The sequence below is a fragment of the Amyelois transitella genome, chromosome Z (genome assembly GCF_032362555.1).
Source record: "Amyelois transitella isolate CPQ chromosome Z, ilAmyTran1.1, whole genome shotgun sequence".
Taxonomy (NCBI): domain Eukaryota; kingdom Metazoa; phylum Arthropoda; class Insecta; order Lepidoptera; family Pyralidae; genus Amyelois; species Amyelois transitella.
Window position 1 is genome coordinate 13,531,660 of NC_083535.1, and position 246,285 is coordinate 13,777,944.

At 36.3% G+C, this 246,285-nt stretch overlaps 7 protein-coding genes across 8 annotated transcripts; 6 read left to right on the forward strand and 1 right to left on the reverse strand.

Annotated features, from left to right (window-relative positions):
* The first annotated feature begins 915 nt into the window (after positions 1–915).
* LOC106129543 (uncharacterized) lies at positions 916–3,102 on the forward strand. The gene is made up of 2 exons (XM_013328139.2): positions 916–1,041; positions 1,169–3,102. The coding sequence occupies exon 2, from the start codon at positions 1,188–1,190 to the stop codon at positions 1,713–1,715; it is 528 nt and encodes a 175-aa protein (XP_013183593.1). The 5' UTR covers positions 916–1,041; positions 1,169–1,187; the 3' UTR covers positions 1,716–3,102.
* A 2,644-nt stretch (positions 3,103–5,746) lies between these two features.
* LOC106129544 (importin-7) lies at positions 5,747–23,169 on the reverse strand. The gene is made up of 15 exons (XM_013328140.2): positions 22,993–23,169; positions 21,817–22,368; positions 20,617–20,801; positions 19,837–20,010; positions 19,404–19,549; positions 15,870–16,673; positions 15,231–15,454; positions 13,645–13,821; positions 12,604–12,740; positions 11,680–11,882; positions 10,815–10,945; positions 10,142–10,253; positions 9,620–9,763; positions 9,170–9,251; positions 5,747–8,387 (listed from the first exon to the last, which is right to left on the reverse strand). The coding sequence occupies exons 1-14, from the start codon at positions 23,074–23,076 to the stop codon at positions 9,196–9,198; spliced, it is 3,129 nt and encodes a 1,042-aa protein (XP_013183594.1). The 5' UTR covers positions 23,077–23,169; the 3' UTR covers positions 5,747–8,387; positions 9,170–9,195.
* Positions 23,170–23,532: 363 nt separating this feature from the next.
* On the forward strand, positions 23,533–53,671 carry LOC106129524 (inositol polyphosphate-4-phosphatase type I A). The gene is made up of 20 exons (XM_060953543.1): positions 23,533–23,958; positions 24,182–24,337; positions 24,671–24,862; positions 25,586–25,734; positions 26,468–26,629; positions 27,550–27,699; positions 28,024–28,229; positions 29,722–29,912; positions 30,374–30,530; positions 31,405–31,583; positions 32,815–32,930; positions 33,608–34,042; positions 38,910–39,069; positions 40,715–40,905; positions 42,020–42,231; positions 43,104–43,200; positions 43,914–44,094; positions 44,818–44,940; positions 45,971–46,106; positions 46,665–53,671. The coding sequence occupies exons 1-20, from the start codon at positions 23,841–23,843 to the stop codon at positions 46,795–46,797; spliced, it is 3,444 nt and encodes a 1,147-aa protein (XP_060809526.1). The 5' UTR covers positions 23,533–23,840; the 3' UTR covers positions 46,798–53,671.
* An 892-nt stretch (positions 53,672–54,563) lies between these two features.
* LOC106129525 (probable NADH dehydrogenase [ubiquinone] 1 alpha subcomplex subunit 12) lies at positions 54,564–61,042 on the forward strand. Its single transcript, XM_060953837.1, has 4 exons — positions 54,564–54,671; positions 56,078–56,203; positions 57,231–57,423; positions 60,936–61,042. Exons 1-4 carry the CDS (start codon positions 54,564–54,566, stop codon positions 61,040–61,042), a joined length of 534 nt encoding a protein of 177 aa, XP_060809820.1.
* Positions 61,016–142,747, forward strand: LOC106129549 (protein apterous). 2 transcript variants are annotated; one of them, XM_013328147.2, is made up of 6 exons: positions 61,016–61,156; positions 67,896–68,218; positions 108,679–108,852; positions 109,965–110,221; positions 127,361–127,563; positions 140,581–140,917. In XM_013328147.2, the coding sequence occupies exons 1-6, from the start codon at positions 61,121–61,123 to the stop codon at positions 140,785–140,787; spliced, it is 1,200 nt and encodes a 399-aa protein (XP_013183601.1). In that variant the 5' UTR covers positions 61,016–61,120; the 3' UTR covers positions 140,788–140,917. The 2 variants fall into 2 exon arrangements, with proteins under 2 accessions (XP_013183601.1, XP_060809806.1); XM_060953823.1 differs by lacking the exon at positions 127,361–127,563 and having other exon boundaries at positions 140,581–142,747.
* Positions 142,748–152,437: 9,690 nt separating this feature from the next.
* Positions 152,438–157,558, forward strand: LOC106129526 (uncharacterized). Its single transcript, XM_013328118.1, has 7 exons — positions 152,438–152,474; positions 153,227–153,297; positions 154,091–154,274; positions 154,588–154,790; positions 155,313–155,438; positions 156,270–156,296; positions 156,983–157,558. Exons 1-7 carry the CDS (start codon positions 152,438–152,440, stop codon positions 157,556–157,558), a joined length of 1,224 nt encoding a protein of 407 aa, XP_013183572.1.
* A 57,374-nt stretch (positions 157,559–214,932) lies between these two features.
* LOC106129534 (LIM/homeobox protein Lhx9-like) lies at positions 214,933–232,222 on the forward strand. Its single transcript, XM_013328128.1, has 6 exons — positions 214,933–215,015; positions 217,108–217,242; positions 220,592–220,828; positions 222,059–222,210; positions 231,371–231,606; positions 232,001–232,222. Exons 1-6 carry the CDS (start codon positions 214,933–214,935, stop codon positions 232,220–232,222), a joined length of 1,065 nt encoding a protein of 354 aa, XP_013183582.1.
* The last annotated feature ends 14,063 nt before the right edge of the window (positions 232,223–246,285 follow it).

The window sequence follows — 246,285 nt, forward strand, 5'->3', positions numbered from 1 at the left end:
TCACATCCCTAACATAGCATAGCCAAAGCAAAGCTTCGACCATAGACATAAAATATATTTTTTTTGCTTTATTCGTCCTTGGATAAATATGCCGTGAGGTTCCCAGCACCAATATAAAAAATAGGACCACTGCATCTCATTTTTCATGGACGTCGTAAGAGGCGGCTAAGGGATAGGCTTATAAACTTGGGATTCTTATTTTAGGCGATGGGCTAGCAACCTGTCACTACAAATCAAATTACGTAAAAAAATGAGAATTTAATTGGACAAATGAACTGACTGAACATACATACATAAAATCACGCCTTTTTACTAGACTACATCTTTCCACTTCCACGATCTCTGCGTACTTCCTTCGCTTCATTCATAACTCCCTTCATGCAAGCTCGGCGGTTTCGGGTACTCTTGGCCTGACCCTTTACCAGGCCGTCCTTAATTTGATTAAGATACTTTCGTCTAGCTAGGCCTTCTCACTTCACTTCACTTCTCAATGAACTGAACTGAACCCTTGAAGTTTTTGGTATACTCGATATAGGTATATGGTGTGATAATAGGCTATGGTGGACAGAATGGCAGATAAATTGAAAGACTGTCGTCTTTGGCGGGCAGAATGTTTTAAATTGTATGGCCGCTAAGTAAAAAGTAATTTTTTAATTAAAGAAATATGGTGTTCGTCAATTGTTAATTTCACAACAATGATTCAAGACGCAATTAAAGTTAGGATTATTTTTATGTTTTAATTTTTATATTATAATTTTCTTTATTTTTACCAACACAGTATTTTATTTTATATCCCGACTTAAAATTATCTAAACAATATGTAATAAGAAAATAAATACTACAGGTTTTATAAGCGTTTCTGCTTGCTTGAGTAGGTCTTCCTGAGAGGAAAAACACCGAGCGATGTCATTGTCAAGTTTCATGATGATTGCCAATGACAATTTAATTTCATCAGAATATTGTTTTCCTGAGTTCTATTCCTTATTTTTATTTTGTGTTATTGTATACGTAACGTAATTACTTATATCCTCTTCAAGACTTGTAAGTTCAAAGAATGTACATAAATTTAAATCTTGGCCAGATTTATAGGAATATGATGTATCATAAGTAGTCACATACCTATACTTTTTTTTATAAGTTTGAGTCATATTGTAACATATTATTGCAGGTCAAAACGGCTTAGAATTATGTCTGACGTCAGGCAATTTTGTTATGACGATGAGACAGGCGAAGTAATGACCTACCACATAAACGACGAAACCGGAGAGCCATTGGTAGAAAACTTGCGGTCTATACAATCTCGTGCAAGGACGTATCGCGTGAGACCTCGCTTTTCACGCATCAGCCGCCCTCCAAAGCCAGTGCGTTTCCCTAAATTTCATATGGCCAAAACAAAACAATTCCAGCATTTAAAAGAAAACATACTGGCCGGTTCTAATACATTTAGTCATAGAATACTCTTGATTCCGACTGTGGTTTTCTTCCCGGCTGTGGCGACCATTCTGCTGATGATTCTTGAGATATATCTTCATGTCCGCTGCCACAAGAAGAATAAAAAACTCAAAGATTCAACCATGTACTATCGGAGCCCATTTCATGTGGTCACCAGGACGTTTTGCGGCGTCTGTCGCGACTGCGACGCTGCCTCTAAGGTGGGACAGCTGCAAGATGAGAGGCGTCATCGCTATGACTACTTTCGTTCTTTAGCTATTTAAAGGTTAAATAATAAGTCTGATTTGTTTCATGCTAAGATCTGAGATATATTTTTAAGTTTTAATCTGTTTGTCTGTAACCTTTTTTAAATGAGAAAATTGTTTATTTTTAATGAGAAAACATAAAATTAATGTTAAGATAATTACTATGACACAAATGCATAGAACAAGGAAGTTATTTTTTGTAGTTAAACCAAGCATTGTATTGTTCAATACATAAATCAGCCTTTTTTGAACTGACAGCATAAAATCTATAATCTGCTTTGCTTTGTTTAAACAAATCATTAGACAGAACTAGAAGACAATTTTGAGACCACTCATTATTGATCTAATAAGTAAATTTTATGTTAGAACAGACATGCACTCCTTTTTGGAGTCACAATCTTGTTCACAATGAAAATATTAGATTTACCTTGGTACTGTAAGTGTGAATTACTCATTGTACCATAACCTTGGTGATACTGTATATCAAATTAATTTTAGCAGTAACAATAACGGTTGCCATAATATGAAAAAAAAATACAGTGCAATACAAATTTTGCTTAGGTTTTTAACTGATTGGTAATTATCATTTAAGTAATATTGTGCAGTCCACATGGTTCTTTGGTTTCATGATCAAGAGGTCTCAGCATCATACTTTAAGTTTTTTTTACATGCACCTCACTCACGAAAAGCACTACTGTGGGGTAATGTTCATTATTATTAAGTACACACATTGACATGCAGAGCTAGCCTGGCCTTTTTTTTATTATGACCTGTAACGGGACAGTGATAGTATTGATAGATCTGGGACTCACAAGATGAAATATAGTACAAAATAATTTCATGATATATATCTATACTAATATTATAAAGCTGAAGAGTTTGAACATGCTAATCTCAGGAACTACTGGTTTGAATTGAAAAATTCTTTTTGTGTTTAATAGACCATTTATCGAGGAAGGCTTTAGGCTATTTATCATCACGCTGCAACTATTAGGAGCGAAAAAATAATGGATAATGTGAAAAAAACAGGAAAAATTATTCATCCTTGAGGGCTTCAATGGTGCCCAAAATAACTATTCCATGCGACACAGCTTGTTTTAAATAAGCAGCATATAAAGGATGTGTCATTGAAATTGATGATGAATCATGAAATTATATGATCATTTTGTCGAGATTTCAATGTCAAATAAGAATAATATTATTTGTAAAAACCAAAACTGGTAATAGATAGGAACTTTTTGGCCAGGATTAAAGATTTATATTTTATTACAATAATAATGTTATGGTGTTGGTCAGTGATCGAATAAAGGTCTAGGGGTATGTTAAGTATTGATAAAGGTATTATCTACTTTATAAACTGTTTTTTTAAATATTTATCTCATGTTAAATAAATATTACTTGTAAATATTTGTTTTATCGGATACCTTACGTTATGTTAACTGTAGGTCCTCCCGCTTTTAAATTAAATACCTGATTTTCGCGTTCTAGATTTTCGTAAAAAAAGAGCATAAGTTACATACTTTTGAAGGTTTATTCTTTCTCTATTACAAATTTCGTGAAAAATTTATGCGTTTCATACAAACATAAACAAAATAATTTTCTTTCTATGATATGAGTATTGATTTTTTGTTTCCGCCTTTTCTATGGAAAAGTTTTACATTAAAACTAACGGTACTTTATTTTTTTAAGAAGGTGAGTAAGTGGGGCAGGACTAAAACCCATAAGATCCGAGGGCTAGGTTTGGTACTGTAATAGATAAATAAAAATTATACAGAATCAGCTAGCCTTGAAGTTGGAAAATTGTGTATCATTATGAGATACTAACTCAACGATATTATATTTTGTAATAAATTCTTATATAGATAAACATCCAAGACCCAGGTCAAGTTCTCATTCCGGGACTTCAGATGTTAGAAACTAGCGCGCTAGAGGCCGCCCAGAGGTAAAATGACATTAGAAAATTACATACAGTAGGTATGAGTACATAACTAACACAGGGTAACATTATTGGATGAGATAGAGTTGGAGCATGTGAAGAGTTGTAGGTCATAATGCTTTTTACAACAAATGGAATGTGTTCTATTGAAATAATAATAACTAAGTGTATGATAACATTGTAATCCATGACTCCTACTTATTAGTCATGGTCTGCAGGTGCAAGCATTCCAATTTGTAAACAAAAGAAAGAATTTCTTAAAAGCTCCGTATGAATGATGCCCGATAATAGATAGGCTAGGATAATAAAGCGACAAAAACGTACACAGGTGCGTAGATTTTAGTAATTTGAGCAACTTAAAAGTTACTTTTTTATATTCAATTGTGTCGTTATTTAAAGTGGGTGTAATGTTATGTAGAGTGAATTATTGTATGGAATACAAGCTAAACCAAAGCCAATTGATTTCGACGCTTTAGTTTGTCGTTTAAATCGAGTGGCGTTACATGGAATTTACACTGTATCTATATAAGTATCTATCTACATATATCTTTTATCTATATCTATTATATATATAATATATATAAAACAAAGTCGGGTTTGTTACAACACTTATAACTCGAGATCTGCAGGCCCAATTTTCATGGTTTTTGATTTGTTGAATTTGTCTCCGCCCCGAATATATCTTAAAAATATTGAAAAATTGACGAATACTTGAAAAATGCGTTATTTTCCCTAAAAGTTCTTTAATTTAGGAGCTGTAAATTTTTTTTTCAAAATCATTTCATTAAGTAATGATTGGCATTTATGAGTCGTAGATATGGCGTGAGTGTGTTGACGTTGATGAGTCAGTCACCTTTGTTCCTTTATACCTCTATTAGATTCGAGCTTTTACATATCTCTTAAGCAATAAATAAATAATAGGGTGGAATTCCAACGGTTCCGTTACGGTTTACAATAGGTACTTACTTATTATTACTTTTCGGTGCTAATTAAAATCTATGTATTTCCAAATGGTTATTGCCAACCAGAACTTAGTTAAGCAATTTGTACAATGACATGTTATCTTTTAAATTTAACTATATAATGTCTAGCAATGTGCCGTGTGGTTCCCGGCACCAATAAAAAACCAGAATAGGACCACTCCATCTCTTTCCCATGGATGTCGTAAAAGGCGACTAAGGGATAGGCTTACAAACTTGCGATTCTTTTTTGGGCGATGGGCTAGCAACCTGTCACTATTTGAATCTCAATTATATCATTAAGCCAAATAGCTGAACGTGGCCATTCAGTCTTTTCAAGACTGTTGGCTCTGTCTACCCCGCAAGGGATATAGACGTGACCATATGTACATGTATGTATGTAATGTCTAGCATAAAGCAACCTATTCATGTTTTGTAACTTTCCACAAACACAAGAGACAGATAGAAAGCAGTTAAAATAGTGACCATCGTCAGACGAGTTTAAGAGCAATATCCACACTAAGTACCTATTATTAAAGAGAAAACAGTAATGTTTTTAAATAACTTAGATGTAAGACAGATTAATCATTAATCAATATTTTATAAAGTAATCCGGGGCAGAGTGCTTCCAAAAATATGAAAAGTACTACAAAATAATAGCTTTTTAAAAGTCCGCGATAGGTACTATATCTATCTACCTATACTTATAATAAATATGTATAGTGGTCAATTCTTTACATCTATATTAATATTATAAAGCTGAAGAGTTAGTTTGTTTGTTTGAACGCGTTAATTTCAAGAATTGAAAAATTCTTAAGATATAGCATAGTTGAGTTAGTATCTCATAACACAAGTCTCGAACTTACTACGAGGCTAATTGAATCTGTGTAGTTGTCCCGTATATATTTATAAAAACGCAAAAATTAGCAAACTTGTAACTCGAACATTTGGGTCATCTGTACTATATAATTTTATAGAAAATACATATGTTTTTAGCAATAAATTATTTTATTGATAAAAAATTCGGGCAACAATGTGTCCAACCATGCACATTGAAGTTTTTCGTAGATCATTGACAAAACAATGTTCATCGATTTGTTGATCCGCGCATCACGTAGGTATCACGCAGGTACCTATTAAAAAAAGACAACAAATTTGAAAAATACACTTTATTTATATTTGTGTTTATAACTAAGCTGTAGTACAGTAAATAACACAATGAAATTCAAGACAATGCATCGATAACGAAAGGTTAGCTTCAATTATATAATTTGCGTCGTCACACGAACGGCTAACATGTATATTCTCAAACAATACGAAAATATAACATTCTACAATTTCTCGTTTAGAGCCATTCTATTTTGAGTTACATCAGTCGTTTCATGAAATGCCTTTACAACCCATAGACTAGAAATTGTGATCACTTACTGTTACAAAGTATCAAGCTTGACATTTCTCTCACGAATCCATTGTGAAACTAGTACCTAAATCCGATCTACTAATCTATGATTTGTAAAAGGAAATCAATATTTTAACCAGCGACTCCGTTATTTGTGAAGAAAACAGTTGTATTTTTCGAAAAAATATACCTAATAGGCGTAACCATATAACCTTCAACATTTACACCCCCTACATTCCGAATGTACAATAGGTAATTAAACATTTAGTAACAATCAATTTGTATGCTAGTAGGGAGTGGACGTACTGCCCAGAACGCATGGCCATCTCGAGTTAAATAATAAATACATATATACATAATTTCGATGATCGTATCACGATAGTTCTGTTATAAAAAAAAACACGTTAGCACATTAATTCGTCAAATGTCGCGCTATTCTTAAAAAGCGACAGGACATTTTGAAATATTAGTTAAAACTTTTCATCCGATTTATTTATTTATTTATTCAATTCGCCTCTCATTAATACTAATTAACCAACTCTTTAAAATTTATCATGCAAATATAACTCAATATATTTTAATCCCAAGTTTGCAACAAATATTCGTAAATGCAATTAATTTTAGTGTCTTAGAAACTACTACTTATACATTTTACAGAATTTATAAAGCCGGTTGAAATAATAACATTCGATATGTCAAGTGACCTTCACAATGCGTTAGCGTGGAGTCGAGTCGAGTTTACATCACATAACAAAATAAAATAAAAATAACAAAACAAAGCAGCGCGGGCGGCTGTCAAAACGTGTCAAAAATTTAACTACAACAAACAATTTCCAAGCTAAAGTCAATAAAGACGAATCAAAAATCAGAGTGCATGTTTGTTCTGTACTGAAATCGCGTTTTTATTGTGTTATGGAAATATATATATTTAAAAATCCATGCGACAATTTTGAAGTTTTCGATCGATAGAATATTTTTTTTTATTAAAACACTCAACATTGGAGGGAAAGGTCGGAGTGAAAAGGCCTAGACGATTGACCTTTATCAAATTAAAGACGTCCTGGCAAAGGGTCAGGTCGAGAGTACCCGAAACCGCCGAGCTTGCATAATGAGAGTTTTGAATGTGGATGAAGCGAAGGAAGTATGCAGAGATCGTGGCAAGTGGTAAGATGTAGTCTCTGCCTACCCCTCAGGGGGAAGAGGCGTGATTTTATGAATGTATGTATGTACCTGACAGCGTGTTCTTAAATTTGATGTACTCGTCCCCTCCGGAATAGAGGAGTGATTTTATGTATGTATTAAAACACTCGCCGGTTATGTGCGAGTCACTGTGTACAAAATAGCACCCGTTGTTTTTTTTTGTTCATCTTTACTAACTTGGCTCGTCAACACAGTGCAGAAACATCAAGATTGATGGCCGCCGGCCGATACAATTCATAATAATGTACAGCCGGGGTCAGAGTAACGTGACTCCCATCTCGTTTCTGTTTGTATGAAGACAGTGATCTGACGCCGACTGTACATTTGTTCTTGTATTCAAAAAGTTCCCGAAGACGGGTGTCAAAATGGTTACATTTATAGTGCGTGGTGTAAATTAACCTATGTTAGTGGTATACTGGCGAATATCGGGGACAATCGAGGTGACTTATAGGAGGATATAGCACCTGCAAGACCGCAGCCATTTTGGTTCAACTTATATTCCGAGTATTTGTATTTTTAATAAATGTGACTATAGTTTGAGTACCCGTTCTACATTTAGTGTTTATTTTAAAACAAATAATATTGTAGTTTACATAAGACAACACACCTTTACTAAATGCATAATGAATACGATATTTTCAAGTCTGTCTGTTTGCAGAAACAAAAATTTCACTGTCAGCTTAATCTGTGCAATTTATACACGCTACACAACGTCAAATTCTAAATGGCATTGCGGAAAATATAACTTATCAATTTTGACGTGTAGTTAACTGAAGTTAAGTTTTCAACCCTTTTAAAAGTTACTGCGATTATAACAGACAGTTAAAGCAACGGGCACTTCAATAAAAAAATTAACCCATTCAACGAACGAATGTTTGAAAAAAAAAATTGTCACGAATTAATTTAGTGTACGCTTCACCTTAGCCTGGTAATTACGACAAATAAACTAAAAATTCATTTTACTCCGTCGATATTTTTCACTCGAGGCATTAAAAGGGTATTTGACATAGGCCTCGGGGCTTCAACAGGTATCAAATGCAACAGCAAATTTCAATTTACATCATGCATTCACTTGTGAATTGCAACCGGCGCAGGAGTCTCAGCTACACACATTTTGGTTGAACCGCTAAGCAGAACATGTGATGGCTTAAGCTCTAACTGTGTTGTATGATGGTTGATGGCCCACAGACGATAACCTGTGGAGAAAAATAATAATATTATAAAGCTGAAGAGTTTGTTTGTTTGAACGCGCTAATCTCTTGAACTTCTGGATATCGAATTGAAAAATTATTTTTGTGTTGAATAGACCATTCATCGAGGAAGGCTTTGGGCTATATAACATCACGCTGCAAATTTCCCCTTTTTCATTCTATCTTCTGTAGGAATAACTAACTTTGTGACTATACTGCCTACAGGCACAAGTGTTAATTTATTGTAACTAGTTGTTCGAAAAGAAACTTTAAACACGACAAAATCCATACTAATATTACACAGCTGAATAGTTTGTTTGTTTGAACGCGCTAATCTCCGGAACTACTGGTTCGAATTGAAATTCATTTTGTATTTAATAGACCATATATCGAGGTAGGCTTTAGGCTATATAACATCACGCTGCAACTATAAAGAGCGAAGAAATAATGGAAAATGTGAAAAAAAAAAAACGGGGAAAATGATTCCTCCTTGAGAGGTTATAACTATTCCATGCGGACGAAGTCGCAGGCACAGCTAGTTGTGAATATAACAAAAACAAATTAACCTATTCCGTTTCTCGACGACTTTAATCTCTTTTGACATATCTTACAAACCTTTTTTTTATTTCATCAAAATTAGGTAGACCAGCGAATTCGACAGTTATCGCGTTACAAATATACATACCAAACGTGTTTTCGCCGTAAGACGTTTTGTATATACCTCGCTTACTTTGCTATTATCAATTAAATTGAGAAAAACGTAATCATTATTGAATTTTGTTACTTACTTGAGAATTTGTTAGATGTTACAAAATTATGATCCGAATTTAAATTTGGTCGGCACTTGTGCTGGCACGGTGAACGAGTAGCCTGCAACAAAAACACTACAATTAATAATTACATACTACTCGTAATATATAATAATGTTATGAATGTGGATGAAGCGAAGGAAGTATGCAGAGATCGTGGCAAGTGGAAAGAGGTAGTCACTGCCTACCCGTCCGGGAGAGCGGCGTGATTTTATTTATGTACACGTAATAGTACGTATATATATTTGTCCCCGGCTAATCCCGGGAATTTCGGCTCTGTCTACCCCGCAAGGGATATAGACGTGACTATATGTATATACTACATACTAAACGTATGTACACTACACTATTAATGTATGTATACCATACTATACATATACATATGTATGACAAATAAAAAAAACAAATATTACAAAAACAACAACCCACCCCCGCTCTGCTCGATGCGCTTGCTGTCCTGCTGCGCCTTCCTCTGGTCTGCGAGCACTAGCACCGCTTTCAGCTGCTTCTGCTGTTCCTCGTTCAGGCCGCACGTCAGCGCGTGATAGAGTGCCGGCTCGCTGTTTGACAGTGCTGTAATAACATGTATATATATATATATATCCTACTACTATTATAAAGGCGAAAGTTTGTATGGATGTTTGTTACTCTTTCACGCAAAAACTACTGAACCGATTACCATGAAATTTGGTATGTAGGTAGCTGAAGACCCAGAATAACACATAGGCTACTTTTTATCCCAGAGTTCCCTCGGGATTGATTGGGTTTCCATGCGGACGAAGTCGCGGGCGGCCTCTAGTATATATATATATATCATGAATGAATACCATTAAATTTCAATTCTATTGTTAAGCCAAATAGCTGAACGTGGCCATTCAGTATTTTCAAGACTGTTGGCTCTGTCTACCCAGCAAGGGATATAGACGTGATTACATGTATGTATGTATGTACCTGACAGCGTGTTCTTAAATTTGATGTACTCGTCGATCAAGCAGTTCTTGTCATCGAGGGGGGTCGTGTAGCACTCCAGCACAGTCTCTTCAGGTTCGAAGTCATCGTCATCCTGTTGGGAATAGACATATATTACACCGTTGGCTCTGACTACCCCACAAGGAATACAGTTGTGAATATATTGAAAAATAATTATGATTTCATATATAAATAAATGAGCCGTGTGGTTCCCGGCAGCAGTTAAAAAAGGAATACGATCACTTAATCTATTTCCTATGGATATTGTAAAAGGCGACTAAGGATAAATTCGACGTCCCGGGTTCGAATCTCCGCCAGGACATGATGAGAAATGAACTTTCTCTGATTGGCCCAGGCCAATCTTATAATACTTATATAGATAAACATTTGAGACCTGGGTCTCTAATAATAAAATATAGTATGGTTAGGATAGTACCTCGTAATAAGTCTCGAACTTACATCGAGGCTAACTCAATCTGTGTAATTTGTCCCGTACATATTTATTTATTATTATTTACTTCATCACCGCTCACCATCAGGTGAGACGGAAGACAGATGACTAATCCAATAACCATGGGAACCTTTTATTTAAGACGCCACCAGCCCTAAAGCCAAGGGTGGTATACAAGTGGGTGAATCTGGACATGGGACTCACGTCATCGCTATCATAGTCCTCGATCTTGGCGCTGACCTCGACCCCCTGCGCGGCGCTGTTCTTGGTCGCCATCCGGGCCAGATTGGCCAGGTAATCGTGTTCCAGGTCATCCTCTTCGCTGTCCAAAACCTCTGTGTCAAAGAATAATGTTATTAGGTACATTGATGAGAACAACGCGCCTTGTGGTTCCCGACACAAAAGAAAAAAATAGGACCACGCCTTCTCTTTCCCACGGATATTGTAAGAGGCGACTAAGGGATAGGCTTATAAACTAGGATCATTTAAACGATGGGCTAGCCACCTGTCACTATTTGAATCTCAATTCTATCATTAAGCTTAAAAGCTGAATGTGGCCTGTCAGTCTTTCAAGAATGCTGTCTCTGTCAATTCCGCAAGGGATATAGACGTGATCATATGAATGAACGAACATTTTTTGCAAGGGATCGTGGCAAGTGGAAAGATGTAGTCTCTGCCCACCCCTCCAGGAAAGAGGCGTGATTTATGTATGTATGAATACATTTTTCCTATCAGTCTTTTCGGGACAGTCGGCTCTGTCCACTCCGCACGAGTAGACGGAGACAGAGACTAGACAGAGTCAACAGTCTTGAAAAGACTGATAGGCCACGTTCAGCTATTTGGCTTTAAGATAGAATTGAGATTCAAACAGTGACAGGTTGATAGCCCACCGCCTAAAAGAAGAATCCCAAGTTAAAAGCCCATCCCTTAGTCGCCTTTTACAACATCCATGGGAAAGAGATGGAGTGGTCCTATTCTTTTTTTGTATTGGTGCCATCCCTTAATCGCCTTTTACGACATCCATGGGATACAGACGTGATTATATCTATGTCAGTGATGTGACGCATACCCTCATCATCTTCATCATCGTCCTCCTCCTCAGAACTGTCCTCCTCGGCATCAGCCCTGGCCTCGTACGCCCGCTTCAGCCCGTCGAACAGCACCAGGCACGAGGGCACTATCTTGGGCAGTATCTCGTCGAGGTTGGGCCTCTGCGGGCCCATCTCCAGCAGCGTGCAGATGCCGAGAACGCACAGCTTCCTGTCGTGGAGCCTGTTGGGGAGATGTTAGTGTTGCAATTTATTAAATGTTAATTAAATTCCCATTGGGAGCGCCGGGAGCCACACGGCATGTATGTGTTTTTACATACATACATACAATCACGCCTATATCCCTTGCGGGGTAGACAGAGCCAACAGTCCTGAGCAGACTGATAGGCCACGTTCAGCTATTTGGCTTTAAGATTGAATTGAGATTCGAATAGTGACAAGTTGCTAGCCTGTCGCCTAAATAAAGAATCTCAAGTCTGTAAGCCTATCCCTTAGTCGCCTTTTACGACATCCATGGGAAAGAGATGGAGTGGTCCTATTCTTTTTTGTATTGGTGCCGGGAACCACACGGCACCAATACAAAAAAGTTTAAAATTTTTTTATGAAATAAATAAATATACATACATGTATATGGTCACGTCTATATCCCTTGCGGGGTAGACAGAGCCAACAGTCTTGAAATGACTGAATGGCCACGTTCAGCTATTTGGCTTAATGATAGAATTGACATAAATATATACGGAACAAATTACACAGATTGAGTTAGCCTCGAAGTAAGTTCGAGATTTGTGTAACGAGATAGGTCCTGGTCGGGATTCGAACCCGGGACCTCCGGCGTCACAGGCAAGCGTACTACCTCTGCGCCACAGGGCCCATTTATATATGTATGAACAGGTAGTATATTTTTTAATATTTCAGTAAACGAAGACTACACCACGACTTACCCCATAAAACAATCGGTATCATGGATCCACTGCTTCATGAAATGTTGTGCGATGGAGGCGTTGGGGACTGACTCCTGCAGCTTGTCCAGGATTGTGAACAGAAGGTGAGGGTTGCAGTACAGGATGGCTATCAGGACCTGCGGCCGAATGAGGATCTTCAGTAAAAACAGGTTAAACCTAATCGGGATAAGTCCGCCATTGTACATATTCTAAATACAATGACTGTTATATTTCTTTTTATTATATGCAATAAAGAGTTTACAAACAAACAATCAAGTTTAAAAAAATCACTATTTTCAAAAGATTCCAATACAAAATGTTAAAATTGATAGACCCCATGGTATATTACAAATGAGACTCCGTCAAGAGCTGGGAATCAAAACAGTGCATGAGTTGAAACATACAAAGATAGACTTCAGCTTCAACCAAATATACTCGCATTTTAATTGACGACAACAAGATATGTATGTGATGTGCTATGTGTAGAGGCAGAAGATATGTCACTGGACATGTGCTTGAAGATAGCAATAGTTATGAAGAAAATAATAAGTATAATCTGCTCAACCAATCACTATGATTTTATCCGCTTACTGACAGATTACATTGTCACTACTCCGGAGAGAAACCCGGGGTAGGCCATTGACCATGGACCCTGGATTGGGTGCATCAGGTTTGACCTTATCTGACCTCAGCAACATTTGATAACCATGGTTACACATCCAGTTGCCTGAATGTGCAGGTTTCCTCACGATGTTTTCCTTCACCATAAGAGCATCGGTTAGTATTCAAATTAATGTACATATCTTAGAAAAAGTCATTGGTACATGGCCAAAGTGGTATTTGAACTGTGAATATGACAGATAAATCACTGATGATACCGGAGAAGTAATGTGAAAGATCTTTGTCTGCCTCGAGGGTCAGAGATTGGGTTATGTCTGCCTCAGGCAACTCTGATCTCATGTGAGACCAAACTACGCAAAGGACAGTACGCAGTTATCAGTCTATCCTGAACACTCTAGCCGCTATGCCTGACTCACTGACCTGAAGCAACATAGTCCTAAGCTCCGATGTGTTGACTTTCCTAGTCAGCCTGCTGAGAACCAACTCCACGAAGGAAGGTAGGCAGTTGTCGATTTTCCCGGAACATTGCAGCACCATGACTTCCAGGAGCTTGGCTGCTATCATTTCGGACTCATCTTCAGCGCCAGAGTTGAGTACCTGGACAATGAATTTCATTTATCTGCACTGTTTAATAGAAGAGATTATTTATACTAATATTATAAAGCTGAAAAGTTTGTTTGTTTGTTTGAACGCGCTAATCTCAAGAACTACTGGTTCGAATTGAAAAATTCTTTTTGTGTTGAATAGACCATTTATCGAGGTAGGCTTTAGGCTGAATAAAATCACGCTGCAACTATTAGAGAGCGAAGAAATAATGGAAAATGTGAAAAAAAACGGGGGAAATTATTCATCCTTGAGGGCTTCAATGATGCCCAAAAACAACTATTCCACGCGGACGAAGTCGCGGGCACAGCTAGTTAATAATATGTGACGTCGTGCTGCTTTGGCCTCCCCGGTGCCCCTCTTCACAGTCCGGGAGCCCTATATCGCGTCCCGGGTCTTTGGACTACTATCATTCACCAAGTTAAGTGGCTCGCTATCCTCTAGCGGCTACTTGGTAGATCTCATGTCTACAGCTAAACACACGACCATTTGCATCTTGTAAAACTAAGCCGAATAAAGTTTGTCTTTATTCTATAATTTTTTAAATAATATAATAGAAAGTAGCGCGCGTCCTATAGGAAATTTATAAGTGTATATATTTGTCATTACAGCAAAATCTCATATTAATTTCATAGAGCGAGTAGAATCGCGAGCGAAAGCTAGTAAATACTTTAAGCAGTTACAAACTATCCTTTCAAAGTAGGGTGAGCACAAACATTCTGGCGTACCGAATTCGTTCTAAAAACGATAAAACCAGACGATTATTCTATTTTCATGACAAATTATTGATCAAACAACAGTCGGTACATGTCGTTTTGGTTTCTTAAGATTTCACCGTCAATTTATATTGTACACTACGCCAGTAGGAATAAAGTGTAAAAAAGGTTGATATAAGATCATTTTTAACAGACTTCAAAAACTGAGGTGGTTTTCTATTCGACCTTATTTAAGCTTTTATAGAAAGATATTTTTATTGTTTGTAATGCATATGATGTAAAGAATTTAAATTTAATAACAATGCGCAAAGAGAATACACTCATAACAACAGTCTTGAAGTTAAAATCATAGGTTATTTTAGTTTTAGATAAACTTTGGAGTGATTATGAAGCCAAGCAGCTTAACTGGCTTACCACGAGGCAGATTGAGGTCAAAAGCACTCAATATATGATAAGGAATAGTAAAACTGAAAGGAGATGGGTTAGCAACCTGTCACTATTTGAATCTCAATTCTATCATTAAGCCAAATAGCTGAACGTGGCCATTCGGTCTTTTCAAGACTGTTGGCTCTGTCTACCCCGCAAGGGATATAGGCGTGATTGTGTGTATGTATGTAAAAACACATACATGCCGTGTGGCTCCCGGCGCTCCCAATGGGACCATATGTATGTAAAACTGAAACTTACCGCTTTAGCCATATTGAACATGGCCAATATATGGTTCTCATTAGACAGGAAAGCGTTTGTGTCCACTGTGATGTAGTTGTGTAACACTGGCATCATGTCCGTAAAGTAATCGAACCCCTCCTTCTCGAACACCTGGTAAAGAAGCTCAAGAACCTTCCACATGTCTTCGGAGATTGTGTTCGCTGTCAGCTCGCATAGCAAAGTCATCGCTTCTTCGTAGTATTCTGAAAGGAAATTTAAAGGTTAAGATTTTGTTTTAGTTTTCAATTCCATTCTCATTGTTTTGTTTATAAAGCAGATATACAAGGAGAGTGTGGAGGGAAAGGTCGGAGTGGGAAGACCTAGACGAACGTATCTTGATCAAATTAAGGTCGTCCTGGTAAAGGGTCAGGTCGAGAGTGCCCGAAACTGCCGAGCTTGCATGAAGAGAGTTAAGATGAATCCGTACAAAGCGAAAGAAGTATTCAGAGACCGTGGCAAGTGGAAACATGTAGCCTCCACTTACTTCTCAAGGAAAATGGCCTGATTTTATGTACGTATGTAATTTCTTTTGCTATATTTCCTAGCACAATCAAGTAACTTCCTAACTCACAGAATAAAAGAGAAGAAAAAAGCAGAAAGTAAAAGTTATATCCATACCAATAATGTTGTGTTGCAATATGTGTCCCACAACCCGCAGCACGGTTTTCTCCAACTGCGCCATAATATCTGGATTGTCACTCATAACATTCAGAACGGTCTCCATTGTGTTCAACAGACCCATGGCAGTAATGGCCTTCTCATCAGTCCCCGAGTCAGTCTCGATCACTTTACTAAATGTCGTCGCTAAGTGATCCATTATCTCAAAGGCCATAGGCATCAACTGCTCGGTATACATCGGCACTATCTTCTGTAGTACATTTGCAATGTTATCATTCTCAGTTTCCCTAATGATCCCAAGCAACTCCGTGGTCACCGGCTTCACTTGGGGCTCTAGGTACTTGTGAACTTTGTCTTGAGACGTCAAGAGCATCTGCAACGCTATCGCCGCCTCAACTTTGACGGGCAGTTCAGAGTCATTCAGGAGTGCGTTAATGGTGAGACGTACAGCCTCTATGAGTAATGGTTCACTCTTGAAACGAACAGACGCAAAGCACTGGAGTACCCAGCAAGCCCTCGCTCGCATGTAGCCCAGGGGGCTGTGGAACTCGGGGAACACGTACTGGCTGAGAAGGGAGTCGATCTCTTCTTTATAAAATTTCTTCTTGATCAAAATGTCGTTGAGCGTGCCAACCATATGTAGGGCGCCGTCACGCTGCCTCGGCCCGTGCCCCGGATTCTGGTTCCTCAGAATTTGCATGCACAGTTGCATGGTTCGTTCCAGCATGTCTTTTCGTTTTTTGCAGCACGATATCAGGAGCGTTTGCGCCGCTGTTACTGGCGACACGAAATCTTCGAATATATCTGTAAGAAACGGTTTCATCAACGAATGCTCTCTTGGAATAAAAGAAGTGATTTAAAAATAAAAATACTGTTGCAACATTAAGGTGGACGAAGGTACAAAAATATTTAAAATATGTAAGTAGGACATGAACAATTTCAATTTTCAATACCGGTATTGAAATTTATGTATGTAATATGTATCTATAACAAAAAAAAATTGCTATTTATTTACTTAATTAAATACTGACGATTTTAAACGATCAAAAGAATTATTACTTCATTAGTTCAGTCCGCGGACATTTATTAAAGTTTACTTCACATTTAAGAGCCGAAATAGTCAATCTAGCATAACTTTTTAAAATATAATACACAAAATAATAATAAGATAAGAATACATACAAAGACACTTATATCCCTTACGGGGTAAACATAGCAAAACAGTATTGAAAACACTGAAAGGCCACATTCAGCTGTGCTGGCTAAATGATATTGAGATTCAAATAATTAGCCCTTCCCTTAATCGCCTTTTAAAATGTCCTATTCTAAAGTGTCAGGAATCACACGGAATATAAATTTGAATAGGAATAGAAGAATAGAATACATTATTTTGTTGGTACTACTTGTGTGCTCTCCGCCTTACTCGGATATGAAAATTGCGAGGCTAGAACAAATTTAGTCGTCCCCCTCGCGCTCAGACTGCGGTAGGTATGCTAACAGATTGACATTATTTTGTTTATCAAATAGCAAGCTGCATAAAATTATGAGCCGAATATTTTTCTGTAACTATGTATGTACCTTTATTGAATGATCTTGAGTTTTATTTTACGTCTAAATCCTGCTAATATTATAAATGCGAAAGTTTGTGAGTATTTCAGGATGTCAGTATGGATGTTTGTTACTCTCACGCAAAAACTACTGAACCGATTACGATGAAATTTGGTATGTAGGTAGCTGATGACCCAGAATAACAAATAGGCTACTTTTTATCCCGGAGTTAACGCGGGATTGATTCCACGCGGACAAAGTCGCGGGCGATCTCTAGTTTAAAACAAAATCTCATTTTATCTTTAAAACAAGTAATAAAAATATAAAAAGTGAAAACTTGTAAATGGTTTTAAAGTTATTTAGCTTTGTTACTGTTAAATTGTTAATAAATAAATATATACTCGTTTTGTATGGACTGAAAAATAACTGGAGTTTCGTGAACTGGATTGAGAGGTTTTTATTGGACATTGCAACTTTAATACCACTAGGAAAATAGGTACATCTGGTTGAACGATTTGATCAAATAAATCGTTTATATCATTTTCATAGCTTATGTTTTGTTCCCGTGGGAATTAAAGTTAGAAATTTCCTCCAGCAGGCCCGGAGGAAATTTCTCTTGAAATAAGTACTGAATATCTCTTAAGTTTTATTCTTATTTTCCTTGATGTACAGAAATATATAAATAAAAATAAAATAAAAGAAAGTACCCTTGTTTCTACAGTTGTCTAATTCTGTGCCAAAATCGATTCAGTATTGTTTGTGCGTACATAGAAAAAGTTCTTTTTAAACTCTAATGTTTCCTATTAATAATATTAGTATATAGATAAGCACTTTTTTCACAATTGAATAAATAAATAACTACCTATATACGGGACAAATTACACAGATTGAGTTAGCCTAGAAGTAAGTTCGAAACTTTTGTTACGAGATACTAGCTCAATGATTGTATATTTTATAAAAAATACTCAAATAGATAAACATCCAAGACCCAGACCGATCAGAGAAAGTTCGTTTCTCATCATGCCCTGACCGGGATTCGAACCCGGGACCTCCGGTGCCGTTGGCCGTTGAATAGGCATTAAAATCAATGATAATCTTTGTTTATAAGATGTATGTGGGACATGGAATAAACATGCGGTCGTATTTTTTTTTCTCAACAGAGACTAAAACATTGCTTAGCAAAACGCGTCTAGTGAATATAATTTAAAAGCATTATAGATTAATGAATTCAGTCAGATCCCGTAAGTCAGACGGACTATTTTTAATGCATATATCGCTTGGCTGGAAAAAAATATACAAAGAGATCAAGAGATATGCCCGTTTTTGTGCTATTTTTTTATTTTCGGGGTCGCAGATTTTGTATGACAAAAAAATATATATTTACATACACACAAAGACGTATTGATACATTGATCACAAATTTATACAAAAATATCTTATCTGTTTGCTATTTTGTTAATGTTGTCTGTTAATGGGTGCGCTGTTAGAATCGTCTGTTATGTGCCTCAATAAAAATTTAAAAAAATTCTATTAATTTTTTTCTATTAAAATTTGTTTTTATGTAATAAAATTATTTTTATTACAAATTTACGGGGATCGTGGCAAGAGGAAATATGTAGACTCTGCCTGTATCTCCTTATAAAAGGCGTGACTTATATATGCATGTGTGTAATAGTTATGACTGATTTTAAACTTTCGCATTCCGTTGCATTATATTGTAGCGAGAGCGATGATTCGGGCTCGACCGCCACCAAAGGGATGATAGAAAAACGATACTGAAACGAACTTTTCCTGCTCTGGGTCTCGAGTGGTTATCTGTAAAGTACTTATTATAAAAAATACTATCTTCGAGTTAATACCAGTCTCGAACTAACATCGAGAGAACTAACCCAATCTGTGTGATTTGTTCCTTTTAGATTTATTATTCATTTATGAATTTTCCGACTCGGTCACCCAGGTACTGGATATGAAAAAATTTCCACTCACCAAACTTGATACGTATATATTCATGCGGGTCAGTGTTCCAAAGTTCCTCGTCCGATTCAGAATAAGACATCAGCGGGAACAGGACATCTCGTATGATGGCGAACATGTGTGGTTTGAGCAGCTTCCACGAGTGACTGTGGCCCACGCTGAAATTGATTTCTCGTTAAGACAAAGCATACATACATACATAAATAAAATCACGCCTCTTTCCCGGACAGGTAGGCAGTGACTACCTCTTTCCACTTGCCACGATCTCTGCATACTTCCTTTGCTTCATCCACATTCATAACTCTCTTCATGCAAGCTCGGCGGTATCGGGTACTCTTGACCTGACCCTTTACCAGGACGTCCTTGATTCTTTATGCATTCTGCATATCTTTAAGAGAGAAAATTGAAAAAAAAGGGGTAAAACATATTGAACTCCAAAACTCACCACTGGTCAATATAGCTGATGGTCTGTTGCAATACCCTGGGCGAAACGTACACCTTGTTCCTGTACTGGTCCAGTATCCTAAGTAGGACCTCCAGGATGCCTCCGGTGAAAGTGGTGAGATACCACTCTGCGAATTCCACGTATTCCTCACGAGCATTCACTGGGCTGCCGTATCTAAGACACAAAATGCATTATTGTTATAAAAAATTGACAAAATTGGTGTAGTTATATTGTATAACTAGCTGTGCCCGCAACTTTGTCAACACATTCAAGGACGAATTCCCCGCTTTTTTTCACATTTTCCATTATTTCTTTACTTCTTATAGTTGCAGCGTGATGTTATATAGCCTAAAGCCTTCCTCGATAAGTGGTCTATTCAACTCGAAAATATTTTTTCAATTCGAACCAGTATTTCGTGAGATTAGCGGATTCCAACAAACTCTTAAGCTTTATAATATTAGTATAGATGAAGTTTTAAGAATTGTAATGCTAATCTGAATAAAAAAGAATATATTTTATTCTAATCTACCGACACTACATGACTAAATAATTAAAAAGATTAAGCGCCTCCTATGCTGATAGGATAACAGTCTAATAAACAGTCAATGCGGTCACTAACCCGCCTGGCTCAGTGTGTGACTATGGGTAAAATCCCCCCATTTTGGGGAGACCTTAGTCCAGCAGTGAAATGTTAAAGTAATGTAAGGTTCATTCATAACAGTGTTAACACCTACTAGGAAAGATCCACGAGCATAATTAGTATGATAACAAATTCCTTACCTTTCAAACAACCGATACAACGTATGGACCGCCCATTTCTTGCATTTCCACCATGGCAACTCCATCCTCATCTCTTCTTCCACCTGGAGAGTGCTGTCCGGCACCGGAGCCTCCATTACGGCACGGAGCACTTCCATCCATTTGGTGAAGATTTCCTTCGTTATTAGGTCCAAGGGCAGAACGTACTGAAACAATACAAAATGGTAACATTCAAAACGTTTATCAGAACCTAGATAACACTTGCAGTTCTCATGTCCACATCCCTTCCACGTCCACAAGACTGTAAGGCCACATTTGACACAGTTGAATAACTTCTGCAATTTCATCGTTATCCTATGTAGTTCTTTGTTCTTCGGACTGTTCTATGTATATAAACATTCACAACTATCCTATGACCCCACATCTGTCATGATAAGCGTAGATCAGACAGTCTGCCGAATTGAAATAAGACTGCTTAGCTGCTCAACATTTTTACTACATTAGCTCTACTTTGTATAATAGAATGACTAAACAACTAAATATATATTGGCTTACATCTTACAAATGTAGGGCTACATGCATTGAATGGCTCATGCTACTATTATAGGATAAATAATATTATAAAAGTCCATGAATAACAATAATTTACTTTATGTTAAATATTCCCATGATTAAATATCCTCTAGATGTTTCAAATCGCAATACACCCTTACATACTTCCTCTCTCTACCTACACTCACCCATACAAGTTTCTACACAACACACTTGCACACATACACATATACATACATAAAATCTCACTTTTTCCTTTTTCACACAATATATAATAGTAAACATCTTATATTTTTCTATTAATAAGGTGCTAAGATTAAGGAATTATATAAATGTATTCTGGAGGGCCAAAAAAATATATTTTCATATTTTCATTCAGCTGTATGGCTCAAAGAAGCTCAAGTTTATTAGCCTACCCCTTAAGTTGCCTATTATGATATCCATGGGAAAGACAGAGAATGGCCCTCTTTTAGTGCATTCCTTAGATCTACAGACAAATTGAATATCTAAGACACATGTGTTTGTTCTGTGTTGTGTATGTCAGTCAATCAGTGTCTTATTTGATATATTTACATTACAATTATTCTATTCTAGTAGAATAATATGCGAATTATGATATTTTTATACATATAAGAAACTCCAAGATAATGTATTAGTAAAACAACTCACTTTGATTAGGCCGTAAAAGCATTTGAGTATTTGTTTCTGGATGAGAACGGACTCCGTTGATTGGTCTGCTTGCAGATTCACTATCAGGTTGTACATCATTGGCAGCAGAAGGTTCATAGCCTCAATGAGCGGCACTCTCTTCTCCACAACATAATATTCGTAATTCTTGATTAATTGGTAAAGGCACAGAAGGGCTCCCATCCAACTAGACGGTTCAGGATTTTGTAAATATATGTGTATTTTGTCAACAATTTGAGTCCAACGAGTGGGGAAATCGTGTTTAATTATAGTTTTTAACGCCACACATAGCTGTACACGGATAATGTCGGGTGCTTGTACTATGGCATCCACAATGATGTCTCGGATCATCGCGCGGTCTTGCTCGTGGATGACAAACGGCGCAGGCTCTTCATCGTCCGCCTCTTTCTCCTGCCAGCCCGAAGTAATAAGGTTCTTGAGGTACACAACACCCGCAAGTCTGACAGGTGGTTGTACTTCATTTAACATAACCACTTGAAGCAATAATGGGGAAAACCCAATTATTTTATGTATCTGCAACAATGTACATTACATACAGATATTAACAGAATGAACGTAAATATTGAATAGTAATTTTTGACGTCATATGGTTGTAGAATAAAAAAAATATTGCTATGACATTATGAATGATCATAACCTATAAATACCAAACAGTGGCAGTGCAAGTTAAAGTAAATAATAGCCTCACATGTTATCGTAGGTTAAACTCTTTGGAAATTTGCATAAAACTAAATGAGGATTATCAAATAATAATAAACCAGGTACTAAGAATAAAATAGCTACATCTTTGATAATTTTAACGTGGATAATTAATAAAGGACTACCCGACAAATTTTAGTCTCTCTAAAATTTTAGTCAGGTGATAGGAGACAAATATAGATATTCCGGTATGCAAGGACCCTAGCCATCAAAGCATATTTTAGTGTTACTCCATATAGTTAGTTACTCATGTAGTGATAAAAACTACTAATAAGATTATATCAGAAGAAAATGTATCATTCGAGTAGCTTATCAGAGCGCCAATTTGGTACTCGGCAGGACGGAAAAGCAAATCACATTATGGAACCTCCAACACGTTGTCGAAGCGATTTGGTCGCTTTAGAAAATTCCGGAGCATGTGGATGACTTGTCGATTACCTGAGATAGCTGCTCCTCGGCCTGCTGTCTCTGGTTAGGATCGATTGTACCTCGCAATAATTCCGTCAGCTTTCTGGAATCCATTTTTGCGACAATAACATTAAAATTAAAATAAAACTTTTCTTTCAACGGAGGGCATCCGCCGCCGCCGGGCGTGGAAATAAAAAGACATGTCCTCTACTTGTCTATGGCACTATTGTTTTAAAATGTTGCCATTCTTTCTGTCAACTAGTGACTAGGTAGTGAACACAGATATTAATATATAATGTTAGTGAATCTCGAGTGAATTTAGTGTCGAGCAAGTTTGTGTGTCATGAACCAACAAATGCGTCGAATTACTGCGTGACGTAAGGATTTGGAGAGATTAGATTATAGGGAGAAAGAGTAGGTGCTTAATGAAATTACAATATGTATTGACGACAATTATTGACAAAGTATTGACAGTGTAAAAGCGCCATAGAGAAAAGGTGTAATAAAAAAAAAAAAATTGTTTATATGTCTGTAGAAAAAAAAAACATTTATAATCTGTATCTGTAGGTAGGTACTTACAGTACTTGCTCGGTCGTTTCTCCTGTTTATTTGTATTATTTGTGTAATATTTTAATTTTTTATATTGTTTGACATGTACATAAATAAAAAGTTTATATAAATCCGTTGTGCAGTGAAATGACAGCAAAAAATAGATAAATATTGTTGTTAGCATATTGTGTACATACATAAATGCGTCATTGAGTGCATGCATAAAACTTCGAAACCTCGCTGACAAAACTAATTCAATTCAAGTATTACAGGACTGTCCGTGCGTCAATGATGCTCATTTAAATTTAAAATAATGTAATTTGTTAACCATGCGATACAATAAGCAAGAGTTGGCTGCTCTAGCGTCACAGACTTGTAATAAATTCGATCGGGAAGGTGTACTCGTCTTGAGAGAGAGACAGGACGGATTTTTTCGCAGATCTGAAGGTCAGAGCTTCTTATATTATATTATTAGTAATGTTCCATGCTGAACACTAAGTACAAATAAATTCTCATATTCTAGTCTTAAAATATTATCGCTAGGCAAAACAATTTTAACTAAACTTTTTCTCCTTAAAAAGGGTTTAAGTGTATAACGGTATTCAATTAATCTGCATTAGTTTAGGTAGTTGACTTTTGAAAGATCCTACTTGCCATTATCCAATTTCAGGAAGTTCGGTAAGATGGTTTCGTATGAGAGGAAACCTACTTTTTTATTTGAAAGGGCCAGAGCCATGGTACGAGCCCATGGGGGTCATAGTGTTAGGACTCCATCAAGTTAAAGTACAGCAACAGGATGAGAACGGGCAATGGCCATTTCATATAGGTAAGTGAATTCGGTAAGCTTTTTACTTCTGTAAAAACAAAAATACATCAAAAAAAAATCTTATTGTGCCTCAAGTGATTTCTTTTCCAATCTTGCTTTGTCTTATGCCTGCTCTAAAGCTTATCTTTAGTCCAGAACAGAAGTAGAACTGAGTGATAAAAGATACATTTTTTCTTTGCTGTTTATGCGATGGTGATTTTCAGCAGATTTGCTGCAGGCTTATTACCTTTTAGGCTTTTAAATTTCAGTTAATAAACAATAGCATCGTGCAACAAAAACTTTTACTGAAAAGCACGGTTAAGTTTCCAGCTTTAACATGGAATGTCATTTCAGAGTGGGAAAATGGAATATCGTACAGATTGGCCACATTCAACGAGAGTGATCGCACGATGTGGCTCAAAGCAATACAAATGGCGTCCTACGACAAAATAAAGGCACAGGTAGCAGATCTGAAGGAAAGACTGAACAAAATCAGGCCTGTTTTGGATGTAGCAAGTTATAGAATGCAGAAAGGAATTGTTATAGGTAAGCATTGGTCATATTTATACAAACCTACATACATACATACATACATATGGTCACGTCTATATCCCTTGCGGGGTAGACAGAGCCAACAGTCTAGCAAAGACTGAATGGCCACATTAAGCTATTTGGCTTAATGATAGAACTGAGATTCAAACAGTGACAGGTTGCTAACTCATCGCCTAAACCAAGAATCCCAAGTTTGTAAGCCTATCCCTTAGTCGCCTTTTACGACATCCATGGGAAAGGGATGATGATGAGAGACAAACCTACATATAGTCATGGCTATATCTCTTGTGGGTAGACAGCCGATAGTTTTAAAACTCAAAGGTCATGTTCAGCTGTATTGCCTTTTACCTTCCGTCCATGGTCGTGACAGCAGGCAAAATAAAGGAGAGCTGCTTTCACTGGTACGGCCATGTATTGTGGAAAGCAGCAGATTACTTGGAGAACATGTCTGGACGTGCCGTTACCGGTTACGGTTACCGTGCCGGTAGAAAACGTCACAGCTAGACGTTGCAAAATATGATATGGGATCCAGTGAACTGAAATCTGAGGAAGCCCACAACTAGACCAAGTGGAGAGAGAAAAGCAGGAAGGCGGACTTGGACTATTTTCTTATTTTATTTCTCTCTCATATAAAGCAACTCATGACGAAACTAACGCTGTTTTTTTTTTAATTAAGCACTTTTTATAGTGATGATGATCAACAATTTTCTCATACAGATATGAATGAAGTACCGCTGTGCGAATTGGCGTTGTCATGTGACAACTTGCTGTGCGACGCGTACGGGCGCCCCCCCTCCCCTCTTATTGTGGTGTTCGTCAAGTTCAAGGGGCTGTGTGTGCGGTATGGCGCCACGGAGGTGGTCGAGGTAAGGCTACATATATGGAGATAAAGTTGGCACAAATATTTTATACATATATGTGAAGTTAACGTTGTTGAAGAAAATGCTGCAGTGCAGTTTGTTACCGCTTCTTCTGCACTGACGCCTTGGAAGCGGCAGTAAACTTGGTTTTAAGTATTTTATTTGACGGCAACCAATGTATAATAATGAATAAAAAATTTCAATTTGAATATGAATATAAACTAATACACTCCACTGCAGCTCCCGTAACACCACACGCGCGACGCCGTTTTTATAGCGCGTAAAACTACCGCTGTTTCGATTTTTATTACCTATGACGTGAAATGGGACGGCGATAGTTATTCGCGCGATGCAAACGGCGTCGCTCGTGCCATGTTACGGGGACAAGCCTTGTTGTAAACTTTCGTTAACGTCTTCATTTTCATGTAAAAAATAGGTTCGATCGGAAAATGTTTGACATGAAATATATTTCAGGTAAATTCGTAATTATTCTTGATATTTTGTTGCAACAAGCTTTCAGTGTTGCCAATTTAGCGTCGAAATTTCTATTTTAGTATATTTACTAACTTAGAAATTTCGACGCTTACGAACGAATAATTGCTAATGAACTTAACTACGGAGCTGCTTATTACCTTAGGACTACCTTGGGGCTCCTCTCCAGAGAGAAGGGACTTCGATGGTCTTATTCCAGGAAGATGGTTAACAATAATTATGTCAGTAACACTGTAATTTGTTTCAGACATGCAGCAACCCGTCTTTCTCGAAGACAATACTATTTCGGGCGAGCGACGGTCTTACGGGCGAGGCTCAGGTCAGGATCGTGGTGTACGACGTGAAGGAACTGGTCTCCGAGACCATGGTGCCCATGGGGTTCACAGCGTTGCAACTTAGTACTATACAGGTATTTATTTATTACTTTGACGGCCTCTGTGGCGCAGCGGTAGAGCGCTTGTCTGTGTCACCGGAGGTCCCGGGTTCCAATCCCGGTCAGGGCATGATGAGAAACGATCTTTCTCTGATTGGTCTGGATCTTGGATGTTTATCTATATAAGTATTTATTATAAAATATAGTATCGTTGAGTTAGTATCTCGTAACAGAAGTTTCGGACTTACTTCGAGGCTAACTCAATCTGTGTAATTTGTCCCATATATATTTATTTCTTTACTAGAGGCCGCCCGCGACTTCGTCCGCATGGAAACCCTATCAATCCCGCGGGAACTCTGGGATAAAAAGTAGCCTATGTGTTATTCTGGGTCTTCAGCTACCTACATACCAAATTTCATGGTAATCGGTTCAGTAGTTTTTGCGTGAAAGAGTAACAAACATCCATACAAACTTTCGCCTTTATAATAGTAGTAGGACTAGTAAATATAACGTTTTTTTTGACATGTACTGATTTTTTAAATTTTATTTATTTTTTTATTCAATATTGGATAAGGCATTTGTCTTTCATCTGACCTGATGGTAAGTGACGATGAAGACCAAGATTACATGTCTATACAAGAGATACCCATTTATTCTTCCTAAGCCACCTAGATGGGCCTTTCAGTCTTTTCAAGATTTATGGCTCTGGATACCTCTTACGGGTAAAGACGTTATATATCTAGGTTTATACTTATAGTTATCTGAATGGCCTGGGTCTTGGATGTTTATCTATATAAGTATATAAGTATTTATTATAACCTGTCACTATTTGAATCTCAATTCCATCATCAAACCGAACGTGACCTTTTAGTTCAAGACTGTTGGCTCCGTCTACTCCGCAAGGGATATAACCCTGACTTTATGTATCTATGTATGTATGTGTCGTTATGTTTTAGGAGGCTCAGAGACTACGAGTGGCCCTCCAGACGAGGGAGAACAGGACTATTGGTTTCGTGACCGTCAACGGTTGGAGCCTGGAGCCTTCCTATATCGGCACCTCACCCAGCCACTCCAACGACAAGAACAGCATTGAGATACCACAGAAGGTATAGAATAGAACAATAGATTTATAGGTAGCAATCTGCCGTGTGGTTCCCGGCACCAATTGAAGAATAGGACCACTCCATCTTTTTGCAATGGATGTCGTAATAGGCGACTGAGGGGTAGGCTTAAAAACTTGAGATTCTTCTTTTAGGCGATGGGCTAGCAACCTGTCACTATTTGAATCTCATTTCTATCGTTTAGCCAAACAGCTGAACGCGGTTATTCAGTCTTTTTAAGACTGTTCGCTCTGTCTATCCCACAAGGGATATGGACGTGATTATATGTACGTATCTATGTTAGAAATTTCAATTAGAATCTATCACCAGGTGCTCTGCCACCGGCGGTCGCAGTCCCTGCCCCCCAGACTGGGGCTCAAGCTGAAGTTTCCCTCGTACGGGACGCTGCTGAAGCAGAACTTCCTGAACAGCCACCAGGTGACGTACAGGTTCCACTCGGGCCTGGGCGGGGACATCACGGTGCACGAGATCATGGCGGAACCGAAACTGTGTTATACTATGCCGATGCAGCTGTTGTAAGTATAGTTTTAGTTCAGTTAATACTAACTAGGTAATATTATAGAGTGAGTTTGTTAATTACTTTTTTTATTTATTTATTACACAATATTCATTATAAACTTAAAACAATATTCCCCAAAATTGTTTTCACAGTTTGACTGCGGTCATTTAAAGTTACTAATTTAACACAATAAATAAAACTATATATCTATAATGTGTAGGTAACAATTTAGTTTTAAGCTTACATACTTCTATAGAATATGAGAAGTAATTTTTTTTTTGAGTTTTTTAATTAATGCTTTGGTCCCACATACAGATCTAATGTCTGCGACTTGACGGCGTTATTTTCTGTATTTGTAATTGAGAGTCTGGAGTGGAACTTGGGTACTTTTTATCTCAGTAAAAACTGTAGTTCCCGTGGTATTTGCAAAAAACCTGTTAGATGGCGCTTAATTCGTTACTATTTTAAGTGGTGCTGTTTGAACAAAAAAACATAGTAAATAAATATATATACAACTAGTTTTACGCCCAGAAAAAATATATACAACTAGATTTACGCCCAGGAAAATTAAAAGAAATAAGCGACATGTCTTGATAGCTGAAGAAGTTGGTCTATCCCCCTGCCAAATTTTAGCAAAATCGTGCTGCTGTTTTTGTAATTATCCGTTTCTAAAAAAAATTACATATCCGACATGTGGTAATAAATATTATTTTAATTCCGCTTAAGTTTTTTTTTATTATATGTATTACTAGAGGCCGCCCGCGACTTCGTCCGCATGGAAACCCTATCAATCCCGCGGGAACTCTGGGATAAAAAGTAGCCTATGTGTTATTCTGGGTCTTCAGCTACCTACATACCAAATTTCATGGTAATCGGTTCAGTAGTTTTTGCGTGAAAGAGTAACAAACATCCATACAAACTTTCGCCTTTATAATAGTAGTAGGATAATGTAGTGTAATAATGTAGTTAAAAATGTGGATGAGGCGAAAGAAAGTATGCAGAGATCGTAGCAAGTGGAAAGATGTAATCACTGCCTACCCCACCGAGAAAATGGCGTGATTTTATGTATGTAAATCGTACTCCATTACATATGACAAGTGTATCTATATGTAGTCTCCATCTTTCAAAATGGAGATTTCTCATCTTTATCTTTATTTATTTATAAGGCAACAAAACAGACACTAAGTAATAAGATACAAGGTTTCTTAATAACTAAAATTGTACCAACTTTGCATCCTAAACGCGTATGCGCAGTTGCTCAAGCTTATTAACTAATATAAAACTTGTTATGAGCGAGTATTTACAATAATAAAAGTACTAAAATTACAAATACATACAATACAGTTAATTAAAAACAATTACAAAAGAGGTAGTCTCTGCCTACCCCTCCGGGAAAGAGGCGTGATTTTATGTATGTATGTATGTGCAAAAACAATGCCGATTATCAAAGGAATCTATCCGGCAAAGAGACGTGACTTTATACCTAAATGCCCACCTTCACCCCACAGGGACATATACATCCTCCGCGAGAAGGAGCTGCTGGAGGAGCTCCTGTCAGTCGGCGAGATGTGCAACCAGTGGCACTCCAGGCAGCTGGAGCTGGTGAGCGTCCACGTGGCGCTGCTGAGGCACTACTGCCACTCCAAGCTGTGCATGCAGCAGGTGGACAGTGCGCACTTCAAGGCCAGCAGTAGGAAAGGTATTCACACATACAAACATGCAAACATACAAACGTACAAACATACATACATACAAACAAACGTACAAACGTACAAACATACAAACAAACGTACAAACGTACAAACATACATACATACAAACGTACATACATATATACAAACATACAAACATATATACATACATATAATCACCGTCTATATCCCTTGACAGAGCCAACAGTCTTGAAAGACTGATAGGTCACGTTCAGCTGTTTGGCATGATGATAGAATTGAGATTCAAATAGTGATAGGTTGCTAGCCCATCGCCTAAAAGAAGATATCCCAAGTTTATAACCCTATCCCTTAGTCGTCTTTGGCGACATCTATGGGAATGAGACAAAGTTGTCCTATTCTTTTTTTATTGGTGTCGGAAACCAAAATAAAGTATAACAATTCGTCTATTCCCTAATCCCTGTGAAACCAAGACCAATTATTTTAACAGAGGAAGCGAGTCTAGAGTTCGCGCCCATAAATCTGCACCTCCAACGGCTCTGGGTTCACAACGACACGCTGAACAAGACCGGTTTCCACGACGTCATAACCGCCGGGGCATTCGCTGCGCACACGCACAAATCTGAGAGGACCGGGGGTCTTATAACGTAAGTACATGTGTTATAGAAAATGAAATTATAATTATTGACTAACATAGTAATTGTAGTATTGAGGTTAACTAAATTTGTAATATCTAACTTTAAAAAATTCCGAATTTATATGGCACATATAATTATAATATTTTATTACTTATAAGCCTATCCCTTAGTCGCCTTTTACGACATCAATGAGAAAGAGATGGAGTGGTCCTATTCTTTTTTTTGGTGTCGAGAACCACACGGCGAAGAATTTTACATGAACATAACAAAACCTCATCTTATTATGGTTAACATTTAACACCCCATTTTTCCGTCGGGGGTTAAAAAAATATATTTATACTATTTTATTGGGGCAACAAACAACAATTTTCTTTTTATTTTCGTAGAGGTGTAAAATAATATACATACATACATATGGTCACGTCTATATCCCTTGCGGGGTGGACAGAGCCAACAGTCTTGAAAAGACTGAACGCCTACGTTCAGCTATTTAGCTTAATGATAGAATTGAAATTCAAACAGTGACAGGTTGCTAGCCCATCGCCTAAAAGAAGAATCCTAAGTTTATAAGCCTATTTCTTAGTCGCCTTTTACAATATGTCAAATATATAATATATATATAAAGAACAGGCCGTCAAATTCAATTTGACGTATTGTTCAATTTGACGTACATCTATATATATATATATTATTATATTATTATATATATATATATATATATATATATATATATATATATATATATATACGGGACAAATCACACAAATTGAGTTAGCAGTTAGTTAGTCTGTCTGCCCCACAAGGGATATAGACGTGATTATATGTATGTATGTAAAAGTCAAAGTGAACACGTCCCTTAAAAAAATAACAATAACGATTCCAGCCTGGTGCAGCAAGTGAAGGATGGTCACAGCGCAGCGGATTCTGCTCGCAACAAGATCGAGGCGGAGTATGAGAACGTGGTGGCCGTCAGACGACTCCGGGACGAGGTCAGCGTGGACCTGGACAACGTGCTGATGATGCTGCTGGCCAAGCAGACGTGTTTGGCGCCGGTCCTTGAAGGTTATTGATACATATCCTACTACTATTATAAAGGCGAAAGTTTGTATGGATGTATGGATGTTTGTTACTCTTTCACGCAAAAACTACTGAACCGATTACCATGAAATTTGGTATGTAGGTAGCTGAAGACCCAGAATAACACATAGGCTACTTTTTATCCCAGAGTTCCCGCGGGATTGATAGGGTTTTCATGCGGACGAAGTCGCGGGCGGCCTCTAGTACATACATATAGAGGCCGAACTAGTAGTTGGTAAAAAATATAATTTATTACTAGCTGTCCGTGTGGTTCCCGGCACCAATATAAAAAAGGAAAGGAACACTCCATCTCATTTCCCGTGGATGTCGTAAGAGGCGACTAAGGGATAGGCTTTTAAACTTGCGATTCTTCTTTTAGGCGATGGGCTAGCTAGCAACCTGTCACTGTTTGAATCTTAATTCTATCATTAAGCCAAATAGCTGAACGTGGCCATTTAGTCTTTAAGACTGTTGGCTCTGTCTACCCCGCATGGGATATAGACGTGACGATATGTATGTATGTATAATAATATAGAGCACTAACAGTAGTAGGTAACGTTGTTTTACCATATTGTAAATATTTTTTAAGTAATTTCTAGTAAAAAAAAACACGTGTGTAGTGATAATTTATTTTCCGATTATTAGACCTACTCACTATGCTCACAAAATTTCATGAGAATCGGTCAAGCCGTTTCAAAATTGTGACACGAGAATTTTATATGTAAGATTTCCAAAAGACTTGCCAGAGCTCGGACCGTAAATTAACTTATTTTCAGTGAACGGAGAAATAATAAGGCGGTAAATGGCTGGTGAATTTAGCACATGCGCAGACTTTTTGGCTCAATTTGGTGCCGTGTTTTTACAATTATGCATTTTTTTTCCATAAAAAACAACTATGTATTAAGTGTTAGTTCCGTGTTATTTCCAACACTTTAAAATATTTTGTTTAGAATTGTTTCCATGGATGTCGTAAAAGGCGACTGAGGGATAGGCTTATGCGATTGGCATTCCTCTTGTAGGGGATATGCTAGTTATCTGTCAGTATTTGAATCTGAGTTCCATCATTAAGTCATACAGCTTAACGTGACCTTTCATTATTTTCAAGACTGTTGGCTCTGTTTAACCCTCGAGGGACACAGACGTGATTATACGAGTATGTATGTATGTATGTCAAGTACTAGAGAAAGGTGATGGTTATAATTTTTTATGTTTTCAGGTCTAAAGAGCAAAGTTAAAAGTCTCCTCGCGTTGTTTGAACCAACCGCCATTGAAGAGTCACTGTCCTTCATTGGTTGGCCGGAAAATAATTATGCTGATAACAACGAAACACAGGTGATTATATTGTACTTACTTACTATCTTCGTCCGTTTAAACGGTTAATCCGAGGTGGGATTCCTCGGTAATGTACCAATGACTATTTTCGAAGTAATGTACATTAGTTTGAATACTAACCGATGCTCTTACGGTGAGGGAAAACATCGTGAGGAAACTTGCACATTCAGGCAACTGAATGTATAAGCATGATCGGTCCAATACGGATTAGATCCCCCTGCAAAGGTAGCGTCGCTTCGTGTAAAAACCCTGACTCACCCAATCCAGGATCCATGGTCAAAGGAAGGCCTGCCCCGGGCTCCTCTCCAAATTGGTGAGGATGCAACCGGGACTGAAGCCTGGAGGAAGAATATAAATGTGAAAAAGCGTGAAAATGTGTGCCGTGTGATTCCCGGCACCAATAGAAAGAATAATAGGACCACTTTATCACTCTCCCATGGATGTCGTAAAAGGCGACTAAGGGGTAGGCTTAAAAACTTGGGATTCTTCTTTTAGGTGATGGGCTACCAACCTGTCACTATTTGAATCTCAATTCTATATTAAAGCCAAATAGCTGAACGTGGCCTATCAGTCATTACAAGACTGTTAGCTCTGTCTACCCCGCAAGGGATATAGACGTGATTATATATATTTTATATGTGATATTATATAAAGCGTTGTTTTTTGTACCCCCACAGGCCATGTCCACAATCGTCCGCCTCACAGAGCTATACTCGATGTTCGACACCATGAGCTCAGACTGCGACACCCTGGACGCTTCGTCCAGCTCCAGCTCCAAGGAAACCTCCCCTACCGTTGACTTCCCCAACTTATCATCGAGCGTGCCCAACATATTCGCCAACCAACAGGCGAATCAGAAAGACATAACAGAATTGCAATTCTACAACAACTACTTCAAATCCGAGAAGAAGGAACGGAGCAATTTGAATCTGTCGTTCAGATCCGTTCGGTCGCTGGCGAAGCCCAAACTGAATGATACGCAGAGTTTGTCTTTTGATAACAATAAGACAAGGCATGGCAGTTTGAGGAGCGATTTCAAGTCTTCCGCGTCGCTGGAGCAAGTGTCTTATAGGAGTTTGATGAATAGCATCGCGGGGAATGATAAGAAAAAGGTAATTTTTTTCTCATATGTTTTTTTTTTAAGTTAAGCGTTGGTATGTAGAATTTATGAGAACCTCTTTATAGTTACTGGTTTTATTATATTGTAAGTTGTAAGGAAATAAGATAAAGTTTTTACTTCGGGTACACTTTAAATATAATTTTCGCTACGTATCAGACATTAATTTGATTTTCAACATGTTGATTTGATTCTCAATTATTTAACACGTATTTTTAATTACTTGATAAACTTGGGATTCTACTTGTAGGCGATATGCTAGCGACCTGTAACTATTTGAATTTCAATTCCATTGTGAAGCCATAAAGCTGAACGTGGTCTTTCAGTCTTTTCAACACTGTTGACTCTGTCTACCCCGCAAGGGCTATAGACATGTAAAATATGTATGTGTGTCTGATTACAGTATTAATTGATTCTATTTCATTAATTTTTTTTGTCTGGAGATTTATTTATTTGCTTTTTAACCACCTTCAAAATAAGGTGGTTCTCCGTTTCACCTGTATGTATGTTTGTATGTTGTCCGCGATTATCTCGCGTTTCGCTGAACCGATTTTAATGCGGTTTTTAGAAAAAATGGTTGTTATAAATACCTAGGATATGGTTATAAAAATTTAGCCGATTTCCAAAAAGGACAGTATCGATTGGAGGCGGTTCTCTTTTTAAAAAAGTTATTTTGAATTTTATTTTGTTGTGCATGAATCGTGTAAAACTCACAGAATAACTTCAATTGAAAATCATTACAACTATTAAAATTAACACCTCTTAAGTGTATATATTGCTTGCGAATTTGGATTTCTTAGCGTTAATTGTGTTTTCAGCTTTGCAAATAGCACTTATTATGCATATTGTTCTGGCGATTATTGCGTCCTCAAAATGGGAATACATTTTGTTCGGTTTTGTGAATTATTTTCTTTATTATTATTATATTTTTATGTAACTTTCGTGTTTGTCATAATTTCTTATTAGGCTTTAGATAATAGTTTTAAACTGCTGGCGAATTTGAGATTAAATTTTAATTTTACGTTCACGCAAATAACGTGAAAACAGAAGAGTAATATTAAATCTACTTTTCATTTTGCTGCACTTAAAAACAGCGTTTGCAAGTCTCTGAACATATTTCTGTAATTTTTTCCTATGTCATAATTTTATTATATAAGTATTATATTTAGCCTAGCGAATTTAATATCACCTGCTCGTGAGGACGATAATAATGATTGATTTATATCCATTTAAATGTTAAGCATTTTGTGGACCTTTTTTTGCATTAATCATGTGATGATTAAAATAGTCACTATCACAACTGAGACCTTATTTTGTTTGAGGTAGATATATTAAATAATAATATAAATATATACGGGACAAATTACACAGATTGATCCTCGAAGTAAGTTCGAGTCTTGTGTTACGAGATACTTACTCAACGATACTATATTTTATAATAAATAAATACTTATTTAAATAAACATCCAAGACCCAGGCCAATTAGAAAAAGTTTTTTTCTCATCATGCCCTGACCGGGATTCGAACCCGGGACCTCCGGTGTTACAGACAAGCTTACTACCGTTGCGCCACAGAGGCCGTATGAGACTGATGATATGAGATTAAGCTGCATTTCACGTTATTTCCTTCTATGAAGTAGTAAAATAAGTTAAACTTGGAATTGTAATGGGTTAAATAATCGAAGTGGCACATCTGTGATGTTTTATTTTGATCGATCGCGACAGAGGTGTAATTTAAAAATATTGCAGTGCGAATTGCTGTTTAACTTTAATGATAGCTTGGAATTTTAAAATGCGACTGTTATACCACCCATCTGTTTTCCAGTGGAAGTCGTAAAAGGCGACTCAGGGATAGGCTTATAAAAATGCGATTCTTCTTTTAGGCGATGGGCTAGCTATTTGAATCTCAATTTTGTCATTAAGCAAACAGCTGAACGTGGCCTATCATCAATCTTTTCAAGACTGTTGACTCTGTCTACCCTGCAAGGAATATAGACGTGATTTGGTATATGTATGTATATTGAAATTGCTAATGAACTAATTGTAGTTGATAATAAACGTTTATTTATCTTGCTCTGCGCCAACGCCAATCTCCTGTTTGGTTTCCTTCCACCCAAAGGTTGACTGGAAGAGATTGCATTAGCGATAGGTCCGCCTTTGTACCATCTCTGTCTGTTTTGTGATGTTTTACTCTTTATGGTGCAATAAAGAGTATATATCTATATAATAAAGAGTTAACCCTGGGCTCTGAAGCATAGCGGCGGAGGTACAACCGGAGAATACACTAATATAATTAATGCAATATTATAAATGCGAAAGTTTGTATGTCAGTATGGATGTTTGTTACTCTTTCACGCAAAAACTACTGAATTGATTACGATGAAATTTGGTATGTAGGTAGCTGAAGACCCAGAATAACATATAGGCTACTTTTTGTGTCTTTTTATGCCGCAGTCCCCGCGGGAATGATTCCACGCGGACGAAGTCGCGGGCGGTCTCTAGTATGATAATAAATTCTGATTGGCTGAATGAAATCGCCATTAGCCAAACATTGCAAATGCGATTTTATTTTATCCAACAAATATAGAAATGACTGCGATCGTTATCCTCAGTATATTTTTAAATATATTTTGTATATGTTTTAAATAAGTTTAAAATTATGAATTGTGACATTATGTTTTTTTTTTAATGCGGTAGTTTAATGTCTTTAATAGTTTATTATGATATTTTTTTGGCGAAATTATAAATGTGTTAAAATAAGGTAAGGTTATGTTAAAAAAATAAGCCTAAACAAAATTATTTACTAAATTTAAGTCAAATCTGTGCCAATTATATATAGTGACAAGTGAGGAATTTAAAAAGCTTTTATTTTTTAAGGTGCTTTCTGTTCTGCTCGTTCAGCTGTTTGGCTTTATGATAGAATTGAGATTCAAGTAGTGACAGGTTACTAGTCTGTCGCCTAAAAGAACAATCCCAAGTTTATAAGCCTATCCCTTAATCGCATTTTACAATATCCATGGGAAAGAGATGGAGTAATCCTATTCTTTTTTATTTTGGTGCACCAAACCACCACCATGCTGATATTACCCTTCTTCTTTCATCACAATCACGGATTTGTCAGATTATTACACGAAATGATAAGACGATTATTTAAATTACTTTACTATTAAAATTAATTATCCTTAAGGGCCTTCAATGATGCCCAAAATAACTATTCCGCGCGGACGAAGTCGCGGGCACAGCTAGTATCATATACACATTTAGAGTCGCATATGCCCTTTTGAACTCAGCGAATTGCAATGCAAATTTATTCACCAACTGTTATATTTTATACAAGCTCTTTCTCGCAGTTCTGCGTCGTTAGACTAGAATTTCACCTATCTTGTTTCTGTGGACATTTATACAAGAGTATTATTATAACAATATACATACGCCGGATATACAGAGCAAATAGTCTTAAAAAGACTAACAGGCCACGTTTAGCTGTTTGGCTCAATGATAGAATTGTGATTCAAATAGTGACAAGTTGCTAGTCTGTCGCCTAAAAGAAGAATCCCAAGTTTATAAGCCTATCCCTTAGTCGCCTTTTACGACATCCATGGGAAAGAGATGGGGTGGTCCTTTTCTTTATTGTCTAATGGTGCCGGAAACCACACGGCACTATCTTAATATAACAAATTTAATCAAAATCTGTGCAAGCGTAACAGGTCTATATTCCTTACGGGTTAGACAGAGCCAATTGTTACACATGTCTTAAAAAGGTCACAATTAGCTGGATGGCTTAATAATAGATTGATTGAACTTTTAAAACTTAATTTATCATCCTCCATGTTCTGGAGAGGAGCCCAGGGTCCTCGTACGGTCACTCTGGACTTGGTAGACTTGGTAGCATAATCACAGACAAGCGATTCCATTATTTTATTTTATTACATTATCGCAATGCTAAGCTGTATGTTTCATGTTATAAAGTACCTAATAAGTATATTTTTTAATGATTTAAATCAGATTTGCTGTTTTTTTTTCATTACAAAAGTTTGTTATTTGTATTCTATTAAAATTTTAATGGTGTGTTTTGCATGGTTGTCGCGAATGTTTACGTAAACAAATAATATGTCTATAATGTTCGTGACATAAATAGGTAGATAAACTCATAATTGCACCAAAAATAAAAACAAAATAAAACTATCTCTTCCAGTCAACCTTAGGGTTAGGACATACTAAATGCTATAATATTTTTTTGTCATGTAACATTTTAGTTTGCATATTTATTGTATTGTGTATACAATGTACCTACTTAATTACCTACCTTTTTATTTTTGTGAAAGTTGCAACTCGATAAAAAACTAACTGTTTTCTAACTCAAACTATCTGTACGCATATTATAAGTAAAATCCGCTCAGTGTCCATTGACCACGAAAATGAAGTCTGATATTTGGTGGTAATGATCAGGTAAACAGGATACCATGTCAAACCCAGATTTTATCTCATTACAATGAGAATAGAGTGCTTACAAAATAACGCGAAATATGTGTCTAACATCATTAAACCAAAGGGGTAGACAAATTATAAGTCTAGAGATAAATTGAAGGCTACCTTCAGCTGGATGCTTTTCTGAAGGAATTGAGATTCATATATTGACAGGTCGCTAGTCAAGTTAATCTCAAGGTTGAAAGCATTTGCCTTGGTTGAATTGATACCAGACCAGCATTAAAGCTGTGCTTTATCAGTAATTTTCAATGTATCAGTTTTCGTACAGTAATAATGTAGGCTTCCCTATGAAGCTCATTGAGAAGGTTGCACCTGGTATGCTTAGATAATGTAGCTCAATCCCTGTGATATTCATGTAAAGCTATTCCCTACCAGGGCAGCGACCGACGGGACTCCACCGGGTTCCCAGCGACCCAGCTAGACCCTGCTGCGAGGGACATGCACCTGTCTTACCTGACCAATATCAGCAGCAACGTTGATGAAGCCTTGGTAGCAGTAGCCAAAGGTTCAGCTGAAGCAGTCTGCTGTCTCCATGGTGAGTGTTCATTACTGTCTCTAACCATCACCTCTCTCACTGACCAACATCTGTTGATGAAGCCAAGGGCTCAGCCGAGGCAGTCTGCTGTCTCCATGGTGAGTGTTGATGTCTGTCTCCAACCATCACCTCTCTCACTGACCAACATCTTTTGATGAAGCCAAGGGCTCAGCTGAGGCAGTCTGCTGTCTCCATGGTGAGTGTTCATTACTGTCTCTAACCATCACCTCTCTCACTGACCAACATCTGTTGATGAAGCCAAGGGCTCAGCCGAGGCAGTCTGCTGTCTCCATGGTGAGTGTTGATGTCTGTCTCCAACCATCACCTCTCTCACTGACCAACATCTGTTGATGAAGCCAAGGGCTCAGCCGAGGCAGTCTGCTGTCTCCATGGTGAGTGTTGATGTCTGTCTCTAACCATCACCTCTCTTACTGACCAACATCTGTTGATGAAGCCAAGGGCTCAGCCGAGGCAGTCTGCTGTCTCCATGGTGAGTGTTCATTACTGTCTCTAACCATCACCTCTCTCACTGACCAACATCTGTTGATGGAGCCAAGGGCTCAGCCGAAGCAGTCTGCTGTCTCCATGGTGAGTGTTCATTACTGTCTCCAACCATCACCTCTCTCACTGACCAACATCTGTTGATGAAGCCAAGGGCTCAGCCGAGGCAGTCTGCTGTCTCCATGGTGAGTGTTCATTACTGTCTCTAACCATCACCTCTCTCACTGACCAACATCTGTTGATGAAGCCAAGGGCTCAGCCGAGGCAGTCTGCTGTCTCCATGGTGAGTGTTGATGTCCGTCTCCAACCATCACCTCTCTCACTGACCAACATCTGTTGTTGAAGCCAAGGGCTCAGCCGAGGCAGTCTGCTGTCTCCATGGTGAGTGTTGATGTCTGTCTCCAACCATCACCTCTCTCACTGACCAACATCTGTTGATGAAGCCAAGGGCTCAGCCGAGGCAGTCTGCTGTCTCCATGGTGAGTGTTGATGTCCGTCTCCAACCATCACCTCTCTCACTGACCAAGATCTGTTGATGAAGCCAAGGGCTCAGCCGAGGCAGTCTGCTGTCTCCATGGTGAGAGTTGATGTCTGTCTCCAACCATCACCTCTCTCACTGACCAACATCTGTTGATGATAACTCAATCTATGTTATCTGTCCCGTATATATTAATTTTATTGTTATCCACGCAATGGAAATGCCTGTATGGTTTGGTCATGTCGAGAGGATGATTGAAAGCAGGTTGACTATGCAAATATGTATACAAAGGGAAGGTGAATGTTGTACTGTTTGAGTGGGAAGGCCTAGACGAACGTACCTTGATCAAATCGGAGACGTTCTAGCAATAGGTTGCATACCGACGAGCCTGCATGAAGACAGGAATCAATGATAAAGCGAAAGAAGTATGCAGGGATTATGATAAGTGGTAAGATGTGGTTTCTGCCTACCCCATCGGGAAAGACGCATGATATAAGCATTTATGTAAGTACGTAATTACTTAAGAGATCCCTTCATGGGATAAGTCCGCTATTGCAAGTGATTTATTTATTTTATAACTATGTACTATTTTCTTGTTACTGTGTAAATTTCTATGCAATAAAGCTTTTACAAACAAATAAACAAACAAACAAATTACTTTCCCAGACGCAACCGCGTTGGATGAGAAAATCGAGCAGCTCAAAGGTTACATGGAGTCGTTGAAGTGGAGCAGCGGCGAGGTGGCGCGCTGGCTGCGCATCTCGCACGCGGCGCTGCGCCTGCGCTGCGAGGCCGCCGGCTGGGCCCGAGACAGGGCCGCGCTCCAAATGAGGAGGGACACGTGTTTTTCGCAGGCGGTACGTTGCTGTTATAAATACAACTTCACTACATAGTGTAAAGCAAAGTCGCTATTTTAGTCCGTTTGTCTGTATGCTTAAATCTTTAAAATTACGCAACGGATTTTGATGCGGTTTTTTTGTAACAGATAGAGTGGAGAGGAAGGTTTTTATGTATAATTTTTTCCGAATTTTGCACCCGTGCGAAGCCGGGGCGGGTCGCTAGTAATATTGTAAATGCGAATGTTTGTGAGTATGTCAGATCAGGATGTCAGTATGGATGTTTGTTACTCTTTCACGAAAAAACTACTGATAAGATTACGATGTAATTAGGTATGTTGGGTAGCTGAAGACCCAGAATAACATATAGGCTACATTTTATCTCGGATTTCCCGCGCGATTGATAGTTAAGTTATGATAGGTTCCCGCGTGGACGAAGTCACGGGCGGCCTCTAGTATACTTTAAAAGTAGGGTTGCCATCTCTAAAATTTGGAAAATCAGACAAGACGCGCGAAAACCCCGGATTTTAGAGTCCGAAAGCCGGACATGTCAACAAGATCTTTTAAACATATACAATGCAATAAAAGACATTTGAAAATGTCATAAATCACTTTTTTTATTTATTCATTATTTTAACAACACAGAATCATATTACAATTTGATACAAATTGTTTATATAAATCAGCTTTTTTAACGGTGAATATACTTGGTTCGTCGGTTGATTGTGGTGTGCGAGTATAGTGCGTGTCTCGCGGGCGGCCCAAATTTTTTTTATTTATTAATTTTTTAAAACCCGGTCAACAAATGAAACCTTCCCCGGACGCTCCCCGGATGCCCTCTAAACTAGGACAAATCCGGGGAAACCCGGACGGATGGTGATGACCCTATTTAAAAGGCATGTGTAAAGGTCTTCAAACAATATGAACTAGTTAATAACGTAATTTTAAAACTTTCATAGCAAATACATCTGACAACTCGTTTCATACATACATATAATCACGTATATATTTATCTTGATAGAATAATGCCGGGAACCACACGGCACATCACATACATACAAGACAAATTACACAGATCGAGTTAGCCTCTAAATAAGTTCGAAGAAATCGTTCAAAATGAGTATTTCTATTTCAGCTGACCACAGTTACAACTGGTCTACTTTGCTGGCTGTGTTCCGTCCCCAGCGACATAGTGGTTAAAGTGCTCAGCAGCGGTCTCGGGCCGCTGTGCGAGTTCGAGGGCCTCCTCAGCCTGTACTCCCGGGAGAAGGCCATGTGGGGGGACATGGTGGTGGCCGTGGAAGACCTGCAGAATGTCGTATTTAAGCTCACCAAAGTCGGGCATAGGTGAGATTTTTTTTTTTCAAATAATAATGTACCTTAGTACAGTGGTTTCAGGAGATAGCTGTGCCATTTCGCCTTGATTTAAGTATGGGAGGTGGCCCAGGTATTACATAAGCTGAGTGTACAAACTTTATGGAATTCCTGATGTTTAAATTTATACTGTGTGTAGCAATTAAATGAATTATTTATCTACTATGAAAGATCATCATAAGTACTTTGGACATTTGACCGTACAGGGGAATCTTAATAAAAAAACATACTGTTTACAACTGTAATTTGTTATTGAAAACATACTGTTTATAAATGTTATTTATTATTATCGCTCGCTGTTTCACTTTTTATTATGAAGTGAAATGGGACAGCTTTAGTGTTTAAGCGTTCCAGCGGCTGTCTTTACTGGGGCAGGAGTATCGCAAAAATTTTTTTTAAAAATTGTCTCAATCATGAAGTCTTAAGAATAAGCTAGTTCATATTGGCGGCCTCTGTGGCGCAGCGGTAGTACGCTTATATGTGACCCGGGTTCGAATCCCGGCCAACGCATAATGAGAAAATAACATTTTTTGATTGTCCTGGGTCTTGGATATGTATCTATATAAGTATTTATTATAAAATATAGTATCGTTGAGTTAGTATCTCGTAACACAAGTGTCGAACTTACTTCGAGGTTGACTCAATCTGTGTAATTTATCATAAAAAATAATAATTTAGATATTTCAACACACACACACATACACAATCACGTCTATATCCCTTGCGGGGTAGACAGAGCCAACAGTGTCGAAAAGACTGATAACGTGGCCTACGTTCGGCCGCTTGGTGTAATGATAGAATTGAGATTCGAATAGTGACAGGTTAATGACACAATATTATTTCAGCAACATGGCGGTACCCCAGCTGAATGGTACCCGGGGCGCTCTCACCGTGTACATTCCCGTGTCAGACTCATTGTTTTCCAAGTTCACTTGTAAAGAGGTCAGTGTTTTTCTTTAATTAATTAGGTAGATATAATATAGATTACAATTAAATCAAATTAAAACTACTTATAAAATGAAAGAAAAAAGATGACAACGAACTAAAATTTAATTTATAAATTGTACTTATTATTATTGAAATCATTAGTTTTACAATCATACATACATAAATATATATGGTCACGTCCATATTCCTTGCGGGGTAGACAGAGCCAACAGTCTTGAAACTCAGACTGTTGGCTCTGTCTTCTCTGTCTCAGACTCAGACATTCAGACTGATAGGCCACGCTCAGCTATTTGGCTTAATGATAGAATTGAGATTCAAATAGTGACGGGTTGCTAGCACATCGCCTAAAAATAGAATGCCAAGTTTGTAAGCCTATCCCTGAGTCGCCTTTTACGACATCCATGGGAAACAGATGGAGTGGTCCTATTCTTTTTTGTATTGGTGCCGGGAACCACACGGCACTCACTCAGTTTTACAATCATTCACAGTTTTTAATGTAGACAATTTGCATTCGTCCACGATTTGGATTCAAGAGATCTATGTATATTTGTAAATTGACGTCCGATGAAAATGCTGCAGTGTAGTTTGTTCCGCCGCTTTCTCTACACGCTTATGCGCTTTGGAAGAGTGTTTAAACAGCCCATTTTTAAACTGCCAAGAACCACACGATAGATCAATAATTATAATTTAATTAATATTGTCGCCAGCACCTATCGTTCACGATAACCGCCGTGTTTTTCAACATCGGCATCAACTGCAAGGCTCGGTTGGCCGAAGCGCTGGGCGAGACGGTGCCGCAGTACCACTCCAACGCGGACAACCTCCGCCGACTGTGCAAGTACCACCACGAGTACACCAAGCTGGCCACGGAGGACCACCACACGAGAGGTGACAGTTTTGTTAGGTGGTACTTTAGGACCACTCATTTTGGGTGGTACTTTAGGACCACTCAATTGAGGTGGTAGTTTAGAACCACTCATGTGAGGTGGTGCTTTAGGACCACTCATTTTAGGTGGTACTATAGGACCACTCATTGAGGTGGTACTTTAGAACCACTCATTAGAGGTGGTGCTTTAGAACCACTTATTTTAGGTGGTACTTTAGGACCTCTAATTTGTGGTGGTGCTTTAGAACCACTCATTTGAGGTGGTACTATAGAACCACCCATTGAGGTGGCACTTTAAAACCACTCATTTGAGATGGCACTTTAGAACCACTCATTTGAAGTGTTACTTTAGAACCACTCATTTGAAGTGGTACTTAAGAACCACTCATTAGAGGTGGTACTTTAGAACCACTCATTTGAGGTGGTACTTTAGAACCACTCATATGAGGAGGTACTTTAGAACCACTCATATGAGGAGGTACTTTAGAGCCACTCATTTGAGGTGCTACTTTAGAACCTCTCATTCGAGGCGGTACTTTAGAACAACTCTTCTGTGGTGGTACTTTAGAACCACTCATTTGAGGTGGTACTTATGAACCACTCATTAGAGGTGACATGACCCTTATTTGATTGACCTTACAACCTTTATAACATTTGGTATTATATATGTTTTTTAATTTTCTCGATAATGTAGATAGATAGGTAAATGGTCATTTTTTTGACAGCTTCCTCGCGAACCAAACCTCTGGAGGAGGTTATGGAGAACTTGAGGATAGCCGTGCACAAGAAGGTGCCGATGAACGTGGAAGTCCTCCACTTGGCGTCTCTGGCCACCAGGCTTATGAATGGTAAACCGATTTTTAAGAAATGAGTGTAATAGTAGGTAGTTTTAACCCTGGAAAATATAAAAAACGGAACCGCTGAGCTTGAATGAAGAGAGTTATGAATGTGGATGAAGGGAAGGAAGTATGCAGAGATCGTGGCAAGTGAATAGTAATAGTAGCCTCTGCCTACCCCTCCGGGAAAGAGGCGTGATTTTATGTATGTAAGTATGTATGTAAATATACGTTACTCTTCTGTTGATTCCCAAGTGAACGGGAATTTCACTTTATCAAGTGAGCGGAACTGCTGGCGAAACGTAATAAATAAATATCTTTAGTCTAGAGGCCGCCCGCGACTTCGTCCGCATGGAACTCTATCAATCCCGCGGGAACTCCGGGATAAAATGTAGCCTATATGTTATTCTGGGTCTTCAGCTACCTACATACCAAATTTCATCGTAATCGGTTCAGTAGTTTTTGCGTGAAAGACTAACAAACATCCATACTGACTTACAAACTTTCGCATTTGTAATATTATAGAAGGATATAAATTCTCGTGTCACAATGTTCGTACCCGTACTCCTCCGAAACGGCTGGACCGATTCTCATTAAATTTTGTGAGCATATTAATTAAGTCTGAGAAACGGCCAACATCTATTTTTCATACAAGGGGTATAATAATAAGGGGTAAGTGGTAAGGGTTGTCCACTCTTAACATTATTTACACATATGGTCACGTTTATATCCCTTGCGGTGTAGATAGAGCCAACAATCTTGGAAAGACTGATAGGCCACGTTCAGCTGTTTGGCTTTAAGATAGAATTGAGATTCAAATAGTGACAGGTTGCTAAATCCATCGCCTGAAAAAGAATCCCAAGTTTGTAAGCCTATCCCTTCGCCTTTTACGACATCCATGGGAAGAGATGGAATGGTCCTATTCTTTTTTGTATTGGTGCCGGGAACCACACGGCACCTTTATTTAACTAGAAATTACTTTATAATTATTCATATGGCAAAACTACGTTTGCCATAGTATTAGGTATATATTTGATTCCAGGTATAAGATTCACCTCGTGCAAAAGCGCCAAAGACCGCACGGGCATGTCAGTGACCCTGGAGCAATGCTCGATCCTGGCGTCGGAGTACCACTTGGCCGAGCACGAGTTCCAAAAGGCACTCAACATCATGCGTAGGTATGTTTCAATATCAATATTTTAATATTGTTTTTTTTATATATGTACATAAGGGTCAAATTACACTGATTGAGTTAGCCTCGAAGTGAGTTCGAGACTTGTGTTACGAGATACTAACACAACTATACTATATTTTATAATAAATACATACATATAGTAACGTCTATATCCCTTGCGGGTTAGACAGAATCAACAGACTTGAAAAGCCTGATAGGCCACGTTGAGCTTTTTGGCTTGATGATAGAATTGAGATTCAAATATTGACAGTTTGATAGCTTATCGCCTAAAAGAAGAGTCCAAAGTTTATAAGCCTATCCCTTAATCGCCTTCTACGACATCCATGGGAAAGAGATGGAGTGGTCCTATTTTCTTCGTATTGGTGCCGGGAACCACACGGCACTAATACAAAAATGAGTTAATATTTATGTGTCATAATTAAAAAGGAATTCCAAATTACAAATGATTTATCTATCAGAAGCAATATTTCAGGCAAAATTTAAGTCACACATTTAAGAAATGAAACAAAACATATATACCTATCTCAATTTTTTTCAACAGTGAGGGCTGTCGCCGCGAGAACACGCACAAAAACATCGGCATTCGAAAGTACGCCTTCACGAAGAAGCAAGTCATGGCGCTCCCCCCGGAATATAGGCCTCCAGCGGGCACTTACGGCGCTTCCTCCACTTAGAACATGATCATTAGGTCTTTAGACCATATGCAAGGAGATTTACTGGAAGCAAGATTAACTAAGAAACAGTTTATAGCACTCCCGAAGGAATACAGGCCTGACTCTCAACTTTGATAAAAAATCTCATATAAGTCTCAGACGGGATATATTTACCGTGAAATTATTCTGTAGTCGTAAATTGAAATATTACATCTCTCTTTCTAATTGGTTTGTTTTTAAATGGATAGAACAATTCGAGTTTACTTTTTATTTCTTATTTTTTTAGATCATGTTTTTTTTTTTTCGGATTATATTTCTGTGGTCACTAAAGAACGCTTTAGTGACTAGAGACATTTTCTCTTAATTTTTATTTGTGAAAAGCATTAAAATTACCTACTTTTTTGTCTGCTTTCGCTAGAAGGAGTTATTTTTGGTGATTTAAAAGCTTTATATTTATATTTTTCTTTTGGAAAAGGTATTTTTATGTTTAGAAGGAACAGTCTAGTCGAAAATATTTTAAATCTAGCTGTTCGAGGGTATAAAATAAAAAAATATGATGATTTAAGTAAAGCCGGCAGAATATAAAACAGATTTACTGTGCGGATGTCATATAAGAGGTGGGATAACCCAACGATTGTTTTCCTTATATCGACTTATACGACATTCTCGCGAAAATGAACTATCCTATTAGTCTACATGGCATGTATGATAAATCGTCATAAAAAGGAAGTATTTGCCGCCGGCATTTACATTATATGTAAATATTGTAATGAATCATGTTACATATTGTGTCAATATAGTTTAGGATTAAGCCGAGTTATCCATTTACATTCACAAGACGTACGTTTTATCTTATCTCTCTTTCGTACTCTGAGGTAAATGGAAAAGATGAAAAGAGAAAGAATATAAGACTGTCTGCCTTGTCAACTTGGTAAATAGAACCGTAATAGGTACGGATATATGAGGTATGCCTTGAGAACAGTAGGCCAAAACTTTAAAACAGCGTAATTTATTTCTTATAAATCAATGTGCCACTAATTTTGAATGATATATCGACCCATTTAACTTATATGTTGATGTGAACGTGGGTTTATTTTTAGTTTCTGTTAACTGAAGTTTGAAAGTATAAAATTTGTACTTATTTACTGTTTACCTGATTTATGAATCAATTTAAAATACTTACTTTTTTTTAATATTAGAAGTAATTTTTTGTGTTTTCTTATTTTGTTATCTTAACAACGAAAATTACTTAACGTGAAGATACTTAAAATCGTTTATTATTTAAATTTAATTTAATTTATTGTGATAATAAATAAAATTTCACACTTATATATTAAAATTTTAAGTTTTCGCCTACTTATTAGAATAAAAAAATAATTGTCAGTAGAATTTATCTACGTAGCGTAGTAGTAATAAATCGAGCCATTCATGGCAACACTTGGAAAATATACTGAGTAAAAAAAAATAGAATAAATATTTTGTGTAAAAATTACTGAAACAAAATAAGTGTTCTCATGAATTAAATTTGAGACGTATTCCTTAATTATTTCTCAAAAATTATGATTGCACTAATTTGGGAGCACTGGTTATACAAATATTTTATGTCAGGATAATTGATATCTTAGACCAAAATCTTCCAATGTAGTTGCCAAGTTATGAGATAAGTACTTAATATATTCCTATATATATATTATATTTTCCATATCCTAGTTGATAATGTGATTGTGGAAAAGAGACTGTAAGGATGCATTTGAAATGTCTACAAAAACTTCTTGAATTATTATCTTTATAGTCTTAAATGAATTGACGGAATCTGATGGATAAATATTACTTCAAAAGTTAGTTTCAAATTGTCTTTATACAAGTGATTTATATTATTCATTACTACTTACTACAAATTCATCAATTAAATTAATTAGATCAATTTACATAAATAAATCACACAATTCTTTAATAATTTGACACGATTCAAAACTACGTGGTCTATTAAGTGGGTGTTTTCTGAAATAATTCGCACTAAAACAAACATATTTGCTAGTTTAACTGACAGCCATTTTGCCTAATCTCCTAAGCAAAATGGCCGTTCTTAAGATTTTCCTAATTCCTTCAATAGATTCTTAAAATTACAGAATATTAATAAACTTTTGAAAAATCATACTGTGATTGACGAGTGTAGCGGAACATAGCCTTAAATTGAATTTGTAATAGTTATTATAGAATCCGATAGATATAGATTTAATTACTGGTGCCAAAGTGAACACATTGCGCTGTTCAGAAATTTACCATTAATTGAATTGTTTTTCTTTTGGTATTTTTAATTTAAACCTTGAGGAAATAACGGACGCAATTAATAATTAAATCAAATTAAAATCTCAAAAATAAATATGTATTAAGTCTACATATAAAGATGATGAAAACAAACGAAATAACGAAAATTGATATAACGAAACCGCCGAGCTTGCATGAGAGTTATGAATGTGGATGAAGCGAAGGAAGTGTGCAGAGATCGTGGCAAGTGGAAAGATGTAGTATCTGCCTACCCCTCCGGGAAAGAGGCGTGATTTCATGTAAGATTGATTTCATATGTGGATGACGCAAATGAAGGATGCAAGGTTTGTAGCGAGTTAACTATTTGTTTTGGAAATTTAAAATACCAATTCACTGAACTTAATCTTTTACACTATGAGTTCATTTATTTTTGAAATTGTATATCTTGATTATGTCTGTAGTAACCTCTCGGCGCAAGCCCAGGGAGACAATTAGTTGCCCTGATTTCTTAATTACCGCATAAAAACTATTTATATCATTAAATAATAATCGACACTTTAAACATTTACCGCACAATATTGTGTCAAATACAGACTTAAATATTTTTAGTCTCATATTGTACTTAATCTGTATAGAATAATTGTATTGTAGTTGTTTGTATACTATTAAAACTAATTATCTATCATTAATTACAAGGTTTAGCGATCTGTGTACATTATTTATTTAGATGTGATTTTAGTAGACTTTTTTTAGACTTTATTATACTTTTTTTATCTGATTCTTTAATAAGACTAGCTTTTTAATATGAAATTCATATTCTAGGCAGTTCAACAATAGAAAAAGGCCTTTTTCTACTTATGTACAGTGAGACACATAGAAAAGTAGATGCACAACCTACTTAGATATATAAGAGATGCACCAAATTTTCTATTTGCCCCACTGTACACTTTCAATAATATATACTTACGTTATATAGACTGATTCGTTCCCACAGCAGGATATATTTTATTTTTCTATAAATCAACGTTGTATAAATTAAATAGCACATACTATCTATAAATAATGTAGTATAAACTTATATGTATATAATGTAATAAATTAGTACGGAAATAATAGATTTTTGAGGCATATTGAGACAACATAGTTTATCGGAGTGACTGAGTTATTATACTTCATACTACATCGATGCATTTAAGCTGTTCACTTTATAATTACATATATATGTTCAGCGCGTTGTAAGGCGTGGCGCAGATTACGAAAAGTAGAAGTTTTGACCACGAATTGGGTGGATTTAACAAATATATGCGGGACAGATTACACAGATGAGTTAGCCTCGAAGTTAGTTCGAGACTTGTGTTAAGAGATACTAACTCAACGTTACTTAATTTAATTAATATATACTTGTATGTATAGATTATTCATTCAAGAATCAGGCCAGTGCCGTGTGGTTCCCGGCACCAATACAGAAAAGAATAGGACCACTCCATCTCTTTCCCATGGATGTCGTAAAAGGCGACTAAGGGATAGGCTTACAAACTTGGGATTCTTTTTAGGCGATGGGCTAGCAACCTGTCACTAGTTGAATCTCAATTCTATCGTTAAGCCAAATAGCTGAACGTGGCCATTCAGTCTTTTCAAGACTGTCGGCTCTGTCTACCCCGCAAGGGATATAGACGTGACGGTATGTATGTAAGAATCAGGCCAATCAGAGAAAGTGCTTTTTCACATCACGCCCTGGCCGGGATTCGAACCCGGACCTCCGGTATGACAGACAAGCTACCGAGGCAGTCAAAATGTTGGTCATGAGGATAGATGTAGTCTCTTTATAATGCAAATAAGGCGTGGTTCTCATATTTCATCTATCGAAGGAAAAATATACCGTTGTCTGCTCAGCGCCTTATAATGTCGGCATAATCAAAACGGGAAAAACATATATTAATAGCAGTCTTAATTAGGCGGGTATATACATAGGTTTGATTTCCACTCTTAACAGTTTTTTCTTTCATTTATATCTAAAGGTTAATTTATGTCAAAGCAATTATTAGAAAGATGACAGCAAATCCCGTGTCAAAAATAATATAATTATTGTTTTTATGTGTCATAATTTAATGTCATTTATTAAATGTTAAGTTTAGTATACACTTACGTGTTTATAAGATACCACGGTTCGGTTCAATATGTTTAATTTGTACTTAGTTGTGAACTGCATTACGTGGGTATACTTCCCAAGTTAACGTGGTAGTGATAAAAACTATATGTTCATACGAATTTGATGTAAAAGTAGCTGGTGCATTGATTGGAAAGCTTGACGTAGCCTTGGTAATGTAATAAAAAAGTATAAAAATCACCCCTGTCAAAAATATAACAAAAAAATTATCTAACAATAATAAACGGTTATTTATATTATGGCAACATTTATATGTACCGTTTTATTTTATCGGCCTCCTTTATGGCGCTGACGAAAATATTGTCTTTGAATATGCTAAAATATCTATTTTAGATTTTTGATTACAGTTTAGATTTTTTACAAATTCGTTACTTTATTATGTACCTACATCTTCAATATTAAAATGTATATCTTATTACTTCCTAATCTATTTATTTACCTTTCATCGTTTGCAACCCTCATCATCGAGTTTCGCAACCAGTTGTGAAAAAGGAATTTATTTTTTTCCACTAATAGCGTTGAACTTGGGAAAATGTACCAGCAGTGAGCAAATATAAATAGATTCTTTATATTTTATTATAAGTAAGCTTTTTATGTCTTGTTGTCATGTTATGTGTGTTAAGATATTTAGGGTATAAAACATACATACACATGCAAAGGAATAGTAAAACATTGTAAATATGCGGCGTGGAAATTGATTTGTTTATTTTGGATAAATTAATTTTCTTTGGTATGTTTTCACACATAACTATTTTGGGATGGTATAATTTATTTTTTTCTATAAAAGTATACTATATTTAAGTTTTTACGCCATTTAATGTGCTATATTTACTACTTACTATAAGTTTATTTGTTAACTTTAGATATTTCCATGTTATTAAGATGTTTTCAGAAAATGTCCTACATATTTTTCACGCCTCATACAGGTTAGATTGTTTTGCAATTCTAAATAATGCCATAAGTTATATTATATTTAGTGACACAACATAATAGTTTCAATAATTATGCCAATTAGGTTGAAATTACTGTATTTACATCTCCGTTTGTGACAAAAATTATAGCGTGCCATATATCTGTTGTCAATTATATACTTGGTTAATTTACTGTAACTATATTAATGTACTTACTTTTGTTTTTCATTTAACAAACAAGTCAAAAACGTTCCGAAAAAGATATGTTTCCCTAAGCCTTAGTTACATCGCGTTTTTAAAAAATATACTAAGATATTTCAATATAATATTTAAGCTGGAATATGGCATTTTAAAAGTAATATTTTGTAATGGCGTGAAAAGATATGATTGTAAATAACAGGGTGTATTGTTTAAATAATATGAAATGTGATTCAAGCAGTTCGATTTATTTATAATTTTTTGTAATAAACAAAAAGCCGGCCAAGCGCGAGTCGGATTCGTGCACGAGCGGTTCCGTAACATCAACAGGAAAATGGTCGTTTCTATCATTTTATTAAAATCTATAAAAAAATTGCTTAAAAATTACGTTGTACTTAATGTTTTATATTATTTTTTATTTAGTATTTTTTGTCAGCCTTCTAGCTATCACTGTTTAGGAGATACAGCCAGGTGACAGACAGACAGACAGCGGAGGCTCAGTAATAGAGTAGACTTTTACCTTTTAGGTACTTCCAAAACTGCTTCAAAATAATGAATTTTGTTCAGTATATCTTCTTCTTTCTATTATCTTAAGACGTAGCGCAGTGGTAAGCATGCTTGCTTACCTCCCGAGTCGCAAGATACGTTTTAAGATGGGTTTGGACATGAAAAATTATGTTTGTGAGTTCGAATCATGCCTATGATTTTTATCTTTATCTATGTATTTGTAACAAAATATTTAATTAACACGCGTACACGTGTAATTTACATTGAACCAGTCTTTTGGCATCAAACAATTGATGGGTCTTTTTTAATTTAGTTTATTTATAATGGCGTGAACGTGACCTATCAGACTTTTCAAGACTGTTGGCTCTGTCTACCCCGCAAGGGATATAGACGTGATTATATGTATGTGTGTATATATTATGGGACTAAAGGCTATGGCCAATTAATGTGGATTTTTTTTTGAAGGCGATTTGATGGCAACCTGTCACTATTTGAATTTAATTTCTATCACTGAGTCACACTGCTGAACGTGGCCTTTTAGTCCTTACAAGACTGTTGGCTCTGTCTACCCCGCAAGGGATACAAACGTGACTTTATGTATGTATCTTCTTGTCTTGGTCTTGTATATTATATTATTATTATATTGTATATTTCTTTTTACATGATATATATTAATAATTATAACTACAACTAGTTTATTTAGCGTCTTCCAGCAACTAATATCCTTAAAGTTCATTTATACGGTAAAGTAATTGTAATTCCTTCTTAGTTTCGATTAGGCTGTGAACAATCTTGAATGTGGATTGATTGTTAAATAATAAATTATTACTTATGTTGCTTTAACTTTTGTTTGTTTTACTCAATACCTTGTACACCTGTTTATTTTAATCTAAAAACGATTTTATAAGAGCGACAGAGAAGGCTGAATATTGTTAACGGCTTTAGATGGAGAAATTCTCTGCCGCAAGCGCGACGCCGTATTTATCGCGCGAAAAAAAGCGAAACAGCGAATGACTTGCGATATAAGCGACGTCTCGCGCGCCGTGCTTTTGGTGTAAAATCGCCTTTACCATAGATCGAAATAATATAATATGAATCCTACTAATATTATAAATGGGAAAGTTACCTAGTGAGTATTTCAGGATGTCAGTATGGATGTTTGTTACTCTTTCACCAAAAAACAACTGAACTAATTACGATGAAATTTGGTATGTAAGTAGCTGTAGACCCAGAATAACATATACTTTTTATCCCGGAGTTCCCGCGGGATTGATTCCACGCGGACGAAGTCGCGGGTGGCCTCTAGTAATCCATGCCTTTTCCTTGGATGGCGACTAAGGAAAGGCTAATAAGCTAGGGATTCTACTTTTAGGCGATGGGTTTAAGTCTCTTAAACATAGTCTGCTCTATGCAACCGGAGGACGTGATTATTTGTTTGTAATACGTCTATCGGAATATTCTATTCTATAAAACCGTTTAAGGCGGGCAAAAGTTATTTGTAGTAGTGGGATCTCTTTGGTCGCGAATTAAAATTATGACTAGGTATAAAAAAAAACACATTTTACGTACTTTCATAAGGTCATTGCTGACACATGCCTGACTAGTTGTCACAAAACTAATCAAAATATTACGTAGCCACTCCACACATAATCTAAAACAAGAAGAAACTTTGGTTTTGTTGAACTTTAATTCTGACCTCTTTGTGATTTGGCGCCAAATTATTATAATTCATAGCCATGTCTATCGTACCCTTTGATAAATTCTCGCGGTTTTTTAGGATCATCTCCCAACATGGCGGCATCATCAATTCTATTCTGGATTTGTGGAGGCACGATACCTTGAAGGTTGGTATTTTCTATGATTTCCATATGATGCAAGGTCTGGTCTCAATTCTATTATTAAGCCAAACAGCTGAACGTGGCCTTTCAGTCTTTTCAAGACTGTTCGCTCTGTCTACCCCCAAGGGATATAGACGTGATGATATGTATGTATGTACAAAGTCTGGTTAAGACTGTGGCGCCAAAAGTCACAACAAACCAAACGCGACGCTATTAGTCAAAAAACATCGAAAAGTCTAAATCGCGCAAGCAAAGATTTCACGCGTTGGAGCAGATATACAACCTCCGACACAACAAAGTAGGAGCCGCGGTTCCCCAGATGTCACACCTAGCCTGGCTGAAGATCTTCCCTTTGGTGGCGGTCGAGCCGAATCGTCGCTCCCGCTACAAGACTAAGGGATAGGCTTATAAACTTGGGACTCATCTTGTCGGCAATGTGCTAGTAATCTGTCACTATTTGAGTCTCAATTTGATACTAATGCCATACACCTGAACGTGACCTTTCAGTTCTAAACTGTTGGCTCTGTATACCCAGCAAGGGATATAGACGTGACTATTGTTGTTATACAACCTTGAAGGTTGGTTTATTTTCTATTTTAATAAGGTATGTACAAGGTGTGGTAGCGGAGTAATCATAGTGTGCTAGCTGCTTGTCAGTACCTAATTGAGTGTTTGGTATAGAATTAAAGGGTGACTAAACTTAGTATTCTTCTTATTATACGATAGGCTAGCAATCATAGTAAGTAGGTATCTGAAAATCAATAACGTCACAAGGCTATACCTACAGCTGAACGCGGCCTTCGAGAAACTATATTGGCTATGACCACTTAAATATGTATTAAAATGTTTGCATGTTTCAATTTAATACACCCTGTATACATCGTTAGCAATCCAATCCTTATAAAATGTCTAATCCTGAGAGCTATTGTCAAAAATGTGTATCTATTCTAATATTATAAAGCTGAAGAATTGAAAAATTATTTTTGCGTTGAACAGACCATTATCGAGGAAGGCTTTAGGCTATATAACATCACACTGCAACTATTAGGAGCGAAGAAATAATGGAAAATGTGAAAAAAAAAAAAACAGGGAAAATTATTCATCCTTGAAAACAGTCAACAGTCTTGAAAAGACTGATAGGCTACGCTCAGCTATTTGGCTTAATGATAGAATTGAGATTCAAATAGTGACAGGTTGCTAGCCCATCGCCTAAGAATCCCAAGTTTGTAAGCCTATCCCTTAGTCGCCTTTTACGACATCCATGACATAGTGACAGGTTGCTGGCCCATCGCCTAAAAAAGAACCACACGTTTGTAAGCCTATCTCTAAATCGCCTTTTACGACATCCATGGGAAAGGGATGGAGTGGTCCTATTCTTTGTTGTATCTGTGTGATGTGTCATATGGTTACAGGAAGGGATGCTGGTGGGCGTTGACAGCATGGGCAACAAGTACTACCAGAACTGCAACTACATGCTGGGTCGCAACCGCTGGGTTATCTACAATTCCAACGTCAAGTTCGAGTATGACGCCAGTCAGGTCTGTCATGTTCTACTTCTTCCACCCGGCTTTAGTCCCGGTCGCATCCTCACCACTCTGGAGAGGAGCCCGGGGTATGCCTTTGACCATGGATCCTGGATTGGGCGAGTCAGGTGTTTACACGAAGCGACTCCCGTCTGACATCCGCAACTATCGCAGGTGAACCTAATCCGTATTGGATCGATTATGGTTACGCATCCAGTTGCCTGAATGTGCAGGTTTCCTCACGATGTTTTCCCTCACCGTAAGAACGTCGGTAAGAAATAAATAGATATATACGGGACAAATTACACAGATTGAGTTAGCCTCGAAGTAAGTTCGACACTTGTGTTACGAGATACTAATTCAACGATACTATATTTTATAGTAAATACTTATATAGATAAACATCCATGACCCAGGCCAATCAGAAAAAGTTCTTTTCTCATCATGCCCTGGCCGGGATTCGAACCTGGGACCTTCGGTGTCGCAGACAAGCGTACTACCGCTGCGCCACAGAGGCCGTCATCAAACTAATGTACATAACTTCGAAAGTAGTACCTACTTGGCCGAGGTGGGATTTGAATCTGTGCCCTTTTTGCACATACGCATTTCAACCGGGCATGTTACCGATTCAACCACCGACGCTTGTCTCTCCTCCTCCTCTTGGTATAAACCCCGATTAATTCGGCCTCTGTGGCGCAGCGGTAGTGCGCTTGTCGGTGTGAACCGGAGGTTCCAGGTTCGAACCCGGCGAAGGCATGATAAGAAACGAATTTTCTTTGATTGGCCTCGGTCTTGGATGTTTACCTATCTTATTTAGATATTTATTCCAACTTTCTTTCATTAAGCCAAGCAGCTGAACGTGGCCTATCAGTCTTTTCAAGACTGTTGGCTCTGCCTACCGCGCAAGGGATATAGACAGGATTGTCTGTGTGTGTATGTAGGTGTATGGTAAAAAAAAAATGGAGTGTTACTATTCTAAAGTCGCGGAAACCACACGGCTGTTCATTAAACTACTTCGGATGGATTCTATACCTACCTCCAGGTGTCCCCCGAGTGGTACGGCTGGCTTCATTACAAGACCGACTGCAAGCCGTGCGAGGACCTGGCCAAGTACTGCCTCTGCTGCTGCAGCTGGTACCACCGCTGGCTGCTTCCCCACCAGGAGAACGCGACTGGCACCGAGCAGGCGTACTACCCTTACAGCACTGTTGTTCAGCCCATATCTGTTTGGAACGGTAATCTTACCAATATTATATATGTGTGTGTATGTTTGTTACTCTTTCACGCGAAAACCACTGCAACGATTACGATGGAATTTGGTATGTAGGTAGCTGGAGATCCAGAATAACATGTAGGCTACTTTTTATCCCGGAGTTCCCGCGGGATTGATAGGGTTTCCATGCGGAAGAAGTCGCGGGCGGCCCCTAGTTAATGATCTATATATACATATGAGACTAGCTTTCCCGGCAAACGTAGTTTTACCATATAAATGTTTGTTATTTCTAGTTAAAAAAAATGTTAAGGGGGTATGAAAAATAGATGTTGGCCGATTCTCAGATCTACTCAATATGGTAACAAAATTTCATGAGAATTGGTCAACCCGTTTCGGAGGAGTACGGGAATGAACATAATGACACGAGAATTTTATATATGTATACGATTATTAAGTTGGTACTAGCCTTTACCTTTAACTAACTTTAACTTTTGATTTAAAATATTAGTTAGGAGTAGGGATTATGATTTATAGGTACAAACAATACGAAAAACATTTTATTATCTTTTCACACTACTAATTAATAAATAGAAAAGGTTCGTTTTTTTGTATGTTTGTAACGAATTAACTCAAAAAATATTGAACTTAGTTTCACGCAAGTGGGGCAGATATACAATCACTATAGAATACACCCTCGGGAGTGACATAAGCTACTTTTTTTTTCGGAATATCTCACGGCGCGAAGCATCGCGCGAAATCTAGGTTAATATAAGTACTTATGCAATAAAGTTAAGGTGTTTGGCATAGTGAGTGCATTTACAAAGACACTAGCTGTGCCCGCGACTTCGTCCGCGTGAAATAGTTATTTTGGGCATCATTGAAGCCCTCAGGGAAGAAAAATTTTCCCCGTTTTTTTCACATTTTCCATTATTTCTTTGCTCCTTATAGTTGCAGTGTGATGTTAAAAGCCTTCATCGATAAATTGTCTGTTCACCGCAAAAATAATTTTTCAATTCAAACCAGTCGTTCCTGAGATTAGCGCGTTCAAACAAACAAACTCTTCAGCTTTGTAAGTAATATTAGTAGGTATAGATTTTTCAAAATCTGCACTCCACAGATGGCGCTATGAGTAGGTGCAAACGTTTTATATAATTTACGATTGACCTAATTTCACACGAACTCAACGAACCGATAACTTTGTTAATTAATTTTAATAACTGCCACGATCACTGATCAACTTTTTGATTAATGGCTCCAGGGAATCATATTTTCAAATTAAGTTAATTAACTGAGGGATAATTAGAAAAATAGGGACCTCCTTTGTGAAAGCACGCCGGTTATTATAACCGATATAAACTTGAAATTAACTACAATGCAACAATTGTAACACTCAAATATTTGTAATCATGGACGGGTGATTCTCGTGACAAGGACTATAATCTCTCAATTAAGTAGATATTTTGCTTTGCATCTACCTACTTAAATCATTCAGAATTATTCATCAATACATACATATAATCATGTCTATGTCTCTTGCAGGGTAGACAGAGCCAACAGTCTGGAATTTTCGAAGTTCTCGAATTCATTATAAACTTATTGAAGAAAATATCTGTACAAAGGGAATGTTTAAATTTTTTACGATATGAAGGTTGGCGAAGGTTTTATCTGCGGATGTTGACATAAATCAATGTCCGACACAGCAGTCGCATTATGACATTGATTTATGATATTTTGAATGTTGTTCTATTATTTTTTTGTACAAGATATTTGAATTTAAAAAAAAAAATATGTTAGTAAGTTGGTAAGTATAGAACAAATATGTTTATTGACGATTATTGAATCGTAACTCCACCATCGCTTAAAATAAAAACTCAATGTAAAAATTTTTGGGATTGAGGTTAAATTATCTGAATATTTTCAAATTTAACAACGATATTATAAAGTTTAGTAGGTACAATTATCAAGTTACAATTTTTAAATTGCTAAAGTCAAAAGTAAAATCTTAGGATCGTAATGTGAGGTCGTGAGAAATCGCATCGGTATCTATGTATAGAGTATAGGTACCTATTTACTATTATATTATATATAACTTATTATAATAATTAACTGTCAAAATAAAACAACATTATATTAACTGTCAAAACTCATATAAGTAGTTGGACACGTTTAAACTAGTTTTTAATTTGTTTGTTTCAGGATGTTCAACCCAGCGCCCAGCATGCAAATGACCATAGGTCGCGGTGACCACTTACCTTCATGCTCGCGTTGAAACTGCATCACATAACAACATAAAACATAACATATAATCACGTCTATATCCCGTGCAGGGTAGACAGAGCCAACAGTCATCGAAATACTTGGGTCACGTTCATCTGTATAAAATACTAAAGGCCGCCCGCGACTTCGTCCGCATGGAAACCCTATCAAACCCGCGGGAACTCTGAGATGAAAAGTAGCCTGTGCGTTATTTTGGGTCTTCAGTTACCAACATACTAAATTTCATCGTAATCGGTTCAGTAGTTTTTGCGTGAAAGAGTAACAAACATCCATCATACTGACATCCTGACATATTCACAAACTTTCGCATTTATAATATTAGTAGGATTATTTTTATTCTCTTATGTAAGTTATAAATTATGAAATATATGTACCAATGTACCTAATTAAAGATTATAATACCAATTAAGTCTTATTTTTGTGTTGATAAATTCCGATATGACGACCTCGGATATTATAGGTGTACGACGTACGACCCGATCGTCGTATACGTGGTAGGGTTCCGTGAAAAGGGGTCCAAATATATATTTCCATATAAAGTAATTTAAGTCAGATATAAGCGTTTTCAGTCTAGATTACGTTCTTACCTATCTGGAGTGGTACCCGAGTTTGCCCTGTGACCACGATCGTAGGGAAGTCAGGTATTTACACTAAGTGACTCCCACAACCTTTGCGGGGGAACCTAACTCATATTGGATCATAGTTGCACATACAGTCGCCTGAATGTGCAGTTTTCCTTTTTTACATATCTACCTACATACAAAAAATCACGCCTCTTTCACTTTTTTTCGAGTTTTTTTTAAAACTTTGATTAATTTAATTCGTCATTAGGTTGGTAGGTACCTATATGTATTAATAAAAAAATTATAATTAAACAAAAACAGAATTACCAAAGTAACACCGTTTAATTTTGGCGATACTCGCTAGCGATTGTTTTGCACAAGTTAGGCTTTAAATAAAAAAAAATGTTTCTAATTAAATGAAATGGATTCAAAGAAGAAATAAAAATTAACATTCATTTCTTTTTTAAATTCATTCGCCTAAAAATTTGAAGTTTACATTACCTATACATGATTCATCTAAAACATATTTAGGTAAACATGTTGATTTATTTAAATAAAAAAAAAAAAAAAAAACAATTCATCCATCAATATTTTAGCAAAAGCGGCGAGAATTTGTTCGCACACGTCAAAAGGTAGGAAAATCATATCGTTTCGCGGCTAACTTCGGCGTCAAAACAACATTTGGCGCGTTCAGGTTCCCCCAGCGCGGGGGGCGTGTCGGGAGGCGGGGCAGCCACCTCCTGGCTCCTGGTGCTCGGAGCGCACCAGTCGGCCGGCGACCTCCGGCAGCGCGCGGTGTGATGCCACGTGAGTGAGTGACGTGTTGTGGGGCAAAGGCCCGCTCGTTCGAAAATAGAAAACGGAAAAATTGAACCCCAGATGGGAGTGTACGAGGAGAGGGGGACGATGCACTGGGTAATTCTTTTTTTTTTTTTTAATTTTTCATTCACTGTTGAAATTTTATCTTTAAGTTTAGACAGTATAGACATTTATTACCATTTATAAGTAGTATAAATATAAATAAAGAACATTTTTTTAAAATTAAGTTTATGATGAAACGTACCTAATGCAAATTGATAAACTTTAAGCAAAATAGGTATAAAAAATAAAAACAAATTTGACCTTCAATTAAATAAATAATAACTTAATTTAGAAAAATCTTAGCATTTTTGGCTGAATTATCTTTAGAAATATTTATACTTAATTAGTAGGTACGGGCTATTAATATTCTAAATTTTATAATTACGATCAGGAATTTAAAGATAATACTTCATTAGATTAATTATATAAAATTATATATATTCCCTATGCATATATTTTTCATTCTTAATAGTAAGAAAATAATAAAATATTGTTGGTATATGGAAATAAGTTTTTAGGCATGTTAATATTTTTGACATACCTACCTACCTATCAATAGATGGGTGGCAGGCACATAGGTATAGTTTACATTTATTGATTATACGAGAACCTAGTTTAGATTTTAGTTACTGTAAAGTTAACACATGTTTAGTGAAATATATCTATTGAATTGATTTTTCAAGATAATATTTGATATTAGACAAGAATTATTGCTTAATTTATACAATTTCCAGAGATTTTTTAAAAATTTCTCTTTATTCTACCTTATGCCGAAGCTGGTTTTATAAACTTTTGAAGGCTATGCCGATTCACAAGATTGACGTTACTCAGATTAAAAGTCCTGGCGAGTTTTATTTATAAGTACCTACCTACTATAGTACGTTTGGCTCTAATTGTATCTAAGCATTATTTATTATAAAATATTCTGAATATTTATTTTTTAAAATCAATGATATTTATAAAAAGAAAACGTTACTTTAATATGTATTTTTTTATTTATATTTTTTAAAATCAATGATATTTATAAAAAGAAAACGTTACTTTAATATGTATTTTTTTATTTATATTTTTTAAAATCAATGATATTTATAAAAAGAAAACGTTACTTTAATATGTATTTTTTTATTACAAGAAATGGAACTCCGCCGTGTTATTAGATTGTTTAAATGTAATGTATGTACGAGTAGGTATATATACTTACCTACTTAGTCAAATTAACTTTTTTGTTATTGATTTTTTAAGCTTACAATGTGTATGCAATATTTCGGATAGTTTTTTTTACATAGAATTAATGATAGAATTTATTATGCTGTAAGTAGGTACCTACCTGCATACTTAGAAGTTTAAATTACAAATTTGATTTAGGTCTCATATTTTAAGTTTGTATCTCATAGTTGTTGTCATTCTCATATTTTGTGTCTCATAGTTTAAGTGAACGCACCCAAAAATATTTATTTATGAGTGAAGAAATATAACATTACTTCTTTTAAAAATATGGTTTATTTTGATTTTACAAATTTTTCGTCACTTGTTACTATAAAAATAGTTAAAACGTAACATTACTGGAGCAAAGTTTTAAAAAGCAAGGCATAACTTTGCTCAAATGAAGTCTCTCATGAAGCTCTAGGTAGGTACAATGAAGATTGGTCGTGAAATATACCTATAGGAGCAAAGTTATGCACGACCATGGGTAACTTTGCTCCTTATTCGTAGTTTTATATACATATATGTATAATGGAATACTTAATTGCGCTGATTTAACTTCAAAAATGTGTTGTATAATATTATATTCTTAAAATAAATACTTCTGTGTATGCTTATCATTAATAATCAAAACAATATTCAAAATTATTTTTTTGGAGCAAATATTGGAGTAAAGTAGGACCATTCTACGGTACTACCGACAAAGTTTTTCTGTTCGGTCGGCTGGTAGACTGGTGGAGAACGCCAAACGTCATTAACAGTCCGCCCTTTGTACATTTGTTGTGTTAAGTTTTAAATAAATAAATAAAATTCGTTAATAAAACTTATAAAAAATATGTAAGAGTTCTATCTTGGAACATTTAGTAGATACGGCAATAAATTACATACAAAAATATTATTTTGACATATTATTGATTTTTTTTTTATTTTTATGTATAATAGATAGAATAAGAACAGTAAATTTTATACAGCAATGAAAGATTTCATTTGAAGCATTTTTTCATTACCTTCCTGAAGCTATATCCATCCGGCAGCTGGGTGCCGCTAAAACCTATTGAAGTAGGCCTACTTCATGTTGTTGTTACAACTTTGGTTTATCTTGTTCATATAATTATATTGTTGTTTGAGGCCCAGTAGATACACATTATTGTTGTAACTGTAGTTTATTTTGTAGTGAATAATTATATATAAATACACTAAATTACACTAAAGAAATAATAATAGTAAAGTAATTATTTATCTATTGAATTGATTGATATTCACTATTTGAATCTCGGTTCTATCATTAAGCCAAATAGCTGAACGTGGCCATTCAGTCTTTTCAAGACTGTTGGCTCTGTCTACCCCGCAAGGGATATAGACGTGATCATATGTATGTATGTATGTAATTATTTATTGTAAGTGGCAAGTGGAGAGATGTAGTCTCTGCTTACCCCTCCTAGAAAAAAGCGTGATTTTATGTATGCATTACTTATATGTAGTTTATAAATGTCAATTTAATATTTTTAAACGTTTTTTCCTGTTCAATAGTGAAGTTTATGAAAAACTTAATGGACTTACAATTTATTACATGTATAAAAGAGCTTACAATTTAACTTCTAAAAATATACTATTGAGATGAAATAAAAATTAATGTTTTGATTTTAAAGGTTCCACTACATACCTACTTAGCCCCGTTTTTTTTTCATTATTATTAAAAATAAGGATAATGAACCTACATAGGTTGATAAAAATTAATGGGTTCATACCTAAATATGTATTAAATCACCTCTAAGATGTCTGCATCAGGAAAGAATGAATATTAATATTTTACAATGTTTGTTACAAATTGAAGTCAATGAATATATATTTTATTTAAGTATTTTTTAAAGTAAATTAAATTTATAAATAGAAAATGTAAGTTTATTTTTTATTTCTTTAGTGTAATTGATGTTTTATTATTACAAGAAAATTGTATATTGTGTTATTTAACTAGATTTTTTATTTGTGTCGTGACAAATGCTGTTAAAACTGTAAATTATTTAAGTGCCAATAGAGAAAGTGTTAACAAAACAAATTGCCCACTAAAGTGAGCTACTACATTTAATTTAGGATGTCACTTGAAGTAATACTATGTTGCAGTCTTTGCACAAGTTGGGAATACATATAATTTTTATTGCATGTTTTGTTATTACTATAAAATAAACAATTATTCTCATTAGTTTATTTTATGACTGTCTCCGTATTGGCAACTGTTAAACTTAGAAAATCTACTGTTAAGTACATCCCGCATGGGATATAGACGTGATTTTACGTATTTAGTATTAAGAACGAGTGCTACTACAAAGTAATTATTTAGAAAACATCTTTGAATCCTCGACTCGTCTCGAGGGAACAACTTTTTAAAACTGTTCTATGAAAAAATTGTGTTATGTGGCTATATAGTGGAACCAATTGCACATTGAAATCTAGACGATTTTTTGAATTCTTGTCTTATTATATTGTAGACGATTCTTTAGAAGTAAAATTATGATTATATATGACCATTTTAATAGGTGCAGCATTTTTTTTGTTACTGACGGTATTTGAAATTTATTTAAACTTTATGCACGTATAATGTACAACAGGTGGACTTAATGCCACAATGCATTCTCTGCCAGTCGAACCTTGGACCAAACTGAGGTGGATGTACGGGTGTGAAATGCAGAGGAAGAATAAGAAGAGTTAGTCCGCTATTCCGCCAGAATACAACAAGACCCTTTTAAGTAATTTATTTGACGTCTACCAGTGTTGTGAAAGCTAAAGATATGACAATTATTATGTGATGTTTAAATGTCCCATAATGATGAATAAAAGTGGAAAGAGGTAGTCTCTGCCTACCCCTCCGGGAAAGAGGAGTGTTTTTATGTATGTATGTAGGTATGTATGAATAAAAATTTGGAATTTTTGTTCCAGTTAAACTACGGAACCATATAACTAAGTATTAAAAGTATATTAGAATTAAATTAAACAAAACTGTTCATTGATACGCAAAATATGTAGGTCTAGATTTTTTGAAGTATAATCGTAAATGCAGATGTTTTCAATTTAAAATTTAAATAAAGAACATGTTTTTTTTAATACATGGTATGATTTTAAATGCCGTCGGCGGAAGACAGCGCCCGTGTCTACAATTACATTATTTATATTTATTTAATATTTTCTATAGCCTGAAAAAAAAATTATTTACCGTACTTACATTATACATAAATATCCTTACATCCACGTGGAGAAAATTGTGTTTCTAGTTGCAATTTAATTAATAAATGCTATGACGTAATGATACCGAGTCAGTGATTATTTTGTAATTGAAAATAGTATGTAGTAAGTATATACATAAGATGTATTTAAGTGAGCTAGATATCTATTTAATTATATTAATGATGGCCTAGTAATAAAAATGATTTAAATACTTTTAATTATAAACAAACAAAAACAAATTGAACGAAAGTAATAACAATAATATGACAAATTTAACGTTTACAAATAAATTGATTGGAGCCCGTTAATTGAATACATTATAATAATGTTTATTGAAAATATAAAACGATTTACCTAAATTATGTCAATTCACAGCTGTCTCAGAATGTGGCATTATTGTATATTAAGTACCTATTAGGTACTAAATTAACCGACATTATAGAGAAGGAAACTATAGAGTTCATTGACGACCCACTGGCAATATTTATCATGATAAAACAACCGAAAATGTGTGAGAGGTGTTGCGTGGGTGGCTCTAGCCAGGGTTGGCACGTCTTTCGATCCGCCGATGAAAATCCTGCAGTGTTGTTTGTCCCGCCGCTTCTTCTACACGTGCGCTTTGGAAGCGGTAGTAGTTATAATTTAAGTGATGTGACGTTAATAAGTGATACCTTGTATCCAATTTAGAAAATAATATTCTATTCTTTGTTTCTTTAAATTTGATGACACTCTACAATAGTAATGTCAATAAATTTAGAATTTTGTGTATAGTAATGATAATATGAAATATTGTAACTAAGGTATAAGACACTTATGCTTGCAATATATGTATAAAGGAAGTTAGGAATTTATGACTAACAACAATGAAATTTCATGCGTAGAAGACACATTTAGGAGAAAAATTTATGCTTCAATTTAAATTTTTTATGTTGAAATTTTTACGTGACAATGAAAAGTGACGTTGTATAAACGACTTAACCATTTTACAAATCCAATCTTTTGCATAAAAATAAATAAGTTTGATACGTCTTACTTAGTCCATCCATGCAGGATGTCATCATCAATTTTTTTAAGTTACAATATTCTATGTTTCCTTGTATAGTCATAACATTAGAATAAAATAACAATTCTTTTTATTTAGTATTCTCATGACAGTTAAAAACATTATTGTCATTAGAAATTTATTCAATACCTGTTCGAGTCAACCCTAGCTTTCCTAGTATACGGACGCTCCGTTACATGTACTGAATTTCTTTGCAAGAGCTGTTCTTAAAACACCCGCAAGGAACAATTTGTATTAAAGCTCTCTTGTTTTGTAGTTTTCCGAAAATAATTCCGTAAAAAAAGAGTTATAGCCCCTTTATTTATCAATTTCATATCTAGAAATAGTTTAACTGTTTGTGGATGATTTAGTTAGAGACTATTTTTAGATAAATAAGTAATCTAAGTTGGTACTGCCGGGTGGTTCCCGGATAGACATAGACTACCTGTATTAGTCTTTCTACCACGATTCCTGCATACTTATTTTCATTTAGGTATCAATATATTTCGTGTATTTAAAAGGAATAGGTCTACAATTTTTATTTAAAATATTTCAAAGCGTCTTTATAATTAATGTGAATGAGTATAATGATTATAATGTATAAATAAATGTATGTCAAATAAAAACACACAGATGTCTGTTTATATAAGGAAATCGAAAGTTATCAATGATCGAATACTATTTCTCTGTAATTACTGTTATTGTACTAACTTTTATGTTTCTTGTGAATCCTTATCAACTTAGACCAAGTTATATTTATCATGTAGTTCATCTTTTAATGTGATGTTGGATAATTCTTGATTTTAAGAAAGTCTTACTTAAAATGTATGTTTAATTAGGTATCTAATGTAAGTCTCGTCTGTTTGTGAAGCTAATACAGCTAAATTCCTAAACCGATTTTCATGCAATTTGTGTAAAATACTATACTGCATATCTTACCGCCGAGATGCTAGTAAAGTATATATTCTTTTGTTTATTTATTTCTCTTTATTGGATCTAAGGGTTGTTACTCTTTGATATCAAACATTACTTCCTCTAATCATACCCGTGGATGTCGTAAAATGCGACTAAGGAAAAGGGTAACAAACTTGAGATTCTTTTTTTAGGCGATGGGCTAGCAACCTGTCTATTTGAATCTCAATTCCATTTTTAAGCCATACAGCTGAACGTGGCCTATCAGTCTTTGCGAGACTGTTGGCTGCGTCTACCCCGCAAGGGAAAAGACGTGATTATATGTATGAATGTATTATCCCGAAACTCCCCTAAACTATTCCATTGCGAAATACCCCAACACAAAACCAAATACCTGACGAATGTGTAAATTTTCAGCAACAGAGTGAGAGGTACCTATCATCGGCTTACGAGGGAGGCGGCGACTTGTCCCCGGTAGCCCCCGCGGCGTCCCCGGGCTCGCCCCGGGACTGCACCTCGTGCCGCAAGCGGGAGCCCCCGGACGAGCCCCCGCAGGCCTCCGCCGACGAGCCGTGCGCGGGATGCGGAGCCCGGATCACCGACAGATACTACCTGCTGGCCCTGGAGCGCCGCTGGCACACGCCCTGCTTGCGGTGCTGCGAGTGCAAGATGCCGTTGGACTCTGAACAGCGGTGCTACGCCAGGGACAGCAATATATTCTGCAAGAATGATTACACCAGGTAAGTGGCAGTTCTGTTCTTTTAATTTTTGCATCAAATACACGGTCATGGCCGTGTGGTTCACGGCATCAACAGAAAAACGAATAGGACTACTCCATCGCCTTCCCATGGTTCCCTTAGTCGCCATTTACGGCATAGGCTTTTAGGCGATGGGCTAGCAACTTTTCACTCTTTGAATCTCAATTCTATCATTAAGCCAAATAGCTGAACGTGGCCTTTCATTCTTTCCATGACTGTTGGCTCTGTCTACCCCGCAAGGGATATAGACGTGATGACATGTATGTATGTAATACGGGTAAGGTTGCGGAGGTCAGATGGGAGTCGCTTCGTGTAAAAACCTGACTCACCCAATCTAGGATCCATGGACAAAGGCATACCCCAGGCTCCTCTCTAGAGCGGTGAGGATGCAACTGGGTCTAAAGCCAAGAGGAAGAAGAGACGAAAGTATTTTGGCTTGAAACTGTGTCTTAAAGGCGAGGTGAATCTGTGGCTTAAAAATCAAATGTCCGATTGCTTGTCTGATATTATGTATATGAATACAAAGTTCAAATCCATTAAGGGCGGGTTGCACCGTATTAGCTGTCAAACCTCCGTTTAAACAAGATTTGTGTTATTATTCGCCATCACTAACGTAGCTACCGCTAAAATTAAATTTGACGATAAACGATAAACAAGGAAATGGTCGACAGGCATTGAGAAGTGAGCTTTGAACAAAATACACCCGTACTGCGGTCGTAATTAAAAGTTTAGCCTGAACTCCGTAAAGCTATGTGCAATTTACCTACAACAAATTGCGATATTATATTCATTAAACTATCTACCTATATTGAAAATTAATTTCGCAGGATGAATTTAATGACTAACTACACGAAATATATAAGAGTCTAAATATGTCTGACACATCAACTTGTGAGAGCGAGTCTTATGTTCAAGTTTAAAACATTATGACTATTATAAATAATTAAAACTCTTTTTGACAATACGGTAGTTTGTAGCTTGTAGCTTTTTGACAAATTCTAATGTATTAGAGATATGATTTAAATTTAATTTATTGAAATGTAAAATGACATGAAAAGTCTTATTTTCCGAAAATATTGATTTTGATGTAAATTTAAATTGTTGGCTTCTTAATAAGTAGTAGAGTTTTTTGCCCTTTACAAGGTCTGAAGTTACTTTTAATATTTTTTATTAGGTTACTATAATTTCTTACTCTCGTAAAATTAGTCCTGTAAGATAAATCTATAATTATTAGTTTTAAAATTTCATCTCGAACTAATTTTATGGTTGTTGAATACAGGAAATATTTTAGTCACATCTTCCCAAGTAATATAATATCCATTCATATAGGATATAATACAGTTTAGAAAACGAAAACGCACTATTATTACTATAAATGATGTGTATTAAAAAAAAAACGACATTATGTTGAATCTTAGGTAGAAACTTCATCATTCAGTGATATATATTTCAGAGTGGGCCGTCCATAAAACCAGTCATATCAACTTTTTCCAACCTGTTATTCATCAAGAATAATTTTTATTGCACACTATGATCGTTATAATTTGTACTGGCGTACTTTAAATAGGCGCAGGCGCACATCTCATCCAACTAGAACACTGAAGCAGAATTCCAATAAACGTTGCGACATGTATAAGAGAAACGATAAAAAGGCACTGACATACACACATACCCACAATTTATCTGTTAATCTACAACATTACATTAACGATCTTGTTTTTTAACGAAATATAAGTAAAAATATACTCATAATAAATTGTATGTTTAGGGATGAATTGTGTAAATAAATAACTTATTATTAAACTTACATACATACATATGGTCACGTCTATATTCCTTGCGGGGTAGAGAGAGCCAAAAGTCTTGAAAAGACTGAATGACCACGTTCCGCTATTTGGCTTAATGATAGAATTGAGATCCAAATAGTGACAGGTTGTTAGCCCATCGCCTAAAAAAGAATCCCAAGTTTGTAAGCCTATCCCTTAGTCGCCTTTTACGACATCCGTGGGAAAGAGATTTATTAAACTTAATTTATTAAAAGTTTAGCGATGTTGCATTGGGGTCTATACCAATAAGATTAAAATAAATTAAATCACTTACTACAATTTTTCATTGAAAGGTTGGCGTAATATACTTTGATATATTTATCTATACTAATATTATAAAGCTGAAGAGTTTGTTTGTTTGTTTAAACGCGCTAATCTCAGAAACTACTGAACCGATTTAAATAATTCTTTCACTGTTAGATAGTCTATTTATCGAGGAAGGCTATAGGCTACATTTTATCCCGGATTTCCTACGGGAAACGTCAACAATGCAGTTGAAAGTTGAATGAGTCTGCCATCTGCGAGCTTTCCACGCGAACGCTGCGCAAACCAACAAAGATATAGTAAAACAATGTACTAAAGGTGTGAAGTACTCATTTTTTGCCACAAAAAAGTCCGCGAGAGCATATATCTATCTCTTAAGGTTTACTTACAATAACCACTTTTATGTTCATTTTTTAAGATTATTTTTTCATTATAAACATAAGTTATTTTGAAACCAATTTTCTTTAATTCAGTATTAATCCTTATCCAAATAAATATGTTTATTACTTTCGGCTTTTCATGTAGACTAAAATTGCCATTTACAGTATATAAATCAGACGAATAGGTTTTGAGATATAGTCGTTATAAGCAATTTGCAGTGAAACATTTAATACGGCGAACCAGCGTTCTTTCTAATACGCGTGACCGCCTGACCGCCGAGGAGGATGTTTGCAAAAATAAATATGATGCCCAAAATAACTATTCCACGCGGACGAAGTCGCGGGCACAGCTAGTTATTAATATCGGTGTAGCGGGCGCGATGATTCGGCTCGACCGCCACCAAAGGGAAGATCTTCCGCCAGGCTGGTGAGACGCCTGGGGAACCGCGGCTCCAATGATATTGTGTCGGAGGTTGTAAATATAGCTCCAATCCGTGAACTCTTTGCTTGCGCGATTTAGGTTTTTCGCTGATTTTGTCTGATAGCGTCGCGTGAATTTATTTTTTATTTTTGTGACTAGTGGCGTATAGATTTCGCCATATACAGTTAAAGTGTTGGTTGCTCCACTTTATTTTGACGATAAACAAACCGTAACAAGCTGTTTAATCTCCGTGTAAGTAAAATTTATGTTAAATTGAACTTAACTGTTTCCAAGACTATTTCGTAAATCAAAGAGCGATTCAGACATTGACCTAAGTGTACTTACACATAGTCACGTCTTTGTCCCTAATAGGCTAGACAGTGCCAACAGTCCCGAAAAAATTGTAAGGCCACGTTCAGCTGTATGGATTAATGATGGAATTGAGATTAAAATAGTGACAAGTTGTTAGCCCTAAGCTTTATTTAAGTTTTAAAAATTAAATTTAGAATACGTCTTACAGAATTAGTAATTATAAATTTCTATATACTTAAAAGCATAATTTTCCATACAAAACAAGCATGAAGTTCTAAAGATAGATATAGATATATAGTTCTAGTTTGGTCATGTGAAGAGGATGAATGAAAGCAGGTTGACTAAGCAGATATACAAGGAGAGTGTGGAGGGAAAGGTCGGAGTGGGAAGACCTAGGCGAACGTATCTTGATCAAATAAAGGACGTCCTGGTAAAGGGTCAGGTCAAGAGTACTCGAAACCGCCGAGCTTCCATGAAGAGAGTTATGAATGTAGATGAAGCGAAGGAAGTATGCAGATATCGTGACAAGTGGAAAGATGTACTCTCTGCCTACCCCTCCGGGAAAGAGGCGTGATTTTATGTATGTATGTAAGTTCTATAGATATGAACATATTTCCCGCTGTCAATAAATGCATTTTTTCTGCAATTACTCAATTAAGTTTTAATTGCTTTTGCACCTCGTGAGTCCTAGGTTTACAAGCAGTTTATGAACCTATACTACTAGTTTTTACGAATATTGATACTTATAATTATATATTTCTCATTACATGTTTTAAAATCTTTTGATTGTACACTACTTTTGTTTTCTTCGGCTTTGTCTAAACATGTGGATTAGTCTCTGCCTACCCCTCTGGGAAAGATGCGTGAGTATATGTAGGTATGTATGTATGTTTAAGCAATAACTGAAAATCTAAGAGTAGGTACGCATAGCAAATAGCTTAAAAAATTCATTTTAAAATCATACAGTCATTATAATCTTGTAGTATGGGTACTTAAATCAATTTAGATATTTTGCAGGAATTATGGACAAAGGTATCTAGTGAAAATAAATAGTGACACTGAAATTAGCATATCTGAAAATTTATATTTTTACGCAAGTGAAGATTCAGGCATCTATGCCTATTATGAGCAAACTAAGACATCAATATCCAATATAGAGCTCATTTATAATGCTTTGAAAAATAAATAAAAAAAGAACGTAGCTTAGTTGTTTGTGTGGATTGCTGAGAATGTGGGTATTTCTCGAGGTGTGAATTGTAGTAATTTATTGCCGATAGCAGTTATTGGGAATATGAAATGTGATACGTAAGTTCTTCATATTGGTTTTTGTTAATAATGAAACCATTTACACTCTATTAAGTCATATATACTTAAACTAGCGACCCGCCCCGACTTCGCACGGGTGCAATTCTGATTGTCGTAAAAAGTAAATGACAAAAAAATGTTATTGTGGGATATCCATGAGAGCTACTTAGACATATACCATCGCGAAGTTTTCTGTAGACCTTTATTGAAAATGTACTTAAAGTGTACAAATAATTAGTACATAATTTTGATAAATCTAGTACTTAGGGTTCAGCCTGCGTTTGCAATGCAAGCGGAAAAAAATATGATTAACGATATCACATTAGAAACCTCAAAAATAACAGAATTCCTCCACTATTTAATGGATGTTATTATATATATAAACCTTCCTCTTGAATCACTCTATCTATTGATAAAAACCCCATCAAAATTCGGTGCGTAGTTTTAAAGATTTAAGCATACAAAGGGACATAGGGATAGAGAAAGCGACTTTGTTTTATACTATGTAGTGATTCAACATGTGTCTATATTCCTAGTATGGATATAGTCACAGGTGGCTTATCGCCAAAAATAAGAATCCCATGTCTAGCCTTTCCGCTGATTAATTTGTACAATCAATATATACATATTAAGTATGTCTTCGCTGACATAAAACCATACCTCTTCCTCGGAAAGGTAGGCAGAGAATACCCTTTTCCAGTTGCCAAGATCCCCGCATAAGTACTTCTTTCGCTTCATCCACATTCATCATTTTGCTCTCCTCATGGTTAAATCTTGGAATATAAATACAGTTTGGGATAAAATCTTGCAAATCTTCCTGGTTCTCGAACCGGGACTGGTAGCTTTTACGTGAGCGTAGTGCGTAGTGGTAGAGAAATATATTAACTGTCACTGGCTTTGTGAATTGTTCTCACCGGCCGGTCGGCAGCGCAGTCCTTTTGAAATGAGTAAATAAATTATACTAGATGTTGACTTGTGTCCCGTTTTTCAGATTCGAATTCATCAATTATTCAATTATGTTTAGTTACTTATATAAGACTAATTTTGTATCAGTTTGTTTTTTACGAAATACAACAAAAATAAAATTAATAAATTTCCAGGAAAAAAATCATCAAAGTTTTTCCTATCTCTGTTTTCGCAATTTAGTCAAATTCATTCGTAACAGAAATATTTTCTATTAGTATGTATAATACCTTTTTGCAGAATAAATAAGACGGCTTGAAGTAGCGTGGTACTCTAAATGATTCTGAAACTTATCTCCGACAAACTTTTCCCTGGCGAGTGAACAACCGACATAACTTTTCGTTCTTGAGTTGTTCACCGACAGAACAACAGACAAGTTTGAAAGAAAAGATAAATGAATATAGAAGAAGGAGGGATCGAGACAAGTGGAAACATGATTGCATCTCTTACAAAATCTACCCATAGCAGATACCTACTAGAGGCCGCCCGCGACTTCGTCCGCATGGAAACCCTATCAATCCCGCGGGAATTCTGGGATAAAAAGTATATGTGTTATTCTAGGTCTTCAGCTACCCACATACCAAATTTCATCGTAATCGGTTCAGTAGTTATTGCGTGAAAGAGTAACAATCATCCATACTGACATCCTGACATACTCACAAACTTTCCCATTTTATAATATTAGTAGGACTACCTCTAGGGTGTACCGGTCCCCGTAGCACGGCACGCGCTACGCCGTTTTCATCGCAACAAAAACTTTACCTGTTTCGCTTTTTTATTATGACGCGAAACGGGACAGCGATAGTTTTTCGCGCGATAAAAATTGACACACTCTGAATGCAAAATTTGGTCACTAGTTTCAACGTTTCCTTAGTAGGTCACCTTTTCCTTTCAAAATCAGTTTTTTTTTGTTAACATAGTTGCGTTCTGCCGACCGTACCAGGTGGTGTCGTAAATCGGCGTCCCGGCGCGCGCGCATTCCTACCTCGCTGACTTACAGCTGATCTGCGCACGCGGTCTACTCGCCTTAAATTAAGACTTTCCATTCCACACAGTTTTGATTATTTCATACATACATACATATAATTACGTTCTTTCCAGGAGAGGTAAATATATTTTCCTGCATACTACTTTCGCTTCATGCACATTCATAGCTCTCTTCATGCAAACTCTATTTAGGGTACTCTTATGACCTCTCTGACCTTTCGCCAGGACGATCACCATTTGATTTAGTTAGTTTAAGGTTTTATTTTGATGTGTGTCATGTATGACTGTTTTAACCAACTTTAAAATAGAAGTAATAAATTTGCACTCACATTCAGACTTAGTGTTTTTTTACCATCTTTCAAAAATGTAGAAGGTTCACAAATTAGGTGTACAGTATAAAATAGAACAGTATAGTTTTTATGTTAAATCTTGATCTACAATAAACTTGAATACATTTATCTAAGTAATTAATTATTTTCTCCGGGTTTAAAGATCCCGTATTATAAGCCGTGTGGTTCCCGGCACCAATAGGAAAAAGAATAGGATCACTCCATCTCTTTCCTATGAATGTCGTTAAAGGCGAGTAAGGTATAAGCATATTAGGATTCTTGTTGTAGCCGATGGGCATGTATGGCATTTGACACTCAATTCCATCATTAAGCCAAGAAGCTGAGCGTAGCCTGTTGGTCTTTTCGAGATTGTTGGCTCTGTCTACCCCGCAAGGGATAAGGGAAACGAATCAGTTACATTGCCAACGTATTACGGTCACACGATTCTTCAAAAAACACACAAGCACCGTTTGTTCAAGCTTGTAAGCATTAAGTCCACATCAAAATTCAGTTATTACACCGAAAGTTTTGTTATCTCAACGAGCGACCATTTAAAATAGGGGTGGTCAAAATTGAGGAAGCGTAGTAGTTTATACGATACGAGCTTACTAACAGATTAACATACAAATGGCTTATTACCGCGGTAATGCCTGCTTTAGACAACTGACCTGCTTAGGCGCGCTTTGACCCACGATACAAATGGTATTAGAAGATTACATTGTGGTTTTTTTTTAAAGATAACACATCGATCCTGTCAAAGCAGGCAGCGTGACATGAGTTGAATGAATAGTTATATAAAAGACTAGCTGTGCCCGCGACTTCGTCCGCGTGGAATAGTTATTTTGGGCATCATTCAAGGAGGAATTATTTTCACATTTTCCGTTATTTCTTTGCTCCTTATAATTGCAGCGTGCTGTTAAATATAGCCTAAAGCCTTCTTCGATAAATGGTCTATTAAACACAAAATGATTTTTTCAATTCGAACTAGTAGTTCCTGAGATTAGCGCGTTCAAACAAACAAACTATTCAGCTTTATAATATTAGTTTCGATTATGAATAGTAAAATATTTCATTTCGTCTCAATCTTCCTCCTGGCTTTAGTCCTAGTTTCAGCCTAAAACAATCTGGAGAGGAGACCGGGTTCATGAAAAAGTAGGTAGTGCTGTAACCCTTCGCTTTTCTCGTCTTGGCGGGAACACTTCACGAAGTCGCGGGCAAAATTCATTACTTAATGAAGCTAAGGTGTTTCCACAGTATTGCTAATGTTTTCTTGGTCGCTAGATATCAGTCAATGGTATCAGTTGGCGCTGATAAGGCCTCGCTCAGATAAGCGGGCAGTAAGTGTTCTCTCACAAGCAACACCTCTGATGGGCGGTAATGGCGCGCTATTAAGACGCCATATCGATTCATTTCGACGATTGACTTAATCTTGTTGAATAATTTATTTTTAAATAAACAAACTTTTATTTTTAGCTTGACTTTGGGCTCCTTTTTTGATTAAGAAATATTTAATTTAGATTCACAGATAACTATGGATGAGATTTTCGAAGGAAAATGTTTCTTGGGTAAAAAAAGTATATATGTATCTCCTGTTGTCAGTTTTCACCGACTGATTTTCGTGAAATTTGGCACAGATATAAAATAGACCTTCGGAAGTGACATAGGCTGTTTTTTTCTGTAATTTTCCGCAGGAGCGAAGCCTCGCGTAATAGATGGTTAGTAATATTGTGCTATAATATCTCCTAGAGTGTCCCAGCTTTCTAAATTCTGTGTCAGTTTGGGCGGCTATCTGATAAACGTAGGGACTGCGTTATCTCAGCTCGGACACGCTCGCATCTCAATGGTCCATCTCCGTGGGACGCCGCGTCGTTACTGTGGTGTAAACCAAAGAAGTTAGCGGATTTGGCAATTGTTGGCATATGTACACAAAAAAGTTCCATTAATTCCTTCATTCTCATATCAATCACTCATTCACTCATGCTTCACGCAATCATTCTTTATCCGCGTTAGTTCAGTTTGTCTAAAAGACTGTTGAACTATCAACACGTATTTTCATTTCTTAAGCCCTAAACTTCATACAGAAATGTTGAGTTTAAAAGAGAGGGAAAACACGAAGTGAAGGATGAGATGTGAGCGAAATAAGCGGCGTAGATAACATAAAAGTGGAGTGACTGCTGTAGATAATAGAAGTGTGCGAGTGAAAGGCGTAGATAGTAGAAGTGCGCGATGTAAACATCGTTAACTCAGCTCTGAGCCGCGCGCATCCCAGTGATTCATCTCCGTGGGACGTCGCGAAGCTAGTGTGGTGCAAATTATGGGAGCGAGTGGTAAATGTGACGTAGAATATAGAGAAGAGCGGCAAGAACATAATAGAATACATTTATTTTCAAAATCAGAAACAAGGTATCACTTATTGACGTCACGTCACTTAAATTTAATTAACTACTACCGCTTCTAGAGCAGTAGTTCCTGAGTTTAGCGCGTTCAAGCAAACAAACAAACTCTTCAGCTTAATTATATTAGTACAGATTTGTAGGGGCAAGCAATATAATTGTTACTTTTATCTCAGCTTTAAAACGTTCGAACACAATTTTATAAAAAAATGTACTTAGGTATACTAAGCGTAAATCTTGTAAATTGCACCACATCCTCAAAGTATATTTTACCTGGTTTTTGCTGATTACTATCATTGCTATTATAAAATCATACTTAGATGACATAAAGACAAAACGGAAAACGTAATATTTACAAATCCAAAACCAACCTCGTGTAATAATAATATTTTTTTATGGTGATTTTTTATTTTTATGACATCTTTACTATTGAGAGATTCATGATCAGAATGATATAATCAATTTTTGTTTTTGGTTAAGCAAACTTACTGTGCCATGGTCGTTCAATATATTTCGTAAATAAATAATAAAAAGACATTTAAAGCTGTTTTATACTTAAAGCGATGTTTATCTGTTTATTACCTAATTTCTCTGTATCCGCAAAGTTTTATGATGCGGTTTTCATGATATAAATTATGGGTTTTATACCAAATGGTTATTCGAAAAATGTCGGTAGTTTTCATAGTATATATCCATATATCAATAATAGATATCCTTGAAAATTTAAAAAGGGCCCTATTGCAATTCAATAAAAGTTCCTTATTGGTTAAATTAATCACAAAATCGGTTCATCTGTCACAAACAAATTTTGTGTAGGAGTTTACGCAGTACAGTGACCTCTTGGCGCTCGATCAAAAAAATAGTGCTGTGAAGTGTCGATTGAAACTTATCGATGTCAAGTTATCGAGCATAACGCGTCGGGACGGGCCATCGGCTCGTCTCGTTCGATATGTCTCGACAACCGGCCAATGTTTTCATCTGGTGTCGTCATCGCTCCGACAGCTCTCCTTCGTAATGTTGAAATGATAATATTATGTGACAAGTTGAACAGACGCAGCCTCTACGTGGAGGAAGATGTTAATAATTTTATTTGATTATGTTTTGTGGTCACTTGTAGATTGGGACAGTTATAACGTTATTGTCAACGATAGATATTATGATAAGGAATAGGCTTACAAACTTGAGATTCTTTTTTAGGCGATGGGCTAGCAACCTGTCACTATTTGAATCTCAATTCTGTCATGAAGCCAAACAGCTGAACGTCTTTTCAAGACTGTTGGCTCTGTCTACCCCGCAAGAGATATAGACGTGACCATATGTATGTATGTAGATATTATGATATAATATAGGAATATTTACCTTATTATTAATGTCATTATTTACGAAAAAAAAGAATAAGATCACTCCATCTCTTCCCCGTGGATGTGGTAAAAAAACTAGTAATAATTCTGTGACACAACAAAGCTATCAGACGACCCGACAAGGCAAACATTTTAACATTACAAATTTAATGTAAATATTCATATCGATATAGTAATTATCGAGTTAGATCCAGTAGAAAAACTCCCCTCGAATAGTTGGCAGTTATACTAGAGACGGCATTCGGCGCCGCCCGACCGTGTCCCCACACGAGTCTGTCTTGACGTAAATTCAAAAAATTAAAGTAATGTATTTTTATGAAAAGAATCTAAATAAATACATAGACAGATCTCTTTATTGCACCATAAGAGTAAAATATACAAAACGTAAAAAAGGCGGACTTATCGCTAATGCAATCTCTATATAATTAATGTTCTAAATTTCAATTTATTTATCAATTCTGTCCATATAGCTGAACGTTACAGTCCTTTCAAGACTGTCGACTCTGACGACCCCGTAATGGATTAAGACTGTACTTCTTTTTACTGAATTATCTAGTTCCTTTATTGTTTGCCGGTTGACTGGAAGAGATCCCTTCATGGGATAAGTCCGCCATTGCAAGTGATTTGTTTATTTTATACTATGAACTATTATCTTGTTACTGTGTAAATTTCTATGCAATATAGATATTACAAACAAACTATTATATGTACGTCCTGTACGTATTTGAAAGTTACAACTTGTAAATAATTTTAATTAGGTACGTTGGTACTAAATTTTGCTGTTCCAGTAAAAAGTTAGTTAACAACATATAAATGTCATAAAAATCTGTCCAACTGTTTAACCGTAAAAGAGTAACAGACAGATAAACAGATAGAGTTAAACATTTATAAAATTATATAGCTTGCAATTAGGTACCTACATAAGGCATTATAAAGAGAAATCACACATTATGTGTTTGAGACTTGACGTAAATATATTACATTTTAACAATTAAACCGTGCCGTGTGATTTCCAGCACTATAGAATAGATCCAATCCTATCTATTCCCCATGGAAGTCGTAAAAAGCGACTAAGGTGTGTGTAAGCACATAAACACGAGATTCTATTTTTAGACATTGGCCCAGCCACCTGTCACTATTTAAACCTCAATTCTATCATTAAGCCAAATAGCTGAATGTGACCTATCGGTCCTTTCAAGACTGTTGGCTCTGTCTATCCCTAACGGATATAGACGTGACTATATGCATGCATGTTAAATAAACAAACTTTTAATAATCCGTCAAATTCAATTATAGGCAAATCCGACAGCCACTAGCCGTGTGGAAACAAATAATTTATTCAATTGACGGCGGCTCCGTCCGCGTCGTTACTCAAATAACATTATCAGCACCCAGGTCTAGTGAAATAAATACAAGAAACAATAAAAGCATCTCGTAAACGGGTGTTATGTGGACATAAATCAAGCAGGGCCCGGGTACGGGACACTTGTTAAATTGCTCATAAAAGTCTTCAACACAACGTATACGCGTATATTGAAGTAGCTTTATTGCTGCTGTGATCGGTACGAGTGTCCTCCGCTCGGCTTTGAAGCCGTCGGAGGCTTGGTGTAGCCAACACATCTATACTGATATTATAATGCTGAAGAGTTTGTTTGTTTGTTTGTTTGTTTGAACAAGCTTATCTCAGGAACTAGTGGTTCGAATTGAAAAATTCTTTTTGCGTTGCATAGAACATTTATCGAGGAAGGCTTCAGGCTATATAACATCACGCTGCAACTATAAGGAGCAAAGGAAGAATGGAAAATGTAAAAAAAAACGGGGATAATTATTCATCCTTGAAGGCTTCAATGATGCCCAAAATAACTATTCCACGCGGACGTAGTTGTGGGCACAGCTTGTTAGCTATAACTGAAAATGTAGTTGTTTTGATGTCTTTATGGTCTTAATAGCCGTGTGGGTTCAGGCATTTTAGAATAGAACCACTCCACGACTGTAAGATAGGCTTATAAACTTAGAATTCCTCTTGTAGGCGCTAACAACCTATCACTATTTGAATCACAATTCTATCAAGCCAAAAAGCCGAACGTCGCCTATCAGTATTATCAACACTGTCGGCTCTGTCTACCCCGCAAGGGATATAGACGTGATTATATGTATGCATGTAGTTTACAGTTTAACTGTAAGTACATTGGCGTCGGAAACACTGAGGGATATTTGCAGCCGGCAGTTTATCACTTTGAAACCTATGGTAATGTGGCAGTTTAGAACTGAGAGGGTTAAGGGTCAGTCTACTAGTAATGTCCTATTTTGGGTCCGTATAATTATATTTTGATCAAATATAGCAAAAAATATGCGTTACAACGTACCAGGAATTAAAAAAAAATAGAGTAAAGAAACGAACTCCTCTTAACTCCACCGACAAGAGTTATAGCTCTTTAATTAAAAGTAATTTATTTGACGTCAACCAAGTTGTTAAACCATACGACAATTATTAAGCGATATAATAATATCCTATAATAATGAATAAAAATTTTGAATTTGAATTTGAATTTAACAAAAAGATAACAATGAGGAAATAATGCTGAGGAAAAGGCAGAGACAATGCCTTTCCACTTACACGAACCAATTTTTTAACTACAAAAACAATTATAATTGAAAAAATAGTAACGAATCTGTTGTTGTCATTTAGACGATGGGCTAGCAACCTGTCAATATTTGAATCTCAATTCTATCATCGAGCCAAACAGCTGGACGTGGCGTTTCAGTCTTTTGAAGACTGTCGGCTCTGTCTACCCCGCAAGGGAAATAGACGTGATTATTCGTAACACTAGTGTACTAACCCCAACTAACAAATGCACAGGCTTTTAACAAGTTACCGGTACTTTTATGTGTCAGCTTGGACACCTGTTCCAGGAGAAAGTGGTCATCAGTCCTCCGTGACCTTCCCGGAGCCACCTTCGATGAAATATCGCGACATGTCGCCTTCCAAATGGCAGGCGACCTTCGTCTAGTCGACTTCTGTAAGGCTAAGGCTTGTTATACACCGCTTTGTGGCGGTGGATAAGTGTGTTTTTTTTAGCTAGGTTTTTCCGAAAATGTGGTTTTCTGTTTGAGCTGTGTGTGTATGTTTGTACGCGATTATCTCGCGTTTTCTATACCGATTTTGATGCGGTTTACAGGACATTGTTTGTTACATTTAGGAGAAGGTTTGTGAAATAAATTAACCTACTTAAAAAGGAATGAGATCGATTGGAGGCGGTTCTCTTTTTATAAAACTTATTTGGTGTAAACCTTTTAATTTGATTAGGTTGAAATTTCAAATCTCAATCGTTTCATGGCCTTTGATATTTTTACATCATGTTCATCCTGCAGTAAATAGGAAAGTTACAGAGCTAGATAAAATGGGGGATATTACTGGCAAGTGGTCAATTTCAGGTCAAAAATACTATAAACCGACTAGCAATCATGAATAGATTGATGAATATATATGTAAGAAGCTAAATATAAAAATATGGAGTTACTGCATACTCCTCCGGGAAATAGGCATAATATAGACAAAGCGTGTCAACTCTAGTTGGTAAAAAATTGCGATAACGTGATGTTATTAAACAAAAAATATATTTTTTGCGATTCGCTGCAACCGTGTGTAAAAGGCTTTAAACGAAGAACCGTTATCGCTCCGATATTACTGTTAGATTCAACTGGACTGTGTTAGAACAATTTAATAATAAAACGTGTTGTGTAAATCCTGGGATGCTTGTGAGAACGCTTCAAAAGACCCATTGTTGGGAGGTTTGATTCTTATGACGCCGCGGGAGCGCCCCGTGGGTCAGGCAAACTGAGGTTTTGTTTAATTTCTGTTTTTGTATTTATAAATAGGTCTAGGTCTGTATTTCATGCGTAGAATACCTGTCATCATTGAGTATTAAAAAATAATAATTGAAAATCAGTAATTAAAATTTTGCATTTTATCATTTACTTCTACGATAAAGAGTTAAAGATTTGTTTTATACGAACGAATAAACGCAAAAACGATTCAACCGATTTTAATGAAATTTGGTACACTATTGTGTGCTATTGTCCTCACAAATGTACACAATTATTTATAACGTATAGTAGTTGTTACGTAAGTATCTAGGTTCTTTGATATCACTATTGTGGTCATTGTGTTAAGTTGAGAATATTTTGAAAAAAAAAATTGAAAATCAGTAATTAAAGTTTTACATTTTATCATTTACTTCTACGATAAAGAGTTAAAGATTTGTTTTATACGAACGAATAAACGCAAAAACGATTCAACCGATTTTAATAAAATTTGGTACACTTGTAGATTAGAGCTTTAGGAATAACGAATCGTTTTACTAGAAACGAGAGCAAAGCCCCACGCAAAAGATAGTTAAAAATAAAAATGAAATTTACTAGATTATTAAGTTAGCATAAAAATTTGAACACCATTTTATTTTTTTGCTGACTTGTGTCTAGATTTTTTAATTTTATCAGCATCCATCCAACAAACATCATACTATTCTAATCCATCATATTTAAAATATATTATTTTATTTTTTATATGTTATCCCAGGCGGCGTAGTGCCAAAATCAAACATTTATAAATATTCAACAAATATTATTCAATGTACATGTTTTGTAGCACCGTTAGATTCGATTCTGATAACACTCTCGTATTAATTATGATGGTTACATGATGAGCTCTATTAAAAAAAATCTAAATTCGATTTCGCATAAAAATAATGTGAAATCTTTCTGAATAAAAGTGTTGAGAGGTTTTTTTTACATAATATTATAAATTTTGAATAGATTTACAAAAATCACGGGTTAGCATTAAAATTTATTTTTTAAGTATTTTAGTGTATAACTTTACTGTCTACCCCGCAAGGCTTATAGACGTGACTGTATGTATATATGTACCAAATAAATATAATAGTATCGTAAATCTAATATCACTGCGTTCCTCTGAGAGATGATCTACACAGAATAATAATTATTACTGAACGTGGTACAATGTTGAAATTGGGTCTTTGGAGATAATGGTCAGGTCAGGTTGCTATTGCTATGTATTAAGTCGTCAATTTACAATTCAACGTGCAAGGTGTTAATTAGCGGGTGCAAGAGGAGTGGCCTTCCAGTAGCTTGCGCCTGTGTCTGACAAGAAGCTAGAAAGTAATGGAGATACATACATAATATGGTCACGTCTATATCCCTTGCGGGGTAGACAGAGTTAACGGTCTTGAAAAGACTGTATGGCCACGTTCAGCTATTTTAAGGGCTTAACGATAGAATTCAGATTCAAATAGCGACAGGTTGCTAGCCCATCGCCTAAGAATCCCAAGTTTGTAAGCCTATCTCTTAGTCGCCTTTTACGACATCCATGGGAAAGAGATGGAGTGGTCCTATTCTTTTTTGTATTAGTGCCGGGAACCACACGGCACACCACACGGCAAGTAATAGTGATTGCGGTAAGAAATAACCACACAAAAAAAAATGTATTGAAGGAAATGTTTTCTTGATTTACCTATTTATTATCATCGTGTCGTCTACTCTATTGTCCTCACAAATGTACACAATTATTTGTAACGTATAGTAGTTGTTACGTATCTAGGTTCTTTGACATCTCTATTGTGGTCATTGTGTTAAGTTCAGAACATTGTCTTTTTCAAATTCAATCATCACTTGATAACAATTTAATACATACATATTTTTTCTTAGATATACATATATTTCGCTTTTATTTTATATTTATTTATTTACCAATTGTACACAGAAAACATCAGGAATAAATAATAATAAACTTACATAAAATAAACCAAATTAGCAAGACGGGGAGGTAATATAATTTTTTTATTCATAATTCTATATTGGTACTCATGAGGTTTTTTTTTTATTGATGAGGAAGAGGATATATGCGAGTTTGAAATTTAAAAAAACGTTTCGCTATTCCCAATTCAAAACAGACACTTAAAAAGTCCATTTAAATCCCAAGATGTGTGAATTATCTACAAAGTCCATTCGAATCGTAACTTCTTGTAGTCTCACAGTGTAAGACGCATTGTCTTATGCTATAATTTTGAACGCAGTTGTGTAATGTCGAAGCTTAGTCGGGACCCCGTTTCCTCGTACTGTTTGCCCGGCACAGTTCCCTTTATCAAGCAATTAGGTCACTCCAATCGATCACTCGAGCATCAATATCGAGGTTATTATATATATTCGGCAACAAATTGAAATACTACATGTTTCTCGGTTATTCAAATACGAATTTAGTATGTTGTTGAAGCAATTTAATTATAGCGTAACTTTTATGGTTTTTTTTTAAACTGCGTCATATTGTAAAAAGAGAATTTTAGAATTACAGTTCATTTGGAGAGTAACCGTAGGGTTTTTAGAACAACATAATATATAAGTCGCTTCATTTTATATCTGAATTAAATATCTACTTTTATTACAGTGGTAACTTTGTGCAATGTTTTCTTAATTTTTTTTTTTTACTTATATTTAATATCCCGTACAAAAATAACTTATATGAAAATAATATAATAGTACTAAGAATTTATTTTATTAAAATATTATCGCAGCATCTTAAAAATTAAAGATAATGTTAACTGCTTTATACTTACTATTATATTTTATTGCATTATTTTAATGGTTTTGCGGCAAACGATGGCGATAAAATATTAAGTTTAGATTTGAGTAAAAATATAAGTATACTTTATGACTTTTTTATCTATTTACACGAACCGAAGCCTTACCGTTTACATCAGCCCGACAGTTTCCAAAGCGAATACACATGAAAATATGTATTATTACTAAGAATCGATTACAACTGTTGTCCGTATCATGTCATATCTCAAGATAACATTTAATTACTAGCTATGTCTTTTTTATTGCCACTCCTGTAGGGCGCTATCAAGATCATCTCGATTTGTGCGTCTGTTTATGTACAAAATTTAGATATTTTTTAATGACGGGCCGGCAAAGCCATGGGAATGGTCGTGGCGTTATCGAATTAAACGTATTAATATGCGCGCACCTTTATACCAGCAATAGACTACGTTGTTTATGGTCGGTGCTTCTTTTTCTGGCGATGTTGAATTAGAGGTTAGTTTTGGCGCGAAATTATTATCAATTTATATGCAAATTTATTGTAATTGATATTGTAAATTGAATAGCAAATTTGACGCTGATTAAAAATGAAAGTATGTACGCTAAGGTTCCATAGGTATATTGGAAGACGTGATATTTTCTGCGGCTTAGCATGTGTGAGAATTTCTAATAGTCTTTTCTTAACGGATGCACGGCATTATTATTCTTTATGACAAAATAAAGTTAATCCTCAAAGATATACATAGGTATATTCAGTGATAAAAGGAAATGAGAAAAATTTCTTCTGCAAAAAAAGCACACTATTTTGAGTGCTCTAAATAGAAATCAAGAAAATTTGATATCACGTAATATGCAAGTGTTTGTCGACATAAGTTATTTCCCCGCACGTTGAAAAGTAAGCTTTGTATCTTGAGTTTGTTATTCATTCATAAAATTAAATAACTTAATAAATACATAAGTAGCTTCATTTTATATCTGGAAAAAATACTTTTATCATAGTGGTAGGTAACTTTGTGCAATGTTTTCTTATTTTTTTTATGTAACTTATATTTATTTAATATCCTGTACAAAAATAATTAATATAAAATTACGCCTGTATCCCAGACGTGTGGTAGGTGGAGACTACCGATTTCCACTTACCACGATCCCTTTCTTCTTCTTTCGCTTCTTACAAGTTCATTACTCTTTTAGTGCAAGCTCGTCGGTTTCTGTTACTCTTTTTGTTGTTATAAGTAGTTTTAGTTACGATACGACTAGAGAATGGTAGTACCGTAAACAAACAGCAATACCGTAAATAAACGCGAACCGTAAATAAATGAAAACAAGTAATCAATCCGGAAATCCACACATAAAATTGGAAAATCATTTTGTCTATCAGACCGTGCCCCCCATAAAATTCTTTATATTGCACCCTCTGTGTTAACATTCGTTTGTTCTTGTTGCGTTAATTATAAGGTGGGTTTTTGTGGTCAAAGTTGCCGGCGTTCGCGTGACGTCACGGCGGCTGCGCATACGCCGACGGATTAGCGTAAAGCGATCAAACTCGGTGGGATCACGCGAGACTTTTTCAAAGTTATTAGGTTGCCGTTGTTGGCGAAGGGCAATACAAGTGTGTTTTTATTAAGAGTGATTTATAGCTAAACTAGAAGTAAATATGTGTATACATAAGTCCCTTATAATCAGTTAGTTAAATAGATTTTAGTAACATAAGTAGTAGTAGTAGTGGCCATCAGAGATCCAAGAAACCAATTCCGAAAAAAATTGGTATTCCAAAATACCAATTAGGATTTTTCACAATTTGATTGCAATGTGGATACCATATCACTAAAAACTATGCAAATTTTCAGGTTTCTGAAAATTTATGCAAATGTGTCTGCAGGTGACTGTATGTATGTATTTGTCTGAAAGTGAATTAATCTAAGTTAACCACTTTCTTTTTGTCAGTAGGTAGGTATATTATTTTTTGGTGCCACGCTCCTTTCCGTCACGGAACATTGCGACCTTTAATCGAAATTTCAACAGCGCAGTTTAACCGGACGTGACCAGTTATAGACGAGCTTATCTCCCACAGATGCTTGTACAACTACCTCTCAACTGTGGCCCGATGAGGGAATTTTATAGATATGTGTAGAATTGGAGATATAAGTATTATATCTGCGTGTAATTGAAACGGCATGAGATATTGTTTATGTAAACACGGTCGATCTTCGGTCGCAGACGCCACGCGCTGCCGGCGTGATGACTCAAGTTTGTTGTTTACATACATACATACATATAGTCACGTCTATATCCCTTGCGGGGTAGACAGAGCCAACAATCTTGAAAAGACTGAATGGCCACGTTCAGCTATTTGGCTTAATGATAGAATTGAGATTCAAATAGCGATAGGTTGCTAGCCCATCGCCTAAAAAAGAATTCCAAGTTTGTGAGCTTATCCCTTAGTCGCCTTTTACGACATCCATGGGAAAGAGATGAAGTGGTCCTATTCTTTTTTGTATTGGTGCCGGGAACCACACGGCAAAGTTTGTTGTTTGTGTTTTTATAAAAATAAATAAGAAGTTTCGGAGATCTTTTGGACATTTCACTTAGTAGTTTTATTCACGATATATGCGGTTGGGTAGGAACTCGGTTAGTAAATGCTTTAATGTTAGTTTATGAAGTACAAAGGCGGGCTTATCCCTTAAAATGCGTGTGGCGCAAAAAGGCACAGGTTCTAATCCTACCTCGGACATGTACCAATTACTATATTCGAAGTTACATTAGTTAAAATACTAACCGATGCTCTTACGGTTAAGGAAAACATAGTGAGAAAACCTGCACATTCAGGCAACTGGATGTGTAACATGACCGATCCAATACGGGTTAGGTTTACCTGCAAAGGTTGTCTTGGTCAGACGGGAGTCGCTTCGTGTATAAACCTGACTCACCCAATCCAGGGCCGTGGTCAAAAGAGTCCTCTAAAGAGGATGCAACCGGTACTAAAGCCAAGAGGAAGACTTTAACAAAGTTGAAATTAGTTTGATTGCATTCTCAGCTTAAAATCATAAACGTAAAATGAACATCTTTAGCATGATGTCACTTCTCAGATATTTTATCAGCCGTTATCAGGGGAGGTCGGGGTGACCTCACGTGACCCGGCTCATTGATAGTCGGGATAAAGTTCGTTCAATGGATGACCACAACATGATACTGCAGGTAAATATTTACGTAATATTATTAGCTGCATCCTACTCACAAGTAGGTAGTTAGAGGTGACAAGAGACAAATAACACTGTATTGTTAAGAGATTATGAATACTCTAGCGATCCGCCCCGGCTTTGCACGTGTAGATTTTTTAGATATAAACCTTCCTCGGAAAACTGTCTTTCCAACATTGCGAACAGGAACAAAATCCGTCCGCAACTTTCCGAGATTAGCGCATACATGCAAATAGAAAATAGGGGGACTTTATAATATGTAGTGATACACAACCGACTTTATAGTTAGTTGAAGTGACACGGGCTTCAGTTTCTTTGTTTGTGAACATTGAGTACATTACAGACATACAATTGCAGCTCTTTCCAGAACGGGTAGGCAGAGCCTACATTTTTTCACTTTTTTACCGCATACTTTAGCATCATTGACGACTCTCTTCATGCAAGCTCGATTTCACGTACTTTGGTTATTTTAATTATTCCTTTTCTAGAGTTGGTTAAGGTTTTCTTTAGGTTACGGAGGTCAGACGCCTCTTTGTAAAAACAAATAACGTCTTCAAATCGCCTAGGATAGGATAGGAGAAGCGGACCCTGGGTTCTGCAGCAGGGCGCTGTGGATGTGACCGGGAATACGCTTGAACGATGAAGAAGACTTATATAGCTAAACATCCAAGATCCAGGACGATGAAAAAAAGTTCGTTTCTAATCATGCCCTGGCCGGGATTCGAACCTGGGACCTCTGGCGTCACAGACAAGCGCATTACCTCTGCGCCACAGCGGCCGTGTCACATGACCAAGTTGAAGTTAACTAATAATATCTCTTTCAATACAAGTCAGTTCACCTTTGAACGACTTAAAGTTAAAGTTTAAGGAATGCAGCCTTTGGTAACTTCCTCACTTACCAAACACAACTTTGACTAACTTATTCACTTACTGTTCTCTAAGTAGTACTAACATTTCGTTTAATTATAACTGGTTTTAAACTTTGGCATTGCATTAAACTATTTATAAATAGTGTATAATGTGTATAATGTACCTTTATTTTATCATTTTATATGTTACTAGCTGTCCCGGCAAACGTTGTTTTACCATATAACAACCCTTATCACTAAAGGGTATGAACAATAGATGTTGGCCGATTCTCAGACCTACTCAATATGCACACAAAATTTCATGAGAATCGGTCAAGTCGTTTCGGAGGAGAACAGGAACGAACATTGTGACACGAGAATTTTATACCTATAAAGATTTTATGTCGCTCGGTGACGGATAAATTTAACATGATTCGAAACGTTCGTGTTTATTGTAGTATTTATAAATAGTATTTCACTTAATTTTTGCTAATTTAACATACATACATATAGTCACGTCCATTACTCGTGCGCGGTAGACAGAGCCAACAATCTTGAAAAAGCTGAAATACCACGTTCAGCTGTACGATGCCATTGTACCATTACAACTGCATAGGGTTCTCCAATGTATTATTCCACCGATTAGTTCTCAGGTAATGGCTGGTATAATCTGTGCAATCTCTCGTTCATTCATTCACAATTCAGATAGCATCGGATGTGAGCCCGACCGTGTCTAGCAATCCCACGGCAAGTATCACAAATGATACGAGTACTTACAGCTTTATATTAAGAAACTAGCGACCCGCCCCGGCATCGCACGAGTGCAAAATTCGGAAAAAATTATACATAAAAACCTTCCTCTTGAATCACTCTACCTGTTACAAAAAACCGCATCAAAATCCATTGCGTAATTTTAAAGATTTAAGCATACAGACAAACAGACTAAAACCTCCTAATCACTACATAGTATAAAACAAAAATGTTTTATACTATGTAGTGATAGGAGGTTTCACTAAGAGTACTTACTGTAAATCGAATCGATGTAAGTACTTGTAGAGTTCTTTTTGTGTTAAATAGACCATTTATCGAGGAAGGCTATATATCACGCTGCAACTATTATGAGCGAAGAAATAATGGAGAATGTGAAAAAAAAAACGGGGAAAATTATTCGCCTCTTTACGAACACCTAGACGAACGTATCTTGATCAAATTAAGGACGTCCTGGTAAAGGGTCAGGTCAAAAGTACCCGAAACCGCCGAGCTTGCATGAAGAGAGTTATGAATGTGGATGAAGCGAAGGAAGTATGCAGAGATCGTGGCAAATGGAAAGAGGTAGTCTCTGCCTACCCCTCCGGGAAAGAGGCGTGATTTTATATATGTATGTATGTACCTACCTACCGAATTTTTTAATTACTTCGTCAACGTCGTGACGTCGCGCAATGCCGGACGGGGCGGTGCGTGATCGGCCGGCACGGGTCCGGTGTATATAAACACTGTCACGCGTTGCGCAGACGGCGTTATCTCGCGTCCGGGTCACAGGTCCGTTTATCTTAGGCCGGTGCACATGATAAGCGGGAACGTTGTTACAATGTAAACTCGCCGTTTCGGGACATACCTCGCTCGAGGATCTTGGTCAGCGCATCTTCGGAGCCGTGAGGATGGACTGGGAACGTTAGCAGGCGGAGATGCCGATCAAACTCTCCATTTGGGCGTCGCGTGGGTGGTTAGACCGAAGAGGTTGCACTCTCTGTAGTCACAAAGCTTTATTTGTATCTCGATCAAATTGGGTGCCGTGTGGTTCCCGGCACCAATAAAAAAAATAATCATCATAATAAACATCAAATAATCTCATACCCATGGATATCGTTAAAGGCGACTAAGGGTTAGGCTTATAAATTTGAGATACTTCTTTTAGGCGATGGGCAAGCATCCTGTCGCTATTTGAATCTCAATGTCATTAAGCCAAACAGCTGAACGTGGCCTATCAGTATTTAGAAGACTGTTGGCTCTGTCCACCCCGAAAGGGATATAGACGTGACTATATATTATGTATGTATGTATGTTGAAGCGGTCCCCAAAGCGACGTATTTCTTAAAAATTATTACATAATTCATACTGAGGTACTACTTTAAGATTGAGTTTCTTTTATTATTTCTTACTGATACTACTATACTTAGGGGCTTTTTTTCATTGTAAACTTAATTTTTTAATATTATTCGTCACTGCATTATGTAACAGGTTATTTTTTAAGACTATGTTCTATTAAATTATTACATTTATCAGTCATTTTTTAAAACTTCAATATAATTTACAATTTGTTGCTTTCACCGTACAAAAAGCACAAACATATACTTACTTGTTATAATCGCGTGTGACGGCCAATCGTAAAATGGTAGATTTACCGAGTCGTGGCTGCGCAGGATTGCCTCTAAATATCCGAGAGAAATGCGTCCCGTCGCCGCTCTTTTATCGAACCGCCACCTGTCACCACCCGTCCTACCACTCACTCACTACGCATGGAGGTAAAATCCTACTACTATTATAAAGGCGAAAGTTTGTATGGATGTATGGATGTTTGTTACTCTTTCACGCAAAAACTACTGAACCGATTACCATGAAATTTGGTATGTAGGTAGCTGAAGACCCAGAATAACACATAGGCTACTTTTTATCCCAGAGTTCCCGCGGGATTGATAGGGTTTCCATGCGGACGAAGTCGCGGGCGGCCTCTAGTCTTAAGATAAATTTATAGTATGTAACTCCGATGTATGAGAGTTGGAAGTCATTTAGTTTTTGATCATTTACATTTGGTTGTTGAATTTGAATCACGTGATTGATTGCAGAAAACAATAAATACATATGGTCACGTCTATATGCCTTGCGGGGTAGACAGAGCTTGAAAGTCTGACACGTTCAGCTGTTTGGCTTAATGATAGAAAAAACTGACCTTAATAAAGTTGTCTGCCGTTATCAATCATCAGTATCATCTTATATAGTTTATTGTCACATGTTATTAGGTAATATAAAAAAATTAAAATAATAAGCCATTACACACATCATTGTCTCACATTGCTTGCAATTTTGAAAGTCGGGTAAAACTCAGAATCAACACGATCATAATTCATCCAATTTTATAGTCTTATCTGATAATGTAACCGAATAACGTAGTCACCATGATGCAGTCAGCGGTAACGCCGTGCCTACCAGTCTGACCCGAGGTTATCTCAGCTATTTAGACGACATCATCATAGTCTCATACTGTACTCATACATATAGTATTTACTCCATTATTGTGGTCATATAATAGCAATAAATCATTTTATTTGGGTTTGTTCACGGCATTTTATATAATGCTGTGGAATTTGTTTTTTTTTATTCAATAATAATTCAATTCAGATTTTGTAATATACGTACTTAATACATTAAATAACGCCTTATTCCTGGAGGGGTAGGCAGAGACTACATTTTTCCATTTTCCAATTTATTGAATTTTTTTTTGTACGTCGATATACCTACTTCCCACCTTTATATAGTTCATGTTTTGTAAGAGAATTATTGGTAAACGTGTAAACTCCCTGATATAAGCATATTCCAACAAATGCTTCGCCAGATGAAAGCCAAGAAAACGGAAGTGTAACCGAAAACCATACAAATATCATGTTTACAAAACATTTGACCTACAAATCTTTGTTAGGGCAGATGGCCTATGGGGTCCCTCGATTTGACCTTCGAAATGAGACTTTACGCTGTTGTGATAATGCCGAAAATGGATCAGCCGAAGCAGTGAAGCTTGACAAACGAGCGATGACAATTATTATTGTGGTTTCTCCTATTGTGCTTTGACGTCTATATTTTGTGCTGAACAATGGAGTCACCCCAGCAGTTTCTCTGGTGTTGCATAATATAGCTTTTTAAAGTCTGCACCGGAATTTAGTGGACAATAATAATGTTAAGTTTTAAAATTTTACGCTTCTAACGTGAGGAATTGTGCTGGTAGAGACACAGACAGTTTACTGATTTGGTAAAGTTGAATTTTTTTAATAATATGATATTTTTAACGGTAACAGTGCAGTTTGTTACCGCTTCTTCTGCACTGACGCCTTGGAAGCGGCAGTAAACTTAGTTTTTAAGTAAGTAATTTATTTGACGTCAACCAATGTTGTGAAACCAAAAGATTTGACACATTAAGCGATATGAAGTATCCTATAAAATAGAATAAAAAAATTGACTTTTAAATTTTGAACAAAATATATTTAATTTTTAAAATCTAAGTAGGAATATCACGAAGACGGACGAATTTCTGAACACATCTCTCAAAATCTTATAAGAGCGTACTTATTCTCGATTGCATACAAACCGTTTGCTTAAAATAAAGAAATATTATTTGAATGACAAGAGAGCTGATGAAAGTTAAAATATCTTTAATATAATAATAAATTTTCAATAAACTACAAGAATGAATTTCAGTTCGAATTAATACGAATAAGAAAAAGTGCCGTGTGGTTCCCGGCACCAACACAAAAAAGAATAGGACCACTCCAGCTCTTTTCCATGGATGTCGTAAAAGGCGACTAAGGGATAAGCTTACAAACTTGGGATTCTTTTTTAGGCGTTGGGTTAGCAACCTGTCACTATTTGAATCTCAATTCTATCATTAAGCCAAACAGCTGAACGTGGCCATTCAGCTTTTTTAAGACTGTTGGCTCTGTCTACCCCGCAAGGGATATAGACGTGACCATATGTATGTATGTATGTAAGAAAACTTAGAATACTTAGGATGTACATAGAAATAATTATACAAATTTCTGTAAGTCTGTTTACACGTAGCTTAGCGGTAAAAAAGTAATTAACCACACCGCAAGGGTACTTGATTTATACTGTATCGAACAGTTTCGACCAGGACAATGCTCAAACATATTCAAATGTAGTCTTTTGTCGTGCCGAATGCACGAAACTAGCAATATAATGCGATTTGTCGCTTCAGAGCGCGCGTATGGGAAATAATCGCATGCTTACCGATGCGTGTGCGCAGGGTACAGACTGTATTGGAAAAAAATAAAATATTACTACTATTATAATAAATTTTTGGGTATTTTAAGAGAAAATTACCTAACTCCTGAATTTAAAAAGAGTTATTTCTTAAGACATGTAACTCTGATGGTTCATTCGTCAACGACCTAAGACACATTAAAAATTCGTCTTGGTCTTTGACAACTAGCGAATTATTTGCGTTTTGCGTATTAAGATACCTATACAAAAGTGCATTAGTATAACCAATAACCTCACAAAAACATTTTGCAACAAGAAAGCTAACATAATTAGGAGTATTGCATAAATTTAATTAAATTATTGATAACGTAACACCGTAATATTATTATTATATTATTGATAACGCAGTGAAATTTGTGTAATTTGTCTCGCATATATCTATTTATTTAATATATGTATAACCGATCGGTTGAATAATTCGTAAACATCAAATGCCTACGTAGTGTTATATGTATGTAGAAGAACAAAAACAATTACAATAAAATCTACTCAGTACTTAATAAATAGGAAGCCATTTGTAAAAAATAAAAGCACTTTGTCTTCTAATGATGACATTTCTGTGTAAACATTTTATTGGGCCGTCGACATTAAGTGCAAGGGTGGACGGCCCTTGTGGTCGTAAACAAATAAGGTTTCGGTTATTATTCGAGTTTTTTTAGTTGGTCATTGTTGTACTGCCCGCGCGCATTGTTTTGTTACAATTATTGATTGGTGTGTTGAGTGCTCTATGTCGGTATACACGTTGTTTATGGTTTTGTAGACTATCTTTTTGTTAGGGCGGTAAAAATAGAAGTGGAAATACCAAATAAAAGGATTGACTGCATTGAGGACTGTGTCTGGACGCATTAATAGCGGGATAAGGTAGCAAATTGTAGCAAATCTCAATCTATACTAATATTATAAAGCTGAAGAGTTTGTTTGTTTGAACCTTCGATCAACTATTTATAGTACGTCAATGGTTTGAACGCGCTAATCTCAGGAACTACTGGTTCGATTTCAAAAATTCTTTTTGCGTTGAATAAACCATTTATCGAGGAAGGCTTTAGGCTATATAACATCACGCTGCAACAATAAGAATCGAAGAAATAATGGAAAATGTGAAAAAAAAAAACGGGGAAAATCATTCATCCTTGAGGGCTTTAATGATGCCCAAAATAACTATTCCACGCGAAGTCGCGGGCACAGCTTGTTCTATTATAAAGCTGAACGTGGCCTATCAGTCTCTTCAAGATTGTTGACTCTGTCTACCCCGTAAGGCATATAGACGTGACTATATGTATGTATGTATAAGGTGGCAAAAACATCAGTTTATTCAGTTTTAGTATAGTCAGCCTGTCTGTAGTTAGGTGAACAAGATTTATAACGAAAAAATATTTTGTAAATTGCTTCTTCTTCTGTGCTTGCTTCATGGATTTGGCGTGTTTTGAAAAGGGTAGAAGACTATAGGACAAAAGTATCATTTAAACTGACATGAGTAAGGTATAATTATATACCTGCCGTGCTTACATATTATGACAACGTACTTATGATTTTTGAAGCGAGAGAACATAACTATTTTTTTATAGAAATCTTATCGTCAATTTACTAAGTTAAGATTTCTCTCTGTCTTTGCATTTTTGCTAGTAGCACCCTTCACTTCTTTACTTCCGGTCCCCGGGGTTCCAACTGCAAGTTAAGATATCTACATAAAAATCAACACTTTCCTTACGCAACGAAATTTTACATGATCACGTCTATATCCCTAGCGGGATAGACAGAGCCACCAGTCTTGAAAAGACTGATAGGCCACGCTCAGCTGTTTGGCTTAGTGATAGAATTGAGATTCAAATAGTGACAGGTTGCTAGCCCATCGCCTAAATGAGGAATCCCAAGTTTGTAAGCCTATCCCTTAGTCGCCTTTTACGACATCCATGGGAAAGAGATAGAGTGGTCCTATTCTTTTTTGTAATGGCGCCGGGAACCACACGGCACACGAAATTTTAAAATTTCCGATTCACGTGAGAAACGGGAGCCCCGCGTCGCCTGGGTCCGGACCCCACGCTGGCCTCATTGTGCGCGCCCGGGGTCCCGCCGGCTGTTTATTTGCAAACACAACGCGCGCCTCCCCGCTGCGCTCTGTGCTCCCCACAGATATCACAATTTGTCGCGATTTAGGTAACACGATACGCGCGGGCGCATAACTCGCTAGTGAGGGTTGCCAACTTCATGAAAATCACCCGGAAGAACTAAAATTCATGAATATATAACATAACGGGGTAAATAGAGCCTCTCTAAAATACTCTATTATCAGTTTTTGTTGAATTGGGGTAATGGCGGTTTTGACATTAAGATTAAGATAGGTTTGCTAGAACGTCGCCTAAAATAGAATCCCAAGTTAAAAAGCTTTTCCTTTGATTGAATTTACAAACTTGGGATTCTTTTTTTAGGCGATGGGTCAGCAACCTGTCACTATTTGAATCTCAATTCTATCATTAAGCCAAATAGCTGAACGTGGCCATTCAGTCTTTTCAAGACTGTTGGCTCTGTCTACCCCGCAAGGGATATGGACGTGACCATACGTATGTATGTATGTATCCGTATGTAATCCGTATGTAATTCCGGATTTCCGCCACAGTTGGCAACCCTATGCGTACTCCATTTTGCGCATTGATACTTTCGGTACTTCCTGGTTTTGTTTGGCCCGGCGCCCCCCGGCCCCCCGGGTGGTGTAAAAATATTTGTGTGGTGTTTTCTGGTCGGATAATAGAAATAGTTGTGTTACTAGTAGGTACGAGCCTCCTGAGGTAGACTAGGGGAGAAATATGGACCCATCTGCTTCACCAAATCACGCAATATGAAACTACTTTACATAAACTTATACTTTACAAAACGGTATCATACATACATAAAACCGCGACTCTCTCCGGGAGGGGTAGGCAGAGACTACATCTTTCCACTTGCCACGATCTCGGCATACTGGTTTCATTTTAGGATTTACTTGCGAGAGAAGACACGAATTTTTTGATGACCTGTCAAAATTTCACCTCATAGGTAAAATTTTAACAGGTCAGCTAAAAATGTCAAATGTCCGCTCTTAGCTAAATTTTACACATAGTTACTTGTAGAACTGAGAAAATCTTACCTTTTATATTCTTATTATCCAAAAATGCTGCGAAAAGGCTTGTCAAAATATATGAGTGCAATGTTCAAATATCAACTAGTTATCTTACAATTAAGTACATATATAAAACATTCATTTATTCATAAAATCACGTCTATATCCCTTGCGGGGTAGACAAAGCCAGCAGACCTGAAAACTGATAGTCAACGTTTAGCTGTTAGCCTTAATGATAGAATCGAGATTCAAATAGTGACAGTTTGCTAGGACATCGCCTAAAATAAGTATACAAAGTTTATAAGCCTATCCCTCAGTCGCCTTTAACAACATCCATAGGAAAGAGATGGAGTGGTCCTATTCTTTTTTATATTGGTGGCGGGAACCACACGGCGCACATGAGCGTGTCTATTTATCATCTCGACGTGCACTTAAAGTCACCGGCTATAAACAAGCTTTTATGAAAGTCTTCTAATATTATTATCGGAGGCATACCTATAAAATTTTAAAACAGTAGGAAGCGAACAGACATATAAAATATACATTTAGATAAAATTTAATAGGCATTGTAAAATACCAATGACAAATTCGAGATTTACGTTTTTTTTTTTTCTTTTTTTTATATAATTCTTCTCCATTAAAGAGTTTTACGATGTCGCTATCTGGGTAATTGACATGAGCCGTTATGCGAGATAACGCCAGTAAGTGATGTGTCAATGGATTCCGTTTCATGTCTAGGTACGTATAGTTTGTTACCGCTTCTTCTGCACAGACGCCTTGGAAGCGGCAGTAAACTTAGTTTTAAGTAATTTATTTGACGTCAGCCAATGTTGTTGAACCATACGTTTTGACAATTATTAAGCGATACGAAGTATCCTATAATAATGATAAAAATTTTGAAATTTGAATTTTATTGAATTTGTTAATTTTGAAATGGAAATAGGTACCTAAAGGCATATTTACTGTTTTATATAATTTATACAAGAAAATTTTGAATGGGTAGGGTGAGATGAACGGGAAATTTAGATGAAATCGTTATTACTGAAAAGTTAGTATTGGATCAATATATTTATAGATGTCAATTATATGATTAACTAGTGGCCGCCTGCGACTTTGTCCGCATGGAAACCCTATCGATCCCGCGGGAAGTCCGGGATAAAAAGTAGCCTACATGTTATTCTGGGTCTTCAGCTACCTACATGCCAAATTTCATCGTAATCGGTTCAGTAGTTTTTGCGTGAAAGAGTAACAAACATCCATACTGTCATCGTGTCATACAAACTTTCGCATTTGTGATATTGGTAGGATTAACTTTCGCCTCCAGCTCCGCCTGCGTCAAAAACCTTATGTCTTCTCTCAACTCCACTTTATACACATGTGTGTAAAATTTCACGGAGACCAGTTTAGTGGTTTTGACGGGTAAGACGGACAAACAAACATACAAAGAAACTTTTACATACGAGTATATAAAAGTGAGAAACACTCACTAAGCATGATATCTCAATAACTACCGGACCTATAAAGATGAAATTTGGCATGAAGGTAGATTGTAACAAGGAGACGTCCGCTATGATGATTTTCGGAAATTCCCACGGGAACGGAAGATTTTTACGCGGGCGGAGTCACGGGTGCCGTCTAGTTTATAATATTAGTACGTATGGATTATCGTAATTGTATTTAAATAAATATATATCATCAAAACGGCATAAAAATTGACAAAAAACCAACATAGAAAATACTATACTTCCTGAGATTATAAGGCGTCATTCACATTAAACAATCAGGTCTGTCAGACGTACAGACGTAAAGGTCTGTTCACACGTACGTTGTCTAAGTCCTGATAACCGTGTGACGGATGATAATCTCCCGGCTACTATCGAGCCACATTTTATCTGGCGGCAAGTGCGTTTGGGATAGACAGATCGGGTGTCATGTGATTTTTGGGTATGACAGTCGAAGATTTCAGTGAATCGATGAGCGATTGAAATGCGTTAGCGCCACAGAAATTTTATAAGGTTATCATTCAGACTAGCTGCGCTCGCGACTCCTTCCGCGTGGAATAGTTATTTTGGGCGTCATTGAAGCCCTCAAGGATGAATTTCCCCCGTCTTTTTCATATTTTGCATTATTTCTTTGCTCCTTAAAGTTGTAGCGTGATGTTATTCTATTCAATGCAAAGAAAAAAATTCAATTCGAACCAGTAGTTCCTGAGATTAGCGCGTTCAAACAAACAAACTCTTCAGCTTTATAACAATAGTACAGATTAAACATGACAAAATTGTTTGCAGTTCATCAAATTACGGACTCGAATGTTCCTTATAACGTACCCAGATTGATAATTCCAATTCTAATAATTCTGGGGTAATAACTCATCGATACAATATTCCGTGCATTAGCCGGCAATGCAGTTTATGCCGTCCGGCCCATTTAGTTGCCGGTGTAATGTGAAGTCGACTTTTTGTCCGTCTTTTTGTTCACATCCACGCGTATTTTCCACGCTGCCCAATGACGCGAAAAATCTATTTAGGGAGGCCGCCATTTTAATAGTTATTATTACGCAAATATTATATTATTATTGTACTGTTGTGTGTATTATTAATTTTTCATAACTTTTTCCTCACTTTTTATGCCACAATTGTACGTCACAAATATTATAGGTAAGTACACGTACTTAGACCACTATATCTCATTCTCATGGATGTCGTAAAAGGCGACTAAGGGATAGGCTTTTAAACTTGGGATTCTTCTTTTAGGTGACGGGGTGATAACCTGAATCTCAATTCTTTCACTAAGCCTAACAGCTGATCTAGGCCTATCAGTCTTTCAAGACTGCCGGATCTATCTACCCCGCAAAGGTTTATAGTTAGCAAGACGTGATTATATATTAATGAACGTCTTAAGCGCATGCTTACGTTATCGTTGCCAAATTTGACTAAAACTGTTGTCGCAAAAATAAAAATTAATTCAGATTCAAATAGTTAATCATCTCTGGTCGACCATCGACTACATCGCTTGGAAAGTGTATATTTTCAAAAAGATGATAGGTAAAGTTGCATTTTGTGTTGCTTTTTATTAAACTATGTGAACTTACCCTTAATGATTTCTTTAAAGTTTTGACTAAACCACACTGTTTAATAAAGCCCAAAATCCTACTAATATTATAAATGCGAAAGTTTGTATGTCAGGATGTCAGTATGGATGTTTGTTACTCTTTCACGCAAAAACTACTGAATCGATTACGATGAAATTTGGTATGTAGGTAGCTGAAGATCCAGAATAACATATAGGCTACTTTTTATCCCGAAGTCCGCGCGGGAACGATTCCACGCGGGAACGATTCCACGCGGACGAAGTCGCGGGCTGCCTCTAGGACCTACTTTAATAATTATATTAGTATAATACCCCAATTTCTTCAAAGACGTACCGTACCTCTGAATACAAGTAGTATCCAGAGTAATGAATTTCTAGACTAATGCAGAATTCGTATGCATATTTGTTTAAAAAAAATTCGGGTGAAGCAATAAGTAGTTAGTGAAATCTCATTACATATCTTAACACGCTCATAAATAATGCTCACTGTTTCAAAGTTTTTTTTTTTAAATTTAATTCTAAGGCGCTCCCAACCGTAGAAATCTAATAAATTCAGATTTCCATGCTCAGACTGAGACGCATGTTCTAGGGTACCGCAGCTAATGGCATAAATATACCATAATAGTTTCGTTTAAGTTGGTCCGTCCGTCCGTATGTCAAAGCTATTATAATAGGTGACTATGTGTATTGTAAGATAGTGATTTTGTAGGTATATTCAATGTAAGTACACATGTTACTGCGATTAATTTTGTTATGGTATAAATTGAGTTAAAACATTAAAAAAATCACGATTATTTAATAAAAAGTCAGCAAAACCATTTTACAAACGAGGTACACGATGTAGCAGTATGATTATACAGATACATTTTCACAAAATTTCTATCTCCTGTTGTCCAACACTCCACCGATTGTATCAAAAGTATTCAAATCACCAATGCTCGGCTGATCGTGGTCTATTTATGTCTGTTAACCTCGGCGGCATCAGGTAAAATGCATCATCAATTCATTCTAATTTAGCCATGCAGTCTAAAATTATGATGCTAAGAATAAATCAACCACGCCAGCCCCTACCACGGGAACTCGCAAAAACGTCGACGTCCGACGGCGACACAGTCTGAAGAAAAATTGCTTTAAATTTTTATGTAGGAATTGGAATCCTGGATCGAATGGCCCAAAATTATTGAATTGAAATTTATTTTATTGTGATAAATATGTAAACAAATTAGGAAAAGTACAAATAAGTTAGCACGGTGTGGATTTCACAATAGATTGACATGAACATACGTACACACTTTTAAAAGATACATAAAACTTGGATGTGTAGTAAGCCACTACTACTTATATTTTCTGACATTATTTTCGTAGTTTTGTTACATGTAATCGACTTTTATGGTTACGCCAGGAGAAAGAAAAAAATAGATAAAAATCCATGTCTCAAATCTAGTAAATAAAAGTCATTTTCCATCGGGATTCGGACCTTTAACCCTCATTTGAAAGCACTTTACCGCTGCGCTAAAGAGGCTGTAACAAGATAATTATATTCCATTGGTACGATAACCGCTGCGCTAGTAGAACTATCGAAATTTATATTCTCATAGTAGGGGACAAGTTTCGGCCGATTGGCGAGCAAAGCGTGACAGCGGAGCGAGCGAGCGAGCCTCAGAGTCAAACGGTCGGTGTTAATTAAGGAGCGCCATCTCTCGGTGACGCCCTATCAATCTTCACGCGACACCGCGCCATCATTTGTCGCGCGCCCCGCTAGGAATTTGGGGCGAAAGATCTGCCAGATCTATTTTTCCGGAAAAGGATAGTGTTGTTTTTTCAAGGCGTAGTGAAAAATATATTAGTTTATTTCCCGAGTTCTAAAAGTACTGTTTGCGGGGTGAAATGTAGTTTATAAGTATGGGTAGGCGTAGTTTTAAAGATTAAAACTTTATCACTTCTATCGATCTCATTATTTGGAATAATAAGCGAGGGATTGGATTGGTGATGTATCTCCCGTATCTATTAGGAACGGGATGCAATAAAATGATATGGAAAAGTCAATTCTTGATGTTATTATAAGAAACAAAGCATTACTAAACAGTGGTGACATGTAATACCCCATTAATACGAGTTCAGGAATGTCATTGATATAAAAAATATGGGATCGTTTACAACCTAGATCGGTATCTTGTCAACAACCTACGTGTTTTTGCGTTACGTTATTTTTTCTGAATGCGAGCCTTGACTTCGATACTCACTCTTATCTGCTATGGGTTCTGCTTAGAATTGTGCAACATAATTATGTGAATTTTTACATTTGAAATTGGGGCGTGAATGTCAAAACCTTAAATCCGTCAAAAATTTAAATTACAAGTCGGTATTAATTTTGGATGTATATATGTGGTGAAACCTTATTGATTTGATTAATTTGTTTTTCATTTCAATAAGTCTTTTGGTTCTTAATAAACTTAAATACCACATGTTTTCTCTACCTATATCATCACAGTTTTTAATGCTCGATGAAGTGATCTGATTAGGCCCTCCGGTTTCTATGGACATGCCATATCGATGTTCCTGAATAGCCCTCTGAACATACATGTAGCATAAAGCTGGCTTTAGAGCCTGTCAACAATGTCGTCTCATTATGTACCCTCGCTCATTACAATCGCATTATCATTACACCTGTCTCGGATAGATTTCAACTGTTCAATTATGTATTCGATGCCATTTGTGTAAGCTATGTGGTAAATGTCTTGTTTGTGGCGTTTTGATGTTCAGACAATTAGGTCATCGCAGTTGCAAGTACTATTACATTTATGCAGAGTATTTTACGAGCTAATATTGGAATATCTTGTTGATTATGTTCGATACGTTATTTACAAAGGGGTAGTTCTATGAGAATAATTTTATTTCAATTTGATTAACCCTTTTTATATGTATGTTTTCTTCGATCTTCTTTACTCCACACTTTTTCCATACTACATGTTTGTTTTTGTACATATTTTTGTTTCCATTTTTGTCTTTTTGTTATGGTGTTCTTTGAATAAATTCTTTTTACTTTTACTTTTACTTTACTTTACTTTTACTTTACTACCTTGCGTTTTTGCGTCTTCTAGACGATGTTCTTTCTAGTAATTCTTTGGCTATATTTAGTCGTACGAATGAAATTTTGCTGTAGACGTTATCATACTGTGAAATTTATGCACCGGAAGGTTCTAGTGTTTAGTTTTAATTCGAATGTTATATGATCAAAGAGACTTTCAACTTCAACATGCCAATAAGACAAAGCAGAATCGAAACTTTCTTGTAACCTCGCCCTTAGCGACAGAAAAATGATACCCAAAGAAATGGATATCAAAATACCAATACGCGGCCATAATAGGCCGAATTGGCGTGTTATGTTTCTTTGGCGTAACATATTATTGTCAAATAAAGCCTGCCGCGCCATTGTTGGTGCGAGCGTGGCCAATCGGCCTCTTTCTTGCGTGAAAGAAGGCTTCTTTGGTGCCGAATATTTGCTTGTTAAGCTGGCACGCCTGTTACAGCCCATTTTAATTTGCACGCGTTTGTTCCTCGCTTGTTGGTTGAGCGATCAACTTACTGCTGACCGCTGGACAACCTAAATGTCACTTTAACTTTTGATAATCCGGAATCACAACTCTTTCCTTAAAATTTTAAAATAAATTGAAATTTAGATTTAGTACTGAAGATAATTTCAAGAAATGCCTTTGTATGCTCTTGTCCAATCCAATCCTTGAGATTGAAAGTAACCATATTGAATAACCTCTCAAGTACGCAGGTATTTTTTAGATTTAGTATTAAGTATGTACTTATCTTTAACTTTTTTATTGATACCAACGTCCGGGGTATTTCTAGCACTTACGTTATCCCTTACAATATTTTTTTTAACAAGTGTCACGTTGACATTTATTGTGAATTCCATACTTATCACTTACTTAACACATTATCAGTGAATTTCTTTGGTGTTACAGACACGACTGCATTTTTCGCTTTATTTACAAACAAGTTTTATTTAAATAGAATTTTGTGTCCTTATTTCATCAACCAACAGAGCAGATAACAAGTAAACTGTATTCTGTTTTTTCATTGTATCCTTAAAATTTGAACATTTCGTAAAATTATAAATCAACTTGAGTGTCTTTTGTAAAATCCTGTCTTATCATTACATTTATTTTAAAAATATATATTTTAAGTGTTCTCATTTCTTGATAATTTCTGCAAACTAATTATCCGAGTTGAATTTCAAAATCTTTTAAATGAATAAATAAACCGACATTTTGATCTGGCAATTTCTAAGATTTAGAAGAGAAAATCAACAATTAGTGTTTAAAATAAACAGAATAGAATGGGCGCGTTATCGTGCCATCAGCGCCCATGAAGGCAGGCACGGAGTTTAGGCGGAACGCGTGAGGAATGGTATTAGCATATAGACAGATCGCGATTGCTGATTGTTGTTCTAGATTATATCGATACACCTATGTAATTAGCTGTATTTGTGTATGAAGGAGCCGGGGAAGAGGGTAATAGACCAAGTGGTGACCGGTTTGCCATTAAAATTAATAAAGATAGTTATTATCGCATCAAACAATGGAAGGCATTGGTAAGAATTGGATAATTGTATAGTTACAAGTTCACACATTGACACATAAATCCTGGTTATAGATACAATTTGACTGAAGGAAAGAAATGTGATCAAATATACACAAATGTAAATCATAAGACTGCGAAAACAGGGTTACAAGATACAATACTTATCAATTATCAAACCTTTCAGAATATATTATTACTTTGAGTCCTTCTATTGTGAGTTTATAACGTACTTATTTTTTCTTGATCAACAAAGCGGTGGACGATATAATGCAATATGAGCACTTAATCAGGACCGAACCGTTCCATCACCGCGCAATATATAGACTGCAACGTCGGAGATGGGTATTTGTTCACCAAAACAATGTCTCACTAACGCTGGGATTTTCGAGCGATTCATTAGCCCTCGCAAAAACTTGGGAACGCCTGGGTGTAAGGCTATCGCTCCCTATTCAAATTCTCACCTCTGGATGTGCTACGAATAATAGAGTGGACGCAGGTCAAGTGGCAGATAACATCGCTCGTGACCGAAGCACACGACCTACGGCTCGATAGCTTCATTCTTGCCTGAGATAGGCAGTGGCTCAAGTGTTAGCGGGCGAGAATGTTGCAGCGCAAAGTTTTGAAGTGCAAGGATCGATAGATTCAGTGAGTGACAATTTAAAAAATAATAAAAGAAGTAGTTATGTATTCCGATTGTAGGGTACAATGTTAGAGCTAAAATAATGAAGTTGTTTGTAAATAATGCACCAAATGAACATACAGAAGCATACAACATACATGATTATTTTTTGAATAAATATTATAACTCACCTTTATATTTTTTCTAATGCCTGTATAAAGCCTGCGAATGTTAATTTCCTTCGAGTAAGACCGTCAATTTGAGCCCAAGACTTGTTTGTTTACGCCGTGGCGTGCTTTAATTGAGAGAAATACCAATTGCTTCCGGCATTTTAGAAAATAATAACTGAAAGCCGCCTGTCAGCACTTTTTTGGCATAATGAGGGCACAATTAAGCCAACAAAAGCGATTTAGCCAGCCATTAAGAGCGTAAAGAACGCCTTACGAAAGAAAATTAAAATACTAGTGTGAATTTTTACGTCAATACTTACCCTTATTAGAGTTTTATTGCTTTTTCGGATTCCTCTCCGCTAGGCGCGCATGCCACGCTGGCTGGGAACGGCCGAGTTCTCGGAATGAGCGGCGGATAGAAAAATTAACTTCACCGCGTTTCCTTCGATAGCGGTTAAAACTGAGAATAGTTTGAATGTTTCAATTACGAAATTCCGCTAACGTTATTTGCTTAGGCGGAGGCATATTTTGCGGACTTAATTATTTTTTCAGAAATTACTTAGTGGAGTTTTAGGAAACATTGTTTGTGTTAATGGCGCTGTTGGAAATGCATTGTAAGTACTTTATAATGGAGTTAGGGGAACTGGAATTAAATATTTTTTAATTTTATTTGTTTTGTCTTAAAACAATTAAATTTCATTATGTAAAAGTTTATATACAAATCGAAATAAATATGCATGTTAAGCAGACACAGCTCAGGATTATTATAAGCTTATTTATTAGCTATACGGTCTTTAATTTCGATATAAAAGAAGACAAGCGAGTCACTTTTGAATTTTTTTAATTACACAAAATGTTGTGTCACAAAATGTCGAGGACGAAATATTCCTTATAAAGATTTAGAAAATGTATGCAGCAGTTGATCGCGATAGGGCTCATGGAAGCGGACCACACTGGGACTCCGCAAATAAAAAAGACGAGACAGAGTTCCGTATACCCAATGGACTTTTAGGGCAATGGAGTGGAGGGAATGTTAACACTGAACGAAATAGATAGCACTTTATCCGGCACATCACGCCGCTAAGTCCGCTCAAGTAATAACTCATATTTCTCACAAACATAGTTTATAATGCGCTCGAGACACATGCACATAAATACGCATGTAATACACCTACAGACTTAATTCTTAGGAACCCGACATTGGGATAAAATGAGAAAGAGAGAAATGTCGGAAGTGGTTGGGAAATATGCAATAATGAGAAAGAGGTGACGCGTGACGCGCATGTAATATCCGAATGGAGAAATTGGCTTAAATAACGTCACATAATAATTACGACTAGGTATTAGGTGGGTGTAGTGTAGGTATTATGTGTATGAGTTGTCTTTTATTTAACAACACCATACAAATGTCTGTTAGTTCTGATAATAATTATGCATAATAATAAATAAAAGATTACAGAAGCTTTAAAAAGGCAACCTTAAATGTACCAATACCCAAACTTACCAATACAAATACTAAAACGCACCTTGCGACATCAAAATCATCATTGTAACGTTGCTCCTCGCGCGGCGTCTTACTTTTTTCCCGGTCGCAACACGGGGACGTCTCACTCGGGGTCCGAACCCACTATCGGCCATCTCTTGGCCGGAAGGTTTTAATTACCCACTAAAGTCTAACCTAAGAGACTTCTTTTTTGAGTTTACGAGTGCTACATCGCAGGAATTTGTGGCTAGATCGTAAATACTGCTATAAACTGTGAGGTGATAGAATAAGTTATAAAATATACGTAGGTATATAATAAAATGGTAACTGGCTTTTGTGAGTTTACTTACACGAGTTACGTAATAAAGGCTCTTGAGGGCCAGATGTCCAAATGATAATTTTAAGAATGTTTGTGTGTGATTAGCAATGTCACTATAAATAAATAATAAATATATACGGGAATAGCTCAACGTGGCCATTCAACCTTTTCAAGACTGGTGGCTCTGTCTACCCCGCAAGGGATATTGACGTGGTTATATGTATATGTATGTATGTACCTATGTATATACGGGACAAATTACACGGATTGAGTTAGCCTCGAAGTAAGTTCGAGACTTGTGTTACGAGATACTAACTCAACGATACTATATTTAATAATAAATACTTATATAGATAAACATCAAAAACCCAGGCCAACCAGAAAACGTTCTTTTCCCATCATGCCCCGGCCGGGATTCAAACTCGGGGCACCTCCCCGGTGTCACAGACAAGCGTACTACTACTGCGCCACAGAGGCGGTCAAATATCTATGATTTGAATATAAATTTTATCTTTTTTTTTTCACTTTACACGGTGGACTAAGACAAGTCTCAAAAAGTCTAGACGCAGGCCGAAGCTTGGCTTGGAGCCACGAACCTGGGTTACTTATGAAATTAAGATTCAGGTTGACACATAAAAATACTAAAAAATCATTTTGACTTCTGGCTCTCAAGAACCCATGATAGGTCAGTCGTCTAAAAGGGGAATCCCATATTTATAACATCTTTTTAACAAGAAAAATTGCAATGAGTAGTTTTTGACGTGTAGTTCAGTTATTATTATTTTTAACAAGTAGTTTAAATTGAAATCTCTTTGTTCCAGACTGTACGGTTCGAAGCGGTGCGCGCGCTGTAACACGCCCATCTCGGCGATGGAGCTGGTGATGCGCGCGCGCGACCTCGTGTTCCACGTGCACTGCTTCTCCTGCGCTCTGTGCAACACCCCGCTCAACAAGGGGGACACCTTCGGGATCAGGGACTCGGCTGTGTACTGCAGGTATGTCCTGGACTCTCTAACAACAGGGGCTACAGCCAATAAGGAAAGTTGTAACTATTAGTGCTCTGAAGTCTTCTCCTGCAATACTCTGCTCAAGAGGACACCTTCGGGATCATGGCTTCGGCTGTGTACAATAAGGACAGTTGTAACTATTAGTGCTCTGACGTCTTCTCCTGCAATACTCTGCTCAAGAGGACACCTTCGGGATCATGGCTTCGGCTGTGTACAATAAGGACAGTTGTAACTATTAGTGCTCTGAAGTCTTCTTCTGTGCTTTGTGCAATACCCTGCTCAAGGGTACACCTTCGGCATCAGGGACTCGGCTGTTTATTGCAGGTATGTCCTGGACTCTCTAACAAAAACGGCTAGAAAGTAGGAACAGCCAATAAGGAATTGTAACTATTAGTGCTCTGAAGTGTTCTCCTGTGCTTTGTGCAATACCCTGCTCAAGGGTACACCTTCGGCATCAGGGTCTCGGCTGTTTATTGCAGGTATGTCCTGGATTCTCTAACAAAAACGGCTAGAAAGTAGGAGCAGCCAATAAGGACGGTTGTAACTATTAGTGCTCTGAAGTCTTCTCCTGTGCTCTGTGCAATACCCTGCTCAAGGGTACACCTTCGGGATCAGGGCTTCGGCTAGATTCGATAGAAGCTTCGATAAGGCAACCTCAAATTTACCAATACCCAAACTTGCCAATGCAAATACTGAAACACACCTCGCGACATCAAAATCATCTTTCTAACGTTGGTGTAGTGTGTTGGTGTGGTAGTACCCACACTGCAGGTTTATCCTGGAATCTTTTAAATCACGACGAAAGGTCTACAAAAACTGGTGGTAGATATTTAAAGATTAGTTTCTCCTGTCTCTGTGCAGTCCGGTCGACTGTGTGTACTGAAGGTATATCCAGGAATCTTTATTTTACAAGGAACAGGCAATAGATTAGTCAGTTCACTATTAGCAGTAGACCGCACTGAAGTTTTTCCTGTATTAAATAAAACGGATTATTAAAAGCTTGCAAAGAACTGGAATTTGAGCACCGAATGATCAACTGTAAGATTTTTCATACGAGAAGTTATAGCTCCACTAAACGTCATCCACCCGTTTGTTTGCAGGCTGCATTACGAAACGATGCCGGAGTACGGCCCCCACATGGCAGTTCCGGGGCCGCCGCAAATGTGCCCCGGGCCCTACGGCGGGCCCCCGCCCGGGCCCCACTACCCCCCGTACCCCTCCCCTGACTTCTCCAGGGTGGAGGCAGACGTTCCTAAAGGCGCCTTCTTCAACGGAGCCGCCGCCCCTCCGCCGCGGCAGAAAGGTCGCCCAAGGAAAAAGAAACCCAAGGACCAAGATCTCATGTCGGCTAATCTCGGTGAGTCCCGCCACATAATTCTGTGCCACCGCGAAATATCTACCTACATAATTTCCCCTCTTTATTTTACAATGTCATCCGCAGTACCTCAATAACTTGTCGTGATTACAAAGTATTTAGCATAACACAAGCCGACGCAGTAACTGCCGTACGTGTTGAAAACGCGCGTCATCGCTCGCGGCCATTTTGTGAACTCAAATATATTAACGTTGCGCCGGCTAAACGCTTACAATTTTATTAACACATTTAAAGTCAAAACTGCACTTACCTCGCCAGATTATCAGCGGCGACTTCCCGTGTGTGTGTTTTTTTATAAAGTGATTTTTTTAGTTTGTCGATATATCGAAACCAGTCCGATTATCTGTCGGGCAGCGGGGCCGACACCGCACTCAGCCCACGAAAGAATTCCCGCTCCAAAAACAACGTCGCATGTCACTAACCAAAAAATAAGTTAATGAAAATGATTAAAAAATTGAGTCGTGCGCAGAAAGGGTAATTCAATTAACAAGAAGCTATCTAAGCGGGACATGCATAGTTGAGTATGCAAACAGTATTACACGGTATTATGGGAAACGAATCGACCGTAGTAAGAACGGGGGCAGACATTTTTTTGCACTAATTACAAAGTCAATGGAGCAGAGGAATTAATTGAAAGGCATAAAAATTGCTGGTGCGCGGTTCACCGGCTCCTTAACTGAGTTATTAAGCCCCCGCTACCGATTGCCGGAATTCTCAAACTCCTAATAAATTGCCGCGGTCTATTTAACCCCCACAGGTGAAAAAACAACGGGGTGTTATAAGTTTAATGTGTCGGTCAGGCTGTGCGTCTAAATGCCGCGATCAATTTACTTGAGGTGTACGAATGCAATTGAAACTTCTTTATAAATTATAATGACAGGACTTGTAAAAAAGATATCTTTTTATGATGATAGAAGTGGCTCTTTATACTATTGCCAAAGAATAGAATAGAATATAATAGATTTATTTTCAGAATTGGATACAAGGTATCACTTATTGACGTCACATCATTTAAATCTAATTATAACTACTACCGCTTCTACTACTACTACTTAAAAGGAATTATAAAGTTGGGTTTGTTTAATACCTGTAGCTATCATCTTTCAAACAGACCTTAGGCCAAGCAAGGCTCGAAGGCAACGCTTAACTAGATGCCTTAATGATGGAATTGAGATACAAATGGACAAGCCATTGCCTAAAAGAGCAAAATTTTATAAATATTTCCCTTGGTACACTTTTACAATATTATGGCGAGTTCAAATTGTGACCGCAAAACTAGCTAGTACCATAGAACTCTGAATAATGTGAGACTATAGAAGTGGTAAGTGCTAGTGAGTGTGACGTGTCAAGAAATGGTAGTGACGTCATCGCATCATAGCATATTTTGTTTTTTATGTTTCATTTCGCATGTCAATTGTGACATAAATTTTACAGCTTTACAGGTGCGCATAAAATTGTGTGCGATGAACTTTGACTATAGCGTTGAAAAGTAAAACTTCATTCCTATAAATTCAAATGCGGCATTTCTATTGCCTAACATTATTCTAAATTCTATGGCTGACACACACTATCTATGTTTCATTTCTTGCTACCCGACAGCAAAAAGCCGCGTGTTGAATTATTAGCGAAACTTTCAATTATAAAAACGTTGCGCGCCGCCTAGCCGAGGACAACTTAGTACGGAGCCCTAGGGCTATTCTAAAATAACGCAAAAACAGGTTTCTCACGTGTCCGCCGCTCGCGTGTCGAACGTAATCCAGAGTTCATCATACCCGCCACATTTCAATGAACCGACATTTTGGTCCGCTTCTATAGGTACTTGATGATATTACGGCAAAATATCGATTGTGCGGAAATGACATTTTCGGGTTGGGACGAAACACTCCATAATCTTTACCATGGATGTCGTAAAAGGCGACTGGGGAAAAAGCTAATAAATAAACTTGGGATTCTTCTTCGTTAAATAAATTACTGAAAACTAAGTTTACTGCACTGCACCATTTTCATCGACAACGTCAACTTCACAACTATCCAAATGTGGACGAGAGAATAAATTGTTGTAATTAATTGACTTATACGAAATTTTAATAATAAAAAAATATATTTTTTACGGTTTGGCAATTATAAATACATTTACGTACAGAGTGTACTGAATTTTGATTTAGGTTAAAATCAAACTACAATTCATTACGAGGTTCCTGTGCCAAGCTCAAGCCAGATGTTTTTATCATTCAGGTAATCATCAGCCTTCTCACAAAGCACTTTCTTTACATACTCTTGCGTTGCGTTGACTCTTTTCGTACGGTGCAGAAAAATATCGTGAGGAAACCTGTATTGGCAGATTCAGACAACTGGATGTGCAGTTACCATGATCCAATATGGGTTAGGTTCCCCGGCAAAGGTGCACAGGTCATACAAGAGTCGCTTGGTGTAAAAACCTGACTCACATAATTGGAAATTATTCGTATATGTTTCGTCTTACATAGATATATATAATTACGACTTACATATATACATATAATCACGATTATATCCCTTGCGGGGTAGACAGAGCCAACAGTCTTTAAAATGCTGTGTGTGCACGTTATTCGCTTCAGTCTCGGTCATAGTACCAATTAGTTAGTTAGTCTTAAGTGAAATATTTGGTTTGTAACTATAGTGTACTTCTAAATAAAAAGCCTTTTGTAGATTACATACGAAACATTGAGAGCATTAGATATACTGTTAGCCCCTCGCGTGTTAGGAGGGTATTAATCTTAAACAAAGTTGCATCCAGTTTAACGTGTTGAAGTCCCCGCTAACCGGCGCCATTGTAATGCACTCTGATTTTGAGCTGCAGTACAAAAAGTTCATTGTTTATTGAGAAAAATATTGCATGAGAGCGGTCTAGTACTCCCATTTCATGAGATGCCTCGTTAATCTATTTTTTTTTAGTATATATCGGCCACCTGATTATTAATCTTAATACAAATACTGATGCGAGAGATTGTGATGAAAATATTTTTTTTTGAAAATGATAATATTTTATAATATTTGGAAACAAGAACAAGTAGGTACAATTCAAGTAACATAGGATAACGATGACTTCTGCAGAAGTTATGAAACTGTGTCGCAGATGTCAACGCCCACCTCCAAAAAACATTTGAATGATTTGATGAAATGATATACTTAGTAGTACATACTTTCATATTTAGGTAGTTTATGCATCAGAATGATGACTTACACATTTTAAGCAAAACCTAATTACTCGTATAATAAGCAAACAAGACTTGAGTATCATCTGTATCAAGCACCTAAAAAAATCATCAAAGATAAAATCGTATAAAATTTGACCTCCAAATACCTCCATTCGCAATATGTAGCATATTCATTTAGAAAACAAAAATTATACAACTTTTTCTCGGCGAAAATACGCATCATAAAACTCGTATTTAGCCATGAAGGTTTATTCCTCGACCATAACGTGCCCGACCCAAAAAATCGCCTATTACAATACAAAACTGCCTGCCGAGTTATCAGGCTATAAAATTGTAAGTCTAGACTTCAAAGGCTAACCTACAAAGAGTTTTTATAAAAATTCCTAAAGAGAAATTCTTGGGTGTATTTTTTGTAGCAATCTCGAGTGTTTGGTTTCCCGGTCTTTATGGCCGGTAGGTATGAAGGTAATTATACTTTTTATGAGTATCCGCTTTCAGTGGGTGCCCACCCCCCGGCAAACGATACCGAAATACGAGGACCCGTCCCTGACTATGTAACATATAAATCTCCTCCCGGATAAGGCGGCGGTAAGGTATATTTGTCAGTCATTGTGTAAGTTGTGGCGATGATGAATTATAATGAGGGAAGCTATGAATAAAATTATAATCATAGCGGCGTTGCCGGGGAAATTTATATATATCGTGGATAAGTTGCTTCAGTGTGTTTATAAACACAACACAATATTAGGCTCATACATAAACATACATAGATTGAATGAATGATATATATTATTTATGTCCTTTCGAGACTTAAACGTTCAACTTTATTGGTATCCTTATATGAAGCCATATTTATAAGGTGCGATAAATGACTTGTTGTTATCCACACAAGTATCAATTATTTAGACATCAATTGTATCAACGAAACCGAGTTGTTATTCATATCTCGCGATGTTTGCAATAATACATGGAGCATGTGCTAAATACCGTCTGTTTTGTCATCTCGACAATAGCCCGAACGACTCACAAAAAGCCGCCGGCTATAAACTCGCCAAACAATGCCATCGTTGGTGTTTTTATAAAATTTCTCAGTACGAATAAGGTTCACGATTTGCCTAATAAGAGCTAGGCGAGCGTGCACCTGCCGAGGCGGGAGATTAAGTGATTAGTCAGCCACAATCCGATCGCCTCCCACTAATAAATTATGCGACACTTCGCCGCGGACCGTTGGAATAGCATGGCCTGCGTCGGCGCAGCGCTCGCTCCGCTTTTGGTCAAGCTGCTTTTTGCACGACCGCCATTTTCGCGGATCGGTCTAGTTTTTTAGCGATCCATTTCGGACGACTCGTCCGCCATTACAATTATAAGGGAACGTAGGTTTGCGTAATGCGGTGAAAGGCGACAGGAGCGGCCCGCTCCCACGCGCTGCGTGCGCCCGGGGCGCGGCGCGGGGCCCTAACGAGCCCACGCTGCATTGCTCAAAAATACGTATCGACATTTTCGGTCTATTAAATGATCATTGGGAGAAATATCGGCGGTTATTCGTCGCACTAAAACCGTTTTTAACTCTATATATTGGGATTTAATGGCCGATTTTCGAGGCTGAGATTGATCAGATTTTGCCGGTTACTTCGGCTGTACAGTTCGTTTTGCATTCCTTAAAAATTTTAATTGGCGGTCTTTGCCACCGAAGCTCTCAAAATATAGATATTTTAGCATGGATTGTCAAAAATCATTAGTATTTTTTCCGAAGGCGCCCACATTAGGCCGCCTGGTGACAGTCAGCTGACGCCGCCCTCTGCGGCGCCCTGCTGGGAGCGGCTCCTTGCAAAAACTTCACAACACGTAATATCATTATAACATGGTTTTTATTTTTTCGATTGGCCGTTAACCGTTACCGTTTTTGTAAAAAATATATTTTATTGAATATTATATGAAATGAGCATCTACAAGCTCGTAATGATCACACGCAGACAATGTAACACTCAGATACTTGTGAAGTTGACGTTGTTGAAGAAAATGCTGCAGTGCAGTTTGTTACCGCTTCTACTGCACTGACGCTTTGGAAGCGGCCGTAAACTAAGTACTACTACTTGTTTTAAGTAATTAATTTGACGTCAACCGATGTTGTGCAACCAAAAGATATGACAAATATTATGATAAGTCATATGAAGTATCCCATAATAATGAATGAAAGATTTAAATTTGAAATTTATGCGTGTATTTTGTAAACAAATATAGCAGTGTAAAACAGTACCTATAAAATTGTTTGAACCTATTAGATAATACATCATAAAATACACATACTGACATAGAGTCTGAAATTGTTATTTCTATAGAAATGTCATTTCAGAATTTATTTTAAAAACCAATGGAATTTACTATTGCTTTTTATTTAAGGAATATGTTTAATGTTTATACTTTTTCACGTCACCTACATAAATGGGTTTAGAAATATTTTAACGAATTATTACAAATAAAATGTTGCCATTTCCAAATCAAAATAAAATTACATACATACATAAAATCACGCCTCTTTCCCGGAGGGGTAGGCAGAGACTACCTCTTTCCACGTGCCACGATCTCTGCATACTTCCTTCGCTCCATCCACATAAAAAAAATTATGCGGAAGAATCCGCAGGCTATAGTTTTTTTTTGTGATGAACAGTTCCACTTTATCTCACAAAACATCAACAGCCTTCTTCATCAGATAGTGAGGTTACTCTGGTGTCACCAGGCACGTGAATAAGGACGCCTGGGTGATGCCGTGACACGGGGCAACACGGTCACGTAGTGTCGGGTCGCCGGCGGGTCGGTCACGTCACTATCTTCTGCGACTCACGCGCACTTACCTTTTTGACTGGGTGGCTAATTATGGGAACAAGATCTTAGAGACATTGAGAGTTAACTAATACATATATACTTACATTCGTTCGTGAGGTATTCGGTACAATTACAAAAAAAGAATAGGACCACTGCGCCTCTGTCCTATGGATGTCGTAAAAGGCGTCTAAGGGATAGACTTATTTTGTGATTCATTTGTGAGGTGATGGCCTTGTATTCATGTGAACACGTCTAAATCCTTTGCGGGGTAGACGGAGCCAGCAGTCTTGCAAGACTGATAGGCCTAAACTAGAGAAAAACTTACCTAAAAACATAAGCATATACTAGCAATAATAGCCCAGAATCCCAAGTTTATAAGCCTTAACCGAATCCGCGGGAAAGAGATTGAGTTTTCCTATTATTTTTTACATTGACGCCGGTAACCACACGGCACGTCAAGTCCTTTCTCTTCATGAATAGTGTGGATGTAAAAGGAACCACTTCTGTTCCTACAACCTCAGCTGCTTTGTGCACTTTTATGGCGAGTGTGGAATACCACAAGATGAGAATTTCGATATAACACGGGATTTAGTTCTATAGAATACCTACGCGATGCAGTTTTTATGGGCTTTATAGCGAGTCTGTGGTAATTGTCAGGTATCTGGCGAATAGTGGGCTTATGCCGACAGTAACATAGTGGATTCATGTTGTTATTTTCATGGAGAATTCTTTATGTGCCGTGTGGTTCCCGGTACTACACTACAATACAAAGTATCTTGATCGAATTAAGGACGTTCTGGCAAAAGGTCAGGTCAAGAGTACCCGAAACTGGCGAGCTTGCACGAAGAGAGTTAAGAATGTGGATGAAGTGAAAGATTAGCCTTTTACGACATCCATGGAAAAGAGATGGAGTGGTCCTATTCTTTTTTGTACTGGTGCCGGGAACCACACGGCATATTACAGGAACATGTTTTTTTTTTAGGATATTGCCGTAAGGTAAAAATTGTTACATACATACATACATATGATCACGTCTATATCCCTTGCGGGGTAGACAGAGCCAACAGTCTTGAAAAGACTGAATGGCCACGTTCAGCTATTTGGCTTAATGATAGAACCGAGATTCAAATAAAAATTGTTTCTAACGAATAATCTCAAAATGTACTTGAACGTATTTGATGATGTTCGGAACATGAACAGACAAAAAAGTGATTTTTTTTGGAAATTACCTCTGAAGCGAAACTAGTATAGGATGATATGTTTTATGATATGATGAGTACAGTCGGTGTGCGCACACGCACCGGCGCACGTATGTAACGCATGCGCGGGGCGGGGCTGGGCGTGGCGGTACTACGCCTTCAGCACGTGACCGAGTTATGCATATCATTAATAACACCGTGTATTTACAGGTTATTTGCAATTATCTTAACATTTTTACACATATTAGTTTTTACCCGTGACTTTGGACGCGAAAATTAGCCATGGTTTTCAACTAAACTCCACACCAAATTTATTTTCAAAATAATTCAGCTGTCTAGGTGTGGAAGTGTGATAGACGGACAACCTTTTAAATATTTATTAATATACCTATATATATATATATAAGTTAATCCTGATGTTAGTAAAATATACCGTGTCCTATAGTGATTATCTTTGCACCATCTCTATCTGTTTTATGTTGTTTTGGATTATATGTTTTACTCTTATGGTGCAATAAAGAGTTTTATCTATCTATCTATCTTTCAGGCAGAAATAAAATATGAAATTTTTGGATTTACTTCGGTTTTATTTTGAAGTGTCATTGAGTTATTATCCCTTATCTAACGGCTCCAACTGCTTATAACTGGGTAATCTCTATTATTATGAAATGAGGTTAAATTTAACATGGAAGATTTTTTAATTGATGTTAATAATAATAATGTACAATACAGAGGTCCACAGAAATTACTAAATTCATTATTTAAATTTCAATAACTAGTGCATTTATCAATAGAATAATAAATTAATTAATTTGAACGAAATACCTAGAATTACCGCAGATTATACAAACTGACCACTCTTATCTAATCAAGCTGGACCGGATATGGACAAGTGGCTTAATTCGTAACAAAATTTTGACAAGTTACATTTACATATATTATTCGAATAATTTCTTGCCGATGATACTAATACTATCATTTCGTTGTAAATCCCGTTGTTGAAACGTTTGCTTCCTCCACATTTTTTGTCGGCGACAGAACCTGTGTTCCCTAAGTTGTGTGACCATAAATTACCTACTAACAGGCGGCCAGATAAAAAAAAATAATGCTTCCTACTTCAATAACGGGAGCGAAGTAAATTATACCTCGTAATGAAGTTGTCACATCTGCTGTGTTTCTACGTGACGCACACACCTTCCCTCCTTTTTTTTATTGTTTTTAGTATTTTCTACCAGTTCGGTTTCATTGCGGTGCCGCCATAAATTTAGTATGGCCGCATCTACGGCTGGTGATTTATTTCCCGCCAAAAAGTGTGCCCGACATTTTTCTTTTTTTTTTCCTTTTTTTTTCTGTAGCGGCCAGTTCGGGTAGCGTCCGACTCCGACGATCGCCGATACTGGCCGCGTTCCGTGCCCGACGGTAGTTGATTAAAAATAAACACTTCTTTATTCAAATAAAACAATATTCGAAGATGTTCAGTTTTTACTTTCTTTGTTTTTTAAATTTCTGATGTATATCGGCCGCGGGGACATTTTGTGCTCTAGTGAAAATAAATAAAGTCCAATGCGTTTTATATGTTTGTGGCTGTGTGGTGCGCTGGGAAATATACAATTTAGATTTAATGCGTTGTTCGAGAATTGTCACAAGACAAGCTTAAGAGAACAGGCAGCCGACGTGTAGTTACTATTGTGTAGCTTACAGCAAGCTTTTGGCATATAATTCTAGTTAAGAAAATGTGTTTACGCTTACATCGAGATGATTTCAAAAATTTTATATGTGTATTAAAGTAAAATGTATTTTATATTGAGAACAATAAATGACAACAGATTCTCGTTGAACGTTATTTAAAAAAAATTGTCACAAAACTGTTCGTAGGCCGAAAATCTGTCAGTGAAACGATTCCAACCCAATTGTAGCATGTTTCCACATTTCATTTATATGCTGAACGTAGCGTTTCAGACTTTTCAAGACTGTTGGCTCTGTCTACCGCGCAACGGATATTTATATACGTGATAATAATGTAAGTTCCACTTTATCAAAATTCGCATCACACAGCCCGCGCACTCTCTTCGTCATGAATCATGATTAATCCATACCATACCAACTTTTTTCCCCCTCTTAACGATGGGACAAATTGTAACGAGGGGGTCATGAAATGCCTCTATACTAGTTTCAGTACTGGTTTCATAATACAATGATGGGAATGGCGTTTTTGTGCGCGCGCGCAGAAGCTGCGCCTGATTACTGGATGTCGTTTTTAATTTATAATTGGAATATTGCTATAACGTTTTTTATTTTTGAATTAGCGAACGACGTTCTTTATTGCAGTGTTATTGTGTGTACGGTTTTTTTAAGAGATTTTAATTTATTTAGTTAGTAAAGAATGCCTGTTAGCTATTTATGCGCTAACAGTTAAAGTTTATAGCTTATACCAATCTTAATTTTATATTTAGTTTATAGATACGGCTGTGGCTATTATTGTTTGCTAACGTGATACATAGAGGAGGTAAGATTTTTTTATAGTTCTAATAATAACAACCAAAATATACTTACTTGTACGGTGGCATTAGAACCAAATTCACAAAACCACTTAAAAGACAAACTCAATATAATACGTTTTATTGACTGATAACTATTACAGTGAATAAAAATTATTTAATTATTTTATTCACATATTAAGATGTTTATTCTGTTAACCCTGTGTAATGGTAGGTGACCTAACCGTGCCGCGGTCTTTTTAGTCAGTCACTTTTAGGATTTATTCACAACGCGGCCCAGACCACTAATAAAAGACTATATTTAGTGTGCCGCTGTACTACATTGCCACTGAATTATACCATGCGTTAAACAAAAAAAAATCTTCAAACCGTTAATAAATTAACTACGTAAAAACTGCTGTGTGCAATTTAATAAAAAAAATATACCTATATATATTTATTACTCATATATTTAAGTATCGGATAGATGGATGACTTAGCAACAGAATTGAAATTCAGATAGCGACAAGTAGCTTATCTATCGCCCAAAAGAATAGACCTAAGTTAATGAGCGGTTCTCTTGATTAACTTCTTAATCAGTGCGTCAGCATCCACAGCTTGCTCAATTATTAATCGATATTAATGTCTTCATAAGTCCGCCTTGCGATTCGGGCCAGGCTGTGAAGACGGCGTGTTAATGTGATATCCATGTACCGGGTGCCGCTATCTTCCCCGGGACATCTGTATCAGTGGCCGCGGGTCCAATAGCATTATAACCGACGACTTATTTATTGCCACGACCTCTACCCGCCGGTACACTGTTCAATTTTTAGGAGCCAAAGTGGTGAGTGCCACTGAGATCTGATATATGAGTGAGTAGGTATATTTTGCTTTTGTATTGTCTATAATCTCAAAAGTTATCTCAAAAGTTAAGTTTTAGAATATATCTTAAGAATATTATTTATAAATAAATCAAAGCTCAATTAACAATTTAAGAATCGTCTGGTAACGAATCATCATACTAAATTATAGATTGACACAGAAAAATGGGGAACGTATTTTGAAAAAAAAAAAGAAACTTATTTATCTTTTTAATAAACTTCTTGAAATAACGAACGCCACCAACCGTTTCTGCACTATTAACGATTAATTTAGGGTTAACTCAAACGCATGTCAAAATTCAATAAACATACTTTTTTTAGTCTCCATAAGGTGGCGTTTACAAATAACATTAAATCTAAAACCATTGGATTTTATTAATATGTGCCAGCAAATAAAAATACACGATGCGGTACCCATTAAAATTGTGATAAGTTTTGTTTAGCTCGGGTCCGGTCGCCGTAGGGATGGGACACAGTCGATAAATTTACTTGGCAATAAAACATTGTGCATTTAGTGTTATTTTTTTTTAATACAAAGCATATTTGTATTAAAAATAAACGAATTTTTTTTTGATTAACATTAAATTTGAATGTTAATCAAAATTATAAAAAAAATTATTAAAGATCTAACCTTGTTGTTTTATTAATTTTATTTATTAAAATTAAAATATTTTTGTTATTTTATCATATTTGGTTTTATGTAAATGAGAATTTAAGAAAATAAATGTCCTCCTGGATATTATCAACCACGCTAGGACCCCTTATGAAATAGTTAGAATTTAAATATAAAAATTAGCATTAGTAATAGAACTGCGTCTATTTAAATATGCTATCATACCTGTGTTTGGATATTATATAGGCAATAACTAAGCACGAATTTCTGGAGTGAAATGTTAATCACTACCAGATTGTACTATAATGTCCATGTATGAAACTATGGCTAAGTCAAATTCTTGTTAGAAAATAAAACTTTTGCCTTATTCTGTTTTCGTCTGATTTGGTAATAAATACGAATGTGTATTTGATTATGTTGGTATCTATCTCAAATTTTTAATAAAAAAAATATCGTATCGACTTCAGTCTTGCAACATGAAACATCACTAGTCCATTTTACATTTAGTCGTCTCAATGTCCGTTTTGATATCTATCGTCGCCATATAACTCGACCGTTTTAAATACTAGTAATAACCGCACGAAATACGGACGTGCGACGGCGAGTGAGTTACGGCGCGCCGGTAGCGACCCCCGCTGTCGTTATGTGATACAACGCATACACCGACCAATTTTATAATTCTCCCCTTCTTGAGGAATGCTGACAATCCGAGAAATCTTTACCGGCTTGTATTACAACCACTTGTAGCGGCCGAGCAGCGTTAATCATTCCATATTTCTCTTGAGACGTTCGACTTCTCTTTCCGCACAGTCATGACGGCTTAGCGCAATAAAAAGCCGGCCACCGGACGGAACGCTATCGCGTAGGAAATCTCATTTTTTGCCGGCTCTAAAACATGAATGGTGCGTACGATTTATGAGATCAGAATGATCTTTTTATAACCCACCCGTTTTTTTTTCTCGAGACGTTTTTCTATGCGCCCGCGCGTTATCTTCGTACATTTTGTGTCCCAATCTATTAATAATGTCTTCTTTTAGCGGACGCGACGTTTTGTCGATCCTTTATTTTGATAAAATGATGCGACGGGACAACTCTACGTGAAGTTTTGAGTTATGTGTGTTGTATTTTTTTTTATTTTTGGCACATAATAAACATTTTTGTTTGTTAATTGAATTGCAAAATATCTTCGAATGGTTCACCCTCCACCGCTATGCTTCGGGGTCTGGTTACAGACACTTTATCCTAAGTTTAAAGTTATTTTGTTCACATCATCTTTTGCGATGTCAACTTAGCTTGTAATAGCAAAATTGTATGTCATCTCATGGTGGTAGCATACAAAATATGTCGTGAGGCAAAAATTAAACATTTCTATCTCCATCAGAGCGTTTTCGCACGAACGCCCGAAGGGACTATGCTTGGCCAGTATAACTTGGTCCCCTGACCTCCCTATAGTCCTACCGTTTGCAGGATCTAAAGTGAGATTCATAGCTGCGAAAGTGTCTAGTTGAGCTGGTCGTGTGTTTATGGCGAGTTCGTATATCAATGGCAAGTAAACACTGTACTGCGTCAGCACGGATCGCAGTTCAGATTGGTGGAAGGCGGCCTTTATTATTTTAGCAAGAGAAATAAATTAAGATGGAACAATACCTTGCGTTTGGTTTTAGTTTTGTTATTGTAGTAAAATCAAAAAGTTAATTAAGAGTGTGGATGGAAAGGCCTAGACGAATGTACCTTGATCAAATTAAGGACGTTCTGGCAAAAAGTCACTCGAAGAGAGTTATGAATGTGGATGAAGCGAAAGAAGCATGCAGAGACCGTGGCAAGTGCAAAAACATGTAGTCTCTGCCTCCGGGAAAAAGGCTTTATTTTATGTATGTACTTATGTATGTTATTAAGATTTTGTTGAGTCGAAAATTTGTACTGTGCGTACAAATTATATAAGTACGAATGCATTTTATGGGTTCCACACGCCTTCGTAACACTTCCTACATTTACGTTGCAAGAGCACGGTTCACGCTTGTCAGCGAACTATTAAAAAAGTAATTTGGAGTGCGACTTGCCTTCGAAAGCATGGAATTTTATGCGAATCGGGCCTTGGGTGAAAAATAACGAGAGGATAGAAGGGTAACTTACGCATGTTGGACAAATAATATGGAGAATGGAGAAAGAAATTTTTGAGAAGGATGCATAAAAAGTGATGTCTAAATGAAATGGATGCTTCGATTAAAAAAACACTTAAAGCTGATCAGAGATTAATTATGATTATTCTCAGATAAGACGTCTTCGTTATTCAACATATCACATTGTTCCAATAATGATATCACACAGTCTTCCTTTGAAAGAAAATAGCGTGATTGACAATGGTATGATTATATAATATTGCTTTAATTTTTTTTATAAAAGGTGTATGATAAGTAAATCTATGATTGGTACTTTGTAAATTGTATAATTATAATTCATTTAACAGTACCTTTACCGACAAGGGATATACACAGACCATGACAAATGCCTAATAATGCCAAATATAGTCTCTGCCTACTTCTCCGGGAAAGACTCGCAATCCATACATATAATAAAATAGTAACTGACCGATGTCTGTCTATATGACACCAGTAGACGTAAAAAGAATGATTTAAATATTTCTGTCTGTATATTTGTACTCGCAAAACGCGAAAACGATTGTTCCAATTTAAATGCGGTTTTCATAGACGTGTTAGGCTTTGTCCAATTTTCAGTTAACTTTTACGGCGAACAAAATCTCGGGCAATGGCTAGTTTTATGTTTATTTAACTAACTGTACCATATGAAGTGCTAGTTCTGTGCATACTATACTTTGCACCCGAGACCATTAGTTGCTACGCTAAGCAAGTAGAATGCTCCAATGGGTCCCTGCATAATTACACCGCTAATTGTTCGCCTGCAGCCCTGGAACGGGGAAACCAGGACGAATCCAGAAGAAGTGTTAAAACATTATAGGTCTTGCCCGACAGAGACGGAAAGAGGGGTTATGATATTTACATTTTGAAGGAAATTCGATGCCGTGTTGGTTCCCGGCACCAATAGAGAAAAGAATAGGACTACTACTTTTCGTCCCCACGGATGTCGTAAAAGGCGACTAAGAGATTGTTTTAAAAACTTGGGATTCTTATTTTAGGCGATGGGTTAGCAACCTGTCACTAATTGAATCTCAATTCTATCAAAAAGCCAAACAGCTTAACGTGGCCTTTCAGTCTTTTCAAGGCTGTTGGCTCTGTCCACCCCGTAAGGGATATAGAGTGATGATATGTATGTATGAAAGTCGGATATAGGGTCACATTAAAAATACAAGATCGCTTTGAAGCTAGAAGTTGCGCAAACAAGGCCTTATAACTAACCATCATATACTTACAATACAAGATCCTTAGTTTGTTAGTTATTTCAAACAAACTAGTTTTCTCATTCATAATATTATTATAATGTAGAAGATGTACTTTAATACAATTATGCGAGCCTTTAGGTCCGATATGAGGTTAAACCATAATTAGTTATTTTTGAATTGTTTAGCTACCAATAAGTGTTTAAACAATTTATAGGCTTATAATATAATATAATTCAAGAAGTATAAGTTATTTATAGCCAAAGCTCTCAAGGTTTGTTCTGATTGTACCTACACACAAAATAGCTTAAAGTTTTTCTGTTCGGTCAGCTGGTCGACTGGTAGGGAATGCCAAACGGCATTAAGTCCGCCTTTTGTACATTTATTTTTTGTGCAATAAGTATTTGTAAATTGACGTCCGATGAAAATGCTGCAGTGTTGTTTGTTCCGCCGCTGCTTCTACACATGCGCTTTGGAAGCGGTAGTAGTTATAATTAGATGTTACGTCAATAAGTGATACCTTGTATCCAATTTTGAAAATAAATCTATTCTATTCTATTCTTTTAAATGAACAAACTAAACTATGAACATTTTGAACCGGTCGCTTTATAGGTTATGATACATTGTTTTTGTCAGGGTACACGCCTTTGATCGGGCCGTGTCGATTCTCACACCTTGATATCAGTAACCCATTGTCTGGTGTTCTGGGTGCTTTGGCTCTGTCAGGGGACGATTTATAAACCATTTATCTCAAATTTTTACTAAGAAAATCCTTATCTTATTATGTGTTTTATTATATACGTTTTAAGTAAAGGAAACGTTACATTAAAACTAATTTAAAAAAGAAAATGTTTATTTAGTAATAAGTTTTTGTTTATTTAAAAATACATTTTTAATTAAAGTTTATTATTGTTAATGATTATTTAAAGCAGAATAAATGCTAATTGAAAATGGTGTCTTCCAAAAATAAATATTTCCTAAATAAGCATATACATAAACATATTTATACTTTAAAAAGATAAATATACATACCCTATTCATTTAATTTATTAAATTTCTATTACCGTCTAGTTAAAATATTGTAGTAAGAATCGATACTTGGATTGAAAGAATTCCGATAAAAATAAATAAATACACACGTAGGTAATAATGAACATAAAATATTTAAATGTGGCTCACGTAACAAAATACTTATAGATATCTGCGTTATTTGCATACTATCTGTCAGTGAATTATTTTCAAAGTTATTGTAAAACTGAAGTAAATAAACTAAGTATATATTACTTCATTATTCATCAAATTAAAAATCTTATCAAAATATGAGAAGATTTTTTAAAACTGCTAGCTTGGATGCGCAAGCAATTCTTAAATTTATAACTTAGGTTTCAATAACCTTATTAAAAAAAATAAGAATTATTTACTTCATATAAAAATATATTACGCATCTCATTATAAACTTGTGTCTTCCTTGGGGATGAGTCCAGGAGGTCTAGAGTCCGGTTTAATTTCACAATTCGCGATTAGTAGGCAAATATTGAATGGCAAATGTAAGTGCTTGTAATTCACGGTCGCCTATCAGTAACATTATCTTTATGCGCGCTCCAGTGTCATAAATGCAGTAACAATTAATGTAATTACATTCTTACATGTAAATATTCCGCGTTATCGCCGGCGAGCTTGTGTTAATACGAATTAATTCAGCCAATTGTCAATTTATTGGGAGTACTGTAACAATCAGCGAATTGGCATTGCGAATTCTTGCAATATTTCCTACACAACTTACTTACTATATTTAAATTACCACTTATTTTTAAATTGGACGCTCGTAATTGTTTTGTTTTGAAGAGGATTGAACCTGGTTTATCGTAGAACTGTTTTATGATAATGACTCTGAAATATTGTTTGTATTGGGAATTGAAGATGTATTTTAAATGAAACGGTAATATTACAGAAACGGTTGCTTTTAAGACAAGTCTGATCCTCTTCTAGTTGAAATTTGGGCATGTTCTTATATCATGGAACTTCTAATTGGATTTTTACAAGTTCACATGAGAATTTCTATGGTAACTATGAGGTTTAGTCGAGTGAGCCAGTAACGAGGAATGACAATTTCTTTTTAAAGAAATCGTGATACCCAACATATGGAAGTTACATAATCCTCTCCCTAACTGCAAATTTATTTAGTAACTAATGTGGAAAAGACATTACAACAAATGATACGTATAGTATAGTCCCAATATGATGGAAAAAATGTAAGTAATGATTTTTTTAGAGCATGTGTGAAATCACCAAAATATATTTAAATTTTTCTTTCAATGTTATTTTTTTATGTGTCTTACAGGTTCTACATTATTTTGTATTTCCAATTTCTTATTAATAACTTGGTCAAAAACCCATTTTCAATTATTTTAAGAAAATTTATAACTTTTGCTTGACTAGTAGACGAAACGTAAAGTCTACCTGTTCATTTCAATGATTATTCTATTAAATCCATACGATACTGATAACCATCACCAAAAGCAATTGGAAACTTGACTAAATCTCAAATAGCTATCAGCATCTCTTCTCTCACCCAGATCTGAACCCTGAGTACTTGGAGCTGGGCTTCCGCGGCGGCGGCGGCCTGGGCACCACGTCGCGCACGAAGCGCATGCGCACCAGCTTCAAGCACCACCAGCTCCGCACCATGAAGTCCTACTTCACCATCAACCACAACCCTGACGCGAAGGACTTGAAGCAGCTGAGTCAGAAGACTGGATTGCCCAAGAGGGTTCTACAGGTAATTTTTTTTTGGTTTTGTACGCTGATGTTTTGTTTGGAAGTATAAAAGTGCGTATGTCTTATCTTCTCTCCCTTTCTGGCTAATAAACCTCTGGGTTAGGGAAGATGAGACACGTGACCTGGCAAGTATAGTGGTAAATAACACAGGTCATTACTGGTATAAGTATTTCATCTGGCTGTATAGTGGTCTGACATTTTATTTTAACAGAACTGGTATATCTTAAAATTGTATCATACTCGTTTGAATTTTATAGAATAAATTGTAAAAAATTTCAAGTTTTTTTTTGTTGATCGGTATATATCATATAATATTTTTTTAATAATTATTTATAAAGCACATTTATAGGCAATGAATTTCAGTAATAAAGATTTCTGGCGGCCAATTTTTTTTTACTTTTTGTGGCTGCCATAATTACTGTCAATTAACTCATTTCCAAATTTAGCTATCACATCATTTACATCACTATGTTCGTAAAATATTCACCAGTATTTTAATCGAGACCTTCCAGCAAGATAATTACATACAAATTGTCATTTTCTTCACTCGTTCCAAAACAATCTTACTTCCAGTCAAAACAAGGTGCTGAATTGCTAAAACATATCACTTAAGATACAGTAGAACGCTAATGCGAATTGTTTGTCTAGATAGCGACGCGAATGCAAAGGCGAATGTATAAACAAAACGTAACATGATGCTTATCTGTTTGTTTGTTTGTTTTCCGTTCAAAGACTTTCTTAAAGTGTCAGTTTCAGCTTTGAAATATATAGTTAACGGACGGAAAGGCTACCGTAATAACCTAAAAACAACGTTTATGTTTTGTTTAAGATCAATTCTGTAATTTCAAATATGTTAATCGTTAATCTATTATGCTTTTGAAACAATCAATTATCTGGTTATCTAACTGATGGATTAGGTCTGTGTTCCAGATTTGACTTGACTTTTCAAGTAACTGACTTAAAGAGGTACGTATATATAGCTTTAAATGTCTCAGCCGTTTGTAACAAGTATCATCATTTAGATTTCTGGACATCGCTCTTCCCACAGAACTTCACAAAAGGTAAGTTATTACATATTACAGTTATTTTTGATCATCAATATGACTCGTTTCGATACCTTTCTCATTAACCTGTGGTAAAACAAAATTTTGATACCACTATGCGCTCAACTTAGCTCTTAGTCATGATTTAAGATTTTTATTAAAATCCATAAAACAAATATGTAAATGTACATATAATTGAACGTGTTAATCAAACAATATCAGATAAAAATCCAACTGTTCTTATCACAAGAAGAAAATTGTATTCAAGAAAATAATCCGACGAAACACGAACATGAGAAATTTTAGTTACATGACAAACATTAATTTGTGATCGTATCGTAAATTCAACTATATAGCAGTTAGGATTAAGGTTGTAAATGAATTGAGGTCGGAGATTGTCTGAAGTTTCCCTCGTGGAAGGGGTTCCAATATATAAACCCCTGGTTTTCACCCCCGCCAAGATTATGTGCCTCCAAGACCGCTATGTGAAACTGTATTGAGAGGGGCAAAGCCTGTTCTAGTTTTATTTGAGGAATTTCACTTTTATGATAGTAGCAATAATGATCATAGGAAGGTTTAGCAATTAATTGCTTACTAGGCTTTGTTTTCATGGGTTTCGTCAATATCAGTCCTGCCATTTTGTCGTGAAGCTTAACAGACTAACCGACAGACAGTGTGGATTTAGGGTGTAGATACTACTCACAGTGTGCAGGGAATTTTCACCAAGACAGGAGAAGACTTGTGAAATATTTGTTCCTATTATTTTCATATCCATCATGATTAAGCATGTTGATAGACATTTCTAAAATGGGTACTTTTCGAAGTAAATAATTTGGTGTTGTAGCAGTAATTTCTGAATTTATTGTTTCGAAATTGATTGTAGTTTTATAGATAGAAAATGTAGATTACTGTGTATCCGTTTTCACGCCTTCACCATCGGGGTCCAGCTCAGATCCAAAAATATTTGCCTACACAAAAATGGGATAAAGTCCTAATAATTCGTCCACACAGGGGCACAATGACCCACACACCGCACGTGTTGTTTGAGATACTGCAACAAAGGCCTTTGAAACCGCCCTGGTATTAAGGAGCCGCAGACCAAACAAATCATCCCAATATGAAGGTCTAAGTAGAAAGATGTGCCGAAGTGTACATTAGTTGTTAGCGAGGTGAGTGGTAGCAGACGCACCGACGCGCCCAATGTCCAGTCTGAGGAATTAGATGGAGAGTGTGTTTTTAGTCGCATCGCTATCGTATCCGGCTTAATTAAAAATCTACGGCGTCTTAAAAATCCTTTTTAGAATGAATAGACTGTAGTTTTAAAATGATCATGAAGCGAATCATAAAATAAAGGAAGAAAATTAAACGTCAGCAGAATATCCTTTTATATTTGCACATCTATACTAATCTATACTAATATTATAAAGCTGATGAGTTTGATTGTTTGAACGCGCTAATCTCAGGAACTACTGGTTCGAATTGAAAAGTTCTTTTTGCGTTGAATATACCATTTATCGAGGAAGGCTTTAGGCTATATGACATCACGCTGCAACTATTAGGAGCAAAGAAATAATGGAAAATGTGAATAAAAACGGGGTAAATTATTCATCTTTGAGGGCTTCAATGATGCCCAAAATAACTATTCCACGCGGAAGAAGTCGCGGGCACAGCTAGTCAATGATATACAGATAAAATGCTCTATTGCACCATGAGCACAATGTACTAAATGGAGTTACAAATTGATTAATTAACCGTTTGGAACAGGAAATACATGTGTGTCCATACAACAATTACTACGGCCAATATGAAAGCGTTGGCTGAAACAGGGCTATTGTGACGTGGTTTGTGGAAATGTGTTCAATTGATCGCAGTCTATTGCAGGACAACTGGATTGAAATTGTGAATCGATCAGTTTATATTGGTATTAGATTTTAACAACACATGTAATCATAAACATTAGAAATATAATGATTACGTGCCTGAATATCAAATTTAAACACACTTTTATTTGTTATTTTTGAGACAGTTTTGAAAAGTCTGATAGGCTACGTTCAGCTGTATGCCTTTATTATAGAATTGAGATTCAAATAGTGACAGGTTGCTAGCCCATCGCCTAAAAAACAATCCCAAGTTTATAAGCCAACCCTTAGTCGATTTTACGACATACATGGGAAAGAGATGGAGAGGTCCTTTTTTTTATAAGTGCTGGGAAACACACGGCATTTTATATCTTTTGCATCAATTATAAACGCAAGTGAATTTGTAAGTAGTATCATATATTTGTCACCTCTGCAAGGTTTTGCTACACTACATTTTTTTAAATATAGCGTACATATTTTACTGATATACCTTTCAACCCGGAAAATGGTACAGTTCCCATATGATCTGCTGTAAACGGTATCTATATAAATCTGCCCTTAAATTGGACTAAAATGCTGGCGACATAAATCAAAATGTCTCGGCCGTGCGCTTGTGAACTGAAATATCGGGAAACCGAGCCCCGTATAGCTATTATATTGTCGCCGGGTCGCCATATCAAGATCCCTCGGGATCGAGCGAGAGCCTCCATAAATTTCCCCCTCGGCCAATTACATATCTCGGTCCTACTCTACTCTACCTCCAAATATTGATCGAGATTTTTTTCGGCAAAGAGCCTCCGTGCCGACGCCATTTTAACGAGATTTTTTTTTTTTGCGTAAGACTGGAGCCGCGATGCGTTGTGGCTGACTTTTTGGTCGCATTTTGGAATTGTTGTATTCCGATTCACTAACCTCTGGCAGAGATGCCATTGGTGGTGGTTTACAAAGATAAATCATTTATACATACACTTTCCAGTTGCTACGATTCTTTTATATGTATATACCTACATAATTTTGCTCCATCAATAGCAACGTTTCATGCAACGATTGGTGTGATATTAAAAATAATTTGTTTTCAATAATAAATACAGTTGGCGTGAAAAAAGTATAATAACACCGCATTGCCTGTAAGAAACTGAAATAAATACAGCTGTAAATTCAGAAAAGCGTAAAATATGAATCGTGTCGAGGCTTTTCAGTCGCATAAATAAAGTTCTTGAAGCCAAGATTTATGCCTACTTTCACAGACGCACTAATTGCTAGGGGCAGCGAATTGAGACCTTAATTTTAAGGCGGTAAGGGCGCTGCGTAATGTTATTTGAGATTAAAAAACTTATACCCTTTTGGAAGTATGATGTGCTGGTTTTTGAGCTGTGAAGTTTTTTTTTTATATAAAACTGCTTTTAGGTTTAACTTCGTAGATGGGTTGAGCTACATTCTAAATTAAACTAAACTTGATTCAAACTAACTTATGTAGTTTACGACAAAATGTTGGTAGGCTGTTGGTATGAAACATAATTCTTCTAATAACATACACACATACATAAAATCACGCCTCTTTCCCGGAGGGGTGGGCAGAGACTAAATCTTTCCATTTGCCACGATATCTGCATACTTCTTTCTCTTCATCCACATTCGGTACTCTCTTCAAGCAAGCTCGGTGGATTCGGGTAATCTCTAATAATGTTTCTTAATATCTTTGTCATAAAAATAGCTAGCTTTAATATTTTAAAATTATAATGTGAATGTGTTTCATGAGGAAATACGCAAGTTACACGTTTCTTCACAAATACCATAACTTACAATTGTTTAAGAAAACATTCAGGCATCTAGAAAAACGGCACGCTATCAGAAGTGTAGTAGTATTAAATATTTATTTAGACCAGTTGTTGCCCGCGACTATGTCTGCCTTAAATCTCTTTACATTTTAAGTAGCGGTGTATACTATACTTTGTCACGTCCCGAGCGTAAAAGTCAAACAAGGAAAAGGCTTTCATACTTATAATCTCATCTTACTTATCATCCCTTGCAGGGTAGACGGAGCCAACAGTCATGAAAAGGCTGATATGCCACGTTCAGCTGTTTGGCTTAATGATAGAATTGAGACTTGGGATTTTTCTCTTATCTAAATCTTAGTTCTATCCTTAAGCCACTTAGCCAAAAGTGGCTTTCGAGCTTTGTTCTGACCACTGGTTCTGTCTACCCCGTATGGGATAAAGACGTGATATATACGTGTATGTAGAATTCAAAACAGGTGGCTCAGTTTTATAGCTTCGTGTGCCCGTAATGTATAGTCATACTGTTACCCATTAGGGCTTCCGCACATCTAAATAATTTAAATGTAAGAAAAATTACTTTTACTCAGTCATTTGTAACCTTAAATCATTATAACCTTAATTGAAATTTCGCACACAAATAGGTACTCAAAAGTAATCTGCCAAAATGGAAATCGGAGAATTTATCTCGAAATCTTAAACTCTTAAATCTTAAACTTAGGAGACGTCCGCTAAGAAAGGATTTTCGAGAATTCCCGCGGGAACGGACGATAAAAGGATTTTTCATTTTACGCAAGCGCCATCTTGTCGATAAAGGTATTGTTTTTGTGTGAAACATTAATATGTACCTACACAAGCAAAGCCGCGGAAAAAACCTAGTAACGTATAAAGTAGCACACGAAACCGCATTCGCAAAGCTGATATCAAATATTTCAATAAATGTTGCCACATTTTCCGAAAATCACTTGTATCCGCCTGTTTTATTCCAGAAATAATAAATACTGATCATTTTTCGTTCGAAAAACACGAGCTATTAAATTACCTGAAAGTAATTACACTCGCGAAGTAAAGAACATAAGCGGATTTAAATGTCTGTGATGGGTATTAAGCAAAATATTATTCTGCTTTCAAGTTGTGTAGAAAACTCGATTTGAAAATCACGACGATGCAAAGAAATGGAATTGCGGCAACACTGTTGAAATGAATCTTTAAAAATACAGCTTTTATCGTTTCTTTACAAATGTATTCACAAAGGCTTCTGGCGAAATTAGTTTTTCATTTTTAGCTCTCTGAGTGCTTATAGGTAGACAAGATTGAGAAGATATATTTAAATAAACTTTAATAAGATATTCAAACAATTGTCTTTACCTGTTTAGTGAAGATCATCAAAAATGAGGTTTTGATAAGAACTTTTTGAAAATGAGTTTCGTAATTTTCGTACAAATTTAAAAAGTTAATCAAATAAAAGGGCGTATTTACTTGAGATTTTTCTTTAAGGCGGTGAACTAGCAAATATCTCACTATCTCTGAATCTTAATTAGCCATTATCTCAACCAGCTAATTAAAACATGGCTTTTGAGATTTGCGAACAGAAGAAAAATTATTATGTGTATGTCAAAACAAAGAAATATGTCAAAATATAATACCCAAAAGTAAAATAACTACACGAGATAAATATTAATTAGTAGTTTCAGTTCAGCCCTGCGACCGTGCGCGGGCGCATTTAGAACAAACCGCGCCATATTTCTCTCGCTGCCCGCGCAATTACGTGATTTGTCACTCGCTCCGTTCACTTTTTTTACATCTACCCGCTGAAAAATGTCCCCCGTTTCAAGCTGCTCGTAATTAGCTGATTGAAAAAGTGCGTTCCCCTGTTCCTCTTTATTGTGTGATCATTCACATTGTACTTTGTAAATGCTACTGCTTTTAATCTTCTCAGAGTTTTATCGACCGTCGATAAATTGGTCGATTGCGCTCGAAATATCAGGGCAGATTACTGTGCTACACTTTTAATCTCTTCTTTAAAGATGTCGCGTTAAAATAAAGGAGTATGAATTACTTTTGTTATCTCAAAAATAAAACATTTGAACGTCTTAGCGGACAAAGCGAGCAGAGGAAAGACGCGCCACCCCAACAATTAGTATCGGATGGTCACACCTCGACGTTGGGACTGATATAATTTTACTTTCTAAGTACATTTTGTGACAATATTTTGCGTGGGCTTACACTTGATTTTCGACTTTACCGAGATAGTTTTAGGTTGGCATTAGCCTGTGGGGATCAGTACAGATTGCAATCAAACAGCCTAGTAATTAGTCCGAAAGCACCGCGCCGCGCCGCTCGGTTGGGCAGATAATTTCCGCTGTGTGTTCAAAAGGAGTCAATTTGTCATTCGGCGGCGCGAACGCAAGTCGAGCGGACGCGTCGCGTCGCCCTCCTAATTTATTCAAATATTATTTATTTAAGGAAAACGCGACTATTAATCACAGCTCTACAGTTTTATTTACACGTACGCGGAATGTTTGAGCGCCTTTGATGGAGTTTGTTTGGACATTTATTAGGCGCTCCTTATGCGGCGGCTTCAATGCTTAGTTAGCGGCGGAGTTGGTTTTGATCGTGTTTGTTCTCTTTTTGATTCACTTCACGTTGGTACAGTAATTGAACGCAATAATAATTAACGTTCAGTGATTGTTAACTATAGCCTCTAATGTTCCCGCCAACACATGAGCTTGTAAGCGTACGTTGAAGTTTCGGTTAGTCCAAACTAGTGTTATAATAGCCTTACTTTGGCTTCAATTGTGTATTAAATTTACTTTATCAAGCTTTCCCTGCTAATCCAATCATGAATTATAGAATAGGTAGGACAATTAAGAGTAAACTTACATCCCGAAAAAAGAACAGTTCCTCTTGTATTTGTAAATGCTGCTACAATTATGTAAAAACAAATGTGTAGGTAGCTGACAAACATATTTTTTTTAAATAAAGGTTATGTTTAAAGGAAATTCACTTACCATTCCCGCATTCCCGCCATTTGCACATCCTGTCAATGTCATGTCAAGTGGACATTTCAATCGAACTAGTGACGTGACAAAGCGTGGACCCGTCACGCAACGAGGTCGGTATCGATAATTGGTGGTTCCCTCAATTACCCTCGCCGGAGTTAACCGTTCGGACGCTATGAGTGATTCCACCTCGTTGACTTGGAATAAGGATGGTACAGATGTATTTTCCTCTCTCTAATCTGTGTTTGTTAACTCTAAACAAAGTTACTTTGCTTCATTCATTAAAATTTCCAAATTTAGATGCCGTCGTTATCTATTAAGTGTATCTACGAGTTTGTCTTGCACTCGGTTATTGCTAATGATTCATCATCAATACACGCATGTTTCTAATGGCATTCTTGGCTCTGCCCCATAAGAGCCCAAGTGAGTTGACGAGCTAACTTTTTACACAGAGTGATTGTCCCCTGACCTTCGCGGAACCTAATGCCTAGACCCAAACCAAGTCTAGGATAACTAGATAGTTAGGGTCTGCTTTTTACAGAATTATAACGCTGACTTCTATGTTTCGCTGAAGATCTTTTGTCTTTAATTTCTATACTTTATTGTACAAAATTCAATCTATGTAATACAAACAGCCGGAATAATTGATAAAAGTCAACCATTGAATTCTGCAGAGTACCTTTTTTAGTGATTTTCTTTTTGTCTGCATCGAGCTCTTACCTTTCCAACTCTTGCTTACATCAAATTTTAAGAAGCGTCACTTCTGCACTATCTCCATAGTGTGCTGGGTTTCAGCCACGATTCCACCTCGTTGGTTCTAGCTCGCTGCCTCCGGAATTGCCTATCAGTGTGAAAGGCGTCACACTAAATTAGCCTGAAGGATCGGTTTGTTTTAGAATCAAGATAATTTCTTTTTTCGCTTCAGACGGAGCCAGGCAGAATTCATTGTATGATAGTTTATGATGAAGAATTACATACAAACATATATACATAAAGTTACGTCTATATCCCTTACGGGGTAGACAGAGCCAAAAGTCTTTAAAAAGAGACTGATCAGCCACGTTCAGCTGATGGAATTGAAATTAAAATATTGAGAGGTTGCTAGTCCATCGTCTAAAGAAATAGAATCGCAAGTTGATAAGACTATCCCGTAGTCGCCTTTAACGACATCCATGAGAAAAAGATGGAGTGAGCCTATTCTTCGTTTGTATTGGTGCCGGGAACCACACGGCGCTAACTAGCGAAGTCAAATGAAGCTGCTAATTTAGTCGTTTACATCAACAGTTCTGATTTATATCCAGCCAATGCATCCCGGACAATAGCACGATCTAACGTAACAACATGCACATTAATAACATCCACGAGTATTCTGTCACTGTCCGGAGAATTATTAATAATAGCGGAGCAACGGAATTATTAATAGTACCTAAATGCGGAGGACAGATAAAGAGCGCCCGATCACTATCAGTTTGACGAATGCTACTGTAGTAACGACTCACTTTGGACTCGACGCGATATGTATGTTTAACTTCTGTAGTAGCTAGAGAAAGGTTGAGAAATTTCTGGAAAAAAATTGATGAACATACATACATACATACAATCGCGTCTATAGCCCTTGCGGGGAAGACAGAGCCAACAGTCTTAAAAAGACTGATGAGGTCACGTTTAGCTGTTTGGCTAAATGATAGAAATGAGATTCAAATAGTGACAGGTCGCTAGCCTGTCGCCTAAAAGAAGAATCCCAAGTTTAAAAGCCTATTCCTAAGTCGCCTTTTACGACATCCATGTTAACGACACGGAGTGGTCCTATTTCTTTTTTTTCATTGTTGCCGGGAAACATATGGCAAAAAATCTACCAAACTAAAATTTGCATTATACATCTAAGCGAAAATCGGGAATATTTCGCAATAGGTATGTCGTAGTCAGCGGTTATTCAAAAAAAGTTAAAAAAAAACATCGCATGTTGCAGAATTCTAGCGTGTGTTGCCATAAATTGAGCGCAAACAACTTATTAAAATAAATTTATTGTGCCGCTGAGAATTTCCTTTGTTTAAAATATTAATATAGCCATCGGAAGTGGCTCAAACTTTTAACTGCTTTTATTTGCATGTAAATGTTAATAATGCATACATAAAAATATAATAAATTCACGCCTTTTCCCCGGAGGGGTAGGCAGAGACTACATCTTTCCACTTGCCACGATCTCTGCATACTTCCTTCGCCTCATCCACATTCATAACTCTCTTCATGCAAGCTCGACGGTTTCGGGTACTCTCGACCTGACCCTTTGCCAGGAAGTCCTTAATTTGATCAAGATACGTTTGTCTAGGCTAATAATGTCAAAAAATTATTAAGAATTATTATCAGCACTAGCTATAGAAGTAATGCAAAAGACATAATAAGTCTTATAAACCGGACTTATATAAATTCAGTTAATTTTTTTATGCCATGGAGTTTAGCTGCAAATATTTAGAATAACAAATGTTTTCAAACTTTTAATGATAATGAGGAAAATTCTGGGCCAACTCACATTCGCCTAGTTTGAAAGCAGAATAAAATTTTGTTACGAACAATACACAGGTGGATGAAAATGTATTTAAAGTTGTCAAAATAATTAATCCAGTGTCCCATTTTATCTTGTTTCATAAAGTTAATAATATCAAACTGATTTAAAAAAAAAACAGAAGACAATTAATAACGAAAAAGTGTTTGACATTAAGACAATATGAGAATGTCACAAAATATTTAATAACGAACCACAACACTACAGTTGTTTGAAAAAAGAACTCGCACGATGTGCTTCTACTGAAAAATTACCGCATACCTTTGTTATTTATAATGTGTCATTTGTCAGAGCAAATTGAGCTGTAGCTTGATGTTGAAGAAACACACATTCGGTTGGAGCTACATTTGTGTCGGAGTTACAAATTGTTGTGACGGCCCCGCGAACTTGAGAAATAGGCGATGCGGTGCAAATGAGCAGTGGGAATGAGCAAGCCGGGAATGATTCATTAGTTAGTGCCAACTGGCCTGGGAATTATGCTCATCGACAATTTACTATTATGATCGATCATACAATTCATAATCAAGTCCAAGGCTAGCTCTTCCTTGATGTTGTCTCAGGTGATGTTACAGTTTTGGATCATAATGTTCATTATATGGTGCCCTTGTATGAGGACCATAAATTTCAAAGTTTGCTCTGCTTCGGTCCAGACACAAGTCAAAATTTCCAGCGACCTATCTGTCATTCGTTGCTCTCTGCAGTCGAATATAACACATTATATGGATTCTCTCAAAAATAACCATAATTTTATGATTGCAACAAATGTTAGGGCCTTTTAATGCCTGTTGCTGAATTTATACAGTGTTATTCAGATATTTAAGTGCATCTATAAAACAAAAAAGCCATTAAAGCATTTTGTGTTATTTTTGTTAACATCGCCGAGTTGGAGTGAATAAAAAAGATATCTGAGCCAGACTACAGGCCTTAAAACCGAGATTTGACTCACCTTAAACATTTTAACAGAGTTTATGAATAATTAATGATCGAGATACGTATGAATTGACCCAAATACCTGGAGAATATATAAATACTGAAGCGGGCTCTTATTTACAATTACACGAGGCGCATGCTTGTTATGTTTACATTATAAATTAAAATAGGTAAGCAATTCATCTTGGTAGAACGCTCTGGAAACTTAGCGATACTCATTGAGTTATTAACTAGTGATAGTATCCCTACTTACGAGTAGTAAACACATTTCCAATGTGTTTGAGTCTTTGTGTAAATTTAACAGAAATAATCCATTACAGAAAATAGAAAGTACTAGATTTGAAATTACAATCGTTTAAAACGTGGTTAAAAGTACGCTCGTACCAAAATGAACAAGTTTTCGAAACAGATGTGCTTATTGGTGAAGGAAAATAAATTTAGAAAATTATTTTCATTGTTGAAATTTTGTCACTGAAAAATTGTAGCTGCATGCTACAGCTACCTTAGATACTATGTATATCTGTATTGTTAATGATATCCCGTGTAACAATCTCCAATTATCTGAATAATGTTCAAAATTAAATCTACAAAGTTATTTTGATCATTGGAATTCTTCCATGCTGCCCTCACACTTGTTCACTGCTCATGATGAGTTAATAAAGCTTCATTCATGTTAAGGTTACCTCATGCCTGAACATGTGGCACGTCTGATCGTTGTCATTTATAACAATATTTTGTAAGACCACCGGGTGTCGTGTTATCTGCGACCGTCGCCATGTGACGACGACGCATCATCAATCGTGCCCTCTGCGTCATCCGCTGAGATTTCCAGTCATTTCTCATCTTCGCGACATTATCAACCCGTTCGACCTATTTCTATTCTTACTGACAAGTCTGGGTCAATTTATGTCCCATACCGTCAGTCTTCAAAATCAGAGATCCAAATAGAGATCATTTAGGTCGAAGTTTTATCAAGCTCAAGCAATTCCATTATCATTTCTACCGAGATGCTGGCAGCCAAGAAAGAAACGATCTAAATTTGGCATTAGGCAACATCCGTAGCGGCCATGACGCGGGGGCGGGGCCAGCGTCGCGGCCGCGCGCGATTGGCTGCGAGATTCGCGCGCCGTGGGAACGTTCCACGTTTGAATCTTTGAATATTGCGCGCATAGGGGACCCTATTATTGAATCCGTATAGACAGAAGAATGGAATATAAATTTCTTCGCTATCTCGTGTATCTTATCCCTTCAACGAAACGAGCCAATTTGAATAAAGATAACAAACGTTTATGCCGCATGTTACTAATTGAATTTTTTATGTGGTTCCCGACTTAGTAATTGCGCTTCCGCAGCGGGTAGGTGTTTATACAAATTTCAGCACGTGCATATATCGTCGGGTGGACGGAGAACAACACGATGGAATGTTGCGCATGCGCGTTGTTGTCCGACAACGGCTCGCGTCACGCTCGGCCGCCTGGCGCCCAGCGACGGGTAATCTCGCTAATTACAGATAAAATCTGCACTTCGGAATGTAACCCACAACGGCAAATCCGCGGAACGCTCTCACGCGCCCCGCAAAACGGACCGTCCAGAAACCAGTTGAAGAAGTAGCCGAGTTCGCCAGCTCGGGCCACACCGGGCGGAAGCTTATTATGCTGAGGTACGCGAGCATATCATTGAAGAAAATTCGGAGGCCGCGTCGGGTCTGATGTCTTTTTTTGGTCAATTTCCGTCATGCAAAGTGAAACTTGGCTCTTTTTAAGGCAATGCGACATTTCAGCTGGCGACATTTCAATGCTTCCATATAATTTTCATCACTGACATTAATTTTGTTTTTTGTCCGCAGGTGTGGTTCCAGAACGCGCGGGCGAAGTGGCGGCGAATGGTCACAAAGCAGGAAAACAAGATGGCGGAGAAATGCTCACCGGATGCCTCTCTGGAGATGGACATGTACCACGGGCCCATGGGCTCCATACAGTCCCTGCCGCCACACAGTCCCCCCTACAGCGTGATGGGGGGGCCGCCCAGCCCCAACTCCATGGACTGTCCATAGCCCCAGTTTTGCGCTTTATGAGCGCCTCTAAATGGAACTTTGTGACCATCAGTGCATCGTCAATACTTATTCTAACATTCTGGTGCAGAAGAATCATCAAAGTTCTGATAAATAGTGGTGGTATTACAATATGAACAGCGATGATTCTGCAAGTTACGAGACGAAGCTCTGGACTTATTTAGATGCAGACTGAAAATGAAAATAGTGAGCAATAGTGATTGTAAATTACTTAAACGTAGATCCTTGGTTGTGTAAATATAAATAGGTACTTCGTGTAATTTGTCATCTTGTTGTAATATGGATTAAGTATCCAAAATCCTAACATACAAAAAAATAACACAATAAGTAATTGTAATGTTACAAACAAGCAATGTTTGCGCACATTGATTTTGTAACGGTGCTGCGGTAAGTTCTTATAAAAATGGCACACCTCAATTGATAATGAAATACCTAAAAAAAGAAGTAATTATAATAGACACCCTCGAATTTGTTGTTTGGAATAGATAGCAAATATACTTAGAATACCTACATGTAACATTCTTGCATTTCAAATAAGAACTTTAACATAAATACTAACAGGCAGAGTCCGAAAGTCTATTGAATAATGGAATTTTCATTCATAATAATATTTCCCATTTTGTCAATTAAAAAATTAATGATATAATTATATCATCCAATAATTAAAGCTGCAGATATATAGTTGATAGAATGATGTATCAAATTTGTTAGATAAATGGACTTTCAGGCTTAAATCTTTATCCGTCAAAGTGAATAATATGTGGTTACTTGTTATAATAATCTGATCTTCAGGTACTTGATGTTGACAGTAACACGAGTAGGTTTATGTACCTAATGGGACAGCAATATACGCAAGTAACTTAAAATAATGTGTATTTCGATATGTATATGCGTCAACTTGATGTTTATAACAAAAATACTTCAAATACAACTGTCTTATTTATTAATGTAATAAAAAAATTATCGCCGAATGACAGGTACATATAATATAGAGTGCTCGAAATTTGTGTAATCACCAATTAATCATCATTTCAATTCTGACATATCTTTATCGTTAAATGATTCTAGTTTTCATGCATATCTCGTGCTAATCCGTCCACTATAAATGGTCAGCAATAATTATAAAGAAATACCTACCTAATTGTCTGTCAATACATAATTTGACAATAATAATTGGGTATCTTATGTTAATTACCATCGTGTATACACTTCTAGACGGATCCATACAATATCTTCAAAAATTAACAAATGATTGATAATTCGTATTAAAAAACCACAAATATACTTACTTATATGACTTGGTTCGCCGAACCAAAAATACGAAGATTTTTTTAAATATAATATATACTATTTATTTATTGAACATTGATATTTAATATAGACTTTAAGTTTAGCATAAGAAATATAGATACGTGAAAATTTCCATAGACTAAACAATTTTAATAGTAGCTTAGCAGTTAAGTCTTGTGTAAAGATAGGCCGGTTTAAATGAAAAGGTATCTTCAATGATGTTATTTATTTTATCAAAAATTGCGTTCGTAAATCGCGTTAATAACGATCATTATGTAGGTGTAACTTTTTAAGCATTACCTAAGTATAATTCCGGCTAAGTTCACGCACTGTTAGTTCCTTTTTGTATAGATTTTAAAACATAATATATGAATAATCTTCAGTAATGTTATTGTAGCAATCACAATATGTATCTATAATCTTATAAAGTCATAATTACTGGAGTTATCAATGAAATGGTTTACAAACTATCAGAAACCCCATTTTATTTTGATTTCTCCAACAAAAGCAAGTTATTTAACGTTTAAGCATATATTTACGTACACTTCAGTTCTGGGTTCTTAAAATGATTTCGATTTTACAATATGCTTCCATAAAAATGTATTAGAATAGCAGACGAAAAATCCTAAAGATTCCATTAACGAAAAATATTATAACGACCTGTTAATAAAAATATTCCAATTTTTATAAATTCTCTTTTATTTACACTGCCTTCTGACCTCCTTGTTGTAAGTACCTAGTTATCCTCTTGCACTTTTAATAAATAAGAAAACGTAAGTGGCAATAAAACTTCGCATGTAAAAAGATCTTGATCGTGTGTCTGTCGGTAAGCTAAACTAAAACAAACAACATCTAATTCATTTTTAATTAAAGTTCATTTATATGAAATTCATGCGATAATGATCTGAGCTGTCATAAATTTTGAACGGGAAGCATTAGTAGGGCAAATTACCGAATCGTGGCCGGCGGCGCGGAGTCGCACGAGTGCGGAATACGACCCCGGCCTGCGCGCACGCATCGTTTCCCGCGAGGATTGCGTTCGGAAGTTAAACTTTAGAATTACGAGCTGTCACATAGGCGCGTTCGGAGCAGACCCTGAGTTATGTTGTTTTAATTAAAATAATAAATAAGCCGGCCGTTGGGTGGTCCGGCCCGCCTTTACGGAAAAAATCCTAAATTTATCAGTAGCGTTTAGGTAGGATCAAAATTGGGTCGTGAAACCTTTAGGAGTTTGCAACATTATAGTTTTGAATCTAATGACGCTTGATTATCTCTTTAGACAGACGTTATTTTAATTTCTTAAATATTATGAGAAGTGAATTAGGCATTAAAATTATTATTTCGTTATTAAAATTCTGTTTTGTTATGATTTCTAATAACGTTTCATGCAACCCGAACGCTTCAATTATTTTTTGATACCCTGGCAAGTATGGTTTAAGAAAGTAACTAACCTACCCACGACCAACCTCTCGGCGGTAGGTACACAGCTTCTTAGTTGGTCAGAGTGGAAATACAGTTTCTTCAGTGGCTCAAGTAATTCTTGATGATGAGTAGGAAAGTTGGAAGTGAACGCTTGGACTAGAGGCTGCAGTGAGAGAACCTTACAAATGCAGTAGCACGTTGATGAAGGATTTTAAAAACAATCATATTAATATTGTAAATGAACTTAAATAAAATTATGATGAGACTAAAAAAATAAAAAGGATACCTAAATTTGTTACACATAAAATAATTATAGATTGCGTACATATGTACATTCATAAATAATCACGTCTATATCCCCTGTGGTATAGACAGAGCAAATAGCCCTTAAAAGACTGATAGATTACGTTCAGCTTGATAGAATTGAGATTCAAATAGTGATAGGTTGTAAGCCCGTCCCCTAAAAGAAGAATCCCAAGTTTATAAGCCTTAATCTAGTGAAATAACAGATTATAAAAGTCTTTCAAGGGGGTTTGCAAACATGGGTTGTCTTAAAGTATTAAGTCAGCAAACTTAACTTATATTTGGCATTCCAGTCTTAAATCCTGTTACTGAACAAATGAAAAAGCCACGTGATTCGACTTAAAAAAAAACCAACCACCAACCAAACCGTAACTATGTCTATCAGGTGAGATGGAAGACAAATGCCTAATCCAATACTGAATAAAATAATGAATGAATGAATGAAAAATTAATGTTTGGTATGTTACACCTGAAAACTAGAAGATATTTCGTGTGACTTCAAACAAACTCTGATCCTAATTCGGGTGTGATGAAATAAAATACAACAGCAACTCATCATGACAGCTTTTCGGATAATACATGCCTCATATTCGTACATACACATAGTCACGACTATATCCCTTTCGGGGTAGACAGAGCTAAAAGTCTTCAAAAGACTGAAAGGCCAAGTTCATTTGGCTTAATTATGGAATTGAGATGCAAATAGCGTCAGGTTGCTAGCCATCGCCCTAAAAAAAGAATGCCTGATATTTTTGTAAAATACCAACTTAACACTACATAGTATACCTACTAAGCATAGTCGCTTGCCGCGTCTGTCCCTATGTCTGTATGTATGCAGATCTTTAAAATGACACAACGGATTTTGATGCAGTTTTTTAAATAGATATATTGATTCAAGAGGAAGGTTTAAACGCTATGTCTGTGCCAAGCCGGCAGGCCGCTAGTTCGCTAAATAAACAACGTGGATACAAAAAAGAAATACCTACCAGTCCATAGGTATTCGAAATTCACTTTTGTGATAATATTATTATTTTCTCACACAAATTTATTGGCTCACGCAAATATGTATACGATTCTCAGGAGAAACAAAAGGAAATATTTATCGTAACGTTAAAACAGTCTTATGTTTCTCCAGAAATCGTGACTCCCGAGTCGCCGTCTTTATTCTTGTTGCGGCAAAAACTGGTCGCATACTCAACGATTCTGCAATCCGGTAGCCCATTCAAGGGTGATAAGGACAGCGTTATACCGTCACAATGAGACAGAAGGAGACGGCAACAAGTCAAGATAACGGTTCGACAACTTTTCGGGAGCGGTCTATGTTTTATTGATATATAATTCTTGGAACAGAATTAAATCGTTTCATCAGATTTTTGTATCATTTACCGTCGGTTATATAAGCCGGGCGATTGTCGTCCCAATTTATTATTGGTAAGTGCTTCCTTTGGATTGTTTTCTTGGAAAATAAACATGGAGTTGGTGTCTCGGGTTTCCACGCTGAAGCATAAAAGTAGTTAGGTACGAAGTTAGTCTATGTAGGTATAATACACGCAGATCTAACTATTTGAATCCATTACTGTTTACTAAGTTATTGGTTTGTCAAACGATGCTTTTAAAGTGAGGGAAAGCATCGTGAGGACTTGCACATTCAGGCCACTAAATGTGCAGTCTTAAATAACGCTGGCAGTATCTTGGTGTAAAGTTCTAAACCAAGTTGTTTGGATACATTTTGTGACAAGAAACTTCGTCTGTACTTACATTTGATAAATTAATGGATAGAATTGAATCCAAGACTTTGGTCATAGGACTCCGGGTGCTAAAATAAAGTATTTTCGAGGCGTAATTTACTAAATTGATTAAATTAATTGCTAGTCCATCGTCTAAAAGAAGAATCCAAAGTTTATAAGCCTATCCCTTACTCGCCTTCTACGACATCCATTGGAAAGAGACGGGGTGGTGCAATGCCCAAGTAACAATTAGGCGCTAAAGTAAGATTTATAATAAGTCTATAAAAGCGCTAACTAGATTCTAAAGTGGTTTATGGGTGTTTCAAATTAGTGTTAGAGCGCGCTCTAACCCTACTTTACCCCCGAATTGGGCACAAGTTTTATATTACTTAAGGTTGTATAATGACGGTATACAAGAGTTATGGAAATTGGCTAAGAGGTACAATCAATGCTATAAGAAAGTTATGATAGCGGTAACAGGATCTCTTAGCGATACAAGAGGGGTAAATAAGCGAAAATTAACTCTATTAGCGGTAAAATGGCAAAAATGGTTTTATATTACCTCCATGGGTGCTAAGCGGGCTACAGGTAGGCGTCAACTGACTCCTTAAGCGGTACAGTAGAGATACAAAGGCGTTAATTATATTTTCAAGCGCTAAAAGGGAAGTAAATAGGTGTTTTGTAACGGTCTGAACGCTATTCAAGATCCACAAAGGGGATAAAGTTCTTTCTCGCACGAGGTTTTGATACCCGGAAAATATTGTTTCTAATTTTGCGATCTAATAATATACATATTAATACTATTTTCAATGGCTAAAATAATCCTAATGATGTTTATATTAAACAAGAAAAAGTGAAATTGTTTTATGGTGCAAAAGGAAGCGTATTTTTGCTGCGAAGGTAAGTACACTGTGAATATGTTACATATTTATTGGCAAATAATTCGAGCGCCCGATGTATGTTGTCTATTTACTGAAAACAAATGTTTTGTCTAATATGGAGTGACACATTTTTCTTGTAAAAAAGTTCTAAAATATTGCCTTATTGATCTTATAATACTGTACTAGTAATATAAATACATACTAGAGCAAAATACTTCATGGAAACCTTGTAAATATTTGTTTTTATAACCATAATCTAATATTTCATTATCTCAACATGGCGAGCAAACGAATTTAGGGATCCGTAGTGATCAAAACTTTAAACCATGTATTGATGTTATTTATTATTCACCTGTTAACTGTTTTGGACGAGTAGAATACAAAGAAGTAGCTAGATATAAATTATTATATTGTTTTAACAATTAATATAATATTATGATTTAAATACAATATTAGGTTTATAAACCTGACTATAAGACTATTAAATATCGTGTTTGTTTACAGATAAGACGAAAGCGTATAAAACTTACAAAAAACAGTTGAACAGAGAGTAGAAAATAACAATATTGAAAATGAGGCAAGTTCCAGCGCAGACCAGCAGCATTTCGGAAGTGCTGAACACGATCAACTAGAACAGCACTGTCTTCAACTAAATACATATTTAGATACGATGACTTCATGGGAAGCACAAAAATATCGAGCTTGTTCTTCATTTTATAGCCATGAATATGAATAATATTAAATGGTGACAATGACTAAATTTTGTTTTATTTCTACAATATCATTATCTTTCGTGAGACAGTATTTATCTTTTGATTGAGTCGATGCGCGATGCGATCTTGCGCTTCACTGCTTTCCATAGGAATCTTCATTATCACTTGTAGTAATAGCACAATCATCATTTTGAAAAGCATGTACGGAACCTTCAAGCTCACAGGAAACTCGCGCTTCACTGCTTTCCATAGGAATAGAGGACGTATTTTCAATAGGAATAAAGAAGTTCAAAGTGCGATAATATTCTCTGATCAATTTCTGCGTATTTCCACCAGTCCTACATTCATTTTTCCAAGTATTTACAACAATTTTAGTTTTTTTCTTTGGTTGCGACGCCATTGTCAAAAACAAGTAGTCAATATAAGAAATACAGTAGTGACCTTAAGCGCTATTACTTTACCTTTAGTCACAAAAAAAGTAACAATAGTCGCTAGAGGATCTGTTATAGCGAAAAATTATACTCCTATTTGACTTAAAGTAATGCAAGAGAGTTTTGTATAACTTCAAGCATTTGGTTCTATATAAGATTAAATAAACACCATTGTATGGCTGGTAGCGCTTATTAACGCTATTGTGCAACTTTAGGTTCTTGTAAAGAGTTTAATATCACCTGCATAGCACTTTTGGAGGTAGTAACTAATTCTTATTCTTATTTAGATCTTAGAGTTCTAAGATTCACTTAAAGCTATAACACAAAATGCTGTGCATGTACAACAGTGTTAAGATTTGCCATAATACATCCATAACCTTTAAGCTCGCCTAATTGTCGCGCTTGTAACTCTGTATTATAAGTAGAAGTGATATACGTTACTTGCTTACACCACTTTATCGCCAAAAGTCATAAGTGCTGCTACTGTAATGCCTTTCTAGCTCACTAAGTAACAAAATAAGCTCTAATCGTCGCCTAAATGTTTGTTGGGTGCTTTATTCTATTGGTGCCGGGAACCACACCAGAGTTTTAAATTTGGTAATCGTGATTGAGTAACAAACACATAGACATCCCTACAAATTTTCATTTTTGATATAAGATATAGGTTAGGATAGGAATTTTTTAAAAGACAGCTCTCTTTCTCTATATTTAAATTCCACATTATGCTATCCTACAAAATGTCAATCGAATCTATTTACTTTTTGCTCTGCATACCCCGTAAGGATTTGTGTGTGAGTATGATTGCACATGCTTCGAACGTCACCTTACTTTGGAGAAAAATTAATATAATTGTTTGTTAATATGATATCGTGTGGAGAGGCAGGTGCATGTATATATCAGTATAGTTAAAGCAGGTTACTCACTGACTCAAAAAATGCTTATTAGCGCCTGCAGCGGGAATCGAATCTAGTTAAATTTGCTCAGCGAGCGTGTCTGTCCTGGGACTAAGGTGACCACGCTACGTTGTTGTATAGCACTTTTTTGTACGTCAATATTCTGTTCACATTTGTCAAGTGATAACGATAAGAGATATAAGAGAGATTCTCACACGGCTACGAGATTTTTACGACCTGCCCTTGCATTACAGTTACAAGAAGACGAGGAAAACGCTACAAGAATGTTTAGTAGATAACGCGTGAAGAGAAAACAAACAAATAATTTTCGCATTGTTTCAAAAACCGCCACGTTAAAGCTATCTCTTTTTCCCTTTTTAATATGACTTGGAACGGAACAGCGATAGAAATGCTGTAATGCAGTTTGTTACCGCTTCTCCTGCACTGACGCTTTGGAAGCGGCAGTAAACTTAGTTTTAAGTTATTTATTCGACGTCAACAAATGTTGTGTAACCAAAAGATATGACATTTATTAAATGATATGAAGTATCCCATAAAAATTAATAGTTTTTAAAAAAAATAATGAATGCTGAATGCTTTACGCACATTCAGCTGTATGGCTTTATGATGGAATTGAGATTCAAATAGTGACAGGTTGCCAGCCCATCGACATTACAGGAAGAATCCCAATTTAGGCTTTCCTTTAGCCGCCTTTTACGACGTCCATGGTAAAAAATAGTGAGTTGTTCTATTCTAAATTGCCGTAAACCACACGGAACACTAACCCAGCTTGATACAACATATACGTAGGTATATTCAATAGGGATAGGCTTACAAACTTGGGATTCTTTTTTAGGCGTTGGGCTAGCAACCTGTCACTATTTGAATCTCAATTCTATCATTAAACCAAATAGCTGAACGTGGCCATTCAGTCTTTTTAAGACTGATGGCTCTGTCTACCCCGCAAGGGATATAGACGTGACCATATGTATGTATGTATATTCAATAATTTAATTCTGATATTATATGTGTATGTTAATGTCCGCCATTACGAGTTATGAGGCAGGTGGTCTGTTGTTAAAATTTAATCTAACTATTTCACAGCATGTCGTCTCATGTCCACATGTTTATAAAAATGGTTTTACGCTGAATTATGATATCTGCAATGAAGCTGTTTCGTTACGAGTAGCAGTTTCTTTTTAATTGTATGGAAATCGTAAACTTCAATTTAGGGAAATCGTGACAACATGCGATTGTTCTTATAAGCGATGGGCTAGCACGCTAACACCATTTGAATCACATTTCTAATTCTATCATCACGCCAAAATGCTGGAGGTGGCCTGTCAGTCTTTTCGGGACTGTTGGCTCTGTATGCCCCGCGGGGGATGTGGAGGTCACGTTCAGCTGTTTGGCTTATTAATAGAATTGAGATTCATTTAATGACAGGTTGTCAGCCCGTCGTCTAAAAGAAGAATCTCAATTTTATAATCCTATCCTTTAGTTGCCTTCTACGACATCCATGGGAAATAGATGGACTGGTCCTATTCTTTTTTTCTATTAGTACCCATACGATATTTAGTGTAGGTAAATAAATAAATATACTCAATTTAAAAAAATTAGCTCAGTAGCTTGGTCACCCCAACGCAAGCGTCAAAGTATTCGAGCGACAAATTAACCACTGCACACGCGGACATGGTAAAAATTAAATTAAGGAAATTCAATTACGATTCCGATGCCATTATAGGTTTAACGATTGGCCCGTTTTAATTATTTTATTAAGGTGAAATGAGATAATGAAGAGTACATACATACCTAATATAATCAGTTCTTCATCCCTCACGGGCTAGACAGGGCTTGTCAGGGCAAAAGTCTTGAAAATATTGATAGGCAGAAGAGTTTTACGTAAAAATATTGGATAGAAATGAATATAACCCAATAAAAAGTAATATATACTATATACTCAACATATATAAACTCCCTAGCATCGCTGTCTACTTGTTATTTTGTATTGATATTTTTAATATGTATCCTTTATATTGAATGGCAAAGCAATACACATGCATATGCTGAGTGGAAAGTTGGAAACCCTTTTGGTCGCATCATGTATTTTTTATTTTTTTTATTTCTATCTTTATGAACAATGTAATGTTAATCTACATCTTACGCCAAATTAAGATTTTTCTTGCTTTCTTCTTTCTTTCTATAAAGTGGCGAGCTTGAATTAAAAGATTGACTTTGAATTGAATGTGAATGACAAAAAAAGTATACAGGGTTTATGGCAATTATAAAACTTTCCTCAGCGTAAGAGACTCTCTCTGATCTTTGCAATGATAAATTTATAAAAATAATAATCACTACATATCATGAAGTCCTACCCGTTTTACCTCTGTATCTATGTATTCGCTAATCTCGGAAAGTTATACCGATTATGTTTTTGTTTGAAATGTTGGATAGACAGTTTTCTGAGGAAGGTTTAAATCTATGAGGCGACTAAGGGATAGGCTTACAAACTTGGGATTCTTTTTTAGGCGATGGACTAGTAACCTGTCACTATTTGAATCTCAATTCTATCTTAAAGCCAAATAGCTGAACGTGGCCATTCAGACTTTTCCGCAAGGGATATAGACGTGACCATATGTATGTATGTATGTAGGTAAGATCGTCCCCCAGTACTATTATTAAATCCATTATATTAGTTCAACTCTGTCTTACTAGAACACATGCGCAAACGCAGCCGACAACACAAAGAGTTATCGTCAAAAATGTAATTCACCAAAACGAAGTTCAGACGAAAAGCGTAGCGTCGGAGCGTACCATTTTAAAACTACATTCACTTTATTTTGAATCTTATCGTGTTGAAAACAAGGTTGGTTATTCTTTGTTGAGTTACGGGTGAGTGGGATTCAAACCCGAGACGGTTGGGTTTGTTTTTGTGAGTTATAAATCTGGAGGAGAAATGTTCCGTGCCATTTTAAACGCAGAGGCAGGTCATGTGCGCAGGAGTTGCCTCTTTGTTCGAATACAGTAGGAGACGCTTACTGCGATATTTTATTTTAAAAACTAGCAACTCGCCCCGGCTTGACACGGGAAGCATTTACACATTATAAACCTCTTAATACAATCTATCTATAATTATTATATAATTTAAATTCCGTACAAATCAATGAATCAAAACAATGTATTCTCTCGTCCAGATTTCTATTCTAAGTTTGGATAATTGTGAAGTTGACGTTATTGAAGGAAATGATGCAATGCAGTTGTTTACCGCTTCTACTGCACTGACTACTGCATTGGCAGTGGCAGTAAACTTAGTTTAAGTAATTTATTTGACGTCCACCAAAGTTGTGAAACCAAAAGATGTGACAATAATTTAGTGATGTTGAAATGTCCTAATAATATTTTTTTTGATTAAATAAAATGCATCTAAATCCGTAATGTAGTTTTAAAGATCTAAGCATGCATACATTCAGACACACGGACAGACGTGGAAAGCGACTTTACTTTATACTATGTAGGAATGACTTGGGAAATAACAGTTTTATCTATTCAAAAGTCACTTAAAGGCACATAATATATCTTTTGCAACTTGATATAATTTAATGACTTTTCTTACCAATACGAAAGTGTAAAAGAAGCGGCAGATAAAAAGATAAACACAATCAAATACGTCTATTTCCCTTTTAAAAGGACTGAACCCGTCAGATGTATGGCTTTATAATTTGATTGATTTAACATTTTATTTTACGATATCTAGAATTTACATTCGGTTCTAGTACCTATGGCTTGTTGAATGTCCGCTCCATGTTATATGAACTCTATGTAATAATCCCTTCGTCTCCTTGCTTTGATAACTACGTTATCAAAACCATGAAATTAATTTGGTAAAGTATTTTATATTTTTTAATAAAGTCGCTACGCATTTGGACAAAAAAAAGCAGAAGGAACACCATAAGGATAGTTTTAATAATAAAAATGGGCGCAGGACAAATCGGGGGAATCGCAACTTTGTGTAAATATTTTTTTTATTTTATATTTTTGTCACGGGAGCGATGTTTCGGATTCAAACGTCACAAAGGAACGATTTTCCGCCGGGCTCGTGTGAAGCCCGGGGAACCGCACGACACACTATCTTGAGTCAGAGGTCGTAATTATGCTTTATCTTCTTATGTCTTAGAGGCGTCGCCTTATTCTTATATATAAAATTCTCGTGTCACAATGTTCGTTCCCGTACTCTTTCGAAACGGCTTGACCGATTCTCATGAAACTTTGTGAGCATATTGAGTAGGTCCGAGAATCGGCCGACATCTATTTTTCATACCCCTTAGTGGTTGTCCACCCTTAACATTTTTTTAACTGGAAATTACTTAAAAATAATTTATATGGTAAAACAACGTTTGCCGGAACAGCTAGTATTTGCTTAAACATACATACTTTATCATGAAGTAATAAAGTATTTGGATTCTGTGGATCTTTATAATGGGAATGTTATTGTCTCCGTATAACTAAGGGCCTTCAGTGAACATGGGAACCGAGATTTTTCTCCCAATTACCAAGGAGCAGGTCACGTCTATATCCCTTGCGGGGTAGTTAGAGCCAACAGTCTTAAAAAGACTGAAAGGCTAAATTCAGCTGCATGACTTTGTGATGGAATTTATATTTAATAATGAAAGTTGCTAGCACATCGCCCACAAGAGGAATCCCAAGTTCTTAAGTTTATAAGTCCTTGGAAAAGTTTATTATTAAACATATTAAATTTCACAGTGGACATGGATTTCAAGAACCCCGCTGGATTCTTGGGCGACATAGCATCTCGCAGTGAGGCGCAACATGTGGTTAGTACATGTGGTTATAAAATATAAAATTAATGAATAAAATTCATTTATATCAGGCTACTAATAGGCCCATAATACAAGAGAAACGACAAAATCATTCATATTCACATTAAAATCAATCAAGTATATTTAAAATCAAATTAATTCACTAGCATCAAAATTTCATTTAGTCAAAATAAATTAATTCATTATACACGTAGGATACGTCAAACATCAATTATAATCAAATTTCATTAATTACATTTACAAATGTCAAATAGGTACACATAAACAAATACGCTCACAAGTTCCTTTGAAACGGTGGACAGGGGTACATGTCTGTCACAGCAGTGTTGAATGTACGGAAAATGAGAACAATTAGGAATATCTGTCTCAAGTTCTCTGCCTTCCACAGCGGAAAAGTGCCGTGTGGTTTTGAATATTACAGAAACCTACACTGCTAAGACCATAGCCGTATATAGTGCGTAGAGAAGTAATTTTCTGTTTATCGAAAAATCGATGCAAGTTAATTGTGACATCAATATGCGCTGTGGCGAAGTCTATACGCCACAAGTCACAAAAATAAAAAATAGAATCACGCGACGCTTGCGCGATATATATTTTTCGCTGTTTATGTTTGTAACAGCCCAAAACCTAAATCGCGCAAGCAAAGATTTCACGGTTTGGAACAATATATGCAACCTCCGACACAACATCTGTCGCGCATCACACCTAGCCTGGAAGATCTTCCCTTTGGAGGCGGTCGAGCCGAATCATCGCTCCCGCTACATAGTTATTTGTGAACTCCTTACAGGTCCATTACCTATCCCATTCCATGCTGTTCTGCCTCGGGGCCATCATAGAGGCGCACGTGATCATCACACCGGCCATCTGCGTATTCGGCGAGAGGTACAAGTTCGGGGTGTTTGGTGGCACGAACAGATTCCTAGAGTTTGCCGGCATCGAGAAACAAGTCAGCCATGTTTGTTTACATAAAGGTACGTTTTTATACCTCGGCGATACAGCAGAGGTGTTATATGTTTTATGTTCGTCGGAAAATCGAATGGATTACGTACATGATTAATTTTATAACTTTTAGGAAAGAGGCGTGATTAATGAATGTAGGCTGCAGTGTAGTTTATTCCGCCGCTTCTTCTACACATGCGCTTTGGAAGCGGTAGTAGTTATAATTAGATTTAAGTGATAGCTTGTATCCAATTTGAAAATAAATCTATTCCATGTATTCACTAGTATATGCCACTTCTATAGTCTAACAACATTCTTAATTCTACGCATTCGTTCACATTAAAGGGTACAATCGCACTAAACATTGGAGCGAGTGCGCGCCGAACATGCAGCTTGCGCTCATGATGACGCAGACGCCGTTTTCATTCCACGACAGGGAGGAGCCGGCCGACTACATCGTCAACAGGGTGCGGTACGGCTCCCTGCCCGCCCACCAAACCCGCTCGTACACACAATGCGTGTACCACGGCTTCGGGAGCAGGAGGAATGTGAGTATTTTTACGGATGTCCTAAAAGACGATTAAGGGGTAGGCGTATAAACTTGAGATTCTTATAGGCGATGGACTAGCAACCTGTCACTATTTGATTCTCAATTGTATCATTAGGTCAAACAGCTGTAGGTGTCGATCTTTCAAGACTACTGGTTCTGTTTACCCCGCAAGGGATACAGACGTGATTATATGGATGGATGGATGGAAGTATTTTTTGTCGCTTTGTTTTGTTTTTTTGTTTTTGAGTTTATTAGTTACAACATACATATATACATACATACATATGGTCACGTCTATATCCCTTGCGGGGTACAGAGCCAACAGTCTTGAAAAGACTGAAAGGCCACGTTCAGCTATTTGGCTTAATGATAGAATTGAGATTCAAATAGTGAAAGGCTGCTAGCCCATCGCCTAAAAGAGGAATCCCAAGTTTATAAGCCTGTCCCTTAGTCGCCTCAGTTAGTAACGAACATACGAATATTTTGTTAATACTATAAGTGTGGATGACATTGCTTCCAGGGTTACTTGATACCGCTGCTGATAGATCTGCGCAGTCACAAGGTCACAGTGCACCCCCCCGAGCACTGCGCCACCAAGTGGAACCACGTGGACTCCTACCTCTGCATAGATTCTCCACCATGCCTGGTATGATGAGATATTATCGTGGTTTAAGAACTTTATTTCTCATAAAGAATTACATTCACTTACAATGAGAACATTTAAAAAACAAACATTTATGTACAATGTTAAAGTGCGCTTACTTAAATAAAATCGAACATTTAGTGGGAAGAAAATAAAATAATTGTAGTTCAAACAGCAAAACATGAATATTAACTTACTAGATGTGGCAAGTAGTCAGTACCTATCTTAACATAGCGGAATACTTTGAATGTGAGATTTTAGTGTTTTTTTAAATAACGAAAGGGTTTTGATTTCTCTAATAATATTTCTTTATTTATACTAATATTATAAAGATTATAAAGCTGATGAGTTCGTTTGTTTGTTTGAACACGCTAATCTCAGGAACTACTGCAACATCACGCTGCAACTTTTAGGGGCGAAAAAATAATGGAAAAAGTGAAAAAAAAAAACGGAGAAGTTTATTCATCCTTGAGGGCTTCAATGATGCCCAAAAGAACTATTCTACGCGGACGAAGTAGCGGGCACAGCTAGTTTATATTTGAGTTGAAATAAAAATAACGCCTTCTTTCTAGTGTTATAATAATGGTAGTTATAAGGGTTGTCCACCCTTAACATTATTTTTTTACAATAAATTACTTAAAAATTATTTATATGGCAAAACAACGTTTGCCGGGACGGCTACCTAGTAATTTAATAAGATTTTCAAAATGATTTAGTTAAAAGCTCTTCGTTTGATTTTCACTTTGGTCAAGTCTAGATTATCTTGCTCCAAAGTTCCGCGTAAGACTTCGTTAAGCACGTTTAAGTAAACATTAAATTTAACTTTTGTTTCAGTCAGAGAAGTATGGAGCCTTGTGTCCTGTAAGTAGTCGCCTGATTTTACTATTAAATGAATTTAGAACTAACATAAATGGGACGTACCCGAAACCGCAGAGCTTGCATGAAGAGAGTTATGAATGTGGATGAAGCGAAGGAAGTATGCAGAGATCGTGGCAAGTGGAAAGAGGTAGTCTCTGCCTACCCCTCCGGGAAAGAGGCGTGGTTTTATGTATGTATGTATGTATAAATGGGACGTGTATTTTAATTGATTTGCTTAGTTGATTGATGAACTTATTTCACAGTAAAGATATATTATACACTGGCATTGCTGTTAGTTAAGAAATTAATTCAAGCTCAGGTAACCGAACCGTGTGGTTCCCGGCACCAATATAAAAGAGAATAGGACCACTCCACTAAGAGTTACGTGTCTATATTATTAAAAACTGCTCACTCTTTGAGAATTAATTTTTAGTATGACATATTCTTATTTTTGTTTGTTCTTTGCTTTATTCTTTGTGCATGTTATCTGCATCTTTCAACCTAAGTAATGTTTAGTATACTCTATCTATTATACTCTATCTCTATCTAGTAGGTAATATTACCCTTAATTAAATACGGGGCTGCTATCTAGTTTTAAGAAATTTTATCTTTTTTTTTGTTCTCATGTAAGTGGATTTATTGTAATCTTTTATGAGAATAAATTGTTTAAACCTAAACCTATGTCACAGGATGATGTTGGGTCCATCGTGGTGTGCGATGGCGTCGCCAAGGGCATGATGATTTCCCGTCTCGTGGACAGGCCGTGTGGGACAGGATTCATAGATCTCGAGCAGTACCGGAAATTCATCATGTGCGGGGTGGACGACTCCCGGGAGGTGCTCCTCCACGACGAAGTCCTCATGTTCGACTTCACCCCACCGTCCACACCATTCCTTATAACACCTGATGTAACACCTCTTATAAGTGATAATGAGTATTCAATAGAAAAAATAAAAGTCAATGTACCAAATGTTCAAGTTGAAGATTTAAAAGAAGAAGTGATTCAAGAAGATAAAGTAGAAAAAGTAGAAGAAAAGCCAATAGAACCACAAGAGGTTAAGCAAGAAAAAAAGATAGAACAGGATCAAGAAGTGAAGCTAGAAGAAAATCAAGAAGAGAGTCAGGAAGAAAAACAAGAAGAAGTAAACCTAGAAGTCAATTTAGAACCGAAGGAGGAAAGTGTAGAAAATGAAGACGGAGAAAGGGATGAGAAACTGAGCGAAGAAGATAAAGCGACCGTGGAAGAGAAGGAGGATGTGAAATAATATTTAGTCATTAATGTCTCAATTGTAAGGATAAGTTATATTTAATACCACTCTTTATAGTGGTTAAAAGTTTCTATGCCCATTTTATTTTTATTTAGATACAAAATAAAGGTTCCAGATCGCGTGATCTCCGTCATAGGTCTATTACATCCAACGTCCATACATACATCCATTCGAGAGACGTGATGTGAAGAGACGTGATGGTGATAGGTTCAAATCTATTTTCTAAAAGAATAGAAAGTATTCAGTCTACACGAAAAGGTTGGTTAGGTTATGTATTTTGTCTCACAAGAAAACTATTGATGTTGCCTGAATGTGTAGCTTCATCTTAAGGTCTTTATTCATACCTATATAAGAGATAATTATAGTTCTAACTTTTGAAATAAAACGATTCCTATAAATCTTACGAATTTAATTTATTTTAATTTTTATTAAAATTCCTAAGTGATTTTATCGCCAACGGACATCAGACACTGAAGTTGGTTTGAAAAAAAAAAATCCAAACTGTTACAAAAATAATCTACAGTGTTAAGAACTAAAGTTAAATTTTGATTGACAAAAAAAACGTTTCAATCGATTCATTGATATGTCATGTAGATGGCGCTGTCGGTGCTAGAACAAAAAGTGACAAAAAGGAACAAAAGGTATGACATACAAGTTTGACAAATGCTCGGTGGATCAGAGATTAATTCTCACTTGTGAGTTTCATCGTTTTTGAGGAAATGGAACAGAAGTGTGGTGGAGTCGACATTCTATTACATTACTATAACGAAATAAACAACAAAAGTAAACTAATCAATACTACTGAAGGAAAAAAGCTCTTTAAAGCGAATTCAATACATAAAACTGAATTACAGGGTGTAATCTCGACATTTGAGTCTATATTGACTAGTGTTGTTATCATAATATTACTTTAAACAATGTGACAGTTTTGGTTTAAGTAATTAGTAAGTTAAAATCTACAAGTGAACAAAACACGTTTATATTGATCCCTTTGTAATGTGTCACATATTGGTTCAATATTTATATTTAATAACACTTATAATGTTGGCGCATTAAAAATAACCAATTTAACAGTTCGCCTCTCAACACCAGCGTTATTAATATGGTCGCCGATAGTATCTGTATCACAATATTTTGGGGCTGCGTACTCAATGAATCAAAAGTAATTGATCACTACAGTCGATCGGCGCTGACGCGACTCGAGACGACACGGGTTTTGTGGTTGACACATTTTTTTTCTAAACTTTTCCATAAGTGAACTGGAATCGTCGCAAAATTTGTATTTTATTAAAAAGTATTAACAAGGTCACTAAAAAAATTAACCATTTTTTTATCTCTCGCTGCGTATTTCTTATTATGTAGGTATCTTTGGCTGACTCAAATCGGACTCAGCTCTACTCCAAAGATATTGGAGATCCGGTAAATACAGCAAGGAAGTGGATTTGGGTATCCAGTATTTTGAGTAAGACTCTTTTTTCTTCTATGTGAAGAAGATAAATGAGTCCTACTACAAGTTTTAGTCAGACATATTTTATTATTCTGATTTCTGATACATTAAATCTCGACTTTTACCCGACGATGTAGGTTGAGATTACATCTTTCCACTTACCACGAACTCTGCATACCTACTTCTTTCGTTTCATCCACATTCAAAACTCTCTTCATGCAAGCTCGGCGGTTTCGGTTACTCTTGCCCTGACCTTTTGCCAGGACGTCCTTAATTTGATCAAGGTACCTACATATTTTCAAAATTTTCTTCCGTTCCAATTTTCAATAACTTAAGCAGTAAGTGATCCCAATATTTTCTCTTGATCCATGCTTTTTATTTCCAATTGTGTGTAATTGTTATATGCGATTACACGGTGTCGGTACGCTAAGCAGAACACGATAATGTGTCTGTCTGCTTGTTACATTACTATGTAACACACGGGTAGGAATCACTACATCAAATGCGTGTTTAGAAGTGACAAAAATGGTTTATATGAAATTGAAGTTTGAAGAATAGTGTTAAATTTGTAATCTTAACAACTGCTTAATTTCTCTTTAAGTGTAGGGTATATTGTTTGTATATATATTGACCATCAGAACAAAACAAGAACATTTAGTTGTAAAAATTGTTCTAAGATTTTGCCACTATAATCAACTAATAAAAATTGTTATTAATACAATTATGAATAGTAATATCATCACGTATATCTTCAAAATCAAAGACTCGATCTACACACGTCCTCTTCCAGCCATATCGTCCATATACATTCACCCGAAGGTTCATTACAGTGTGCTACGTTTTATGAATGGTTCCATTTCTATCGCCACGTGGCGATTTCGCCCTCCCGACGTTGTTAGGGTCAAAAAACAGTTCGAACTCATGTTTCGCCCTTTTTACCGGGACAATGGACCCGTGGTCTTGGGAAGTAGGTATCCCGGGTATTATTAGAACACGCTTTGTTGAAACTTTCCCGTGGTTGGGAGTGTGGGTGAGAATTTTATGGAGTTTATTAAGGACTTTTAGAGGGCTCTCGGATATTTGAGTGGCATTAATTAAAAATATTAAAATAACAGTTTTTGGTATTTTGATCTTTGTTTTCGCTCGCGGGAGAGAGGTAAGAATATTAAAAAAAAAAAAAAAATCTTTATTGCAGTAATCTTGGTTACAATAATTATGCAAGGTCTTCCCAGCAAGTAATCAAATTATACTTGTGTAGGGAATGGCCTGCTACTTCCATAAAAGTTCTACAAAAAGATTACTAGTATGTGGATGTACGATATCTATACATTATAAAAAAAAACAACAATAAAGTGACGGTACGAATGAATGTGAGACAGTATGTGTAAGTGTGCAAGTCGTGGCAAATAGGTGGTGTGTATAGCGATTTGGTGTGTAAATAATAGCGGAAAGTGTGAATAATAATAAAATGATAAATAAAGATATATAAGTACTTACTCAAATTATTAAAAAAAACAAAAAAAAATGCGTTACGTACGTTTAGGAAATAAATTTTCTACATCATCATATGTAAGTTTGCCCAGGTATTGTAATAAACTTTTTTTGCAATTATATGATTGCATAGGATAAATTTCAATGTGTTCATTTATTATATTATATAGAAAAGCGGATAGGAATGGGTATTGACGTTTGGCAAAGGCAGTACGTACAAAATGAGTGGAAGCTATTCTAACCTTTCTTCTCCTACTTTGGAGAGTTTCTTTATATGGCAATGTTTTATGGTATGTACTTTAATATCAGGTTATTATGAAGGATAGGATATTGATGAAGATGTTCTCATCAAAGTGTTTTGATTTTAAGCTGTAGGTAATATATGGTTTTATTTAAAAACATTACAAGTATCACGGAAATTTTCAAAGTGAGGCGCTGTGTAATTCGTACAGACAAATTAACCTCCATCCTGTAGTTTTGTAAAGATGAAAAATTGAGGCATTCATTGTGAACTTTCATAAACTGGAAAAATTCTGACCTTTTATTTTAATCTACACTTTGAGATGCGTGGATATTACAATTGCGTTTTTTATAAAACAACAAATGAACTTTTTTGTTTAACGTTAATTTTTCGTCTTTATGAATAATTCGAAAAGAATACGGTCCCACCAAAGACTAAAAGGATTTAATATTGTTATTATCAGTGCATTACAAAATAAGCGATAGGCAGCCTTTTTAAATTTACATCTTATTAATAACGGCAATTCGTTTCAGTCGACTTAACCCCGATTACAAACGCTACTTGATAACAATTTATAAGGGTGGCAATGGCAACCACTGACCTCTATAAAATACTCTGGACTTCATATTAGCGACGTAAATATATGTAAATACTTCCTATTGATTTTTGTGCGGTATTGTCTACACAAGTCTCGAACTTACTTCGAGGCTAACTCAATCTGTGTAATTTGTCCCGTATAAATTTATTTATTTATTGTCCTGATATTGGCCCTACATGGAATATTTCAACTACGATAACATTTCCGCTTCCTTTTTTAAATGTGAATTGCATAACATTACAAGTACACATATGCATTAAATCATAAAAAAGACTGGATTTTTTTCATATTTCATCTTAAATTTCACAAAATCCACTATCCTACTCGGTGGAGCACTTCAAATGCGGGCGCGTCATTTCGTTAAAAATACGTAGTCCAGCGTAGTTGAATAATTCATGTCAGTGGCAACACTACAATACGCGGCACCTGCGCCTAATCCGGGAGCTGATCAAATATAATATGATGTATAATATATATGTATATATATTTTGTAAATGCATTGCTGGGTGCAGGTGCGCGAATGAGATAATAGCATTAATAGATGCATTCGCTTCTTTGCAATTTAACTACCAGTTATAATCTAAATCTGTTCTTTAGAAGGCTTTATACAGGTTTACTTAGTTTATATAGTTATTAGCCTGCAGTTGTAGTATTGCGTCATAGAATTAGGGATAATAGGAGTCAATAGAAGTGAAAAGTATTGGTGAATCTGACATCGCAAATTATGACTGTGTTGCCATGATAGCAGATTTCTGTTTCATTTATTTGACAGTTTTACAAGAAAAAGAAAATGGTGTGCAACAACAGATGACGATAGGTACATCATTAAGATTGTAGTTTCAAGTACAATATGGTCATTCTATTTATTTATTTTATTTCATTTTGAAATCTAACAGTGCTTATAACTAAAATAGTTAATACTGGAATCATAGCTGAAACACAATTATCAAGTTTTCACCTATGCTGACCATTGACCTGCGTTACAGTACATAAATTGACTTATGTTGGTCAAACACAGCTACAAAAATAGGTAGGTATTTTTCTGAAAATACCTACCCATAAGTGTAGAAAAAGCGGAAATTCGGAACTGTTCGTTTTGTATTTTTATAAATATGAACCTATCCCCCTTTCCACCATCTTGAGGAAGTCATTATTTTGACTCGTATTTGTACAAAGCAATATGAACATTGACCGACTGATCACCGAGGTGGATTTCACTGCCGCAAATTTCATTACTTCATATTTTTACAGCACTTTAAACCTAAACAAACATCAAAAGCCGCTAATGCAGATTTAAAAAAAGAACGGCAAATAAACATGTTAAATCACGTAAAAACAAATAATTGGGCGGTGCACGCGCCGCGCACGCGCCGGCCGCGGTGCGTCTTTATTTCACCCCTCCGCTCGGAGAGGGCGCTGTACAATGGCACAAGTAGACAGAGCTTAATGAGCGCACGCCTTCCGTATCCGTGAAATCCCGTGAAATTGCATGTGACAGAAGAATTTAGCTGTATCAAAGATACCGTGATTATTATCGGTAGCAGTGGCTCGCGACTTTGTCCGCGCACGCAGCCCCATCGGATCAGAACTTTCCGGTATAAAAATTACCTTGATCTTTATTCAAAATTGAAAAAGGTTTCGTGGGAAAGTAGGTATTTTAAACAAATAGACATTCTAATTATGACTTTCAATCTGTAATATTAGTTCAGATACCTGAAAGTTTTCATAGTGCTAAATATTTTTTTGTGCCTTTGAAAAATTAAATAATAACAACTAATATCAATAATAGTTGGTCACCAACAATATCCACCCAGGCCCTTTGATAGCCGTTGCCCTAAGAAACACAAACACTACTTCAAACCTTTACTTATATAAGTAACGGCTCAATACGCGATTAAATTAATATTCAGTTTGAAAACGCTACACGTACTCTGATATTTATTCATTAACATAAGACAAGATCTTAACTTGGGAGACTCATTAAATAAACTAACATATGCATCTAATTATTGGACAAAACTTTATTCTCAAAATATTAACGGAATTGTAACTTATCAAAGGTGGTAAGGCAGAGATTAAGAAAGTAAGTAACTAAAGTAATTATGCACCATAATAAAAAATAAACACATAGAATGAAACTTAAGAATGTATGTAAAAAATGCAAAAGACAACCTTATATATAATTGACGATCCTTCTAATAATATTAATTGACGGTGACGCAGGATTGAAAATTTCTAGAGGAGCTGCTTCGATGGGCTGGTCATAATGAGAGGATGAATGGAAGCAGGTTAACGAGGAGAATATTGAGGGCAGAAGACCTAGAGGTACCTACATACCTTGAATAAATCGAGGGACACTTCGGAAAAGAGGCATCATGGTAATATTTTATATAAAAAATATTTTTTCGAGTAAAGTAAATTATACTTATATTTATTCCACAGATTGAGTTAGCCTCGAAGTAAGTTCGAAACTTTTGTTACGAGATACTAGCTCAACGATACTATGTTTTATACTAAATACTTATAAAGATAAACATCCAAGACCCAGTCCAATAAGCAAAAGTTCATTTCTCGTCCTGCCCTGGCTGGGAATTTGAACCAGAGACCTCCGGTGTCACAGGCGCACTACCGCTGCGCCACCTCTTCGCTTCAATTTAAATACAGCCCGAGCCACCCTGCACTCCAATCTTGCGCACTAATTCCTCACCGGCTTACTAATACAGCTATTAACCTCTAAATAGATTGTTTACTTCTATCGAATGTTATCGCGATCGCATACGCCGAATCGTAACGCGATCCGATTAAAAAAGGATCCGAACGGGACATAATAGCCACGTGGCGAAGAATAATATAGTTGGTGAAGGTTGGCGGAGTTGGCGGAGCTGGTAATGAAGAGCGCCGCGTGGACGGAGCGTGGCGGCCGACGGGAAACCGCAATGGGCCCGTGGTAGGGTTGCCAGTACGATAAAACTCTTATAAATGAACTGGTAACAATAGGTTATGTGTTCATGCACTCTTTGAAAAATACTTGCACGAACTCTTGATGAACTTGAACTGCACTTTGATTAAAAAATAAAACTTATGCTAAATAGGTATCAAATCTGCCTTATTCTATAACTGAATGGAATTCCAAGTGAATTAAAAAAAATATTTTTATTTTTTTGTAAGTGGCCAGTTGCAACCTAGTAAAGGAAATAAAGAGTTTTAACCAATACTCGTTTTGAAATATACTTAACTTTATGATTGAGAAAACATGTGAAAATAATGATAGATATGTGTTGAATTGAAAAAAAAAACATTCGGTAATTAATGTACTTAAATTGACAAACATACGTAGGTATATAAAATCACGCCTTTTACCCAGAGGGGGTTGGCAGAGACTACATATTTCTCTGCATACTTCTTTCGCTTCATCCACATTCATAACTCTCTTCATGCAAGCTTCGTGGTTTCGGGTACTCTTGACCTCCTTCAATTGATCAAGATACGTTCGTCTAGGCCTTCCCACTCCGACCTTCCCTCCACAGTCTCACCTCACCCTTTCTTGCCTTTATTACTTTCAATAGTAATTCCGTTAATTTTATTATTGCTTTTTTTTTCAAAACTGCTTGTTTGTGAAAGATAAAAGTACGTACCTAATTTTTATTTAGAAATGTTATTATAAAAAGTTCGAGATGAAAGATTAGAAATTAAACTCAATATCTAAAATTTGCACGGTAATACGGTAATAATGATCCTCAAAGCTAACTTAAGCTAACCACATTTATTTTATAAAATTTTCATTCCCGCGAAGTAGAGTCAAGCCAATTTTTATAATAAAAGATTAAACTAACATTAGTTAATCTCATATATTATAATAATGAGTATAACAGGAACAATTCGTCGTGAATTAAATTTTCTTAGTGCTGAGATAAATTAAGACACACAAAATTCAATTCAAATTCAATATTTTTATTCATTATCATAGGATACTTCATATCGCTTAATAATTGTCAAAACGTTTAAATGTCACAACATTGGTTGACGTCAAATAAATTACTTAAAACTGTTAAAAATTGTAAATTCTTACGCTGGCAAAAACTCGTGTCTTATATAAATGAATTGTAGCCTATTTTGTTTTCATAGATAGACCTGGGAGCCCTATGTGTAGTGAGTGGGACGTGGTCACATGGGAGTAAGGTTACGTGCTCGGCTCGGCCCCGCGGGGGGCGTATTACCGAAGCGCACGAGTATTTGTCGAACGCACGTGTCGCACTCGTAATGATGCGATTACGCACGCCTGACGTCAGGTTTCAATTTGTCTCATTTTTGGACGAGACCAGTAAATAGGTGATTAGAAAACTGTTAATAAGTCATCAATTTATACTTATTAAGTTTAGATTTTTCTAAATTACATTTCATCTTGTCTCTAGATGTTTCTGAATTGTGTTTCATCTTGTTCCTTTTATTATAACTTTATCTGTATCTTCCATGTTGTTATTTTAGTAAAGAAAAAGCATACTGGTTACCTGCTAAATTAATTGTTAAAGTTAATCAACTTACATGCATACATACATATAATCACGCCTATATCCCTTGCGTGGTAGACAGAGTCAACAGTCTTGAAAAGACTTATAGCCCACGTTCAGCTGTTTGGCTTTATGATGGAATTGCGATTCAAATAGCGACAGGTTGCTAGCCCGTCGCCTAAAAGAAGAATTTCAAGTTTATAAGCCTATCCCTTAATCGCCGTTTACGACATTCATGGGAAAGAGATGGAGTGATATAGACGTGATTATATGAATGAATAAATGAATATAAAACCAACGGTTTGTAGGAAGTTAATACAGTTGCACATATTTAATAGAAGTTGTATGCGTGTTTGCATGATGAATTTTGATACAGTTGTATCAGAATTTTATAGACAATTTGAAGCATGAGTTCTCAAGCCCGGGGCTCCGGTCCGAGGCTGCAGATCAATCAAGGTGGCGACGGCGACTCCCTCCGCGTGTCACAACTCGCGGCGTCGATGATAGATCGTGTGCGCCGGCTTTGTCAACCGAGCTCACGGCGGGCCACGAAACAGGCGTTTTTACATACAGGACAAATCACACAGCTTAAGCCAGTTCGAGACAATATTATACATATTTTATGATAGATACAATATTATATTTTATGATAAATACCTATTTATATAAGAAGTTAAACATTCAAAACGAAGATCAATTAGAAATTATTATTAGTGCCGTATGGTTCCCAGCACCAATACAAAAAGAATAGGACTTCATCTCTTTCCCATGGCTGTCGTAAAAGGCGACTAAGGGATAGGCTTATAATTTGGGATTCTTGGAATTCTTTTTTGCCACTATCTGAGTATCAATTCTCTTAATAGTAGGTAAGCCAAGCAGCTGAACTTGGCCTATCAGCCTTTTCAAGACTGTTGGCTCTGTCTGCCCTGCAAGGGATATACACGTAATTACATGTATGTTTGTATGTACTATAAGTTTAACAGTTTAATCATATTTTTTTGTACACACACATTCATAATTAGAAATAATTCGTTAAAAAATAATTAATTAATTCGTTTACTTAGATATGGTGAAATTTTTAATATCAGAGATGTTTACTACGAATATAAATATTAGATACTAACTTCAACAAACTAATTTCATGTTTTCCTAGCCACACCCGAAAGGTGTCCACACTCCATTTTTTATTTGATACAAACGGACATTTTGTTAGGCCGCGTTCGGATTTATCTGCCCGCGTCCATCTGGGAAGGGTTACACGAGCGATGGCGACGGCCCCGGCCCATTCACACATCACTTGACGACTGATAACTCCACGAACAGATAACAACTCGAATGTACTCCGATTTCACCTGCGTTCTTTGCCTGATATTAAAAAAGTTGGAGAAAAAATAATTATATTTTGTAGTTGGCCGGTAAGGAAAAAAAACACATGCTCTGGTTGAATGCGTGTTAATAAAAAAAAGTGATCTGAAATTTGTTTTTAGAAGTTGGTATGAAAATTCCCTTTTCGTTAGAGATTCGAATTTAGAAAATAAAACAATGGCTGACTTTTTTTTTAATACACAATTGACAGATGAAACATGTTATAATGATTAATTTGGAGAAACAAAACGATTGAAATATCTACAGCCAAACTATTATAAACTAATTTTAAACATCGATGAAGACCAGAAAAATCAATTTCTACACGATAGTAATCTATATGACATGTTAAAACAAATAGATAGATAATATACGAGTACGTACACTTTTTTAAAGTCATATCAAATCCTTTTTAACAGAACTGCTTACCAGTGAACTACTCTTAAAGGGACAGATTTGTTTTTAGGGCCCCCTCAACAACAAAATCTTCCTAAATGACAACTTTTTATGTCCTCTGACCATAAAGTACTATATTATATTGTCATTCAAGGCCCCAGTTCTCCAAACCCACCTTTTTATCGCATCTGCAATCTTGATGCACTATCTACTTACCTAAAATGTCAACTTCATTCACAACGTCTAAAACAATTTACAAAAAAATGATGTAAAAAATCACAACACGTCTGTAACCTCTCGACTCCGAGATTCCTATCGGGTAATAACAAAAAAGAGGCAAACAAAAAACATAATAGGACATAATCCCTGGCTGATTACTCGCTAGTAGTGCCGTGAAATTGATAATATTTTATAATATTTGCCATGTTACCCTTCAACGACGCGCCCCTGCAATTCTGTAGTTTTTAAAGCCGCGTATTATTTGTACTGGTATAGGTTCAATTCAGCAGCGCCAGCGGCCTTCAACAAAATATTTTTTTAAAGTATAAGGTAAAGATTTTAGAGTTGATGTAAAATTACTGAGTTATGGATACAGGACAAGTCTTAGAGCACGTTAGACATTTACTCTTAAAAAGACTCTTAAAAAATAAAAAGGAAATAAGTATTTTGATTTTTAATTAAAGGACTGGTATGAGAATTAAAATGAAATTTTCTTTATTCTTGTTGAATAAAGAAAATTTCATTTTAATTCTCATGTGTCTCTCTCTGTAATTGTAAAATTACATAAATTAAAAACTGCTTGTATTTTAAATAAAATAACACAGCGAGTTATTTAGCAACAATTTATTTTAATGTACACAATGAAAGTTATTAACCGCTGCCGCCTCAGCTCCCGGCCCACAGCAGTTCCGGCGACGTTGAAATATTAATGTAAGGGTTAAACATTTGTTCGCCGCTGTTTATTCTAAACTTGTATTTGTACAGAAACAATACTTGCTAATTTGTTGAAACATCCTTTTTTATTTCGAGGGCCGCCTTTCAAATCTCACGCCGTTATTTATAAATGTGTCACTAAGCGTTGAGCACACAACTTTATTTGCCAACTACTATTTTTCAACGTTGTTTATCAGAATAAAAGAAATATGAGTACTCTTGTCATTAATAATGCAACATGTTTTGTCAAAAAGAAACAGAATTATCAGCATTAAGCTTCGTAAAAATATAACAGACTTTATGACAAGTTTAAAAATTGTTTCTTCCGTAAATTAACGTAATGAAGGCAAAATTAATAAAGATTATTTACGATTACACCAATTAAAAATAATTAAATTGATAACTTATTTTGATGGAATTGAAAATTGTATTTCACAAACAAAGTGATTGGTAAGTTTAAAAATTTGTATAGATAGGTATTTCAATTAAAAGGAAAACATAAAGACAAAATAAAAGAAAATTTAAAATAATTAAAAGGAAAAGTTTCATGATGTTATCAATCTCTATCGAATTTTATAACGAGGGAGGCGTCGGAGTTTTGTACAATATAGAGAGTACAGAAGAAAATTATCATAGATCATGAATTATTTTCTAAGAAATTTGAACAAAAACACGTCAATCGATCACTTGTCTTGCATTCGCTTTCATTGTTTTCAATTTAGACTTCCGCACTTTAAGGAAGAAAAAATACTTCAACTATACATATGTAAGATATACAAATATTTATGTATATTTTTAAGCACATATAATTTGGGTTACCTTATGGGTTTAGACAGACAGTTTGTAAAATTGTTACTAGCACTTAATATGAATCAATTGCCGTCTCAGTAATGAAATATGTAGATATTGCGTATATTCCTCGTAAAGTGCTCCTTGTTCAAAAATTACTTTAAAATGCAATGTTTTTAGGAAGCTTGGTTGCCTTTTGACTAAACATTTAGTTGAAACTTTTCCGTTAACGTTTTGTCTCAACATTTTGCCATTGAAAGAGAATGACCATATTTAAATCCAAAAATTTATTCAATTTTTCGTTGATACAAATTATTCAAAAGTTCAATAGAATAAGTCTACACTCTCGTCAGTTTACGATTTCCATCTGATTGGTCGTAATGTGACGATGGGACATATGTCGCGAATTACGAGCCCTCCTGTCTCTGCCTACCCTCCGCCGACCCTACGCCAATTAAATGACCTCACGGAGGGCTGAGGGCGTGCTGCAAATAATGAGATATTAAGCTTACATTCCGATTTTCAGGTATAATGATCGAATTATATATTTGAGTTACAAATACAATTTCGATGAGTTAACAGACATTGGAGTAGGAGGGCCTAGACTACTTATACTTAGATAAAATCAGAGACGTCCTGGCGAAAGGTCAGGTCAAGAGTAAAGAAATCTGACGAGATTGTATAATTATAGTTATTATTAAAAATGAAGCGAATGAAGTATGCACACAATATCGCACATGTCATAATTCCAATTTATTTTCAAACATCCTTTTCTTACAAGCATACAATTACAAATTAATGGTCTAAAACAACATTAGTGCAATACCACTATTGTCTCAAACGACATTCGTGCTATCCCACTATTGTCTTATACGACATTCCTGCTATCCCACTATTGTCTTATACGACATTCCTGCTATCCCACTATTGTCTCATACGACATTCCTGCTATCCCACTATTGTCTTATACGACATTCCTGTTACCCCACTATTGTCTCATACGACATTCCTGCTATCCCACTATTGTCTTATACGACATTCCTGCTATCCCACTATTGTCTCAAACGACATTCGTGCTATCCCACCATGGTCTCAAACGACATTCCTGCTTTCCCACTATTGTCTTATACGACATTCCTGCTATCCCACTATTGTCTTATACGACATTCCTGCTATCCCACTATTGTCTCAAACGACATTTGTGCTATCCCATTATTGTCTCAAACGACATTCCTGCTATCCCACTATTGTCTCATACGACATTCCTGCTATCCCACTATTGTCTCATACGACATTCCTGCTATCCCACTATTGTCTTATACGACATTCCTGTTACCCCACTATTGTCTCATACGACATTCCTGCTATCCCACTATTGTCTCATACGACATTCCTGCTATCCCACTATTGTCTTATACGACATTCCTGCTATCCCACCATGGTCTCAAACGACATTCCTGCTATCCCATTATTGTCTCAAACGACATTCCTGCTATCCCACCATGGTCTCAAACGACATTCCTGCTATCCCACTATTGTCTCATACGACATTCCTGCTATCCCACTATTGTCTCAAACGACTTTCGTGCTATCCCACTATTGTATCATACGACATTCCTGCTATCCCACTATTGTCTTATACGACATTCCTGCTATCCCACTATTGTCTCATACGACATTCCTGCTATTCCACTATTGTCTCATACGACATTCCTGCTATCCTTCTATTGTCTCATGCGACATTCCTGCTATCCTACCATGGTCGCAAACGACATTCGTGCTATCCCACTATTGTCTCATACGACATTCCTGCTATCCCACTATTGTCTTATACGACATTCCTGCTATCCCACTATTGTCTCATACGACATTCCTGCTATCCCACTATTGTCTCATACGACATTCCTGCTATCCTTCTATTGTCTCATGCGACATTCCTGCTATCCTACCATGGTCGCAAACGACATTCGTGCTATCCCACTAATGCCTCATACGACATTCCTGCTATCCCACTATTGTCTCAAACGACATTCCTGCTATACCATCATGGTCTCAAACGACATTCCTGCTATCCCACTATTGTCTCAAACGACATTCCTGCTATCCCACTATTGTCTCAAACGACATTCCTGCTATCCCACTATTGTCTTAAACGACATTCCTGCTATACCATCATGGTCTCAAACGACATTCCTGCTATCCCACTATTGTCTTAAACGACATTCCTGCTATACCATCATGGTCTCATACGACGTTCCTGCTATACCATCATGGTCTCAAACGGCATTCCTGCTATCCCACTATAGTCTCAAACGACATTCGTGCTATCCCACTATTGTCTCATACGACGTTCCTGCTATACCATCATGGTCTCAAACGACATTCGTGCTATCCCACTATTGTCTCATACGACGTTCCTGCTATACCATCATGGTCTCAAACGGCATTCCTGCTATCCCACTATAGTCTCAAACGACATTCGTGCTATCCCACTATTGTCTCATACGACGTTCCTGCTATACCATCATGGTCTCAAACGACATTCCTGCTATACCATCATGGTCTCAAACGACATTCCTGCTATACCATCATGGTCTCAAACGACATTCCTGCTATACCATCATGGTCTCAAACGACATTCCTGCTATACCATCATGGTCTCAAACGACATTCCTGCTATCCCACTATAGTCTCAAACGACATTCGTGCTATCCCACTATTGTCTCATACGACGTTCCTGCTATACCATCATGGTCTCAAACGACATTCGTGCTATCCCACTATTGTCTCATACGACGTTCCTGCTATACCATCATGGTCTCAAACGGCATTCCTGCTATCCCACTATAGTCTCAAACGACATTCGTGCTATCCCACTATTGTCTCATACGACGTTCCTGCTATACCATCATGGTCTCAAACGACATTCCTGCTATACCATCATGGTCTGAAACGACATTCCTGCTATACCATCATGGTCTCAAACGACATTCCTGCTATACCATCATGGTCTCAAACGACATTCCTGCTATCCCACCATGATCTCAAACGATGTCCGTGCTATTCCACCGTGATATTCCTGTTATCCCATTATCATTAGCGAGCTTCTAATGCTTAACGCGTAACAGCTAGATTAAAAATATTTTTCTAATATCAATGTATCTATGGCTATCGCTTTGACGATGGCGCTTTTGTTTGTCGATTGACATTTGGCTAGAGGGGTAGTTTCAAATGACGCCCGTGTTAACCCGCCGTGCGACGATACATCATAGCGCAGTAATGAAGTTATTGTAGTCATTGCGACACTTCATGCGTTCCATTCAGTGCTCAACCCTTGCCAGGGCTGGCACGAACTAATGACATTATGATAAAAAATATGTTACTTGTGATAGTGGAAACTCATGTCACAATATGGGTAGGTTATACATACTTAAAATAAGACAATTCCTAATTTTTATAATTGAAATTGATAATTTTTCCAATTAGGTACTTAAGAATAAATATATCTAGTATGAATAAAAAAAAAACGATACTATTCTAAATTAAAACCTTAAAAAAGTATTATTTAAATTTTGACTCCTAGCAAGGGTTTCCATCACGCAGACAGCATTCCCGCGCTGCATTGAAATAGCAATACGCTGCGCAAGAAAGCTGCGCGCGCGAGTGTCACCTGCTGCCTCCCTCAGACATTTGCTTAGCGCCTTATGGAGCTCCCAAGAAATACATACATACATATGGTTACGTCTATATCCCTTGCAGGGTAGACAGAGCCAACAGTCTTGAAAAGAATGATTGGCCACGTTCAGCTATTTGGCTTAATGATAGAATTGAGATTCAAATAGTGACAGGTTGCTAGCCCATCGCCTAAAAAATGAATCCCAAGTTTGTAAGCCTATCCCTTAGTCGCCTTTTACGACATCCATGGGAAAGAGATGGAGTGGTACTATTCTTTTTTTATTGGTGCCGGGAGCCACACGGATGTGCCAAGAAATAGATATTATATTTATTGTGGTATCTAGTACAATCATAACAATTGCAATGTTGACATTCAAATCAGCACGTTTATACACTCGCGCCAACCCTAGCAACGTCACCCCATATAATTTTATGGTATTCGCCACATTAATGATCAGTTGTCAATTTGTACCCGTGGTTAGCCGCCTTCATTGGCCACTTCCTAACGTTGTAACATCATCATCATATTTATCATGGTGTCATTCGTTATTCAATTAGGATTCCCGTAGAGACCGTGGTGTGGTATACACTGATTGCGGAATTGAAAAAGGGTAGCCTGTTAGAGATTGCATTAGCGATAAGGCTGCCTTTTTTTATTTTTTTTTTCGTTTTTTGTTTTATGTGTTTCCTATTCACTGCAAATAATATAATTTTTATCGACTGATTTAATTAATGGCAAATAAAAACGTATAAATTTAATTCTGAATGGCTTACACCTCAAATTAAAGGAACTGAGACTCATTATATACTGACAGGTTGCTAGCCTAACGCTTAAATGAATATAAAGTTACATATATACATACATATAATCACGTATATATCCTTTGCGGGGTAGACAGAGCCAAAAGTCTTGTGAAGACTGGTCAGGTTGCTATTTACAGTTTATAACGACTTATTAATCTTCGCGAGAGAGTAACATCATTGCGTTTACTTTTATTAATTGTATTAAAAACATTGTTTTGTTATATTAACTGTTTTACAAAAAAAAAATATAACTAGTTGCTTTGCCATTTCAGATAGACCGATTAAGATAAAAACAGACAAACAAGATGAAACATCAAGTGTAGAGATACATTATCTTATCATCATCTTCAACAAAGCTGGTCACAGGAAAAAGATGGACTCTTTGATGCTTTATCACGATCGTTTAGCAGGTGGGCGAATAATAACACCGATGTGTTTTTTTTCTTCACAAACATCAGACATTTCTGAACAAGTATCTATGCATACATATAATCATGTCTATATCTCTTGCGGTGTAGACAGAGCCAACAGCCTTGAAAAGACTGAAAGGCCACGTTCAGCCGCTCGTAGTGTTTCTATTTTAAAGTGTCGGAAACCACAAGGCACGTATAGTTTTCATAAAAATAAATTGCATATTTTTTTTCGTAGAGATTCTTAGGTAACTAATTCATGAGGCATGCTTGTGATTAAGCAAAATTAAAAAAATAATCAATTTTTTTTTGTAGTTTTCTTCATTTTCTTACTACTTATTTAGCATTTTTTAATTTTGGATTACTTAATTATGGATTATACAAAATGATTTATAATTAAAAAAATACATAATATAATGAAATGAAGACTGCCAATTTTATTATTATTGTCTAACCTGTAAAACATAAAATTGTATTATTTTTTTAATTACAATAAAATATTTCTTGATACAAAATCCCTTCACATTTCGTACTGGTCGCGTTCACTCCTCTAAGCATCCAGGTTAATCCGGGCCGCACCTGACGGCGACGTGAAATGACTGGATAATTGGCCGCGAGGGGGCGCTCATTCTCCACGTGTGTAATTGTATTAAACTACAAATTACTTACGCTTTCCACTTACGAGTCATTATATTCAGAGAGCCATTGTATTTTTAAACATTGACCACGTTCATTGTAATCAAATCAAAAATTTGATTCATTATTATGGTACACTAGTGGAATAGTTATTTTGGGTAACATTGAAGCCCGTTTTTTTTTAAAATTTTCCATTATCTTTGCTCCTTATAGTTGCAGCGTGATGTTATATTAGTGTGAGTGAGTTAGAGTATGCAGAGATTTTAGTGACATTTTTTGTAGTCTTTGGATTCTCGGGAAAGAGTCCATATTCTTAATCACATTATCCTTAAAATAAATCTCTTAATTTCCTTGAAGGGCTATATTTGAACTAGGTTATTTAATTGATTTATTTGAACTATTGGCATTTTATTTAAAATTAAGTTGATATCTACCCGTTTTTTTTAAACATCTTTTTACTAATCTCGTAGTAATTTTGCGAACATAATCTGTGTAATTTGTGCCCGTACATTTTTATTCATTACATTGTCGTCCTAACGTCACGCGATGACTAAAATAAGGAACAAAATGACAATTTGCGATACGACAGGCATCTTCTACGAAGGCAGACCTAAATATCAGATTGGGAGTCCTTATTACGATAACCACACACATTGGGTGGCATTATCTCACACGCAAAGTCATGTTAAAGTCGTTTCTAAATTACTTAAATTGCTTTTACATTCGGCTACCGTTTAGATACAAAATTCGACATGTAAATTGATCTATAAGTAATAATATTAAATGATATTTCTTCTTCTTCCGCGTGGCGTTAGTCAAAGTGACATCTTTACCGCTTCGGAAAGCTTTCGTAAAGTTGACAGAGCAAGCAATCTTGAAAGTCTGACAGGCCACGTTTAGCTGTTAGGCTTAATGATAGAATTGAGATTCAAATAGTGACAGGTTGCTAGCCCATCGCATTGAAGAAGAATCCCAAGTTTATAAGCCTATCCTGTAGTCGCCTTTAACGACATCCATGGGGAAGACAAGGAGTGGTCCTGTTCTTTTTTATATTGGTACCGGGAATCACATGACACATAGACTACAGTCGTGCGTTGGGTATGTCAGGTTGACATATGACTTCCGCAACCTTTTCAGGGTAAGCTGACCCATATTGGTTCATTACACATCCAATCACATGAGTGATTCTATTAAGGTTGTATAGCACAAGCAAGAAATAAAAAGAAAGACACTGTCATGTCACTCGTGTATTGTGTGTATATGTCTATGATGTGTGAATATTCTAAAATCTTTATAACTAAATAAAATATATTTATTATATTGTGTAGTGTATTAAAAATAAAAACAATAAAATCTATTGTGTGCTACGCGGGCTTCTATTCCACTGCAGGTAACAATTCTCGGCCTTTATCAGATTCCTCACGGCGTTTTCCCTCGCCGTAAGGACTTCATGCCGTGTGGTTTCCGGCACCAGTACAAAAAGAATAGGACCACTCCATCTCGTCAAGGATGTCGTTAAAGGCAACAAAGGGATAGGCTTACAAACTTAGGATTCTTTTTTTAGGCGTTTTTTAAGTGTAAATGTAATTGACGTCTTTACATGTATTCTATTATGGATAATCTATTCCCCTTATGTCGGTTAGCACTCGAAACTAATGTACGTAACTCAGAAAAGAGTCATTGTTACATAGCCGAGGTAGATAGACACTGTTTTGTGATAGAAGTGCTTCAGTGGGAACACAAGTGATTCACCTGTCGTGCGCCCGCGCAGCCCGGCTGACGGCGCGGCAGTTACCAACTCTTTCATGCCACCGACTATACGGGGGGCTATCATTGAATCTTTAGTTTATTGAATTTTTATTTTTATTTTTTAACGTTCATCTCATTAATTGTAACTTAATTTATAATACGTTTAAAACAACATTAATATATTTATAGGTTATTCGAAGTCGAGAGCAACAGCTAGTTTGTTAATATGTGGAGAATAAGAGTTATTTTTATCCGCTGTTCTTTAGCGTGAAGGCATTACATTCATAATTCTAGACCAAATTATGTGTGTGGCTGTGTCAAAATGATTCAATATGTGTTGGGTTCCTCTGCAAAGCGAAGTCAGACGGGAGTAGCTTCTTGTGAAAACCAGCCCCCGTCTTACGAAACGCGCGACGCCGTTTTGATCGCGCGAAAAACTATCGCTGTTTCGCTTTATATAATGACTTCAAACAGCGTCGCACATGGCATACTACGGGACTTGGGAAACAACGAAGATCGTGGTCATAAGTGTACAAATGTCGGTTTCCTCACGAGAGAGGCGAGGATACAACCTTGCCTAACACCAAAACGATGATGATAAAATTACAATTCCGTGATAAAATAATGTTCAAACATAACCCGATCATTAGTCTCGAGTTGACCGCTAGATAAAGGGCATTGTATCCGCATGCCTTTGTGCGAGCAGGTATCTCAATTTGAGAATAGCCCCCGCCTGTAAGTTGCACAGTCATGCGTCAGGCCGCAATCAGACGCTCCTTAAAATAATTCACTCGTATTGGGGCCCACAAAAAACGAGACTGTCGAATAATGTAATTATGTGTGTTTTCTACGAGTGTGAAATGACTAGTTCAATACGAAGGGCCGGGAAGAATCAATAATCATGTGAAACAATTTGGTCGAACCGTACGCGGACACGAGAACGGCTCCTGTCATTGATGATGAGTTCATCTTTATAGAAGTGAACTGTAGATAATTCACAGATTATTTTAAGTTGTAATAAACAAGAAAAAAATTTAAATTCTGTTTTTTTTAAAGTCGATTAAAAAGACAAAGGTTATTATAGGTGAAGTGAGTTTGGATTGTGGCAAGATAAAGTCTCTATTTACCCCTCCAGGAAAATTTCGTGGATTTATGAATACCTTAGTATAGAATAGGATATACCTCCTTTCCGAAGGGGTAGGCAATGGTTATATCTTTCCACTTGCCATTTTCCCTGCACACTATTTTCCTTAACTCTCACTTACAGAATTTAGACATTCTTTACCTCACACTTATCATTCATTAGGGGACCTTTGACCTGAACTTTACCCAGGACGGTTCTTGCTTGAGTATAACTTTAAAGGGCCATTCCATTTGCCAGAATTTACCACTTTTATGGTCTGAATATTCTAAATTGGTAAAAATAAGATTACAAAAATTTTTAGTTGAAATAAAATTATTAGTTACCTATCTTTAAATAATTTAGAATATAAAATCCACAAACAATATTATATGTAACTAAATTAAATTTACTCCTCTCAAAAATCCAGCATTAATTTATAATTTGATCCGATACTTTTTTGTTACTATCTGCAAAGCAGTCAGTCAGTCAATCAGTGTCCTATTTCATATATTTGAATAAAAAAGTATTAAAAGAATTATTTTGACTCGGTAGGCGTCGCATTGGGTTTCCTGTTATATTTTTGGAAAAAAACCTAGATATATTCCTTGGATAGTGGTGGAATCACTTAGAGGAATTCTAAATACCCACGGAAACGGTAAAATGGGCCACGACGTATAGAAAGTTGCGGTCAAAACCCATACCTATATTATAAAGCGCGATGGAGCCATTCTGAGTACTAATAAGGACATATTACATAAGGACTATTTCCGTAGTTGAAGCTATAAAGTTAAAGGAAAAAGCTAGAATAAAAAATAAAATATCTCAAACATAAAGACCTCGCGCCACGTACGAGATACGCGCATCGCGACAATCGCGCGATCGTCGCGCCCCCGTCTCGGGCACGTCCCGGATGACCCCGGACGTGCTCGGCTCTGGGAAGGGTGGGCCTGGATTCAGTTTTACTGTTACTGTATGCTGTGAATGTTGAATTGCACGTTTGGTTGATAACATCGATAGGGGCAAGTCACAATATGTGTTGGAAGTGATGTGAGTTAGGAGACCGTAGCGTAAATCCTCGTTCCTAAAATGGCATACCTTATTCTCCTTTCTTAAATTGAATCATTCAGATTCTCTAATTGTATGACAGTTTCATTATTCCAACCTTCTGGGATTCTCTGGAGAGAAATCTGGGGTCCGCCTATGCCTGACCCTAACTTCATGAGAAAATCTGCACATTCAGACATCTTTCGGAGTCGTTACGTGTGAAATCCGACTTACCCAATTCAGGATCATAGTAACAGGCGGGGAACCGGGACTTCTCTCCAAAGATTTCTGGACGCAACCAAGACTAACGCCAGATGAATGATGACTACCTCTATGGCTATGCTTTAAATTCATCAATAAAAAAAGAAAAGGACTACTCCATATCGTTCCCATGGAAGTCGTAAAAGGCGACTTGGGGATAGGCTTATAAACTTGGGATTCTTCTTTGAATGTCACTATTTGAATCTCAACTCTATCGTTAAGTCAAACAGCTGAACGTGGCATATCAGTCTTTCCAACACTGTTGGCTCTGTCTAACCCGCAAGGGATTTAGACGTGATTAGACGCGATATGTATGTATGCATTAAATAATATATGTACGTCACGTGGGCGAGTCACTAAATTCAATAATAACGCTTGGTTTCCGTAGCGTGCGAATCGCGACATAAATTATACGGGGTGAAAAAAAACGGGCCGATGGTTAGATGCGCGTTTCTGCCGTTCCGCTCCGGCGACGGTGGCGCCGCCGCTCGCGTTACAAAGTGCCGATAGGCCCCTACCATATTGCACGTGGACCTTTTTAGTGTTAATTTTTACTGTTAAAAACTGATGCAAAAAGACAAGACTGTTATGAATAATACAAAACACCATCTGCTGTTTCTTTTTGAGATGTTTAATTACCTGGATAAAAATTAAATACAAATATTATTTCCCAAATTGCTTTAACTTCATAAAGCAATTTTGAAAATTATATTTGGAACAAGGGAATAGGGGTAAAATGCATACTATAATAAATTTTGGGTATAAAATTTGGGAAGTCACAAATTGTAATGAAATACACCTATGAAAAATTACACTCATTCATAATTTTTATAATGGATTAAGTTATTTATTTAAAATGTATGTCAATAACTTCAATGTTATAATGTAGATAATAGCGATCAATAGGCAATAAAGGTAGTAAAGAAACCTCATGCTCACATATAGAAATAAACAAAACTAGAATACTGAATCACACATTTTAAATCGACTACAATTCGAGTTCCCTTAGTAACAGAATACAAACCACAAAACTGTGTTGTCGCGCAGGCAGCCTACAAACAGTGGGTGTTACATGTCATAATTTATGATCTATACGCATTTAGCGAAAAAAATACACCATTAACTTCTAAAATGGTAAACTGTGGATTTAGTTTCTTCGGAAGGAGAATGACGCAAAGTTATTATTGCCGCTCATTTTCGAAAGTCGGTTGTTTTAAACCTTATACTCTTAGGTTTATGGTTCAGTATATAAAAGTGGGATATTTTTAGGGTTGTCTGTTTGCATCATTAGGGCGTGCGGTGGTTTCGGTTTCCAGTGGAGGTGTTTGATGGATTGCAATGGGAAGTGCGTCTCATTCACTTTCATCTTGCTCCATATTTTGCGTATTAATCATTTATTATTCATATTTATCGCAGCACCAACAACTTATGTTACAAAGAGAGAAATCCGTTTATGTGAAAGAGGAAAATATCTAAATCCAATAAATAAAGTTATGTATATTTACTTAGAGAGAGGATTATTCGAAATTTAAGAGTAGACCCAAGAACTGTAATAGAAAGGTGACAAAAATTTAACGAGTGATGTCCCGGCAATTTAAAGTTGAATAACTGAGCACGTTACATTAATTTGTGAAATAATTTTAAAATATAGTTAGTAATGATCGTTTCAAATTAGTTTTTAAAGTAAACTTCTTGGCTTGAAATCTTTCGCAATAAACTTTTCAATCAGCTATAAAAGTGAAACTTTCATAGTGACTAACTTCACCACACCGCACAAAGTGAGCCTTAATTTCAATAAGGTCTGTTGAAATTTACTAAATAACATACTTTTGTACTACTTAAAAATTGTAAAGAAATGAAGATGTTACTATCAAACTTACATAAAGACTTGAAAAATTCAATGAAATTGCTGTGACCCTTATAATTTTATTTTTTATTTTAATGACGGTATCTGCTTCTTGGCCGTGTCATCGCTCGGGGTTACCGCTTTTGAATCGGTCAATCAACGCTCAACGCCTAGTCTTTATGTGGCGCGGGGAATGCGCGCTTTGACTCGCGGCCGTAGCGGCAATCCGCGATGAGTTGCCAGTTTCTAAACGCGTGGTCCAAGTTAAAAGCGCGCCGAGGCGGGAGAGGCACTTGAAATGTCAGTAAGACTTTACCTCGGCTTCCTCGCTAGACGTGTTAGCATCGCGAAACAACGTGACTTTCAAAGAATTTTATGAGTTTATTTTTGTTTTTTAATGGTAAATTTTGATGTTTTTTCTATTTTTTTTATATGAAGTATATAGGTTTATATTTATAAAAACAAATCTTACGAAAGTTCGAGACAAGAATATTTATGTATTAATTTAAGACCACGTAGAACATAAAGAAGATAAATGTGTCCAAAGTTTCTAGGACGAGTTGGTGGTCAGAGTTGGTGGTGGCAGGCAGGTGTTGACAGTTAACATTTGTTGACTATTTGAAAATATTTATTCAAGTTTAGAATAAATCAGTCACATACACACATAAAGTGTCGTGTGGTTCTCGGCACCAATACAAAAAAGAATAGAACCACTCCATCTTTTTGCCATGTATGTCGTAAAAGGCTACTAAGAGATAGGCTTACAAACTTGGGATTCTTTATTTAGGCGTTGGGTTAGCAACCTGTCACTATTTGAATTTTGGATCTGTCTACCCCACAAGACGTGACCATATGTATGTATGTATGTACTTACTTACATATATATCCCTTGCGGGGTAGACAGAGCCAACAGTCTTGAAATCAATCACTCATAAGAAATAGTTCCAAAATGTATAAATAATTTTTTTTTACTTACACGTTCTTACGGCTCCCAAATATTAATTCTCCGCTATCTCTTATGTCTTACGAGTGACACACGGGAGCAACAAAAACCTGAGATATATGTACCTGCAATCATCAATAATCATTATCAACAGACGCGCTACCCGGCAGTATTCGGCGAGTCAGCGCGTCATCACTCATCATCGATATAACCACAGTCCTTACAGTTACTACTTATACATAGTTAGTAGGGAATAGCCTTTGAACTTAGGACTTTACAAGATAAGAATATACTTCCGCCCAACAACTTAATCAACCCAGAATCGGGAAGGCGCACCCCGGGCTCCCCTCCAGAGAGGTGAGGTCGCAACTAGAGATGGTCAAATGCGCGGGCATTTAAGGCAAATTGGGAAAATTCCCAATAGATGCCCATATAAACCTTCCCTTTGGGCATTTATACATACATACATATGGTCACGTCTATAGCCCTTGCGGGGTAGACAGAGCCAACAGTCTTGAAAAGACTGAATGGCCACGTTCAGCTATTTGACTTAATGATAGAATTGAGATTCAAATAGTGGCAGGTTGCTAACCCATCGCCTAAAAAAGAATCTCATGTTTGTAAGCCTATCCCTTAGTCGCCTTTTACGACAGCAATGGGAAAGAGAGCCTAAACCGCGGTACCAAAGATTTCATTGATTGGAATATAAACACAATCTCAGACTCAAAATCGTTGGAGCCTCGGGTTCGACACATTACACCTTCCCTTCTTCTTCTTCGGAAGAACTTCCCTTTGTGGTCGAGATCCAATCAACGCCCCTGCTGTAACATTACATAATATACATGCTATGTAAGTACAACGGCCGAAACCGTGACAAGTGACTAATAAGTTTTACATACCCTAGTAAGGACATCCTGGCAAAGGGTCAGGTCAAGAGTACCCGAAACCTTGCATGAAGAGAGTTACGAATGTGGATGAAGCGAGGGAAGTATGCAGAGATCGTGGCTCTGCCTACCCCTCCGGGAAAAAGGCGTGATTTTATGTATGTATATACATACATACATGTACCCTAGTAAATTCCGCGTCGGTGCATCTCAGGCCATTTCACCACCAGGCCAGGCTACACGACATAAATTACTACATTAAAACCTAGGCCGTTGCGCTCGATTCAAAGCCCTGATGTTTAGTACCACCGTAAAAGTCACGGGCGAATGGCACCCGTAAAGCAAAACGCATGCCTGTAATTGTGTTGGCATTGCGTATTGTGCATTTGATAGCGGTAAAAACAGCGAGGGTATGGAGATATGTTTTAGAATAATTCGCATCCAAAACTTTGTTAAATGAAAATACGATGTTTCTTTCGATCATTATATTGAAAAATTAAATAAATCTGCGTAAGACTTCAAATTATCGTTTAGAATAGTTTTAGTCATTATCTGTTTACACCGTAATGTACAAAACGTGATAATAAATACGAATATGTATGTATCGGTTAAAAAATAAAATCTTCTAAATGAGACCTCTAGGTTAAATTTAATATGACCTTTAGCAAAGCCCTTACTTTTAAGAAAAATATGACCCACCCAGGATCTGGAAACGTATCTGTGGAGGATGCCAACGGATCCATTAGGATAAGAGAGGTAAACATATTTATAGTTTACTTTATCGATGCTAATTTTTAAAGCCGCGTCGCGATTGGAATTACATACATATAATCAAGTATTTATGCCTTACGAGGTAGACAGAGCAGGTCTCGAAAAGACTGAAAGGTCACGTACAGCTACTTATTGAGACTTTTTTGCGAGATTGAAATTTCGCTAGACCAATAACATTATTCGTTAAATGAAACTCGAGCGCGCTTTTGTGCTATAAATTGCTTTTTTTCTATACTTTCATTGTATCACTAATTTCATCAATAAAAATATTTTATTCCGAGAAATAAGGAAGTGTTGAGATGTTTTCTTTGCCAATGTAAGTATATTAAGCGAGTGACATGTCAGTGACTAAAAGGTGCAGTATGCATTTATAGCATTGAAGAAGCTCGTCATCATAAATGATCTAAGAAAGAGGTTGTATAGTATGCGTGTACGCTGACCACACATCAAACTCGGAACAAATTTATAGAAACATTATTATGATATCCATATCTTTACATATCATAAAATAGTAACTGAGCGATGTCTGTCTTTGAAATATATTGTGAAATAATTAATATGTAGGACATTCGAAAAACCACAATTATTTGAACTTAGTAACCAAGTTATATGGGAATATGATTATGAGCGAAAATAATATGTGAAAAACTAATTCTATAAAAAAAACATCTGGCTCGAGCTTGGCACAGGAACCTCGTAATTAATTGTAGTTTAATTTGAACTTAAATCAAAATTTCAGTACACTCTATACATAAATCTTTTTAAAATTGGCAATCCATAAAATATATATATATATATATTTTTTTTTTTTTTCTTTTTTCAATATTAAATCTCATAAATATATAAATCTCCCGTGAACAATGTATTCTCCCGTCCACATTCTATTCTAAGTATAATTTAATATTGTGAAGTTGACGTTGTTGAAGAAAATGCTGCAGTGCAGTTTGTTACCGCTTCTTCTGCACTGACGCCTTGGAAGAGGCAGTAAACTTAGTTTTTAAGTAATATATTTGACGTCAACCAAGTTGTTAAACCATACGACAATTATTAAGCGATATAATAATATCCTATAATAATGAATAAAAAATTTTGAATTTTTTTTTTTTTGAATTTTACCAGACGTGAGACCCAGCTAGTCCGATTATTGTGCACCTTATATTTCAAAGAAATCGTTAGAGCTGTTTTCGAAAAAGCGAGAACAAATATATCTATACTAATATTATAAAGCTGAAGAGTTTGTTTGTTTGTTTGAACGCGCTAATCTCAGGAACTACTGAATCGAATTGAAAAACTCTTTTTGTGTTAAATAGACCATTTATCGAGGAAGGCTTTAGGCTATATAACATCACGCTGCAACTATAAGGAGCGAAGAAATAATGGAAAATGTAAAAAAACGGGGTAAATTATTAATCCTTTAGGGCTTCAATGGTGCCCAAAATAACTCTTCCACGTGGACGAAGTCGTGGGCACAGCTAGTATAGAAATATTGCTCGTTTAATAGGATAGAGTATGATGAGTAGGTCGGGCGTCCATCAAACGCCGGTCGCCCGGGGAGACACGCATTCGTCTCGCAGATGTACGGCGTCCATTTGTTTGTGTTCGAACGTAGAAATGTATTATTTTCTGGCCTTAAGCGTTAAGTAACTGTATGACCGTTGTGTAGCGTGAGGAATACTTCAATATACTTTGTATTCTATTTGTAAAAATAGTTGGTAAAGGTGATTGACATATCTATGAATCTACACGTCTATGTTTCTAAATATTTTTATACAAGGGGCCGCCCGCGACTTCGTCCGCATGGAAACCCTATCAATCCCGCGGGAACTCCGGGGTAAAAAGTAGCCTATATGCTACCTACATACCAAATTTCATTGCAATCGGTTTAGTAGTTTTTGCGTGAAAGAGTAACAAACATTCATACTGACATACAAACTTTCGCATTTATAATATTAGTAGGATGTGTGACGACATCACTATTGTCACACACAATCTGTCAATTCTGCCCGGTTGCATCCTCACTACTTTGGAGACGAGCCCGGGGTATGCCTGTGACTATGGATCTTGGACTGGGTGAGTTAAGTTTTACACGAAGCGACTCCCATTTTACATCCGCAACCTTTGCAGGAGAACCTAACCCCTATTGGATCGATCATGGTTATACATCCAGTCAGCAGATTTTCTTACGATGTTTTCCTTCACCGTAAGAACATCGGTTAGTATTCAAACCAATGTACATATAACTTCGAAAATAGTCATTGGTACATGGGATTTGAACCTGGGTGAAAAATTATCTTTTTATCTCTTACAGAATAAACAGAGCCAACAATGTTAAAAGGATCCGGAGGTCATTTTAAAATAAAAGGAAAACAAGAAAGCATTACGATAGTATTTCCCGAAAATATAATCTGGACACGCGTAACGTGGGCGGGGCCGCGGGCAAAACCTATTTGTTTTGTTTACATACAACAGAAATGTAAAAGCCGTCTGTCTCAGAGCTATAAACGGATTGTAATCAAGTTTTCCGATTACATCGCAAATGGATTCAGTTTTATTTACATCGGTAATTAAACAATCAACAATAACAAGCGGTGTCTCATAAATCATAAATCGTATTTAGTACGTAAATACTGGCTGTCTGTCACACCGGATTGGATGTATATCAGTTTAAATGATGTGCCATGTGGTTCCTAAACTTTAGATTAGGACTACTTTGATATCTTTCCCATGGATGACGTAAAAGGTGACTAGGGGATTGGCTTATATACTTGGGATTCTTCTTTTAGTAGTTGGGTTAGCAACCTGTCACTATTTGAATTTCAATTCCATCATCAAGCCATACAGCAGAACGTGGCCTATCAGTCTTACCGAGACTGTGACTCTGTCTAGTCCGCAAGGGATATAGTAGTGATATACATATGTATGTATGTACTCAAAATTGGACTGACAATGTGCTAAAAGCCCCCCCAAAAAAATATTGATGCAAAATTCTGTCTCTTTCTTCGCTCCATATTTTTTTCTCAATCACTGAATTTGAATTTGAATTGTTCTACGGCTCCGTTGGTAAGCCGTCGAGTGTTTCCGCGCTCCGAAGTAAACGTGCATGCTGTCACTGTCATGTTGTACGGAAGATGAAAGGGATAGGAACAATAATAAACAAAGCGGCGCGTTCAATGGGTGAAGGCAACCTGTCACTGTCTTAATTACATCAATAAGCCATGAAGCTGAGCTGACATTGACCTTTGATAATATTCGAGACAATTGACTCTCTCTACCGCAAAAGAGGTAAAGAGGTCCTATATATTTGCGTTACATATTGAAAAAGAAATTTTTCCGGAACATAAATTGAAATTCTTTTCTTCTTTTTTGTTAACGACTTTAAAAAAAGAAGTCTCAATTCGGCCAGTATTTTTATTTTTTGGCTTCAAATCGTATCTAACCTACTACGGTGTGAGAGTCAGCTATGTTAATAAGACGTTTTGAACAAGAATTTCTAATTTTCGATCCTCTGCGGTTGTAAAAGGGTTATGACGTACAGTCAGCAGCGTATCGACCCGAATCCACTGCAAATTCGTCTCTATTACAGCGTCATAGAGTTCCATGCAAGATAACTTAATACGCGGTTGACTGTACCTCGTTTTATTTGCAGCATTTTAATACTGCGCTGGTCTGGTGGAGGAAATGAAAGACGCGTTAAAATATTTATACCCATTATTAATATTAACGCAAATGCACTTTTGTTAGCAACAATAGACCGTCATAAGCTTGTTTTATTGTACCCTAATCTAATTTATGTGTTGTAACGTTTGTTAACTGAGGACACAATGGACCCTAATGTTCTAAGTTCAACATACATACATATACATACATACATATCGTCACGTCTGTATCCCTTGTGGGGTAGACAGAGGCAACAGTCTTGAAAAGACTGATCGGCCACATTCAGCTTTTTGGCTTTATCATAGAATTACGATTCAAATAATGACAGGTTGCTAACTCATCGCCTAAAAGAAAGAGAGAAGTAGTAGTACTATTCTTTTTTTATTATTATTGCCGGGAACTACACGGCACTGGATAATAAACTGGATAAAAAGACTACATACATTTCCATATTTTTTGTTTTTTATTTACTAACAGTGAAAACCCGAAACCGCCGAGCTTGCATGAAGAGAGTTACGAATGTGGATGAAGCGAAAGAAGTATGCAGAGATCGTGGCAAGTGAAAATATGTATGCCTTGCTGATGGCGACCTCCTGTCTAAACTATTTTGTCAGTAAGTACCAATTAAGCAATTAAGTATATGTTCACTCAGATAATTTGTTATGTTTATGTACCTGACATAGTATATGTTGTTGCCTTATTTTCTAACTTGTTCCTCAGATATACTTATATACCCGTTTCGGATCAAACAAAACTTTCGTTGCGTATTGTTCAGAAACATAACACGTACAGGTATCGTATAATTCTAAATCAACGTTTCCAATCGGGGCCTCTAAAGCAATTAAACGCAGACAATCAAATTTTACTGCACGACTAAAATCGGACGGCCGATTTGACCGACAATAAACGGGACTTCGGGAAAATGCAATAATTGACCGCCATAAACGATCGGTTTTGATTTATTTTAACAATATAAAATTGTATTGAACATTGATTTAGTGTTCAAACTATTCATGACTGAAACTGGCCACTTAGAAAAAAATAAAAACCAAAATAGAATGTTAAGTCAGATGTTGTTTAAAAAAGCGTATTATTATGAAATATCAGTCCATTCTAGTTATTATTGATCTTAATTGTATTGTCAAATTGCAGTGTTATATTTAAGCAAGTGCAGTTTTACTTTTAACATCATAAATTCCCATCGTCAATTTCTGAAAATTAAACCAAGATTACCTTTAACATTTAGTGAATCGGGAGTATGTGTAGATAAGTCTATATTGAAACAATAAATTAATAATGTGTGTTGAAATGTTAAATTTAACTTATAACACGTATATTTTACGAATTTATTCTCTCAGGGAAAAACAGATCCCTGCATAGTTCTTTGAGGTCCCGGGTTCTAAAAATGAAGATTTTCTAATTGGCTTAGGTATTCATTATCTATAAAATATAATATCGTTGAGTTAGTATCTCGTTACACAAGTTTCGAACTAACTTCGAGAATTATTCGAATCAGTTTGAGTAATTTGTCCCGTATGTATATTTATAACTTTTTTCACAAGCTCGTCGGTTTGGGGGTACTCATGACCTGACCTTTCTCAAGGACGTCCCTGATTTGATCAAGGTAAGTATAGCCCCTTTTCCCATTCACACTCCATATTTTCACTAGTTGTGCCCGCGACTTCGTCCGCGTGAAATAGTTATTTTGGACATCATTGAAGCCCTCAAGGATTGATAATTTTCCCCGCTTTTTTTCACATGTTCCATTATTTCTTCGCTCCTTAAAGTTTCAGCGTGATATTATATAGCCTAAAGCCTTCCTCGATAAATGGTCTATTCAACGCAAAGATAATTTTTCAATTCGCACCAGTAGTTCCTGAGATTAGCGCGTTCAAACAAACAAACTCTTCAGCTTTATAATATTAGTATAATCGTAGATATAAAATTTTCACCTCACCACTTCACATGATTTTCCTCTAGCGTAATGCCAACACTGTTACGTACATTTTCATTTGAAGAGGATTATACCTACATACTTGTACATATAACAAGTCTGTTCATCTGTTTGAAGGGCTATTGACTTTCTCTTGTTTAATGTACTGGAAAAATCACAATCCGCACTGACATTATACGAGTACTTACTATATGTGGTGACATCACTAATGTCACACAACAACTGTCAATTATCGTGAAGATATTTAAACAAAGATTTCACGGATTGGAGCATAAATACAACCTCCGACACAACATCGTCTGTCGCGCGGTTCCCCAATCATCACACTTAGCCTGGCGGAAGATCTTCCCTTTGGTGGCGGTCGAGCCGAATCATCACTCCCGCTACACGCTCTTGAAATATCACGTAAGTATAACTATAAACAAGTAAGAGTCTTTTAATCCTGGTAACAGCTATAGTTCCCGTGGGATTTGCGAAAAACGTGTAATCTTTTGTAGGTTAAATTTTAGTTTTAGCGTTTGTAAGTAATTTCATAATTTTTTGTTCATGTCATTAAATTCTTCCCTTTTTGTAGATGGCGCTTAATTCACGCGGGTGAAACTGCGGTTAAAAGCTAGTAATATTTACAAGGGAAGAGAAGCAGCTGGCAGACGCTATGTTTTTGCTACCAGCATTAAAGTATGCATTAAACGAATGTGCGCCTATTCCCTTAGTCGCTTGGGATTGTAGGCCTACCTCTACACTACGAGTATATAAATCTCAATTCCATCATAAATCCATACAGCTGAACGTGGCGCTTCAGTCTTCAAGGCTGTCAGCTCTGTCTACCCCGCAAGGGATTTAGACGTGACTATACGTAAGTACACCATACAAAACGACTTCCACCGGCCACACAGCTCGAATCAAGCCGCGAACACCTTCCACACGCTGGCCTCGTTCGCACTTCATAAACCTGGCGCGGCAAATAAATGTGTTTTATTTGGCGGCAGCTCATACATCAGGTTCTAAACACACACGGGTTCGATTCCAATAGTTATGCAAATACCGATCGCGGCCGTAATGAGAGGCCGGCCGTTATTTAGAGGCGAGCCGTAACTCAAGCCGGGCGGCGGGGTCCTGTGCCGACTACGAAAGCCGTGGAGACGGCTGTTGATTTATTTTTATTTTTTTGGACGAAGACCTGACGCATTGTTATTGGCGCTGCTGAGAGTGATTTGCAGATTTTTTCAAGCCAAATAATATAAGTAAATAAGTGAGTTAGAGTAAATTAATCGTGTTCTATTTTATAATAATTTTGAAATGGAATTAATATGAGTGAGTATAATTTGCAAAGTGCATTAAGCAGTGTAAACGTATTTAATAATTTAGTTTATAAAATACGTTAAAATAAAGTATTTCACTAATTGGTATTTACGCACTACCGAGTAATAACTATTTAGAGTAATTTATATTGTGTTTTTTTTTATATCAAATCCCTTTTCTTAACTAAAACAAATAAAACGAAAACAAAACAAAATATTTTCATCAATAAATCCTCTCCACAGTTTTTCTGTGAGTCCATCTCACACCTCAGCCGGCCACGAAATTAATATCATGTTGATTTTTAATTTTTGTTCTGCTCATGCACTTATTATTATTTAAACTGAATTTCGAGGCATTATTTATGACTATTTATATAACATATGTTGATCATTTTTCAATGGCCCGAGACTATTAACACTTCATTTCACTGTTAATATCTTTTTGGTGTTGGCGCGTTTTGTTTTTGGTGTAACATCGCTTACACCGTGCCGATAAATCACATTTAAATATGCTAAAACGGAATGAGAAAAGTTGGCGGGCAGTCGTTCCATACAAAACTTAATTATTGACACAGAATCATTAAATATTGCTGAACTTATTGTTTGAAATTACTTCTAACGAATTGTCTGTTTCCTCGAAAAATGAGGTTGACAGGAATTTTACTTTAATGAAATTTAATACATAGAGAGTCATTTTGTTTCAAGCAATAAAAGCTCTGGAAAGTTACTGGTATACATTTATTTCTTAGATATAAAGACTTGATATGTGATTACGTCTTTATCACTTACGGGGTAGCTAGAGCCTGCAATTTCAAAAAGACTAAAAGGTCACATTCGAAATAAAATTGAAATAGCCGAAAAATATAATTCTAAGCAAACGTCATTGTGGTATCAATAAAAACTTGTAAATAAACTGGCGTTATTATCGGGGACCCTCTAACTCCTGTTGAGGCGGCACGCACCGATCATTTATTCTTTCTTGTGAATTGTCATACAATAAGCCCAATTATACGTAAACTATTTACGACATAGTGTTTGTTATGACTTTTAGTACCTAGCCGATTTGATTGCCGAAAAAAAAACCTACCTATATCGTTTTATCTTTTACTAGCTGTGCCGCGACTTCGTCCGCGTGGAATAGTTATTTGGGCATCATTGACGCCCTCAATGATGAAAAATTTTCCCCGTTTTTTTTCACATTTTCCATTATTTCTTCGCTCTTTATAGTTGCAGCGTGATGTTATGTAGCTAAAGCTTTCCTCGATAAATGGTCTATTCAACACAAAAATAATTTTTCAATCCGAACCAGTAGCTCCTGAGATGAGCGCGTTCAAACAAACAAACTCTTCAGCTTTATAATATTAGTATTGATAAAGATAGATAGATAATTCATTTATTTGATTTGCTACACACAATTTACAATGTACATATGATATACAATTAACAAGGATTTGAGTTGTAGCAATAAAAAAACTCTACGAATTAATGCTGTAGAGTAAAACGCTGATTTTCAGTATAGGTGCTAGTGCAGGTCAATCTGTCAAACTCTGTAATCTAATAAAGGTAACAAAGACTCGTGTATAAGTAAGTTACTCTTAGCAACAATCTACAATAAGTCTGTGAGTGCATTACTATATCAATTAAAGTATTAAATCATAGACATTCACAAAATTCAGCGGGAATTCTCACACCTCATCATAGACAAGAAGAAGAATACGATACAAGTGTTAAATCTCAAATTTAGCACACAAATTGTTTACAAGAATAAAAACCCACAATGGAGTCAACGAACTATTATAATTTTGACCTAACACAACACAGAAATAATTCCTAAACGCTACCGCGGCCGTCAAACGTACCGCTATGAGAACATTCGTAACAAAAAAAAATATACATTTTATTGTACACTCGAGGATCCGACAGATTTGGAGTAGCAAAAAACGAGGGAAAAAATAAAGAAATACAGCACCCCCAATAGTTCAATAAAACTCTTAGAGATTTCGTCTTTATTTCGAAATTAAAAGGTAACAATTCTGAGAAAACTCTCGTGGTTTGAGACGTCGCACTCAGTGTTGGCGGCGCGAGAGTGCGCGCGCAAGCTGTTAGTTAATACAATTTTATTAAAACTGTATTTATTAATACCATGTTACATTGTTCCGTGTGGTTTCCGGCACTAATTCAAAAAATAATAGTACCAGGTCATCTCTTTCCCATGGATTACGTAAACGGCGACTAAGAGATAGTCTTCTAAATCTATATCTAGGTATTTCAAAATAAATAAATAAAAACATGATAGTCCCGATTTTGTTGAATTTTTTAAGTCTTCCTAAGGTTAGGTTAACGTTATAGGGACTTTGTTGTGACGATAATAGTAAAAAGTATGTCAATTACTGGCTAAACCATGCCATTTTTATTTCAGGTCGTAAATTCAAATATAACGATGCAAACATGTCATGTATGCTGCTAAGATTCACAGTCTATGGATCTTATCTAGTAATTATATTTTTTTTTGTGCTGGCCACATATCAAAGTGTCAATATTTATTAGACAAAAGTATTAACCCTTAGAATGTCAATAAATGGGATGCCTACCCAATTTTTTTTAAAACGTAAAATATTTTTAATATTGGCATGATAATAACTTAAGTCCTTTAAGTAGAGACTAAATAGATTAACCGACTTGGTATTACATGCATCTCACAACTTTTTACGGTAGAAAGACTGAGCTGCGAGACTTGGGTTTTTTTACAGGATGTTTTTGATGGCATCACAATCTACTGATATTTGCAATTTTTATGGTAACGCCGTCTGTACCACAGTTAGGTACATACATTGCGATGCGCACTTCACATCAACTTACTCTAACTCGGTTATTTTCTCACGAATCCGTAAATTTGTTGTAACATGCACTCAGAATTTGATAGAGTTACCACCGCCAGTTACCGGCAATAAATTGTTGATCATAAGGCAAGCGCCGTTGGTAATAAACGCATATAATATGTTTTACGACACATATATACATACGTATGTGAGCCAGTTTTCGTTTGGATTTATTACCTAAGTCTAGACCTGTTATATGATTATACCTTTATTCATATTATCGTCCATAAAAACAATTACGATGTGGGGTTCCACCAAATCCTTCTATGCATACATATATACATATAATCACGTCTATATCCCTTGTGGGAAAGACAGAGCCAACAGTCTTAAAAATACTGATATGCAGTATACATCAGCTATATGTAGTAGATATACAACATATAGGTACATACTTATGTTGAAACGATTTGTAGAATAAATCTTATATGTATTTATGTATATAAAATTCTCGGGTCACAATGTTCCGTACTCCTCTAAAACGGCTTGACCGATTCTCATGAAATTTATTAAGTAGGTTTGAGAATCGGCCAACATCTATTTTTCATACCCCTTAGTGATAAGTGTTGTCTACCCTTAATATTTTTTATTAACTAGAAATTACTTTAAAATTATTTATATGGCAAAACTACGTTTGCCGGGACAGTTAGTAATATATAAAACAAATGTAAAATAAATTATTACTAACAATATTAATAGGTACTGCATAAAAAGAGAAGAACCGTCTTCATTTCTGATGATGATAACTAAATCAAAAAACAGAGTAATCCAATAACAAACGTTACAATTTTGTACAACGCAGGTGTTTCTTTACAATGAAGTTTTTGTGTCAAGTGATAATTGTGGCTCTCGCGCTAACCCGTGTTAATAGGACGGCGTTCGATTCCTCGCTCGGGCTATTGTTTAGTCATTGTGAGGGCACCGTTTTTATGGAAACGTTTCTCGACATAAAGCGCTGGTGTTTCTCAAAAAACATAGATGAAATTATAGGGTGACTTTGGGAACAGCAGCCAAATTGATGACTTTTAATAAATTTATATTCGATTTTTTACTATAGCAAAATATCACTGACTAGCGGCCCGCCCCGGCTTCGCACGGGTGGACATATTTTTGTGTTTTATATTTTGAAATAAACAAAGAGTAAAAACAAATTTATGCCTATGTCACTTTAGAAGGTCTATTCTATATCTGTGGCAAATTTTATCAAAATCGGACCAGTAGTTTTTGAGTTTATTCCACACAAACATACAAAAATACAAATCTTTCCTCTTTATTATTAGTGTGATGAATCATAGCAAAACGTAGGCATTAATTTATTTAATCTGTTTTGCACGAAATGCAAATTGTTTAATACTTTTTATTGGCTAGTATTCAACTTAAAGTAATATTTACCGGTAAATAATTGGGTATTATAAAAAGCTTTTGTGGATGCAAAATTGTTATCCATACATATTATTATAATGACATCTTCCTAAGTTTACAGACAGGGCCAACACAGTCTTGAAAAATTGTTATATACACAAAATTATTAATAACATCAAAATAATAAGTGCAACAATATAAAAAAAATATATTCTATATTATTTTTAAAAAAATCTGCTAATCTTTAAAGACTGAGCTAGCTCTGTCTACCCCGCAAGGGATATAGACGTGATTAAAAAATATTAATTAAATACTCGTATGGAACATTAAAATTCAGATAAGATTAAAAAGGAGATGCCAGAAATAGTACCTGATTGTTACATTGAAACTAAGTCTAATTCGATTCACCCCTTGGTCCTAAAATAGGTCCGCGTGCGCCCCGTCTCCAACGTAACCCAACCCTGCCTTTGATCGGCCGCCGCGGCTAGGGCTGCGACACGCGCCCCCTTGACAGAGAATACGCGTCAATGATTACAGGAATACTTCGTGAGGTGCGGATGTGGATCTGTCGGGTTAGTGTGTAAGTTTGTAATATCAATTTTGGGTTAACGCTACTTTTTATTCGATAATACATATATCTACTTATGTTCACGTCTATATCCCATGCGGGGTAGACAGAGCCAACAGTCTTAAAAAGACTGTTTGGCCACGTTCAGCTGTTTGGCTCAGTGATAGAATTGAGTTTCAAATAGTGACAGGTTGCTAGACCATCGCCTAAAAGAAGAATCTACCTATCCCCTAGTCGCATTTTACGACATCCGTGGGAAAAAGATGGAGTGGTGCCAGGAACCACACTAATTGTTTAACTTTACTCAAGTCTCAGGAACATAAGTTGAATTAAAATTGCGATACCCGCAGTTCTCCGTTACTGCAACCATCCACATTAACTAAGAATAATACCATTCTTATCTGTACTAATATTATAAAGCTGAAGAGTTTGTTTGTTTTTTTGTTTGAAATTCTTTTTGTGTTGAATAGACCATTTATCGAGGAAGGCTTTAGGCTATATAACATCACGCTGAAACTATAAGGCGCGAAGAAGTAATGTAAATATGTAAAAATATGGGGAAAATTTCATCCTCAAGGGCTTCAATGATGCCTAAAATAACTATTCCACGCGGACGAAGTCGCGGGCACAGCTAGTAAGAAATATATTTCTTACATGAATCTTGTAAGATTTGACTACGGCGCCACTTCATAATTTACTTAAATATCAAAATATAAAAAACAATAGGACTACTCCATCTCTTTCCCATGGATGTCGTAAAAGGCGATTAAGAGATAGGCTTATAAATTTGGGATTCTTCTTTAAGGCGATGCGCTAGCAACCTGTCACTATTTGAATCTCAATTCTATCTTAAAGCCAAATATCTGAACGTGGCCGTCTTTTCAAGACTGTTGCATATGTCTACCCCGTAAGGGATATAGACGTTACCATTATGTATGTATTGGTATGCAATAGCAACGGTTGCCATGGTGTACATAGTAGTAGTAGTACTATGTCATGTGAAAATAATAGTATACTACTCGTACTTAACTGTCCCGGTAAAGGTTTTGCCATATAAGTAATTTATAAGCGATTATTAGTTAAAAAAATGTTAAGGGTGGACAACCTTCATCACCAAGGGGTATAAAAAATAGATGTTGGCCGATGCTCAGACCTACTCAATATGCTCACAAAATTTCATGAGAATCGGTCAAGCCGTTGCGAAGAAGTACGGGAACGAATATTGTGACACGAGAATTTTATACCTATCTAAGATCTAACGCGTTTAGAGATAACAAACAAACTAAATTTCGCATTTATAAATAGTTGGGATTGGGATTAAGACGCAATGTTAATAGCCGTTCTGAGACCTTTCCGACACCTTGGACCGAGGGTAACTTGCCTTATGGAGCCACGCGGACACCTGCGCATACGCAGCGGAGCGCCCGGTTTTTGCTGCCTGCGCAAGGCGGACTCAAAATTGATATTAATTTCATGAGGTTGAATTATCGTAAAAAACAACACGCCGTATATGTCGGCGGGAATTTCGCGTTCAGTTTTTGTAAGGGCCGATTAATACTTCATTATTCTGATATTCTTAAATGGACGACGGAGTGAGGGAGCGGCGACCAGTCCAGACTATGTGAGGTAGATTTAGGTTGGTTCAATCGTATTTTTAAACTAATGATTTTCAATGATTGTGTGGTGTTTGAAGTTTTTTTTTTACAAAAAATGGCAAATGTTATTTATCACAAGTGCTTTTAAATCATCTCTAGCCTTCTGGTTTGTTTGCTATTTGATACAACGTTAACAACAAAGCTGGTGGCATTGCTTAAAAGGCACATATAGTATACTAGCTTATACCCGCAACGACGACTTTAACGCCATCAACAACGAGAATATGTGTTAACCAATCTTAATTACTTTATGTGGCCAGTGATCGTACCTTAGTCATGATGTCAGTCAGTCGATCGATTTTTAAATGATCGCAGATGGAGTAGAACCTGAATTCGAAATTCAAATTCTGCCCATAGCAAACCATTGCTCACGATATAGACGTTTAATTGGGCGCAGTAAGGGCCCGGCTTGAGTTACAACACAGAACAGACGTCGTCACTCGCCGCGTATATTTGTCGTCTCTAACGAGATGAAAGCAATGCGATGGCGTCTATTTTCGGCGGTGTGATACACACGGCGTGACCGAGTGACGAACAAGTTTGTTTTTTATTTCATTTTCAAATAATAAAGTATCTGCATCCCAGTGGACTTAACTTCGATGATGAATTGATTTACATTATTGATACGTTTGTTATTTTCATTTATATAATAAAAAAAAATACAATGTAAAAATTATGCTTATAGTTCTGATAATAATCAATTTAGTACGCTGTAGGTAAAATCTAAAAGCTTGCAAAATAAAATAGTGAAATACAAAAGAGCCACACTTACACTAATTAGCTGTCAATGAAAAGAAATAGTCATCAGAAAAATAAATAATTGTAAGTAGAACGTATCCTTAAAAATATTAATATATTTCGTATTCAACGAGTATTACCGACGGCAAGAAAATGCTCATAGAATGAGTATCAATAATAAATTATAAGCAACCTGCCGGCGAGTGGTTAGCATTGCGGACATCTTAATTACAATGCACTCGATTCGTACATACATTTTTATGCAACAGATTATAAAGCATCGTTAATGAAACTCGTTTACGTTTTGTTCTGTACATATGCTGAAAGAAGATATTCCTTTTGTAGATCTTTAATTTCTTGATTATTTTATTACTGCCCTCTTCGAATAAGAAAAATATATGAGGTTTTTACCACTTCAAAATTTTCTATCATATTTAAACGAAAATAATACCATAACGAAAAATGTATACATGTAAGGTAGTTAGTGCCTACCTTTTTACTTAGTGTTTTTTTTTAGTTTATACGCTACTTTTTCTAACTCTTTATACCATTATGTGATACCCTTAATAAAATATTTCCTACTTCCACGCAAGGAAGTATATTTTTGTATGTTATAAAAATAAATTGCTACCCATTGTTTACGTTTACGAGGATATTGATACGTTTTACGTTGAGGAAAATATTATATTTTTCCTCATACGATTATTTTATTATAGTAGTAAGTATAATTAATAATAAAAAGCAAAAAATAAGCGGTAATTTTGCCATATTTACTGTACAGGGTAAGAGAATAACATTAATAAAATATATTCCAAATTTTGATATAAAATTCTTATTCGTGTTTGTCGAATAATAAAAATCGAGTATTATACTCGTAGATACTATTTTAAAGATTTATTTCTGTAATAAATAAATTATGACCAATTTCATACGCACACATAGCTCAGAAGACCCGTGGACTATTTTTTTAACTATATAATATATTAATATCGCAGAAACTTAAATAAAAATACGAATTTAAATGGAAAAAATTATAACAAGATATTACGTCTTTATCCCTTACGAGGTAGACATTGCCAGAAGTCTCAAATATACTCGTAGGTCACTTTCGGAAAAATAGATTAAAAATATGAACGTAACATTAATAAGAGCGGAGCGTGTCATCCACGTTGCGCGTGAGTATAATTTCTAATTATTATAAATCTGTCCGCGGTAACGTGACGCGTGTAGTTTTGTTTGGGAGTAAATTCACGGGAACAAGTGTCGCTGTGTTAATATCTCGGGTTCGTGAAGCGGTCCATTTGATCAGAACTCGTGTCTTTTATTTGCTGTTCCGTTCTGCTGTTCGCCTTTAATCATCTGTTGCGAGCATAAACACAATGCTGCTTTTCACGAGCACATTGTAAGGCAATTAAGGGAAGTGCTTGTAAACATGCAATTTTTCCTAATTCGATGTTATTTATCCCAGTTCGCCTCCCACGCTTCAGCGAAGAAGGCCAGGTTCACGAGAGGTCCACAGTAATCGAAATAATTTAAGTCTGGTCACGTTATTTATTTATTCATCAATCTTTACTTATAATGCGAGCCCATTTAGTTCAGATCGTCTCCAATTTGATCAAAGTTCAATCGTCTAAGAAAGTGACTAAGGAATTGGCTAATAAACATGGGATTCTTCTTGTAGTTGACGCTATTTGAATTTCAATTCCATTACTCAGCCATACAACCGAACGTGATCTTATCAAAACTGCTAGTTCTGTCTACTCCGCAAGAGATATATAAGTTATTGTATGTACCTATGTAATTAGTGAATATACCTACTTGGCGACCGGGACCCCCCCGCTCGGGCTCCGCTAGGGCCGGCGCTGGCAGCCATCATTTGTCGCCGTCATTAGAGAGCACGTCGAGTGGTTACCATCGCGAGTTGGCACGTGCCATGTATGTAAACTCTTGACGGCAGCTCCCTCGACTATGTGCCGCTGCGGCGCAGTGGTGATGGTGAAGCATCCTATCTTATGGTCCCAGGTTAGGTCGTAATTAAAAACGAACGTTTTTAAGAGTATTTTCTAGTAGCATAGATTTAACAGTTAACATAACTTAAGTCTAATAATGTGTATTTCCGCTCCCAAAGCGCACGTAGAAGTAGCGGCGGAACAAGCTACACTGCAGGAGTTTTACCAGACGTCAATTTACAAATATAGATCTTGAAATCTAAATCGTGGACGAATGAAAATTGTCCTATAAAATATGGAATCGTTGAAATGACTGCTATTATATATGACCTGGACCAACATTTGTGTAAACTCAGCCAGTGTGATTTGTCCGTTGTTTCTATGAAGATTGAGAAGTCAATTTTTTAAATAATATCGACTGAAGTATATTCTCGGTGTGATTTCGTCCGATAACTACCTTTTGGCTGCTAAACATATACAATGACAATCTTATATTTTTAGCAATTTTTTTATACACACATAATTATACCACATACCCAATGAATCAAAAGCATTCTTAATTTATTCAAATCTTCTTCATTTAATTGACTTTGAGTTCTCTAAACTTTCTTCTGGTTCTAGTCGTAAAGTCATCCTCATGTCTAAAGCCCAGGTTGTATCCTCACCTCTGGAGACCGAGTTACACGGCCAATAGTTTGGTAGGTAAGCATGATATCACATTTCGTAAAAGCATCGGTCACTAAGCAAACTAACGTAGGTGAGCTCATAACTTCCTTATCTTTGTGTGTGGTCGAGTAATAGCCACGTGTGTTCTAGTAATCAAAATTTGACAAATAGAAAAAAAAAAACAGGGTAATTCTTAAGTGTAGTGATAAATTGACCAGTCGGCATGTAATTTGCGTTGAGTAAATATCAAAATATAAAGCATGTAGGCACCAGTGGCGCTAGCGCTGCATACCTTCCCCGCATGTGGTAACATTGGATCAGTGCTCCTCAAACTGGACGTTATTAACAGATTTTTCTACTATTAGGACACACTAATTGAAAAATATAAGATTTGTATCATTAGTAGTAGGTTAGATTTGTAATAAGATAAGAATCTCACGGGGTATATACCTAGACGTGACGTATACATATTAAGCTGATACTGAGTGACTGAATGACAGAAATGCACATCCCAAACCACTTGGTCTAGGCACTTCAAATTTGGCGGGTGCGTGTCTCATTTGATCTAGGGGTGCACTTTGACAGGATTTCCAAAATTCCTGTGGGAACATGAATTAATGGGATTGATGAAGCCGCGGGCGTCCTCTACTCTATGATTATAGATTAAAGAAGTGTGCTCTAAGCAAAGATCAAGCTTAGTCCTGAGATGTGATGTGATGTAGTATCTGCTTAATCCTTGTAAAAAGACATCATTATTTGTTATCAACCATCTTTTACTTCTATGAATACAATATACAAAAATTTACACACCTACCAACTCATTTTACGCGTCTCAAGCGTACTATTTCAAAAAACACGAAACTTTGAGAACCACCGCATTAGATTAATCTGCATATTCCATTAATTTAATTTTAAAACAAAATGTTGTTTTCATATTTACAATACATTAATTAGCAGTATCGCATTTTAATCTACTACGCCCTTACGAATTGTGGAAACGGTTTATTTTATTTCAATTCTTTATCTACGGTAATTGCTTTCGCCGTGTGAGCTGTCATTATGACATTGACAGGTGTAATTTTTTTGACAGACCCCGAGATATAACCACAGACATTTTGGCTGATAAAAAAGTATTTGGAAGAAAAAGAAAATGCGTTACTCACTAAATATAAAGACATATTATTATTATACTTGACTTCCTTGAAACGTAGTCAAGAGCGGACCTCGGGATCTCCTCAGAGAAAGTGTGTTTAACTAGGGTTTGTTGGCTAGATAAAACGCGACATATTTTTATAACAGTGACACTTATTATCTTCTACACTATGAGATTCATATTCACACTGAACCGTCATAATTCACTCTGCTGCTGTTTGTCAGCTGAGGAGTTTTTTCACCTTTATGGAGATATTAGAATACAATAGTTATTTTAATTTTTAAAAATTAGATACTAGGCGTCACTTTTAACTTAAATCTAATTATATCTACTACTGTTTCCAAAGCATATACATATGCATGTAGAAGAGGTGGCGGAACAAACTACACTGCAGCATTTTCACCGGACGTCAATTAAGAAATAAAGACCTCTTAAATCGTAGACGAATGCATATAGGTGTATATATATACAAAACTAGTAAAGTTATTGAGAAACAAACCATATGAACAGAGGTTAAAGGAATAGATTAAGGGGTCATTCTTTGAAATTAGGTATAACGCACTTCAGCAAAGAGGAAACCCAAGGAAAATTTTATATCAAATCGTGTAGTTCGAGACTGGAACCGGCTCAATGAGAGTGTTGTCACTGCACCTTCGGTCAACAGTTTTAAGAATAGATTAGATAAAATCTCCAAAGTTTTGGATACACACGCATCAGCTTAATAAGCTGCTAGTGTGTTATAAAATAAAATAAATAAATATATATATATATATATATTTTATCAAATATTTATTTTAAATCAAGCATTTTTGTTATTTAGCCGTGTGGTTCCCGACACTTAACAGTCCGACCACTCCATGTCTTTCACTTGGATGTCGTAAAAGACGTGATTATAATGCACACATGTATCTTAACAATACTGTTTTTCCAATGCAAATTTTACGTCAACAAAAAATTTTGTAACATCAAAAATAACATACAACAACAACATTGTAGTTAAATGACTAATAATAACGCTTTTCATGATAAGGTTCGGTACTCGCGTAGGTACCGTGCGCGGCGATAACCTTTGATCTTTATAACAATAGGGTTAACTTTGTGCGCTTTTTACTAATTAGTCGATCTCACGTGAAACGTGACACTAATGTGGCACGTAGGTATTTCATAAATAAAAAAAAAACATTAGGTATTTACTGTAAACTATATAGGTAGTTATATAAGTACATACATACATATCACGTCGCGTCTATATCACTTGCGGGGTAGACAGAGCCTACAGTGTTGAAAAGACTGCCTTTGGCTATTGAGTTTCAATTATTTATCAAATTGCTGTATGTATGAAAAATCTAAAAATCCACTGTGTCGATTTGAATGAAATTTTACTTAGCCAAAGATAAACTCAATGTTCAAATGTAACCAACCACTTTTAATAACTTTCAATCTTTCACTTTAATTTTGTGCAAAATTGCTTAATAAGTAAGTAAGTATTTTCTCAAGTTACTCACTTTCTTGAGGTTTTAATTTTATTTAATTTACGAGTTAAGGATCGAGTGTCGAGACTTATTTTTAACGAGGGATTAGGTAGAGTTTTTAGGTCATCGATGTTAATGAAAAATTTTACTATTTTTATTATAAATATTCCATCCTAAGCTCACATTCTAACTACCTACCTAGGTAGAATGGACTTTTGTTATAAAATGTATTTTTTTTTATTATTGGCAAACTCTGTGCTGCGCTGTGACCCGGGTTCGAATCCCAGCCAGAGCATGAAGAAAAACAAACTTTTTCTAATTGGCCTGGGTCTTGGATGTTTATCTTATAGGTAAGTAGGTACTAGCTGTTCCGGCAAACGTTGTTTAGCCATATAAATAATTTTTAAGTAATTTCTAGTTAATAAAAAATGTTAAAGGTGGACAACCCTCATCACTTAAGGGTATGAAAAAAAATGTTAGCCGATTCTCATACCTACCTATTCAATATGGTCACAATATTTTATTAGAATCGGTCAAGCCGTTTCGGAGGAACGAACATTGTGACATGAGAATTTTATATATAAGACTCTTCCTCAATCTGTGTAATTTATTTATTATGAAATAAGCTCACTTTTTGGTTACCTATGTCCAATCCTCTGTTAATTAGATTCTGTACATTATCATAATACCTACATATAGTCTTATTCGTCAGAATAATATAAGACTATATTACACCAGACAGGTAGTTTAGGCCTGTTTAAATCAAAGAGATGCGTAGGTAGGTTAGGTTATGTGATAAAGGTAAGTACATCGGTTGAAACGTTAATACAACCCACTCCATTTTTTCTTTTCATTGGGAAAATGAAAACATAAATTTTTGAGATTTAGTTACAACATCTTGTTTTAATATGAATGCGTTTTTAAATTTCTATTCAGCCGATTTAGACCAAATTTTCTAAAATTATATATTTTAACCATTATTTTTCAAAAATGTTATCTTATTTTTATATGCTATATAACTGCAGAACTAAATTTAGCTCAATGAGATAAATTTAGTTCTGCAGTTTTTTACTGCTGAATACGCGATTATCCAACTCTAAAATGAAAATTGAAAAACAATGTGAAAAAGTCCGTCCCTATTCTGGTGTCAAGTTACCAAACAAAATAACGATAGATGGCAACGCAGCGCGATTCGGCCGTCGCTATCGCCCGCCGCGCGATCTAGTTGCTCATAACGCGATATTCATATTCGCGCTTTTTCTGACAAGACAGAGACAGTCGTATCGCCATTTCGTTCCGCCGCGTTCGATATACGTTCGAGCGTGATTGGCGAGCGTCGCCGGAGGCGTGGCAACCGCGCAGCATCGCGTCGCCCCCCTCGCGCCTGAGGAACGACGGACAGTGTTGTGCAGTGTCGATCCTCCGGCAGCTGAATGCGTTGACGCCAGCCGCGCGGCGTTGCCGTCTCGCGTGGGACTACGAGGTAAAATAATTACACTACAGCGTGATTTTCCTAGATTTTTGATTTGTATGCGTATGTTTGTTTTTCAGCATTTTTCAGTGGATGTGTTTATTTGCGTTGCAGACATATAGTCAAATTTTGATCCCGTCAGTTAATATTAGATAATATGTATATTTTACACGCTTTACAATTTTATATTGAAGTTCAAACATTTACGCTATTTACAATATTTTCATTTCCAAGAACATCTCGTTAACGTACACAATTTTATTGTAACGGTGATCTCTATACGAAGAATTTAAAGAAAAGTTCCCACGAAACACTCATATTTACAAACAAACACCTTAGTTTTATTTACTATTAGTGGGGATGCTTAGAATAGGATCTCACTCTTCAGTTTAGACAAATAAAACACTTCAGTTTTTTTAATTTATTCTGAATTAACGCGAAAAAGACTGACATTGGTTGTAACTGCAATCAATAAAAATAGGCTGCCTGCTTAATTGTTACATTTTTGTAGCGCAATTTTTTTATATAATTTCACTTGTAGTGTTGTATTCATTTGGTATTATTCAAGCAGTTTTTGCTTTTTGTTTTCACAACATTTGGTACCTATATTTCATCAGCTGACCTATTTGGAAAATTAAGAAAAAAAAACAGAGTTAACAATGGATTTAGACTTCTTCATTTATTACTCTAATAATAGTCTGTTATACTTTCTTATACATTCTTAAGACATACATACATATAAATTCAAATTACAAGTTTTAATTGTTGTTGCAATGCCCTTTTGATGTTGTCTCTTTTTTTGATGTTTTGTACATTTAAGGTTTCATTCAGGATCTAAGTCTTGTAACACAATGGTGTTTAACTTATATTGATATTTTATCAATACCTATAGGTACATTATACAACCTCTTCACTTTAGCAGAAAAAATATATTTCAGTAAAAACATAAATTAAAAGTTTAAAGAGTAAAAGTAATGGCGGAGTGGGATCTTTGCCATAAAAATCTTTTTAGCCAATTCGATTATTGGTCAATCGCTGATTGCATGGAAATTTTTCAGATGGACCAAAAAATTTTAGCTTAGGTATAGTTTCGCCCGCGTGCGAATTTCGCGTCACCTACAATAGAATAAAAGTTTTTGCAAATCCCACGAGAACTGTGGTTTGTACCGAAATAAAAGGTACCCTTTGTCCTTCTCAAGATTCTTAATTATATATACGCGAAATTTCAAGAAGAATTGTCGGTAGATAACGCGTGAAGAGGTAACAAAAAACATCCGTTCGCATTTATTATATTATTTAGTACTACAAAAATTACTTTTATTTTCTTTATTTCGTCTTGTGAACATTTATATTTAAAATCATACAAATGTTAGTAGCACACGATATTTTCACAAACATAACATTGGTGAACGTAAAGTTCCTGGAATGTGTCATCAGCGCGCAATGCATGCAGCTTTGACGACAACTTCTGAGTCAAACGTGTAACCTGAATAGCGAGCGTTGTTCATATTCATGGGCAAATGGGAATTTAATTACAGTTGTAAAAAGTTAACATTTTCATAAGAACTAATTCTAGAAGTCTTTTCGGGTTGAAACCTTGGATACGTATGGTCAAGGCGAGATATTGTGACGATTTAAAACTTTATTACAGATTTAGTGCAAAACGTTCTTTAAACTACTGAACTATTTTATAAACAATTGTAAAAAAATATATATTTTCAAAAAATTTAATAAAAGTGCTTAATACCAACGACATTTTTTGTCCAACAGAAAAACTTTTTTGTTTAAATTATGACATTGTAGCATCCCCACTGACAGCCCTGAAAGGCTAATTGTTTCCAATCGGAACCATTACGTCGATTACACGCGCTGAAGCTGAAATACACATGCACTTTCTGAAAGGCAATGTTCTCGAATCAACGTTAAATTAATTAATTGCACACTGAAAGAGCAAGTCTGCTTTAATGTCTCAATTAACCGGCTGCGAATTACGGTTAACTCATAATTGTTAACTTTAAGTAGAGCTATGAATTTACAGTTTTGCTCACGAATTGTCTGTTCAACTGAATTTATGTATGTTTTGCAGCTCTGCAATTATTTATATCTTTTCGGAGTGTAGATTTGGTAAAATTTGCGTATATATTAGTATTTATTACGTGTAAAATAATATTGTTTTCTTGTATTGGAATAGAATGAAAATGGTGGCAAACTTTGTCTCATACTTGGTAAATTTGGTCTGCCCCATTATCTAATAATAAAGAGAAAATATTTGTATTTTTGCAACGAATAAACTTAAAAATGTCTTAATTGATTTTGATAAAGATTGGTACCTACACATAATGAATAGACCCTTAGGAATAATATAGGCTTAGGCCTTTTTCTTGAAACTCTCACGGGAGCGAAGCCCTGCGCTAGAGCTGAAGCTAGTGTGTTCTCAAACAAATTTCATCCTTCCTTATACGTGTTAACATACCAAATTATACATGAACAATTCCTTTCTCAGTCATTTCTTTAATAAATTACAGTATAACATTTTAGTAAACCTATTTTTTATAATGTTAACTTAATGTTTTTGATACGTTTCGGCTAAATATCTACGTATCGACTTCTCATTCATTTATCAAGGAGTCAAGATGTTTATATTTATTTTCTCAGTCAAGGATAAAAGCTGCGTTTCGGTTGCGCGTCGTTTGTCTATCGATTTTTCGTAGATGTTTATTTATTTTTCTTGTCAAGGTTAAGTTAGACACTGTTGTTTTGCCCCCGCATGATGCCGTCTTTATCACACGAAAACTATCGCTGTTTTGCTTTTTATTACGACGTGAAACGGGACAGCGATAGTTTATCGCGCGATAAAAACGGCGTCGCGCGTGCCATTCTACGGGGACTGGTCTCCTTAATAAAGTTACTTTGCACACATTATTTGAATATTAATAATGATAAATTTCTGTAATTCATTCCCATCAAGTGTGCATTTAAATTTATTCGTTTAGGCCGTGCATTGTCTATCTATCGATTTATCTTTATTTTTATTTTTTTAAGACAAGTTTATCTGTTTCTAAATGTCTACACCTCTCTCTTTGTAGTTATAGTATTTAAAAGGTTTTATTTGCTCCCTAATTAATATAATTGGTACACAAAAGAAAATAAAGCCAAGTTTCATATTAATAAATATGAAATTTTGTAAGTAGTTGGAGTAGTTTGACTGTGCTTTGTCAGCATGTTGATTTCACACATTCAAGGAAGTAGTATGTTTATTTTTTCAGCTAAAGTTAATTGTTGCTTTTCCCTAAACAGCTTTTTAAAAATATTGGTACTTTCTGTATACTTATCATTGAAAAATTCAAAGGGTTAATAGCGGAAAATCTGTTTTCGCCCCGAGCAATGCGTACCTACATAGATAATTTTCAACTTTATTGACGACAGCTATGCTGTCTTGACAGACTATAGATTATTTATTCAGTGATCTTTATTTTTTTCTGACAAGGTTAACAACTGTAATCTTTTACTTCTCAATAGGTATAGGAACCTTATGTTTATAATTTTAAAAAAACATTTTAATGTATAAAAGTATTTGGCGAGATTCATTTCTTTAATTTTTAAACTTAGTTTTAAGTAATTTATTTAAAGCCAACCAATGTTGTAAAACCAATAGTTTTGACAATTATTAAGCGATATGAAGTATCCTATAATAATGAATAAAAATCTCTAAGTCTAAAATCTAAAAGTCTGCTTCTAGGAAACAGCAAAAGTGAAACTGTTGTCAAATAGTACTATGACAATAAATCTAACGGTGAGGGAAAACATCGTGGGGAATCCTGCACATTCAGGTTACTGAATAATTATGTAACCACGATTCAATATGAGTTTGGTTCCCCTGCAAAGGTTGCGGAGGTCAGACGGGAGTCGCTTCGTGTAAAAATCTGACTCGCCCAATCTATGGTCAAAGGCGAACCCTGAGCCCCTCTGTAGAGTAGTGAGGATGGAAAAAAAAAATTATAACGGCAATAAATCGCTCTTTTATCAATGTGTGTTTAATATGGTGCCCTTAAAAAATTAGGTGCATTTTTAAATGAATGTGATATTACAGGATCCTTAAACTAAACCGTTGTTGAAATTCTTCTATGCCAATGAATACATTTTAGAATTGTCTACCAAAAATGGGTATTTGCATACATACATACATATAGTCACGTCTATATCCCTTACGGGGTAGACAGAGCCAACATTCCCGAAAAGACTGAATGGCCACATTCAGCTGCTCGGCTTAATGATGGAATTCAGATCCAAATAGTGACAGGTTGCTAGCCCATCGCCTTAAAAAAGGATCGCAATTTTATAAGCCTATCCCTTAGTCGCCTTGTACGACATCCATGGGAAAGAGATGGAGTGGTCCTATTCTTTTTTGTATTAGTGCCGGGAACCACACGGCACTGGGTATTTGCAATATTTTTTTTTGGTTCTTGGTGCTAACAAACGCATCTTCTTGTATTAAGACACATTGAACTTTGTATTCCGTTTATTTTTAAATTTGTTGTTATATAAAATGTCGATCTTGTTGTCATATTAAAACAAATGTGATGTAAAAAAAATCGTCCCAGTGAATTTCAGTCGCAGTATTTTATTTCACAGTCCGACTATTGTGCCATTTCGCGAAAAATGTTTCATTGTTTCTGTAATGTTGGAATTCAATTTTTTAATATCATTCAACAAGCGATTTTCATTCGTTCGTTCTTTTTTTAAATCATAGAGCCGTATGCCGATAATGGCCGTGCATTACGCGAATTATAGACACGATTCCATTTCGAAACTATTTGTCTGTTCAATAGATGATTAAAGGTCTCTTTTTTAAGCTTTTATACAGACTTACAAATACTTATCTCTTTCCCGGAGGGTTTGGCAGAGAATACACACTCTTACTTCTTCTTCAAACTTTTCATGTACGCTTCTCTGTTTAGGTTAATTTTGAGCAGACCTTTTTATTGGACCTGCTTTGATCGAATTAAGAGACTTTGCGCTCATAAAAAATCTACGAGCGCCTAAATTTTTAATTTTCCCTAGATGTCAAACACAAAACGATTTGACATATTTAATCCCGGTAAAGTCTATAGTTTCCGTGGGATTTGTGAAAAATCTGTATTACGTTGTAGGTGGCGCCAAATTCTCGCTGGCGAAACTGCGGGAAAAAGCTTTATATAAATCTCATCCCTACGACTTTAACACACTAAAAAGCCTTACAAGGGGTGGGTGCCACTTCGGGGGTGGCGGGAGGGGGAGTTTAAAATCCGCCCTAAGCGCCGAGGGCGGCTCGCAGCCTGGCCCTTTACGTTGCGGTGAAGTTAAACATTCTGTGATAACAGTGATTTCTATCTTAGAATTAGTATAATTTTTATGTTAGTATTTTTTAGCTTAGTACTTTATAACTTGTGGTCTACTGTTTTTCGGGAGTCTGTTTGTGTATTTGTTTGCCCATTTTTCACGTCTAAACTATTGAACCGTTCTTCAAATGAATTTGCATACATAAAGAGTTAGAGTAAGGTAACAGAATAAAATAAACTCTCAGGCCAAATTCGCGGCCGGAGTATCATACACTATAACCTTTTCAAGAGCGGAACCATTACAAGATAGACCTTTATATTTCAAAAATAATAAAACAATTTTCACTTCTATCATTAAGCGCTAACTTGAACTTAACTTTTCAGGGAACCTTACCTACACTTTCGAAGTGAAAACGAAATTAAGTTACTCGTAAGTAAGTTTTCAATAAAAGAACTTAATTAGCACTTTTATTGAAAACTTAGTGACGAGCAGGATAATCGTTTAATTTGTTAATGAAGTTAAATTGACTTTATTGCAATTACTTATAATGAAAATATTAAAGATCATTAAAAAGCTAATTCGGTATAAAATAATACATTAATTACATATACACACACATACAATCACGCCTCTTTCCCGGAGGATAGGCAGAGATTACATGTTTCCAATTGCCATGAAACAAAACAAATTAAATGATAAAATGCTAGTTACAAATTTATTTAATACTTAAATCGAATATAGTGGGTACTTATTGTTTTCACAAACGGTAATAATATCGTGAGCCGTTACTTTGTTTATCTTATCGCCCACAGGGTCTTTATAGGAAGTAAAAATGTACAACAAAAGTTAAAAATAATAGTCAAATTGTTTTATGACAGCTAATAACTTTTAACTTTGCTATAAATTTAGGGAGATGTTAGGAGTACCCGTAATCGTCGAATATGCATGGAAAGGGTAATGAGTGCGGAGGAAGCGGGCGGTCTGTGAGGATCGCAGCAAGTGATAAATAAACTTTGGATACTTGAAACTAGAAAATGTTTATTATTGCACTGGATATTACAATATGTGTACTTAGTTATTATTCAATACTAGCGGCCCGCCCCGGCTTCGCACGGGTGGACATATTTTTGTGTTTTATATTTTGAAATAAACAAAGAGTAAAAACAAATTTATGCCTATGTCACTTTTGAAGGTCTATTCTATATCTGTGCCAAATTTTATCAAAATCGGACCAGTAGTTTTTGAGTTTATTCCACACAAACATACAAAAATACAAATCTTTCCTCTTTATTATTAGTGTGGATAATGAAATACAAGTTTACAAAGGTTCCATTACAAAAAAACATATAAAATTTTTGTAGCTGGCCAGTGACATATAAGTAGATTTTGTATAAAATTTTACAAATATTCTGAACAGTATGTAATAACTTTGTGTAAACTCGCGATGTATATGTAAAACTATTCCGTTACTAAGTCACTGACCGACTGACAGATAAACAGAATACCTATTAGTTATAATAAGATTTAAATGATGTGGCGCCGAAAAGTGTGATACCTTGTATCCAATTTCGAAAATAAATATATTCTACGGATATGTTTCTCTTCCTGTTTTACTATTTATATAAAAGTGAAAAAAAATACTGTTGTAAAAGTAAACTTAGGGAGACCAACTGTCTTTTAATACTAGTAACATCTTAATGAATATCAAGTTACATACCTTTTAAAAACCTAATGATTTAATTTGACCGTCGTCTGATGCAAACATCGCATGTAATTATAAAAGTACACGAAGTAACAGCGGGTGTTGAAACGAGTGGATAAGTCAAGTTTTTCTGAGCAATGCCTTGTTTATTTTTGACTAAAAGTAATGATTCAGTCTTATATGAATATATATATATTATTCGAAATACTAAACATTTATGTTTAAGCATCGTTTTTTTGCTATTTCGCTTATATTTGTTACTTTTTTCATTTAGTTTTAAAAAATGTTTTATTACCCAAGGCTTAACAATTATATTTTATTTACACAGGTAACAAGAAATGTAAGCAAAATTACTGTTAGATCAGATACTGAATTTTGTCGTCGAGTTTTTGATGATTGACTATCCCATGAAGAGTATAGCACGAGTTAAATTGCGATAAGAATTACACAATTAAAAATATAATCTTCATTATTGATAAAATAATACCATTGTAAAATCAGATTAACCTTTTTCAGAAAAACTAAAAGAATGTCATAGAATTTTATCAACAATAAGTCAACTTAGTGAATTTTTACCATTTTCACTAATCAAGTCCCATGTTGGGTTCACTGTAACATTTTTACGATGCTTTAAACAATTATTTTATATCGATCGATAATTTTAACGATCGCACTCGTTTCCCTGTTCCAAACAAATATTTTTTACGTTGTTTTAATGACATAATCAAATTGTGTTGGATTGTTAGTCACGTTCCTGGTCGGCGAGTTGAGAGATTGTAGCTAATATTTAACTTGAGTTCACTTTTATACCGTTATAATTAAAACCGTACTCAAGAACTTTACTAAGTCTAAAGTAAACATCAAGCACCTTATTGTTGCAAAATATCAAATAAGAAGATAAGTACTCTTCGCATCGATTACAGAATCTTTTGTTTTGCCTTTTCACAAGTTTTTAGGTTTAAATGCGTCAAGATCTGATTTTATCTGTGCGATGTGAGTACAATTGAACATCAAAAGTGTTACAGCACGTGTTAGGGGAACGGCACCAAATACTGGATACTTTTTGTAAATCGAAAAAAGGATACAGTTATAATTGAAATAATATTTATTTTTTATAATCACAGCCACAGGTACATTCGTTACCTACAATTTGTGAAAAAATTAGACATAAATTGTTGTGATGAGCTGTTTATTCATACTACCCATTTTTTTAAATTGTTAAAGGTTCACTTCTAATTCCAATTATTTTGTTAATGACTTCAATCACGACAATCAGATAACTTAAATGCACACAATTGCCATCCAGTAACAGTGACAACTCGCCAAAGTTAGGGACCAAGATAATAAGAGATTAGATTTAGGTAAGTTAAGCAATTTTTTTATATATTTTTTATAATTATAATCATACCGGCACAAATCGACCAAGTAATCTCTAACGGTAACTTACACCGGATAGTTATTTCTTACAATGTAAGATAATATTTGACTTTTATGCGTGATTGTACCTGCGCCGGCGGCGATGGGCGTGGCAACTCACGAGCGTTGTCGTAGTCTCCGGACCGCGAAAAATATGCGCAGGCGCGTCTATTAGAACGTGTAGTTTATTTTTTATCCCCCTAATTCGCTGGCGACCTGACGATCATTTAAATACATTTCATCTTGGTTGTAGTCCCGGTTGTCTGCACCCTAGGGAGAACCTAGGGTTCTCCTACGTCCTTAGTCAGTATTTTCGTGACCCAGTAAAAGGAGAATCCGCCTCCGTTTTTACCTGACTATACAGATATTTTCACAATATTTTCTCATATCATGCATCATGGGAGTTAATTTCTTACAAATCAACTTGGAGACAATAAAATAATTTGTTTGTATGTTAGTTATTAGTTATGTTTGATGGTACATCCCTACATACAATAAAATTGTATTTTAAACATATTATATTGTAACGCGATAAAAAAGATATTTGTCAGTAGAATGTTTAAGTTCTTAATACACCAAAATAGGTTCAGTCATTTTTGAGATATTCACAATTTTGTAAAAATGTGTTTTTTTTTGTTTGTGCTCAGTGTGTACGTGATCTCTCTAGATTTCTCACTGAGTGAATTCTTCGTGAGAAATAAAGTAAGTTTAAACAATTGTGCCGTGTGGTTCAAGGCACTTTAAGTCCGTTTCCCAAGGATGTTGTAAAAGACTAAGGGAAAGGCTTATAAAATTGGGATTTTTCTTATACCTATATGACTAGCTGTCCCCTTGACTTCGTCCGCGTGGAATAGTTATTTTGGGCATCATTGAAGCCCTCAAGGATGAATAATTTTCCCCGATTTCTTTCACATTCTTCAGTTGATGTTATATGACCTAAAGCCTTCCTAGATAAATGGTCTGTTCAACACAAAAATAATTTTTCAATTCAAACCAGCAGTTCCTGAGATAAGCGCGTTCAAACAAACTCTTCAGCTTTATAATATTTGAATAGATGGGCTAACAACTTATCACTATTTGAAATTTCAGCGATAAAGCTGAACGTGGCCATTTCTTCAAGACTCTTGGCTCTCTATACGCCGCAAGGGATATAGACGTGATTATATGTGTATGTTAATGTGCATAAATAAAACAAAACCACATCCCATTGTCTCCGAAGGCTGCATATAGTCGCCATTGTTCGCTGATCTGCTTACGACAGCCCCAAATGATATGCTAAAATGGCGGACAGTCGGTCTGTATGGACAGATATAAATATTTACAAGCCATTTTTGTTTTATATTATACATTCATTCGATTGGCTCCTGATCCAGTTGAGCGTTGGGTATAACGATACGAAAATAAATGTTTAATTGAAAAGTTAAATTTCATAGAATCAGTCTTTAAGTACGTCTATTATATTGTCGATTATGACACAAGGATTTGAACCTGTGACATTAATCTTTCCGCCAAAGGCTCTTTTTCATCACTGATTTTCACAATAGTTTCAGTCATTCAATTCTCATATTTGTGTGAAAATTAATATATATTGTGCTGCGTTATTTATGAAGACAGTATAAAGTACATTTTTAGCCTGATATCCTTATCGGAGCGTGAAAACCATGGGAAATATTATATCTAGTGAAATTTATGTGCCGTGTGGTTCTCGGCACCAATAGAAAAAAGAATGGGACCACTCTTTCCCATGGATGTAGTAAAAGGCGACTAAGGGATAGACTTATAAACTTGCGATTCTTCTTTTAGGCGATGGGCTAGCAACCTGTCACTATTTGAATTTCAATTCTATCATCAAGTCAAACAACAGTTGAACGTGGCCTGTCACGGCTCCCCAACATTTGGGAGCCGTTCTTAAGAGGGGAACATATCACGGCGGATTCATACAAGAAATATTAGATGTCTACCCCGCTCTACAATCACGAAGACTACATTCAGCGGGCGTCGACATTGCCTATTAGACTTTCTAGACTGTTGGGTCTGTCTACCCCGCAAAGGACATAGATGTGATTGTGTGTAAATATTTTTCTTTTTATTCTCACCAGGTTAAACCCAAAATGGAGTCACAGAACTGCAACTTGAGAGTCCAGGAGCTGCTCCTCATTTGAGGGAGGGCGGTGGAAGGCGGGACCGGGGGAGCCATGCTGAAGGAACGGGACAGCTCCGAGGGGTCGCCGGGCGCGCCTGACGAATGTGCAGGCTGCGGGGGGAGGATCCAGGATCGGTAAGTTTTTTACATGCATACACGTCTCTCTTACGGGGTAGACAGAGCCAACAGTATTGAAAATACTGATAGGTCACGTTCAGCTGTTTGGCTCACTGATAGAATTGAGATTCATATAAAGAGGCATGATGCTAGCCCAACGTCTAAAAGAAGAATCCCAAGTTTATAAGCCTATCCCTTAGTCGCTTTTTAGTAGATACATAAATGAGAAAGAGATTGAGTGGTCCTATTCTTTTTTCTGTTGGTGCCGGGACAGTTTGCTAACCCATCGCCTACAAGAAGAATTACAAGTTTAAACAAGTTGCAACACTCTAAAAATATCTACATTGAACGAGCGGTCATATCTACACTAATATTATAAAGCTGAAGAGTTTGTTTGTTTGTTTGCTTGAACGCGCTAATCTCAGGAACTATTGGTTCGAATTGAAAAAATATTTTTTCGTCGAATTGACCGTTTATCGGGGAAGGCTTTAGGCTATATAATATCACGCTGCAACTATACCTAAGGAGCAAAGAATAATGGAAAATGTGAAAAAAAACGGGGAAATTATTCACCCTTGAAGGCTTCAATGATGCCCAAAATAACTCTTCCACGCGGACGAAGTCACGGGCACAGCTAGTTGGTTATAAAGACATAGGTGATAATATATAGCTTGCGTTCAAATTTCAAGTTTGTAGCTTTTATAGTTCAGGCTGGGCGTTGACGAGTTAGTCGCAGTAATTGTTCTTTTATATAAAATTTCGTGATACTAGTACTATCCAGAATCAACCCTCAATTTCATGGAATGTTACAATTACAACCATTATGCTCGCTCAAAATAATAATTCACTGTGAAAATAATGCACTGACCACAAATATAGGAGTGTCTACTGTTGAATATTAGTTCTGGTTATCCGTGGTGAGTAATAAACTCCACATGTTATTTTTATTGATATCTTCTTTCAAATCATAAAACGATTTACTTTTAATGGTGTCGTAAAACTTTGAAATCAAGATTGTATTGGTATACTTTAGCCACACCACCGATCTATTCTCTTCCTAACGTTAATCCCGGTTCTATCCCCGTCTCTCTGGAGAGAAGCCCTCAGGACTTTGATCCTGGTTCAGTCGGGATTTTACATGAAGCTACTGGCGTCTGACCTTCGCAACATATGTACGGGAACGGGGAAATAATGGATCATGGTAAAAGCTGTACCAGATGAACGTTCCTTTTCCCTTTGTCGCCTTTAACGACTATTCTAAAGTACACATAATTAATCTGTGGCTATACTGAATAATTTACGATTTAATCTACAAAGATACCTACTACGAAATGGAGCTTGAAAACATTTAACATTTGTTATTCATTGCAAAGCTCCATAACGTAAAATCGTATTAAACCTTTTTAGGAATTTCCTCTATTATTGGTGAAAAGCTCTTTTAAATTTGTCGAGACAACTTTTTACAAATACCTTAATATTTAAGTGGTTTCATGAACAGATTATTGTGCCTTTTGTATCTCCCTCATGGTTGTCGCTATTGTGATTGTACATATTTTCGTAGTGGAAATAAAGCTATTATCTATGCAATAATTTGCATGTTTATTTTAAACGTAAAAAAAGCACATAACATTTACAACAGGAACTCTTTGTACGATACAGGCCTATTATTAGCCTTTCGATTGGTCGCCTTTAACGACATCCATGAGGAAGAGATGGTCCTATTCTTATTTCTATCGTTGCCGGTAACTACACGGCACACTCCTTTATGTTTGTCAGAAAATGTCTTTTAGAATTGAATATATTTATTTTCAATATTGGAACATTGGATGCAAGGTATCACTTATTGACGTCACATCACTTTAATCTAATTATAACTACTGCCGCTTCCAAAGCGCATGTGTAAAAGAAGCGGCTGAACAAACTACACTGCAGCACTTTCATCGGATGTCAATTTACAAATATATGTAGATCTCTTAAATCTAAAACATGGACGAATGCACATTGTCTACATTAAAAAACATGTATAAATGTAGAACTAGTTATTTCAATGCGAATATTTCGTCAATGAAATGAATTCCTTTATGTCATGAGATCCCTTCGTATTTGTCAGGTACTACCTCCTAGCTGTGGACAGGCAGTGGCACGGGTCCTGCCTGCGCTGCTGCGAGTGCCGGCTGCCCCTGGACGCGGAGCTGACCTGCTTCTACAGGGACGGCAACATCTACTGCAAGGAAGATTATTACAGGTAGGAGGAAGGAGGAACAAATGACGTCACTCAACATCCTTCTCGGGTTAGGAGTGCTTGGTCTCTCTAGAGCGGAGCCAGGTGTACCTTTGACCAGGATTCCGGATTGTGCAAGTTTCTGGCGTAAGGCCCGGTTCGTCTTCACGTCTCTGAAGTTAAGTTTTCATACGAAGCGATGCCCATCTGATATCCGTAAACTTTGCCGTGGAACTAACCAATAATAGATCATAGTTACACATTCCATTACACGCACGCTTTTTTTTACAAATTAATGCACTATACTTACGTTTGTCTCATAAAATTCGTAATAACATAAATGAGATAATAGAAGTGTAAGTTTTACTGCAGAATATACATTGCACAATGCACAAGTGTTTACAGCGTTTCTATATTCCATCCAAATTTAACCTTAAATAAAATTTAAATTTAAAAATCCACAAAATGTTAGTTCGTCCTTATTTAATTTTATTTATTAAAAAACCATTGGATTTTTTATTTGGATTGGACCAGCCCCCTGTTATATTTATAGATACGCGTATAAACCTACCTCAGAAAACACTCTATCCAAGTTTTGGAACAGGACCCAAAATCGGCCACATCTTTCCGATAGTAGCGCGTACATATAGACAAATAAAATTCCCCACTTTACTTTATAAAAAAGTACTTAGTGATTAACTTATACCTTATCCTAAACCAACCTTATCACTATTATCAGGATAAAACATACCGAACTTAATAACCGTTTACTGAGCTGTAAATAACGCCAATACATTCTCGCAACACGATGCGATGCGACAATTATTCCGATGAAATGCGACCAAGTGGAATGCTGAGTTTAGTCGCGTCACAGAGTCGTACGCTTATGATGTTACTTAACTATTTACTTAGAAACTTGCTACATTTGCTTACAAGTATCGAGTCGACTGTATCGGGAGTTAAGTTAACTTGGCCTTTGGTAAAAGTTAAGTTATAATATGTTTTTTTATATTTTCAAATGATCGATCATTTATTTATTTGTTTTTATTCTAAATAACTAAGTGATTACAAACTAAAATTTAACTAACAAATTGTATAGTCCCTGCATAGCATCAACTTGCGGGAGTGCCTAGAAGGCTGGCAGCATTGCCATTGGGAACGACAATGCAAATAGTTATTAGGTAGGTACTCGTATTACCGATACCTACATACTTATTTTGAATTGGGTGTTGCAAACAGGAAATTAAATTATCGTATTATCTTCAAATAGTTGTAACATTTCTAATATATTTTAAGTTAAACTGTTAGGTACTAATACTTTTGCCGGCATCAAGCATCAAGTAGTATTAGGTACCTCTAATTCTATATCTAATTTATATTTTATTTTTACTTGCTAAAATATGAATTGCTTAGTCATTAAACGTGCTCCATGCGAATTTCACAAATATAGTATCTATGATTTTATTACTTTTTTTTATTGTTAATGTGTGTTATTATTATCAATTTAATCTGATTCTAGTTGCGAAGTGCGAACTTACACAATGTGAATCATTTTATCAATTATTTTTGGTTTATGTGATTTACATCGTATGTAATTTTATAATTGCAACGTAAAAAGTATTTATTCATAAAAATGTTGATAAAATTTTGCAACAGGACCTTTATTAAAAAACAACATTTATTTACAATTTCAGTTTTCAGGAACATCCAGTAATTGATGTATACCCCTGTTAATAATATGGTCAAATCTTTAAACATTATTTTGGGATATAAGTATGTACTTGCAGAGTTAAATATAATTATTTTCTTTATACATGCTTTATTTTCTTTAATTTACTTAGTAGCGAAACTCGAAAGTTCAGTTTTATTGGGGGTAAGATGTCTAATGCCATATTCTATAATAATGAGCCACACAAAATAATTATCACAAGTTGAATTAATAATTCACAGTAAAGATGTCCAAATTATTGACTTTAGTACCACTCGTGGTTCTGTCGGAACCACTGACGAGCGTCGGCTCCACGCCTCCGTTCACACACCTGTCAATTTGTTACCCTCGCCACTAAATATCGGTGATTTTCTGATGGTAAACACAAATACATTCTTGAGTTTCCATAAAATAGAAGGTGATTTTTTTGTTAATTAAAACATGGGTAAATAACTTTAGTTATAGAGAGTCGAATCGCAAATTAATATTTTTCCTTTTTTTGCACGGGTCATCTATCTTTGGACATTAATTGAAAAACATTCACTTATTCACTCAGTGATCACGAAATCTCAAAAACTTCTGAGCCGATAAAGATGCAATTTTTTATGATAATAGATTATAACTAAGAGACGTCTGTAAAGAAATTATATTTGAAAATTCCCGCGGGATCCTGAGATTACGATATTTTCGTTTTATGCGGCCTCGTAAAAATACATGAAATGTTGCAAAATTTATAAAAAAAAATGTGTTAATATCTTTTCTCTTTACAAAAGAAGTACAGATATAGAACCATTTGGCATGAAAACATCCCCGACAGGGGTGTACTTGACGCGACCCCACGTCGGCCCCCACAGCATATGGCGTAATGTCGGCGTTATTAGGACACGTCAAGAACGTGTCGGTCTAATGACGTGGGTGAACATAAACAGAGATAATGTTGCTATGAGTAATGATCCAGGTGGACGTCCTGGTAAAGGGTCAGGTCAAAAGTACCCGAAACCGCCGAGCTTGTATGAAGAGAGTTATGAATGTGGACGAAGCGAAAGAAGTATGCAGAGATCGTGGCAAGTGGAAAGAGGTAGTCTCTGCCTACCCCTCCGGGAAAGAGGCGTGATTTTATGTATGTATGTATGTATGTATCCAGGTGGAGTGATTTTGAAATAAAAGTGAAATGTCTGACAAATTTAGCTTTGCGTGAAATACCTGACTAACTAATAAATCAGATGCCTTTATTCGATTGAATTATTGAATCTTCTTCCTCATGGCTTTAGTCCCGGTCGCATCCTCACTACTCTGGAGAGGAGCCCGGGGTATGCCATTGACCATTTATCCTGGATTGAGTGAGTTAGGTTTTTGGTTTTTTCACAAAGCGACTCCCATCTGACCTCCGCAACCTGCAGTGGAACTTAACCCGTATTGGATCGATCATGGTTACACATACAGTTGCCTGAATGTGCAGGTTTCCTCACGATGCTTTCCGTTACCGTGAGAGCATCGGTTAGTATTCAAACTAATGTACATAACTTCGAAAATACTCATTGGTACATGGCCGAGGTGGTATTCGAACTTGTGCCATTTTGTGGCACACGCATTTTAACCGGGCACCTTACCCATTCGCCCACCGTCGCTCCAAAAACAAGACTTTACTCACCCCTCTAATTCCAGACTATACTGCGTGAAGCGCTGCGCACGATGCGGCAACGGGATCACTGCCAACGAGCTCGTGATGAGGGCCCGGGAGATGGTCTACCACCTGACCTGCTTCACCTGCGTCTCCTGCGGGACCCTGCTCTCCAAGGGCGACGTGTTCGGGATGAGAGACGGGCTGGTCTACTGCCGCCCGCATTACGATAGTGCCTGCCTTGATGATTACTGTGATGATGATGTTAACACCATTTATAGGTGATTACTTAGGATACATACTTACTTATAATATTAAGTCTATATCCCTCGTGGGGTAGACAGAGCCAACAGTCTTGTAAAGGCCGATAGGCGACGCTCAGCTAGCCTTAGCCCATTGCCTATAAGAAGAATCCCAAGTTTATTATCTTACCCTTCATCGCCTTTTACGACATCCATGATATGGAGTGGTCCTATTTTTAGCATTGAGGTATAAAAAAGGAAAGTCTGACTCTGCATTCACAGCTCAAGTCCTAAAGAACGCTCTTGACAGTTCTAGAGCCGTTGCTCTCTTTCTTGTCGTTCTAAAGCTAAGTATCAAAAAGTGTTCGTCTGATTATATGACCACAGATTATTTAAAAATAAGTAGATAATCTTAGTTCCACGGTGTGGCTAACACATACCATTAATACAAAAACACCGTAGTTTAGTACGACTGTTGAATAAAGGTGCTCAATTATTTATTTCTCGGTCTGTGGCTATTATTGACATGAACGATGCAATAGGGTTATGTTGCCCCTGTGGAGCAGTGTCGGCAAAGTCCCAGATTTGGTCCCTGGTTGATACTCTTTCAGTATATGACAAATAATTTTTTTAAGACTGCTTTTATCTAAAAAGTCTTTAATTATAATAACCTCATATGTAGAATTGATATCACATGAATATGTAATTCTGTGTCACACATATTATCTTTACTCAAATCATACAATGGAATATTGTGAGGCTGACTTTGGGACGATAGTCTAGACCTTTCTGCAGGACGTCTCCAATTGTTACAGTCAATAGTATCCTAATTCGACTAGCCACCGAGCACCGCTCGAGAACCCAGGTACTAAGAATAAAACGAAAAAAGCATGCAGAAAAATGTGAAGTGGAAAGATGTAGAGCCTACCCCTTCCGGGAAGAGGCATGGATTGTAATGTAGTCTCTTTTCCCTGAATTTCATAAAAGGCGACTAAGGGAATAAGCGCACAATAATATAGTGCAAGAGTCTGGTAGAGAAGAAAAAATATATTGTGTGCCAACTGCTTCTCTCCCCTTGTAGTAAAAGTTAATGAAGATCGTAAAATGCAATCAAGGCAAAGTCTTACAAACATGGGATTGTTCTTGTAGACAATGGGCTAGTAACCTGTCACTATTTGAATCTCAATTCAAGTTTTAAAGCTAGCTAGCTTAGCTAATAAAACCTCATAAAGGATAAATCATTGTATGTATCTAAATTATATTTTGCAGATGCCAAGATTTACACAGCGAAGGTGATTCCCCGTCGCAGTTCTACTCTGGAGGCTCCAGCTCCAAGGGGCGCCCCAGGAAGCGGAAGGTGGCCCAGGGCTCGCCCGAGGACATGCAGGTGCAGACCATGAGGATGGCCAGCACTGCCCTGGGTGAGTCAACTTGCCAATATTTTCTTGTATTTTAGGTATTTTACGAAACAAGCTTTTGCTCGCGTATAAAGATGCTTTTTCGCAAAATTGGAACCAATTTTTTTTCAGGATGTATTTTTATTTAAAAATAGGTAATGTTTGTTCTAAAGTATTAAAGTAATTAATTTTTATTTTTTGAGTAGGTACCTTATGTAAGTTAGTACTAGAAGCACTAACTATGGGCATGCGAAATTTCAAGACAATTCGATCTTAATTGTGCTCTCGCAAAATTTTCTTGGAAATAAATATCTATTGGAAATGAAAGCGACTGGTTGTTTATTTTTTTTTTGTTCTTTTTTATATTTTCGTCATCGGCTTCATCCAGAAAAAAATACAATTAGAACTAAGACGTAAGGAGAAACTTTGTACAAGGTGCTTATTTCCAAAGGAATTTCTTTCAGTAGGCCCACGACAGGAAAATATAACGAATGGTTTGTGTTGTATTGAGATAACACAGATTTATAAAAACTTGAGTGTACAGGGAAGCTGTGAGTCACCTGCAAGGCAATTTTCATACTTACAACAAAGAATTCGAAAATACGTTGTATGGAAATTATGCCATACAGGCGACTCTTAAATTCATATAACTTAAAGATTATAACATACAAGAAATATAAAAACTCACATACACACATACAAATATGGTCACATAGATCCCTTGCGGGTAAGACAAAGCCACCAGACTTGCAAAGACTGAAAGGCCACGTTCGGCAGTATGACTTTATGATGGAATAGCGACAGGTTGCTAGCCCGTCGCGTACAAGAGCAATCCCTAGTTTATAAGCCTACCCCTTAGTCGCCTTTTACGACATCCATGGATTAGATATGGAGAGGTTCCACTCTGAAACCACACGGCAAATTAACTTTTGCATCAATCTTCGAATATTAAGAGCATTAAGTACTTACTGTATTTACGAACAAAATAACATTTACAAGCAAAGCGAAGTGATCATGCGAATTTTTATTCAAAGTGTTTCAATGTAATTAAAATCTGTCTTTTAATAACGTTTCTTCTCATTTCCTTTTATATTTTTGTCAAAGAGATATCTAGTCCATTAAAAGATATTACCTGAAGCTTATTCGACTTGAATTTAAGTGAAAGCATAGCTTATTCAATTTAAAAATCTTTAGTGGGAATCTTATTTTGTTAATGTGTATATTTGTTCTTAAATGTTTTTATCGGTAATAACCATTTAAACATCATTTAGTTCATCATTTAGTATTTGATATTGTGCCAAGACCAGGGGAAGACTTATAATTATTAAGATCCCCTAGGTTAGCACGTCGCCCATCATTGATCGTGACCTAATCATGATCATGACTTACACATTACGACTTTGACATTTGTAAGACTTAGGTATCAAAATCGAATGTTTTTGAGTTTTTAATCTCCTTCAGAAAGGTGGTTCACAATTTGACCTGTTAGTATGTATGTTTGTCCTGAGCCGATTTTGATGTAGTTTTCAGGAAAGTGTGTTAATGTTACACTTAGGAGAAAGTTTTACAAAATTAACCGATTTCAAAAAAGGATGATCACGATTGGAGGCGATTCTCTTTTTACAAAAGTGTTTCACGCCCGTAAAAATGCTTTAAAATATCCCTTCAAAAAGATTGTGAGTGTTAACCTTTGCAAATGTGTTTTTCTTTCTTCAAGAAGATTAGAGGAACTAACTCTATGACCTTGACTTGGTTTAGTCTAGGATAATGGCAAGACTGTAGTAATCTACAAAAAACTCGTGTCACAATGTTCGTTCCGTACTCCTCCGAAACGGCTCGACCGATTCTCATGAAATTTTGTGAGCATATTGAGTAGGTCTGAGAATCGGCCAACATCTAGGTATTTTTTATTCATCTTAGTTTTTTTTAACTAGAAATTACTCAAAATTTATTTATATGGCAAAACAACGTTTGCCAGGACAGCTAGTACCTACAGTATATATAATTCATATCTCGGCTAAAATTTTGCGCAGATCTCGGAGGAAAAGCGTTTACCCCAATGTGGCTCCAGCCGCGCGCCCTTAATCACGACTAATGAATAGACTACGCATTGTCAAAACTCATTTTGTCTCTTTCCTACACCCTGAACCCTCGGAAGCTCGAGCGAGAAGTTGGTGTGTCCCGGGGTTGCACCCCTAGGCAGGGTTCGGTCTGGATTATTCTTTATAGCGTGGAAATGAAATGCGGCGATGGAGTCATTGAGGCGGACTCGCGTTTTGTTGCCGCGCTGCGATTAATCAGGCCTCTTGGGATAGGCAGCGTCTATTTGTATCGGCGATTGTAGTTATTTACTTACCTATTAAATAGAAAAGATTGACAGCGAACCAGGCAGCGATTCGTAACAATAAAAAGTACAATAAATAATGAATACCACTATTTGTATCTCCGTTCCATTGACAAGCCATACAGAATGTGGCCTTTCAGTATTTTAAGGCTGTTGGCTCTGTCTACCCCGCAATATAAGTAATTATATGAATGTATGTATAATGTGTACACAAATATTAGCTTCTAAAATAACCACACAACGGCACTAAGACGATTTAGTTGAATTGGTAATATAAGTTTGTAGGTATATGTTATAGTCACGATTTCCTTGTGGACTCTCTGATAAGCACAGCTCTATTAAGTAGGTAAGTACAAAAGAAATTTCTTTTCAAAATTATTCACTCACTCACAACGATGCATTTATTTATTAAAACCTAATTTCACCTAAAATAATGTATCAATAAGGTGGACTTAACGCCGTAAAGCGTTCTCTACCAGTCGAACCTTAAGACCAAACTGAGATTGTAATTTGGGTGTAAATAGTTCTACTGACTCAATTGTATTTGTACTTTAGTCTTCTCCAACGCCTTTGATAACAAAATCACACGATCTAGACGAAGTACATATATCTACCAATATGCATATAATTCCAAATTCCACGAAAACTCCAATCAAAATGATAAATAATAAAAAATATATAAGTACGGGACATATTACAAAAATACAAATGCAAATTCTCTGAAACACCGCGTTATTTCCAACCAAGCATCGTTGCACAGTCACAAATGTAAGAGTGAATACATTCGCATAAATAACGTTATTTGAAAATGTGGGTTATATTTCCTAGATTCGATGTGAGCCCTCTCGCCGCCGCGAGCCGACGCGCTGCCGGCTCCAATCTGGATTGGACGCAATTTTTCAGACGACGTCGCGACTCGTGGAAATTTTTAATTGGATTTGTAACTAGGTTCCGCGGGATTCAACCCGCGACCCGTGTAAGAATGTAACTCTGAATGAAACTTCAGCATACATTGAAATGGCATGTATTGTTATGGTGTTTGAATACTAGGTTTGTTTTTTGTTTAATAATTATGTGACCAACGCCAACTCATCAAAATTTAGAATGAAAGAAAAAATTAAATCACGTCCAATTTACTTAAGTAAACATAAATATTATGATTCCTGTGATTAATAAGATACTATAATACTAATGAGAAACATTTATGATCCATCTAAAAGTTTATTTTCAACCAAGACGAACCTTAGTTGAAACGCATCAAGTGCCACTTCCTAACATCAAGTTAAAAGTACTATTACAGGAATATAACAACTGAAAATAGAATTTAAATATTTTAACAAGTACCCAGCCAATAAGATTAGATTCGCGATCTCAGCGCGCCGTGTTGACACAACAGCGCCACTCCCGCGCGCGTGGTGAGCAAAAAGATTATAAGGGCCACTTCACAGTACCTATCCGTGCCGTATCAAGGAATCGGGACTCTCCAATATTCCCAGCACGGCCAATTTATGCAACTCCATTCAAATATTGTATGCATATTTAAATTCCCAAGTCATTTTTAACAAGCGAAACGGTTACATTCAGATTTGTATGCCGGTAACAAACGTTGAGTTTTCAGAATTCTACAACGAGTCTTGTTTATTGTTAAATTCAGAAATATGGTTGCCCATTAGTTTAATTAGGCTTCCATAACAATAAGACAGATGTGTGTCTTGCCGCCCGGAACAGAAATAGATGTGATATTATTAAATTCCTTTTAATTAAAGTTATTTAAAAAAGCGAAAACCTCGCGTGAAGGCACAAATGACATTCCTGTTAGTTATCAGCACTCGATCGCAAGTTTGGGGCCGCAGGGAAACACACGTCAAGTTAGCGATCCATATTTTGTGAATAGCGAAGAGAAAAAACTGTAAAAGACGACTAACGACATAATTCTCATTAATTTCATTCATCAAAGTTTAAATTTCGGCACGAATTATAACTAAAATATAAAAAAGAATAGGACCATTCCATCTCTTTCCCACCGATGTCGTAAAAGGCGACTAAGGGATAGGCTAGCAACCTGCCACTATTTGAATCTCAATTATATCATTTCGCCTTTCGAATGATGTTACAGTGATTCGTGGTCACTAAACGATATAGCGGAAAGATTTGGAGCGGTCCTCTAAACTAGCAGTGCCCGCGACTTCGTCCGCGTGGAATACTTATTTTGGGCATCATCGAAGCCTCTCAAGGACGAATAATTTACCCCATTTTTTTTTCACATTTTCCATTATTTATTCGCTCCTAATACATAGTTGCAGCGTGATGTTATATAGCCTAAAGCCTTCCTCGATAAATGGTCTATTCAACACAAAAATAATTTTACAAATTCGTACCAGTAGTTCCTGAGATTAGCGCGTTCAAACAAACAAACTCTTCAGCTTTATAATATTAGTATGTATAGATGTAGTATCATTGAATAAGTTTAATACGAGTCTTGAACTTGAGCTATCTCAACCTGTGCATATCTTGCCGCATATTATGTATGCCTATTCAAATCTATCAGAAAGCCGTTAGGAAAATTAGACCAGATCTTATCAACCCAAGATATCGATGATCAAATAAAATGCTTTGAGTATTGTTTATTTTAATTAACTATACGATTGTGGCCGCATCTTTTTTTACAAGGACAGGTGAACTTCGGCCGCCCCACAGCGTTAGTTAAATGATTTTTTTCACCCGATCTTTTGTCTATAACCACACTTTATTGCTGTTAGTGTCTTCTGTGTCTATTTAATCTTCAAGTGGGTGTTCTTTGCGGGGTTTTTTCAACAAGTTATACTGGAGTTTATCATGATAAATGTCCAACTAATGGTTATAACACGCGCCGTTTTAGAATTTTATTGTTTCTGATTGTCGATTGTGGCAGGATTAGATACTAATTAGGGGTTCGTTGATTGAAAGCGTTATGATGGTCAGTTTTTATAATTTTGTGGTTTAAAGTAAATAATTATAAACTTTGAACAGCTTGGTATTAATAATAAACAGTTGCATTTGCGCATAAAATCGCGTGCGATGGTAATCACAGATAATAATTAATGTTCCGGTGTCTATGGTCGAAAGTTATTTCGACCTACCCGAAACAAAATAACGGCTTTCTGAGATTATTGATTCGAGATAATATTTCTCACAAAACGGTGAAACAGAAGCGTTTAGTAATTAAAACATTACCAGAATTCACAGAATATTTCCGACGCTATTTTACGTTAGTTAACGACTGTATTGAGCGTCCAAAGATTGGTCGGAGAGATTACATTGACATTCCTTGTCTATGATAAAATAATGCGTAGCTCTGTGGTACCGCGCGTATGAGGTCAGGCGTAGTGATTGTGAACCACAGGTCTCAGGTTCGATTCACGGTCAGGGCTCTGATTTTACTAATTTAATAATGATGCAGTTGCATTTTTTAACGAATTTGTATTCTGCTTATTATTTTATGATCATCAGTTTACGTCTGAAATTGATTTGCAATTGCTTGGATTTTGAATGTTTATTTTTACAAGTAGGTAAGTGTTAATTATAAAAAAAATCTAAGTTCCTTCGATAATGTAGGTAGGCTTACTTGCATGCTTCATCTGTGGGATTTGTCCGGCATTATTTATAAGTATTTGTTCAATAAAAAGTGATGCTCCTCTGAGTGTAAGGAGTTAGTAAGCGCTTCAAATACTTATAAATCAGGTTAAATCATAATAAAAAGCATCTTCTCCACATTCTCCGTCTCCTTGCTAAGCGGTCGAGCCTGCAACACTGCTCCCGCTACACTAACGAATCAAGAAATAATTATAAGTAATTTGAATTCCCCGAAATGCTTTGTTCACCAAGTTCTCTTATACCATCAACATGGCGCCTATCGACGCAATAAAAATCAACTCTCACGCGCAGCTTCTTTATTTTTTTTATAACCGATCGTTACTCTCCGATTTTACAGCCGCAAGCTTTATTACCGGCCTTTATAGGAAAAAATGTTAAGTCGGTAACATGTTAATTCTGCCTATAAAAATTCGGGAACACCATTTTATTGGACGTGTAAATCCTCTAACAATAACTTGTCAAGGGCTTTGATGAATTTAAGTGTATCTCTAGTTTAATTGTTTGAGTGAACAGTCAGCCAAACAACGGTATCGGTTTACTGAGGACAACGGGCATACATAAACATCATTACGTCTTTATCCCTTACATGGTAGACAGAGCCAAAAGTCTTGTAACTACTGAGATACAAACGGTAACAGGTTGCCAGCCCATCGCCCAAAAGAGGAATCCCAAGTTTCCCTTGGCTGACTTAACTGAAGACAATTCAGACTTGTATAAATTGGAAATGTCAAGAGTATCCGCAATATGGATGTGGCCACATGTGTTCAGAAAAATTGTTCAGATTTATGTCAACTTCCTTTTATATTAATTATATTGTTTCCCTAGAGTCTATTTTATTTTATTTGATTTTTATCCTTTTCCTCACATTTTATATAAGCCGTTGTTTTGTGATAACTTCCTAAGCTATTTCGTTGTTTTAATGTTAATGTCTTGTTGTTTGAGTTTTTGTTCTGTTAAAGACTCATTTTACATGATCATGCTGTGTACACTATTGGACATTTTACTTGTTCACCATACCTACATTTCCTAAGGATAATTATGCAAATTTGTAATCTCTCTGTATGTGTACCTTAATAAATAAATAAAATATTAATTAACAATAAGGTTTAATACGCGGTTTAAATATAATTTTATATATCACTTATTTAAAATGAATATGATAATTATATCTCATGAACATATCATTCGTAACTTCTGCCCGTAGGTATCATTTTACATTTCCAAAGCCGAAAAATGAAAAACATATAATTATTTCCTTCCTTATATAACCACTTTAAAATAAAACCAGATAAAATACTACGTGTTCCCTCGCACTTAAATCACTCGCGACATGTTGGATTATTAATTATTAAATTAATATAATTAGGGTGGCCGGACACCCCGTAAGATTTGGGCGTGAGAATTATTTATGTGCGGATTCATAAAATGTATTTACGTGCGGCGCGGGAGAAGGCCGTCCATCATGGTATCTCTGTATCGGCCACGAATTATCTTCACATCTATTTGTTTTGACAGCCATGTCAGGGGGTTCGGTAATTGTAAACGAACCCTACAATTTGTTTATATGATTGTTGTTTGAACTACTGGACGAAAGAAGTAGTGAGTGTGATATGACTAAATACCTTTAGTTAACAAGCCTAGAAGTGATTATTTATATTTTCATGGTTTAAAGATAAAAATGTTTGCATGCATATAAACCTCTTCTGTCGTTTGGTTCCCGACAGCAACATAAAAAAAGAATAGGACTACTCCATCTCTTTCCCATGGATGTCGTAAAATCGACTTAGGGAAATGCTTATTATATTATATATGTATACATAAATTGTATATAAATATTACTTCTTCTTGATAAGAAAAATACTAAATATTTATAAATAATATTTATTGATTCCAAGTCTTTTCGAGACTGTCTACCCCGTACAGGATATAGATGCGAAATATGTAAGACTAACTGTCGACTCGAAAGTATGAAGAAGAACGAATATTTGCTAATTATTGCAAATATTCAAATTATATTATTATATATATATTTTTTTTTTTGGGAGCAGGAAATAAACCTATTAATTATAATAAGTTTATTTCCGGCTCGCAAGAGTGATCTCCGAAGCCACCCGACCACGACTCCGCTGGATGACCACAATACGGTTTTTTTTAAACTTCACCAATTGGTGGGCAAAGGAAATAAGGTGCAGTGTGAATGTCACAATTATAAACTAACCAAAATTTTATGTTTAACCCTAAGCCTGAGCCAGCTGGCGCTCGATCTATGACAATACCATTTCAGTGTTCACGTACATACATATAATCACGTCTATATCCCTTACGGGGAAGACAACGCCGTAGCAAAACAATCTTGAAAAGAATGAAAGGCCACGTTAAGATATATGATTAAATCGAGATTCAAACACTGGTAGGTTGCTAGCTCATCGCCTACAAGAAGGATCCCAAGGCCTTTCCCTGAGTCACCTTTTTCAGCGTCAACGAGAGACATATTATACGTCTCATATCACAAACTTGTTCAGAAGTAGTCTCCAACACTAATTAGTTAAGATTTTCTCTTAATAAATGCGAAAGTAATAATTTTAACTTTCTTTGAAATATTGCGTAAATACGAGCATGCTTACTCAAAAGTCTGGTGAAGGACTTGGGGTATATGTCTTTCCGGTAAAACTGAAGTTTCTGTAAGATTTGCGATAAATCTTTATATTTTGTGGGTGGCGTTTTATTCGTTCCTTTTTGAAAAAAAGCTTTTTGCGTTAAATTCGCTCGTCGCTTTTTATAGATAGCGCTAAATTCTCACGGGCTCTCATTCAAATAAGTGAAATACCACGTCTAATATCATAGTAAATCAAAGTCAATGACAGATTCATTCGCTTTCCGCCGACACCATGGCGTCGGCCTAGACACGCACTCTTGTGCATTGGGAGGCTGCGCCTTACCACAAGATTGCTAAGAGGAGGAAGTGGAGATCCGGGTGCTGGGTTCAATTCCCTGACATTTTTTGTTATATCCTGTTCAATAAACGAGCAATATTTGCAATAGCGGTCGCCCTGTTGCAGACAAAACATAATTCTAAAATTAGGTACGCTTTTTACTGGAAAACAAACGGCAACCAATGAATGCAGAAATTTCCAAATTATTAATACGATATTCTGATATCATAACACTGGAAAAAATAATATAACTCATGATTTTCCCTTGTTTCAGAGATCCTGCACCGCGGCGACCTATCCTCCTCCATGGAGTCCCTGGCCTACGACTCGTCCGTGGCGTCCCCCGGGAGCGTCTCCAGCCACACGCAGCGCACCAAGCGCATGCGCACCAGCTTCAAGCACCACCAACTCCGCACCATGAAGTCCTACTTCGCAATCAACCAGAACCCTGACGCCAAGGACCTGAAGCAGCTGGCGCATAAGACCGGCCTTTCTAAAAGAGTTTTACAAGTGAGTTTATTCATGGTCAAAAGTAACCTAACCCTGGTGTGAATAGATAGCAGAAGCATGCAGGGATGGTAGCAAATTCAAGTTCAAAATTTATATTCAAATTTTTAAAGTTTTATTCATTATTTTAGGATACATCATATAGCTTAATAATTTTCATATCTTTTGGTTTCACAACATTGGTTGACGTCAAATAAAGTGATTAAAACTGTGTTAACTGCCAGCTAAAAAAGTGAAAAAATTACCCCATAACACAAGTCTTGAACTACTTACTTTGGGGCAAGCTCATGGTATCGAACTGCATTTATCCCGTATACAATCATACTAACTGTTAACCACAGCTCCGGCCGCGTGAAACAAACTTAAGATTTTAATCAATTTCCTACTTTCTTTAAAGGTCTGGTTCCAAAACGCCCGAGCGAAATGGAGGCGAAACATCATGAGGCAGGAATCCAACGGCAACCCTGGACACTCCGGGAACGGAACCCTAGTCCCGGGGTCGGGGCCGCCCCCCGCCGTGGGGCCCAGCATGATGCTGACGGAAACGCTCCAACCCATGGACGACATGAGGGTCCACACTCCCCACCCCCACCCCATGGTCTTCAACGAACTGTACTGACAAACGGAGGTGAAAGACTGAGCATTCGGACCTTTGGTTTGAGGCCAGATGATGTGTCTTATTGCCTATGGGAGAGTCATGTTTTCATTGGTGGCTTGCACATAATGAACTGATGATACGATACTGATATGATGTGAAAGTGTGTTTGTTCGTGTTTCACGACAAACCTTCTACGAAGTAGTACGAAGGAAATAAGCTGCTTTTCACGTGCGTGAAGCCGCAGGCTGATGAACCTAATGCATTGTTATTTTCGGCCTAATACACAAGTAAATGATCATACGCTTATTAAAAAGATCAGATTTCAATCCTCTGTAATAATAAGAACACTAAATGTGGCATTTTATAGATTATTAGTTATAAAAATACTACTGAGTCCTGTCACTAATTACATTCTTTGAGCCATACAGCTGAACGTGGCCTTTCAGTCTTTGTGAGGATGTTGGCTCTGTCTACCGGTGTCTGTCTCAGGGATCAACCTGGCCTTCGATCAAAATAAATCAATTTTACAGAAATGTAAGGATTATCAGTCGCTAACTATACATATCCTGTATGATTCTATAACAGAAATAAGGGCTTTTTGTATATAAATATTCCTGTTTATCCCTGTCACTAGACCAACATGGCGAAACATAATAAAATAAACGTCCATTTGTTTTGGTACTGAAGTAAAATTAACCAATTAAGAAATGTCTTAAAATCAAAAAATACCTACGATTGTATAAATAATAGTGAGGTCAAATAGCAAAAGTACTAAAAAAGATTGATAACCTTTTTTACCTAAAGAAATGGACTACATACATACAAAAATCACGCCTCTTACCCGAAGGGATAGGCAGAGACTACTACTTGCCACGATCCCTGCATACTTATTTCGCTTCATCCACATTCATAACTCTCTTAATGCAAGCTCGTTACGGGTACTCTTGACCAGACCTTTTGCCACAACGTGTCTGATTTGATCAAGGTACGTTCGTCCAGGCCATTAACAATGTATTTTAGAATGCCTCGTGTGTAAATATTTTGGTATCTCTTGAATGCTGGAAACAAATGTAAATAAAGTGATCCTAGTCAACATATTCTGCCTAGATAAGTTTAATTTTAACTGTAAAAGTAGTCTGTTTGTTATAAATACTTGTCAAGATATAGCTGCATTTTTATGAAAGGGTCGGTGGTCGAGCAGTTAAGGTACCCGAATACAAAAGCGAGATGATGGTTCAAATCCTGCTGCAGCTATTACCTATAAATCCAGGCTGAGTGATCATGACGGCCGCTGTGGCGCAGCGGTCGTACGCTCGTCTGTGACACCGGGTTCGAATTCCGGCCAGGGCATAATGTTCTCATGCTGTTGCCCTGGCCGGAATTCGAATCAGGGAAAGTTTGTTTCTACAATCTGTTTCTACAAACTTTCCCTGATTGTACTGGGTCTTAGATTTTTATGTATCTAACTATTCATTTATTCATTTATAAATATAAAGTATCGTTGCGTTATAATCTCGTAACACAACTCGCCCGTACCGTACCCGTACTATCCCGTATATATTTAGTTATTATATATTAGAGTTGTGTACATTGGTTTAGGTGCCAACCGACATTTTTGTGATCACAAAAATGCAGTTATTTTAATAATTGTGTACCTTGCACAACAGTTGGTCTTTGTAGCAGAGTATAAATATCGTGATGTGTTTCTCTCATAATTTAATCTCGGGTTTATATAAATATTATCATAATCGATAAGTTAGAACTCTTATTAAATGAAAACGTAGTGTGGGACTAGCTCAGTCTATGTTTGTACTATCAACTAAATTATATTAATTGAGTAACATTTAATTGTAATTTTCGCTATTGTTTTTTATTCTACATACTACTATTGAATCATAGTACAGTCAACAATAATAAATTATTAATATAGCCGAAAAATAAAAATATTTCAATCAGAACAGTAAGAGTAAAATTCTTATAAATAACATTAATATTTTAATAATTAGCTGTAAATATGTTTAGGTCAATACAACCATTTATATATATTTAACTGAACCTAACATTCCTTCTTTGAAAAGAAAATTATTGCTTATTATTAGAATATGTAAAAAAACCTATTATGACAAAGCTAATCATGTATAATATTTACAGATATAGGAACATTATAGATGTTACAAAATTATTACTGCGCGACGGTTTTTGCGCGGCGAAAAACTATCGCTGTGTTTTGCTGCCGGGGCTGGTGCTCGACTCCGATGAATCAATACACCACCTGTTAAGTTATATGTATATGTACCAACTACTGTTTGACTACCTATATGTTAAACTTTTCCTAATATAGTGCCAAATATCATAAATGCTTGTAGGTACCTATATAATAATATACATATATATTTTCATAGATTCCGAAGATTTTCCGTAAAATCCTTCACCCGTTCTGACACATCATGACGGCCAATCAGCAAGTAATATACCTAATGTGCCAAATGTGATGATCCAATTCGGGTTTTTTTACCTGCAAACGTTGCGGAGGTCAAATGGGAGACGCTTCGTGTAAAACCCTGACTCACCCAATCTAGGATCCATATTCAAGGCTTACCCCGGGCTTCTCTCCAGAATGGAAAGGGCGCAACCGGGACTAAAGCCAGGAAAAAAAGGGGGAGTCTTAGTGGAATTATTTGCCATTCTGCAGTCCCTAACCAGCATCCCTACATACTTCTTTCGCTTCATGTACATTCATGAGTCTCTTCATGCAAGCTCGTCGGTTTCGGGTACTCTTGACAGGCCAGGGCAGGCCCGATTTGTTCATGGTACATTCCTCCTAGCTTTCCCACACCACGGTTCCCATTATCTATCCTGCCACTCAATTATACACCGATCATACCATAATGCCATCGCGTTCATGCCTTTTTTGCCATGACTAACTTTCACACCCATGCATTAGTGTTGAGACCAACATAGAATGTCAACCATACCGTTCCACTGATTCTATCGACACCAAATCGCCACACTATTTGTAAAGTTATTTGTTTACAGACACCCGAATGTGCAGCTCCTTTCATAGCTTTCTATTGGTTCAATCTTCATAGAGCAATATTATTTTATAAAATTATTTTTGATAGGAATTATAAGTACTTACTAAGCTTAGGTATCGAAGTAACGGTCATCTGATTTGTGATTTGTTTGCACATACATTGCATCAAACAATATATCTGTAATTTTAATAAAATTATATTATTGAACTTAAGTCGTTAATTAAGTTATATACCTATCTACCTGTAGTATAGCTGTAGTATAATATTGTATGTGGGTATGTAAAAAGTATGAACATAGTTCTGTAATTTATATTCATATAAGTAAGGTACCTACTTTTTTATTTGTCCTTTTTTAAAACCAAAAATATTAAGATTTTTCTACATCTTAATATTTTTGGTTGTTTAAAACTTTAAAACTTTAAAACTTGAAAAGGAATATAATTTGATGTAACGGGATGCACACACTCACACAGTGTTGACTATTTAAAGCGATTTTTTCACAACCGAACCAGATCCCCAAATATTATGACAAAGAAAATATGTATACTTAGGAAATATTATACAAGAACTTTGAGTCATTAAATCAATCAATTAAGTACATTAATCGTAACACGGTAAGTACATATCTCTTTTTAAGTCATATTAACAAAAAATGGTATTTTAAATAATTTTTTTATTAATACTTTGTTTAAAAAACCAAAAGTGATTCATTATGACACCTGATATTTCACTTTTTTCATTATTGAAAACTAATTAAATTTATTTTTTAATGAAAATACGTATCAAAATTGCTTCCTTACCTTTATTTCCGTACCTTAATGAATATTATGTATAAGAAATTGAATGTACCAACTTAAAAAAAAATTTAAAACCGTCTGAATTTATTAGTTGAAGGTGACAACGAGAGCACGTGGAGATAAGAAAGATACATACTACATACACGTAATGTTATTAATTACCTTGTAATGTAGAATACATTGTATTTATACATGAAAATTATTTAATATATGACTATTACTTACAAATGACGATGTGTTATTTTAGAACAATGTCGATTTAATACCTTCCTGTATCTTTTATCTGTATTACTCCTTTGGACATTTCTTGACCTTTTTAGCCACGATGTTCCCGACTTAATCAAGGTAAGTTCGAAGTGAAGTTCGTAGGTCTTCCCCATCCAACGTTTCCTTCATCTTCTCATATAACTTAGTCCACCGTTCAACTATGATGAGAAAACAAAGGTTTTTTTAGTTCAAGTTTGGGTGAGAAATATTATTGTCTTCCACCTCACCAGACGATGAAGACGAGAAAGTTACATGCCTATATCTAAGAGTTACCCATTTATTCTATTTTAAATTTTCGCGGACAGTACTTGTCTGGGAATGTAGACGCAGGCTAATACATTCCACACCTTAGTCACACGTACCAAAAAGTAACTAGGTACCTACCAAGGTGAACCCATCTAAATAAATAAGCTCACGTGAATTAATTATTTTGGCATTTGTTCTTTTATCCATAACACAAGTCTCTTGACATATAAATTTATACTTTAATAAGACTATTCCGATCTATATCTGATTTACTTATGCGCTTAGTCAAACAGCGTAATTTGTTCAAAAGTATATTTATTTACCTATAATCAAGTATACGATCTAAAACCATATGCAGCAGATTCTCCCCGCTGGCCGTCAAGAGAAAAAATCAAACAAATAGTAACAAAATCTGTTTATTGTGAAACTAATCGGCGTCGAAAAGTAATTTATCGAGAGCGGGAATCGGGAGCAGCCAAAATCGCGCTTGTTAAAATATCTTCTCAGATTTACGAGGGACCAGCAATATTTTAACGAAGCTACTGAGAATCCAATATCCAGCCACGGATTCTTTGGGATAGCTAACGAAATAGTTTCCATTTGTATTTGTAATGTGCGTAGTCTTAGATATTTTCTAGGTTTTAGGGTTCCGTATCCCCCTTATAATAGAAGACTGGACTAGAATAGTTGGACTTTCACAACATTTGCAAGGAAACCTTGACTGGATCAGTTCATACTAATAAATGTAACTCAATTCAATAATGTTATTAGCGTAGGAATCAGTGTTAATTCGTGTTTAAAAATAATTGACAAAATTTGTAAGAACTCAATTTTGCTATTAAGTTTTAGTAGGCGCATGCTGGTTATTCTTGCAACAAAAGTGAATTGTATATATGTACTTAATTTCTCATCACTACTACAGCAGATAATTAATAATTCACTCATCTCATTAGAAAACAGACAGAAGGAAGCCACGAACTCATATTAAACTTTCGCGTTCCAAAAAGTTCAATAATATAAAAATAATATTCACATAAAACTTAATTTAGACTAAACCGATGTGTAAGGCTTACATTTAACAAGTTAAGCTTAATTTTGTCAAGCCCAGCTAACCATGACTTTGTTGCAATTGATGTAATTGAAATAAATGAGACCAAATGTACAAACGTGCATTATTTCACTGCGTTGTACCACACTTCGAAATAATGATGAACTAACAAGGCTCAAATTACGAATTTTATGTTATTTGAAACGAGTGAAAAGTAATAAGCACCAAGTTTAACAATCACTTACAATTTAAGGCTTTGCAAGGCAAGAATGTTGCTTTATTTTTGGTTGCGTGAACAACTGTAGTCATAAATTCCGTTTGCAACCAAAAATGATTGTGGTCAAACGAACTCTGAACTGACTTCGACTTTCGGAACATACATACGTCTGTCTACAGCCTAACTTAAATTTATACTGTCCAAACTACACTTCAGGGTTTAACCCTAACTCAGCATTATTACATCCTCATAACTCTTGAGATTCTTCATACATATGTATATCAAGTTTTTATCTTTTACGGGGTAGACAAATCCATCAGTCTTGAAAAGACTAAAACACCCCTGTTCCCTGTTTAGTATTACCAAGTAGTCTTATTTATCAGTCGAACGACTGGGATTTTTCTTCTCAATAAACCCACAAGAACACTGGAAACTTTGATCCCACTAGACTTTACCAGCTAAATAGGCCTAAAAGATGAATTCCAAGTTTACCAGCCTTTCCCTTTTGACATTCTTCTGTAATACAGTCTTTTTCGCTCTCAAACATACATGGAACCTATCACAATTATATCGTAAAATTTCAAAGGCCTTACCTTGGCAAAAACCCTTACGTCACCTGTTGTACAACCAAGAAATCGCATTCCACTCACGCGCACGGCTGCTGTTAATGAAATAATGTCGTTTGTCATTCGTCCAATGAAGCCTGCGAAGATCTAGCCCACATGTGTCCACAAACTTCAAATATAGATGTGAGACACAGTGCAGTGTCTCACATCTATAGTAGTGTAATATAGAGCCCGAGTGTGATCTTCTTGATTTGGGCTTTATTTATTATTCATCTTGTAACCAAAGACCTCTAAAATCTTTAAATAAATATTATGATATCAATAACATTATTATAAATCGCAACAAAACAGTACGTTTGGAAACCGATTACACAAGCCAAGTATTAGTTGTAGTCAGCAATTAGACTGTAATCAATTTAATTACGTTCACCCAGTGTTATTTTTATTGCGTATTCCGGCCAACGGACCACTCACACGCATTAATCTGATTTCGAGCGTTGTGCATGTTGCCAAACTTGCAACAGCAAGGCGGCAAGACAAGAGCACACCTTTGTCACTGCCTACTGGATAAACTATGGCCTACATGTGCCGTCTTCCGCAGACCGGATGTAGTTAAAAAGATAACTAAGTTATTTCTTGAGACATGAAAAATTAGTGTTTGTCACTAATGGACACTGTCATTAATCCATTATACTCATACTGCTATCTAAGTATATTTATTTGTATTGATATGAGAGGTAGGCAGAGACTATTTTTTTTTTATAAAAAGATACAGAATCACTTTATTCTATAGACCACGTCACTGAAATGACGAAGATTCCCGTCTGACCTCCTTTGTCCTGTAAACAGGGAGGTTGACCCAGCTTGGATCCCAAGATCATATTTTGGAGTGAATAGTAATTGTTATTCGATCACTTATTCTAAACATAATATCTGGTCTTTCGATAAACTCTGACTCCTGCTGAATTGAAAAGAATATTTACTAAACAATATATTTGCTCATAAAATAATGTCAGGCGCCGGAATCAAATGATTGATTCAAATATTGGTGACCTCTGTGCTACAGGGGTAAGAGCTTGTGCTTATTTTGAGCCTTGTTAGTATATTTCTTATATGTAACCTTTCCTTGGTTCTGACATTAGTTCCAGTAACATCTTCACCCCTCGAGGAGCCCGGGGTGCGCCTTCCGCCCTGTATTAAGTATGTCAAGCTTTTACAAGAAGCGAGATTATCTTAAAATCCTTGCTAAATTAATCTGCCTTAGTCGCCTTAGTCGTAGATAGAAAGGAGTTAAATAAAATAAAAATTATAATATAAATATAGACGGGATAAATATGGATTTGGGTATTAGGAAATATAGGAAAAAGGGATGCTACAGACTCGGAAGACTTAAGGAATGAGTCCTTAATAGCTCAGGAAGCCGGGGTCGCATACCCGTATGCCATATTAATTAACTGGAAAAGGAGTAGTTAAGGATGACACCCCTGACTATTAATTTATTTAGGCCTTTCAATATAAAAAATAATTCAAAAAACGCAGATTGTATTTATTTACGAATATTACGATGAATGATAATGTGGATGTACAGACTTATCAAATGACACAGTTCACTCATTAGTGCAAGATGATAGCTCCCGCCGACGCGTATATTTCAAGCTTCGGTTCTCGAACCCGCAGTGAAAGGGAAGCGGTCAGATGAAACTACACAATATTACTAAAGGTGAACGCTATCTTAATAGGTGTTTTGGCTATAAATACATTTAGAATTAGCCTAGAGCGTCTGTGGAGGAGTGGTTAAAGTATCTGACTTGAAAACAAGAAGCAAGCTTCGAATTTCACAGCCACAATTACGAACCATGAATGATGTTGGTGTGAATTAATTTAGTTTATGTTAGTTTGAATGCTCTTGATGTTAGCATTTCAGTTTTTTCAAGACTTTTAGCTCTGTCTGTATGTATGTATGCATAACTGAAAATGAAAGTAATGATCGAGTATGTACATTATTATCATATATATATATATTCGAGCTTGCATGAAGAGAGTTATGAATGTGGATGAAGCGAAGGAAGTAGGTATGCAGAGATCATGGCAAGTGGAAATACTCGTATGTAATCTCTGCCTACCCCTCCGGGAAAGACGCGTGATTTTATGTATGCATGTATGTACGTACATAATGAAGAAAGTGATGTGTGTGGAGAAAGAAGGAGTGATGTGTAAGGACTGTAACAAGTGGACATACATAGTTTCTGCCTACCCCCATATGTGCTTCTTACTACTGCTAAAACATGTGCCAGTTTTAAAATTATATAAATAAATATAACTTCATAACAATATCGTCTAGATACATAATGTTATTCAGAATTCTGTACTTGTGATTGTGACCCTGGCTGTACAGCGTAGAAGGCGATCAAGGGCGCACGCGAAGCCGCCAGTTACATAAGAAGTCGCTCAATGGATTGAGTAAGTGTGTTGGTTTCTTTTCAGACTTTTTTCCTGATGTTATCGTAGCTGCTAAAACATACTCGCGTGTCGATCATGTCCCGCATCTCATAATAATGTGAACAAACGCACTTTACATACATAAAATCACGCCTCTTTCCCGATGTTGTAAGCAATAATCTATCCAATATCCCTTGCGGGATAGACAGAGCCAACAGTCTTGAATCCCTGCATACTTTTTAATTTCTTGATTAGAAATGAATATAATTCAACCCATGCCAATGCGGTAGTAAGTTAACTTATATGTTTGTTTATTGCCTCTCCAAGCGTTATCTTTTGTACCTATCGTCTGTTGTAAGTGTCTGTTCTTAAAACATATTGGCAAAAATTTGATATGGGGAACTTTATAAGAACAGTTACTGTCTGTTTGTATGTTTGTACTAGCAAAACGCGAAAACTACTGTTTCAATTTGGATGCAGTTTTCATAGATGTGTTAGGAATTGTCCAACTTAAAAAATGGTATACAAAAACGAATCCCCCCACCCCACCACCAAAAATATAACAAATAATAGAGAAAGGTTTTTTGGATTCTAAGGGATAAAGGATCCCGCATTGCCGGTCATCTTTTACGGCGAACGAAGTCGCCAACAGCTTGTTTATAATATTAGTTTAGAATTAAAAGATAACTGTTCTTTTGAAGATCCTCCCGTCACAGGTCAGAAGGAACATTCACAAATTGTTATAGCTTCCGTACTCGCGTTATTTAATACTCGTATGGTTTACTGATATAATAGTTTACGAGTTATGTCGTAACAGAATGTAAGTGACAGCCGGAGACACATCGAGACCTGTCCCTTTTACATCGTGATTCATTGATTTGATAACAACATACAAGAAATAATATAGTCACTACTATAAACGTTACTAAGTATATAACGAATGTTATCAAGCAAGTTTTATATGGGCAGAAATTAAACAAAATTAAAATTGGGATCTAAATAGTCTTGAGTCATGAAAAATAGGTACACACAATACATATAATCACGTCTTCATCCCTTGCGGGGTAAACAAAGCAAACAGACTAAAAGGCCACGTTCATGATAATGAAATCGAAATTCAAATAGTCACAGGTCTCCTTCCAATGCAAAAATATATTTCTTATCGGCTATCAATACCAGAGATATGTCGTAACATACATAAAAACAGAGCTTATTTTCATTATTTTTGAGGTGTTTTCTGAAATATCTATTATAAATATCTATTTCTATGGGTCCAATCGGACCCTCTACTACTCATAAAAAAGAATGCTGTAATAAAACAGATACGGTCAAATTGAGAACCTCCTCCTTTTTGGAAATAGGTTAAAAAGACAACTTTATATAAAACTAGCTGTGCCCGCAACTTCGCCCGCAACTTATTTTGGGCATCATTGAAGCCCTCAAGGATTAATAATTTTCCCCTTTTTTTTCCACATTTTCCATTATTTCTTCGCTCTTAATAGTTGCACCGAGATGTTATATAGCATTAAGGCTTCCTCGATAAATGGTCTATTCAAATTTCAATTCGAACCGGTAGTTCCTGAGATTAGCGCGTTCAAACAAACAAACTCTTCAGCTTTATAATATTAGTATGGATAATCCGAATGCGGCTGCTGCGGCGCGGTCAAATCCACGTTCACCGAAGCATCTTATAATGCAATCATCAAAACACGATAATTCTCAACTGATCTTAATTCATAGATTAACATAAATTACCACACAAGTTACATATGTATGTAAGTAAACGTAGTTATTTTCGGTGTGGGTGAACTGGTTCGGTTTCAATTGGAAAGAAGATTGGAAAGGGAAATTAGTGTCAAATTATTGATTCCTTTAATCCTACTTACGATTGGAGGATGGCTTATTTTTGTATTTAAAGCAATAAAAAAAGAATAGGACCACTCCATCTCTTTCCCATGGATGTCGTAAAGGCGACTAAGGGATAGGCTTATGAACTTGAGATTTCATTTTTTAGGCGACGGGCTTGCAACCTGTCACTTTATGTGAATTCTATCAGTAAAAACTGCTGATTGTGGCCTAACAGTTTTTTCAAGACTGTTGGCACTGTCTACACCAAGGATTCATAGTCAAGGGACATAGACGTGATTATACTATATATATGTATGTTAAAGTAAAAATATATTTTTTTCTCGCTGTACAGTGCGGTACAGGTTTACATACGATACTCGAGATGAAGTTATCTGGGGCGTTAACCTAAAATGATTACGCCATTTTAGGTCAACTTATATTCCGGTTATTGTACGTTCTTTTGTCACGCTGGTGTAACAAGTCAACTTACTTTGGGCTGGTTCAATCTGGGTTTGGGTTAGTTGGACTTACTCTCTTGTATGTGGGAATTAGATAATTTTTTTTATTATTTTTTTTTAAGTTTTGAATAGTACAAAATAATTTATTTATTTATGAGTATTTGTTATCTCAATAAATAAAAACGCGTGTTTGAGTTCTCAAAAACCACAGCGCATTAATTTTTCGCGCACAAATAAAAAGAGAAAAATACGAGGGCTGAGCCGAAACCAATACTCGTATGTAATTAAGTGGATACTGTAAAATAAGCGGCGAATAAGTAGACCCTAGAATTTGACACATCAGGCAGGAGCAATTTTTAAAATATAAAAAAATCTTCTGCACAGTTTCCATCCGGACACTGAAAAAACCTGAATTATATATGCGAATATTTTATTCACACTTTAAATTAAATAGATAACAATATTCACCAAATTAATTTGCTGGCAAAATATAAGACCTCATGTGCGGTCACGAGGTTAGTTACATAATCCTATTTGTTTTAACTCGATACATAAAAGGTGGTTCGAGCAAGGACGACGAGTAAAGCTTCGCGACCCGGGCTGACCCGCGATTGCATCCACGAAGCTGCAACATCTGATGCAGCACGGATTTTTAATACCAACATACATATCTGTGAAATAGCGAATTTAACGCCACTTACAAAATAATTCGCAAACTATAGTTTTCACTAGAGATGGGCCTAGTACTCGGTTGATATTGATACTTGGAACAAAGCGTGTCTTTTTTATATTCGTACTCGGCCAAATAACTCGGTTTGAAAGCAATATACGTCTATAACTCTTGCCCAGCCAACAGTCTTGAAAAGACTGGACGGCTACGTTCAGCTGCATAATTAATAAGAGAATCAAGTTTCAAATAGTGGCAGGTTACTAGCCTTTCGCCTAAAAGAATCCCAAGTTCATTAGCCTATCCCTTATTCGCCTTTTACGAAATCTATTGCAAGTAATCCTAACCCTTATTGGATCATGGTTACGCACCTAAATGCCTTAATGTGCAGATTGCTCACGATGTTCCATCTCTCAAGGTTTTACATGCTCAAGGTAGCATTTTTATAGGGTACCACCATAACTCACCGGAATATGTGCAGAAGTATACAGGAGAGTATATTAAAGGCGCCACAGGTAACCGCGGGTGAAGTCGCAGGCGGAAGCCAGTACATCATGAGCGAGCAATGCGCTCGGTGACGCAACAGACGCAAGCAAACCCAAATGTTACGCTTCCTTGTTCACGGCCGAGGCGGACTGGACCTCTTGACTGGGCCAAACATAACATATAGGAACAATTGAGCTACCTACTTTATTATTTTTATTTTTCTTGCCTTGTTGTTCCCGGCACAAATATAAAAAAGAATCACTCCGTCATGAAGAACCATGGATGTCGTAAAAGGCGACTAAGGGATAGGCTTGTAAATTTGGGTTCTTTTTTATTCAGACGCAACCTGATCACTTTTTGAATCTCAATTCTATCACTGAACGTGAATTTTAAGTTTTTCAAGACTGTTGGCTCTATCTACCCCGCAAGGGATATAGAAGTGACTATGTGTATACATGTATTTTTCTTCCTGCCTCTGAACTGGCTGGACCATAGGTCCGGATTCGAACTCCGGTCAGGTTATGATGAAAAATGAAACCCTTTTAGTTGTAAGTTCAGCCGGTGTAAATTTTTGTTTAGACGCGCGGTCGGTCAAGCCAATTATCAAAAGGTACAAAGTAAGTGCCGTGTGGTTCCCGGCACAAATACAAAAAAAGATTAGGACTACTCCATCTCTTTCCCATGGATGTCGTAAAAGGGGACTAAGGGATTGGCTTATAAACTGGGGATTCTTCTTTTAGACGATGGGCTAGCAACCTGTCACTATTTGAATCTCAGTTCTATCATTGAGCCAAACAGCTGATCGTGGCCTTCCAGTCTTTTCAAGACTGTTGGCTCCGTCCACCCCGCAAGGGATATAGACGTGATAATATGTATGTACAAATCTTTATCAAAAGCTCAGACATTCGGACACTACCTATTATTTCACTTGCCAAGATCTCTGCATACTCATTTTGCTTCATCCACTTTCATCAATCGTTTCGGGCCAGCTCGTAGATTCAGTCTAGGCTAAAAATACTGTACCTAATTTTACCCGACTGCGACGGAAAGAGATTAATAAGTTTCAAATGTATTGAAAAACAGGCTATAATCTACATGGATATATGGAATTCCATTTCACCTTTACGGTGGTATGAAGGGTACATCTTTTACTATCCTTCGCTTGAGGATTAATCCCGTGAGAAAATCAGGAAATGCCAAATTTCGTGAAATCATTTTTTTTTTAATTTGTTCGTCACAAACAAAAATGCAAATCTTTTCTTCCTCCTGGCTTTAGTCCAGGTTGCGTCCTCGCCCTTGACCATGGATCCTGGATTAGATGAGTCAGAAGAAACATATTTAGGAAATCTGCACAATTCGGTAACTGAATGAGTAAAACCATAGGTAATACAAAAGGTATGGTTTAGATTCCCCTGAAAAGGAGGAGTCCCCTGAAGGGTCAAACGGGAGTCACTTCGTGTAAAAGCTTGTGTTACACTGTCAGGGATCGCAGCCCGGCACTCCAGTGATTTATTTTATTTAGTCTATTTTTGGGATATATTTATTTAGACGCGTCGATACTAAATTAGGTACGATCGAATATAAACCGTATTATGTATATAAACGAATTAAAAAAAAATACCTGGAAATGAAATGATATATTGCAATCGCATATAAAATAAGTAGATACATTCGCATCTCACTATAAAATGATGTTAATAAATTATATCAGTTACTTCGCAATGCGTTCTAGAAAATAATGACAAAATTGATGAATCACCAAAAAACATTATAAACAAATTAGTTACCAAGTTGTTTTGTTAGTCTTACGTAAACATCCGTCACTTGTATTGATGATTACCCAGCTTCCTGTACAAATATTATTTCTATTTTATAGCACAGTAAAAATTTTTATTAAATTTTATGCTTAATCATGTCACGAGCCTTCCCAGTGACCTCCAGGCATACACTTAAACATCTATTCAATAGGAACTCAGAACCTAACATTAAAAAAAGTGTACACAACACTAC

Bases quoted from the DNA above. Each gene is read 5' to 3' on its own strand.
- LOC106129544 (XM_013328140.2), bottom strand. From the start codon at position 23,076: ATGGATTCCAGAAAGCTGACGGAATTATTGCGAGGTACAATCGATCCT. The intron at 22,369-22,992 runs GTAATCGACAAG...ACATTGTTGCAG, and splicing joins CCGAGGAGCAGCTATCTCAG to ATACATAAAATAATTGGGTT. The intron at 16,674-19,403 runs GTGAGTGGAAAT...CGTTTCTTACAG, and splicing joins ATATATACGTATCAAGTTTG to ATATATTCGAAGATTTCGTG.
- LOC106129525 (XM_060953837.1), top strand. From the start codon at position 54,564: ATGTCTATCGTACCCTTTGATAAATTCTCGCGGTTTTTTAGGATCATC. The intron at 54,672-56,077 runs GTTGGTATTTTC...ATATGGTTACAG, and splicing joins GGAGGCACGATACCTTGAAG to GAAGGGATGCTGGTGGGCGT. The intron at 56,204-57,230 runs GTCTGTCATGTT...ACCTACCTCCAG, and splicing joins TCGAGTATGACGCCAGTCAG to GTGTCCCCCGAGTGGTACGG.
- LOC106129534 (XM_013328128.1), top strand. From the start codon at position 214,933: ATGCTGAAGGAACGGGACAGCTCCGAGGGGTCGCCGGGCGCGCCTGAC. The intron at 217,243-220,591 runs GTAGGAGGAAGG...CTCTAATTCCAG, and splicing joins TGCAAGGAAGATTATTACAG to ACTATACTGCGTGAAGCGCT. The intron at 231,607-232,000 runs GTGAGTTTATTC...CTTTCTTTAAAG, and splicing joins TTTCTAAAAGAGTTTTACAA to GTCTGGTTCCAAAACGCCCG.
- LOC106129549 (XM_013328147.2), top strand. From the start codon at position 61,121: ATGGGAGTGTACGAGGAGAGGGGGACGATGCACTGG. The intron at 61,157-67,895 runs GTAATTCTTTTT...GTAAATTTTCAG, and splicing joins AGAGGGGGACGATGCACTGG to CAACAGAGTGAGAGGTACCT. The intron at 68,219-108,678 runs GTAAGTGGCAGT...TCTTTGTTCCAG, and splicing joins TGCAAGAATGATTACACCAG to ACTGTACGGTTCGAAGCGGT.
- LOC106129526 (XM_013328118.1), top strand. From the start codon at position 152,438: ATGGGCGCAGGACAAATCGGGGGAATCGCAACTTTGT. The intron at 154,275-154,587 runs GTACGTTTTTAT...TTCACATTAAAG, and splicing joins CCATGTTTGTTTACATAAAG to GGTACAATCGCACTAAACAT. The intron at 155,439-156,269 runs GTATGATGAGAT...CTTTTGTTTCAG, and splicing joins TAGATTCTCCACCATGCCTG to TCAGAGAAGTATGGAGCCTT.
- LOC106129524 (XM_060953543.1), top strand. From the start codon at position 23,841: ATGCGATACAATAAGCAAGAGTTGGCTGCTCTAGCGTCACAGACTTGT. The intron at 34,043-38,909 runs GTAATTTTTTTC...ATTCCCTACCAG, and splicing joins CGGGGAATGATAAGAAAAAG to GGCAGCGACCGACGGGACTC. The intron at 40,906-42,019 runs GTACGTTGCTGT...TTTCTATTTCAG, and splicing joins ACACGTGTTTTTCGCAGGCG to CTGACCACAGTTACAACTGG.
- LOC106129543 (XM_013328139.2), top strand. From the start codon at position 1,188: ATGTCTGACGTCAGGCAATTTTGTTATGACGATGAGACAGGCGAAGTA.